Consider the following 288358-nt stretch of genomic DNA (forward strand, 5'->3'; position numbering starts at 1 on the left):
CTTGGGGCAGGCTCAGAGCGGGGGCGTGAGGAGGGCAGGGCCGGGCCTCTCATATTCTTTTCAGCCTCCAGTCTCAGGGCTTCCATTCTGCTTCCCTATGTCCCCTGGGAAGCGCAGTGCAGCCAGAGGCGGCTTACAGTTCTGTGGGGCCCTGGGCCAGAGCAAGTGGGGCCCCCACCCCATCCTCCTGCCGGGGAAATGGGGTTGGAGCAGAGAGCCGTGCCCTGCTCCGCCCACTGGGCGCTCCTGCTGGGTTAGGGTTAGGGTTAGGCCACTGGACACAGGCCCCGTTGGCCCAGTGGCTAATCCGCCCAGCCACATCCCAATCTGCCTCCCTACGTGGGAACAGGATGGGTGCAAGGCGCAGGAAGGGCGCCTTTTCCACCGCAGCTTTAGCTTAACTGAGGCCTGGCTGTCAAGGGTTTCACCTTCACTTCCTCTTTGCTGGGGACAGAGGAGCAGGACCCTGCCTCTGAAAGGGGTGGTAACGCCAGTACCCCAACCGTAGCAGCAGAAAACCTTTCATAGAGCTCAAGAGAGCAGATGCCGCCAGGGCAACACACGCCGCTCAACGGGGATTATTTTTCCCACGCCGCCTCTTACGTTGCGGTTGATGTGAAACCAAATGACCCAACGGAGGAGACTGCTGCACTTTCCATTGCAGGCCCCATGCCAGCACCCCTGCTATAGCACACGATGCCTTTTCGTATTCTTAGCCCTCCTTTGCACCGCGGTAGCGGCTCACACAGGCGCTGACTTTTGGTTTAGCCGGAGGGTGCTCCTCTCTGCCCCCTCCCACCCATGGGGAAGAGGCTGAGTGGGGGGTGGGGCCTTGGGGCAGAGCGGGGGCAGGGTCTGGGGGGGGAAGAGGCCAACTATGGGCAGGGCCTTGGGGCACAGCAGTGGGCGGAGCCTCAGCGGAAGAGATTCAGTGAGGGTGGGGCCTCGGGGCAGAGCACAGGTGGAACGGGGCCGCCGTCCGGGTGCCAGGACCCACAAAGGATTAATCTGGCCCTGCGGGTGCTGAACACCCCCTAATTTTTTTCAGTGGGTGTTTGAGCCCAGGAATATCCGGAATTTGAGCCCTGGTGCACACAAAGGACAGAGCCATGGCCTCCGTTTCCCCTCACCCTGTGTGATCACAATCACTCCCGGCCTCAGTTTCCCCACCTGCAAAATGGGGCTAACCGTCCATCCTCTGTGCGCCTTGTCTGTGGATGCGAAACGGCTCAGCGCAGCAGCGTGTGCCGGTGCAACGGGGCCCTGATCTCACTTGGTGCCACCTGCTGCTCCGGTCCGACACTTACGAAAAGATTCTGAGGCCGGGTCTACACTGCAAACGTAAACCGGTGTAACCGTGTCTCTCCGGGGTGTGAAAAATCCACACCCCCGAGCGGCGTAGTTACATTGATCTAACCCGCGGCGTACAGAGCGCTATGAAGCTCTCCCGTAAACGGAGCTGCCGCCTCTCGGGGAGGTGGATTAACTACGCCGACAGGAGCAGGTCTTCACTAAAGCGCTACAGTGGGCAGCTCTGCACATGAAGACAAGCCCTTGGGGGCGTTCGTGGCTGGGACTGGCTGGCGCTAAGGGCTATGCTAGAACCTTTCAGCTGTAGGCTGCCGGCGAAGGATCAAGCCATCCCTGACTGAACTCTGGGCAAGTCTTAGTCCGGACAACCCCTCGCACTGCAGGGTAATTTCTCCTAAAAACGTAACAAGGCCTCAGATTGAGGGCGTAAGCTGGATATCACAAGGGATCTGCCACCCACAGCATGGGAGAGTCCGTCCTCTTGCTAGTGTTAGTCCACATACAGTCGGTGAGTCTGCTCCAGCTCGGGGGGCACAGTGCTTCTGTTGACACATTAGCAGCTTATGGCTTCTAGCTCTGAAAGTCCTTGGCTCGAGGGCTGGAGGGCTCGAGGGCTGAATTGTGTCAGCCTGTGGCTAATACGCAGGGGAAAAAACCCACCCCAAAGGTGCTATTTTTCAGGTGGGTTTACCATCATTTTTATTAAATTTACATGGATAAACTCAATTAGTCAAACTCATTACTTTCCAGCCTGTCACATATTGGCACTGAACGGCTTCTTCACGGGGGGAGCCGGGCGGGTGTTGGGGTTAAAAAACAGACCTTCACGAGCACAGTGTAGTGAGCTGGCTGGGGGCTTGGGTGCACTGCTGCCCTCGGCGGGAATGGAATCAGAACGGCTCGGCTGTGCGTCATAGCCCCTATATTGCCGCTAATTAAGGAAATGCTCCTTTAGATCAAGTGGCAAGGGACCTGTGCTTTGCAGAGCAGAGGGAGCTGAGTTGTGGCCCTGCTATCACTGTGAATTTCCACAAGCACGAGTAAGCATACAGAGAGTCAGGAAGCTTTTCATCTCCAGAGGCACCCCATCCCCTGTTGGAAATAGATGAGTAATGGATACAAAATGCCATTTCGTCGTTAGCCTTAAACGAAACCAAAAAATCTACAGCTACTGGTTATTCCTCTGAGGGGTCCAGCGACCTCACGGGAGCAGGACACTGGATTCTTACTGAGTCCCATGGATTCTGTCTTCTCCTGACGACCCCCTGCTCCAGATGGCAGCTAGCAAACAGCAGGAATCCAAAACCAAGGAGAGCAAAAGCCCCGAGAAGTTCTGAGGTTGGGGGCTTTGGTGCTTCCATTCTCACTTGCTCTCTGTGTCGAAAGGGTAGAAGTCACCTCTGGGCAGAGGGTCTGAATCCAGCCTGTGCACCACGTAAGCCCTCAAATCAGTGCTTAAGTAGCACACAGGCCCTCGGCCCAGGGGTTGAATTTTGTGCCAGATTCACGGCTCCAGAGAACAGATTCCTCTGTTCACAGAACAGGGCAAGCAGCCTATTGGCCTCTCCCGGCCAGCGCTCCTGGAGGAGGCACCTCTGGACATGAGAGACAGGATTCTGGTCTCCATGGCCCATCCAGTCCTTGGTCTCTCTGCTAAGGCTGACGATGAACGGATGGGCCAAGCGAGTGTTGTGTGCTGCTGGAAACCGGCCTGAGACCCACTGGGAAAGAGAAACACGCCTGGGAGACGGATCTCATGACCCTTGACAGGGGCAGGGCGGCTGGAAACCAGCGAAGAGCAGAGCTGCCGTCCCCTACCCGGCGTCCCGTCATCACCCCGCGCCATCCCTATTTCACCGAGAAGCAGTAGGTCCCATACGTCCTCTGCTCCTTGTTGGGGAAGCCGAAGCTCCGGACGCCGGGGTCCGGAAGGCCCCCGCAGTGGGTGCGAGGGGTGGTGATGGGGTAGCGGACGCTGCCGTCCGCCAGCCAGCCCCCGTCGCAACGGTCCAGCTGGGAGAACTTCCAGGCGGAGTAGAGCTGCCCGACCTTGGCGATGGTGGCCCCTTGGTTGCGGCAAGCCTGCCTTGCCTCTTTGAAGCTCAGGCGGCCCTGGATGAAATAGACCTGGCCTGGGGAGAGAGAGAGAGAGAGGGGAGGGTGTCAAGGCGAAGGTCACATGGGACGCTGAGTGGTGTGGGGACTTGCCACGGAGATGCCAAGGGTCCCTCTAGCCTGGCTAGAAAACAGCAGGTCCTGCCTAGCTCCTGGGAAATGCCCACTTCAGGGAGGTGGCGTGGAGCCATTGCGTTGGGAGGAATGACCCAGACGGGGAGCAGGGGATACCACACCAGACGGAACTAGTGAGCTGACCCAGAACAGGAGGGGGTACCAGCCGAGCCGAGCCTCTGCTCTGATCTTGTCTCCCTACGCTCTGCGGTCGCATGGAGCTGCTGCATTCCCTCTGGACGTACCCCTCGCAGCAGAGGTGAAGCAGAACGCGTCGAACCGGTCCTTCTGCTTGTCCTTGGCCCCATAGGTCCGAATTCCCGGGAGGAGAAGCCGCCCCCCGCAGGGCTCTCGGGGGTTAATAATAGGATAGTGGACGGTCCCGTTGAGAATCCAGCCTGCGTTACACCAGTCCAGCCCTTCGGTCCATGCTGCGGGTTAGCGGGAGAAAAGGGGACGGGCAAGCGTCAGAACCAAGCTACTGGATACCTTAATAATGGCCCCAATTCTCCATTTTCCCGCATATCGTGCAGAGCAAAGGGGAGTCTATCCCCAGCTCTGGGAGAGAGAGTGGTCCAGTGCTTAGAGGAATGAGTTCTAATCCCAGCTCTGGGATCACAGAATCATAGAATATCAGGGTTAGAAGGGACCTCAGGAGGTATCTAGTCCAACCCCCTGCTCAAAGCAGGATCAACCCCAACTAAATCATCCCAGCCAGGGCTTTGCCAAGCCGGGCCTTAAAAACCTCTAAGGAAGGAGATTCCACCACCTCCCTAGGGAACCCATTCCACTGCTTCACCACCCTCCTAGTGAAAAAGTGTTTCCTGATATCCAACCTAAACCTCCCCCACTGCAACGCGAGACCATTGCTCCTTGTTCTGTCATCAGGTGCCACTGAGAACAGTCTAGATCCATCCTCTTCGGAACCCCTGTTCAGGTAGTTGAAAGCAGCGGGGGGTGGCATAGTAGTTCGAAGAGAGGGGGTTGGGGGTCAGGACTCCTGGGTCCTATTCCCAGATCTGATGATCCTGCTCTCTAATGCTTCTCTAAACAAAAGCTGGCTGGTGTAACGATTCTGTAACCTCCGATGCAGCGGGCTGTAGCTAACGAAAGCCTATGCCCAAATAAATGTGTTAGTCTCTAAGGTGCCACAAGGACTCGTTTTTGCTGATACAGACTAACAGGGCTACCACTCTGAAACCTGATTACCCTTCTGTCTCGGATATTTACATGGCAATGATCTGTAAACCCATTAAAACATCCTCAATAAATAAAGAGATTAATTTTTTTTTCTCAAGCATATCTAGAGCAAAGTCTGTGAATCAGCCGCTAGAGGAGGTGGGTGAAACAGACAGAGGTTGGTTACCTTTGTAGAGCTGCTGGTAAGTGGCCAGCCTAGAGTCCTGCTCCTCACAGGCCCGCTTAGCCTCAAAGTAGTTGAATCTGTAGCGCCCCTGGCTGGTCTGGTAGGGGAAGACGACACCTGGGTGATCGTAAAAGAAAAGGAGTGAGCTGGTATTCTAGGGTCAGAGAGTTGATCGGGAATCTCAGTGCAGGGTGCCGGCCTCTGCACCTGCTTAACAATTTTTTGACAGAACCCTTTTCTGTCGGAAAATGCAGTTTTGTCGAAATCAAAATGATTTGCGGGAATTCGTCGACTTTGACAACATTTTCTGTGGGAAATAGTTGACACGATTCGCTTCACCTACCTCGTTTCGACACAGCCGAAGCATTTGGCTTCATGGCCACTTTTCTTACATGATGTTATAATAATATAAAACCAGTCAATATTATTGCTACATACTAGTGGATATTTTGTATTCTGTTAGCATGTTTCAATGTTCCCAAAATGTTCTGAAGTTTCTGAATTGAAATCCTTCCGAATTTTTGTTCCCTGGTGAATTTCAAAATTTCGACTTCTCTTTCCGGATCCGGAAGGAAAACAAAGTTTGAAATGTCGTGATTTCCCATGGGACAGAAATTCCATTTCCCGACCAGATTTGCTGGCCCCCTGTGGAACCCCCATGGTAATAGTCTGTTACAGCAGCGCATCAAAGGCTCACATGAGATCAGAGAGACAGAGCAAGAGACAGTCCTTGCCCCGGAGAGCTCACAGTCTGAATAGACAGACAGAGGGTGGGAGGGGAAACTGAGGCACAGTGAGGGGCAGTGGCTTACTCAAGGTCACAGAGCAGGGATTTGGGGAGCAGCGGCTGCAGGGACCCCCTGGACTGAGCGTAGGGATGGCTGGAAGGACCCAAGTCACCCCTACGCTCAGAAAGAGCTGGGGGTAGAGGGTAAGTGAGCTAAGACTTTTAAAAGCACTTCCCTCATGGGCTCCCACCAGGGGATGCAGGTTCGCCCATCTCCCCCTGGGGACCCACTTCCAGGGGATGCGGCTTCCCCCGACCCCTTTCGGGGAACCCTGCCAAAGGACATGGCTCCCACCGCTTCCCCCCTGCCAGGGGACACGGCTCCTGCTGCTTCTCCCTGGGGGCCCCCTGCCAGGGGACACGGCTCCCCCTGCTTTTCCTCTGCCCCCTGCCAGGGGCCATGGCTGCCCCCAACGCCCGGGGCTCCCATCAGCAGGTCTCTCCCCTGAAGAGGACGGGGCCATTGCTGGCCGGAGGGGGACCGTTCCCAGGCCACCACGGGAGCCGGGACTTACCGTCCAGCGTCAGCGTCAGCGACAGGCTCTCGTCCTCCAGCCCGTTGACCAGCTGGCAGCGGTAGCGCCCCTCGTCCTCCAGCGCTACCCCGGCGATGGTGAGGGAGGCGTCGTTGCGGTGGCCGCGCCTCAGCCGGACCCGCCCGCCCAGCTGCCCGTAGGTCTTGTGCTGGGCCCCGTTGGTGACCAGGATGATGTTCTCCAGCAGCTCGGCCGGCTCCACCTTGCTCCATTTCACCTTGTAGTGGGGGGGCCGTGCCCGCAGGACGCAGGGCAGGGTGACCGTGGCACCGCGCTGGGCGTGCACCACCTCATGGGGGGGCTCCAGCAGGTACTGCAGGCGCGGGGTGGGGGCTGTGAGGAGATACCCGCAGGCGGAGGCGCGTCAAACCCCCGGCCTTGCTCGGCCTGCGGCCTCCCGAGACGCTCGAGGATTGCGGCTCCGCGGCTCTCCTCCGAGTCCTGCTCGGTTTGCCTGCTGATGCCCTTCAATCCCAAACAGGAACCTCCACCCTGCTATTCCAGCCCTGAGATCCCCCCCCCAGCGCCCCTGATGCCCCTCAGTCTTGACCCACAATCCCACCCTGCTATTCCAGCCGAGCTCCCCCCAGCACCCCCTATGCCTCTCAGTCCCGACCCACAATCCCACCCTGCTATTCCAGCTGAGCTCCCCCCAGCACCCCCTATGCCCCTCAGTCCCGACCCACAGCCCCATCCTGCTATTCCAGCCCTGAGCTCCCCCCAGCACCTCCGATGCCCCTCAGTCCCGACCCGCAGTCTCCCAGTCCAGGGTTTCTCTTCCACATGCACTGCTGCTGCACTGGAGTCCTGATTTGCCTCTTACAGTCCCGGTTCTCTTCCCCTGCACCTCTGCTGAGCCTGTCGCCTCCCTTACTGGTCCAGCCCCGGGCGGGCGCCCAACACCCAGCTGTGCTGGTGCACCTCAAACCAGCCTCCTGCCCTTCCCGTCCTCCCCCCGTCTGCGACTACGCACCTCAGCTTTAAACTGCGGCAGGCTGGGGCTCTGAGGTGATGCAGATGGGTTGGGACTATGGTAAGAGCCAAACTGCCCCATACTGGACAGGGGAAGGGGGGATTCGCTGGGGGGAAGAGAACATGGTTACCCACCTGGACCCCCAGCTGCCTTCTGGTAAATAGTTAAAGCAGCTGGCAGAGAAGAGAGGCAGAGTGAAGCCAGCAGCAGCAGCTGGTGCATACTTAGATGTGGGGCCAGGAACGTGCCTGAAAAAGGAACGATGTTTTGTTCTAGCGAGGCTCACCAGGTGGTGCTGTTCCACACAGGCTCACAAGTTATTCTGCTCCCCTTGAGGTTTTGAAGAAATTCCGCATAGTTAGAGTTTTGCGATGAAAGTTTCGTTTCAGGGGAGCTGTTGCAAGCAGCAGGAGAGTTTGCTCACAGGGAGTGCGTGGCAGAGCAGGGAACTGTATCCAGATCTCTGGCTAGCACCCTAACCACTGGACAATCCGGCTTCTCTCCCCTCGTCATATAATCACAGCAACGTAGGGCTGGAAGGGAACTCGAAAGGGCATCAAATCCAGCCCCCTGCGCTGAGACAGGACCAAGTAAACCTAGACCGTCCCTGACAAGAGTTTGTCCAACCTGTTCTGAAAAACCTCCAGTGATGGGGATTTCACAGCCTCCCTTGGAAGCCTGTTCCAGAGCTTAACGCCCCTGAGAAAGTTTTTCCTAATATCCCACCTAAATCTCCCTTGCTGCAGATTAAGCTCCTTACCTCCTGTCCTATCTTTAGTGGACAAGGAGAACAACTGATCACCGTCCTCTTTATAACAGCCCTTAACATATTTGAAGACTGTCAGGGCCCCGCTCAGTCGTCTTTTCTCAAGACTAAACATGCCCCGATTTTTTAACCTTTCCTCACAGGTCGGGTTTTCTAAACCTTTTGTCATTTTTGTTGCTCTCTTCTGGACTTTCTCCAACTTATCTCCATCTTTCTTAGAGCATGAGGCCGAGAATTGGACACAGGTCTCCAACTGAGGCCTCACCAGTCGGACAATTATCTTCTGTGTCTGACATACGACGCTCCTGTTAATACACCCCAGAAGGATGTTAGCAGAAGGTGCAAGGCAATGGAGGATAAAAACACGGCCTCTATAGAGCGTCCCCCTACCCTGCCGCACCTCCAGCTCTACACTAACTCTTCAAGGTCTGGCTCCCTACAACCCATTGTCCTCTACAAGATGCACTCGATCTGTTTGTTTAGGTCGGTACTAGACACAAATTGCATCGTCCTGTGGCTTTCAAATGGGTTGTTTCTCTAGGGGGTTAACGTTCCTGGAATCTAAGGGGCTGGCAGTTGGAGGCTCTGTCTTTTTTGGTTCTCTGTTTGTACAGCACCTAGCACCGCAGGTTTTTGGTCTGTAGCTAGGGTTCCTAGGCGCCCAGACCTCCCAATGCACTAACACATAGAGACAGGCCCTGTCCTGAAGAGTTTACAATCTACGTAGACAAGAGGTGGGATGGAGGGAAGCAGCGAAGGGAAGTGACTGGCCCAAGGATCACCCAGCAGGCCAGTGTCCTACCCACTAGACAATACTGCCCTGCCTACTGAATCTTCTGAACCTCCTCTCACTTCGCTCGGGACCCACCCCCACCTTTGGGGATCATGGGTAAGAGACGATGAAGGGAGGCAAAGGAGTATTACGGGAAGAACAGGCAGCGTGTGGCTGGGAGGGTGAAGCGAATTCAGCTCGACTCCTGCCCTCTACAGCAAACCAGGCGGGGGACTGGCCGACTCCCCGCTAGCCCACAATAACCAGCATTGTCAGGCTGAAGAGCGGGGTCTGGATGTTTTGGCTCAGCTGCCTCTGACTAGCTCCAGCAATGACTAGAGGCTCCAAGTGAGACTGGGGTCTTGTTGCGCTAGAGGCTGTACGGACACGGAAACTGGGGAAACTGAGGCACCCAGCTTTGCCCTAGGTCACACAGCAGGTTAGCTTCAGAGATGAGACTACTCACATCTCCTCACTCCCATGTCAGTGCCAGATCCACTAGACCAGGGGTGGCCAAACTTACTGACCCTCCGAGCCAGATATGAGACTCTTTAGACGTTTGAGAGCCAGAGAGCACCTGCTGGGGTTCAGGGTTTCAGCCCCACTCCTGCTGAAGCCCCAGCAGATGCATCCCGCTGGGCAGAAGCCCTGAGACCCTCCTCCCCACTGGGCAGAATCCTCTACCCCACCATGCTGCTGCAAGGCAGAGGTCCTGAGCTTCCCACCCACCAAGTCTGGGAGGTGGAGAATTGGGGGAGACTCCACCAGCCGCACTCTAATGGTACAAGAATTCCTACCAGCAGAGCCCTGCGTGGACACACAAAATTTGGCTCTGCAGCCGATCCCCAAAGGTGGTGAACAATGCACCCACGTCGGGGATGCAGGCATCCGTGGATATAAAGCAGATAGCCGCGGATTTGCAGGGCTCTACGTACCAGCTCCGGGTCCGGTCCTGTACCTTCTACGTTCACCGGGAAATCCTCCGCCAACCCACCGCACCCCTCCAAACCAGGCCGGGAAACAACAAAGCGATCCTTTGAGAGCTCTCCTCCACCACCTGCTGCTGCATGCCCGCCTGGGCCAGACTGCGGGCACGGGGCTGACTCAGCACCCCGTTATGCATCTGGCATGACGCACGCTTGCAAAAACCCGGGCCCAGCTCCGTCACAAACGTCCCATTGTTGGACAGGAGAGGAACGGAAAGACCAAACTTGCTGCTCCAGTGCCATTGGGTTCATTGGCTCCTGGCTCTTTCCATGGCTAGCGGACACGTCCGCTGGCATCGGGGACTGCGAGAGGCCTGCCTGCTCTGGGAGAGGAAATCCAAGAACCAGAGAATGAGTTTTGCTTGGGGAGATCTAGCCTTTGTGCTCTTTGGACAGCATCAGAATTGTCTGGGTGGTGGCTGTATCTCCTTTTCCTCTCTCTCAATCCCTCCCTCCGGCCCAGGACCAGTAAACAGTTGGTGTGTCTGTCTTTCCCCCTTCCATGAGCAAGGAAGATGCACAATTTCCCATTGTGAGCATCTTTCCCTGCATTGTTCTGCTCAGCAGAACAGAGCGGCCCCAGCGAACAAGCCCATCTTTATATGCAGCCGCAGAGCTGGGGGAATTCAGAGCGGATGTCAACACCATTCAGACCCACATCTCCTCCAAACCAGATTCAAAGCCGGTGGAAAGACTCCCATTCACTCCCAGGGGCTTGGGGTCAGGTCCTTCGAATATGCTCTCAACTCACTTTACTCCAGGGAAAGTAGATTTTCCCACAATGCATCAGGCCACATTCCCTTCCAGCAGCCAAAAGCTGATGGCTCCAATTAAAGGAGGAACCTTCCCTATTGCACCAGGTTGACAGTGCGGTGTTGTCGCATTGGTTGTTGGAATCCCCTTCCTGATCTCTGTACTGATCAGCTGATCCCCTGAAGCATGAGAGCTGATCATCCCCAAAAGGTCTGCAAATTAACCGGTCTTCTCCCCGCAGCTCCCCCACCCTGCCAAACACGGACTGGCAGTGTTTGCTTGAAACTTCCCCCACAAACTGTTAGCAAGAGTTGCTCCATATGGGAGAAGGTTAATGGATGCCAATGATTCTCTGGTGTAGGGGGGTGGTTAACCCGATTGGGTATAAAACAAATGGGAGTGGGTCTCGGTGATAAGAGGATCTAGGGTGTGGGCTGAGCACAAAACCAGTCCTCCATAACCACGAAACACTTGTGTAATTTACATGACTAAAGCTCTGGTCAGTGGTACAGGCCTTTCCTCATTCCACCTACTCCAGGATTTTCAAAGGTGACGAGTGATTTGGGTGGCTCCCCTTTTGGGAATGATCCAAATAAGTCGCCGTGAGAGGGGCCTGATTTTCGGAGAGCGCTCAAGGACCCGTACTCTGAAAACCAGGCCTCTTTCGTGTGTCTCAGCTGGGCACTGGAAATCACTAGTGACTTTGGAAGAACAGGCCAGGGTGTTCTGAAGGCCGAAATCCCTCACGAGCCCAAAAGAGAGACGCTCGGGAATAGGCTGGGCGAGGGGAATCCGGGGTCCTAGGTCCCCACCACGGCACAGCCCCAAGCAGTGCTGCCGCCTGGTCAGGGTTCCCCAGGATCGCCTGGTTTTCAAGGCAAATGTGTCAAGGGGGCTCAGTACACGCTGCCACTGCCAGATGTCCGGTTTTACGGGCTCAGGAGCGTCCCGGCTGTCCTGGGTTATTGTACTTTGGAGATGCCAATGTTAGACTCTGTAATCTGGCTCTGGCCCGTTACAGCAGCAGCGGCACGCAGCTCCCTGTTCCCCTCCGAAACGGAAGCAGTGGTCCCCCCCTCCTCTCTGGAGAGATGGGGGGGTAGCTGGGGATCCCCCCCGGCTGCGTTCACACCCCTCCACACACTTCGGTAACGTACCTGCCTCATTTTGGCCGGGGCCTGATCCTGAGGCCGCTGAAGTCGATGGAAAGGCTCCCCATTCATTTCCTCAGGCTTTGGATCGGGGCCTTGGTCACGACACCGACCCCCCCTGCTCTCCCTCCGGCTAAGGCTGGGGATGATCGTCTGTCTCTGAAAGGAGATGCGGGAAAAAAACAACAGGGACACAATGAGACTGTGTTCTGGGGAAGCAGCATGGAACTGGGCCTTTTCATTCAGCACCTCCCTCTGCCCCCCCGCCCCGGTACCCCTGCCCTGAAGATCCATCTCCAGGGGAGAAGGAAATGTACATCTCGGATGAAACACAAGACAAGCGGCAGTTTGTCTCTGGCAGCAAGGGACAAAGCGATCCCGGCCTCTCCGTGACACGCACTCCACCGAAAACAAGCTTCGCCTGCAGCCCGGATGACAACAAGTCTCCGAGCCTCACTCTCGCTGCCTCGAATACCTCCTTTACACTGACCAGCCATTGCAATTCACAGTCACACTCACCTTAAGGCCCCTTCGCGCTGCCAGGCCGTACAAAGGAACTGGATGCCGAAAACTAGGGGGAGAAAAATCATTTTTCGGGGTCTTTTTTTGAAAAACGTCGGTGAAAATGGAGGCTTCCCTCAGAAATTTCAGTTTCAACAAAGCAGCCGTTTTCCTCCAGAAAAATCTAGCTGCTTATCCAGCCCCATGCCACATAGCCCCCTGCAACGTCACTGAATGTATCTGCTTGGCGCTTCTTTGACTCGCTGCTAGCCCCATGTTAGGAGTGGGGTACTGAGGCACGGGGAGAGGAAATGACTTGCGCAACTGAAGTCTGTGGCAGATCGAACCCAGATCTCCTGGCTCCCCTCCTCTTCCGCACGAATTCACTGCTTTGCACGCCGGGGCGGTCAGAGCTGGCAATCTGCAGCTAAGCAATGACCCTGAGCTTCAGCTGGGATGAACTGGTACGAAGCGAAGGGATCTGTGCTGATTTACACCAGCTGAGGATCTGGCCCCTTGAAACCAAGGCCAGAGTTAGTGGGGGAGGGGTGGAGTCAGAGTCTGGCCATGCGCTGTCCTAAAAGGGATGTTGGGGGGGGGGCAGGTAAATGAGTCCCCTGGATCTGTTTGACCCACACCTGAAGAATGTGACAGCACCATTAATGGCACTGGGGACAGGACAAACATGCTTTTTAGCCGGGGAGGGGAGGGCAAGTCTTGCTGTAACCAGACCGGGCTGAACGGAGCGGCCTCAGACGGTCGTGGCTTTGCACCAGAGTGACCTGACTCTGCCGGTTGACCGGAGAGAGGCCTTATTGATGGGCTGATGTATTGATTATAGATTGAGCTCTTACACTGCAGAAGGTCAGCAAAGGTTCGGTCAGCTGAGGGCTACAGCATCGGGACTATTATGATCAGTATCATTACAATGAGAGGCCCTCAGAGCGCGCAAGAAACAGCTGCAATTTATCACAAGTCCCTTGAGCAACAAATCCACAAACCAGGCCCCTGGACACTGAGAATGGACATAAATCAGACGTCGAGAATTATAACATTCAAAAACCAGGTGGAGAATGTTTCAACCTCCCTGGTCACAATATTACAGACCTAAAAGTCGCAATTATTCAACAAAAAACTTCAAAAACAGACTCCAACGAGAAACTGCAGAACTGGAATTAATTTGCAAACTGGACACCATTAAATTAGGCTTGAATAAAGACTGGGAGTGGATGGGTCATTACACAAACGAAACTATTTCCCCATGCTAATTTCCCCCCTACTGTTACTCACACCTTCTTGTCAACTGTTGGAAATGGGCCATTTTGATTATCACTACAAAAGTCTTTTGTCTCCTGCTAATAGCTCACCTTATTCGATTAGTCTCTTTAGAGTTGGCATGGCAACACCCATCTTTTCATGTTCTCTGTATCTATCTAGCTATCTTCCTACTGTATTTTCCACTCCATGCATCTGATGAAGTGGGCTTTAGCCCACAAAAGCTTATGCTGAAATAAATGTGTTAGTCTCTAAGGTGCCACAAGTACTCCTTGTTCTTTTTGCTGAAATCCAACAGCAGACATGGAGAGATTGCATGGTGTTTAGCCCTGTGACTAGCATCATTCACATCTCCTGCTGGGGCAACCTGGAGCATCAGTCACTCTTTTCTTCATCATCATCTTCATCATAATGCTAGTGCTTCCCGACGTGTTTTCCACAGGCCGGCCAACATCTTTATCCTGAGTTCCGCTTTCACCTGCTAACGCTCAGACCTACCCATAAGTATTCCAACCCTTTTCCCCTTGTCCGGACTTCCTCCCCCCACTAAATTAGGGGTGCCCCCTTTTTCATATGCTCCCTGGTTAGTTCCCTTTTCACTCGTTAACACGGGCGTCACACAGTTGCCATAGCGACGCGTGGCCGAGCTAAAATTCCCCAAGACGTTCCTACCAGTCATCTTGCCATATTAATAGATACATTGCGACAGCTTTTCTTAAACATCAGCAATTAGCACGGCTTGTCCTCTAATCTTGGCAATTTACAGGGTGCACTAGTGATCTTGGTGAACTTGGTGAACCAGTCATGTCAACCTCGTTCGGGCCTCAGGCCTTGTGTGGCTAAGCCGAGTATCTTACAGGCCTGAGACTCTGCGTTATGACATTAATTTATACGTATGTTATATTTCACCTCTATATCCCAAATAGACTTGATATCCTTTATTCTTGGCTACGAGAGAACCTCAGATGAGGCCCACGGAGAGCTTGATGGTTGAAATGAGCTCCTTGCCGCAGAGGGCCTGATTCTAAGCCATTATGGACAAGCTCCCCGAGAGGAATTCAGGCTCCTAACTTGCGTTGAGTTCAGCGGAAGTCAGGAACCTGAATACCTTTGAAGCCCCAGCCTCTGTTTCTACACTTGGGGCAAGAAGAGCCGCCTTAAGCCCCCTGTGTGTTCCCCATATTCTGAGGCTATGCAGAGCCCCACCTGGTGTAACTTAGAGCAGCGCTGGGGCTGCCCAAACTTACACTCTGCTCCTCATGGGCCTCTCTGTCTCCTGAAAAGCACAGCTGTAGTGGAGTGTGATCCACCCCCTACGCCAGCATCTGGGAGCAGGGCCCTCTCACTGCCGCCACACCAGCTGGGGAGGCCCCCAGTGCACGGGGGAGTCCTTAAAAAGGCCCCTTTGTGCCCATATTAAGGCTGCTTTGTGCTGCCGGAGTGGCCTTAGCTTTGCTGAGAACTGGGCGCAACTCATCTGCCCAGTGGTTGGGCTCCATGGTGATTTGGGTCCATATATAGGGTCAGATCCTCAGCTGGTGTAAACCAAAATTCAGTGTGGTGCAAATCGGTCAGTGGAGGGACACTGATTTACAGCAGGATCTACCCTCCCCCCTTATTTTTTAAGGGGACAAGAGAAATGGGCGAAGGGTCTATCCTCCGACGAGTTTCTCTGAATTCTTTGCATTGAATTGAGCTCTGGTGAATGGTGCAGCCCAGAAACTGGAGCCTTCTCTTTCCCCAAGAGCGGATAAAGCAGCAGTTCTCAAACTTTTGTACCGGTGACGCCTTTCACACAGCAAGCCTCTGAGTGCGACCCCCCCCCCAAATATATTTAAAAGTGTTTTTCATTTATAACACCACTATAAATGCTGGAGGCAAAGTGGGGTTTTTGGTGGAGGATGACAGCTCGTGACCCCCCCATGTAATAACCTTGTGACCCCCTGAGGGGTCCCGATCCCCAGTTTGAGAACCCCTGAGGTAAAGCACGTTGCAAGTTCTCCACACCTGCTCCTCCCTACACTCCTCATCTTCCCCCGGCAGGACGTGCCTCGGACGCACGGTGCACTCTTCACGACCCATTCAACCCTTGGTCTCTCCAGGAGCCTGCCAGCCAGGCGGTTACTTCTGCAATGCAGACACCTCTCCGCTGGGAGCTGGGCTGAGACCCACCTCCTCATTTCCTATGGTCCCACCAGCTCAGGGTGACTTTTACCAGCAGGAAATGAACCAAAACCAGCGACCTAGAACTGAAGGGCTCCTGGGCCCATCACAAGCCTGTTCAAGCTCTCCAGCCCTGTCCAGTTTCTTTAAGTTCTAGCCGAACACGGGCATGAGAACCGGACAAAACTCGGCTGCTTTCTCCCTGTTCAGACTAAAATAAGCAACCACTTTCGCTCCACGGGCCAGATCCTCAGCTGGGGTAAATCAGCGCAGCTCCCTCAGCTTCAGCACGACACTGATTTACCCAAGGTGAGGATCTGGCCCGATACGTGAGAAGGCAAACGAAGGAGAGAATTTACAGTGGGACCCCTTTACACCACTCTGGCGGCCCGAAAACAGCCTTCGAGGAGTGTAAATGTAATTTATAACCCCTTTACGCCACTAAGGGACCTCCACATAAATGTGAACCAGGGCCAATGTTTGCATTAGATAAGGGCGAGATCTCACTAAAGAACCCCCTTTGTTGATTGCATAATGTTTTGATTGGCTTAAAGAAAACAGATGAAGCATGAAGATAAATGGATTGAAATCTTAGGGTTTAATGATTAATTGGGTAATTGCTTTGTTTGAGGTCACTTGAGTTTTATCTGTGTCAACCAGCAAGGGTAAGAAGCCAGATTCTCATTTACGCTCGGGCCCCCTTTACGCCTCTCTGGCGGTGTAAAAGGGCCTCCCGCGTTTGAGAGTATCTGGAGCACTGTGAATAAATCTGGGAACACAGATTTCCTCAGCTGGCCAGGTCAAAATGAAATTCTGCCCCGAGCAGCATGTGGGGTGAACTCAGCTTTAGTTTAACAGCTGCCAGGTAGTTTGTGGAAAAGAGTCTTTAACTCAGGGGTGGGCAAACTACGGCCCAGGGGCCACTTCTGGCCCCTACAGATGTTTTAATCTGGCCCTTGAGCTCCAGCCGGGGAGCAGGGGCAGGGTCTTGCTCCACTCTGCATGGCCCCTCTCCGGCTCCTACGCATAGGGGCAGCCAGGGGGCTCCGCATGCTGCCCCCACAGCTCCCATTGGCTGGGAACTGCAGCCAATGGGAGCTGTGGGGGCGGCGCCTACGGACAGGGCAGTGCGCAGACCCGCCTGGCTGCACTTCCATGTAGGAGCTAGAGAGGGAACATGCTGCTGTTTCTGGGAGCTGCTTGAGGAAAGCACCGCCTGGAGCCTGCCACCCTGACTCCCTCCCATGCCCCAAACCACTGCCCCAGCCTTGACCTCCCCCCTGCCCTCCTAACCCCTCAGTCCCAGCTCGGAGCACCCTCCTGCACCCCCAACCCCTCATCCCTAGCCCTACCCTAGAGCCCACACCTCGAGCTGGAGCCCTCCCGCACCCCAAGCCCCAATTTGGTGAGCATTCATGGCCCACCATACAATTTCCATACCCAGATGTAGCCCTCAGGCCAAAAAGTTTGCCCACCCCTACTTTAACGGGTTCCCCCTTTTTTTGGCACCCCTGGGTATGTCTACACTGCAAAAGAAGATCTGCGGTAGCGAGTTTCAGACCCTGGGTCAGTGTAGATGTTCCCACTCAGGCTGGTGGCTGGTTTTAAAACCCAGCAAGGAAGGATGGGTCTGAGAGCCCAGGCTTTAGCCGGAGCAGGAATATCGACACTGTTCTTGTGAGCCCTGTCGTGTGAGCCCGAGTCAGCTGACCTAGGCTCCAAGACTCGGTGCTGTAGGAGTGGGGGGTCGCCGTGCACACATACCCAATTTAATTTGTTTTTTTTTTTGGGGGGGGGTGCAGGAAATAATACTGGGCCAGACCCTGAGCTGGTACAAACTGATGTCGCGTCAGTCAAGCCACGCTGATTTACAGCAGCTAGGGAGTTGGCCTAGAATTTAGAGCCAACTATGGTCTTGATTCTCCTTTTGCTTGCTCTGGGTTAACGCAAGGCTGACATCACGGCTGGTAAAGTCATCTCAGTGACAGAATTATCACCGTGTCCAATCCTACGTTTCTATGGTTATTAAGATAGCACCTAAGGGCCAATCAAGAGCAGGGCCCCAATGTGCTAGGTGCAGTACAAACAGAGTAGACAGTCCCTGCCCCCAGGAGCTAACAATACCGAGCTCCTCTCTGGGGCTTTTGTAAGCAGCACATCTCAAAGCACTTCACGGTATTTATCCTTACAGCACACTTGTAAAGCAGAGCAATTAGCCCCATTGTACAGGTGGTGAAACTAAGGCACAGAAAAGCTAAGTGACTTGCCCAGGATCACCCAAAGAGTCTGTAGCAAAGCAGGGAACTGAACCCAGCTCCACCAAGGTCAAGGCGATTGCCCCAAACCATCGGGCCGTTCTAAGACATACACAGGCTAAGGAAAAGTATACAACATACAAGCAGAGTGACTAATGGGCAGGCAGCAGACGTGTTCATTCCACTTCCTTTTGAGAGACAGATTTTGATCTCTGACACCACAGAAATCTGGAGTAACTCCCGTTAACTTCAGTGCAATGACACTGGTGTAACGGAGAACAGAATCTGACACAGTGCCTTTAAAATTAACAAAATGTACCCACGTCACTTTCCAAAAGGCTGTTTTAGTTTATTCAGCGTCAGTTCATTTCTCCTCCTCTGCTTTCTCGAGTCTTGGATTTCGCACTGCCTCTGTATGTTACAAACACCTCTCAGCGAATGCAGATGCAGAGAAAAAAAATGAAATCACACTCTCTGTTCCCCACACCCACTGCCTGCCCATAGAGATGTGTGAAAGAATTTATAAAAAACAGTACAGGCTTTATTAGGAGCATAGAATTTATAAACAGTACACGCTGACGCAGCTTCTCTGCCCCCAGCTGGGAGATGAAACTTTCTCTCCTTTTCAGCTACCGGCCACCCTGGAACTGGGCAAAAATTTTCGGTTCAAACTTTTTTTTGGTGAAAATTGCCGATTCTATGACACCGAAATGTTTTGTGAATTCACACCGAATTCACCAAATCATTTGTTTTGAATAAAAAACAAACAAAATTCAGAAAAGATCAAAACATTTTGTTTTGATGACATTTTTGAGATTTTTTTGGTTTGAGATCACTTTCTGTTGAGAAATTTCGTTCAAATTCGCTACTCAAAAGCAAAACTTTTTAAAATCTTTAAAAAAACAAACACTTTTCAATGCTCTGAAAATTTCAAAAATTTTGTTTTCAGTTTAATCCAAAACATTTTTGGGAGGGATTTTTCAGAATTGCCAGCAAATCAAAACATTCATTTTTCACCTAGCACTGTTCTACAGTCCAATCCATCTAATCTCATATCTACCCAAATCCGTTGAATCTAGAGAAAAAAGGACTTTACAATTGAGTTAAGGTTGAGAGTATGTGTCAGTAATTAAAAGCTAAAAGGCATTTCAGATATGTTATAAGTATCCCAAAACCACACACTGTAAATCCAGGAAATTCAGAGTTAAAGATACATTTAAAAGAAATGTACAATAAAGTTACCCAAACAACCTTAACTCTGCCCTGCCGTGACATCATGCAATAAACATATGTTTACAATTAAGACTTTTAAATTACTTTTGGTCCTAAATTAGATACAACTGATTTTTAAAAACACATTTACTTTTTCCTATATTTTGTTCCCTTGCAACATCATTATGGAACGATGTTAAGACTGAGTGCCCTAAGTGTGCGTGTCAAGCAACCTACCAATGAGAACTCGACACAACTGACCAGTCCCATACTGGTGGGTCATTACAACCAATAGAGCTGTTGCATGCAAATTAGCTTTTGAGGCAGTGTGGTGATTGGTTGAACTACCTTATCTGACAATGGAACCTCCTTAAGAGTTACCAGACCTGAGCCTGCCTGTAGTCTGTCTAGTCATAAAAATGAGATACAACAATTCAGATAAATTGCAAACTAATTTATCCAATTCACCCAGTTAATATACTTGAGTGCTTGTGTTATTCTGTTGTTAACAACATTCGGGCCAAAAAAAGGGACTAACAGATACTAAATTTCTTCCAGGATCTAGATTTGGGTCAATTTACACTAATAAATAAACGAATGTATTTATCTGTAAATTCTCAGAAAATTAATTCTGTGCTCAAAGAGTAAGCAGTGAAAATTTGGGGACGGGATGGTTTATTTTTCATACAAAATAAAAAGGTTGAAACTCCCCTTTAAGAGCAATAAACAATTCAGCTTTGATTGTGGAGTCATGATCGACACCTCCATAATAATAGAAACCAAATTTATCACCTGTGTCTAACCTAATCCATCTAATCTATAATCTAATCCAACTGGTCCATAAATGTATGCATTGAATCTCTTCAATCTTGAATCTCTAGAAATTAGCTCACTGTGGACACCAACACAAATACGTCCAATACCAAATTTAATCAATCTAATCCATAATCTAAAATAATCCATTTAATATATAACCAAATACAATCTAATCTCTCTCTTTTCTAATCTAATTCAAGTAATCTACTCTCTAAATCAACAGACAGCACAAAGAAGCCCAATTTGGAAAACTGGAGTCTAGTCTTGGGTCTGCCATTGGCCTGCTGAGTGATTTGCCCAAGGTTACCTCACCTTTCTGAGCCTCAGTTTCCCTGTCTATAAAATGATGATAATGCTACAGACCTCCTTTGTAAAGTGCTTTGAGATCTACTGATGAAAAGCACAAGATAACAATACAACCACCCCTTTCTTGTATAATGCTTTTCACTAGTAGGTCTTAAATTGCTTCACAATCGCTAATGGATTTATCTTCACAACACTCCTGTGAGGTAGGTACTGTATTATTAATCTAATCCAGTCTATCCATTCTATAACCTAATCTATCCAGTCTAATCTATTGAAGCTACAGTCTAACGGAATCCATTTCTCCCTAGCCCTATTCCAGGGCTAGGACTTGCATTTAAATGGTCACCCGCATGCAATAGCTGTGCTGAACTCATTTAATTTGTCTCTGAATCATAACAGGCTGACTCAGCTGCTGTCATGATGATGTGACGCAATGGGCCAGATCCTCAGCTGGTGTAAAGGGTTTAGCTCCATTGACCGCCATGGAGTTACAACTGATTTACCTCAACCAGGGATGTGGCCCGAGGAATCCATACCTGGTGCCTCAGTCACTGAGCCATTGGCAAAGCTGGCTCTCCACATTCCTCTGTTCCTGCCTAAACAGACAGTTGCTTGCAAGCATACAGCAATAGGAGCAAATATTTTCTCACCCTCTGGAGCTGCGCTGTGTTTCAGTGGGAGGGTCACAGCTGGCAACTCATTGACTGGAGGGCTGGGCTTTCTACAAGTAATTAACAAAAGTCTTGGCGGAAGGGCCCCAGCTTGTTAACTTCCATCTGCGGCTGGTTGGAAGATCAGTTTCATTTTCATCTCGCTCCTTTCTCCTCCACCTCAGCAGCATGTCTGGCCACGCAACCAACCTCCGGTTCAAGCTCCCGGCAATATGCTTCCTCCTCCAGCTCTTCACCATCATCCTCTTCGCTGTTTTCGTCCGCTACGATCAAGAGACCAGCGCCAGGCTCTGGCACGAGGAGCTGAGCCACCACAACAAAAGCAACCGGGACAACGATTTTTACTTTCGCTACCCGAGTGAGTACAGCCTGTCCATGCACCCAGCTACTGCTTCACCAGCCTAGGTCCCACCTACGCCACCCGTCACCACGGTCAGACGCCATCCGTAGGAGGGGAACCCAAGCGCTTACGTGCCCCAAATGTTCCATGGCCCTTCTCTGTGACAGAGGAAGCGCAACCCAAGTGCGCGATACCCATGGTCTCAAACCCCAGATGAGCCCCCATTTATATGACAGTTCTTGGCTGACCTCTGGGATTGAATCAGAGACCGCCAGTCCTAAAACATGAACCTCTATGGCTGGGTGGGGTATCAGACTCACAGCCTATCTATCTATCTTAGGGGTATAGATCTTCAGCCCATCCTCGTAGTATTGGAGCACTTTCCACGTAAAATCAACAGCAACAGCAGCATCCTTGGTGGCTCAGGCACCGCGGGAAATGTGTACATTACAGGCCCAGAGGATCTGGGCTACGCTGACTTTCAGGGAGGATTTAAGAACTTAGACATGCCCCAAGCTGGTGCCCGCTCTTGGCACCATCTTGGTTGTTCTTCTTGGTGCAGAAAGATTGCGCAGAGCGTGGGAGACGCTGGCGCGGCCGGTGCCGGGCGCGTGGGTTGAAAAGCACTCAGTGTATTATCCTCGCGAGCGGGACGCTCACGGGAGATGGTGGGCAGCGCAGCTGCAAGGCAAACGCTGATCCCTTCCCGGGGTCTTGCAATTCAGAGCTGGCCTCCGGGAAGGGCGGGTCTGTGTGCCAGGGCATCCCTTGCCGAGCAGAGGAGTTTGGAGGCTCATGTGGAACCTAAAACCTGAAAGAGGCGATTGACTTCTGGGGGAGCAGAGGGTGCCCAGCCCCTGGCACCAGGCCGTGCAGTGACATTGCTAAGCAGCTGCTCCGTGAGGGCCTGCACTTCAGCTGCAAATGGTAGTCAGGGCTGGTGGATGAAGAGTCAAAGGGCTGGAAGGGAGGTGTCAGGCTGCTTCGGGATTCATTCATTCCTCGGGTCAGATCTGTTCTTATTGTGGCAATCAGAGCCAGCTTAAATGCCGGGGGTTGCGGGGAACCACACACAGGCAATTTGCAGCACCACAGGGGAAGTTCGCTCCACCTGGCCTCATCAAAGAATAAATTGTGGTTCAGGCAGTGGCCTGGCTTGCTAGAGAACAGAGTTCAAACCCTGCTCTGCCACAGGATCCCGTGGGCAAATCCCTTCGAGTGTGCCTATGCTGCAGTCGCGGGGTGACTGCAGAGCGTAAGCAGGTTCCGACCTCAGCCAGCTTGGGTACCAACAGCAGCGAAGCCGTGGTGGCCTGAGTTAGCTTCTGGGGGATTGCACTGCTATCGGTACCCATGCTAGGTACCACCTGCAGTGTAGACATAGCCTCAGTCCCTCTGTGCCTTGGGGCATGTCCACATTGTGATAAAAGACCCGAGGCACGGCTGGCCTGGATCAGCTGACGTGCGCTGGCGCGGCTATATAATATTGCCGTTTGGGCTGAGGCCGGATCCCGGACTCTGAGACCCTGCCTGGGGTGGGTCTCAGAACCAGAGCTCCAGCCCAAGCCCAAACATCTACCCTGCAATGGTTAGCCCCCCAGCCCATGCCAGCTGACCCGGACTCTGAGGCTGGATGCTGTGGGTGTTTTACTGCAGTGACATACGCTTGGTTTCCCTTCTTAAAATGGAGATAATCTCCCTGTGTCTTGTTAGAGAGGAGCGGGCTTTGCTTGGCCAAAAGCTTGACAAGCAACGGTTCAAAGCACTGATGGGTGACTGGCCCATTCCCACGGACCATGCTGTAGAAATACTGGCTCGCCACTGTTGAAACGTTAGACAGGAACCCTCAGAAATACCAGGTCACTACTACAAATAGCAAGGCCCCTGCTGAACTTTGGGAAGACTCAAAGTGACTGCACAAATCCTGGGCCGTTGGTTTAGAAGCCTTCCAGAGAGGTGTTAATATCCGGGAGAACACTTGCCGCTTGGCCGTGCGTCTCTTGCTTCTTATAATAACCTCACACTGCACGCTGCTCCTTTATCAACATAACGAACGCCTAAGCTAATAAAGGAGATCTTTGTACTCAGCTATGTACGCATTGGATTGATACATGCTGCTAGGCAGACGGTATGCTTTTCTAGCCCGGGATCTCAGCTATAGGGGAGCCTGTAGTTTAGTCAGCCAGCAAACTTGTGTCAAAACTACAGTCGCCTTGCCTTTGCTAGTTTCCATTGTTGTTTGCAGTATTGTTGTTGCCATATCGGTCCCAGGATATCAGAGAGAAGAGGCCGGAAGAAGAGCTCTGGGTAGCTCGAAAGCTTGTCTCTATCACCAATGGAAGCTGGCCCAATAAAAGATACTCCCTCGCCCGCCTTGTCTGCGCTAGGATTTTAACGCTTGTTAAGAACACACCTTTTTCCCCCTGCAGCAAAGACATGCTCATAAGGAAATATCTCCTGCTATTTGCACACACAGTCTCTAGTACAATTGGCTTCTGGTCTTGGTTGAGGGCTCTAGCTGGTAGTAATCACTGCTGGTCAGAGTTATTCACACCATGTTGTCACTCATAAATCAATTTTTCCAGTCCCCTAACCATTTTCATCGCTCTCTGCAGAACTTTGTTCAATGTTCCCACACGCTGGCTTTCACCATGGACCACTGTGGGATCTACATAGTGGGGGAAAGTAGTTCTATTTCATGGGGGATTTGGATATTTCAAAATCAGGTTTCACTCCTCTTTGGAATGAAAACAAAAAACTTTTCAAGTTGTCCATGAAAAGGAGAGGAGGCAGATGCCCAGGGCCGGACGCCTGGCCCGCTGCCCCCGTGAGCCCATTGGAACATCGGTGAAACCAAACTGTGTCCCCGGAACCTTTCGACTTCACCGAATTGGCGATTCTGATGAAACATTGTTTGGTTGGAATTTTTCCGACCAGCTCTAATTTATACCCCTTGTGGATCGGTCATAAACTTAACCATAGACACAACCACTTTACGGCTTAGGACCTGGCTTGTGAAAGTCACAGAGAGACTTTCTGCTGACTTCAACAGCTTTGGATCAGGTTCTGGCTGAGTAAGGCACATGTTTTTCAATCTCCATTGTGATCTGTTAATTATAATTACAATTTAGTGCTATCCTACTACTATTACTATTTCTTATCTGTATTACCATGGAACCCAGGAGCCTGTCATGGTCCGGGACCCCACAGTGCAAGGTGCTGTGTCAATCCAGAACACAGAGCTTGCAATCAAAGTACCATCCAATGCGTCCATTTTTCACTGCCGATGCTTCCCTGCTCCAGTACTGAGAGCTCTGCACAAGGTTAGAGGTTGCTGCTCTGCTGAGGAGCGCTCTTTGGAATCAGCTCGATTGCAAAACGCAGGCTCGGACCACTCATGGGCATGGAAAGTCCCGTGACTGTTGTCATGAACCAGGGTCATTAATCCTGATGTCCTGGTCAAATTGCTAAGGGCAGTCAGCGAAACCGCCAGGCCTGAAACAGATACAGATCAGACACTTACAGGAATAATGAAAACACCACCCCGCTTTGCCTTAGCTAGGAGAGCAGCATGAAATAGACTGAAACTAACGCTGCAAAGCAAGTGGCAGAGAAATTAGGTTTGCAGTGTTATAGCTGTGTTGGTCCCAGGATATTAGTGAGACAAGGTGGGTGAGATCATATCTTTTACTGGACCAGCGCCTACTGGGGAGAGAGACAAGCATTCGGGCTACACGGAGCTCTTCTGCAGGGCTGGGAAAGGGCTCAGAGATCATCTACCCTTGAAAGGCTACAGCAGCATGGCTGTAAACACTATCTTCAGTATAGACCCTACCTATGCCAAAGGGAGGGGTTCTCCCCTTGGCGTAGGTAATCCACCTCCCTGAGAAGCGGCAGCTAGGTCGACAGAAGAATTTCTTCTAGCTCTGTATATGTGGGGACTTAAGTCAGCTTACTTACGTCCGGTGGGGTGTGGATTTATGAACACATAATTTTCTAGTGTAGACCAGGCCATTGTCTTTATTAAGGTCTGGTCTGCACTAGAAAATTAGCTCAGTGTAACGACGTTGCTCAGAGTGTGGAAAAAAAAAATCTACACCGCTGAGTGGTGTAGTTAAGCTGACCTAACACCCAGTGTAAACAGTGCTACGGAAATGGGAGAATTCTGCCATCAATCTAGGTATCGCCTCTTGGGGAGGTGGATTATCTGCAGTGGTTCGCTGCTGCTGTAGCATGTTCAGTGCAGACAAGTACCTGAGTTTTAGAGAAATTTGGGCAATTTGGACCAGATCCCTAGCTGGTGTAAATCAACATAGCGCCAGTGACTTCAACAGAGACTTGAGACTCAGCGGTTACTTCTGAAACCGTTGGCCTAATGGTCCTGCAATATTGCATAGGGAGGCAGCGTTGCCTAGTGTACAGATCACTGGCCTGGGACTCAGGATACATGGGTTTAGCTCCTAGCTCTGCCAACTGACAGACGTGAACTGCTCACCCTGAGCCACGCCTGTCTTTCCTCCCAGTCTGACACGCCTCTGCCTGTTCAGTTGGATCAAGACTCCTGCAGCCAGACGGGTCATTTTTATTTTGTCTCTCGCCAGGGGAAAGGGAGTTGTGACTGACAGTGCCCCAGGCACAAAACCAAAAGCTCACCGCGAACCCTGCCTCTTAGCAATCTTGGGAACTTCCTGGCTTTCCAGGACTCCCCTTACCATGCGGCTCGGCAAGTTACAGCCCACCATCCACGCCGCCTCCTGCGTTCATGGAACCCCCGCACAAGAGGAGGGGTAGGTGGGTACAGGGCAGAGAACGGCCCTGCTCGGTGCTGGTGAAGGCAGGGCAACTGCACAGCTGGAGCAAGTCAGGCTAGCAGGGGCGGACGTCCGACAGGTTCTCCTAGTTCATCTGCCAACTCTTAACTCCACCCAGAGCTGAAAGAGAATTACACATCCCCACCCTCTCCTCCCCCCCCCACATTCAACACAGAGAGACATGTACTTCCTATCAGGAAAGAATGCAGCCTAGGGTATGTCTACGCTACCGCAGAACTGAAGCTGTGCCACTGTCGTGCGGCTGCTTCCTGTGTCCAGGGGAGGGGTTTAGATAATCCATCTCTCCGAGAGGCCGTGGCTAGATCGGTGGAAAAATGCTTCCGCCAACTTAGTTGCCTCTACAGCCGGGGTTAAGGAGACCTGCGAGGCACAGAATCTTTCACAGCCCTGAGCCACGGCGCTAGGTCGACCTACGTCTTGGGTGTAGACCAGGCCTTAGATAGCCGGAGGTAGACAACTTGTTTTTTTTAATTGGGCGGTGGCAGAGTTGTTGCATATTGCTTCCAGGAGTAGCTTGGTACCAGGGCTGAATTTGTCCACTTTTAAAAAAAGGGAGATAGACGAGCTTCTGGCCCAAGCTCGAGGTTTCTTTATTAATGCAAACCCCCATGTTTTTTGGAGGAGGGTAAAGTCCTTCCCACCCACAGCTGTCTACACCCACATCTGGGCCTTGTTACTATAGTATCTGAGCTCATAATCATTAGTGTATCTGTCCTCACACCAGCCCTGGGAGGAACTGAGGCAGGGAGAGACTTGCCCCAGGAAGCCTCTGACAGAGCAGGGGATTGAAATCAGTCTCCCAACTCTCAGCCTAGCTCTGTGATCACTCAGCCTCTCTCATAGGTTCTTCTGTGCCATCCGAGGTTGGATTCGAACCCATGACCATTTACACACACAGGAGGACACGTTCCACCATGCTGCTGAGCTGTGAGACCTGGAGTCTCCGGTCATGTCCACACTACAAGCAAGACCACCCCCCAAAACCAACCCGCACTCCAAACCCCTACAGCAGCGAGGTTCAAAGCCCAGATCAACTGACCCAGGCTCGCGAGGCTCACGTGACGGGGTGAAAATAGCCATGTAGATGTTCGAGCTCAGACTGGAGCCTGGGCTCTGAGACCCTCCCCGCTCACTGGCTTTCAGAGCCTCAAGGCCAAATATCCTGCAATTCTTGGCCCCGGAGTGTGACTCCGAGTCAGCTGACCCAGGCTCCAGGACTTGCTGCGTGGGTCTTTCTTTGCAGGGTAGCTGCTCCCTCATTCTCCACTGACCTGGACCTTCGCCCGCGGGTGTCGTATTTACCCGAATGCCTCTTTATCCTACTCAGGCAGCGCAAAGGGGGGGGCGAGTATCTGTGAGCACGCTGCCAGCGTGGGGTGAAGGGGCCCTGGTATGAATCGGCATCGGGCCCCCAGGGTTCTTATTGGCACAAGAACGAAATAAGTGCAAAACGCTACAAGATCATAACTGATCATGCCAGGCTCGTAGACAGCGTTTGTCATTGGTAGATTCCCCCAAACGTTTCGTTATCTTTAATGTATTTATCCTCACAGTGGTAGATGCAGAGTGTCCTTCATACCATGGGCCTCTGACGCCGCTCTGGCAAGGGAAGCAGGATCTTAATGGGAGTGTAATGAATCTATTTCCTCTTTAAGTCCTGCCAGAGCAGCGTAAAGGGTCTTGGCGTAAATAAGAATCAGGCAGGTGCCGTTTCACACCAGAGTAAAGGACTCCCCCAGGGTGCAGGGCAATGCAGGACCAGGCCCTTGCATTGTTCCTGCATCACGAGCCTAATGCTTGTGCATCTGCAGAGTCTATATTTATTTAGTTGCTTTCAGCGCAGAGCACACGGTGGCGCGAAATCCTGTACCTGTGACTGTCGCAAATGTCGAGTGTGAGCTCCGGGCGCTGGCTGGCAGCGGCGAGGTGACGAGACGGAGGGGCAGGCGCTGCCCTGGCGTTAAGCGGCAGAGTCCCATTGACTGCAGTGGAGCGACGCCGGTTTACACCCGCTGAGGATCTTGGTGCTCAGCTGGCTGTTTTAACTCCTGTGGAAGGAGGGGGCGGTGAAGCACCTGGCAGATCTCTGTGCCTGCGGGTGGCAAAGGGGGAGAACGCAGCGGACCCTGTACTCGCATAGCTCTCCGCTTCGCAGCTATTCCTGCGATAGACCCCCCCCATTTCTGCTGCCCCCCACCCCCGACCCCAGGGGGGCATGTAAGTTACAATCATTTCTATACCCTCCCAGTGCCGATGGCTTGATTCTCATTTACACAAAGGCCCCTTTATGCCGCTCTAGGCTAGTAAAAGAGGCTTTCACGCTGCCAGATCAGTGCAACGGGACCTTCCGAGTGGAAGTGAGAATCAGGCCCGTAGTGCGTTGCACATGCCTCGTATCGGTGCGAATGAAAACAGGAGGTGCTGGACAAGGGAGAATAAGACCTTTTCACTCCCAGCTACGTTTGGCTCGCTGGTTTCAGAGCAATTCCACGAGTGGCTTGGCAGGCCCCATTTCTGCGATCATTTGCACTGATCTAAACTCCACTGGAGTCAGGGGAGTCGCTCCGGATTTACAGCTGGTTTAATTGGACAAACAGCCCACTTGCTCTAATGGTTACAGTAAGGGACTAGGAGTACTGAGAACTTGGTTCCCTTCGCAGCCCTGCCACTAACTTGCTGTGTGACCTTTGGCAAACCTCTTCCCCCCGCCTCAGTTTCCCCATATGTTAAATGAAGATAATAGCCACAGTGTTGCGAACCCCACGTGGGTTAAAAAAAAAAATCATGGCTCAGGCACCCAAAGAAATCATGAAATTGGCTTAAAATCATAAGATTAAAAAACAAAACAAAACTTTGGCTTCTTTCTATCTTCTGTCTGGTTTCTGAGCCTTCAAGGTGCCCTTGATTCACTTGCTTTTCTCTGCAGACACGAGGGCTAGAAGCAGATTTGAATTCTCCTCCCCCCACACACTTGACTCCCAGAGCCGGGGCTTTACCAAGAACAGCGAAGATCACGAGACTTGTGATAAAATTGTGAGAACGAGCAATGGTCTGTAACCACTCCCCACTTTTGTAAAGGGAGATCTAGGCAGGAGAGGTGCTATCCAATGGCTAAGAATTATTGTCCATGTTCCCGCAGTAACACAGCGTAAGGTTTTGGGTGGAAATGTCGCTCTTACAAGTGCAATGCTATTCATTCTGCGTCTAACCAGGACATAGGTTTTTGTAGCACGGGTCAGCCCAAGGAATTCCAAAGCATTTTCCAGAACAGGGATCACCTGTCCCCCACTGAAATACAGCCACCTCTCAGACCTGAAAGTGAGGAGGGGGGGGTGCGGGGCAGTGGCTCCAGTTGGAATTTGTCCAGGAGACGCCCCAGAGCTCTTGTGAAAGGTGTCATGGGCTCTCTAAGGGTCAGGACCTCGCTTTTTACATCCCGCCCGAACGGCGGCAGAACAAAGCGGTGAGATACGCTGCCCCAGTGTTTGCGCAGCAGCCACTCAGCGAGGTCGTTGTTCCATGGGCCAGCCCCAGAGAGAGGGGCCACGGGGCCTGTCCGTGCTCGGGGAATCCTCAAGGTCGCTTGGCTGCTCTCATGCCCTGGGTGATGGCTTCCTAGAGACCACTGGGGGCTGCTCTCTGTTCTGATGAAAGCAGAGGGGAAAGAAACGATCCTGGGAAACGCTCAGTGCGTTTGTGCAGAGAGGAGGATCTTAGCACTGCAGTCTACCTACATCCTCTGGGGCGGATTCTCCGGCCCTGACAGGAAATTCAAAAATGTTTTGAAGCTCAAAGGCAGTTTCAAATTCAGACTGAAAAAAAAAAAAAAAGAAACTAATAAAACTCAGCATTTTTGTGGATTTCTCCCATCCTGGGTTATTTTGCACCAATCCTGGAGCATGTCAAAAATCTGTCGACCCTTGAGGTTTTGTGTGTGTGTGTGTGTGTGTGTGTGTGTGTGTGTGTGTGTGTGTGTGTGTGTGTGTGTGTGTGTGTGTGTGTGTGTGTAATAAATATTTCAGAAAATGTGTTGACAAGTTCCCCCTCCCCCGTGATCAAATCCACTTGTGATGTTCTCCCCAGGTTTCCAAGATGTCCACACCATGATCTTCATCGGCTTTGGCTTCTTGATGACCTTCCTGAAACGTTACGGGTTTGGCAGCGTAGCCTTCAACTTCCTGATCGCGGCGTTCGCTATCCAGTGGTCTACGCTGATCCAAGGCTTTTTCCACTCTTTTCACGATGGCAAGATTCACATCGGAATAGAGAGGTGAGCAGCCAGAAGCCAGGGGTCAGAGAGGAAGGATGTCAGGTGGCTTATTCCCAGACTCTTTGCATGACGGTGGGTAAGTCTCTGTGCTTCAGCTCCCCGTTGGTAAAACTGGAGGACTAGCCCTGCTCCAGCTCCCAGGGGTTGCAAGGAATAAAGGTTCAGAGGTGCTCGGATAGATGGTAACAGGGCGTGAAGTCACACATACAGCTTTTCTTTCGGGGCCAGGGAGCCGCCCAGACGTTCACGTCAGACACACTTGTGATCAGAACACCGCTGTGTTGCCTCAGCCTGATTTGCTCGTTTATCCAGCAGTCAAAAGCGGATTTGGCAGTTGGCATGGGAGAGCCGAGGCTGAAATCCCGGTTCTGCTGCAGACTCCCCATGTGACCCTGTCTCCTTGGGCCTCGGCTCCCTATCTGTACCGTAGGGATAACAAGAGCGCATTTCTCTCGCCTTCAGGGCAGAGCGCGTCTCTCCCTGTGTGTATGGACAGTACCTAGCACAATGCACTCTGATCTCAGCTGTGGCTACTGTAATACATGGAATAATAGAAGGCCTTTTTTCACTCGTTAGATTGAGACTAGATAGGACCAATAGATCATCTGGCCTCCTGCAGACCACAACGCTGGCCAGATAATTTCACAGACGCAAAACCCTCCAGCCAAGTTCTTAGCCCTTCCGCCCGCTCGTTAGGCGAGCCGAGCGTTTCTGTTCCAAAGTCTCCAATCACACCCGCTAACTGATTCTGCCGTTCCTTCTCTGGATGGCTTTTAGGGTGACCAGATGTCCCGATTTTATAGGGACAGTCCCGATTTTTGGGTCTCTCTCTTATATAGGCTCCTATTACCCCCTACCCCCAGTCCCGATTTTTCACACTTGCTGTCTGGTCACTCTAATGGCTTTTCTCTTGGGGACCCTTGTGAATTTCCCAGACTGTCAAGTGCACAATCTTCTCCATTACCCATTAAACTAGCTGGAGGCTGAAATTCACCCCAGTGCAAGGGTCCCTGCGCCATTTAAATCTAGAGGAAATTGGTCTTGTGTTTGGCACTCTGCCCAGGGTAACAGTCGCCTGTAACCTGTTCTACTTTCTTCACTATTCCTGCTAGCATGATCAACGCCGATTTCTGCTCCGGAGCCGTCCTGATCTCCTTCGGAGCAGTTCTGGGCAAGACAAGCCCCATCCAGCTATTGCTGATGGCCTTGTTTGAAGTCACACTCTTTGGTATTAATGAATACGTCCTGCTCAGCGTCGTCGGGGTAAGTCACACTTCTCATGGTGCTTCCGTTCCCCATGGGAAGGACTGTTCTTAGCTGGGTGACAACGGGGTCTTCGAGCCGAGCAAATGCCCGACTTGTCGGTTCAGTGGCTAAATAAAATTTAAAAAATTGTTTTGGGTCAAACTAAACATTTAATTTGATCCAAAATGTAATTATTTTCATTTAATTTTTTGGGTGTTTTTTATCCCGCACCTTTTGAAAACAAACAAACAAACAAAACTGTTTTCTTTCAAGCATTTTAAAAAGTTTTTAATTAAAAAAAAATTCCAGGAAGCTTCCAAATGAAAAATAGTTTAAGTCAAATGTTTAGATTTCTAACTATTTTTTAGGGCTCCCTCCCTTCCCCCGCTCAGCAAAGCATTCGGCAAAACCGACATGAATTCGCGAAACATTTTAATGTGGTCGAATCCGCATGTCTTTGCTGAGCGTGTCTGGGCTGAAAACAAGCTGCCCAGCGGTGGTACAGACTGGATTATCTCCCGCCACCTTTTCAGCACCGTCCTTTGCTTCCTGTACCGTCCAGGCAAAGGATGCTGGGGGCTCCATGACCATCCACACCTTCGGGGCTTATTTCGGATTGATGGTTTCGCGGGTCTTGTATCGGCCCCAGCTGGACAAGAGCAGGCAGAGGGAAGGCTCCGTGTACCATTCAGATCTCTTTGCTATGATCGGTAAGGACTCGGAACACACACTGCTTCTCTGGAGCCCCGGATGGGGTCAAAGTAACAGCTGACAGATCAGAAAACTATGTCTGTGGTATTTTTAGGGGGCTTTATCTTGAGACACCCTTGCTCAGATGACCCAAAATTTGGACCCGTAACCCTGTCCCAGTGTGACATTACCCAGCTGGACCATTGAACAGCCGCAGGGACCAATCCCCTCTTAGTTCAGTTCTTTGAGAGTTGATGTCATGAGCAGTGGAGGCCTCTGTCTCTCTCTGATACCAACCTCCCCTCTCTGAGGATTACCCACGACTGGGGTGCAGGTGACAAGTAGCCTCTTGGGGGTGAGGGTTGGACCATCTCTCTGATGACATGTAAATTTCTTGTTTACACCTTCATGTTGCTGAAGAATGGCTGCTCAAGCCAGCGACGGCTCTTTAACACCTGGCTGGGGGCGCTAATGCGTCTTTGAAGAATTGGTTTGGATCTGCCTTTCGAGCTCTGGAACATGTTACAGCAATGTTATACAGTAGAAACTTATAACTTTCCATACAATGTTGATACACATATTTTACCAGGACAATAATGTTCAGCAGGATATGGGTTTTCAAATGATCTCTCACAAGGCATGCTTTGTACAAAATATATCAGAGTCTTGTAAAAGTGGTGACCATAACACTATAGACCATCACTCCCAGACAACGCAGATCAAGTTTCAAAACAATCCAAGCAAGCTTGTGTATTTTAGGGAACTTAGAAAAGTCCTTTGTTAAACAGTAAACAACTCTCTCAATAAACAGCTGATTTGTCTGCTTAGCAGCAGTTCCGGGGAGGGGAGTTTGCATCAAACCAAACCTGAAAATCCAATCAGCAATGTCAAATTTTGAGTCGATTCAAGAGTGAGGATTAGAACCCAACATTTTCCCCTACGAATTTTCCTTTAACTTTTTTTTTGGAAGGTGAGGGGTGGGGGCTTTTTGTTGAAAAATTTTTGGTAAAAGTGTTTTGGGTTTTGATTTAACCGAAATCCAACACTTAGTCTTTCATTTTCTGTTTTTTCAATGGAAAAAACAGGAAAATTTCAATCCAGAAGAAAAACGTGAATGATCATTTTCATTATGGTCAAAGACCCGTTTTCCATCGAAAAAAGCGTTCACAGAACATTCTTCATCAGCTCTGTGGGAGATTCCCTACCTTCCAAATTTGCTTTCAACTCCTGATTCCTTCCCCTGCAGGAACAATCTATCTATGGCTCTTCTGGCCAAGCTTCAACTCTGCCATTACAGCTCACGGCGACGACCAGCAACGGACAGTCATGAACACCTACTTCTCCCTGGCCGCTAGCACACTGGCCACCTTTGCCACGTCTGCCCTCGTCAATGGGGAAGGCAAACTGGACATGGTGAGTCAACTCAATGGCCCCTCTGACTTTTTGCTGATGACCCCAAAGCATGGGCAGTGGGTGAACCCCCACTTCAGGGAGGCTGGCCCCCAGCCCCACCCCTTCCTCCCAAGGGCACATCTGACCCCCAAGTCCACCACCCCCATGGCTGGCCTGATCCCCAGGCCACTGGCCCGAGCTACCACTGGCCGTCGGCTGGACCTGAGTCCCTGCCGGCTTCGGAGGAAGGAGAAGCCTCAGGGTGGAGCCTGGGTGAGGCCATGGCTGGGGTTAGGGGAGGTTTAGCCTCCCTTGGCCTTCGACACCCGCCACCCATGCCCCCAAGTCTCCTGCCGGCCACATTTCACCCTTCCAACGAGAACCTCAGTCTTTTGGCCGTATGGACTCTGCTACGCACCCCCGAGACTCTGCAGGAGAGGAGCCCTGAGCCTGGCGACCTGCAGAGATGCACAAGAGTGGGGCTCCCTTTGTGCAGACCTGCCTCACCAGGATTGTCCTTCCCAAGATGGTGGACGGGAACGGTGGTGAGCAGGTGGGATTATGGGTGTCACAGTTCAGGACGCCTGTATTTCCCCCGTCATGGTCCACCAGGGGCTCCCAGTCTAGACTGCTGGCTCCCCAGCCCTCACATTGCTTGGGGAGAGACCCCTGCCTGAGAGTTTTCCAGGCTGCACTGTGGTATTCCCAGCAAGCCAGTCAGGCTGCTCAAGCAGCCTCTGGAGAGAAAGCAATGAGCAGCGTGATTGCTCGCAGTTCTGTTACCACCCAGCAAGCGTATTTATTCTTACGGTAGCAGCATTCCAGGGAAAATGTATTTAAAACAATACAAGAACTTACCTGCATGCTTCAAGGCTCACTAGAGGCCACCTGAACTCCAGCCTTGGCTCTGGGTGGTGCCAGGCCTTCAAAACCCCCCAATCAGGTTTTCCCCACTGTTACAAGTTCACACCTGTCTAGGTTCACAGGCACCATGAACAGTTCAGCCTCTCCTTTACACAGCTTGGGCCTTTCAGCTTGGCCTCATGTACCAGGCGGCTAGCAGGCAGCGACGCGATCTTCGGGGCATGGCTTCATAAGGCTGGGTTTGGGCGTAACCGGCGGTGGGGAATTTGCATTCATTTCCCCCTAGCTATTCCCCAGGAAAACCACTTAGCGCTTTCTGTTCTAAGAGTCCGTTCTTGTCTGGCACGTTGGTCATTATAGCCATTTCAAGTCCCATTAAAATGTCACATCTCCCCCTACTGAGAGGTTACATATAATCTCAGCCCACAATAACACATAAGCCATTCGTTTAATACAAGGGAGCCCAAAGAGACTCAAACTTAATTCAATAAGGTCTCCCAAGGATATTGCCAGAGGCAGCAAGGAAGGATGGTCCAGTGTTCAGGACATTAGCCCTAGGGCTTGGGAGACCTGGGGGTCTATCCCCTCCTCTGCTACAGACTCACTCTGTGACCTCTGGCAAGTCACTCAGTCTCTGTGCCTCGGTTTCCCTATCTGTACAATGGGGTAATAGCACTGCCCTACCTCACAGGGAGATTGTGAAGATAAATACACTAAAGACTGAGAGGTGCTCTGGTACTGTAGTGATGGACCCACATAAATACCATTGGTAGATAACATGGTGACAGTCCCTCACCCTCTGGGCCTTCTAAGAGCTGTGTGAACAGGCTTCCCCTTCCGAGGGGCTGCCGTTTTGAACCGCGCCATCCAGACACAACTTTGAAATTCTTCCCAACTTTCTCCCCACCTCTCCTTCCAGCCTTCACTGCACCTGACCAGCAGCGGGTGCGGGCGTCTGCGCTGAGCTCCTCCCCCCGTGCTCTCTCTCTCTCTCCAGGTCCATATTCAGAACGCAGCCTTAGCCGGCGGGGTCGTGGTCGGGACATCAGGCGAGATGATGCTGACTCCGTTCGGTGCCATGATCGCCGGGTTTCTCGCTGGGCTCGTTTCTACCCTGGGCTTCAAATTCCTCACGGTAAGTCCCGTCGGTGACGTCGACGCAGCACGGGAGGGTCCGTGGAGCTACCCGCCGCAGTGAAAAGCAGGCTGTGTTCACACGGTGGTGCGTAGCTTCGCCTGCCAGGGAACGGCTCTGGCAGGAGGAAGTGCCGGGCTGTGTAGACCGGGAAAGCCCAGCTTGGGCGCGTAGAAAGGTGTTCAGGGTCCATACCCCCAGAGGCCAGGTGTGGCTTTACTTGCCTGAAAGGGGCCTCGCAGCCTACGCTGCTAGTTATACCCGTGCTGGGGGCATGTGCACGTACTCGGCCCACGACGGACTGGAGCGTGCCGTGTAGACGGATCTTTAACGTGGCTCCGGATCCTCATTGGCATTGAGGCCCCTTTTCTCCAGAACGCCAGCCAGGGCCCTCAAAGGGGCTGGAGCACCATAACCAGGCCCTAAAACCCCAGCTGGGGCCAGGGGAGGTTTCCTCCAGCGCAGGGACGGTGGAAGACAGACACTCTGCTGCCTCCGCCTCGCTACCCCCAGCCTAGGGTGTGCCGTGGGGGCCAGGCCTCAGTAACCGCACTGGAGCTGCAGGTGGGGGGACCTGGCCTGCTGGAGCTTAAAACCATGTCTGTACGACACACCATTGGTGGCGGTGGCACGTAGGGTACGTGTGGCTACGTGCCGCAGCGAAAAGCAAGCTCCATCCACACTGCAACGTGCAGGGGGCAGCGAACACCTCTGGCTGGGGGGTGGGGTGGGGGGAAGACGATGGGGACAGGCTCCTCCGGCAGCGGGGATGTGACACTGCACCTTGTGCGTGCAGAGAACCGTGTAGGGTTTGTCCTGGAAACATACCCACAGGGTTCACTTCAGGCGCGTCTTTCCTCTGCCTGCCTAAGCCCTGCCTTACCGTCTACACTGCTCTTTGTCCCCGTGCAAGGGGGAGGGAGGAAGCCATCTCTGGACTCTGCTGTAAGAAGCCTCCTGCATAGACAGGCCCCCAGGGATGTCCAAGTTACACCGAGGGGCTTTCCAGCCCCCGGGGGCGGGGCAGGCAGTCCAGGAAGGTGGCTTGAAGCCCTCCCACCCCCTTCACCGCGCCTCTTAGACGCACACCGCAGAACCCGGGCCCTGAACACACCTCTAGCCCTTCACGTCCTCACAGACCCCTCTGTGCTCTCCGCAGCCCAGCCTGGACTCCAGACTAAAAATACAGGACACATGCGGGGTCCACAACCTCCACGGGATGCCGGGCGTCCTGGGTGCTCTCCTGGGAGCTCTGGTGGCAGCTCTGGCAACGCAAGATGTCTACGGGGACGGGTGAGCACTGCTCATGTGTGTGTGTGTGTGTGTGGGGTGGGGGGGAGACGATCCTTCATTCCAACCCTCCCCTCCAATGGATTCCTTGATTTCGATCGTAAATTGCACCGCACCCAGTGCCGGGGATGGAGTGGGTGGGAGGTGACATCTAGGCGGCTCTATGCAAGCCAGGCATTGATCACGCACGGTTCATTGACACACCAGCCTGTCCTCTGCTCACTAACTCGATACTGCCACCGAGAGGCCACGAATCACTGCTCGGCTATTCCCTGGGAGACGGTATTTCTATAGCAGCCGTTCTCCATCTTTTCAGTACCAAGAACCCCTTCCTGTGTACCAGCACCAGAAAGTCAGTGTGCGTTATGGAAAGGACAGGGCACTTGCTATCCTCTCCCCCCAACACTGGTTCACAGCCCTGCTCGGGGGGCGGGGAGGGGAATAACCCACACATCTAAGACTCGGTCTTTACAGCGAGACTTAGCAACAGGCGACTATTTTTGAATATTGTCGATGGATAACACAGAGGTTTATTTTAAAGCATTTTTTCCCCAGTTATCTATTTACATGTTCAAACTTGTGGGGAAGTTAGGAGGGGTGGGCAGACCACAGAGGCCGTCAGACGGTCATTAGGTAACGAGAGTAGACGCTGAGATGCAGGAAGTTAAAGCTTTATAACTCGAAGGCACGAAGAGTCAGCATCACATGGCAAAATATGCAAGTCAATATCCTGAAATCAAGTTCTTAAGCTGCGTTTTTCTTCCTTTGCCTAGCTGTAAATTTCAATCATCATAGATGGAAATACACTTTGGGGCTGTGTGCGGACGGTGAAATCAACGTTCACCAATATTGACAGATAAAAATCGCATCCTTTCAAGCCTATCAATAGCACCTTCCAACCCCTGGCACTTTACTAACACTCGTTCTGCCTTGTAACGCAACCCAACCCCTGGGAGAAGGACATTATTGCATTCATAATGAGGGGAAAACCAGAGCATGGAGAGGTGAAGGGAATTGCTGCTCAGTGACGGGACCAGGAATAAAACCAATTTCACAAGCTCCTGTCACTCACTCTCTAGGGATGAGTGAACTGTTTTGGGCTTGAACCTCTGTTAGGGTGACCAGATGGCCTGATTTTATAGGGACAGTCCCGATTTTTGGGTCTTTTTCCTCACATAGACACCTATTCCCCCCCTCCCCGCCCCTGTCCCGATTTTTGAGACTTGCTATCGGGTCAGCCAAACCTCTGTGCTTACACTTGGCGCCTGATAACACAAATCTGCTGGGAGGTTCGTTTGAGAAAATGTCTGGCCTCGCACCTCCAGCGTTTTCCATCTACCAGCTCCTCTGTCATCTACTGGGACTAACAAGTGCAAGATGACGTGATTGGAGCCTCTGCACTTTTTGATCTGTGAATATTTAAGGGCCTTCGGGGCTAATGCCTGTGGTACCCAAACGCTTTCCCTGCACCAGGCTGGAGCTGTGGAGTTGCTTCTGAAAGGCCTGCTTCTTCTCTGGCACCCCACTGCTGCGGACAGTAAGCTCCCCCTCCAGCAATAGATGTGTCTGATCCACCCCCAAAAAGCCCCTGTCAGGGGACAAGCAGTGAGTCCCAGCAGAGGTGGAGGACTGTCCACAGCTCCCCAAATCCTCCATGCCCCTAGCACTGCACCCTTTCCACTGCCTCTGAATCCTTCTGTATCTACAAAAAAAAACAGGAGTACTTGTGGCACCTTAAAGACTAACAAATTTATTTAAGCATGAGCTTTCGTGAGCTACAGCTCACTTCTTCCTGCACGGTTACATCTTTATGGCTTCATTAGTTCCACAGCAGCAAAACATCAGTCCTTGGAGCCTAACTGAGTCCCCACAATTTGGCTTTGATGCTGGCCCATCGGCAGGGTTTGAACAGGTGACCTTCAGCTCTAGGAGTAGACGGGCTATAGCTCAAGCTAATGGAGTAGCTCCATTGACTTCCAGCAGTAGTAGATTCTTATCCTCTTAAATGACTCTGGCACGCGTTAGGAACAAGGCCCCACCTAGGTCAGCATGAGTTACAGGAGCTCCCAACACATACCTGGCTCTTGCAGGATGGCCGACGTGTTCCCTTTAATCGCTGACGGAAGCCGGACGGCAACGTACCAGGGAATCTGCCAGCTCTTCGCATTACTCATCACGCTGGGGTTCGCTGTTGTCGGAGGAAGCCTTGTGGGTGAGCTTTGTGTCTGTTGATGGGGCATGATTTCACTGTGGCCACAGTACCACAGGCAGAGGTATTTTTCCCTGGCAATGCTCCACCCCTGCTCCGCAGACATACAGAGAACATGAAAAGGTGAGAGTTGCCCTACTCACTCTAAGAGGCTAATTAATTAAGGTGAGCTGTTATCAGCAGGAGAAAAAAAACTTTTGTAGTGATAATCAAGATGGCCCGTTTCAGACAATTGACAAGAAGGTGTGAGGATACTTAACATGGGGACCTACGAAATTAGGTCTCTATAAGTCTGTTAAATACTATAACCACTGGGTGCCAAACCTCTGTCCAGCCACTAGAGGTCAGCGTAAACCAAGGCGTCAGGAAATCATCATCTGTTCCAGCTCTTTCAAAGTTGGGTAGTTGAAGTTAGACATCCAAAATACAAGCAACAAAATAAGTGGGCCTGATTTTCAGGGGTGCTGGGCCCTGGCTGCTCCTCCTGAATACAAGAGGAGCTGCAGGTGATCAGCACCTCTGAAAAGAGAATGCAGAATGGGACAAACTTTCCCCCTCACCCTTCCTTTTATGTTCCCAGGAGCTGCCTTGAAAATCAGGTCGTTGGGGTCCCCTCCGGACACACAGTGCTTCGAAGATCAGATCTACTGGGAGGTAAAGCCTTGGTTTTGTTTTCTTTCGGCCAGGTGCCCCAAGCAACAGACGCCGTTCCCTGGGGTTAGTTTGAAGAGCTGTAGCAGACGGGGCACCACATATGGTTTATTTCACCGTAGCACTTAGCAGTTACTACCAGGATCGGGGGCCCGCGACCCTAGGGGCTGCACGTACACATGGCGAGACCCAGGCCCTGCCCGGATGAGCTTTACCCCCTAACTAGGCAAAAAATGATCTGCTCCATTTTACAGATGTGGACTGAGACGCCGAGGGGAAAAGGCCTGGTTTTTCCAAAGCGCTCCACGGCTGCCTTTGCTTTGTAAAATCGTCAATGGGAGCGCTTGAAAATGTAGCCCCGAGTGGTTTTCCCAGAGTCACGGGGGAAATCTGGAGCAGAACTGGGAACTGAGTCCCAGGCCAGAGACTGAAACAAAAAATCAGCCGCGACAGAGATGGTGGCTGGGAGCCAGAAACCTTTAAGTGGGTCCCCTCCTGGGACCATAGGGGGCCAGGGATAGGTGCGTTTGCCCTGAAACTGTCACCAACAGCCTAACACTCAGCTTCTCCATAATAGGAAAAGAGTTTCCCCAATCCCTGTGTCTAATGCTAACACACGCTCTCAGCTGGTGACCACAATACAGCAAGTGGCACCATCAATGCCTGGGCTCATGGCTCACAGTCAGCATCTCTTCCGCGCAAGGTTTCTGATTATCCCCAATTGGTCTGAGCAGGGAAATACCCTGTGTCACCCTGTGTCTCTGGTTTCCTCCAGGTCCCTGAGGATCATCAGGGCGGATACATGACGGCTGTGAACTCCGAGGACCCCGAAAGGAGTGCAAGCGTCTAATGGGATTTCCCTCTGCGTCGGCACACCTCAGCCTGCTGGCCCACCTGATTCAAACCATCCAGTACAGGGGGAGATTTCCCGAGCATCTGCCGACTGCAAGGGGTCTTAGTCTGCAAGAGCCTCGTTTAGCCTGAGCTGTGGACAGAGCCGTAGCGGCTTGTGATGGGAAGCCAGGCCATGGTCTCCACCCCATCCCACCTCCTCTTGCAAGGATCCTCTTGGTGCATTGCAGCTACATTCCCACGTGTGTTCTCCCCGTGACAGGACTGGCCCTGCCCATCTGTCCCATGCCTGGAATATGAAGCAAATGGAAGCCAGGATCAGCGTTCCCATGGAGCTAACACTCTCTTCACCCCATTCAGTTTCACTCACTGTCCAGGCTCCTTTCGAGAGAAAATGACGCGTGGCAGTTTAGAGGCTAGACAGAGATCTAGGTTCAGTTCCCAGCTCGGTCAGACACCCGGTGTGAGATCAGGCCAGTCCTTTAGGCCTGGTGTACACACCGGCTTCACTCAACTCATGCAAACTGGGTGGATTCTCTTATTTCAGTTTAACGGGCTGATCAGTGGCTGATCTTAAACCTGTTCCTCGTTGACTTCAGTTAAACCAAAATAAAGCGCTCCGAGTGAAATGATCACCTCCATCCAGCCTTGGGCACTGGTATAAACCCCCCCCCCCCAGACCTTTGGTTTAACCAGTGCAGCTCTGCATGCAGGCAAGCCCTTAATCCGTCTGGGCCTCAGTTTCCCCTCTCTGTATTAAAAACTAAACCTTTCTGAGATGTTTAGATCTTCAGGCAGGGACTGTCTCTCACTAGGTGTCTGTGTAGTACTCAGTCCTGATCTCCGGTAGCACCTGGAGATGCTACCATGAAAGTAACTAATCATTCAAGAAGTCTTGAAAGACAGGTCAAAAGCCTTCTCAGCTGGTCCATCAACCCATGACTGAGGTGCCTAGAAGTGTCCATTTGAAGCACCATGGATGCAACAGGATTCTGTTTTGACCGCAGCCTTTTTACACACCGTTGTCCCATTTTCTTGCTTTGACAACGGGATTTAGGCCAGCTCGACGTACAGATTTCTCTACCAGCTCTGCAGAAACCGTCGGCGAGGGGTGGGGTTTGCTTTAACCAAACAGAGCTATCCCGGAGCCCAGGGGCAGTGGAACGGGGGCAGCAACACGTGCTGGCTTGAAGTAAAAATAGCAACTGAAGCCCGGTTTCCATCCTAGGCAGGGTTTACAGTTTGGTTCAGTGGCTCTCAGCATCCCCCCCACTACAAATTGTTCCAGTGCCCCTGCCGGTACAAGCCCTGCAATGGATACAGGATACCCCTATAATGGGTACCTCGTACCAGTACAGTTTATATTCCCCTTCCCATACAGGAATAACTAGTCCAGTGGTTCTCAACCGAGGGTCTGGGGCCCCCTGGGGGCCACGAGCAGGTTTCGGGGGGCCACCAAGCAGGGCCGGCGTTAGACTGGGGTCCAGGGCAGAACGCCAAAGCCCCACCACATGGGGCGGAAGCCCAGGGTCCCAAGCCCCACCACCTGGGGGCTGAAACTGAAGCCTGAGCAACTCAGCATCATGGCCCCTCTTGTGGCGTGAGGGTACCAGGCCATTGCCCTGCTTGCTACCCCCCAGCGCCAGCCCTGGCTTTTATATGCAAAAAAACAGTTGTTGGGGCACAAGTGGGCAGGGGAGTTTTTATAGCATTGGGGGGGGGCGGGCTCAGAAAGAAAGAAAGGTGGAGAACCCCTGCCATGCAGAGCACCTTCATACCGGTGTAACTGCGTCCACACGAGGCCGTACTGGTGTAACGAGACCAGTTTAGTCAGTGGTGTGTCCGGCAGGCCTTCGACTGCACCCCTCAGGGCTCATGGAATGTACTGGCACCCTGTTACGCACCATGTCTGAGGAGGTTATTATTAAATCATTTTGTTTTTAAAACAATGGAGAGGACTGAGATATGCCAAACCACGGGGAAAGATTCCGTTCTTTGTTCAGGGGGAAATGGGGCCCAATGGACAGGCCATGGGAGTCACTGTCACAAGACCCAGGTTCTATTCTTTGCTCTGCTACTGGGTGACTTTGGTCAAGTCACGGCCCTGCCCTGTGCCTCAGTTTCCCCATAGGTACTGTGGGGATTGTGATCCCATGCCACCCTTACAAAGTGCTCAGAGATTGATGGATGAAAAGAGTTAAGTGTTATTATACAGTGTACTGGGGCACACGGCTTGGCCACAGATGGTAAATATTATCTGTACAAAAGTTTTTGAACAAAATCCCCCCCCTTAGAATTTTTCAAGGAAACAAATCCAAATCCAAACTCATGCGTTTTCTGACTCCCCCCCTTTCAGCCTTTTCCAGTGGGGCAGCAAAAAGGGGGAAGAAAATCCACACACCCCAGAAAAATGTAGCCACACCTCACACACCAGATTTCAATGAAATGAAACTACATTCCGTTTTCAACTTTGCTCCCTTTTGTCAAAGAATTCAGCTGAGAAGGGAAGGTTCCTTGGGGCAGGGGGGATTTTCCACGGCTTCTGGGGGCAGCTCTGCCCTCTTACACCGTGGGTACATCTACACTGCGAAGGAAAACCCGTGGCAGCGAGCCTTGGAGCCCCAAACAATCGCAGGGCTAAAAATAATGGTGAGGACATAGCCGCCGGGGCTGGTTCCTGAGCTCTGGAACTCGGCCCTACACCTTTTCCTGTACCATGTAGACCTGCCCTTTGACACCACTTTGGCTCCTCCTGCTCACTCAGCTGGAATCATAGAATATCAGGGTTGGAAGGGCCCTCAGGAGGTATCTAGTCCAACCCCCTGCTCAAAGCAGGACCAGTCCCCAACTAAATCATCCCAGCCAGGGCTTTGTCAAGCTCTAAGGGTACGTCTACACTACCCGCCCGGGTCGGCGGGTAGCGTTCGACTTCTCGGAGTTCGACATATCGTGTCTCATCTAGACGCGATATGTCGAACTCCGAACGTGCTCCCGTCGACTCCGGAACTCCACCACCGCGAACAGCGGTGGCGGAGTCGATGGGGGAGCCGCGGACTTCGATCCCGTGGCATCTGGACGGGTGAGTAGTTCGAGCGTACCTTAGTTCGACCCCCCCACCCCCAAGTGTAGACCAGGCCTTAGGAAGGAGATTCCACCACCTCCTTGGGTAACCCATTCCACTGCTTCACCACCCTCCTAGTGAAATAGTGTTTCCTAATATCCAACCTAGACCTCCCCCACTGCAACTTGAGCCCATTGCTCCTTGTTCTGTCATCTGCCACCACTGAGATCAGCCGAGCTCCATCCCCTTTGGAGCCCCGCTTCAGGTAGTTGAAGGCTGCTATCAAATCCCCCTCCACTCTTTTCTTCTGCAGACTAAATAACCCCAGTTCCCTCAGCCTCTCCTCATAAGTCGCGTGCCCCGTAATCATTTTTCTTGCCCTTCACTGAACTCTCTCCAATTTGTCCACATCCCTTCTGTACTGGGGGGCCCAAAACTGGATGCAATACTCCAGGTGTGGCCTCACCAGTGCCAGATAGAGGGGAATAATCACTTCCCTCAGTCTGCTGGCAATGCTCCTACTAATGCAGCCCAATATGCCGTTAGCCTTCTTGGCAATGAGGGCCCACTGCTGACTCATATCCAGCTTCTCATCCACTGTAATCCCCAGGTCCTTTTCTGCAGACTCCAGAGTCTTCTTCCAGCAGAGGGTGCTCCTTGCCCATCAAGGCTGCAGGGAATGGGTGCTGTGGATGGAGCATGGCTATACTGCATTCCCCTCTCTCATCAATGGGGACTTTGTTTCTTAGCAGCCTCATCTCCTCCCTCCAGTATGCAGAACTGATGTCTGGCTAGGGACATCCCTGCTCTAAATCGCTGGCTGTTCACCCCGCCGGAGGCAGCTGTTATCTCCAGCTACAGCGGTGTCAAGCTTCCGTCTAGGTTCTTCCTCCATCTCCACCCCTGCCACCCAGACCCCTGTCTGTGCCATAACTGTCCATCTGGCCTCCCTGCAACCTACCTCACACGTACTCCAGCCTGGCCAAAGGCATTCTCCCCACCGACCTCTCCCGGCCACATCCCTTTAGGAGCCCTGCTCCGGCTCCACATTGCTGTCGAACCTGACACCCTGGTGGCCACGGCCCCTGTCCGAGTCTCGTCTCTGACGCCCAGTCAGGTCTGCCTCCCACGGTCACCAGCTGGCCCCCTTCTCTTGTTAAGTGTCTCCGTTCCTTGTCGCTGCTGGCCACCATGCCAGAGAGTTCCTCTGACCCTGCTGACCATGCATCCTCCGGCTTGACCTCGCCTCTCATCCTCTACCAGCCTCCTCAAAATGTGCATCAAATCCAAACACCGGCTCCAGTGATGCCGCCAGGCAAGAATCCAGCAGACTAGGAATACAAACAACATAGGAAACTGGTGCAGATTAGCCCAGGAACCTGTCTCCAACACTGGCCAGCCCCAGCTGCTTCGGAGGAAGGTGCAAGAACCCCTGCAGCGATGGCATAACCTGCCTCCGGGGATGCTTCCTCCTGACCTCCATCCATTAGAGCTTGATTCAGACCCTGAAGCATGAGGTTTTGAGCCCTTCCTCCAGTGATTTGTATTTGATTGTTCGTTCTTTGCTAAGATAAGTCCAGATGTTCTCATTAGCTGTATACATGAGGCAAGTCCATTTTGCGAAGCCCACTAAGCTTAATGATTTCTTGTGGCAATGAGTTCCACAGGCGAATGTGTGTGTCAAATGAAAAAGGAGCTAGGAAATAATAGCCAGCACAGCTTTTCCTTGCATTTCAAGGGTATCTCCACTTCAGAACCAGAATATCTTTCATCTCTTTAAGGCCCCAAATACTGTCAACGGATCTGTACACAACCTACTGGAGAGGCAGCCTGGTTGGGGTTGCGGAGGCAGAGACCCAAAGAGCTCAGCCTGCCTGGTGGGGTGTGTGGGGGGGTGAAATTGATGGGGATTTTTTTTGTTTTTTGTTTTTTTTTTTTGGCAAAAATGGAAATTTTTCTTGGGGGAAATTCTGATTTTGCAAAGCCAGGATCTTTTCAGACACAATCATTCTACCGGAAGATTCCCAACCGGCTGTAATACGCTGTAAAAAGGCAGAGAGAGCAATCCCATATCCTGGCTGTGACAGAGTTGTGGGCAGGCACTAATTACAACACCTCCAACTGGTCTCATTTACTGCCAATTAAACACCAAGAGGTAGAAGGGGCAGAAAGGGGAAAGATCAATGTATTGATGACAGCCGGGGCAGACCTTTTTTCACTCCCCTTCCTGCTCCGGAAGGCCCGCTCTGCTTCTCTCTTGCCAGCAACAACGCGAGTGGTAATTAAACCAGTGGGTTAATGAGGATGGGCTAGAGATGGAGCCCAGAGAGCTGGCTGGGATTGGAAAACCAGCGGACAGGGGTTTGGGGGGGGGGATGCTTGGCACCCACACACCTCAGACCTTGCGGGAGCCTAGATGACAAACAATAGCAGAGCGGGGAAGGTAGAGGGGCGGGGAGGGGGTAGTTCCCTGCTTTTGTCATGCTGCATATCTGAGCCCTTCTCTGAACTGATGTAAATCTTTGCTCTAGGGCTGGTGGAAGAGAAGTGGAACCAACGGAAGAGGGCCAGGTTTCAGGAGGGCCCTTACTGGGCGCAACAGGCCTCTCAGGACGTAGTACCACTGGCCTCTATGTATGCAGGCTGCCAATGAAGCAGTCAGGGCCTTGTTGCGCTTGGAGCTGTACATACACATAGTAGGAGATAGCCCCTGTCCTGCACAGCTGACAACCAAAATAGACAAGACAGGCAAAGAAAACATCACGAGCCCCATATTACAGATGGGGAACTGAGGCCAGAAAAACTTGGGCCCAGATCCTCAAAGGTATTTAGGCACCTAACTCTGATGGGTTTCAATGTGAGTTGAGCATCTAAATACACCCCAAAGGCCCCTCCTGTAATCTGGACCTACGCGACTTGCCCCGTTTTCGAAAGGAATATTCCCACAGGTCAGATTGGCAGAGACCTTGGGGGGAGGGGTTTTTTGCTTTCCTCTGCAGTGTGGGGCACGGGTCACTTACAGGTTTGACTAAATGGTAGATTCTCTGTCACTTGAAGTCTTTAAATCAAGATCTGAGGACGTCAGTAACTCAGCCAGAGGTTACGGGCCTGGGACGGGAGCGGGCAGATGGGGGTCTGTGGCCTGCCACATGCAGGAGGTCAGACTGGATGAACATGATGGTCCCTTCTTGGCCTTAAAGTCTCAGAGTCTGCGAGATTGTCAATTCCGTACCGCACCCAGTCCCGGGGGGCCCTGCTCTCCATGGAGGGCTCTAGGACCGGAACGGCTTTGTCCTTTCTCCAGTGCTGCCGCTGATGCTTGGGAGGAGCACCCCATAACCATCCACAAAGCTATTTCCTTCACACCCCTGCTTCAAACTCGCCTCGGCTCGGACACCTTCAAAAACCACAACACCTGCCAGGCAGCTGAGACCACTGCTGCTTCCTTGTACCCACCTGCTGTGTCTTCGCTTGTCCCTAGCTTGGAAACTCCTTGGGGGCGGGGAATGTCTTTTTGTTCAGTCTGCGCAGTGCTTAGCACCGTGGGTCCTGGCCCTGCAATTAGGCCTTTGCGGGCTGTGGCGACCGACATAATTTAATGGTAATGGATACAAATGCTGGAGGTGCCAGTTATGGCCCCAGAGTTAAGGCGGAGTTGAATTTTGCAGCTTAATTACAAGGGTTTAGGAAGTGAGAGGAATAAGGAGGAGAAAAGAAATCACCGGAGTTTCGAGAGAGGCTCAAATCCCACCCACCTGCCCCATCCAAGCATTCCCCCAGCGCTAGTCAGGTTTGTCTTTGGAGCTGCACTCCTGTGGGCCCGGTTCTCCCATGGCTCACAAACCGGGCCGGACTCTCCGTTCCCTTATGCCAGTCTTCACTCAGTGCGCAAACCATCCGCTCCCTTGGCTTGCGCAGCCTCGCTCCCGACTCACCGAAGCACAAGGGAGAAAAGAGTCGGGCCCGCAGACTTTACACGGAGCCTGGGGTCCTGATTTGCAAGGCTGCTGCTAGGAACCGGCCTGGGAGGAAGCAAAGCACCTGCCTCTGCTGTTAGTCGCTTGCGTCCGTGAGCTTTCAATTCACTTGCACATGAAGGCAGAAACCCTTGACTATAACCGAGGACTAATTGCTAATTAGCGCAGGATCGGCTCCCCCAGCTAAGGGGCCAGGGCTGTGAATTCCTCAGCTGCTGCTTGTAAATTACAGGAGGATCTCGCTAACCAGCCCTGGCTAACACCTGCAGCCGGAGGCTCATCAACAACTGCTTGATTAAATGGGGCCTCACAGCACAGGCTCTTCCACACGGCTTGGCATATTGCACCTCATGCGGGGGGAAGGCAGGCCAGCTGGGCTCCCCACTCACCCCACGCTCCTGCCCCAAGGGATTAGCCGGGATACCTTAGCTCAGTACCAATATACTGCCCCGGCCCCCAGTAGATGGAACCCAAACGCACTCTGGTCCAGGGATTGGCAACCTTTGGCACCCCCATTGGCCTGGAGCGGCGAACCGAGGCCAGCAGTGGGAGCCGCGATCGGCCGAACCTGCGGACGCGGCAGGTAAACAAACCGGCCCGGCCCACGGCGAGCCGCGTGCCGAAGGTTGCCAATCCCTGCTCTGGTCCAATGGCTTTAGGGCATACCAAGCACAGGTATAAAGTAAGCAGGTGGCCTCCCACCTTTAGGGCTGATCTCCTGATTTCAGAGACGACAAGCAAAGATACAGCCTCTCCCGGGCCCAGCGTCTGAACATGTGCGTTCCTAGAGATTAAAGCCAGAAGGGATCACAAGATCTGACCTCCTGCGTATCACAGGCCATAGAGTTTTATCCAGTGGCTCCTGGAAAGGGCACACGGATATAAAAATCTTCTCTCGGGCCAAAAGAGGTGGCCAGTGAGCACCTGCAAACCCCAGTTGAACCAAAACGGAGGGTGCTCAGTGCTGCTCAGGATCAGGCCAATGCTTCTGTCAAGGGTTGCGGGGCGGGGCGGGGAGTACAGTTTTAAATGGGTAATTATAATTAGTCAGAGATGGGCCACAGCAGCTGGGATCTGGCTTGGTCAGAGTCCTGCAAAGGGAAAATGGCCGCCTGCGACAGGCAGGTCTGGGTCAGAGTTAGCCACAAGGCCCAAACTCCCATTGATTTCCTCTGGAGTTCGGCGCCTAAATACCTTTGAGGAGCCGGCCCCAAGTTACTATGACAGTAGTATCCAGAGGCCTGGCTAAGCTCAGGGCTCCATTGCGCTAGGCGCTGCGCGTGCAAGAGTCAATCTCTGCCTCCAGTGTAAAGACAAAGGAAGGAAGGTCACCAAATGGTAGATGGGGAAACTGAGACATACAGTGAGGAAACAATGTACTTAAGGTTACCCAGCCTAGGAGTCTGTGCACCAGAGCCATGAATTCAGCCCAGACTCCGCCCCCTGCCAAGTATTAGGCTTGCCTACAAGCCCAGCCTTCTGCACTCGATGGGCTCTGAAGATCAGGTATAGGTGTTTGCCGCTTGGATTTCATTCTAGGCTCCTCCCTCACACTCTGCCTCAAAAGGCGAACAGGGAAGGCTCAGGGTCATTGGCTTCTCCGGATCTATTGCTGGCCTCACAGAGTTCAATCTGGCGCATGCAAGACGCCAAACAGAGACATCCAGGCCTGGATCGCGCCGGGCCGCTGGCAGAAGAAGCGGTGCCAGCTCACCTCCCGGGAGCGTGCGAACCCAGGGAGATGGGCCCAGATGCTTCACGCCTCTAGTGCCAGACTCTCGCACTGGGTGTGCGTGTCTCCTGCTGGCACAGGTGCCGCCCAGCTGATTGGCTCAGTCCGGCTGGAGCTGGAGAGAGGAGGTGCGTGCGAGTTTGCATGCACGAGGCTTTTCAAATGGGCCATTAAGGAACAGCTAGGAGAAAGGATGCTAGCGATGAGTCGAGTCAGTCGGGATGATAACAGAGAGGAGTAAAGAAGCAATGCGATCTGGTGCTTAGGGCGTTGGGAATCTTTAGATCTTGGCCTGTTGTTTGCCCTTAACCTTCATTTCCCCTTTTGCTGCTCGTCTCTTTAGTGGTTTCCATACACAGCAGCCTCACTGAAGGCAACAAATCTTGGTTTTAGTCTCCTAAATAAGCAGCCTGGTTGCCAGAGGAGCCGAGTGTTTCTACCGGGCCTGGCCTTTCCAGACACCACACTGGAGATCTAGTTTTGCTCAAAGGCAGCGGCCGTGTTGCCAACACTCACAATTTTCTCCAGAATTGGATGTTTTACTTAAAGCGCCAGCTTCTGGAGTCATGTGATGGCATGAGAGTCTCAGCTTGCGTTTAAAAAAAAAAAAAAAGGAGTTTGTAGATCTCGGGGCCATGAAGAAAAACTCAACAAGCCCGAAGGCTGGCAAATAAAGAGAACCCGAGTGGAATTATTGAAGAAAATGGCATGATTTTTAAGTCAATCTCATGATTTGTTTTGAAGCCCGACTCATGATGTTGGACGGTTCAGGTTTGACAGCGTTGCAATGGATCTGAGTGACCCCAGAGGAGATGGAATAAAGCATAGGGGGTAAGAACGGAGCGGGGACAGGTCTAGAGATGCTTTTTACAGCATCTACAAAAATGGGGATGGCCATCACCCTTTCCAGAAAGGGATAAGGAGACTTCGGATCCAGATGCTTTGCTCTAAGGACCTAAGGGAGTTAGGTGCAGTGCCCAAATCCCATGGCATTTCATGGATTTAGTGCTAGTGAAAGCTTCCAGAATGAGTGGCCTTCGATTTCCCCGCTCCACAAAGCAGATTTCCCTTAGCCAGCACCCTGCCAATGTGCCTCACCCCAGAGATGTGAGAACAATGTTACCGAGCTCTTACCCAGTGCTTTTCATCCATACAGCACCAAGCGCTTTGCCAAAGAAGCCAGGATCATTATCCTCATTTTACAGGTGGGGAAACCAAGGCATGGAGTTAATGTGACTTGCCTAAGGTCACTCAGCAGGCCAGTGGCAGAGCTGCGAACAGAACCCGGGTCTCCCAGGTCCCAGAATCAGCCTAAAACAACCCAATATCACCACCCTTTCCACCCCCTTTGCTTTCCCATGCAATCCACCCTCTCCCCCACCCCCTTTTCTCTGTTTGATCTCTGCTCGGCAGGTTTCAAAAGCAACCTACTAGGACTGAAAGAAAGGCCCTTCCCGCGGGATCATTACTAAGCCCCAGACGTCCAGGGCCGGTGTGAAACTGACCTCCCTTCCCCCATCTCCATAGAAGCTGTTATGTTTTGTAATCGGATTAAGAGAACTCTCCCCGTCCTGCTTCCCCCCGGCCCTGGCCCTTTTTCTAACCCTACCAGTTTGAGCCCGGCTACTCTGTAGATAGATTGTTTAAGTGAGTCAGTCGCTCGGCGAGTCCTCGCCTTCCCCCAATGGTGGTGGTGGATTTGGACAGCCAGAGCCTGAAAGGTTTAGTCAGTGAACAAATTGCTTCTCTGTAGGGGCCGTTTTTCTTCCCAGGTTGAACATAATGATGGCAGTTTGGTGAACAGATGGTGCAGCTAAGCAGTTAATCCGGGCAGCCCACTTTGGTTGCTACCCACAGGCCTGTCCTGGGGCTGAGGGGTCACCCAGACATTATGGGCATCAGGATTATGATGATTAGAGACAGGCCCAAGCTGAAGAATTCACATCAGATCTCAAACGGCCCCATCTTCGGGAGGTTCTACTTCAGCCAAGCAGGGAGGCAAAGTTCGCCTCTGGATCTGGGTCTGGTTTCCAGACAGGTCTGTGTTTGTGGAGTGTCAGGAGCCAGGATTCTAAGGCAGCCCTATCTCATTGGGTTCGAGGGGGGCAGGTTGTGTTGCTGCTCTGTGCCTCAGTTTCCCCACATGGAGGGAATGTCACCGGATACGCCTCACAGGCTTCATTAATTTCTGTGCAGTCCTTTGCAAGCCTCCATTCACGGATAAAGCGTAACCTCAGATAACGCAGATGGTTAGGCGGCTTAGGACGAGAGCGCTCAGAAGGCTAGGAAGATCGGTCTGAACCTGCATTAGAACGTCCATGGAAATTAGCCTAAAACGGGCACAGACACTTTCACAGCCAATTGGTTTATAAATTCTCCCATGCAGATGTCTTTTTATTTTTTTAAATCCACCTACAATTATGACCGTGGCACGAGTTAGGGCTGGAGATCATATGGCCGACAGAGGGACTTTCGCCAGTTTTCCCATTCCAGGACAATCTGAGTGATGGGAAGATTTTCTCATCCCAAATCGGAACAAAAAGTTGAAGCCTGAAAATTTTCACAAACCAGAAAAAAAAAATCTGTTCAGGTCAAACAAAGTGTTGCATTTTGATTGTTTTAAAATGCGTTTAGATTTTCACCCTGTCAACTCCCCCTCTCTTTAGTTTAAATTTACTCAAATTTCAAAACCATAAAGTTCACCTTCATCATCCCCCCACCCCTCTACATTTTCTGGTTTTAAAAAAAACAACGCAAGGCAAAATGTGGTGTTCTGATGAGTTGGAAACTTTTCCCCAAGAATTGGAATTGGGAGGTTCAGGTTGGGGAGGTTTGGGAACTGTTCCATTTTCGGGCAAAAAATGGTTAACTGCAAAATTCCCAACCAGATCTGATGGCCTGTTTGTATAGCCCTACCCCATCCGGGGGGCTGTTTGTATAGCCTTACCCCATCCGGGGGGCTGTTTGTATAGCCTTACCCCATCTGGGGGGGCTGTTTGTCCTCTCAGAAAGGGCTTCGCAGGAGCAGCAGTCTACTTCTCCTCCCAACCCTACTGCTGAAGGGACGGAGCAGAGACGAGAAACAAAACTCCCCTGGTGGTCAACTGAGATCAAGGCCGCATTGTGCTAGGTGCTGTACAGACACACTGAGTTTTTCCCCGTTAAATAGACAAGAGGCAGAGGAAGGATTTGAATCTCCATTTTACAGAGAGCAGAGCCATTAAGGGCCAGATTTATAAAGGTTTCTAAGCCCCCTTCCCCCTGGATTTTTTCAAAAGCACCTAGGTGCCCAAAGCCCATAGACACGGGGATTTTCAAAAGGCTGAAGTACTCAATGCTTTTTTTTGCCTCGTCTTCAACAGACAAGGTCAGCTCCCAAACTGCTGCACTGGGCAGCACAGTATGGGGAGGAGTGAGCAGCCCTCAGTGGTGGAAGACCAGGTTAAGAACAAGTCCATGGGGCCGGATCTAATGCAACCGAGGGTGCTGGGGGATTTGGCTGATGTGATTGCAGAGCCATTGGCCATTAGCTTTGAAAACTCACGGCGATCGGGGGAGGTCCCGGATGACTGAAAAAAGGCAAATATAGTGCCCAGCCTTAAAACAGGGAAGAAGGAGGATCCGGGGAACTACAGACCGGTCAGCCTCACCTCAGTCCCTGGAAAAATCATGCAGCAGGTTTTCAAGGAATCCATTTTGAAGCACTTGGAGGAGAGGAAGGTGATCAGGAACAGTCAGCATGGATTCACCAAGGTCAAGTCATGCCTGACCAACTTGATTGTCTTCTATGATGAGATAACTGGCTCTGTGGATATGGGGAAAATGGTGGGCGTGATATACTTTGACTTTAGCAAAGCTTTTGGTATGGTCTCCCACAGTATTCTTGCCAGCAAGTTAAAGAAGTCTGGGCTGGATGAATAGACTATAAGGTGGATAGAAAGCTGGCTAGATAATCGGGCTCTACGGGTAGTGATCAATGGCTCCATGTCTAGTTGGCAGCCGGCATCAAGCAGAGTGCCCCAAGGATCGTTGCTGGGGCCAGTTTTGATCAACATCTTCATTAATGATCTGGATGATGAGATGGGTTGCACCCTCAGCAAATTTGTGGATGACGCTAAGCTGGGGGGAGAAGTAGATAAATTGGAGGGTAGGAATAGGGTCCAGAGTGACCTAGACAAATTGGAGTATTGGGCTAAAAGAAATCTGATGAGGTTCAACAAGGACAAGTGCAGAGTCCTGCATTTAGGACAGAAGAATCCCATGCACTGCTACAGGCTGGGGACCAACTGGCTAAGCAGCAGTTCTGCAGCAAAGGACCTGGGGATTACAGTGGACGAGAAGCTGGATATGAGTCAGCAGTGGGCCCTTGTTGCCAAGAAGGCCAATGGCATATTGGGCTGCATTAGTAGGAGCATTGCCAGCAGATTGAGGGAAGTGATTATTCTCCTCTATTCAGCACTGGTGAGGCCACATCTGGAGTACTGAGTCCAGTTTTGGGCCCCCCAGTACAGAAGGGATGTGGACAAATTGGAGAGAGTCCAGCGGAGGGCAACGAAAATGATTAGGGGGCTGGGGCACATGACTTACAAGGAGAGGCTCAGGGAACTGGGGTTATTTAGTCTGCAGAGGAGAAGAGTGAGGGGGGATTTGATAGCAGCCTTCAACTACCTGAAGGGGGGCTCCAAAGAGGATGGAGCTCGGCTGTTCTCAGTGGTGGCAGATGACAGAAGGAGCAATGGTCTCAAGTTGCAGTGGGGGAGGTTTAGGTTGGATATTAGGAAACACTATGTCACTAGGAGGGTGGTGAAGCACTGGAATGGGTTCCCTAGGGACGTGGTGGAATCTCCTTCCTTAGAGGTTTTTACGGCCTGTCTTGAGGAAGCCCTGGCTGGGATGATTTAGTTGGGGTTGGTCCTGCTTTGAGCAGGGGATTGGACTAGATACCTCCTGAGGTCCCTTCCAACCCTGAGATTCAATGATTCTATGAGCGTTTAGGGGCACAGAGGAGCTGTGCTGATGATCCGGCCTGTCTGTTCTTAAGGTGTATTTATATTTCAAAAGGCGACTCGCTGTGACTGACGACCTCTTGCCCAAGCAAACTGGTTCAGAAGATGAGACCCTAGAAGCTTCAGCCTTAGGGGATTTGAATAGGGGAGGAGATTTGCTCTTGGGGAGCTGAACAGTTATTCCATCATGCTGGCCCCTGTAGGTTACGGAACAGAAGCTATGCACCCCCTCCCTTTGGTAGCACAGCTGATGTCATGGGCTTTCGTTGATGGAAATCCAGCTAATCTTCTTTCCCACCTTCATTAGAGTGTGACTCGTTATTCTAATGACACCTGTAATGCTTCTCGTTAGCCGAGGTTTGTGCGATATTATAATAAATGGGAACCATATGGGAAAGCAGAGACAGATAATCAACAACAGGGAGCAGAGAGAGTCCCCTACCCCCCACCCCACCCCGGTTTGAACAAAGGGGAGTGGGGCTAATCATTCACCAACAAGAAAAATGTGTCATGAGCTAACAAAGTCCCTTACAACTCAACCCAGGGCCTGTGGCCATTTTAAATACCAACGCCACTGCACCATACCAGATCAATACAGCCGGAAGGGCAGGATATACTGAATATTGCATTACATATTTGGATCCTGATTCTCACTTACTCTAAGGCCTGCTTGATGCACAGATTTCAGATACAGCTGCGTTAGATTTGATATAGCTATGTTGGTTAGGCTACAGCGGCTGTCAACCTTTCCAGACGACTGTCCCCCTTTCAGGAATCTGATCAGTCTTGCGTACCCCCACGTTTCATCTCACTTAAAAGCGGCTTGCTTACAAAATCAGCCATAAAGACACAACAGCATCACAGCACATTGATACTGACAAGTTGCCGACTTTCTCCTTTTTACCATATAATTATCAGATAAATCAATTGGAATATAAATATTATACTTACGTTTCAGTATATACAGCAGTATAAACAAGTCATTGTCTGCATGAAATTTTAATTTGTACTGACTTCTCTAGTGCTTTTTATGTCACTTGTTGTAAAACTAGGCAAGTAGCTAGATGCATTGATGTACCCCCTGGAAGAACTCTGCATACCCCCAGGGATAAGCGTATCTCTGGTTGAGAGCCACTGGGTTAGAGGTATAATTTTTTACCGATATACTAGTACAACTGTATAGTCATAAAAGATGCCTTTTACCAATATAGCTTATACCCTTTCCCACACAGGAATAGCTACTTTCTCTGGTGTGGAGGAAGTAAATCAGGAAGTGTTGTTTACTCCTTCTCACAACACAAGAACTCGGGGCCACCCAATGAAATGAACAGGCTGCAGGTTTGAAAACAAACAAAAGGAAGCATTTTTTCACCCAACGCACAGTCAACCTGTGGAACTCCTTGCCAGGGGATGTTGTGGAGGCCAAGACCATAACAAGGTTAAAAAAAGAGCTAGATAAGTTCACGGAGGATACATCCATCCATGGCTATTAGCCGGGATGGGCAGGGATTATGTCCTACCTCTGTTTGCCAGAAGCTGGAAATGGGCGACAGAGGATGAATTACTTGATGATCACCTGTTCTGTTCATTCCCTCTGGGGCACCTGGCACTGGCCGCTGTCAGTAGACAGGATACTGGGCTAGATGGACCCTTGGTCTGACCAAGTAGGGCCATTCTTATGTTCTCAACACTTTTATATTGGTATAATTGCATCCACCCTGAGGAGGCGGGTTTGGAGCACTTTAAACTAGGTTGCTATACATTGCTCTGGCAGTGTAAAAGGAGCCCCAAGTGAGTGTAAATGTAGCTTAGTGAATCCACTGGGCAGAGACCAATGACTCGGACGCACCAGGTCCTGACCCTAACAATGCATTTCCAATTATAAATAACGAGCTGAGCCAAAAATCAGAAAGTTTGGCTGAGGATTTGGAACATACCAGAGCTCAAGCGCATTTGGAAACTGCATTGGAGTTCAGGCCCAGCTTTAACAGACAGCAGGGAGAAACTGAGGCCTCACAACCAAGTGAGAAGTATACAAGTTTTCATCAGAGATCTGAGGCCATGTGGCACAGGTAAGTCGGGACAGGAAAACTCCCTTTAGGGGCACATCCTATGTCCACAAGTCAATCCAGGACTATTGTGACCTTTCTACTAGGGGACATGAGCAGAAGTAAAGACCATGTGCAACGGCTGTCTACAGCTTCTGCTTAAAATAAATAAAACCGAGTGGGTCAAGCTCCCATCGAGAGCCTTTCTCCCATGTCCGGCTCTTGGAAACACTCTGCATTGCAGCAGCAGCACCTCCAAACTCCATCATCAACCAGGACCCCATAGAAACCCAGAACAAAAAGACAGCCCCTGCCCCCAAAGAGCTCACCATCTAAGTAAGCACCTTCCCACCACACCCACTTTCCGTGGTATTTAGCCTGCCTGTTCACAGATACCTAGAGTTTGGATTACGTGGGAAGATGACCACGGTTTCCTTTATAATATACAAACCCCTCAACGAAGTATAAACTAATTGGTAGAGGCTAATCCCTCCTCCCTCTTAACTTCTAGCTCCCTGCTGAAACCACAGCAAGGCTCAGTAGATTTGGGGAGGGGGTTGGGGGGAGATAGAGAATCATTTTTTTGTTCTGTGTTTGTATAACCTCTAGCACAAGGCGACTCTGGTTCAAAAAGAGAGATACTACCACAGTACTAAGAAAAACAGATCCCCACGTCCTGCCAAGCTCTTGTTTCAGCTAGAGAGTCGCAGAAACCATAAATCTCTAAATACCTGCTACAGTCTGCTGTTATTGTGAATCAGTTCAGTCCTCACCCACTCTCATCAGTAGTCAACACCCAGTCTAATTCCATTTTGAGTAGAGCAGACACACATCTCAAGTAGAATTTTAAAGGGCCTTGCTCCTCTGGGGCTGGGCTACCCAGTCTGAGCCCAGTACTTTCCAGATTAGGGTGGGCAATTCCCCCCCTTGTCAGCCCCCATATGTTGTCACAATACCCTCCCTCCCCCCATTGATGTAAGTGCAATTACACAGAATATTTATCAGTTTGTAAGTGTGGCACATGGGGAAATTCCAGATTGAACAGCTTTAGGTGATGTCTGGAACTGCTGGTGTATATGCAAATTAATACCTACCAGCAGGTAAGGAGCCTTGCATTTTGCCATATGCAAATTAGCCAGGCAGCAGGTAGGAATGCACCCTCAGTGCTCTCACTTCACCTTCCCAGGGAGCCAAGGGGCTTCTTTTTTTCACCCCTGCTGGGACTATAGCTTATGACATTACTGTTATGTGTATCATAGTTGGACCAGCTGAAATCAGGGCCCTGGTGCACTCGCTGCTGCATGCACACACAGAGTGAGGGACCACTCCCGCCCTTCACTTTTCTCCTACACCTGGGGCTAAATCTGCAAAGGGACGTTGACATTGCAACTCTCAGCATTGCATCACTGCACTTTTCAATGTCTCGCCGCCCAGTGGAATCCACAGCCCTGAGCTGGGCACCTTATATAATGCCTGGGCCACAAAAACCCAGCTGGCTAGATGTGATCTGCCTCAACTAGCTAGAAGCTGAGGCTGCACGAAAGGGTTCCCTTATGACCTTTAGCCTAGTAGTTAGGGAAGCCCCCTGAGCAGGGAGAAACTCAAGTTGAAGTCCAGTCTCTGCACCAGACCAGAATCTGGATCTTCCACATGCTAGACGAGCACATCAATCACTAGCCTAAAGGGAGGCTTCCCCCACCTTTGTTTTGTGTGGAGTTGGGCATGGCCTGGGACTAGGGCGACCAGATGTCCTGATTTTATAGGGACAGTCCCGATTTTGGGGTCTTTTTCTTATATAGGCGCCTATTACCTCCCACTCTCATCCCAATTTTTCACATTTGCTGTCTGGTCACCCTATCTGAGACCAGCGACTGGATGAGAGAGGCAGGAAACACCTTTGTTTGAGAAGCCCACTGGATTTAGGTGGAGATAAGTGCTGGTTATCAGGCTGCAGCAGTATGGTGCATGCCCTGTGGCAGAAATTTAGGGGCTTTGGAAACGTTGCAGGCAGAAATCAAGGTGCTTCCAGAACCTGGGGGGCAGCTGACCAAGGGTTTGGAGACACTCGGTGGTGCCTTAATGTTGGACTTAGGCTTCTAAGACCCTATGAGGATCTGGGCCTTGCCGACCAGTCTATGCCTTCATCTCCTTCCACCAAATAATTCAGTGTAAAAATTAGACCTGCTTTGTCCTTAGCTCTGCCCTTTGGGAAATTATTTCTCACCTTCTCCCAGCCCACCCCCGGCCTCCGAGAACAAGCCTTTTTCACAAACTAACGACACACCCTCCGCCCATCCCTGTTCCCCGTAGGCAAGACAAGCCCCTCTCAGATACAGTGCAATGGATTGCCCCAGGATTTACCAGGCTGTGGGCGCTGCATTGATAACAGGCATGTGCTGCCTGAAACCAAGCTTTCTGGTGCATTTCGGAGATTTGAGGGCAGTGCCTCGGCTGATATTATTTAATAATTAAAAGACGCCTGCTATCCCAGGCTCAAGTAATCACGTGACTGCAGGTAAAGAAACCCCCCAAATCTCACCAGGCGTGCCAATCCTAGAATCATGATACAGCCCAGGAGTCCCCTGCCTGAACCAACCGGGTGTCCTGACGTCCTAGCCATTGGCCCGTTTGCCACACTACATCAATGCTTCGTCAGCTGCTCCGTGCAAAACCAACCCTCATCCCAGCTCCAGGCACCTGTGAAAGAGGTTTGACTTTGGTCCACTGCAATTACTGTACCACATTCTATTTTCAGCTCCCTATTGACCTTCCGCAGCATAATTAAATATTTGGCTTTGTGGCCGCGCGGGAGGTTTTGTGGTTTGTTGTTAATGCCTGTTTGGGGAGAAGAGGCACCTCAAGGCCAGGGCTCTCCAAGGAAAGCGTCTCCCTTTGACACGAACAATCGGTTCGTTCTTTGCTGGGTTAGGAAAGAAAAGGCCCCAATGCTGCTGGGAGTCAAGTTTATTTACAAACTGAATGTGAAGCGAAGGACTCCAAACAAAGGGAGTTATGTACGGGAACAGCCAACGATGGCCTCTGTGCTAACACTACACGGATGCCGTTTATCTCGGGGCTGGAATGGCCTCGAGGCTGGAGCACTATTTGTTTGCAGAGCTACCCTGGCTCAGTTAGCCTCCCATACATATATATGTATTCCCCCTACCTATGTGCTGAGAAATAAATCAACTGGCTTCTCTTGTTTCTTCCTGAGAAGAGGCGTTGGCTTGCAAAGCTAACGGCTGGGTGCGTGTCGGGGGCAGAACACTTAACACATTGTGCTTGTCCATCCGTAGATCTTCAGGCGCTTCCTGAAGGTATCATGCTCGCACTTTTGCGCAGGGAAACTGAGGCACCAACTGGATTGGGGGAAACCTATGGCCAAGATCGGAGAGTGGCAGGCTACGCACTTACGGTAGGCGTCTTTGCTCCCATTCATCTGTTCTACCCAACAGATGGATTTCTGCCAGCTGACGCTTTGGCTTTGTCTCCCTCTACTGGTTGGATGACATGAGGGTTCATAAGCTGAAAGCGTGAGCCTCTGCTGTGAGGGATCAGGTCAGCTGGCCCTGTGGCTGGAGCAGACTCAGAAACCTCTCACTAGCTCCGCCACACTAAATCAATGTTTCTTCAGCTGCTCTGTGCAAAACCAGCCCTCCTCCGAGCCCTAGGAAAGAAACTCACACAGCGCCTGGGCTCTGACCTCGGCCCGCTGCAATTACCGCATTCTATTTTCAACTCCTTATAGCCCTTCTGCACCGTAACGAGCGCTCGGGAGTTGGAGCGATGTAATTAAATATTTGGCATTGTGGCCGCGCGGGAGGTTTTGTGGTTTGTTGTTAGTGCCTGTTTGGGGAGAAGAGGCACCTCAAGGCCAGGGCTCTCCAAGGAAAGCGTCTCCCTTTGACACGAACAATCGGTTCGTTCTTTGCTGGGTTAGGAAAGAAAAGGCCCCCATGCAGCAGGGAGTCAAGTTTATTTACAAACCGAATATGAAGTGAAGGACTCCGAACAAAGGGGGCTATGTAAGGGGACAGCCAACAATGGCCTCTGTGCTAACACTAATTGCTCCTAGCTACACGGATGCCGTTTATCTCGTGGTTGGAATGGCCTCTTCGGCTTTGACGCTGGAGCGTTATTTGTTTGCAGAGCTGCCCTGGCATAATTAACCTACTACATATTATATATATATATATATATTCCCCCTACGTACTTGCTGACAAATAAATCAACTGGTTACTCTTTTTTCTTCCTGAGAACATAAGAACATAAGAATGGCCGTGCCGGGTCAGACCAAAGGTCCATACAGCCCAGTATCTGTCTACCGACAGTGGCCAATGCCAGGTGCCCCAGAGGGAGTGAACCTAACTGGCAATGATCAAGTGATCTCTCTCCTGCCATCCATCTCCATCCTCTGCCGATCAGAGGCTAGGGACACCATTCCTTACCCCATCCTGGCTAATAGCCATTTATGGACTTAGCCACCATGAATTTATCCAGTCCCCTTTTAAACATTGTTATAGTCCTAGCCTTCACAACCTCCTCAGGTAAGGAGTTCCACAAGTTGACTGTGCGCTGCGTGAAGAAGAACTTCTTTTTATTTGTTTTAAACCTGCTGCCTATTAATTTCATTTGGTGACCCCTAGTTCTTGTATTATGGGAATAAGTAAATAACTTTTCCCTATCCACTTTCTCAACATCACTCATGATTTTATATACCTCTATCATATCCCCCTTTAGTCTTCTCTTTTCCAAGCTGAAGAGTCCTAGCCTCTTTAATCTTTCCTCGTATAGGACCCTCTCCAAACCCCTAATCATTTTAGTTGCCCTTTTCTGAACTTTTTCTAGTGCTAGAATATCTTTTTTGAGGTGCGGAGACCACATCTGTACACAGTATTCGAGGTGTGGGCGTACCATGGATTTATATAAGGGCAATAATATATTCTCAGTCTTATTCTCTATCCCCTTTTTAATGATTCCTAACATCCTGTTTGCTTTTTTGACCGCCTCTGCACACTGCGTGGACATCTTCAGAGGACTATCCACGATGACTCCAAGATCTTTTTCCTGACTTGTTGTAGCTAAATTAGCCCCCATCAGATTGTATGTATAGTTGGGGTTCGCTTGCAAAGCCGACGGCTGGGTATGCATCAGGGGAAGAATGTTTAGCACATTGTGCTTGTCCAGCCGTAGATCTTCAGGAGCTCCCTGAAGGTGAGTACCATACTTGCTCTTTTGCAGAGGGAAACTGAGGCACCAATGGCATTGGGAGGAAACTATGGCCAGGGTCCAAGAGTGGTAGGCTACCCACTTCCTGTGGGCATCTTCCAGTCTCCTGCTCTAGTTAACAGATGGATTTCTGCCAGCTAACGCTTTAGCTTAAGCCTCCAGTTCCCACGAGGCAAATTCTTCCTGTAATTATCTCAATGTCTCTTTGTCTCCCTCTACTGGTTGGATCACGTGAGGGGTTCATAAGCTGAAAGCATGAGCCTCTGCTGTGAAGGATCAGCTCAGCTGGCCCTGTGGCAGGTGCAGACTCAAACTTCTCACTAGTTCAGCCACTAGAAAGGTGGAGAGACACCTCCCCTGGCCAGGGCAGCTCAGCCTGGGTGATGGGGTCCGTGAACCACCACTTGGAATAGCACCTGACCTTCTGCAGGGACTGAACACAGGACATCTAGATCAACAAACACGAGCAGCGACTGTCTGAGCTAAAAATGAGAGACAGCAACTACCCCTCTCCTGCCCCTGTACGTGGGTCACATTCCCTTCCAGGCGGGTGGCTGTCAGAGATGGTGCCATGGTACAATGTTCTGATACAGGCTCAACGCCTCCAGTGTCTGGGGCTGTTTAGATCTGGGGTCTGGGTTTGGGCCATTTGATAAGGGATGTTTCTTACATCAGATCTGGACATCTCACAAACTCTGCGGTGGTTGGATTTTGGCTAGGAGTCCATCTCCAGAGCCTTTTAGAGCCCAGCGCCGTAATCCTGGCGCACACCCACTCAAAGGGCAAGACACTTGGAAACTGGGCTCAATGCAGGAATCACCGGAGGGGAGGGGGAGATTCTTTGGGGCTGCATTAGAGATTCCTAGATGTTAAGGTCAAAGTATCAGAGGGGCATCCGTGTTAGTCTGTATCCACAAAAACAATGAGGAGTCCAGTGGCACCTTAAAAACTAACAGATTTATTGGGGCATAAGCTTTCGTGGGGGATGGCTCCGGTGGTTAATTGCTCTCACTGTTCGAAGTTTATACTTTATTTCTAATTTGAATCAGTCTGGCTTTAAATTGTAGCTGCTATTTCTTCTTATGCCTTTGTCCAGTAGGTTAAAGAACCCCTTGGTACCGAGCATCTTCTTACGGCGAGCTTTCCCTTCCTTTCCTTGAACACAGCTCCTTCAGCGTCGCAAGAAATAGCTCAGCCCTTCAAACTACCACGCTAGCTGTGCTAAATGTATTTATAAAGAAGGTCAGATTAAATGAGCATGAAAGTCCCCTTCAGCCTCGACACGTCTCAGGATCAGGCTCTAGGACCAGGCTGTGTATCCAAACAAAACAGCTGGTGTTCAGGACCCAGAGATCACTTCTGGAGGGAACATGCCTCTGACTCACTGGATAACTCCTATTTGGGTGACTTTAATTAGCGACTGGCAAACACGCTGTTTATTTGACTTGCGCTGAGAAAATGACAGATAAGGGTTGTGAAATGAGAACAATATTTGGATAACGTTTAACGAGTTCAGTGCTTCTGATAATGTTCTTAAGTTCTTGGGATATAAACGCCAGACCAAAATAAATGGCAAGAACAACGTAACCCCATCGCGATGCTCTGCGCTGCATTTCCACAGCCGAGGTTTTCCGTTGTCAGGTCAAATCCCGCAAAGAAATTCTAAGTGAACGGTGAGCCCTCTTGTGCCCATCACAAGCTATTTGGCTCAATGGTGGGCCTTACACAGACAGGGAAAAGAACTCCCTCCAATGCAGTAAGCACAGGGTGCGATTCTTTGACCTAGGATATCAAGCTAAATGACTATAGAGGTCCCTGTTTGCTTTAAAATCTATGGTCCTGGGTCAACTATTATTGACACTGATGTAAATACAGCATAGATGGCTTGGCTGAATTTGTTCTGGCTGGAGTTCGATTTCTGGCTCTGCCACAGATTTTCTGTCCAACCTTGGCAGCGTCAATTAATTCCTTACCCCCCCTTCCATCCCCAGGGACTGTCTCTGACTGTGTTCAGTGCCCCTGCACCACACAGCCCCAGTCTCAGCAGGGACGTTGCGGCGTTACTATGGTATTAATAAAACCCTCCAGCTCAGCAGCTCTGAGCTGAGACCACGGTTTCCCATGCCGCCCAGAACTGCCTGTTTTTCCTTGTGCTCCCGTGTGTTGGTTTGGATCCATGTCTTGTGGCTCATCTTAGATTGTAAACTCCTTGGCGCAGGGGCTGTCCTTTTTGCTCCAGGTCTGTACAGCACCGAGCACAAAGGGACCCATGACCGAGGTTTCTACTGCAATCCAATGATGGAGTGAGTGAGGTTCCAGATGTTTGGAGACTCGAGGCAACTGACTCCCAAATCTCTTGCTATTCTCCCCTCTCTCCCAGGCATCCTTCTTCAGTGGAAATATCCACTCCCCCACCCCATCGGCCTGTTTCCCCCCCTTTCCTCTTCTCCCTAGCTGCTCCCACTTGCTTTCATCAGGATGCTCCTCCCCCCAGGCACCCGAACCCCTTGACTCCTAACAACCTTGTGGGAATTGTTCTGTTCCCGTCTGCCTGAACGAGGGGGAGGGGAATGGCCCTTAGGATCCCAGAGGTCAGTTTTATTGACAAACTGCCTCTTGAATGGAGCGCTCTAGGGGACAGGACAATAGGGCAGGGAGGGGCCTGGTTTAATGGCTTGAGTGAAACCCTTCAGGCTAGTGGACTTTGTCATGGTGTGTATCTAACCCTGACCTCTCCCATTGTGGCTTAATTGAAGTCCTAGTTTGGTGACAAATTGACATGATCCGGGGGGGCCAAGGGTGAATGGGAGAGCCCCCCTTCGGCATGAAGTCCACTCAATGCTCCGGCCAGAGACCTTGTCAATTCCACACCAGGCTACGCAGCAGCTGATGCTTTGTCCGGGAGGATTACGGCTGAAGGACAAAAGAGCGGGCTAAAAACCCATGTCGGTGGAGGCTCTGAAAACAGCATTAGGGTGAAATGAGCCCAGCCCAGGGATGTTGCCAGATGTGGGGATTAGCGGGGAAAAGCGTATTCGGGTCACTTTCCCAGCCTGTGTGGGAGAGGAGCTAGGCACGGGCCCAAACTGCGAAATTGAGATCGGGATTTCTAATGCCTCCCAGCAGGGCTCAGACCCCGGGTTTTTATTTCGGCCCATTTCCAATAGGAGTGTGCCTTAGCCGCATGTGAAGAAGCAGCCAAGTCTTTGGAGCACAAGCCCTGTCATTGGAGGTTTTTAAGACCAGGACAGACAAACATCTGTCAGGGCTAGCCTAGCTGTACTTAATCCTGTCTCGGCTTGGGGGTGTGTGGACTAGATGACTTCTCGAGGTCCCTTCCAGTCCGAAGTTTCTATGATTCCTTTGGGAGATTGGAGCATGCGAGCAGCCCAACTCTGAGCCTTCCCTTTATCACAGTAAAAGGTGGACCCCCTCGCTGAGATCAGGGCCCCATTGTATCAGGGGCTGTACATGTGGTAAGAAACAGCTCTTGACCGTAAACAGACAAGGGGCTTATTCCTAGCCCCATTTTATAGCTGGGGAAAATGAAGCACAGAAAGATTAAGTGATTTATCCAACGTCACAGAGGACGCCAGCAGCACACCTCTCTCTTCTGAGGCTACGTCTACACGCAGCTTTTAGCAACACGGCTATGTCACCACAGCCCTGCCGATAAAAGTCGCGCAGTGTAGCCGCTGTTTGTCATCAGGAGAGAGCTCTCCCGCTGACAAAAAACTTCTACCCCCTGCGACAACACGCTGTTCCCACTGGCACCTGCTGTGGCAAAACATTTGTCTTTCGGGGTGGGGGCGTTTAACACGTCTGAAAGACAAAAGTTTTGTCATTCAATTGCCAGCATAGACATAGCTTGAGTTTAGTTCCTTAATGATAAAACCACCCTTTGTCTCCTCCCAGATTATCCGCAGGAGGTCACAAGGGAATCCTGGAAAGGTAAGTTCCCCTAGCTTTACGATAAACTCTCAATTTTGACCTTCACTCATGATGTCTGAATGATTATCAGCACATACAACCAATGGGTGGATCACTGCTTAAGAGCATGGCTAGAAAGCTGTTAATGGAGGAGTATAAATTTCACTCAGTGGAATTTGTTTATTTCTAAAAAAAAAAAAAGTTTACTATTCACTTTTTCTACTCATGCCTAAGGATACTCAGAAAATGTTTTGCTTTAATAAAAAGTTAGCATTTTCCTGAAAACACTGAAACCCAAGGATTTTGGGTCAAAAACTGCCAAAATTAAACAAAAAGTGTCCATAATATATATACCCTGTATATATATTTGAAAATCATACATTTGCAAGGCAAAATGGTGCTCTCTATGAATATAGCTTTTCAACGAAACGACAAATTTTCTGTCCAAATAAAAAAAAAAAAAAAAGACAGCAGCCCAAGTCACTATGGCTGTTCTTTGAACAGGCAGAATGTGTGAAAATGAGAAGAAAACTTAGGTTGAGACTCAGAAATTTTCCTGGCAGTATGATCTCGTAGATTATGGTGGGAAACTTAACCCCTGAGTTATTAAAAACCGCATTAAACAAAAAAGAAAAGAATAAAACTGACGGATATTTTCTGCAGGAAAAATTTGTCATCCAAAAATCCCATTTGTTCAAAATTTTAAAAATGTCACTATTTTAAGGTTATGATCTCTTGAAATTGTTCTTTCTTTTGATAATTTTCCAATGGAATAGGAAGAGAGAAAAAATTAGCACATGTATCGATTTTCAGATGGGGGGTTCAAATTTTCAAGGTTTTGAATTTTCATTAGTTCCCATTTTCCTTTCCTTTATTCTAGGTTGGTTTGTTTGTTTTTTTCCTTTCCCCCAATTCTTCTCCTGCTGAGTCAAAATGAAATTTTGATTTTTTGACATTGAAAATTTTCACTTCTGGAAAAATGACCGATTTTCAGAAATGAACCCTAGTCAGTTTAAAAATAACGTCAAAAGACGGTCAACAATTTGAAAAAAATCAGAACATTTAAAAAACAAATTAAGTGAAGGTGAATTCAAAAATTTTGGTTTTATTTTGTCAGCCAGCTGTTGGCCCTGATTTGGGAAGGTGTTTAAGGTGCCCCACTATACACCAAGCATAGGCCCATTGAATGTATGCCAAATTTGAAGCATGGGAATAGTTTCAAGAACCTCTTGGGCCTGGTTCTGTGGTCACACATGCCAGTGTAAATCTAAACCTTGTACATGAACCAACCACAGCGGAAGACAAAATCCAGCCTTCCCTGGTGTGGCTTACACGAGGCAGGATAGAGTCAGGGATAAACCTGCATAAAACCAGGGTAACTGAGATCAGAATCAGGACCACTGGAGGGAACAATCTTGGATTTGATTGGGTAACGGTCAGGGTGATTCAATGGGTCTCTTCCATATTTGACAAACCCTGTACATTTCTACAAAACCTATGACACCTCCAGCAGTGGGTTTCCTTCCATAACGGATGATTCAGCATGTTTTTCTCATGCCCAGACCATGCTGAAGTGCTTCTATAACAAACCCTACCGTAAGGCTTGAACCATGGACCTCTTGGTCGCCAAAGCAGAGACTGCTGTCATTTGAACTAAAGGCACAACTCCAGCAGTAGTAGTCTGTTATCTTCCAGCCATTAGAATGGAGGGGTATGACACACCCTTTACATGCATCTTACATTGAGGTGATAGTTGCTTTAAAACTGAGCAGCATACTAGTCCCTCCATTAATCTGATGGTAGAAAGGAGCTTTAAAAAATACACACCAACATTCCCTAGCATTTTTACAGTGCACGTCACAGCCACGCCAACTGTTACGTAAGGGATACAGCTTGTAGTAAACTAAGGTACCAATGTACCTTCAAATGGGAATCAAGGTCGGCATTACTGACGATGGTTGAAGTGACTCCGTAGAGCGACCGACTAACCCCCAAATGAGTAATATCGTGCCGTAGTCTCGCCTCGTATCGCAGAATAACGGACTCATCAGCTGTCGGGTTCAAAGACAGGTGTGTTTCCCATGCCCACATGCTTTTATTTTAAATAGATTGTCTTTCAAATAAATTCCGGCTGCCACTTCGTTTAAAGTCAACGCCTCACCCTGGCTACACCCTGCAGGGAGTCAGGTGGTTTGCTGTTTTCCTCAGCACAGTGGGTTTTCCCTGCAGTTGCCCATGACGTCTTCCAGCCTGGTAACCTGGTCTCGCATCATTAACACAAGGGCTGGGGCTCTGAGCATGAGATGGATTGTCTGGATTTCAGGAGCGTGGCTCTTTTTACCATTTCTTGGCTCTCCGGCTGCCTGACATTCAAACCAAGAGGGCCCCAGCTGCACAGAATTTGACGCTGGCCCAAAGGGTGGGGCACTGGAGTGGGAGTCAGGAGATGGTGGTTCAATTCCTGATCTGACCAGTGTTTCCCTTTGCGACCTTGGGTGAGTCACTTACCCTGTCAGGATTTTACCAATTTCAGTTAAACCAGTGCAACCTGGGCCCAAGCCAATGCACCTGCTCCTTTAGTGAAAGGAGTGGAAGTTCATACTTATAGATCCATAAGTCCCAGGCAGCTTCATCTCCTGCAGACCACCCATCTGAGAGCGGCACTATTTCGATAGGAACCCTAAATTCAGACCCTTTGGAGACTCATTAGACTGCAAAGGATCTCCTGGGTCATTGAGTCCATCCCCAGCTATCACTAGCAACCCCATCATGCCGTCCTGTTCATAAATGTATCAGCCTTCACGGTTAAACGAGTGAGGTTTTTTTCAGTTCCCACTCCTCCTATTGGGCAGCTATTCCAGAACCTCACTCCTCTGATGCTTAGAAAAAACTTTCTCTAAGTTCCTGCCTCAATTTATCCGCCCCCTGCCCCCACTCTTTGGTGAAGCTACCTTGGGAGCCACATCTCAAAAGCAACATACAGGAGTGATTTAACCCTTTCCATGAGAAACACGTCACACCGCCGCTGATGAACATACATCCCCGGCCTTGATTTGCGCTAAATTACCTTAGAGCTGGAGCAGCCCTGATTTATCACCGATGGCAACCACTCTGCGTTCCAGACATCATTTCCCACGCTGGCTGCATACTTTTAAATGGCAGGCTCCATCTTAGTCATCTGTCGCTGATTAATACATTTTGGTTCTATTATTATGATGGTAAAAGACACACTTGTCCGATTCACAAACCAGATAAATCACTAGCTAGATTGGATCCAGTAGAAATCAGAGTTAATTTTCAGGAGGTCGGGTCATAATCACAGAAATGTAGGTCTGGAAGAGACCTCAGTCCACCCTCCTGTGCTGAGGCAGGATCATGTATATCTAGATCACCACTGCCAGGTGTTTGTCTAATCTGTTCTTAGAAACCTCCGACCACAGGGAATTCCAAACTGCGCTAGGGAACTGTTCCAGGCTCCAACTACCTTTAGAGTTAGAAAGTTTTTCCTCATATCCAACCTAAATCTGCCGCGTTGCAAACTAAGAGATTGCTTCGGACTGTGCTTCATTATAATAAGAAATAAAGTTAAATTATAGAAACACAAGCCAGCCATTCCGGTCAACAGGGATGGTGGAGGCTTGTTGGCTCTGATGCAGGAAGGCTCAAGATTCAGTGCCTTGCGGCCTCAGCCAAGACTGGAAACCCATCGCGCCAGGTGCTGTACATACATGCAGTACAAGACTCTCCCATGACAATTTGGATTAGACGTGTGGCCCACCAAGCCTTAGTATCTTGCCTCTGGCAGTGGCCAGCGCCCGATGCTACAGCGGAAGGTGCAGAAAACCTCACAAGAGCAGATGTGGGATAACTGGCCTTTATCCCAATCCCTGTTAGAGATTGAGTTAAACCTTGAAGCACAAGATTTTGTCTCCCTTCCAATGGCCTGGTCTACACACAAGTTTTGTCCTGGTTTAACTATGTCGTATATAACATCTACCAGTATAATTATACCAGTGCAACCCCTAGGATGGGCACAGCTATGCCGGTATAAAGGTGCTTATCCCCCTTCCCAGGCAGGAATAGCTACACCTCTATAAGCACGGATCGAAGTAGCGATGTGACGGCATTCACACTAGAAAGCTTGTACTGGTTCAGCAATACCAGACCCGACGCCCCCTTACTCTGCTCTGGCAGCCCCTAGAACTGCAATTTCTACCCATTTGAAGTCCATTTTAGTACCAGAGCCAGATTTTGAGCAGAGGCGGAGCCAGGGCGGGTGATGGACCACTGCTGTTGCCACCTCCAGTTTTAGTTATTGGCTTGAAATGGTGCCACACAGACTCCTAAAGGCGGCTGGAAGCCGGGGAGGGGAAGTCACCCCCCCACCCCCTATTAGCTCCTTCACTGATTTGCCAATGTCAGAGCAATATAAAGCGACCTCGGTGTATAAGGGAATCAGGTCCTCATTGTTTGTTAGCTGCTCTATAAAGAGATCTCCCTCTCACCTCCCCATCATGGCTCATTCGTTTTCTTATCAGCATCCTGAGGGCAAATTGACCCGGCTCCATTGGCTATTGGCCCAGGCTCTCGGAGATGGGCGTGCGGCTAAAATCGTTCCCTACGTTCCGTGGGCGCATTGAAACAAATTCTGCCTCCTCGGGGAGGCATTACTGCTCTTTTGAAAAACGCTTCCCCCTCTCGGCCTTATTCTGAGCTCCCTTTACACCACTCAAGCAGCGCAAAGGGGCTTTAAAGCAGGCGCGAAGGGGCGTTCATGGCTGCTGCGAATCAGGCCCGGTTTCTTTCCCCATTCTCCAGTCTAATCTCTAGTCACTTTCGGTCGCCCCTTGTTTTCGCTGTACCTCCTTCTTTTCCTGGTGATGCCCCTCCTTCCCCCAGCTCTCTCTTGTTCCCTATGGTGATCTGTCCTCAACCTTCCCTCTTTTCTCGCTGCTTCGCTATAAACAAAGCACCTCTGTGTCTGCAGGAAGAAAAGTTGCATTATGCAAATGGGAAAAACAGCATGAGAGATTTCTCACTCCGGCTTCTGAGAACCCCCCATTCCCAGCCCACACCTCGGTTTCCATGGCATGCCCAAGGCTGCCGGCGTCTGTTTTGCATACGGATGAGCGCGAGGAGATGCAATCAACAAGAAAGCCATCTCTGACACAGAGCGCCATTGTTTAGCCTGTCTGATTTGTAAGCTAATGAAACACCATCCAGAAATGCTCTCATCTCCTCCTCGCTCAGGGCTGCAGGTTGTTGTTGTTTTTTAAATATGACGACGCGGGATATCGGCTGCGTGACTGGGCTTCAGGACACGGTATCCTGGCGCCGTGAAAAGGAGTGCCTGCAAGTCCCAAGATGCACCGCCCTCGCGCACAAGACAAATTCAGACAGGAGATGGTGCTGTGGGCAGGGGCTAGGCCGAGACAGAGCCTGTGAAATCAGCAAAGATCCTCCTGGAAAGCCGCCATGGCATTTAGCATAAAAATACACGAACCCACTGATGTCAACAAAAACATACTGTTCTCCAAGGGGCAGAGGAAAAAAATAAGTCTGATCAAAAGCACAGGGCAGGTAGAATGTGGAAAGGAATTGTAACAGACCGTGGAGGCCAAGATTCAGCGGTCTTGGTTAGTGGCTTGCCAGCCAGGGGTCTGTTGGGGTGAAATTGAGAACTGGGATGGCTCTGAACTGAAGACAATAAAAAAAAAACAAAAAAACCCACCCAAACCCCAACCCTGTACGAACACATAGTAAGAGGCAGTGCCTGAAGACAGGGGCAAGGGCTGTGTCCCATTATTTGTCTGCTACTGGATATTATTTGTCTTTCGCTAGCATCTAGGGACCGCAGCTGAGATTGAGGTTCCAGTGCACTGAGGGCTGCGCAGACACATAGTAGGAGAGAGTTTCCTGCTCCCCAAATAAGACAAACAAAGGGTGAGTGAGAGGATGTGGAACTTAATCTGTTTAGATAGAATAGAGAGAGATGATGATGGGGTATATAGGGATAGACAGATAGATAGAGGGGGATGTATGGGTACAGAGGGGGGATGTATGGAGATAGATGGATAGGGGGATGCATATGAGGATAGATGGATAGATAGGCAGGCAGGCAGGAAGGCACTGTCTCTTACTATGTGTTTGTACAAGGGCTAGCAGAATAGGACGCTGGTCTCAGGTGTGGTCTCTAGGCATTATCCAGAGCTCACAATCTAAACAGAGAAGACAAATGGTGGGAGGAGAAACAGCAGCTTGGTGGCACAGCAGGAGAGTGGCAGAACTAGAATTCAGGCCTCCCACTCCTGTGCCCTTTGCACTGTTCACAGATGCATACACAGGGCTAAGCATTGGGAGGTCCTTAGCAGATTTGCTGAGCGCGCTAGTCCAAAACCTCCTATGGGAGTTAGGCACCTAAATCCCCTTTGTGGCTCTGGGCTGCTGTGTCTGTCAGAAGAAACCTCCACCCCACAATGCCTTGGTTCTCCTGACACCTGTCGCTCCTTTCTTATTACTCCTTCAGCCGCTCAGCATCCTGGCCCCCGTCCTGCTCCACTGACTCCCACAAGAAAGACTCGTGCTGAGATTTTGCTATCAATGGCATTTTGTTGCCATTGCAGTGGGTGGTAGAGGGGTTCTCAGGGAACCCCAAAATGTTGGCCTCTTTTCTGTGACACCTCTATTCTCCTTCGATCCCCCCAATGGACTAAACAGAACACAAAAACAGAGTTTGCTTTTCTTTCTTTCCAGGGGAAAACCCTGCATCTTAGTCCTAATTAATTGAACTAATTAACCTCATCCACACGGGGCCTGATTCTCACTGGTGCGACGGCCCCTGCCCTGGCAACGTAAAGGAACCTTAAAACGAGACTCAAGTATTTGAAGGCCCCTTTACACTGCCAGAGGGGTGTAAAAACACGATGAGTAGAAATGAGAATGAGTCCCAGTCGGTTTATTTAACCCAACAATACAGCAGATTTATGGGGAGAATCGCCTCCGGTTTGCTCTTCTCTTGCTGATCCGGGTTTTGAACTTTTGCAGCATGAGATCGCTCTGCCTAAATCTATATGGGCCTGATTCTGATTGGCAGCCTCCTCTCTTCCGCGGTTCTGTTAGTGCACTGGGGCTTTAAAGTGGGTGCGATTAGAGACACACTCATAGCAAAGCCCTTTTGTTCTGCCCGAGTGGTGTTTAAGGGGCCGGAGCATCCCTGATTCCAGCTGATGCGATAGCTGGATATCATTTACCTATCGGTATTGGGCCAAACCCTCAGCGTTAGGCTAACGGAGAATTCAGGCCATTATATCCATACAGCTCTGTGAAAGCTGCATCGCTTCACACCAGCTGAGAATCTTGCCCGTTGCTTTTGCCGTGACTGCGCTGGGGATGTGTGTGGTCCGGGTCTTGGCTACCGCTTCCCTGGCATCCGTCCTTCCACATGGCACCCACTTCGCCGGAGCTGCATGAATGACCGGCCTGTCGCTGTTCCCCCTCCGAGCAAACACAGCTCCGTTATTTTGTGCTTTTCCCTGCCAGTCGCCAGCTCCATTCACCCGCTTCTTCTCCACTCCTGGCTCAGGATGGCAAGCACCGAAAGGAAAGGCATGTTTCCCCCATCCACTGCACTTTCCTCTTTCACTTCAGGCCAGGCGGCTAGTTGAGCTCCTTCCAGCAGGGTACGAGCAGCTGCCAGATTTGCCTTTTTCCCTTCTTTTTCCCTTTACTCTGAAGAAGAAGAATCTAAGGGCTTGGCTACACTTACAAATTTGCAGCGCTGCAGCAGGGTGTGAAAACACACCCTCTGCAGCGCTGCAAATTGCGGCGCTACAAAGTGCCAGTGTAGTCAAAGCCCCAGCGCTGGGAGCGCGGCTCCCAGCGCTGTCCGTTATTCCCCACACGGAGGTGGAGTACGGACAGCGCTGGGAGAGTTTTCTCCCAGCGCTGGCGCTTTGACTACACTTAGCGCTTCCACGGCAGCGCTTTGAAATGCAAGTGTAGCCAAAGCCTTAAGGCCTTGCATTCTCCTTCCCCCCACCAAAATCTCCCACCGTGACACTATTACCTTTGTAAGCTCTAGAGTACGTGAGTCTCACCAAAAGCTTTACATAAGGACCTGGGATTTGTTCACACCCCCCGTCCCCAAACCACTATTGTCTCCGAACAAAAACCACATGCAGCTAAAGCACAAGCCACGCCAGAGCTGAATTCGCCTCTCCATTAGGTGTGGGAGCCCCTGCTGACTTCCAGGGACCCCGACTGACCCTGTGGAACACCACCAACTCCCCAAGACCCTCTGTCACAAGGTGACTGGCCCCTTCAAGGGAAAATGGGACCTGCCCCACCTACGCCTCCTAGCCTGAGGGGGCAGGACTAACGGGGTTGGGTTCGTGCGGGATGCAGGGAGGTCGCTGGGAGAAACCGCCAGAGTCCCCTGGGTGGGAAGGCAGTGGCAACGCGCTAATAGAAAAAGGGGGTGACAGGGAGCCCCAGAGGGCAGAAGAATCTTGTGTCTGTTTGGGTTTTTGATCCCCCAGATGGGGACTGAATGCGAAAGGTGACCTGGCTGGAAAGCCGGGCGTGGCAGAACCGGAATGGCAGACAATAGGGGGTGCTAGAGCAGGACACCCCTTGCAATGCTGTGTCCTCCTACACACCCTCCTACACACATGCGCTTAGCTCAGCGACTCAGGCAGAACTGCCCCCCAGAGTCAGCCGCTGACCCTCCTTTCACATGAGGGAAGGGGCCTCAGAGGGCAGCTAATTACGGGGCATAACCAAAGAAGGCCACGGATGGAGGTGGGGGGTGAAGGCGAAGGGGACATGGTTGTAGGGTGACCAGATGTCCCGATTTTATAGGGACTGTCCCAATTTTTGGGTCTTTTTCTTATATAGGCTCCTATTACCCCCCACCCCAATTTTTCACACTTGCCGTCTGGTCACCCTACATGGTTGGCACTGAGCAGAGAACCCTGGACAGCGCACCCTGCTCCAGAAAGATGCTAAGTTCAGTGGAGGCCGCCCCAGGCACTCTCCCGGATGCATGTGCCAATGGGTACAAGGAACACAACCATGCAGATCGATGCGCTTCGTGGACTCAGAGAATCCGTGAATCAGCTGACATGGGCCAGCCATGGGTGTCTTGTTGCAGCGTAGATACACCCTACCTGGCCTTGAATTTTGCTGTGCAAGTCCGAATTTTGTTGCATCAGAGTCTTTCACCATTTGCTGTTTCTCATGTTATGGATTCAGTCCCACTTCGTAGTCTAGGGATATAGAATAAAAGTCGTATCTCATCTGAGTTATTGCAACCTTTTTTTAAAAAAAAAAAAAAAGCCAAAAGCACAACCCCGACCTTCATAACCATTAGCTGAGCCAGCTGGCTGTTATCCATGCCCATAAGCTTTCCTTACCTAAGTAAAGTTTCCTGCACCAAGTTTATTTTCATTTCAAACTACCAGCTCCCCACTGCAGCTCAGAAGCGCCACATTTTCAGCGGCCATCAATTTATGGCGACACTGAATTTTATGGCACTATACGTATACCTCACGGCAGCAGTGGAAAGCTGAGTGCCGGAGAAGGAACGTCAAGGAATCACCAAAACGTCACCTTGTGCTTCGCGATGAATGAGGAGGAGGTGTCCTTTAAATATCCCCACCATTCCCCTCCCCCTTTCTTTTATTCCGGGAAAGTGTGATTTGATCTCTCATCATGCAAGATCTCGGAACCGCTTGTGTAGTGCAATGCGATGGACGGACCTCCATCAGCCTGCCTCAAATCTCGAGCCTCTAGATCTTCAACCTGGAGCTGCTATTGCCTGCGTGGAAGGACCCTGCTTCATTAGCTCAACGGCGGTAGCTGACTCATCAATCACCGTGCGCTCTGGCCATGAGGGGGAGACAGAGAGCCGCACGCTTTACCTGTGGGTTACAAGCAGAGCTGGCTGGAAAACAGGTTTTCCTGTGGAAAAGCATGTGTGTTAGGCACACTGCGGCACCTCATGGGAGCTGTAGTTTGGACACCTCATGCTCCCATTCTCCTCTATCAGCTAGGCTTGCTGGTGGGACTACAACTCCCATGATGCACCACAGTCTCCCCTCTCAGTCTACTTTTACCATTGGGTGGAGCCATGATTCAAACCCCCACCTCAGGCCTTGACGTCTCCATGGACCCGCTACAGAGGGATATGCTGGGATGGAGCGTAGGGGTTAAGAAGTTGGCCTGCATATTTATCAGTGGCAGCGGCTTCTATGGATGGGCTCCCATCCCTGTATCGAACAGTTTCATTCTCCCTGGAGGAGCCATGTATGGGTGTCCAGCCAGCTCCTGCAATAGAGGCGCACATGCCTGCTGCTTGTGCAGCGTCTGGTATGTGCGTGCCCATGTGGGGACCAGAATCTGGCCCTGGAGAAAGGAGACTGAGACAGATTCAGTGTTATGCACTGATTTTGGATAAACAGAGCTGCGTATTCTTGCAACGAATTAATGGCTATGTTAAGGCTTAACAGTCACGAAGCATTAAGTATAGCCTAGACCTTCCCAGAGACAACGGGGCTAAAACCCACACCAGTCAGATCTCAAAGCACAGGCCTCCCATCGCGGCTGACAGCAGCAGTAGAGTGCCTATGACACTCCACTGAGCAGTTCTAATTCAAGCCAGCAGAGGGCAATGGTGCACATGCAGATGATAGCAGCCCTGGGATAGTCTCTATAGCTGAGTCTCTATAGCCTGAGCTAACGAATGGGGGGGGCGCTAGGCCCACAAACTGTAAAAGGCTCACCTTCTCGGCAGGAAGATGATTTGCCCTGTCCTGCCATAGCTGCCCCTACTCTTTCCTTAATTCCCGATGACCTGATTTCTCATTTGTTGTTGTTTCCAGTTTGTCATTAATCAACATAGACCCAGATTGCCAGGAGGAAAAAACAAAAAAAACAACCAACAACAAAATATAAACCTCTGCAAAAGCTCGAGTCACGTCACCTCCCTAAAATGAGTTTTAATTGTAATCCTTTAATCCCTCTCAGATGGCCCTCTGAACACTGATGCTTTTCATAATTACTCCTTGCCATTTTCCCATCGGCCTAAGGAGCATCTTCAAGAGGGTGGGGGCGGGAAGAGGCCCTTTATCAAACAATCATAATGGGCCAAATTAAGACAATTGGGAGAGGAATGATGAGGGGGCAAAGGCTGTGAAAACAGAATGGGGATTATTACCCCCCCCCCAGCCCCAGAAATTTCAGAGATGAGTCCTTCATTCAGCCGAGAATTGAGGATTGTTTGCTTTAGCCCTGGTACAATGGTCACATTTAGCCAAGTGGGTGCAGTCACAAAGGAGTACCAGGTGCTTATGATTGTAAGTGACTGGGGGCGGGAGGGTGGGGGAGAGTGCTTAGCACTGGCCGATGACAAATATTAGTCAGCCAGCAACAGCCGGTAGAGGCGCTGTTGAATATTTTTATCTTCCTCCCAAAATTCCACTTTCCTGGTTTGAAGCAAAGCAGCCCATTTGGGGTAATTTTTATTAACGACTGGCATGACAGCTAAGGGGGTTTGTTTATTGCTGGGAGGACTCGTGGGCAGAACTTGTGGATTTGTGGAATCTTCCTTGTGCTGGTGATTCTGAAAAAAAAAATCAGTGGGAAAAAATTCCTTTGGGGTCAAACCAGAAATGAATTTTTTAAAATTTTCATCAAATTGGAAAGTTAAAAAAAAATGGTTGTGGGTGGAACTCAAGGGTTTGTTTCTATTTTGAGCCCTTAAAATTTTTGTTTTTAAATTGTTTAGGAACAGACCAGAAGGAAATTTCTGAATTAAAAGCTGTTTGGAACGAAAAATCAAAATGTTTCATTTCAACAAGGCCAGCGTCAAATTGTTTTGATTTTTCATTAAGGATTTTTGAGCTGAAACAACTACAAGAATTTGCAGACCATTTCAGTGTCAGAGAACCTGCATTTTGCACAGGAAAAAAAAGCTTTGCCTGAAAAATTTCACCCAGCTCTGCTCAAGGTAGAAAAGTTAAACCCGTGCGTAGGCGTTTGCAGGACGGGAGCTTTAGACTGAAGGCCCATGAGAAATTACCCAGGATGTCAGGCCGGCTTGTACAGTTCACTCGGAAGCTCTTGCTGGTCTGCCACCTGAGCTAGCTAGATTAAAGCTGTGTGCATATACAGCACCTCGCTGATTTTGGTGGAGTCCTCAGGCTGCTACAGCAAATAATAAATCCTGTTTTGTATAATTGTACTGATACGTAACTCCGAATGACATACCCCATGCTCATTACATGGCTACGTACCATACCTATTAGATTACACACAAAAAGCCTACATTAAAAGAACACTGTTAAGGTTGCAAAATCAAGCAGGCAAAGCTAAGCCTCTGCAACCTTAATTCAGACCGCTGGCGCGCACGATGCAGCCTTTGCTGACATGATCACATACTGTAATGTTGGGCAATCTTAAAAAAGGGGAGAGACCTCAGCTCCACCTATTATGCTATCGATCTAACCAGTGATTTCTCGGGCCTGAGCTGTAATTCAGGAGCTCAGACTGCGTGATCTCAAATGTATTTATCCTCACATCCCCCCCAGTCAAGTAGAGTTGCTGGTTTGCAGCTGGAGAATTGAGGCACAGAGTGGCTAAATGACTTACCCCAGGTCACGGAGGGAGACTGTGGCAGAGAAGGGAATTATACCCAGCTCTCCCAAGGTTTGCGCCCTAGCCACTGGACCTTGGTCAGAGCTGTAGCGATCAGATCAAGGTGGGGAGCAGAAGCCTCTTGGAAAATAAGTTTCCACTGCCCTGTCTCCAAATGAACACAAAGGACACCCCCCACTACCACACACACACACACACCCAGCCCCAGACTTCCAGCCATTCCTCCTATCTCATTGTCTTAGGAGGACTGAGCATCTCTACACACCCGTCTGCCAGCAAGGGCCATAATTAGATCACTGCCAGCATCAGCTTCCCACTTGCTGCTGGTTACCAGCTACTTCGCCCCTAAAATGAGTTTTAATTGTAATCTCTTCATCTCGCTCAGACGGGGCTCTGAAGCTGCTAAAAAGGACCGGGGCTTCCCGTCTAATCATAATTCACAAAGGCCGGTTATACAGTCTGCAGCCCATGGGAAACCGGGGGCAGACGGGAACCAGGGAGGGGAGAGTGGGTCCGTCTGGATGCGGAAGCAGCTCAGGAACCGCGGCTCTGTGATTTAGCACAGAACCAGGAGCTGAGTCCCAGCCTGCCCCAGCACCAATACCAGCCCAATGCCTAGTCCCAGCCAGCTGATGATTAGGTTTATTCCAGTAGCACCTAGAGGCTGCAATCGAGATCAGCTCCATTGCACTGGGCTGCACATTTAGGTGCCTAACTCCCATTGGGCCTAAATTCCTCTGAGGATCAGGGCTCAGGTGCCCCACATGGTCCTCTGAGAATCCGGCTCCTAAACGCAGGCTGAAATTAACACTGGAGTTCCCTTAGCCGAGTATCCCCAGCGAAATGCGCGGCTCTCCAGACTAGTGAACTATGACTTAATCCAGCGAACGTCTTGTATGGTTCTGACTGGGGTTAACCCACCCCCAACGTCTCTTTCACTCCCTAGCCCGCCCTGCCTGCCCCCTCTCCCGGAGCTGCTAATTGTTGTATTACTCCAGTGATTCTGACCCCAAAGACTCTAATGACTCCTCCCCACAAAAGGCTTTCTCTCCATGACAACTGGCACCGTCCCATCCTCCGCCATGGTGCCCAAATGAAATCGACATGCACGTAGGAGGCATGACCCTCTAGGGGCAGGGAATCGGAGCCCGGGTGACCCCGGCGGTCAAGTGATTCTTTGGCAAACAAAGGGCCCTGTGTGCGGAGGGGCAGAAACACGGGCAATTAACTCTGGTCAAACCAAACAGACCGGGTTCATGAGCTCTGGGCTGAAGAGCTCTTGTCTGAGTTTATCAACTCCCTCACCCAGAGCTCTGCTAGGAACTAGCCCAGCCACAGAAGTGGAAAATCCAACGGGGGGACTCGGCCTGAAATCCAAAGACCGACGCAAGGTGCAACAGGGTCGGCTGGATGGAAGGAGGACAGAGGCGTGGACAGGAATGCTCAGGGAGAGGCGCCGCAAAGGCAGGGTCGTATTAATTACAAATGGCTGAAGGAAGCATGGTCTAGTGGTTAGAGCACACTATTGGCTGCCAGGACACATGGGCTGTATCCCCAGCTTTGGGCGGCCATGGCCTAATGGAGAGAGTGGGAGTGGGGAGGGTCAGGATGCCTGGGTTCTGTTACTAATTGAGTGATGCCTAATTAATGGTTAGAGCTGGGAATAGGGGATTGGATTCGGGGGGACCGCGGAGGCTGGCATTCCATCCCTAGCTCTCACAGTGAGCGCAGCCTAGTGGTTAGAGCTTGGCGGCAAGGGGTCAGGATGCCTAACTCCGGAAAGGAGTGTGCACACAGGTAGGCGGTCTGGGCCTTACCCCAGTTCTGTGTGGGAATGCAGTCTACGAATCGTCTCAGTACAGCACGTGCTGGGAGACCTGGGGGTCTATGGCAAGCTGTGACAGCAAACCAGGCTTTACGCATCCCAGAATCCAGTGGGACTTTTGCCATGGACTACAGTGGGGTCAGGATTGTCTCACGCACTGTGCCTTAGTTTCCCCATTTGTAAACTCAGAGCGGGGGGCGGGGCGGGAAATCTGGATACTGCCCTACCATATAGGTCTGGTGTTGGGGGCCGGCTTTATGCAGGGGGTCAGACTAGATGGTCATAATTGTCCCTTCTGGCCCTAAAAAGCGGTGAGTAAAATCGTGGCCCCATTGAACTCAATGGGGAAATTCCCAGGATCGTCACTGGGGCAGGAACATCAGCTGTATGCATCCATGAGTGCTGTGAGCTTTAATATTTGTAAAAACACATGGAGCCAGGAAGCGCTAGAGAAGGCCAAAATGTCACTGCAGCGGTGCAGTTTAGATGGGCGGTTGATGATTGGAACTGGTTCTGAGCATGGATTTCACTGTATTAATAACTTCATGACCTAGGAACTTTGCAGTTGTCATGATGCTGTACACCGGGGGCCACACAGAACATCACAATGATAGCAGAGGTCGGACTCAAAACTTCCTGCTCGAAAAGTACTTGCGCTCAGGGAGTCTCCATGTGATACAGTATAGGGCTTATGACACATAGCTCAGCAGTTCTGGTTCCATCCACCAGGGGGAAGCAGTACAACACTAGGGAGACCAGGATGATACTAATCAGGGTATCATGAGGCATAATTCATTACCATTTGGAGAGTATTTTAAACACGCAGAAGAAAGATGCTATGGAAGAGCAAAGTATTAACATTACTGGCATTAAATTTTATCTAATAGCTACCACCAAGCTGGGACCTAATGGTAAATGATTTCCCTGAATGCCTCCCTTGTCAAATGCAAACATCCCTTACAGGAATAATGTATTAACCGTAACAATTTACATCCCTTCATTCTGGAAGGATGATCTTATGAACAAGGCTCTGGGCTGTGACTCAGGAGATCTAGCTCAGTTCTCCCAGACACCCGGTGCGCTCTTGGGTGAGTCACTTAATCAGCCCGTGCCTCGGTTTCCCCAGTTGTAAAATGGGGGTGATGCTAATAATTCTTTTATTTTGCCTATTTAGGTTGCCAGCTCTTTGGGGCAAAACCAGTCTCATTATATGAGTACGTACAGCACCCTAGCACAACTGGGCCCTCTTCTGGCTTGGGGGATCCGGGTGCTACCGTAATAGATCATAATCATGTTTAAAATTGAGGCCAGCCTTAGCATAGAACCTCTTGGTGGCAGGGACAGTCTTCTGTGTTTGTACAGCCTCTAGCACTATGGGGCCCATCCGTGACTGGGGGTCCTAGGCACTACCATAATTTATATAACAGCAATAAAAAGTACAGCTCCTAACACAATGGGGCCCTGGGCGCTACCGTAATATACCTAATAGCTATAAAAATGATTGTGGATGCGAGAGAGAGAAGAGCTTTAAGCACCCACCTCGGCCTGCACTGCCCTTCAGGGTACATCTCCCCAGGCAGCAGCAGCCCGCGGCCCCGAGTCTCAGAGCTCGCGTCGCCAGCCAAGGCCAAAACTAGCAGCACAGACATTGCAGCTTGGGCGTTGTCGCTTTGGGTGGCCAGTGGCAGGGGCTAGCCAGCTGAGCTCTGACCGGTGGCTGGGCAGGCGTGGGCTCGGGTGGCTTGGTGTCCAAACGGCTAGCGTTAGCGTCCTAGCTTCACTCAAGCCAGCCCCAGTGTAGACGTGCCCCAGCTGCCTGGAACCCAGTTAGCACAGCAAAGAAACCCCAATATTAGAAAATAGCTGGTCATTTTTCAGCCACTCTCATGATTGTGTTGCGGGGGAGTGGGGGACCAGACTCGTGATTTGTGAATGTTGAGGCCTGGCAATACAGCGTAGCCAGAGCACAAAGCAATCGACTCCCGCAGCGAGCCCAGGCCCAGCGCCTGACCAGGAGCATATAGTCCGAATAGGTAACGCCGCCTGGCTCCCCCACCCCTCATTTAACTCCCCCACTCAGCCTCATTTATTTTCTCCACACACACAAGCTGGCATGGAGTCGTGGGAAGCAAACAAGCAGCTGTGGGTCCTAATGCTATCAGTCTGTTACCTCTGCCAGCCCCCCCCCCCCAGTCCCCTATGCCACCCCCACCCCAGATACACAGGCAGCTGGAAAAGCTTAGAATAAAAAAAGAAAGAAAGAAAACAGCCCCCTTTAAAATAAAGAGGAGGAGAGAGAAAGGGGGGGGCGGCGGTAAAAATCGTTAGCACTAATTATCAGGCGCAGGGACAAACGATTAATTTGCAAGTCAATTAGGCTCAGATAGGTTCACGCTTCCTGTTCTCAGCCACTGAGGGGGAAAGAAAATGAGAGACACACAGAGGCCTTAATCCTTCTCAGAGGAGCCGCCATGGTGGGGCCGGTTTTCTGTGCCAACGTTCGGAGGGCCGGGGGGACGAGGTTACAGCTGGCACGGCGGAGGCTGGGCGGAGAGAGGGGGGCGGGGGGCACCCTCCTTGCCAGTCATTGTGCCCGGCGGAACAGCAGTGGCTTGTCTGGTCTTCCCGCCCCCCCCCCCCAAACCCACTGCGTTTCTCTTTCCCTGTTTGGCACAACGCCCACCCCCCTTCTCCATCCACCTCCAGTCGGCGGCCCCACGGCCGGCTGCTGGGGCCAGCCGCCACTTCGCAGGTGAATCCCAAAGGCCACGCTATGGCCCCACGAGGCAGAACCCGCTTTACGCCTTTGGCAGAGCCGGAGCTGGGTAAAGGGGTCGCAGCATCAGTGAGGGGCCCATGCTTGGCACCCCCCCGCACTGCATTATGAACCTGGGTCTGTGGGCCCAGACTCCATGTTCCCAAGCCCGAGCATGAGCGCCCACCCTGCCTGGCAAACCTGGGCTTGCAATTGAGGGGGGCTCGCAGCCGTGCTGCCGCAGCCATACTGTACCACGCCGACCTCCTGACTTAAGCCTGTGGGTCGGGCTGCATCTACACTGCAAAATGACTGGGCTCGGCCTCGAGTCACAGCAGGAGTCGGGCTCTGCCCCACCTGCCCCGAGCAGAGTCCTCGGACCTGGGTCCTGAGTGCTTGCTGAAAGGGTCTGAAGTCCCCGCATTGTCATGCTCTTGCATTGAATTTCACATTCCCACGCCCCCAAGGAGAAGTGGGCATGGGATGGCAAAGAAAGTTAGGGCAGAGGTTGCTAGGCCATATCTCTTTGGACCTTCACTGTCCCAGCAGGAGAAGACTCAGGGGAGAAGGCTCCAAGCTCCCCAAAGGACCTGATCCTGGATACTACCTAAGATCCCGCATACCACCTGAGCACCCTCAGTTCCCAGCAAAGCCAAGCCAATTCGAGGGTGATCAACACAAACCAGGCGGGGACCAGTTTTCCCATCCCAGGAGCCTTTTCAAAACACAAAACAAAACAGAACAAAGGTTTCCCATCCCCAAACAGGATGAAAAGTCAGAATCTTGACCTCTTCCCTGTACTGAAAATCTGAAACCACCTCAGATCGGCTCAGTCGAAACGTTTCGTTTCCGTTTTGACATTTACGGAAAGATCATTTACAGGACGAGATAAGCGGCGCCTCCACTGGGAGGAGCCTTCTGACCACCCAGGGGCTTTATTTCATTTTGAAAACATCAGCAAGGGAAGGTTCCAATTTTTTTTTTCTTTTAAGAATTTTTTTCCAAGAAGAAATTTGCCCAACACGCCCCTTTCCCACACCCAGTTTTGAGGAATTGGCGCTTTTTGACAGTTTGTCAAATTCCTGCCCCGGCTTACTCAGCGCCCCAGGCTTAGTGCAAGGTGGGATGGAGGAGGACAAGCAGCGAAACTCAGGTGAGGAACAAGCATAATATGGTTGCCCAGTTTATCTGAGTGATTTCTGCAGCCAGGAGGTTTGGAGGCACATCCCCTCTTTCCTTTCACTAAGGCCAGGATGCTGTTGGCTCGATTCAAGCATAGACGGTTGTTTGCAATTCCCAGACATTTGTGAAACTTAAACTCTCCACAGGGTAAAATCTAATGGAGTCCCAGGTCGTCATGGATTTAGCCCATTTCAGACCCACAGCAAGTAGAGTGGCCTCACAGAAATCATGAGCCAGGCAGTTCCACAGGCTGGGTTTCTGGAATTCCCCAGCCTGATTAAAAGGGAACCACACTGTGTGTAACTGAGGTCAGACTCAGACCCTGGTATTATATTATCAGAAGAGATTAGGATTTCATAACTCAGTAATTGAATATGTAGAACTATTGTAATAAAATATTTAAATACTATAATTACAAAATTCATCATGGCTAACATAGCCCCCTGAACCGGGAAGTTTAAACTTTGCTTTTATGCAGAAGCGGGGTTTAATGGTTAAAACAGATGACTGGGATGGAGGCAGGACTCCTGGGTTCTTTTCCCAGTCCTGGGAGGAAGTATTGTCTCACGGTTACATCACAGAATTGCTAGTCAGGACTCCTGGGTTCCATTTCCTGTGTGGTCAAGTGGCCACAACATGGGATTGGGAGTCAGGGCTCCGAGCCCCTATTCCAGACTCTGCCACTGACCTTGGGTCAGTCACATCCCCTTTCCATGGTCCAGTTCCCCATCTATAAAATGAGGATAATGAAACTCACTCTCTTGGTAAAGCACTTTGAGATCTATGGATGAAAAATGCTGTTGAAGTGCTTGCTATAAACTGGAAGTGGCGTGAGATTTTTAACAGCCACAATCATTTAGGGGCCTGCCTGCTGCATCTCCTCAGCATCAAAATGGCTGTAAAAGGGTTGAGGAGAGAAAGAACATTTCATATAAAATGTAACATTCATTCTCAAAGGGCCCAATCCAGAGTCCACTGAAGACAAGGGTGTCTTTTCACTGGGGTTTAAACAGGAGTTAGAGCAGGACCCAAATGGTCACAAGTTCTTTCCAAAATGCACCTATTTTAAAATGTGGCGAGCCCAATCCTGCCGGGGCTTGAGTGAGAGCTGAGGGCTCTCTGGACTTTTCAGAACCAGGCTCTAAGACCCAGTCTGCACACAAATTTGCACTGGTCTAAATCAGTGCAAAGTCCTGTATGGATCCTCTTATCAATTTAAAAAGTGGTTTATTGTGGATTAGCTTAAATCTGTTTCTAGTAGAACTGGGCAGGAACATTTTCCCGTCCTGTGAAAATATTGGAGATATCAGAATTTTGTCCCCATCCTGAACCAGCACCACCCCCCATCCCAAAAGAGAGTCAAAAATCTCAAATTTTGATGAACTGAAAATAATACATAAATTTGGATCTGTTCAAATGTTTTGTTTTGATTCTGACCATTAAAAAAAAAAGCTTACTTTTAAATTAAATTTAAAATTATTTAAATTAAACAATTAGCTTACTTTTAAAAACAAAAAGCAGTTCAAACCAGAAAAACTGGATTTGTTTTGATAATTCTGAAACATTTTCCCCCCCTCAAAAATCTTCCAAGTAGTAAAATTCATCAAAGCCGACCCTGTGCTGTCCAAAGTTTTAATTCTGAAGAAGCGGCATTTTCCACTGCAAAAATGTTTATCAAAAATTCCAACCAGCTTTGTTCCTCATCAACTTAGGATAAAATAGCGCTATTTTGGCTAAAATAGGAGCATTCACACAGCCTTTTGCGCTACTTTAACTAAACTGAAATCACGCCTTATGTTACATTGGTGAGTCTCTCCCAATGGACATCCCCAGTTTAACATTGATTTTTTTTAAGCCAATTTAGTAAAACCAGTGCAACGTTACAGATTTGCTTAACTCTATTTAAACCTGATAAGTGCATTCACAAAGAGGCTCGCACTAATTTAATTTAAACCAGTTTAGGTTTACCTTGGAATCGTTTTTAATGAAATTTATTTATTTCAACCTGTGCAAAGTCCTGTGTGGATGCATTGCTGCTATATGCCTCAGTTTCCCGAGCTGTTAAATAGGGAGAAGGTACTGACCTCCTGTGTAAGGTGTTTTGAGATCTAAAGATGAGAGGTGCTCTCTATGAGCAAGGAAGGTATTTATTATTAATTATTACTATTAAACCTGCTCCTAATTAAGCTAAACTGAAATAAGACTGGTTTAAACATAAGTCAGAGCATCCACGTAGCATCTAAGTAAATCAGTTTAAAAACCACTCCTCTGCTTCTAACACTGTGTATAGACAAGCCCTGCACCCAAATGACTGCCAAAGAGAAATGGAGGGCTTAAAAGCTACTTTAACCAGCACTCCATTGAAACTAGGAAGTGTTAGGAAAACGCTGCATCCGTTCCTGATGTGATCCACTTGAAAGAAATTACCAGACACCTGTTTCCTTTTCAATACCCTTGCAGTTGACAATTACAGTCCTCACACAACAACAATGGACAGAGAGTACCTTTGCGAAAGGCGTGTCATAATAACACTTTGTCCCACTACAGCACCTTTCATCTGAGAAGCTTCAAGTGCTTAATGTATGTGAATTAATTAAGCTGTCCCAAGAGTTAAATGAGCATTACCAGTCCCATTTTACAGCTGGGGAAACTGAGGCACAGAGATGGGGAGTGACTTGCCCAAGCTCACACAGCGAGTCAGCAGCAACATTAGGGATTCTAATTCCCACTTCTGTATTTTAACTAGTAGGCCACACTTCCTCCCACATTTGGGAAGCGTGCTCAGAAATCCTGGCTCCTAGCCTACGGCTCTAACCACTAGACAAGACTTCTCCAAGACCTGGGAGCAAAACTGACTCTTGGCACTCTGCTTTAGCCACTAGACCACACTGCAGTGGTAAGTATCAGAGGGGCAGCTGTGTCAGTCGGTATCCACAAAAACAACGAGGAGTCCGGTGGCACCTTAAAGACTAACAGATTTATTTGCCCAAATAAATCTGTTAGCCTTTAAGGTGCCACCGGCCTCCTTGTTGTTACTGCAGTGTTAAGAATTGCTCCTCCTCCTACACACACACACACACCCCACTCCTATACACTTTGATCATGGCTTTCACTGTATGTCAATATTCAGCGTGCATGTAGAGTGTAGGAGTTCTTTTGCTGTGCATGATCTGAATTTATGGCATTTGCCCACACGTACGTACACACACACACACACACACACACACACACACACCCTGTGTTTGAAATCTGACAAAAGCGAGCTAATTGGCAGTGCAAAAGAAGCTGAAAAGGGGCCGAAAGGAGGGGAGGGGGGCTGAAGAGTGCTGCACAATGCCATGCTGTTTGCCTGCCTCAGATGAAATGAGGGCTATGTGACAACGGTTTTCTTTTTTAAGAGCACGTCTCCCTTCCAAAGAAACATACAACTGATTCTTTGATGCATCATTTTGTGTAAGTCAAACGCCGTCGCATCTATCCAGGGAGAATTTCAAAAGCACATCATCATCATCAGGAGTAAGCGTACAGTTAATGCCTAGAGACTCCAACAGAGATCAGAGACCCATCAGGGTGAGGGTTGTACCCGACGCATAACAACAGACAGTCCCTTGCCCAAAGTTCTTACCATCCTGGAGGGCATGATCATAAAACAGGGCCCTTTTCAAACGAGTGGAGACGGTGGCCTGTTATCAGGTTAAAATATTCCCTGTGACCCACATGAGTGCTGAACTCTACCCCAGAGATGGCTGCTTCTCAGCTGCTGCTGCTCAGCAATGGCCCAATTCTAATTTATGCTAATTAATTTATGATGTACATCACTTTTGCAGTATAAAGAAGCCGGCAGGTGGGCCAAAAAAGAATCTGACCCATAATATTTGATCTCTCTCTCAAAATACTGAAACTCTACCTTGCAGCTTCATTGAAGACATCCCCTGACACTGTACTGATAAATCTCACCCCAAGTGATGCTAAGGTTTTTCTAAGGGGCTTGGTCATAACCCTGAATTTCTCTCCCCAGGCCTTTTCTAGTTATGACTTGAAATTCAAGCATTCGCTCTTATTCAGTCGTTCTGAAGGAGCACTCACCTAATCCGGTAAACTGGATTGTTTTGAATGCTGCCATCTACATCACGGGAGAAAGGCTGGTAAAAAAAATAATAAAAAAAAAATCAGATGAAAGTAGTAATTGAAAATGTTGGGGCTGTCTTTCATTGAAAAAATAATCAAAGTTTGTATTAATTTAGGGGATGGTTCAAACATTAGACATTTGGAAATTTTCCAACAGCTGTATAACCTGGCAGTGGAAATGTTAGGGGTTATTTTTCTCCAAAACACGCATTTTTTAAAATGAATTTTCAACCATTTTCTAAGGTTTAAAAACATTGGCCAATTCTCCAGGTGGGATTTGTAAAAGGGTGGACTCTTCTGGTCATATATTCATTAAAAAAAACAAACCCCACAACTGTAACACCAAAAACAAACAAACAGAAAACAGTGAATGCTAAGCAAAGTTTTAAATGCCTATGTTTAAAAACCATCAACCCAAGATTTTAAAAACCATGGGCCAGATCTTCCACTGGTGTGAGGCTAGGATCTGTCTCGGTCTTGCTAAAATGCCTATATTCTAAAACAATTTTAATTCAGCAATGTTATAGAAACAGATTTCTAAAAATACATTTATTGGAATTGTTTAGGGCCTGGTATTTCAGTAAATAATTGTTTTAAACAGTCCAAATCCTTATTGTTTTTACTCTACTTAAAACCTCATCAGCATGCTTCAAGCAGAAACATGTCTTTTTGTTAAAGTGAGAGACAAGGTGGTAGAATTACATTTATGACGTGGTTGAAACGGAATCCCTGATTGACGTAACAAAATAACAAACAAGAGTTTATAACTCCTTAAACAGGAGTCTGTTATAAAAAAAAAACAAAGGGAATCTGAAATATTAACCCAAACTTTCCCTCTTGGTTTCATGGAGCTACATTGTATTGCAACGATCTTCCGGAAAGAGCAAACACTGCAGATTAAAAACACACACAGATTTGCAGAGTTATTTTGAGAGACTAAATTATCCTGGGAACGTTTGAAAATGAAACCAACTAGCTTGCGCGCACACACGAAGAAAGAAGTCTGTTTTAAAAACAAAAAAGGAGCTAAACTTAAAAATTTGCCACACCTTCAAGTTCCACCCAGATTGTTAGATATTTTCTTTTCGCTGTTTTGAACGTGGAACGCGGAAGGAAACATAGATCAGAGGATAGAGAAGCGTGCAAGAGAGAGTGAGAGTGTCTTAATTCACCAAGCGATTTCAAAGACCCAGCAAAAAATATCCAGTCACATTTTTATTTGTAGCTGCAGAGACTGAAATGCAACAGCATGTAAATTGCATTTCTGATCGGATCCAAATATTTTCGTTAGAATCATGCCAAGAAGGGGAGGAGGGGGGACTTTGGGGCAGTTTTTGATAAACATTTTTAAAAAACGTTCTGCCTTTGAAATTCTTTCCCGCTTGAACTGTTGATCAGAATGACTAGCACCGCTTCGTGTTTCTTCGTCACTGGTTGCTTGTTTTAAAGCAAGAGGGAAGAGGGATGGTAGAATTTAAAGCAACTCAGCGTCTGAAACGTTTAATAAAGACGATTTTCTCTTGTAACACGGAATGATGTTGGTAAACGAATATTTGCAGCAGTGGTGCCTGTTGCGAAATTACTTTCCATTTTACCTTTAGATCGGGATTGTATTTGTAAAATTATCCTGCAATATTCACCCTCTCCTCCACTTTTCCTAGTTTGCTAAAATCTAAATTCCAAATTTACCATAAAAAATTCCAAAGTTACCATAAAAAAGAGAGAGGGAGGGAGGGAGAGAGATGCCCGTTTTTTCCTCCTTTACACATTTCATTTTTGCGTGTTTGTTTTGGCTTGCTTTGTTGTAATCGGAGGTTAGTTTGATTCAACTGTGCATCAGTTGATTTAATTAAAAAAAGAGCTTGTTTTATAATCTGATTTGGGAAGGGAAAATCGTTGATGATTTTTTTCCCTGCTTGCTGTATGCGGTCATTATTCTTGCATTTCCTAATGAAACATAAGATTACAAATTAATTGAATTGTTTCCCCCCCCCCCATCTGGCATCTCTTCTAAAATTTTGGTAACCGGTAATAAATCGCGGTAGGACAAATATCCAGAACGTTTTCTCTTTTGCGCATCACATTCTGCAGACAGGGAAGAAATTCCCGCGAGTCAATTTCCCCACCGGAGCCGCTTCTCTCAAATTCGAGCTAGTCAATTTCCCTTTTCAAAATTCGAGCTAGTCAATTTCGCAACGGCATTTACCTTCCCAAACTATTCTACTTATAAATAAATGGAACAAAGCAACCAAACAGCAAAGCCCTTCCACAAGAGAGATCTGGCTGGGTAGATGACTTCGAATGATTCTTTTCTCACTTGAAAACATTTCTATTCTAGTTGATTAACTGGCTTCACCGAAGCGACTGCAAAAGGAAAAGATGGTTTCTACCAGCCGCCAGAAGTTTGGAAAGATGCGGACAGAAGAAATGTGAAATAGGATAGATGGATTTTTTTTAACCTGTAAAGAAATATTGCCATGTACTCAAAACTAATGAACACAGCTCTTTGCATGAAAAAGAAACGTGTCCTGGACAGATCTATGAAACACATGATCTTTCAGCTTTTATTCTAGGGAGGAGTTCTTTTTATGCAGTCTTCTCAATCAGTCCATCCATTGATTTTGTAGCCTCAAGGTATTATGACACATGTACATTTCAGACAATCTGGAGCTTTCTCCAAAATGGATACATTTTTAATACACAAATAGGACCTCCATTTGGTAAACTACAGGAGTACAGAAGGGCTGCAAATCCTGAAAAATAGTTAGCTGAATATAGCTGAATTATAGGGGATAAGGCAGCTTTCCATTTGATCCCCTGGTATTAATTTTACCATGAAATATTGTTTCTTTGTTTTCCTATTAAGCAAACTTCATACATTTGTAGCCACAGATGTTAAATATGCCATGTGCTTCTTTAAAGCATTTAATTTTAAAGAAAGTTCTGGTAGAAAGTACTATAACTGGATATTTAAAAATAGAACAGAGAATTTTTCATTTTCCTTTTGGCACATTCAATTGTCATTTGATCATTTTTTAGTATTATCAAGAAGGCTTAAGCTGACAAATGAAGCATTTTGTTTTAAGATATATGATTTAAATAATCATTTATATTATATATATATATATATTATATTTTAATATAAATGGCTACTTAAATCATATATATGATAAGGAGCTAATACTGGAGTTAATATGATTGTCTGTTTCACACACACACACACACACACACTATATATATATATATATATCCCTCTAACTTTCATACATATGCCAGATCCTTAGCTGGTGTAAATTGGTATAGTTCAAATTGAGAATCAGCCCTATAGTATTTTGTTCCAGAAAGACTTGCTGTCAAGCACAAGCCTCAATCCTTCAAACAGTCAAGCACCTGCACACTTCACTCACTTGAACAGTCTCACTGAAGTGGCTGGGACTACCCACAGGAGTCCAGTGCCACATGCGTTTGGAGGATCGGCGTGGCCTAATAAACAGAGCACTGGATGGAGACTCAGGAGGCCTGGCTTCTGTTTGCACTGCCACTGGCCTGCTCGGTGACCTTGGGCACCCGCTCTGTGCCTCGGTTTCCCCATCTGTAAAATGTGACCAATGATATTGACCTCCAATGTGAAGTGCTTTGAGATTTACTGGTAAGAACTAGGGATGAATAAAAGGATTACCTTTGTCCATACCAGTGAAGGAACTAGCTCATGTATATCTAAACAGGCAACTAGATTAACAACATACAAGGCCTGGGGGTTCAGAGGGAGATGATGGTGGTCCCAGAGCCTCTCAATTAGTGTAAAACTGGTGTAAATTACACCACGAGTCCCCTTTACAATGCCAGAGTGAGGTAAAGGGGCCTTGGTGTCAATGAGAATGAGGCATTATATTTCTTTCAATTATTTACAATATTAGGTGCCTATGAATAGGACCCCTCAATATACACTGCCATTCACAACATCAAGAACAATCAGCAGATATATTCACAACGACCAGGCCTGAATTGGAATTGGTTTGCTTGTAAAATGCCGAAGATGCTTGGATAAAGATATATAAAATTCAATGTATTGCTGTTAAGTGTGAATGTGTAGATCTTGTATTAATATTTAACAATACAGTTGTGCTTATATATTAACGGTAATAAGACATTAACACTTAACTCCAGCAATAAAAATCCAAATTTGTATCTAATTATTATCATCATTATCCCCTAGATTCAGCAACATTTAGATCAGAATCCAGATTCTGATCCCAAATACACAGGTTTTTCAGAGCTGGGGGGTTTTATTGGCCCACCCAGGAGAAGCCGGCTGTCAAATCTGGGTCCTGATCCAGGTTCAGAGTCTGGACCCCGGGAATCCAAAGGTGAGTGAGTTTTGATTGAGACTCATCTCTTGTATCAAACCTACATTGTAAACACTTCGTAGCTGGTGACATTACAGGGCCCTTTGCACGGAAAACCCCTCACTCAGGAATTTGGGTAACTGAAGAAAGAAAAGAGAAGAGGCCCTCCCAGCTCCTCATCACCCCAGCTCTTCCCCCAGTCTAACTAACCGGACATTAAGCCCCCTTTGCACCAGGCTGACTGGGAACGTATCCACTGACCTCTCTGGCAGCACATCGCGGCCTCGGTGCAAATGAGACTCGAGCGCTTACACTGTTTGTACTGTCGCGGGTGCAGTTTTAAACCAGCCGGCCTTAAAGTGGAGCTAAATTACAATTAAGACCCGTTTACACTGACAGGACAGTCTAAAGGGGCCTTAGTCTAAATCAAGGCAGATCCAGACTGAGGGAGAGATTTATACAGGGATGAGTTTGGGCCTTAGGATTTGCTGAGGTTTGCAGGCCTGATTATCATTTACACTCAGGCCTGGTCTACAGATACACATTTTGCTGGCATAACTATATTGGTAAGGGTTGTGATTTCCCCTCCCCCTCCTCCCCACATCCCAAGTGAGATAGCTGTGCTGGCAAAAACCCTAGTGTAGACACGGTTACACCACCACCACCACCGTTACTTGTGCCAGTATAGCTGACTCCATTTGGGGAACTGGATTAAGCTAAATGACCCTTTGGCCAGTATAAACTGTATCTCCACTGGTGGGGTGGTGGTGGTTGGGTGGGGGGTTTGCTGGTATAGTTCTCCTGGAGCGTCTACACTGGCAAACCCTTTCAAGTGTAGAAACGACCTTAGATGCCTTTCTCTGGCATGGGTCCTTAGTATCAACGAGAACTGGGCCCTTGGGGTGAAAATCTGGCCCTGGTGACGTCAATGGGAGTTTTGCCATTGACATCAATGAAACCAGCGTTTTGGCCTTTGCATCTTAGAATCATTGGGTGAGAAGGGACCGCAAGGATCATCTAGTCCAACCCCTGGCCAAGATACAGGGTTCGTTGCATCTTAAGAGATGGTCATTTATTATTCTTCATAGTAGTAACCCAGGGCCCCATTGTGCCAGGGGCTGTACAAAGAGAACAAAAAGATCCCTGCTCCACAGAGCAGAATCAATGACGATTCAAGACAACGTCCGTCGTTACCTCTGGGACTCAAACGAAACAACCCACCAACGTATCATCGTTCTCTTAAAAAGCTTGGTGGCTAGCCCTCTTTGTGTGTGTGCCAGGCATCGGTTCTTCCTGCTCCTCCATTAGAATGGAAGAAAAAACCAAGATCTTTCCAAAGAGGATAAAGTCCGACATACGTATCCTTTAATTATATAGAAGCAACTGACGATAACATTGTCTGGGCTTTTCGTTTCTTCCCTTCCTTCCTAAGCCGGATAAAGGTTGAATAAAAGTTCTCTGAAGGGACTGCGCTTCAGCCTCACTACAGGCGGGCCTGATTCTTACGGCTTTGCAGAGGCAACGAGTGGCAGGAGAAGAATCAAGATGGGGCCCCCAATCTGGGTTGTTGTGTTCAGCAAACAAACAAAACAGGGCCCAGTTCCTGTGGACACCCCGCTCAGGCAGCAGGGCCGGCCTTAACGAAATGGCCCCCTGGGCGAGCTTGTATTTTAGGGGCCTTTCTTTGAGCTTGAGAACAGCGGCACAGGGCGCGAGGACCAGCCCCTGCACAGAGAGGAGTTTCTGAGCTTCCCCCCACCATACGCCCCCTGACCACTTAGCCGGAGGAGAACGGGTTGGTGGGGGGATGACTCAAGGACCGGCCTGCTTGCTCTGCAGGGGCGAGCCTTCCCGCCTGTGCCTCCCCACCAGGCTGGCAGCTCCGGCATCATCACCTACCCCATCCCCGCCCTCTCCAGCAGCCCAGACCCACCAGCTTGCGGCACTCAGATGGGGCCCACCTGATCAGGGGCCCACTTTAAGGCCAGCCCTGTCTAGCAGCACAAAGAGATCTGAAAGTAGGTGTAATTGTAATTTATACCTAAATCAACCCACAAGAGACACACCGGCTGCTGGTGTAAATCACTGGCTTCACTGGGCCTGATCCTCACCGGTTGAAAGTTGTCCTAGCTCCACTGAAGTTAACGGAGGTTGGACAAAATAGACCAGCTGAGGATCTGCCCAGGGTGTCACTGAGCCTCCAATTTCACTGCGATCTGGATCACGTCATTCCTCTCTACTCCTGCACTACACGTGCTCTTAACAACAAAAAACAACCCTCGGATTCCGGCAGTGGTTATGGGATTTAACACACAAGGGTTTCTAAGACCACTAATCCTATTATAGTTCTACAGGCATACAGGGTAATAGCCACTGGACTTCCAGCACGAGGGGTGCGGCTTGGGGGGCAGGGGAGAGTCCTCATAAGAGCAATGATCCCAAATGCCTGGAAAAATGATGTATGAATGTGTATTGAGCTCACTGGAGCTACTCCTGTTTACATCAGCTGAAGAACGGGCGCATGGACCAGATTCTCACGGACACTGCTCTGGTGGGGCAGAGGGGACTACGTGTGGGTGGAAATTGCCATTACACAGAAACAAGGTGCAACTGTTGCAGGGGGTGGGGGAGGGCACAATTTAAAGGTTCTGGTGGTATGCACCAGCCACCAGGGTTCAGGGCAGGGTATATCCAAACCCTGGAAGAAACTGGGGAGGGCACATCCCCCCGCCCCATGTACCACCTCTGCAATTGCATCATTAGATACTCAGCTACAACAGTCATGAGAGTGATATAAAAACTTACATAGCATAGAACAGACTCCCAGCACAGCATAAAGCTCCCTAGCACTCCTGGTTCCAGCACCTATGTCTGTTTGAGGAAATGCACTACAAATAGCAGTCTGGCCCAAGCAGAATCCCACCCGACCCCCTGGGTACGGACCGGAGTGGCTGGCCCGAGCTGCCACCCCTGCCATGCGACAGGTTTTGGGGTGCTCTCTCGAGAAGAGCCAGCACGGGTCTAGCTGCACTGGGACGCATCCTCCCAGCTGCTGCGGAGACCCTACGAGTGCACCTCACACCCGTGGCAGCCAGTCTCTGGGTGCGCTCACCCAGAGTCACACAGGTAGGCTGTAGCAGAGCAGGGAACTGAGCCAAATCTCCCCAAATCCCTGGCTGACAACTTAACCGTGGGAACCGTCCTCCCAATGAAAGCACAAGGTCTCTAGATTCCAGTAATGCTCCTTCTTGGGCTTGATTCTCTTTTACACTGCAGGCCCCTTTATGCTGCCCAAGTGGTATATACAAGGGCTTATCGCCAATGGAGAATCAGGCCTCTTGTTTCTAGTCAGTTTCAATATTTCCCCTGCCTGGAGTCAGTTTCCCCGGTGTGTGTGGATCTTCCATAGCACAACCAGGGAGACAAATTGAAATACAAAAATGCAATTGCAAAAAGACAACAAAAATTGGCCAGGAGGCTCAGACATAGGTGAAAGACCCCAAATTACTTTTAAACTCCTTTTCTTTTCTAAAAATCGACTAGATTTCAAGTTGGCAGCATCCCTTAAAGCATGCGGCATAAAGAGGAACGGTCAGTGGGTATCAACATTTTTATTTGTTTATTGATTTATTTTTGGGCTGGCTGCTGTATTTTAATTAATCTGTGTTTAAGTAAGATTGGTGTGATTAACAAGGAACAAAGAACACACACACACACACACACACACACACACAAGCTTTCAGTGAGAGAAAGATCAGGGCAGGGACGGGTGGGGAAGAGATATGTCTGCAGAAATTAACTAAAAAGCAACAAAAATCTGTTTATAACAGATATATCACCCACGCCAATCTCTGCAGTAACAGAAAAGATGGCAGACTCCTCAGGCTGAAATGGATAAAACCCGAGTTGTCATTTGAGATTCTATATAGGGGTTTATTTGATTCTATTTGAATAGGAGCCAGATTTCCCCCCCCCATACACACACACCACCCCACATTTCCCTTTGAAAAAAAAGATTAGTTTGTGTGTTCCCTTCTCTCCTTTTACTGCTGTTTACATGCCGGCAATTAAAGACCAAGGACCAGGTTCCACCCAGCAACTTGTGCAATCATTTACACCAGTGCAATATGAAGGTAAAATAATCCCAAATCTGTATAGTTGCACCCAAGTTGCATTTACATTAAGACCCCTTCAAAGTGCTCTGCCAGTGTAAAGGGGCCTTAAAGTGGATGTGAATTACAGTAACACTCACTATGGTACCTCTTCACACTGCCAGAGTGGTGTAGAGGCTTCTGGGTGACCTTGGGCATGTCACTTCCCCTCCCCATGCCTCAGTTTTCCCCATCTGTAAAATGGGAATGGTGCTACTCACCTTCTTTCTAAAGCACTTTGAGATCTACTGCTGAACAGTGCTATAAGAGCTAGATATATTATTAATTATTATTATTATTAAGCATCTTCATTGTAAATGAGAACCAAGTCTATTGACCTCAACAGCAGAACTCCCACTAAGCTCAGAGCATGACTGGTCTAAAGGGGTTTTCACCTTTAATTTATAAGGTGATGCTTAAGGCAACGAAGGGAGAGGTATCTGTGTGTCTGTTGTGCATGGATTTTATATTTAAGCTTCCTGTACTTGAGGATACACAATGGCCTTTTCAGCTCTAGTTGGGTGGAGGCCCTAATCTTTATGCCCTAACCTTTATGGTCATTGATAGCCAATACAGTAAATCAGAAATGGATACAGTATATTCACAGCTGGATTTTGACATGTTTTTGATTAATCAAAAGTTGTGCTGGTCTGATACAGAATATATATGTGTGTTTCTTAAAAAAAAGAAACCATGCGTTGTTGAAGAGGGTTTGTTCTCAGTTGGTTACAATATTTCCCTCACTTTGGGGCATGCTTTAGATTCAGGATACATTTATAAACAGTATATACAGAGTTAGTAAAGGACAGATGACTGTCATAGGCATACTACAGACATGAGCAGTATGTGCTATTGACAGTTCTAAGCAAATCAGCAGAAGGCATCACAGATCATTATGAGCCATGATTACAAGCAGAGGTGATTTGATGAACACTGTGCCAGTTGATTTAGCCACTATTGAAAGCTTTGCTCATCCTTTATGAGCCTACCTATTTTGTAAATTCTCTTTAATATAAAGTACAATTTTAAAAAAAAAAGTTTGCCTCACCAATGAAATGGAAAAATGGTTTGCTGAGCTTTACTTTGGGGTGCACAGGAAAAAAGCAGACTACTTTCTGATTAGGTACTGGATAAACAGCTAGATAGAACTGATCAAACACGTGCATCAAAACTTTTTCTCCCTACACCAAATGGCTTTGACGAAATGGAAATTCTCATGGAAAAAACAAAAACATGGTATTTGCTGGAAAAGTGAAAAATGTCAGTGTTAAAGGGAAAACAATTTTAAAAAAACCTGTCAACTGAAAATCGTGTGTTTTTTGGAAGGAAACCCCCAAAAATTTTACAAAAATTATTTTGATGGAAATATTTTTTGACAAAATTCCCCCAGGAAAACGAAAGGCATTTTCCAACTAGCTCAGACAGACAGATATTCTAAGAACAGAACAAAACAAAACAGAATATGTTTTCCCATAGCTGTCATCACAAAATGCTACTTCTGTTAGATGCAATTCATCCACCATAATACATCAGCCCAGAACAGGTCTGCTTTGCTTACACTGATCAGTTCATAATAGAACAAAATAAAATATTAGACAGACAAATGTTTAAAACGTTCTGATCCTCATCTGGTGCAAATCCACCTAACCACCAGAATCAGTGAAGCTACCATCCCAGTTCACACCAGTTGAGGATCTCTCTCCAAGGGACGAAACTTGGTTTTAAATAGAATTCAGTAATAAATATAGATTCTGCTTCCTTTGCAACTCACGGCTCTTCTGTGATAGATGGATGTGGTCCATCAGCTCGGAGGATGAAATACACGAGATAAGGATCTGGCCCTTAACGGATTTGTACCTATAAATCCGCCACATTGCTCCAGACAGGTCAGGACAACAGACAATATTAAGGGCCCCAGTCTCAGTAGAGCACACAGCCAGAGCAGCATACAGAGACCCTAGGTCGAGATTCTCATTTGTAGCACAGCTCCTTTACACCATTCTGGCAGTGAAATGCACAGTGAACTGCAATATACGCCTGTTACAAAGCCCCTTTGCACTGCCAGAGCCTGTGTGAAGGACCCTGAATGTAAATGAAAATCCAACCCTAATATGTCGGTCTGATTCTCATCTCACCCTGGTGTAAATCAGGAATAATTCCCGTTCAAATCAATGGAATTAGTCAGGCCAAAGCAAGAAGAGGATCAGACCTATTTGTCCTGATTCTTATTCACACTAGGACTCCTTTCCAGTTCTTTAACAGTGCAACGGGCTCTTAAAGTGCGTGTAAACGTAATTTCAGTCAACTTCATGGCCCCGCTGGAGCAGTGTAAAGGGGCCTTGGCGGAAAAGAGAATCTGGCCCATTGCCATTTTGAGTCACATGGTGCGGGCATCCATTTTTCTAGCATTTTCCACAATCTGTCTCTCTCTCTCTCTTTCTTTCTCTCTCTCCTTTCTGTCGGTTCAGCCCCAGGGAAGCCAGGCTGCGAGTGCAGTTCTAAGGCTTCTGCCAGCAGAGGCTCTCACCGCCACTTTTTCTGCCAACTGCGCTGGCCTAAGACTCCTGTTTTTCCATGTTCCCAGCGTCTGAAATGCTGCTGGCCACCCTTGGCAAGGCTCCCCTGGGCAAGGGCCTGTTACACCACTTGGGACAGGGTGATATATGCTGCAGATAAAAAAAAAAATCAACACCCTGCGCCGCCACGTGTGCCGGGGAAGGAATCAAACATTCAGCGGCGACACTTCATGGAACAACGGACTTTTCCTTGCAGATCAATCGTCGTCTTTTGTAAGATTACTGACCTGGCTTGTGTACCCTGTTCACACGTCCTGGAGGACACGGCTCTGTTCTTTGCTTTCTTGCTAGAACAGAGAGTCTCTGCGTATGTCCACGCGGCACTGAAAAAAAAAAACGGAGCACCCAGGCTCAGGGCCCCGGGAGGCTGACTCAGGCTGGGGCTGTGGGGCTAAAAATATCTTAGACAATTCAGGTAGGAGCTGGAAAAGGGACATGCCACTGCTTCCGCGTCAGAGCCTCTCCCCACGCGCCAACCCCCTGCCCCAGCCCTGATCCCCCTCCCGCTCTCCAAACCCCTTGATCCCAGCCTGGAGCATCCTCCTGCACCCCAAACCTCTCATCCCCAGCCCCACCCCAGAGCCCACACCCCCAACTGGAGCCTTCACCCCCGCCCGCACCCCAACCCCAATTTTGTGAGCATTCATGGCCCACCATACAATTTCTATTCCCCGATGTGGCCCTCAGGCCAAAAAGTTTGCCCACCCCTGGTGTAGATGCAGCCTACGGTGACAGAAGGAGTTTTTCCCATTGCTGTAGGAACTCCAGCTCCCTGAGCAATGGTAGTTAGGTAGATGGAAGATTCTTCCATCAACCTAGCTGCGTTTACACTGCAGGCAGCACAGCCGCAAAGCCCAGGGCTGTGGATTTCTTCACGTTCCTGCTCGCCATGGCGATGTCAACCCCAAAATTGGGGTGTAAACCAGGCCTGAGTTTCCTTCACAGCCCCAGTTATGCTGTGCTGGCAAAGTAAAGGGGTCTTTAAGCAGGTGAAACTTATTTACAGCCACTTTATGCTGCCAGAACGGTGTAATGATTCTCCATCGCCGTGCACCTTGCATGGTCATTTACACCGTGACAACCGTACCACGTGAGTTTGACGCGCTACCAGTCCGATCCAGTGCAAATGACTGCACAAAAAACTCAGAATAAATGGAGATGATCACTTCATCTAATTAATTAAGGGCCAGATCCGCAGCAGGGTTATGTCTGGCTAAAACAACATGGAAATTTTCGTGCCATGTTAATGCATTTGTTTCAGAGGGTGGAGGGTCATTTAAAAAAGTTACACCACTGAGGATCTGAACCCATGAAACGCCCTTGATTTGCACTAGCAGAGAATTTGGCCCTCAGCCTTTTCGTTTATCCATCTACCAAAAATACTCAGTATCACAAAACAAAAAAACCCAAAAAACAAACAAAAAAAACCCCCACAGCCCACTAAAAACCAAACTGTTCTAACAAATGGCGTGAAGACCAGCAATCAGCGAGGAAGCAGAGACTTGGGGGAGGGAATTTTAAAGGCGGCCAAGAAAACCTCTGGGCTTACAGAAGGTGTAACCAGTGGTGAGCTGGAGCCGGTTCCCACCGGTTCGCGGAAACCGATTGATAATTTAGAAGCCCTTTTAGAACCGGTTGTCTTGCGATGGACGACCGGTTCGAAAAGGGCTTTTAAATTTAACAAAGCCCCAGCAGCTCTCTGCCCTTCCCCTGGTCCCAGCTCACCTCACTCCATCTCTGCCTCCTCCCCTGAACGCTCCCAAAGCTTCTCCTCCCCGTCCCTGGCTTCCCGCAAATCAGGTGTTTGCGCGGGAAGCCTGGGAGAGACGAGAAGGAAACAGCGGCTTCCCGCAGGTTTGCTAGGGAAGGAGGGCGGGGGTGAGAGGAGGGCTCCTGGCGCTGCACGGTTCCCGCCTGGCCCCCGACCCCATCCCCGGGCGGCGCAGCTCCGGCCCGGGCCCATCCAGCTGGGCGCCCCGACTCCGGCCCTGGCCGAGCGCGTATGGTCACAACCCCGGCTGAGCGGCCCACCCTGGCCCACATCTCCAGGCACAACGGAAAGGGACAGGGAACATGGAGGGGGTGTTGGATAGAGGGCAGAAAAGATAGGGGTGTGGATTAGTCTCAGAGTGGTCAGAGGGCAAGGAACAGGGGGATTGAATAGGGGCAAGGGTCCCGGGGGGCAGTCAGGAATGAGCAGGGGTTGGATGGGGCAGCAGGGAGGGAACAGGAAAGGGGGGGTGGATAGCGAAAGGGTCCGGGGGGGCTGTCAAGGAACGTGGGGCATTGGATGGGGCAGGAGTCCGGAGGGGGGGGCATGACCACCTCATGGGGTGATGTGAAGGGAACCGGTTGTTAATATTTTGGCAGCTCATGACTGCCCATAGGAACCCTAACCGGAGCTCCAAGTGCCCAACCAACAGGAATCCTAACCCTGGATCCAAGTGCCCAACCCATAGGAACCCAAACCCTGGCTCCAGGTGTGCAACCCATAGGAACCCGAACCATAGCTCCACATGGCCTACCCATAGGAACCCTAACCCTAGCTCCACGTGGCCTACCCACAGGAAGCCTAACCCTAGCTCCAGGTGGCCTACCCACAGGAACGCTAACCCTAGCTCCAAGTGGCCTACCCACAGGAACGCTAACCCTAGCTCCAAGTGGCCTACCCACAGGAACGCTAACCCTAGCTCCAGGTGGCCTACCCATAGAAACCCTAACCCTAGCTCCAGGTGGCCTACCCATAGGAACCCTAACCCTAGCTCCAGGTGGCCTACCCATAGGAACCCTAACCCTAGCTCCAAGTGCCCAACCCATAGGAACCCTAACCCTAGCTCCAAGTACCCTACCCATAGGAACCCTAACCCTAGCTCCAGGTGCGCAACCCATAGGAACCCTAACCCTAGCTCCAGGTGCCCAACCCATAGGAACCCTAACCCTAGCTCCAAGTGCCCAACCCATAGGAACCCTAACCCTAGCTCCACGTTCCCTACCCATAGGAACCCTAACCCTAGCTCCACGTTCCCTACCCATAGGAACCCTAACCCTAGCTCCAGGCGGGCAACCCATAGGAACCCTAACCCTAAGGTCCAGGTGGCCTACCCATAGAAACCCTAACCCTAGCTCCAGGTAGCCTACCCATACGAACCCTAACCCTAGCTCCAGGTGCGCAACCCATAGGAACCCTAACCCTAGCTCCAGGTGCCCAACCCATAGGAACCCTAACCCTAGCTCCAGGTGCCCAACCCATAGGAACCCTAACCCTAGCTCCAAGTACCCTACCCATAGGAACCCTAACCCTAGCTCCACGTTCCCTACCCATAGGAACCCTAACCCTAGCTCCAGGGGGCCTACCCATAGAAACCATAACCCTAGCTCCAAGTGCCCAACCCATAGGAACCCTAACCCTAGCTCCAAGTACCCTACCCATAGGAACCCCAGCCCTAGCTCCAAGTACACTACCCATAGGAACCCTAACCCTAGCTCCACGTTCCCTACCCATAGGAACCCTAACCCTAGTTCCAGGTGGCCTACCCATTGGAACCCTAACCCTAGCTCCAAGAACCCTACCCATAGGAACCCTAACCCTAGCTCCAGGTGCCCAACCCATAGGAACCCTAACCCTAGCTCCAAGTACCCTAACCATAGGAACCCTAACCCTAGCTCCAGGGGGCCTACCCATAGGAACCCTAACCCTAGCTCCAAGTGCCCAACCCATAGAAACCCTAACCCTAGCTCCAAGTACCCTACCCATAGGAACCCTAACCCTAGCTCCAAGTACCCTACCCATAGGAACCCTAACCGTAGCTCCACGTTCAGTACCCATAGGAACCCTAACCCTAGCTCCAGATAAACTACCCATAGGAACCCTAACCCTAGCTCCAGGTGCCCAACCCATAGGAACCCTAACCCTAGCTCCAAGTACCCTACCCATAGGAACCCTAACCCTAGCTCCAAGTACCCTACCCATAGGAACCCTAACCCTAGCTCCAGGTGGCCTACCCATAGGAACCCTAACCCTAGCTCCAGGTGGCCTACACATAGGAACCCTAACCCTAGCTCCAGCTGCGCAACCCATAGGAACCCTAACCCTAGCTCCAGGTGCGCAACCCATAGGAACCCTAACCCTAGATCCAGGTGCCCAACCCATAGGAACCCTAACCCTAGCTCCAAGTGCCCAACCCATAGGAACCCTAAACCTAGCTCCAAGGGGCCTGCCCATAGGAACCCTAACCCTAGCTCCAAGGGGCCTACCCATAGGAACCCTAACCCTAGCTCCAAGTGCCCAATCCATAGGAACCCTAACCCTAGCTCCAAGGACCCTACCCATAGGAACCCTAACCCTAGCTCTAAGTACCCTACCCATAGGAATCCTAACCCTAGCTCCACGTTCCCTACCCATAGGAACCCTAACCCTAGTTCCAGGTGGCCTACCCATTGGAACCCTAACCCTAGCTCCAGGTGGCCTACCCATAGGAACCCTAACTCTAGCTCCAGGTGCCCAACCCATAGGAACCCTAACCCTAGCTCCAGGTGCCCAACCCATAGGAACCCTAACCCTAGCTCCAGGGGGCCTACCCATAGGAACGCTAACCCTAGCTCCACGTTCCCTACCCATAGGAACCCTAACCCTAGCTCCAGGTGGCCTACACATAGGAACCATAACCCTAGCTCCAAGTACCCTAACCATAGGAACCCTAACCCTAGCTCCAGGGGGCCTACCCATAGGAACCCTAACCCTAGCTCCAGGTGCCCAGCCCATAGGAACCCAAACCCTAGCTCCATGTGCCCATACCATAGGAACCCTAACCCTAGCTCCATGGGGCCTTCCCATAGGAACCCTAACCCTAGCTCCATGTGGCCTACCCATAGGAACCCTAACCCTAGCTCCAAGTGCCCAACCCATAGGAACCCTAACCCTAGCTCCAGGTGCCCAACCCATAGGAACCCTAACCCTAGCTCCACGTTCCCTACCCATAGGAACCCTAACCCTAGTTCCAGGTGGCCTACCCATTGGAACCCTAACCCTAGCTCCAGGTGGCCTACCCATAGGAACCCTAACCCTAGCTCCAGGTGGCCTACCCATAGGAACCCTAACCCTAAGGTCCAGGTGGCCTACCCATAGAAACCCTAACCCTAGCTCCAGGTAGCCTACCCATAGGAACCCTAACCCTAGCTCCAGGTGGCCTACCCATAGGAACCCTAACCCTAGCTCCAGGTGGCCTACCCATAGGATCCCTAACCCTAGCTCCAAGTGGCCTACACATAGGAACCCTAACCCTAGCTCCAGGTGCGCAACCCATAGGAACCCTAACCCTAGCTCCAGGTGAGCAACACATAAGAACCCTAACCCTAGCTACAGGTGCCCAACCCATAGGAACCCTAACCCTAGCTCCAAGTACCCTACCCATAGGAACCCTAACCATAGCTCCACGTTCCCTACCCATAGGAACCCTAACCCTAGCTCCAGGGGGCCTACCCATAGGAACCCTAACCCTAGATCCAAGTGCCCAACCCATAGAAACCCTAACCCTAGCTCCAAGTACCCTACCCATAGGAACCCTAACCCTAGCTCCAAGTACCCTGCCCATAGGAACCCTAACCGTAGGGCCACATTCAGTACCCATAGGAACCCTAACCCTAGCTCCAGGTGGCCTACCCATAGGAACCCTAACCCTAGCTCCAAGTACCCTACCCATAGGAAACCTAACCCTAGCTCCAAGTACCCTACCCATAGGAACCCTAACCCTAGCTCCAAGTACCCTACCCATAGGAACCCTAACCCTAGCTCCAGGTGGCCTACCCATAGGAACCCTAACCCTAGCTCCAGGTGGCCTAACCATAGGATCGCTAACCCTAGCTCCAAGTGGCCTACACATAGGAACCATAACCCTAGCTCCAGGTACGCAACCCATAGGAACCCTAACCCTAGCTCCAGGTGCGCAACCCATAGGAACCCTAACCCTAGCTCCAGGTGCCCAACCCATAGGAACCCTAACCCTAGCTCCAAGTGCCCAACCCATAGGAACCCTAACCCTAGCTCCAAGGGGCCTAACCATAGGAACCCTAACCCTAGCTCCAAGGGGCCTACCCATAGGAACCCTAACCCTAGCTCCAAGTGCCCAATCCATAGGAACCCTAACCCTAGCTCCAAGGACCCTACCCATAGGAACCCTAACCCTAGCTCCAAGTACCCTACCCATAGGAACCCTAACCCTAGTTCCAGGTGGCCTACCCATTGGAACCCTAACCCTTGCTCCAGGTGGCCTACCCATAGGAACCCTAACCCTAGCTCCAGGTGCCCAACCCATAGGAACCCTAACCCTAGCTCCAGGTGCCCAACCCATAGGAACCCTAACCCTAGCTCCAAGTACCCTAACCATAGGAACCCTAACCCTAGCTCCAGGGGGCCTACCCATAGGAACCCTAACCCTAGCTCCACGTTCCCTACCCATGGGAACCCTAACCCTAGTTCCAGGTGGCCTACCCATTGGAACCCTAACCCTAGCTCCAGGTGGCCTACCCATAGGAACCCTAACCCTAGCTCCAGGTGCCCAACCCATAGGAACCCTAAGCCAAGCTCCAAGTACCCTAACCATAGGAACCCTAACCCTAGCTCCAGGGGGCCTACCCATAGGAACCCCAACCCTAGCTCCACGTTCCCTACCCATAGGAACCCTAACCCTAGTTCCAGGTGTCCTACCCATTGGAACCCTAACCCTAGCTCCAGGTGGCCTACCCATAGGAACCCTAACCCTAGCTCCAGGTGCCCAACACATAGGAACCCTAACCCTAGCTCCAGGTGCCCAACCCATAGGAACCCTAACCCTAGCTCCACGTTCCCTACCCATAGGAACCCTAACCCTAGCTCCAGGGGGCCTACCCATAGGAACCCTAACCCTAGCTCCAAGTGCCCAACCCATAGGAACCCTAACCCTAGCTCCAAGTACCCTACCCATAGGAACCCTAACCCTAGCTCCAAGTACACTACCCATAGGAACGCTAACCCTAGCTCCAAGTTCCCTACCCATAGGAACCCTAACCCTAGTTCCAGGTGGCCTACCCATTGGAACCCTAACCCTGGATCCAAGAACACTACCCATAGGAACCCTAACCCTAGCTCCAGGTTCCCAACCCATAGGAACTCTAACCCTAGCTCCAGGTGCCCAACCCTTAGGAACCCTAACCCTAGCTCCAAGTACCCTAACCATAGGAACCCTAACCCTAGCTCCAGGTGGCCTACACATAGGAACCCTAACCCTAGCTCCAGGTGCCCAACCCATAGGAACCCTAACCCTAGCTCCAGGTGCCCAACCCATAGAAACCCTAACCCTAGCTCCAAGTACCCTACCCATAGGAACCCTAACCCTAGCTCCAAGTACCCTACCCATAGGAACCCTAACCGTAGCTCCACGTTCAGTACCCATAGGAACCCTAACCCTAGCTCCAGATAGTCTACCCATAGGAACCCTAACCCTAGCTCCAGGTGCCCAACCCATAGGAACCCTAACCCTAGCTCCAAGTACCCTACCCATAGGAACCCTAACCCTAGCTCCAAGTACCCTACCCAAAGGAACCCTAACCCTAGCTCCAGGTGGCCTACCCATAGGAACCCTAACCCTAGCTCCAGGTGGCCTACACATAGGAACCCTAACCCTAGCTCCAGGTGCGCAACCCATAGGAACCCTAACCCTAGCTCCAGGTGCGCAACCCATAGGAACCCTAACCCTAGCTCCAGGTGCCCAACCCATAGGAACCCTAACCCTAGCTCCAAGTGCCCAACCCATAGGAACCCTAACCCTAGCTCCAAGGGGCCTGCCCATAGGAACCCTAACCCTAGCTCCAAGGGGCCTACCCATAGGAACCCTAACCCTAGCTCCAAGTGCCCAATCCATAGGAACCCTAACCCTAGCTCCAAGGACCCTACCCATAGGAACCCTAACCCTAGCTCTAAGTACCCTACCCATAGGAATCCTAACCCTAGCTCCACGTTCCCTACCCATAGGAACCCTAACCCTAGTTCCAGGTGGCCTACCCATTGGAACCCTAACCCTAGCTCCAGGTGCCCAACCCATAGGAACCCTAACCCTAGCTCCAGGTGCCCAACCCATAGGAACCCTAACCCTAGCTCCAGAGGGCCTACCCATAGGAACCCTAACCCTAGCTCCACGTTCCCTACCCATCGGAACCCTAACCCTAGCTCTAGGTGGCCTACACATAGGAACCCTAACCCTAGCTCCAGGTGCGCAACCCATAGGAACCCTAACCCTAGCTCCAGGTGCGCAACCCATAGGAACCCTAACCCTAGCTCCAAGTGCCCAGCCCATAGGAACCCGAACCCTAGCTCCAAGTGCCCAGCCCATAGGAACCCTAACCCTAGCTCCAAGGGGCCTGCCCATAGGAACCCTAACCCTAGCTCCAAGGGGCCTACCCATAGGAACCCTAACCCTAGCTCCAAGTGCCCAATCCATAGGAACCCTAACCCTAGCTCCAAGGACCCTACCCATAGGAACCCTAACCCTAGCTCTAAGTACCCTACCCATAGGAACCCTAACCCTAGCTCCACGGTCCCTACCGATAGGAACCCTAACCCTAGTTCCAGGTGGCCTACCCATTGGAACCTAACCTAGCTCCAGGTGGCCTACCCATAGGAACCTAACCCTAGCTCCAGGTTCCCAACCCATAGGAACCTAACCCTAGCTCCAGGTGCCCAACCCATAGGAACCTAACCCTAGCTCCAAGTACCTAACCATAGGAACCTAACCCTAGCTCCAGGGGGCCTACCCATAGGAACCCTAACCCTAGCTCCACGTTCCCTACCCATAGGAACCCTAACCCTAGTTCCAGGTGGCCTACCCATTGGAACCCTAACCCTAGCTCCAGGTGGCCTACCCATAGGAACCCTAACCCTAGCTCCAGGTGGCCTACCCATAGGAACCCTAACCCTAAGGTCCAGGTGGCCTACCCATAGAAACCCTAACCCTAGCTCCAGCTAGCCTACCCATAGGAACCCTAACCCTAGCTCCAGGTGGCCTACCCATAGGAACCCTAACCCTAGCTCCAGGTGGCCTACCCATAGGAACCCTAACCCTAGCTCCAAGTGCCCAACCCATAGGAACCCTAACCCTAGCTCCAGGTACGCAACCCATAGGAACCCTAAACCTAGCTCCAGGTGCGCAACCCATAGGAACCCTAACCCTAGCTCCAGGTGCCCAACCCATAGGAACCCTAACCCTAGCTCCAAGTGCCCAACCCATAGGAACCTAACCCTAGCTCCAAGGGCCTAACCATAGGAACCCTAACCCTAGCTCCATGGGGCCTACCCATAGGAACCCTAACCCTAGCTCCAAGTGCCCAATCCATAGGAACCTAACCCTAGCTCCAGGACCCTACCCATAGGAACCCTAACCCTAGCTCCAAGTACCCTACCCATAGGAACCTAACCCTAGTTCCAGGTGGCCTACCCATTGGAACCTAACCCTAGCTCCAGGTGGCCTACCCATAGGAACCTAACCCTAGCTCCAGGTGCCCAACCCATAGGAACCCTAACCCTAGCTCCAGGTGCCCAACCCAGGAACCTAACCCTAGCTCCAAGTACCTAACCATAGGAACCTAACCCTAGCTCCAAGGACCCTACCCATAGGAACCCTAACCCTAGCTCCACGTTCCCTACCCATGGGAACCCTAACCCTAGTTCCAGGTGGCCTACCCATTGGAACCCTAACCCTAGCTCCAGGTGCCCAACCCATAGGAACCCTAAGCCAAGCTCCAAGTACCCTAACCATAGGAACCCTAACCCTAGCTCCAGGGGGCCTACCCATAGGAACCCCAACCCTAGCTCCACGTTCCCTACCCATAGGAACCCTAACCCTAGTTCCAGGTGGCCTACCCATTGGAACCCTAACCCTAGCTCCAGGTGGCCTACCCATAGGAACCCTAACCCTAGCTCCAGGTGCCCAACCCATAGGAACCCTAACCCTAGCTCCAGGTGCCCAACCCATAGGAACCCTAACCCTAGCTCCACGTTCCCTACCCATAGGAACCCTAACCCTAGCTCCAGGGGGCCTACCCATAGGAACCCTAACCCTAGCTCCAAGTGCCCAACCCATAGGAACCCTAACCCTAGCTCCAAGTACCCTACCCATAGGAACCCTAACCCTAGCTCCAAGTACACTACCCATAGGAACGCTAACCCTAGCTCCAAGTTCCCTACCCATAGGAACCCTAACCCTAGTTCCAGGTGGCCTACCCATTGGAACCCTAACCCTAGCTCCAAGAACCCTACCCATAGGAACCCTAACCCTAGCTCCAGGTTCCCAACCCATAGGAACCCTAACCCTAGCTCCAGGTGCCCAACCCATAGGAACCCTAACCCTAGCTCCAAGTACCCTAACCATAGGAACCCTAACCCTAGCTCCAGGGGGCCTACCCATAGGAACCCTAACCCTAGCTCCAAGTGCCCAACCCATAGAAACCCTAACCCTAGCTCCAAGTACCCTACCCATAGGAACCCTAACCCTAGCTCCAAGTACCCTACCCATAGGAAGCCTAACCGTAGCTCCACTTTCAGTACCCATAGGAACCCTAACCCTAGCTCCAGGTGGCCTACCCATAGGAACCCTAACCCTAGCTCCAGGTGCCTAAACCATAGGAACCCTAACCCTAGCTCCAAGTACCCTATCCATAGGAACCCTAACCCTAGCTCCAAGTACCCTACCCATAGGAACCCTAACCCTAGCTCCAAGTACCCTACCCATAGGAACCGTAACCATAGCTCCACGTTCAGTACCCATAGGAACCCTAACCCTAGCTCCAGGTGGCCTACCCATAGGAACCCTAACCCTAGCTCCAGGTGCCCAACCCATAGGAACCCTAACCCTAGCTCCAAGTACCCTACCCATAGGAACCCTAACCCTAGCTCCAAGTACCCTACCCATAGGAAGCCTAACCCTAGCTCCAGGTGGCCTACCCATAGGAACCCTAACCATAGCTCGAGGTGGCCTACCCATAGGATCGCTAACCCTAGCTCCAGGTGCGCAACCCATAGGAACCCTAACCCTAGCTCCAGGTGCGCAACCCATAGGAACCCTAACCCTAGCTCCAGGTGCGCAACCCATAGGAACCCTAACCCTAGCTCCAGGTGCCCAACCCATAGGAACCCTAACCCTAGCTCAAAGGGGCCTACCAATAGGAACCCTAACCCTAGCTCCAGGTGCCAAACCCATAGGAACCCTAACCCTAGCTCCAAGTGCCCAATCCATAGGAAACCTAACACTAGCTCCAAGGACCCTACCCATAGGAACCCTAACCCTAGCTCCAAGGACCCTACCCATAGGAACCCTAACCCTAGCTCCACGTTCCCTACCCATAGGAACCTAACCTAGTTCCAGGTGGCCTACCCATTGGAACCCTAACCTAGCTCCAGGTGGCCTACACATAGGAAGCCTAACCCTAGCTCCAGGTGCCCAACCCATAGGAACCCTAACCCTAGCTCCAGGTGCCCAACCCATAGGAACCCTAACCCTAGCTCCAAGTACCCTAACCATAGGAACCCTAACCCTAGCTCCAGGGGGCCTACCCATAGGAACCCTAACCCTAGCTCCACGTTCCCTACCCATAGGAACCCTAACCCTAGTTCCAGGTGGCCTACCCATTGGAACCCTAACCCTAGCTCCAGGTGGCCTACCCATAGGAACCCTAACCCTAGCTCCAGGTGCCCAACCCATAGGAACCCTAACCCTAGCTCCAGGTGCCCAACCCATAGGAACCCTAACCCTAGCTCCACGTTCCCTACCCATGGGAACCCTAACCCTAGCTCCAGGCGGGCAACCCATAGGAACCCTAACCCTAAGGTCCAGGTGGCCTACCCATAGAAACCCTAACCCTAGCTCCACGTTCCCTACCCATAGGAACCCTAACCCTAGTTCCAGGTGGCCTACCCATAGGTACCCTAACCCTAGCTCCAGGTACCCAACCCATAGGAACCCTAACCCTAGCTCCAGGTGCCCAACCCATAGGAACCCTAACCCTAGCTCCACGTTCCCTACCGATAGGAACCCTAACCCTAGCTCCAGGGGGCCTACCCATAGAAACCCTAACCCTAGCTCCAAGTACCCTACCCATAGGAACCCTAATCCTAGCTCCAAGTACACTACCCATAGGAACGCTAACCCTAGCTCCACGTTCCCTACCCATAGGAACCCTAACCCTAGTTCCGGGTGGCCTACCCATTGGAACCCTAACCCTAGCTCCAAGAACCCTACCCATAGGAACCCTAACCCTAGCTCCAGGTGGCCTACCCATAGGATCCCTAACCCTAGCTCCAAGTGGCCTACACATAGGAAACCTAACCCTAGCTCCAGGTGCGCAACCCGTAGGAACCCTCACCCTAGCTCCAGGTGAGCAACACATAAGAACCATGACCCTAGCTCCAGGTGCCCAACCCATAGGAACCCTAACCCTAGCTCCAAGTACCCTACCCATAGGAACCCTAACCCTAGCTCCACGTTCCCTACCCATAGAAACCCTAACCCTATTTCCAAGTGCCCAACCCATAGGAACCCTAACCCTAGCTCCAAGTACCCTACCCATAGGAACCCTAACCCTAGCTCCAAGTACACTACCCATAGGAACCTAACCCTAGCTCCACGTTCCCTACCCATAGGAACCTAACCCTAGTTCCAGGTGGCCTACCCATTGGAACCCTAACCTAGCTCCAGAACCCTACCCATAGGAACCCTAACCCTAGCTCCAGGGCCCAACCCATAGGAACCTAACCCTAGCTCCAGGTGCCCAACCCATAGGAACCTAACCCTAGCTCCAAGTACCTAACCATAGGAACCTAACCCTAGCTCCAGGGGCCTACCCATAGGAACCCTAACCCTAGCTCCCAGTACCCTACCCATAGACACCATAACCGTAGCTCCATGTTCAGTACCCATAGGAACCCTAACCCTAGCTCCAGGTGGCCTACCCATAGGAATCCTAACCCTAGCTCCAGGTGCCCAACCCATAGGAACCCTAACCCTAGCTCCAAATACACTACCCAGAGGAACGCCAACCCTAGCTCCAGGTGGCCTACCCATAGGAACCCTAACCCTAGCTCCAAGTGGCCTACAAATAGGAACCATAACCCTAGCTCCAGGTGCGCAACCCATAGGAACCCTAACCCTAGCTCCAGGTGCTCAACCCATAGGAACCCTAACCCTAGCTCCAGGTGCCCAACCCATAGGAACCCTAACCCTAGCTCCAAGTGCCCAACCCATAGGAACCCTAACCCTAGCTCCAAGGGGCCTACCCATAGGAACCCTAACCCTAGCTCCAAGGGGCCTACCCATAGGAACCCTAACCCTAGCTCCAAGGGGCCTACCCATAGGAACCCTAACCCTAGCTCCAAGTACCCTACCCATAGGAACCCTAACCCTAGCTCCACGTTCCCTACCCATAGGAACCCTAACCCTAGTTCCAGGTGGCCTACCCATTGGAACCCTAACCCTAGCTCCAGGTGGCCTACCCATAGGAACCCTAACCCTAGCTCCAGGTGCCCAACCCATAGGAACCCTAACCCTAGCTCCAAGTACCCTAACCATAGGAACCCTAACCCTAGCTCCAGGGGGCCTACCCATAGGAACCCTCACCCTAGCTCCACGTTCAGTACCCATAGGAACCCTAACCCTAGCTCCAGGTGGCCTACCCATAGGAATCCTAACCCTAGCTCCAGGTGCCCAACCCATAGGAACCCTAACCCTAGCTCCAAATACCCTACCCATAGGAACCCCAACCCTAGCTCCAGGTGGCCTACCCATAGGAACCCTAACCCTAGTTCCAAGTGGCCTACAAATAGGAACCATAACCCTAGCTCCAGGTGCGCAACCCAAAGAAACCCTAACCCTAGCTCCAGGTGCTCAACCCATAGGAACCCTAACCCTAGCTCCAGGTGCCCAACCCATAGGAACCATAACCCTAGCTCCAAGTGCCCAACCCATAGGAACCCTAACCCTAGCTCCAAGGGGCCTACCCATAGGAACCCTAACCCTAGCTCCAAGGACCCTACCCATAGGAACCCTAACCCTAGCTCCAAGGACCCTACCCATAGGAACCCTAACCCTAGCTCCAAGGACCCTACCCATAGGAACCCTAACCCTAGCTCCACGTTCCCTACCCATAGGAACTCTAACCCTAGTTCCAGGTGGCCTACCCATTGGAACCCTAACCCTAGCTCCAGGTGCCCAACCCTTAGGAACCCTAACCCTAGCTCCAAGTACCCTAACCATAGGAACCCTAACCCTAGCTCCAGGGGGCCTACCCATAGGAACCCTCACCCTAGCTCCAAGGGGCCTACCCATAGGAACCCTAACCCTAGCTCCAAGTACCCTACCCATAGGAACCCTAACCCTAGCTCCACGTTCCCTACCCATAGGAACCCTAACCCTAGTTCCAGGTGGCCTACCCATAGGAACCTAACCTAGCTCAGGTGGCCTACCCATAGGAACCCTAACCCTAGCTCCAGGTGCCCAACCCATAGGAACCTAACCCTAGCTCCAAGTACCTAACCATAGGAACCTAACCCTAGCTCCAGGGGCCTACCCATAGGAACCCTGACCCTAGCTCCACGTTCAGTACCCATAGGAACCCTAACCCTAGCTCCAGGTGGCCTACCCATAGGAATCCTAACCCTAGCTCCAGGTGCCCAACCCATAGGAACCATAACCCTAGCTCCAAGTACCCTAACCATAGGAACCCTAACCCTAGCTCCAGGGGGCCTACCCATAGAAACCCTAACCGTAGCTCCAAGTGGCCTACAAACAGGAACCATAACCCTAGCTCCAGGTGCGCAACCCATAGGAACCCTAACCCTAGCTCCAGGTGCTCAACCCATAGGAACCCTAACCCTAGATCCATGTGCCCAACCAATAGGAACCCTAACCCTAGCTCCAAGTGGCCAACCCATAGGAACCTAACCCTAGCTCCAGGGGCCTACCCATAGGAACCTAACCTAGCTCCAGGACCCTACCCATAGGAACCCTAACCCTAGCTCCAAGTACACTACCCATAGGAACCCTAACCCTAGCTCCACGTTCCCTACCCATAGGAACCCTAACCCTAGTTCCAGGTGGCCTACCCATTGGAACCCTAACCCTAGCTCCAGGTGGCCTACCCATAGGAACCCTAACCCTAGCTCCAGGTGCCCAACCCATAGGAACCCTAACCCTAGCTCCAAGTACCCTAACCATAGGAACCCAAACCCTAGCTCCAGGGGCCTACCCATAGAAACCTCACCCTAGCTCCACGTTCCCTACCCATAGGAACCTAAGCCTAGTTCCAGGTGGCCTACCCATTGGAACCCTAACCTAGCTCAGGTGGCCTACCCATAGGAACCCTAACCCTAGCTCCAGGTGCCCAACCCATAGGAACCCTAACCCTAGCTCCAGGTGCCCAACCCATAGGAACCCTAACCCTAGCTCCAAGTACCCTAACCATAGGAACCCTAACCCTAGCTCCATGGGGCCTACCCATAGGAACCGTAACCCTAGCTCCACGTACCCTTCCCATAGGAACCCTAACCCTAGCTCCAGGTGCGCAACCCATAGGAACCCTAACCCTAACTCCAGGTGCCCAACGCATAGGAACCCTAACCCCATCTCCACGTTCCCTACCCATAGGAAACCAAACCCTAAAGTCCAGGTGGCCTACGCATAGAAACCCTAACCCTAGCTCCAGGTAGCCTACCCATAGGAACCCTAACCCTAGCTCCAGGTGGCCTACTCATAGGAACCCTAACCCTAGCTCCAGGTGGCCTACCCATAGGATCCCTAACCCTAGCTCCAAGTGGCCTACACATAGGAACCCTAACCCTAGCTCCAGGTGCGCAACCCATAGGAACCCTAACCCTAGCTCCAGGTGAGCAACACATAAGAACCTTAACCCTAGCTCCAGGTGCCCAACCCATAGGAACCCTAACCCTAGCTCCAAGTACCCTACGCATAGGAACCGTAATGCTAGCTCCACGTTCCCTACCCATCGGAACCCTAACCCTAGCTCCAGGGGTCCTACCCATAGAAACCCTAACCCTAGCTCCAAGTGCCCAACCCATAGGAACCCTAACCCTAGCTCCAAGTACCCTACCCATAGGAACCCTAACCCTAGCTCCAAGTACACTACCCATAGGAACCCTAACCCTAGCTCCACGTTCCCTACCCATAGGAACCCTAACCCTAGTTCCAGGTGGCCTACCCATTGGAACCCTAACCCTAGCTCCAAGAACCCTACCCATAGGAACCCTAACCCTAGCTCCAGGTTCCCAACCCATAGGAACCCTAACCCTAGCTCCAAGTACACTACCCATAGGAACCCTAACCCTAGCTCCACGTTCCCTACCCATAGGAACCCTAACCCTAGTTCCAGGTGGCCTACCCATTGGAACCTAACCCTAGCTCCAGAACCCTACCCATAGGAACCTAACCCTAGCTCCAGGTGCCCAACCCATAGGAACCTAACCCTAGCTCCAAGTACCTAACCATAGGAACCCTAACCCTAGCTCCAAGTACCTAACCATAGGAACCTAACCCTAGCTCCAGGGGCCTACCCATAGGAACCTAACCCTAGTTCCAGGTGGCCTACCCATTGGAACCTAACCCTAGCTCCAGGTGGCCTACCCATAGGAACCTAACCTAGCTCCAGGTGCCCAACCCATAGAAACCTAACCCTAGCTCCAAGTACCTAACCATAGGAACCCTAACCCTAGCTCCAGGGGCCTACCCATAGGAACCCTAACCCTAGCTCCACGTTCCCTACCCATAGGAACCCTAACCCTAGTTCCAGGTGGCCTACCCATTGGAACCCTAACCCTAGCTCCAGGTGGCCTACCCATAGGAACCCTAACCCTAGCTCCAGGTGCCCAACCCATAGGAACCCTAACCCTAGCTCCACGTTCCCTACCCATGGGAACCCTAACCCTAGCTCCAGGCGGGCAACCCATAGGAACCCTAACCCTAAGGTCCAGGTGGCCTACCCATAGAAACCCTAACCCTAGCTCCAGGTAGCCTACCCATAGGAACCCTAACCCTAGCTCCAGGTGGCCTACCCATAGGAACCCTAACCCTAGCTCCAGGTGGCCTACCCATAGGATCCCTAACCCTAGCTCCAAGTGGCCTACACATAGGAACCCTAACCCTAGCTCCAGGTGCGCAACCCATTGGAACCCTAACCCTAGCTCCAGGTGAGCAACACATAAGAACCCTAACCCTAGCTCCAGGTGCCCAACCCATAGGAACCCTAACCCTAGCTCCACGTTCCCTACCCATAGGAACCCTAACCCTAGCTCCACGTTCCCTACCCATAGAAACCCTAACCCTAGCTCCAAGTGCCCAACCCATAGGAACCCTAACCCTAGCTCCAAGTACCCTACCCATAGGAACCCTAACCCTAGCTCCACATTCCCTACCCATAGGAACCCTAACCCTAGCTCCACGTTCCCTACCCATAGGAACCCTAACCCTAGCTCCACGTTCCCTACCCATAGTAACCCTAACCCTAGCTCCAAGTGCCCAACCCATAGGAACCCTAACCCTAGCTCCAAGTACCCTACCCATAGGAACCCTAACCCTAGCTCCAAGTACACTACCCATAGGAACCCTAACCCTAGCTCCACGTTCCCTATCCATAGGAACCCTAACCCTAGCTCCAAGAACCCTACCCATAGGAACCCTAACCCTAGCTCCAGGTTCCCAACCCATAGGAACCCTAACCCTAGCTCCAAGTACCCTACCCATAGGAACCCTAACTGTAGCTCCACGTTCAGTACCCATAGGAACCCTAACTGTAGCTCCACGTTCAGTACCCATAGGAACCCTAACCCTAGCTCCAGGTGGACTACCCATAGGAACCCTAACCCTAGCTCCAAGTACCCTACCCATAGGAACCCTAACCCTAGCTCCAAGTACCCTACCCATAGGAACCCTAACCCTAGCTCCAGGTGGCCTACCCATAGGAACCCTAACCCTAGCTCCAGGTGGCCTACCCATAGGATCGCTAACCCTAGCTCCAAGTGGACTACACATAGGAACCATAACCCTAGCTCCAGGTGCGCAACCCATAGGAACCCTAACCCTAGCTCCAGGTGGCCTACCCATAGGAACCCTAACCCTAGCTCCACGTTCCCTACCCATGGGAACCCTAACCCTAGCTCCAGGTGGCCTACCCATAGGAACCCTAACCCTAAGGTCCAGGTGGCCTACCCATAGAAACCCTAACCCTAGCTCCAGGTAGCCTACCCATAGGAACCCTAACCCTAGCTCCAGGTGGCCTACCCATAGGAACCCTAACCCTAGCTCCAGGTGGCCTACCCATAGGAACCCTAACCCTAGCTCCAGGTGGCCTACCCATAGGATCCCTAACCCTAGCTCCAAGTACCCTACCCATAGGAACTCTAACCCTTGCTCCAAGTACACTACCCATACGAACCCTAACCCTAGCTCCACGTTCCCTACCCATAGGAACCCTAACCCTAGTTCCAGGTGGCCTACCCATTGGAACCCTAACCTAGCTCCAGAACCCAACCCATAGGAACCTAACCCTAGCTCCAGGTTCCCAACCCATAGGAACCCTTACCCTAGCTCCAGGTGCCCAACCCATAGGAACCCTAACCCTAGCTCCAGGGGGCCTACCCATAGGAATTCTAACCCTAGCTCCAAGTACCCTACCCATAGAAACCCTAACCGTAGTTCCACGTTCAGTACCCATAGGAACCCTAACCCTAGCTCCAGGTGGCCTACCCATAGGAACCCTAACCCTAGCTCCAAGTGCCCAACCCATAGGAACCCTAACCCTAGCTCCAAGTACCCTACCCATAGGAACCCTAACCCTAGCTCCACGTGCCCTGCACATAGGAACGCTAACCCTAGGTCCACGTGGCCTACCCATAGGAACCCTAACCCTAGCTCCAGGTGGCCTACCCATAGGATCGCTAACCCTAGCTCCAAGTGGCCTACACATAGGAACCATAGCCCTAGCTCCAGGTGCGCAACCCATAGGAACCCTAACCCTAGCTCCAGGTGCGCAACCCATAGGAACCCTAACCCAAGCTCCAGGTGCGCAACCCATAGGAACCCTAACCCTAGCTCCAAGTGCCCAACCCATAGGAACCCTAACCCTAGCTCCAAGGGGCCTACCCATAGGAACCCTAACCCTAGCTCCACGTTCCCTACCCATAGGAACCCTAACCCTAGTTCCAGGTGGCCTACCCATAGGAACCCTAACCCTAGCTCCAGGTGCCCAACCCATAGGAACCCTAACCCTAGCTCCAAGTACCCTAACCATAGGAACCCTAACCCTAGCTCCAGGGGGCCTACCCATAGGAACCCTAACCCTAGCTCCACGTTCCCTACCCATAGGAACCCTAAACCTAGTTCCAGGTGGCCTACCCATTGGAACCCTAACCCTAGCTCCAGGTGGCCTACCCATAGGAACCCTAACCCTAGCTCCAGGTGCCCAACCCATAGGAACCCTAACCCTAGCTCCACGTTCCCTACCCATAGGAACCCTAACCCTAGCTCCAGGCGGGCAACCCATAGGAACCCTAACCCTAAGGTCCAGGTGGCCTACCCATAGAAACCCTAACCCTAGCTCCAGGTAGCCTACCCATAGGAACCCTAACCCTAGCTCCAGGTGGCCTACTCATAGGAACCCTAACCCTAGCTCCAGGTGGCCTACCCATAGGATCCCTAACCCTAGCTCCAAGTGCCCTACACATAGGTATCCTAACACTAGCTCCAGGTGCGCATCCCATAGGAACCCTAACCCTAGCTCCAGGTGAGCAACACATAAGATCCCTAACCCTAGCTCCAGGTGCCCAAGCCATAGGAACCCTAACCCTAGCTCCAAGTCCCCTACCCATAGGAACCCTAACGCTAGCTCCACGTTCCCTACCCATAGGAACCGTAACCCTAGCTCCAGGGGGCCTACCCATAGGAACCCTAACCCTAGCTCCAGGGGGCCTACCCATAGAAACCCTAACCCTAGCTCCAAGTGCCCAACCCATAGGAACCCTAACCCTAGCTCCAAGTACACTACCCATAGGAACCCTAACCCTAGCTCCACGTTCTCTACCCATAGGAACCCTAACCCTAGTTCCAGGTGGCCTACCCATTGGAACCCTAACCCTAGCTCCAAGAACCCTACCCATAGGAACCCTAACCCTAGCTCCAGGTGCCCAACCCATAGGAACCCTAACCCTAGCTCCAAGTACCCTAACCATAGGAACCCTAACCCTAGCTCCAGGGGGCCTACCCATAGGAACCCTAACCCTAGCTCCAAGTGCCCAACCCATAGAAACCCTAACCCTAGCTCCAAGTACCCTACCCATAGTAACCCTAACCCTAGCTCCAAGTACCCTACCCATAGGAACCCTAACCGTAGCTCCACGTTCAGTACCCATAGGAACCCTAACCCTAGCTCCAGGTGCCCAACCCATAGGAACCCTAACCCTAGCTCCAAGTATCCTACCCATAGGAACCCTAACCCTAGGTCCAAGTACCCTACCCATAAGAATCCTAACCCTAGCTCCAGGTGGCCTACCCATAGGAACCCTAACCCTAGCTCCAGGTGCGGAACCCATAGGAACTCTTACCCTAGCTCCAGGTGCCCAACCCATAGGAACCCTAACCCTAGCTCCAGGTGCCCAACCCATAGGAACCCTAACCCTAGCTACAAGGGGCCTACCCATAGGAACCCTAACCCTAGCTCCAAGTGCCCAATCCATAGGAACCCTAACCCTAGCTCCAAGGACCCTACCCATAGGAACCTAACCTAGCTCCAAGTACCCTACCCATAGGAACCTAACCCTAGCTCCACGTTCCCTACCCATAGGAACCCTAACCCTAGTTCCAGGTGGCCTACCCATTGGAACCCTAACCTAGCTCCAGGTGGCCTACCCATAGGAACCTAACCTAGCTCCAGGTGCCCAACCCATAGGAACCCTAACCCTAGCTCCAGGTGCCCAACCCATAGGAACCCTGACCCTAGCTCCAAGTACCTAACCATAGGAACCTAACCCTAGCTCCAGGGGCCTACCCATAGGAACCTAACCCTAGCTCCACGTTCCTACCCATAGGAACCTAACCCTAGTTCCAGGTGGCCTACCCATTGGAACCCTAACCTAGCTCCAGGTGGCCTACCCATTGGAACCTAACCCTAGCTCCAGGTGGCCTACCCATAGGAATCCTAACCCTAGCCCCAGGTGCCCAACCCATAGGAACCCTAACCCTAGCTCCAGGTGCGCAACCCATAGGAATCCTAACCCTAGCTCCTCGTTCCCTACCCATGGGAACCCTAACCCTAGCTCCAGGCGGGCAACCCTTAGGAACCCTAACCCTAAGGTCCAGGTGGCCTACCCATAGAAACCCTAACCCTAGCTCCAGGTAGCCTACCCATAGGAACCCTAACCCTAGCTCCAGGTGGCCTACCCATAGGAACCCTAACCCTAGCTCCAGGTGGCCTACCCATAGGAACCCTAACCCTAGCTCCAGGTGGCCTACCCATAGGATCCCTAACCCTAGCTCCAAGTGGCCTACACATAGGAACCCTAACCCTAGCTCCAGGTGCGCAACCCATAGGAACCCTAACCCTAGCTCCAGGTGAGCAACACATAAGAACCCTAACCCTAGCAGCAGGTGCCCAACCCATAGGAACCCTAACCCTAGCTCCAAGGACCTTACCCATAGGAACCCTAACCCTAGCTCCAAGTACCCTACCCATAGGAACCCTAACCCTAGCTCCACGTTCCCTACCCATAGGAACCCTAACCCTAGGTCCAGGTGGCCTACCCATTGGAACCCTAACCCTAGCTCCAGGTGGCCTACCCATAGGAACCCTAACCCTAGCTCCAGGTGCCCAACCCATAGGAACCCTAACCCTAGCTCCAGGTGCCCAACCCATAGGAACCCTAACCCTAGCTCCAAGTACCTAACCATAGGAACCTAACCCTAGCTCCAGGGGCCTACCCATAGGAACCTAACCCTAGCTCCACGTTGGTACCCATAGGAACCTAACCCTAGTTCCAGGTGGCCTACCCATTGGAACCTAACCCTAGCTCCAGGTGGCCTACCCATTCGAACCTAACCCTAGCTCCAGGTGGCCTACCCATAGGAATCCTAACCCTAGCCCCAGGTGCCCAACCCATAGGAACCCTAACCCTAGCTCCAGGTGCCCAACCCATAGGAACCCTAACCCTAGCTCCTCGTTCCCTACCCATGGGAACCCTAACCCTAGCTCCAGGCGGGCAACCCATAGGAACCCTAACCCTAAGGTCCAGGTGGCCTACCCATAGAAACCCTAACCCTAGCTCCAGGTAGCCTACCCATAGGAACCCTAACCCTAGCTCCAGGTGGCCTACCCATAGGAACCCTAACCCTAGCTCCAGGTGGCCTACCCATAGGAACCCTAACCCTAGCTCCAGGTGGCCTACCCATAGGATCCCTAACCCTAGCTCCAAGTGGCCTACACATAGGAACCCTAACCCTAGCTCCAGGTGCGCAACCCATAGGAACCCTAACCCTAGCTCCAGGTGAGCAACACATAAGAACCCTAACCCTAGCAGCAGGTGCCCAACCCATAGGAACCCTAACCCTAGCTCCAAGTACCCTACCCATAGGAACCCTAACCCTAGCTCCACGTTCCCTACCCATAGGAACCCTAACCCTAGCTCCACGTTCCCTACCCATAGGAACCCTAACCCTAGCTCCAAGTGCCCAACCCATAGGAACCCTAACCCTAGCTCCAATTACCCTACCCATAGGAACCCTAACCCTAGCTCCAAGTACACTACCTATAGGAACCCTAACCCTAGTTCCAGGTGGCCTACCCATTGGAACCCTAACCCTAGCTCCAAGAACCCTACCCATAGGAACCCTAACCCTAGCTCCAAGTACCCTACCCATAGGAACCCTAACCGTAGCTCCACGTTCAGTACCCATAGGAACCCTAACCCTAGCTCCAGGTGCGCAACCCATAGGAACCCTAACCCTAGCTCCAGGTGAGCAACACATAAGAACCCTAACCCTAGCTCCAGGTGCCCAAGCCATAGGAACCCTAACCCTAGCTCCAAGTACCCTACCCATAGGAACCCTAAACCTAGTTCCAGGTGGCCTACCCATTGGAACCCTAACCCTAGCTCCAGGTGGCCTACCCATAGGAACCCTAAACCTAGCTCCAGGTGCCCAACCCATAGGAACCCTAACCCTAGTACCACGTTCCCTACCCATAGAAACCCTAACCCTAGCTCCAGGCGGGCAACCCATAGGAACCCTAACCCTAAGGTCCAGGTGGCCTACCCATAGAAACCCTAACCCTAGCTCCAGTTAGCCTACCCATAGGAACCCTAACCCTAGCTCCAGGTGGCCTACTCATAGGAACCCTAACCCTAGCTCCAGGTGGCCTACCCATAGGATCCCTAACCCTAGCTCCAAGTGCCCTACACATAGGAACCCTAACCCTAGCTCCAGGTGCGCAACCCATAGGAAACCTAACCCTAGCTCCAGGTGCGCAACACATAAGAACCCTAACCCTAGCTCCAGGTGCCCAAGCCATAGGAACCCTAACCCTAGCTCCAAGTACCCTATCCATAGGAACCCTAACGCTAGCTCCACGTTCCCTACCCATAGGAACCGTAACCCTAGCTCCAGGGGGCCTACCCATAGGAACCCTAACCCTAGTTCCAGGTGGCCTACCCATTGGAACCCTAACCCTAGCTCCAAGAACCCTACCCATAGGAACCGTAACCCTAGCTCCAGGTGCCCAACCCAAAGGAACCCTAACCCTAGCTCCAAGTACCCTAACCATAGGAACCCTAACCCTAGCTCCAGGGGGCCTACCCATAGGAACCCTAACCCTAGCTCCAAGTGCCCAACCCATAGAAACCCTAACCCTAGCTCCAAGTACCCTACCCATAGTAACCCTAACCCTAGCTCCAAGTACCCTACCCATAGGAACCCTAACCGTAGCTCCACGTTCAGTACCCATAGGAACCCTAACCCTAGCTCCAGGTGCCCAACCCATAGGAACCCTAACCCTTGCTCCAAGTACCCTACCCATAGGAACCCTAACCCTAGGTCCAAGTACCCTACCCATAAGAACCCTAAACCTAGCTCCAGGTGGCCTACCCATAGGATCGCTAACCCTAGCTCCAAGTGGCCTACACATAGGAACCATAACCCTAGCTCCAGGTTCGCAACCCATAGGAACCCTAACCCTAGCTCCAGGTGCGCACCCATAGGAACCTAACCCTAGCTCCAGGTGCCCAACCCATAGGAACCTAACCCTAGCTCCAGGTGCCCAACCATAGGAACCTAACCCTAGCTACAAGGGGCCTACCCATAGGAACCCTAACCCTAGCTCCAAGTGCCCAATCCATAGGAACCCTAACCCTAGCTCCAAGGACCCTACCCATAGGAACCCTAACCCTAGCTCCAAGTACCCTACCCATAGGAACCCTAACCCTAGCTCCACGTTCCCTACCCATAGGAACCCTAACCCTAGTTCCAGGTGGCCTACCCATTGGAACCCGAACCCTAGCTCCAAGAACCCTACCCATAGGAACCCTAACCCTAGCTCCAGGTACCCAACGCATAGGAACCCTAACCCTAGCTCCAGGTGGCCAACCCATAGGAACCCTAACCCTAGCTCCAAGTACACTACCCATAGGAACCCTAACCCTAGCTCCACGTTCCCTACCCATAGGAACCCTAACCCTAGTTCCAGGTGGCCTACCCATTGGAACCCTAACCCTAGCTGAAAGAACCCTACCCATAGGAACCCTAACCCTAGCTCCAGGTTCCCAACCCATAGGAACCCAAACCCTAGCTCCAGGTGCCCAACCCATAGGAACCCTAACCCTAGCTCCAAGTACCCTAACCATAGGAACCCTAACCCTAGCTCCAGGGGGCCTACCCATATGAACCCTAACCCAAGCTCCAAGTGCCCAACCCATAGAAACCCTAACCCTAGCTCCAAGTACCCTACCCATAGGAACCCTAACCCTAGCTCCAAGTACCCTACCCATAGGAACCCTAACCCTAGCTCCAAGTACCCTACCCGTAGGAACCCTAACCGTAGCTCCACGTTCAGTACCCATAGGAACCCTAAACCTAGCTCCAGGTGGCCTACCCATAGGAACCCTAACCCTAGCTCCAGGTGCCCAACCCATAGGAACCCTAACCCTAGCTCCAAGTACCCTACCCATAGGAACCCTAACCCTAACTCCAAGTACCCTACCCATAGGAACCCTAACCCTAGCTCCAGGTGGCCTACCCATAGGAACCCTAACCATAGCTCCAGGTGGCCTACCCATAGGATCGCTAACCCTAGCTCCAAGTGCGCAACCCATAGGAACCCTAACCCTAGCTCCAGGTGGCCTACCCATAGGAACCCTAACCCTAGCTCCACGTTCCCTACCCATGGGAACCCTAACCCTAGCTCCAGGCGGGCAACCCATAGGAACCCTAACCCTAAGGTCCAGGTGGCCTACCCATAGAAACCCTAACCCTAGCTCCAGGTAGCCTACCCATAGGAACCCTAACCCTAGCTCCAGGTGGCCTACCCATAGGAACCCTAACCCTAGCTCCAGGTGGCCTACCCATAGGATCCCTAACCCTAGCTCCAAGTGGCCTACACTTAGGAACCCTAACCCTAGCTCCAGGTGCGCAACCCATAGGAACCCTAACCCTAGCTCCAGGTGAGCAACACATAAGAACCCTAACCCTAGCTCCAGGTGCCCAACCCATAGGAACCCTAACCCTAGCTCCAAGTACCCTACCCATAGGAACCCTAACCCTAGCTCCACGTTCCCTACCCATAGGAACCCTAACCCTAGCTCCAAGTACCCTACCCATAGGAACCCTAACCCTAGCTCCAAGTTCCCTACCCATAGGAACCCTAACCCTAGTTTCAGGTGGCCTACCCATTGGAACCTAACCTAGCTCCAAGAACCCCACCCATAGGAACACTAACCCTAGCTCCACGTTCCCTACCGATAGGAACCCTAACCCTAGCTCCAGGTGCCCAACCCATAGGAACCCTAACCCTAGCTCCAAGTACCCTAACCATAGGAACCCTAACCCTAGCTCCAGGGGGCCTACCCATATGAACCCTAACCCAAGCTCCAAGTGCCCAACCCATAGAAACCCTAACCCTAGCTCCAAGTACCCTACCCATAGGAACCCTAACCGTAGCTCCACGTTCAGTACCCATAGGAACCCTAAACCTAGCTCCAGGTGGCCTACCCATAGGAACCCTAACCCTAGCTCCAGGTGCCCAACCCATAGGAACCCTAACCCTAGCTCCAAGTACCCTACCCATAGGAACCCTAACCCTAGCTCCAAGTACCCTACCCATAGGAACCCTAACCCTAGCTCCAGGTGGCCTACCCATAGGAACCCTAACCATAGCTCCAGGTGGCCTACCCATAGGATCGCTAACCCTAGCTCCAAGTGGACTACACATAGTAACCCTAACCCTAGCTCCAAGTACCCTACCCATAGGAACCCTAACCGTAGCTCCACGTTCAGTACCCATAGGAACCCTAACCCTAGCTCCAGGTGCCCAACCCATAGGAACCCTAACCCTAGCTCCAAGTACCCTACCCATAGGAACCCTAACCCTAGGTCCAAGTACCCTACCCATAAGAACCCTAAACCTAGCTCCAGGTGGCCTACCCATAGGATCGCTAACCCTAGCTCCAAGTGGCCTACACATAGGAACCATAACCCTAGCTCCAGGTTCGCAACCCATAGGAACCCTAACCCTAGCTCCAGGTGCGCAACCCATAGGAACCCTAACCCTAGCTCCAGGTGCCCAACCCATAGGAACCCTAACCCTAGCTCCAGGTGCCCAACCCATAGGAACCCTAACCCTAGATAAAAGCGGCCTACCCATAGGAACCTAACCCTAGCTCCAAGTGCCCAATCCAGGAACCCTAACCCTAGCTCCAGGACCCTACCCATAGGAACCTAACCCTAGCTCCAAGTACCCTACCCATAGGAACCTAACCCTAGCTCCACGTTCCCTACCCATAGGAACCCTAACCCTAGTTCCAGGTGGCCTACCCATTGGAACCCTAACCCTAGCTCCAAGAACCCTACCCATAGGAACCCTAACCCTAGCTCCAGGTTCCCAACCCATAGGAACCCTAACCCTAGCTCCAGGTGGACAACCCATAGGAACCCTAACCCTAGCTCCAAGTACACTACCCATAGGAACCCTAACCCTAGCTCCACGTTCCCTACCCATAGGAACCCTAACCCTAGTTCCAGGTGGCCTACCCATTGGAACCCTAACCCTAGCTCCAAGAACCCTACCCATAGTAACCCTAACCCTAGCTCCAGGTTCCCAACCCATAGGAACCCTAACCCTAGCTCCAGGTGCCCAACCCATAGGAACCCTAACCCTAGCTCCAAGTACCCTAACCATAGGAACCCTAACCCTAGCTCCAGGTGGCCTACCCATAGGAACCCTAACCCTAGCTCCAAGTGCCCAACCCATAGAAACCCTAACCCTAGCTCCAAGTACCCTACCCATAGGAACCCTAACCCTAGCTCCAAGTACCCTACCCATAGGAACCCTAACCCTAGCTCCAAGTACCCTACCCGTAGGAACCCTAACCGTAGCTCCACGTTCAGTACCCATAGGAACCCTAACCCTAGCTCCAGGTGGCCTACCCATAGGAACCCTAACCCTAGCTCCAGGTGCCCAACCCATAGGAACCCTAACCCTAGCTCCAGGTGCCCTACCCATAGGAACCCTAACCCTAGCTCCAAGTAACCTAACCATAGGAACCTAACCCTAGCTCCAGGTGGCCTCCTACCCATAGGATCCTAACCCTAGCTCCAAGTGGCCAACCCATAGGAACCTAACCCTAGCTCCATGTGGCCTACCCATAGTAACCCTAACCCTAGCTCCACGTTCCCTACCCATGGGAACCCTAACCCTAGCTCCAGGCGGGCAACCCATAGGAACCCTAACCCTAAGGTCCAGGTGGCCTACCCATAGAAACCCTAACCCTAGCTCCAGGTAGCCTACCCATAGGAACCCTAACCCTAGCTCCAGGTGGCCTACCCATAGGAACCCTAACCCTAGCTCCAGGTGGCCTACCCATAGGATCCCTAACCCTAGCTCCAAGTGGCCTACACTTAGGAACCCTAACCCTAGCTCCAGGTGCGCAACCCATAGGAACCCTAACCCTAGCTCCAAGTACCCTACCCATAGGAACCCTAACCCTAGCTCCACGTTCCCTACCCATAGGAACCCTAACCCTAGCTCCAAGTACACTACCCATAGGAACCCTAACCCTAGCTCCACGTTCCCTACCCATAGGAACCCTAACCCTAGTTCCAGGTGGCCTACCCATTGGAACCCTAACCCTAGCTCCAAGAACCCTACCCATAGGAACCCTAACCCTAGCTCCAGGTTCCCAACCCATAGGAACCCTAACCCTAGCTCCAGGTGCCCAACCCATAGGAACCCTAACCCTAGCTCCAAGTACCCTAACCATAGGAACCCTAACCCTAGCTCCAGGGGGCCTACCCATATGAACCCTAACCCAAGCTCCAAGTGCCCAACCCATAGAAACCCTAACCCTAGCTCCAAGTACCCTACCCATAGGAACCCTAACCCTAGCTCCAAGTACCCTACCCATAGGAACCCTAACCGTAGCTCCACGTTCAGTACCCATAGGAACCCTAAACCTAGCTCCAGGTGGCCTACCCATAGGAACCCTAACCCTAGCTCCAGGTGCCCAACCCATAGGAACCCTAACCCTAGCTCCAAGTACCCTACCCATAGGAACCCTAACCCTAGCTCCAAGTACCCTACCCATAGGAACCCTAACCCTAGCTCCAGGTGGCCTACCCATAGGAACCCTAACCATAGCTCCAGGTGGCCTACCCATAGGATCGCTAACCCTAGCTCCAAGTGGACTACACATAGTAACCCTAACCCTAGCTCCAAGTACCCTACCCATAGGAACCCTAACCGTAGCTCCACGTTCAGTACCCATAGGAACCCTAACCCTAGCTCCAGGTGCCCAACCCATAGGAACCCTAACCCTAGCTCCAAGTACCCTACCCATAGGAACCCTAACCCTAGCTCCAAGTACCCTACCCATAGGAACCCTAACCCTAGCTCCAGGTGGCCTACCCATAGGATCGCTAACCCTAGCTCCAAGTGGCCTACACATAGGAACCATAACCCTAGCTCCAGGTTCGCAACCCATAGGAACCCTAACCCTAGCTCCAGGTGCGCAACCCATAGGAACCCTAACCCTAGCTCCAGGTGCCCAACCCATAGGAACCCTAACCCTAGCTCCAGGTGCCCAACCCATAGGAACCCTAACCCTAGCTACAAGGGGCCTACCCATAGGAACCCTAACCCTAGCTCCAAGTGCCCAATCCATAGGAACCCTAACCCTAGCTCTAAGGACCCTACCCATAGGAACCCTAACCCTAGCTCCAAGTACCCTACCCATAGGAACCCTAACCCTAGCTCCACGTTCCCTACCCATAGGAACCCTAACCCTAGTTCCAGGTGGCCTACCCATTGGAACCCTAACCCTAGCTCCAAGAACCCTACCCATAGGAACCCTAACCCTAGCTCCAGGTACCCAACGCATAGGAACCTAACCCTAGCTCCAGGTGGACAACCCATAGGAACCTAACCCTAGCTCCAAGTACACTACCCATAGGAACCTAACCCTAGCTCCACGTTCCCTACCCATAGGAACCTAACCCTAGTTCCAGGTGGCCCACCCATTGGAATCCTAACCCTAGCTCCAAGAACCCTACCCATAGGAACCCTAACCCTAGCTCCAGGTTCCCAACCCATAGGAACCCTAACCCTAGCTCCAGGTGCCCAACCCATAGGAACCCTAACCCTAGCTCCAAGTACCCTAACCATAGGAACCCTAACCCTAGCTCCAGGGGGCCTACCCATATGAACCCTAACCCAAGCTCCAAGTGCCCAACCCATAGAAACCCTAACCCTAGCTCCAAGTACCCTACCCATAGGAACCCTAACCCTAGCTCCAAGTACCCTACCCATAGGAACCCTAACCCTAGCTCCAAGTACCCTACCCATAGGAACCCTAACCGTAGCTCCACGTTCAGTACCCATAGGAACCCTAAACCTAGCTCCAGGTGGCCTACCCATAGGAACCCTAACCCTAGCTCCAGGTGCCCAACCCATAGGAACCCTAACCCTAGCTCCAAGTACCCTACCCATAGGAACCCTAACCCTAACTCCAAGTACCCTACCCATAGGAACCCTAACCCTAGCTCCAGGTGGCCTACCCATAGGAACCCTAACCATAGCTCCAGGTGGCCTACCCATAGGATCGCTAACCCTAGCTCCAAGTGGACTACACATAGGAACCATAACCCTAGCTCCAGGTGCGCAACCCATAGGAACCCTAACCCTAGCTCCAGGTGGCCTACCCATAGGAACCCTAACCCTAGCTCCACGTTCCCTACCCATGGGAACCCTAACCCTAGCTCCAGGCGGGCAACCCATAGGAACCCTAACCCTAAGGTTCAGGTGGCCTACCCATAGAAACCCTAACCCTAGCTCCAGGTGCGCAACCCATAGGAACCCTAACCCTAGCTCCAGGTGCCCAACCCATAGGAACCCTAACCCTAGCTCCAAGTACCCTACCCATAGGAACCCTAACCCTAGCTCCACGTTCCCTACCCATAGGAACCCTAACCCTAGCTCCAAGTACACTACCCATAGGAACCCTAACCCTAGCTCCACGTTCCCTACCCATAGGAACCCTAACCCTAGTTCCAGGTGGCCTACCCATTGGAACCCTAACCCTAGCTCCAAGAACCCTACCCATAGGAACCCTAACCCTAGCTCCAGGTTCCCAACCCATAGGAACCTAACCTAGCTCCAGGTTCCCAACCCATAGGAACCCTAACCCTAGCTCCAAGTACCCTAACCATAGGAACCCTAACCCTAGCTCCAGGGGGCCTACCCATATGAACCCTAACCCAAGCTCCAAGTGCCCAACCCATAGAAACCCTAACCCTAGCTCCAAGTACCCTACCCATAGGAACCCTAACCCTAGCTCCACGTACCCTACCCATAGGAACCCTAACCCTAGCTCCAAGTACCCTACCCATAGGAACCCTAAACCTAGCTCCAGGTGGCCTACCCATAGGAACCCTAACCATAGCTCCAGGTGGCCTACCCATAGGATCGCTAACCCTAGCTCCAAGTGGACTACACATAGGAACCATAACCCTAGCTCCAGGTGCGCAACCCATAGGAACCCTAACCCTAGCTCCACGTGCCCTACCCATAGGAACCTAACCTAACTCCACGTTCCTTCCCATGGGAACCTAACCTAGCTCCAGGCTGTCAACCCATAGGAAACCTTACCCGTAGGTCCAGGTGGCCTACCCATAGAAACCCTAACCCTAGCTCCATGTAGCCTACCCATAGAAACCCTAACCCTAGCTCCAGGTGGCCTACCCATAGGAACCCTAACCCTAGCTCCAGGTGGCCTACCCATAGGATCCCTAACCCTAGCTCCAAGTGGCCTACACTTAGGAACCCTAACCCTAGCTCCAGGTGCGCAACCCATAGGAACCCTAACCCTAGCTCCAGGTGAGCAACACATAAGAACCCTAACCCTAGCTCCAGGTGCCCAACCCATAGGAACCCTAACCCTAGCTCCAAGTACCCTACCCATAGGAACCCTAACCCTAGCTCCACGTTCCCTACCCATAGGAACCCTAACCCTAGCTCCACGTTCCCTACCCATAGGAACCCTAACCCTAGCTCCAAGTACACTACCCATAGGAACCCTAACCCTAGCTCCACGTTCCCTACCCATAGGAACCCTAACCCTAGTTCCAGGTGGCCTACCCATTGGAACCCTAACCCTAGCTCCAAGAACCCAACCCATAGGAACCCTAACCCTAGCTCCAGGGGCCCAACCCATAGGAACCCTAACCCTAGCTCCAGGTGCCCAACCCATAGGAACCCTAACCCTAGCTCCAAGTACCCTAACCATAGGAACCCTAACCCTAGCTCCAGGGGACCTACCCATAGGAATCCTAACCCTAGCTCCAAGTACCCTACCCATAGAAACCCTAACCGTAGCTCCACGTTCAGTACCCATAGGAACCCTAACCCTAGCTCCAGGTGGCCTACCCATAGGAACCCTAACCCTAGCTCCAGGTGCCCAACCCATAGGAACCCTAACCATAGCTCCAAGTACCCTTCCCATAGGAACCCTAACCCTAGCTCCAAGTACCCTACCCATAGGAACCCTAACCCTAGCTCCAGGTGGCCTACCCATAGGAACCCTAACCCTAGCTCCAGGTGGCCTACCCATAGGATCGCTAACCCTAGCTCCAAGTGGCCTACACATAGGAACCCTAGCCCTAGCTCCAGGTGCGCAACCCATAGGAACCCTAACCCTAGCTCCAGGTGCGCAACCCATAGGAACCCTAACCCTAGCTCCAGGTGCGCAACCCATAGGAACCCTAACCCTAGCTCCAAGTGCCCAACCCATAGGAACCCTAACCCTAGCTCCAAGGGGCCTACCCATAGGAACCCTAACCCTAGCTCCAAGGGGCCTACCCATAGGAACCCTAACCCTAGTTCCAGGTGGCCTACCCATAGGAACCCTAACCCTAGCTCCAGGTGGCCTACCCATAGGAACCCTAACCCTAGCTCCAGGTGCCCAACCCATAGGAACCCTAACCCTAGCTCCAAGGGGCCTACCCATAGGAACCCTAACCCTAGCTCCAAGGGGCCTACCCATAGGAACCCTAACCCTAGCTCCATGTTCCCTACCCATAGGAACCCTAAACCTAGTTCCAGGTGGCCTACCCATTGGAACCCTAACCCTAGCTCCAGGTGGCCTACCCATAGGAACCCTAACCCTAGCTCCAGGTGCCCAACCCATAGGAACCCTAACCCTAGTACCACGTTCCCTAGCATAGGAACCCTAACCCTAGCTCCAGGCGGGCAACCCATAGGAACCCTAACCCTAAGGTCCAGGTGGCCTACCCATAGAAACCCTAACCCTAGCTCCAGGTAGCCTACCCATAGGAACCCTAACCCTAGCTCCAGGTGGCCTACTCATAGGAACCCTAACCCTAGCTCCAGGTGGCCTACCCATAGGATCCCTAACCCTAGCTCCAAGTGCCCTACACATAGGAACCCTAACCCTAGCTCCAGGTGCGCAACCCATAGGAACCCTAACCCTAGCTCCAGGTGAGCAACACATAAGAACCCTAACCCTAGCTCCAGGTGCCCAAGCCATAGGAACCTAACCCTCGCTCCACGTCCCCTACCCATAGGAACCCTAACGCTAGCTCCACGTTCCCTACCCATAGGAACCGTAACCCTAGCTCCAGGGGGCCTACCCATAGGAACCCTTACCCTAGCTCCACGTTCCCTACCCATAGGAACCCTAACCCTAGCTCCAAGTACACTACCCATAGGAACCCTAACCCTAGCTCCACGTTCTCTACCCATAGGAACCCTAACCCTAGCTCCAGGTGGCCTACGCATTGGAACCCTAACCCTAGCTCCAGTGTGCCTACCCATAGCAACCCTAACCCTAGCTCCAGGTGCCCAACCCATAGGAACCCTAACCCTAGCTCCAAGTACCCTAACCATAGGAACCCTAACCCTAGCTCCAGGGGGCCTACCCATAGGAACCCTAACCCTAGCTCCAAGTGCCCAACCCATAGAAACCCTAACCCTAGCTCCAAGTACCTACCCATAGTAACCCTAACCTAGCTCCAAGTACCCTACCCATAGGAACCTAACCGTAGCTCCACGTTCCGTACCCATAGGAACCCTAACCCTAGCTCCAGGTGCCCTACCCATAGGAAACCTAACCCTAGCTCCAAGTACCTAACCATAGGAACCTAACCCTAGCTCCAGGGTCCTACCCATAGGAACCCTAACCCTAGCTCCAGGTGCCCAACCCATAGGAACCCTAACCCTAGCTCCAGGTGCCCAACCCATAGGAACCCTAACCCTAGCTCCAAGTGCCCAACCCATAGGAACCTTAACCCTAGCTCCAAGTGCCCAACCCATAGGAATCCTAACCCTAGCTCCAAGTACCCTACCCATAGGAACCCTAACCCTAGCTCCAAGTGCCCAACCCATAGGAACCTTAACCCTAGCTCCAAGTGCCCAACCCATAGGAATCCTAACCCTAGCTCCAAGTACCCTACCCATAGGAACCCTAACCCTAGCTCCACGTTCCCTACCCATAGGAACCCTAACCCTAGTTCCAGGTGGCCTACCCATAGGAACCCTAACCCTAGCTCCAGGTGCCCAACCCATAGGAACCCTAACCCTAGCTCCAGGTGCCCAACCCATAGGAACCCTAACCCTAGCTCCAAGTACCCTAACCATAGGAACCCTAACCCTAGCTCCAGGGGGCCTACCCATAGGAACCCTAACCCTAGCTCCACGTTCCCTACCCATAGGAACCCTAACCCTAGTTCCAGGTGGCCTACCCATTGGAACCCTAACCCTAGCTCCAGGTGGCCTACCCATTGGAACCCTAACCCTAGCTCCAGGTGGCCTACCCATAGGAATCCTAAACCTAGCCCCAGGTGCCCAACCCATAGGAACCCTAACCCTAGCTCCAGGTGCCCAACCCATAGGAACCCCAACCCTAGCTCCACATTCCCTACCCATGGGAACCCTAACCCTAGCTCCAGGCGGGCAACCCATAGGAACCCTAACCCTAGCTCCAGGTGGCCTACCCATAGAAACCCTAACCCTAGCTCCAGGTAGCCTACCCATAGGAACCCTAACCCTAGCTCCAGGTGGACTACCCATAGGAACCCTAACCCTAGCTCCAGGTGGCCTACCCATAGGATCCCTAACCCTAGCTCCAGGTGGCCTACCCATAGGAACCCTAACCCTAGCTCCAGGTGCGCAACCCATAGGAACCCTAACCCTAGCTCCAGGTGAGCAACACATAAGAACCCTAACCCTAGCTCCAGGTGCCCAACCCATAGGAACCCTAACCCTAGCTCCAAGTACCCTACCCATAGGAACCCTAACCCTAGCTCCACGTTCCCTACCCATAGGAACCCTAACCCTAGCTCCACGTTCCCTACCCATAGAAACCCTAACCCTCGCTCCAAGTGCCCAACCCATAGGAACCCTAACCCTAGCTCCAATTACCCTACCCATAGGAACCCTAACCCTAGCTCCAAGTACACTACCCATAGGAACCCTAACCCTAGCTCCAGGTGGCCTACGCATTGGAACCCTAACCCTAGCTCCAAGTACCTACCCATAGGAACCCAAACCGTAGCTCCATGTTCAGTACCCATAGGAACCCTAACCCTAGCTCCAGGTGCCCAACCCATAGGAACCCTAACCCTAGCTCCAAGTACCCTACCCATAGGATCCCTAACCCTAGCTCCAAGTACCCTACCCATAAGAACCCTAACCCTAGCTCCAGGTGGCCTACCCATAGGAACCCTAACCCTAGCTCCAAGTGCCCAACCCATAGGAACCTTAACCCTAGCTCCAATTACCCTACCCATAGGAACCCTAACCCTAGCTCCAAGTACACTACCCATAGGAACCCAAACCGTAGCTCTAGGTGCGCAACCCATAGGAACCCTAACCCTAGCTCCAGGTGCCCAACCCATAGGAACCCTAACCCTAGCTCCAGGTGCCCAACCCATAGGAACCCTAACCCTAGCTCCAAGGGGCCTACCCATAGGAACCCTAACCCTAGCTCCAAGTGCCCAATCCATAGGAACCCTAACCCTAGCTCCAAGGACCCTACCCATAGGAACCCTAACCCTAGCTCCAAGTACCCTACCCATAGGAACCCTAACCCTAGCTCCACGTTCCCTACCCATAGGAACCCTAACCCTAGTTCCAGGTGGCCTACCCATTGGAACCCTAACCCTAGCTCCAGGTGGCCTACCCATAGGAACCCTAACCCTAGCTCCAGGTGCCCAACCCATAGGAACCCTAACCCTAGCTCCAGGTGCCCAACCCATAGGAACCCTAACCCTAGCTCCAAGTACCCTAACCATAGGAACCCTAACCCTAGCTCCAGGGGGCCTACCCATAGGAACCCTAACCCTAGCTCCACGTTCCCTACCCATAGGAACCCTAACCCTAGTTCCAGGTGGCCCTCCCATAGGAACCCTAAACCTAGTTCCAGGTGGCCTACCCATTGGAACCCTAACCCTAGCTCCAGGTGGCCTACCCATAGGAACCCTAACCCTAGCTCCAGGTGCCCAACCCATAGGAACCCTAACCCTAGTACCACGTTCCCTACCCATAGGAACCCTAACCCTAGCTCCAGGCGGGCAACCCATAGGAACCCTAACCCTAAGGTCCAGGTGGCCTACCCATAGAAACCCTAACCCTAGCTCCAGGTAGCCTACCCATAGGAACCCTAACCCTAGCTCCAGGTGGCCTACTCATAGGAACCCTAACCCTAGCTCCAGGTGGCCTACCCATAGGATCCCTAACCCTAGCTCCAAGTGCCCTACACATAGGTACCCTAACCCTAGCTCCAGGTGCGCAACCCATAGGAACCCTAACCCTAGCTCCAGGTGAGCAACACATAAGAACCCTAACCCTAGCTCCAGGTGCCCAAGCCATAGGAACCCTAACCCTAGCTCCAAGTACCCTACCCATAGGAACCCTAACGCTAGCTCCACGTTCCCTACCCATAGGAACCGTAACCCTAGCTCCAGGGGGCCTACCCATAGGAACCCTAACCCTAGCTCCAAGTGCCCAACCCATAGGAACCCTAACCCTAGCTCCAAGTACACTACCCATAGGAACCCTAACCCTAGCTCCACGTTCTCTACCCATAGGAACCCTAACCCTAGTTCCAGGTGGCCTACCCATTGGAACCCTAACCCTAGCTCCAAGAACCCTACCCATAGGAACCCTAACCCTAGCTCCAGGTGCCCAACCCATAGGAACCCTAACCCTAGCTCCAAGTACCCTAACCATAGGAACCCTAACCCTAGCTCCAGGGGGCCTACCCATAGGAACCCTAACCCTAGCTCCAAGTGCCCAACCCATAGAAACCCTAACCCTAGCTCCAAGTACCCTACCCATAGTAACCCTAACCCTAGATCCAAGTACCCTACCCATAGGAAGCCTAACCGTAGCTCCACGTTCAGTACCCATAGGAACCCTAACCCTAGCTCCAGGTGCCCAACCCATAGGAACCCTAACCCTAGCTCCAAGTACCCTAACCATAGGAACCCTAACCCTAGCTCCAGGGGTCCTACCCATAGGAACCCTAACCCTAGCTCCAGGTGTGCAACCCATAGGAACCCTAACCCTAGCTCCAGGTGCGCAACCCATAGGAACCCTAACCCTAGCTCCAGGTGCCCAACCCATAGGAACCCTAACCCTAGCTCCAGGTGCCCAACCCATAGGAACCCTAACCCTAGCTACAAGGGGCCTACCCATAGGAACCCTAACCCTAGCTACAAGGGGCCTACCCATAGGAACCCTAACCCTAGCTCCAAGTGCCCAATCCATAGGAACCCTAACCCTAGCTCCAAGTACCCTACCCATAGGAACCCTAACCCTAGCTCCACGTTCCCTACCCATAGGAACCCTAACCCTAGTTCCAGGTGGCCTACCCATTGGAAACCTAACCCTAGCTCCAGGTGGCCTACCATAGGAACCCTAACCCTAGCTCCAGGTGCCCAACCCATAGGAACCTAACCCCAGCTCCACGTGCCCAACCCATAGGAACCCTAACCCTAGCTCCAAGTACCCTAACCATAGGAACCCTAACCCTAGCTCCAGGGGGCCTACCCATAGGAACCCTAACCCTAGCTCCACGTTCCCTACCCATAGGAACCCTAACCCTAGCTCCAGGTGGCCTACCCATTGGAACCTAACCTAGCTCCAGGTGGCCTACCCATTGGAACCCTAACCCTAGCTCCAGGTGGCCTACCCATAGGAATCCTAAACCCTAGCCCCAGGTGCCCAACCCATAGGAACCTAACCCTAGCTCCAGGTGCCCAACCCATAGGAACCCAACCCTAGCTCCTCGTTCCCTACGCATGGGAACCCTAACCCTAGCTCCAGGCGGGCAACCCATAGGAACCCTAGCCCTAAGGTCCAGGTGGCCTACCCATAGAAACCCTAACCCTAGCTCCAGGTAGCCTACCCATAGGAACCCTAACCCTAGCTCCAGGTGGACTACCCATAGGAACCCTAACCCTAGCTCCAGGTGGCCTACCCATAGGATCCCTAACCCTAGCTCCAAGTCGCCTACACATAGGAACCCTAACCCTAGCTCCAGGTGCGCAACCCATAGGAACCCTAACCCTAGCTCCAGGTGAGCAACACATAAGAACCCTAACCCTAGCTGCAGGTGCCCAACCCATAGGAACCCTAACCCTAGCTCCAAGTACCCTACCCATAGGAACCCTAACCCTAGCTCCACGTTCCCTACCCATAGGAACCCTAACCCTAGCTCCACGTTCCCTACCCATAGAAACCCTAACCCTAGCTCCAAGTGCCCAACCCATAGGAACCCTAACCCTAGCTCCAAGTACCCTACCCATAGGAACCCTAACCCTAGCTCCAAGTACACTACCCATAGGAACCCTAACCCTAGCTCCAGGTGGCCTACCCATTGGAACCCTAACCCTAGCTCCAAGTACCCTACCCATAGGAACCCTAACCGTAGCTCCACGTTCAGTACCCATAGGAACCCTAACCCTAGCTCCAGGTGCCCAACCCATAGGAACCCTAACCCTAGCTCCAAGTACCCTACCCATAGGATCCCTAACCCTAGCTCCAAGTACCCTACCCATAAGAACCCTAACCCTAGCTCCAGGTGGCCTACCCATAGGAACCCTAACCCTAGCTCCAGGTGGCCTACCCATAGGATCGCTAACCCTAGCTCCAAGTGGCCTACACATAGGAACCATAACCCTAGCTCCAGGTGCGCAACCCATAGGAACCCTAACCCTAGCTCCAGGTGCGCAACCCATAGGAACCCTAACCCTAGCTCCAGGTGCCCAACCCATAGGAACCCTAACCCTAGCTCCAGGTGCCCAACCCATAGGAACCCTAACCCTAGCTACAAGGGGCCTACCCATAGGAACCCTAACCCTAACTCCAAGTGCCCAATCCATAGGAACCCTAACTCTAGCTCCAAGGACCCTACCCATAGGAACCCTAACCCTAGATCCAAGTACCCTACCCATAGGAACCCTAACCCTAGTTCCAGGTGGCCTACCCATTGGAACCCTAACCCTAGCTCCAGGTGGCCTACCCATAGGAACCCTAACCCTAGCTCCAGGTGCCCAACCCATAGGAACCCTAACCCTAGCTCCAGGTGCCCAACCCATAGGAACCCTAACCCTAGCTCCAAGTACCCTAACCATAGGAACCCTAACCCTAGCTCCAGGGGGCCTCCCCATAGGAACCCTAACCCTAGCTCCACGTTCCCTACCCATAGGAACCCTAACCCTAGTTCCAGGTGGCCCTCCCATTGGAACCCTAACCCTAGCTCCAGGTGGCAATACCCATTGGAACCCTAACCCTAGCTCCAGGTTGCCTACCCATAGGAATCCTAACCCTAGCCCCAGTTGCCCAACCCATAGGAACCCTAACCCTAGCTCCAGGTGCCCAACCCATAGGAACCCTAACCCTAGCTCCTCGTTCCCTACCCATGGGAACCCTAACCCTAGCTCCAGGTGCGCAACCCATAGGAACCCTAACCCTAGATCCAGGTGCCCAACCCATAGGAACCCTAACCCTAGCTCCAAGTGCCCAACCCATAGGAACCCTAACCCTAGCTCCACGTTCCCTACCCATAGGAACCCTAACCCTAGCTCCACGTTCCCTACCCATAGGAACCCTAACCCTAGCTCCAGGCGGGCAACCCATAGGAACCCTAACCCTAAGGTCCAGGTGGCCTACCCATAGAAACCCTAACCCTAGCTCCAGGTAGCCTACCCATAGGAACCCTAACCCTAGCTCCAGGTGGCCTACCCATAGGAACCCTAACCCTAGCTCCAGGTGGCCTACCCATAGGATCCCTAACCCTAGCTCCAAGTGGCCTACACATAGGAACCCTAACCCTAGCTCCAGGTGCGCAACCCATAGGAACCCTAACCCTAGCTCCAGGTGAGCAACACATAAGAACCCTAACCCTAGCTACAGGTGCCCAACCCATAGGAACCCTAACCCTAGCTCCAAGTACCCTAACCATAGGAACCCTAACCCTAGCTCCAGGGGGCCTACCCATAGGAATCCTAACAATAGCTCCAAGTACCCTACCCATAGAAACCCTAACCGTAGCTCCAATTACCCTACCCATAGGAACCCTAACCCTAGCTCCAGGTACACTACCATAGGAACCCTAACCCTAGCTCCAGGTGGCCTACCCATTGGAACCCTAACCCTAGCTCCAAGTACCCTACCCATAGGAACCCTAACCCTAGCTCCAGGTACACTACCCATAGGAACCCTAACCCTAGCTCCAGGTGGCCTACCCATTGGAACCCTAACCCTAGCTCCAAGAACCCTACCCATAGGAACCCTAACCCTAGCTCCAGGGGCCCAACCCATAGGAACCCTAACCCTAGCTCCAGGTGCCCAACCCATAGGAACCCTAACCCTAGCTCCAAGTACCCTAACCATAGGAACCCTAACCCTAGCTCCAGGGGGCCTACCCATAGGAATCCTAACCCTAGCTCCAAGTACCCTACCCATAGAAACCCTAACCGTAGCTCCACGTTCAGTACCCATAGGAACCCTAACCCTAGCTCCAGGTGGCCTACCCATAGGAACCCTAACCCTAGCTCCAGGTGCCCAACCCATAGGAACCCTAACCCTAGCTCCAAGTACCCTACCCATAGGAACCCTAACCCTAGCTCCAAGTACCCTACCCATAGGAACCCTAACCCTAGCTCCAGGTGGCCTACCCATAGGAACCCTAACCCTAGCTCCAGGTGGCCTACCCATAGGATCGCTAACCCTAGCTCCAAGTGGCCTACACATAGGAACCATAACCCTAGCTCCAGGTGCGCAACCCATAGGAACCCTAACCCTAGCTCCAGGTGCGCAACCCATAGGAACCCTAACCCTAGCTCCAGGAGCCCAACCCATATGAACCCTAACTCTAGCTCCAAGTGCCCAACCCATAGGAACCCTAACCCTAGCTCCACGGGGCCTACCCATAGGAACCCTAACCCTAGCTCCAGGTGTGCAACCCATAGGAACCTAACCCTAGCTCCAAGTACCCTAACCATAGGAACCCTAACCCTAGCTCCAGGGGGCCTACCCATAGGAACCCTAACCCTAGCTCCAGGGGGCCTACCCATAGGAACCCTAACCCTAGCTCCACGTTCCCTACCCATAGGAACCCTAACCCTAGCTCCAAGTACCCTACCCATAGTAACCCTAACCCTAGCTCCACGTTCAGTACCCATAGGAACACTAACCCTAGCTCCAGGTGCCCAACCCATAGGAACCCTAACCCTAGCTCCAAGTACCCTAACCATAGGAACCCTAACCCTAGCTCCAGGGGTCCTACCCATAGGAACCCTAACCCTAGCTCCAGGTGTGCAACCCATAGGAACCCTAACCCTAGCTCCAGGTGCGCAACCCATAGGAACCCTAACCCTAGCTCCAGGTGCCCAACCCATAGGAACCCTAACCCTAGCTCCAGGTGCCCAACCCATAGGAACCCTAACCCTAGCTACAAGGGGCCTACCCATAGGAACCCTAACCCTAGCTACAAGGGGCCTACCCATAGGAACCCTAACCCTAGCTCCAAGTGCCCAATCCATAGGAACCCTAACCCTAGCTCCAAGTACCCTACCCATAGGAACCCTAACCCTAGCTCCACGTTCCCTACCCATAGGAACCCTAACCCTAGTTCCAGGTGGCCTACCCATTGGAACCCTAACCCTAGCTCCAGGTGGCCTACCCATAGGAACCCTAACCCTAGCTCCAGGTGCCCAACCCATAGGAACCCTAACCCTAGCTCCAGGTGCCCAACCCATAGGAACCCTAACCCTAGCTCCAAGTACCCTAACCATAGGAACCCTAACCCTAGCTCCAGGGGGCCTACCCATAGGAACCCTAACCCTAGCTCCACGTTCCCTACCCATAGGAACCCTAACCCTAGTTCCAGGTGGCCTACCCATTGGAACCCTAACCCTAGCTCCAGGTGGCCTACCCATTGGAACCCTAACCCTAGCTCCAGGTGGCCTACCCATAGGAATCCTAACCCTAGCCCCAGGTGCCCAACCCATAGGAACCCTAACCCTAGCTCCAGGTGCCCAACCCATAGGAACCCCAACCCTAGCTCCTCATTCCCTACGCATGGGAACCCTAACCCTAGCTCCAGGCGGGCAACCCATAGGAACCCTAACCCTAAGGTCCAGGTGGCCTACCCATAGAAACCCTAACCCTAGCTCCAGGTAGCCTACCCATAGGAACCCTAACCCTAGCTCCAGGTGGCCTACCCATAGGAACCCTAACCCTAGCTCCAGGTGGCCTACCCATAGGATCCCTAACCCTAGCTCCAAGTCGCCTACACATAGGAACCCTAACCCTAGCTCCAGGTGCGCAACCCATAGGAACCCTAACCCTAGCTCCAGGTGAGCAACACATAAGAACCCTAACCCTAGCTGCAGGTGCCCAACCCATAGGAACCCTAACCCTAGCTCCAAGTACCCTACCCATAGGAACCCTAACCCTAGCTCCACGTTCCCTACCCATAGGAACCCTAACCCTAGCTCCACGTTCCCTACCCATAGAAACCCTAACCCTAGCTCCAAGTGCCCAACCCATAGGAACCCTAACCCTAGCTCCAATTACCCTACCCATAGGAACCCTAACCCTAGCTCCAAGTACACTACCCATAGGAACCCAAACCGTAGCTCCACGTTCAGTACCCATAGGAACCCTAACCCTAGCTCCAGGTGCCCAACCCATAGGAAACCTAACCCTAGCTCCAAGTACCCTACCCATAGGAACCCTAACCCTAGGTCCAAGTACACTACCCGTAAGAACCCTAACCCTAGCTCCAGGAGGCCTACCCATAGGAACCCTAACCCTAGCTCCAGGTGGCCTACCCATAGGATCGCTAAACCTAGCTCCAAGTGGCCTACACATAGGAACCATAACCCTAGCTCCAGGTGCGCAACCCATAGGAACCCTAACCCTAGCTCCAGGTGCGCAACCCATAGGAACCCTAACCCTAGCTCCAGGTGCCCAACCCATAGGAACCCTAACCCTAGCTCCAGGTGCCCAACCCATAGGAACCCTAACCCTAGCTACAAGGGGCCTACCCATAGGAACCCTAACCCTAACTCCAAGTGCCCAATCCATAGGAACCCTAACTCTAGCTCCAAGGATCCTACCCATAGGAACCCTAACCCTAGATCCAAGTACCCTACCCATAGGAACCCTAACCCTAGCTCCACGTTCCCTACCCATAGGAACCCTAACCCTAGCTCCAGGTGCCCAACCCATAGGAACCCTAACCCTAGCTCCAGGTGGCCTACCCATAGGAACCCTAACCCTAGCTCCAGGTGCCCAACCCATAGGAACCCTAACCCTAGCTCCAGGTGCCCAACCCATAGGAACCCTAACCCTAGCTCCAAGTACCCTAACCATAGGAACCCTAACCCTAGCTCCAGGGGGCCTCCCCATAGGAACCCTAACCCTAGCTCCACGTTCCCTACCCATAGGAACCCTAACCCTAGTTCCAGGTGGCCCTCCCATTGGAACCCTAACCCTAGCTCCAGGTGGCAATACCCATTGGAACCCTAACCCTAGCTCCAGGTGGCCTACCCATAGGAATCCTAACCCTAGCCCCAGGTGCCCAACCCATAGGAACCCTAACCCTAGCTCCAGGTGCCCAACCCATAGGAACCCTAACCCTAGCTCCTCGTTCCCTACCCATGGGAACCCTAACCCTAGCTCCAGGTGCGCAACCCATAGGAACCCTAACCCTAGATCCAGGTGCCCAACCCATAGGAACCCTAACCCTAGCTCCAAGTGCCCAACCCATAGGAACCCTAACCCTAGCTCCACGTTCCCTACCCATAGGAACCCTAACCCTAGCTCCACGTTCCCTACCCATAGGAACCCTAACCCTAGCTCCAGGCGGGCAACCCATAGGAACCCTAAGCCTAAGGTCCAGGTGGCCTACCAATAGAAACCCTCACCCTAGCTCCAGGTAGCCTACCCATAGGAACCCTAACCCTAGCTCCAGGTGGCCTACCCATAGGAACCCTAACCCTAGCTCCAGGTGGCCTACCCATAGGATCCCTAACCCTAGCTCCAAGTGGCCTACACATAGGAACCCTAACCCTAGCTCCAGGTGCGCAACCCATAGGAATCCTAACCCTAGCTCCAGGTGAGCAACACATAAGAACCCTAACCCTAGCTACAGGTGCCCAACCCATAGGAACCCTAACCCTAGCTCCAAGTACCTAACCATAGGAACCTAACCCTAGCTCCAGGGGCCTACCCATAGGAACCTAACCCTAGCTCCAAGTACCCTACCCATAGAAACCCTAACCGTAGCTCCAATTACCCTACCCATAGGAACCCTAACCCTAGCTCCAGGTACACTACCCATAGGAACCCTAACCCTAGCTCCAGGTGGCCTACCCATTGGAACCCTAACCCTAGCTCCAAGAACCCTACCCATAGGAACCCTAACCCTAGCTCCAATTGCCCTACCCATAGGAACCCTAACCCTAGCTCCAGGTACACTACCCATAGGAACCCTAACCCTAGCTCCAGGTGGCCTACCCATTGGAACCCTAACCCTAGCTCCAAGTACCCTACCCATAGGAACCCTAACCTAGCTCCAGGGCCCAACCCATAGGAACCCTAACCCTAGCTCCAGGTGCCCAACCCATAGGTACCCTAACCCTAGCTCCAAGTACCCTAACCATAGGAACCCTAACCCTAGCTCCAGGGGGCCTACCCATAGGAATCCTCACCCTAGCTCCAAGTACCCTACCCATAGAAACCCTAACCGTAGCTCCACGTTCAGTACCCATAGGAACCCTAACCCTAGCTCCAGGTGGCCTACCCATAGGAACCCTAACCCTAGCTCCAGGTGCCCAACCCATAGGAACCCTAACCCTAGCTCCAAGTACCCTACCCATAGGAACCCTAACCCTAGCTCCAAGTACCCTACCCATAGGAACCCTAACCCTAGCTCCAGGTGGCCTACCCATAGGAACCCTAACCCTAGCTCCAGGTGGCCTACCCATAGGATCGCTAACCCTAGCTCCAAGTGGCCTACACATAGGAACCATAGCCCTAGCTCCAGGTGCGCAACCCATAGGAACCCTAACCCTAGCTCCAGGTGCGCAACCCATAGGAACCCTAACCCAAGCTCCAGGTGCGCAACCCATAGGAACCCTAACCCTAGCTCCAAGTGCCCAACCCATAGGAACCCTAACCCTAGCTCCAGGAGCCCAACCCATATGAACCCTAACTCTAGCTCCAAGTGCCCAACCCATAGGAACCCTAACCCTAGCTCCAAGGGGCCTACCCATAGGAACCCTAACCCTAGCTCCAAGTGCCCAATCCATAGGAACCCTAACCCTAGCTCCAAGGACCCTACCCATAGGAACCCTAACCCTAGCTCCACGTTCCCTACCCATAGGAACCCTAACCCTAGTTCCAGGTGGCCTACCCATTGGAACCCTAACCCTAGCTCCAGGTGGCCTACCCATAGGAACCCTAACCCTAGCTCCAGGTGGCCTACCCATAGGAACCCTAACCCTAGCTCCAGGTGCCCAACCCATAGGAACCCTAACCCTAGCTCCAAGTACCCTACCCATAGGAACCCTAACCCTAGCTCCAGGTGGCCTACCCGTAGGATCGCTAACCCTAGCTCCAGGTTCGCAACCCATAGGAACCATAACCCTAGCTCCAGGTGCGCAACCCATAGGAACCCTAACCCTAGCTCCAGGTGCGCAAGCCATAGGAACCCTAACCCTAGCTCCAGGTGCGCAACCCATAGGAACCCTAACCCTAGCTCCAGGTGCCCAACCCATAGGAACCCTAACCCTAGCTCCAAGTACCCTAACCATAGGAACCCTAACCCTAGCTCCAAGTGCCCAACCCATAGGAACCCTAACCCTAGCTCCAAGGGGCCTACCCATAGGAACCCTAACCCTAGCTCCAAGTGCCCAATCCATAGGAACCCTAACCCTAGCTCCAAGGACCCTACCCATAGGAACCCTAACCCTAGTTCCAGGTGGCCTACCCATTGGAACCCTAACCCTAGTTCCAGGTGGCCTACCCATTGGAACCCTAACCCTAGCTCCAGGTGGCCTACCCATAGGAACCCTAACCCTAGCTCCAGGTGCCCAACCCATAGGAACCCTAACCCTAGATCAACGTACCCTAACCATAGGAACCATAACACTAGCTCCAGGTGGCCTACCCATAGGAACCCTTACCCTAGCTCCACGTTCCCTACCCATAGGAACCCTAACCCTAGTTCCAGGTGGCCTACCAATAGGAACCCTAACCCTAGCTCCAGGTGCCCAACCCATAGGAACCCTAACCCTAGCTCCAAGTACCCTAACCATAGGAACCCTAACACTAGCTCCAGGGGGCCTACCCATAGGAACCCTTACCTAGCTCCACGTTCCCTACCCATAGGAACCCTGACCCTAGTTCCAGGTGGCCTACCCATTGGAACCCTAACCCTAGCTCCAGGTGCCCAACCCATAGGAACCCTAACCCTAGCTCCAAGTACCCTAACCATAGGAACCCTAACAATAGCTCCAGGGGGCCTACCCATAGGAACCCTAACCCTAGCTCCAAGTGCCCAATCCATAGGAACCCTAACCCTAGCTCCAAGGACCCTACCCATAGGAACCTAACCCTAGCTCCAAGTACCCTACCCATAGGAACCCTAACCCTAGCTCCACGTTCCCTACCCATAGGAACCCTAACCATAGTTCCAGGTGGCCTACCCATTGGAACCCTAACCCTAGCTCCAGGTGGCCTACCCATAGGAACCCTAACCCTAGCTCCAGGTGCCCAACCCATAGGAACCCTAAACCTAGCTCCAAGTACCCTACCCAGGGGATCTCTAACCCTAGCTCCAAGTACCCTACCCATAGGAACCCTAACCCTAGCTCCAGGTTGCCAACCCGTAGGATCGCTAACCCTAGCTCCTGGTTCGCAACCCATAGGAACCATAACCCTAGCTCCAGGTGAGCAACCCATAGGAACCTAACCTAGCTCCAGGTGCGCAACCCATAGGAACCCTAACCCTAGCTCCAGGTGCGCAACCCATAGGAACCCTAACCCTAGCTCCAGGTACCCAACCCATAGGAACCCTAACCCTAGCTCCAGGTGCCCAACCCATAGGAACCCTAACCCTAGCTCCAGGGGGCCTACCCATAGGAACCCTAACCCTAGCTCCAGGTGGCTTACCCATAGGATCCCTAACCCTAGCTCCAAGTGGCCTACAGATAGGAACCCTAACCCTAGCTCCAGGTGCGCAACCCATAGGATTCCTAACCCTAGCTCCAGGTGAGCAACACATAAGAACCCTAACCCTAGCTACAGGTGCCCAACCCATAGGAACCCTAACCCTAGCTCCAAGTACCCTAACCATAGGAACCCTAACCCTAGCTCCAGGGGGCCTACCCATAGGAATCCTAACCCTAGCTCCAAGTACCCTACCCATAGAAACCCTAACCGTAGCTCCAATTACCCTACCCATAGGAACCCTAACCCTAGCTCCAGGTACACTACCCATAGGAACCCTATCCCTAGCTCCAGGTGGCCTACCCATTGGAACCCTAACCCTAGCTCCAAGAACCCTACCCATAGGAACCCTAACCCTAGCTCCAATTACCCTACCCATAGGAACCCTAACCCTAGCTCCAGGTACACTACCCATAGGAACCCTAACCCTAGCTCCAGGTGGCCTACCCATTGGAACCCTAACCCTAGCTCCAAGAACCCTACCCATAGGAACCCTAACCCTAGCTCTAGGGGCCCAACCCATAGGAACCCTAACCCTAGCTCCAGGTGCCCAACCCATAGGAACCCTAACCCTAGCTCCAAGGGGCCTACCCATAGGAACCCTAACCCTAGCTCCAAGTGCCCAATCCATATGAACCCTAACCCTAGCTCCAAGGACCCTACCCATAGGAACCCTAACCCTAGCTCCAAGTACCCTACCCATAGGAACCCTAACCCTAGCTCCATGTTCCCTACCCATAGGAACCCTAACTCTAGTTCCAGGTGGCCTACCCATTGGAACCCTAACCCTAGCTCCAGGTGGCCTACCCATAGGAACCCTAACCCTAGCTCCAGGTGGCCTACCCATAGGAACCCTAACCCTAGCTCCACGTTCCCTACCCATAGGAACCCTAACCCTAGTTCCATGTGGCCTACCCATTGGAACCCTAACCCTAGCTCCAGGTGGCCTACCCATAGGAACCCTAACCCTAGCTCCAAGTGCCCAACCCATAGGAACCCTAACCCTAGCTCCAAGTACCCTAACCATAGGAACCCTAACCCTAGCTCCAGGGGGCCTACCCATAGGAACCCTAACCCTAGCTCCAGGTGGCCTACCCATAGGAACCCTAAGCCTAGCTCCAGGTGGCCTACCCATAGGATCGCTAACCCTAGCTCCAGGTGCGCAACCCATAGGAACCCTAACCCTAGCTCCAGGTGCGCAACCCATAGGAACCCTAACCCTAGCTCCAGGTGCGCAACCCATAGGAACCCTAACCCTAGCTCCAGGTGCGCAACCCATAGGAACCCTCACCCTAGCTCCAGGTGCCCAACCCATAGGAACCCTAACCCTAGCTCCAAGTGCCCAACCCATAGGAACCCTAACCCTAGCTCGAAGGGGCCTACCCATAGGAACCCTAACCCTAGCTCCAGGTGCCCAACCCATAGGAACCCTAACCCTAGCTCCAAGTACCCTAACCATAGGAACCCTAACCCTAGCTCCAGGGGACCTACCCATAGGATCCCTAACCCTAGCTCCACGTTCCCTACCCACAGGAACCCTAACCCTAGTTGCAGGTGGCCTACCCATTGAAACCCTAACCCTAGCTCCAGGTGGCCTACCCATAGGAACCCTAACCCTAGCTCCAGGTGCCAAACCCATAGGAAGCCTAACCCTAGCTCCAGGTGCCCAACCCATAGGAACCCTAACCCTAGCTCCAAGGGGCCTACCCATAGGAACCCTAACCCTAGCTCCAAGTGCCCAAGCCATATGAACCCTAACCCTAGCTCCAAGGACCCTACCCATAGGAACCCTAACCCTAGCTCCAGGTGCCCAACCCATAGGAACCCTAACCCTAGCTCAAAGTACCCTAACCATAGGAACCCTAACACTAGCTCCAGGGGGCCTACCCATAGGAACCCTTACCCTAGCTCCACGTTCCCTACCCATAGGAACCCTAACCCTAGTTCCAGGTGGCCTACCAATAGGAACCCTAACCCTAGCTCCAGGTGCCCAACCCATAGGAACCCTAACCCTAGCTCCAAGGACCCTACCCATAGGAACCCTAACCCTAGCTCCAAGTACCCTACCCATAGGAACCCTAACCCTAGCTCCACGTTCCCTACCCATAGGAACCCTAACCATAGTTCCAGGTGGCCTACCCATTGGAACCCTAACCCTAGCTCCAGGTGGCCTACCCATAGGAACCCTAACCCTAGCTCCAGGTGCCCAACCCATAGGAACCCTAAACCTAGCTCCAAGTACCCTACCCAGGGGATCTCTAACCCTAGCTCCAAGTACCCTACCCATAGGAACCCTAACCCTAGCTCCAGGTGGCCTACCCGTAGGATCGCTAACCCTAGCTCCAGGTTCGCAACCCATAGGAACCATAACCCTAGCTCCAGGTGAGCAACCCATAGGAACCCTAACCCTAGCTCCAGGTGCGCAACCCATAGGAACCCTAACCCTAGCTCCAGGTGCGCAACCCATAGGAACCCTAACCCTAGCTCCAGGTACCCAACCCATAGGAACCCTAACCCTAGCTCCATGTGCCCAACCCATAGGAACCCTAACCCTAGCTCCAGGTGGCCTACCCATAGGAACCCTAACCCTAGCTCCAGGTGGCTTACCCATAGGATCCCTAACCCTAGCTCCAAGTGGCCTACAGATAGGAACCCTAACCCTAGCTCCAGGTGCGCAACCCATAGGATTCCTAACCCTAGCTCCAGGTGAGCAACACATAAGAACCCTAACCCTAGCTACAGGTGCCCAACCCATAGGAACCCTAACCCTAGCTCCAAGTACCCTAACCATAGGAACCCTAACCCTAGCTCCAGGGGGCCTACCCATAGGAATCCTAACCCTAGCTCCAAGTACCCTACCCATAGAAACCCTAACCGTAGCTCCAATTACCCTACCCATAGGAACCCTAACCCTAGCTCCAGGTACACTACCCATAGGAACCCTAACCCTAGCTCCAGGTGGCCTACCCATTGGAACCCTAACCCTAGCTCCAAGAACCCTACCCATAGGAACCTAACCTAGCTCCAATTACCCTACCCATAGGAACCCTAACCCTAGCTCCAGGTACACTACCCATAGGAACCCTAACCCTAGCTCCAGGTGGCCTACCCATTGGAACCCTAACCCTAGCTCCAAGAACCCTACCCATAGGAACCCTAACCCTAGCTCTAGGGGCCCAACCCATAGGAACCCTAACCCTAGCTCCAGGTGCCCAACCCATAGGAACCCTAACCCTAGCTCCAAGGGGCCTACCCATAGGAACCCTAACCCTAGCTCCAAGTGCCCAATCCATATGAACCCTAACCCTAGCTCCAAGGACCCTACCCATAGGAACCCTAACCCTAGCTCCAAGTACCCTACCCATAGGAACCCTAACCCTAGCTCCAGGTTCCCTACCCATAGGAACCCTAACCCTAGTTCCAGGTGGCCTACCCATTGGAACCCTAACCCTAGCTCCAGGTGGCCTACCCATAGGAACCCTAACCCTAGCTCCAGGTGGCCTACCCATAGGAACCCTAACCCTAGCTCCACGTTCCCTACCCATAGGAACCCTAACCCTAGTTCCATGTGGCCTACCCATTGGAACCCTAACCCTAGCTCCAGGTGGCCTACCCATAGGAACCCTAACCCTAGCTCCAGGTGCCCAACCCATAGGAACCCTAACCCTAGCTCCAAGTACCCTAACCATAGGAACCCTAACCCTAGCTCCAGGGGGCCTACCCATAGGAACCCTAACCCTAGCTCCAGGTGGCCTACCCATAGGAACCCTAAGCCTAGCTCCAGGTGGCCTACCCATAGGATCGCTAACCCTAGCTCCAGGTGCGCAACCCATAGGAACCCTAACCCTAGCTCCAGGTGCGCAACCCATAGGAACCCTAACCCTAGCTCCAGGTGCGCAACCCATAGGAACCCTAACCCTAGCTCCAGGTGCGCAACCCATAGGAACCCTCACCCTAGCTCCAGGTGCCCAACCCATAGGAACCCTAACCCTAGCTCCAAGTGCCCAACCCATAGGAACCCTAACCCTAGCTCGAAGGGGCCTACCCATAGGAACCCTAACCCTAGCTCCAGGTGCCCAACCCATAGGAACCCTAACCCTAGCTCCAAGTACCCTAACCATAGGAACCCTAACCCTAGCTCCACGTAACCTAACCATAGGATCCCTAACCCTAGCTCCACGTGCCCTACCCACAGGAACCCTAACCCTAGTTGCAGGTGGCCTACCCATTGTAACCCTAACCCTAGCTCCAGGTGGCCTACCCATAGGAACCCTAACCCTAGCTCCAGGTGCCAAACCCATAGGAAGCCTAACCCTAGCTCCAGGTGCCCAACCCATAGGAACCTAACCCTAGCTCCAAGGGGCCTACCCATAGGAACCCTAACCCTAGCTCCAAGTGCCCAAGCCATATGAACCCTAACCCTAGCTCCAAGGACCCTACCCATAGGAACCCTAACCCTAGCTCCAGGTGCCCAACCCATAGGAACCCTAACCCTAGCTCAAAGTACCCTAACCATAGGAACCCTAACACTAGCTCCAGGGGGCCTACCCATAGGAACCCTTACCCTAGCTCCACGTTCCCTACCCATAGGAACCCTAACCCTAGTTCCAGGTGGCCTACCAATAGGAACCCTAACCCTAGCTCCAGGTGCCCAACCCATAGGAACCCTAACCCTAGCTCCAAGTACCCTAACCATAGGAACCCTAACACTAGCTCCAGGGGGCCTACCCATAGGAACCCTTACCTAGCTCCACGTTCCCTACCCATAGGAACCCTGACCCTAGTTCCAGGTGGCCTACCCATTGGAACCCTAACCCTAGCTCCAGGTGCCCAACCCATAGGAACCCTAACCCTAGCTCCAAGTACCTAACCATAGGAACCTAACAATAGCTCCAGGGGCCTACCCATAGGAACCTAACCTAGCTCCAAGTGCCCAATCCATAGGAACCCTAACCCTAGCTCCAAGGACCCTACCCATAGGAACCTAACCCTAGCTCCAAGTACCCTACCCATATGAACCCTAACCCTAGCTCCACGTTCCCTACCCATAGGAACCCTAACCATAGTTCCAGGTGGCCTACCCATTGGAACCCTAACCCTAGCTCCAGGTGGCCTACCCATAGGAACCTAACCCTAGCTCCAGGTGCCCAACCCATAGGAACCCTAAACCTAGCTCCAAGTACCCTACCCAGGGATCTCTAACCCTTTCTCCAAGTTCCCTTACCATCGGAACCCTTACCCTAGCTCCATGTGGCCTACCCTTAGGATCGCTAACCCTAGCTCCAGGTTCGCAACCCATAGGAACCATAACCCTAGCTCCAGGTGAGCAACCCATAGGAACCTAACCCTAGCTCCAGGTGCGCAACCCATAGGAACCCTAACCCTAGCTCCAGGTGCGCAACCCATAGGAACCCTAACCCTAGCTCCAGGTACCCAACCCATAGGAACCCTAACCCTAGCTCCAGGTGCCCAACCCATAGGAACCCTAACCCTAGCTCCAGGGGGCCTACCCATAGGAACCCTAACCTAGCTCCAGGTGGCTTACCCATAGGATCCTAACCCTAGCTACAATTGGCCTACAGATAGGAACCCTAACCCTAGCTCCAGGTGCGCAACCAATAGGATTCCTAACCCTAGATCCAGGTGAGCAACACATAACAACCCTAACCCTAGCTCCAGGTGCCCAACCCATAGGAACCCTAACCCTAGCTCCAAGTACCCTAACCATAGGAACCCTAACCCTAGCTCCAGGGGGCCTACCCATAGGAACCCTAACCCTAGCTCCAAGTACCCTACCCATAGTAACCCTAACCGTAGCTCCAATTACCCTACCCATAGGAACCCTAACCCTAGCTCCAGGTACACTACCCATAGGAACCCTATCCCTAGCTCCAGGTGGCCTACCCATTGGAACCCTAACCCAAGCTCCAAGAACCCTACACATATGAAACCTAACCCTAGCGCCAATTACACTACCCATAGGAACCTAACCTAGCTCCAGGTACACTACCCATAGGAACCCTAACCCTAGCTCCAGGTGGCCTACCCATTGGAACCCTAACCTAGCTCCAAGAACCCTACCCATAGGAACCCTAACCCTAGCTCTGGGGCCCAACCCATAGGAACCTAACCCTAGCTCCAGGTGCCCAACCCATAGGAACCCTAACCCTAGCTCCAGGGGCCTACCCATAGGAACCCTAACCCTAGCTCCAAGTGCCCAATCCATATGAACCTAACCCTAGCTCCAAGGACCCTACCCATAGGAACCCTAACCCTAGCTCCAAGTACCCTACCCATAGGAACCTAACCCTAGCTCCAGGTTCCCTACCCATAGGAACCCTAACCTAGTTCCAGGTGGCCTACCCATTGGAACCCTAACCCTAGCTCCAGGTGGCCTACCCATAGGAACCTAACCCTAGCTCCAGGTGGCCTACCCATAGGAACCCTAACCCTAGCTCCACGTTCCCAACCCATAGGAACCTAACCTAGTTCCATGTGGCCTACCCATTGGAACCCTAACCCTAGCTCCAGGTGGCCTACCCATAGGAACCCTAACCTAGCTCCAGGTGCCCAACCCATAGGAACCCTAACCCTAGCTCCAAGTACCTAACCATAGGAACCTAACCTAGCTCCAGGGGGCCTACCCATAGGAACCCTAAGCCTAGCTCCAGGTGGCCTACCCATAGGATCGCTAACCCTAGCTCCAGGTGGCCTACCCATAGGATCGCTAACCCTAGCTCCAGGTGCGCAACCCATAGGAACCCTAACCCTAGCTCCAGGTGCGCAACCCATAGGAACCCTAACCCTAGCTCCAGGTGCGCAACCCATAGGAACCCTAACCCTAGCTCCAGGTGCGCAACCCATAGGAACCCTCACCCTAGCTCCAGGTGCCCAACCCATAGGAACCCTAACCCTAGCTCCAAGTGCCCAACCCATAGGAACCCTAACCCTAGCTCGAAGGGGCCTACCCATAGGAACCCTAACCCTAGCTCCAGGTGCCCAACCCATAGGAACCCTAACCCTAGCTCCAAGTACCCTAACCATAGGAACCCTAACCCTAGCTCCAGGGGACCTACCCATAGGATCCCTAACCCTAGCTCCACGTTCCCTACCCACAGGAACCCTAACCCTAGTTGCAGGTGGCCTACCCATTGAAACCCTTACCCTAGCTCCAGGTGGCCTACCCATAGGAACCCTAACCCTAGCTCCAGGTGCCAAACCCATAGGAACCCTAACCCTAGCTCCAAGTGCCCAATCCATAGGAAACCTAACAATAGCTCCAGGGGGCCTACCCATAGGAACCCTAACCCTAGCTCCAAGTGCCCAATCCATAGGAACCCTAACCCTAGCTCCAAGGACCCTACCCATAGGAACCCTAACCCTAGCTCCAAGGACCCTACCCATAGGAACCCTAACCCTAGCTCCACGTTCCCTACCCATAGGAACCCTAACCCTAGTTCCAGGTGGCCTACCCATTGGAACCCTAACCCTAGCTCCAGGTGGCCTACCCATAGGAACCCTAACCCTAGCTCCAGGTGCCCAACCCATAGGAACCCTAAACCTAGCTCCAAGTTCCCTACCCAGGGGATCTCTAACCCTAGCTCCAAGTACCCTACCCATAGGAACCCTAACCCTAGCTCCAGGTGGCCTACCCGTAGGATCGCTAACCCTAGCTCCAGGTTCGCAACCCATAGGAACCATAACCCTAGCTCCAGGTGAGCAACCCATAGGAACCCTAACCCTAGCTCCAGGTGCGCAACCCATAGGAACCCTAACCCTAGCTCCAGGTGCGCAACCCATAGGAACCCTAACCCTAGCTCCAGGTACCCAACCCATAGGAACCCTAACCCTAGCTCCAGGTGCCCAACCCATAGGAACCCTAACCCTAGCTCCAGGGGGCCTACCCATAGGAACCCTAACCCTAGCTCCAGGTGGCTTACCCATAGGATCCCTAACCCTAGCTACAAGTGGCCTACAGATAGGAACCCTAACCCTAGCTCCAGGTGCGCAACCCATAGGATTCCTAACCCTAGCTCCAGGTGAGCAACACATAAGAACCCTAACCCTAGCTACAGGTGCCCAACCCATAGGAACCCTAACCCTAGCTCCAAGTACCCTAACCATAGGAACCCTAACCCTAGCTCCAGGTGGCCTACCCATCGGAATCCTAACCCTATCTACATGTACACTACCCCTAGAAACCCTCACCGTAGCTTCAGGTACCCTACCCATAGGAACCCTAACCCTAGCTCCAGGTACACTACCCATAGGACCCCTATCCCTAGCTCCAGGTGGCCTACCCATTGGAACCTAACCTAGCTCCAAGAACCCTACCCATAGGAACCCTAACCCTAGCTCCAATTACCCTACCCATAGGAACCCTAACCCTAGCTCCAGGTACACTACCCATAGGAACCCTAACCCTAGCACCAGGTGGCCTACCCATTGGAACCCTAACCCTAGCTCCAAGAACCCTACCCATAGGAACCCTAACCCTAGCTCTAGGGGCCCAACCCATAGGAACCCTAACCCTAGCTCCAGGTGCCCAACCCATAGGAACCCTAACCCTAGCTCCAAGGGGCCTACCCATAGGAACCTAACCCTAGCTCCAAGTGCCCAATCCATATGAACCCTAACCCTAGCTCCAGGTAGCCTACCCATAGGAACCCTAACCCTAGCTCCAAGAACCCTACCCATAGGAACCCTAACACTAGCTCCAGGTTCACTACCCATAGGAAACCTAACCCTAGTTCCAGGTTGCCTACCCATTGGAACCCTAACCCTAGCTCCATGTTGCCTACCCATAGGAACCCTAACCCTAGCTCAGGTGGCCTACCCATAGGAACCTAACCCTAGCTCCACGTTCCCTACCCATAGGAACCTAACCCTAGTTCCATGTGGCCTACCCATTGGAACCTAACCTAGCTCCAGGTGGCCTACCCATAGGAACCTAACCTAGCTCCAGGTGGCCTACCCATAGGAACCCTAAGCCTAGCTCCAGGTGGCCTACCCATGGGATCGCTAACCCTAGCTCCAGGTGCGCAACCCATAGGAACCCTAACCTAGCTCCAGGTGCGCAACCCATAGGAACCCTAACCTAGCTCCAGGTGCGCAACCCAGGAACCTAACCCTAGCTCCAGGTGCGCAACCCATAGGAACCCTCAGCCTAGCTCCAGGTGCCCAACCCATAGGAACCCTAACCCTAGCTCCAAGTGCCCAACCCATAGGAACCCTAACCCTAGCTCGAAGGGCCTACCCATAGGAACCCTAACCCTAGCTCCAGGTGCCCAACCCATAGGAACCTAACCCTAGCTCCAAGTACCTAACCATAGGAACCCTAACCCTAGCTCCAGGGGACCTACCCATAGGATCCCTAACCCTAGCTCCACGTTCCCTACCCACAGGAACCCTAACCCTAGTTGCAGGTGGCCTACCCATTGAAACCCTAACCCTAGCTCCAGGTGGCCTACCCATAGGAACCCTAACCCTAGCTCCAGGTGCCAAACCCATAGGAAGCCTAACCCTAGCTCCAGGTGCCCAACCCATAGGAACCCTAACCCTAGCTCCAAGTGGCCTACCCATAGGAACCTAACCTAGCTCCAAGTGCCCAAGCCATATGAACCTAACCCTAGCTCCAAGGACCCTACCCATAGGAACCTAACCCTAGCTCCAAGTACCCTACCCATAGGAACCTAACCCTAGCTCCAGGTTCCCTACCCATAGGAACCCTAACCCTAGTTCCAGGTGGCCTACCCATTGGAACCTAACCCTAGCTCCAGGTGGCCTACCCATAGGAACCTAACCCTAGCTCAGGTGCGCAACCCATAGGAACCTAACCCTAGCTCCAGGTGCCCAACCCATAGGAACCCTAACCCGAGCTCCAAGTACCTAACCATAGGAACCCTAACCCTAGCTCCAGGGCCTACCCATGGGAACCTAACCTAGCTCCACGCTCCCTACCCATAGGAACCTAACCCTAGCTCCAGGTGGCCTACCCATTGGAACCCTAACCCTAGCTCCAGGTGGCCTACCCATAGGAACCCTAACCCTAGCTCCAGGTGCCCAACCCATAGGAACCCTAACCCTAGCTCCAGGTGCCCAACCCATAGGAACCTAACCTAACTCCAGGTGCCCAACCCATAGGAACCCTAACCCTAGCTCCAAGTACCCTAACCATAGGAACCCTAACTCTAGCTCCAGGGGGACTACCCATAGGAAACCTAACCCTAGCTCCAAGTGCCGAACCCATAGAAACCCTAACCCGAGCTCCAAGGACCCTAACCATAGGAACCCTAACCCTAGCTCCAGGGGGCCTACCGATGGGAACCCTAACCCTAGCTCCACGTTCTGTACCCATAGGAACCCTAACCCTAGTTCCAGGTGGCCTACCCATTGGAACCCTAACCCTAGCTCCAGGTGGCCTACCCATAGGAACCCTAACCCTAGCTCCAGGTGCCCAACCCATAGGAACCCTAACCCTAGCTCCAGGTGCCCAACCCATAGGAACCCTAACCCTAGCTCCAAGTACCCTAACCATAGGAACCCTAACCCTAGCTCCAGGTGGCCTACCCATAGGAACCCTAACCCTAGCTCCAGGTGGCTTACCCATAGGAACCCTAACCCTAGCTCCAGGTGGCTTACCCATAGGAACCCTAACCCTAGCTCCAAGGACCCTACCCATAGGAAACCTAACCCTAGCTCCAAGTACCCTACCCATAGGAATCCTAACCCTAGTTCCACGTTCTCTACCCATAAGAACCATAACCCTAGCTCCAGGTGGCCTACCAAAAGGAACCCTAACCCTAGCTCCCGGTGGCCTACCCAAAGGAACCCTAAACCTAGCTCCAGGTGGCCTACCCATAGGATCCCTAACCCTAGCTCCATGTGCGCAACCCATAGGAACCCTAACCCTAGCTCCAGGTGCGCAACCCATAGGAACCCTAACCCTAGCTCCAGGTGCGCAACACATAGGAACCCTGACCCTAGCTCCAAGTACCCTACCATAGGAACCCTATCCCTAGCTCCAAGGGGTCTACCCATAGGAACCCTAACCCTAGCTCCAAGTGCCCAATCCATAGGAACCCTAACCCTAGCTCCAAGTACCCTACCCATAGGAACCCTAACCCTAGCTCCAAGTACCCTACCCGTAGGAACCCTAACCCTAGCTCCACGTTCAGTACCCACAGGAACCCTAACCCTAGCTCCAAGTGGCCTACCCATAGGAACCCTAACCCTTGCTCCAGGTGCCCAACCCATAGGAACCCTAACCCTAGCTCCAAGTACCCTACCCATAGGAACCCTAACCCTAGCTCCAAGTACCCTACCCATACAAACCCTAACCCTAGTTCCACGTTCCCTACCCATAGGAACCCTAACCCTAGATCCCGGTGGCCTACCCAAAGGAACCCTAACCCTAGCTCCAGGTGCGCAACCCATAGGAACCCTAAACCTAGCTCCAGGTGCGCAACCCATAGGATCCCTAACCCTAGCTCCAGGTGCGCAACCCATAGGAACCCTAACCCTAGCTCCAGGTGCGCAACACATAGGAACCCTGACCCTAGCTCCAAGTGCCCTACCATAGGAACCCTAACCCTAGCTCCAAGGGGTCTACCCATAGGAACCCTAACCCTAGCTCCAAGTGCCCAATCCATAGGAACCATAACCCTAGCTCCAAGGACCCTACCAATAGGAACCCTAACCCTAGCTCCAAGTGCGCAACCCATAGGAACCCTAACCCAAGCTCCAAATGCGCAACCCATAGGAACCCTAACCCTAGCTCCAAGTGCCAAACCCATAGCAACCCTAACCCTAGCTCCAAGTACCCTACCCATAGGAACCCTAACCCTAGCTCCAGGGGGCCTACCCATAGGAACCCTAACCCTAGCTCCAAGTGCCGAACCCATAGAAACCCTAACCCTAGCTCCAAGTACCCTACCCATAGGAACCCTAACCCTAGCTCCACGTTCAGTACCCACAGGAACCCTAACCCTAGCTCCAAGTGGCCTACCCATAGGAACCCTAACCCTAGCTCCAGGTGCCCAACCCATAGGAACCCTAACCCTAGCTCCAAGTACCCTACCCATAGGAACCCTAACCCTAGCTCCAAGTACCCTACCCATAGGAACCCTAACCCTAGTTCCACGTTCCCTACCCATAAGAACCCTAACCCTAGCTCCAGGTGGCCTACCAATAGGAACCCTAACCCTAGCTCCCGGTGGCCTACCCAAAGGAACCCTAACCCTAGCTCCAGGTGCCCAACCCATAGGAACCCGAACCCTAGCTCCAAGTGCCCAACCCATAGGAACCCTAACCCTAGCTCCAAGTACCCTACCCATAGGAACCCTAACCCTAGCTCCACGGGGTCTACCCATAGGAACCCTAACCCTAGCTCCAAGTGCCCAATCCATAGGAACCCTAACCCTAGCTCCAAGGACCCTACCAATAGGAACCCTAACCCTAGCTCCGAGTGTGCAACCCATAGGAACCCTAACCCTAGCTCCAAGTACCCTACCCATACGAACCCTAACCCTAGCTCCAAGTACCCTACCCATAGGAACCCTAACCCTAGTTCCACGTTCCCTACCCATAAGAACCCTAACCCTAGCTCCAGGTGGCCTACCAATAGGAACCCTAACCCTAGATCCCGGTGGCCTACCCAAAGGAACCCTAACCCTAGCTCCAGGTGCGCAACCCATAGGAACCCTAAACCTAGCTCCAGGTGCGCAACCCATAGGATCCCTAACCCTAGCTCCAGGTGCGCAACACATAGGAACCCTGACCCTAGCTCCAAGTGCCCTACCATAGGAACCCTAACCTTAGCTCCAAGGGGTCTACCCATAGGAACCCTAACCCTAGCTCCAAGTGCCCAATCCATAGGAACCATAACCCTAGCTCCAAGGACCCTACCAATAGGAACCTAACCCTAGCTCCAAGTGCGCAACCATAGGAACCCTAACCCAAGCTCCAAATGCACCCATAGGAACCCTAACCCTAGCTCCAAGGGGTCTACCCATAGGAACCCTAACCCTAGCTCCAAGTACCCTAACCATAGGAACCCTAACCCTAGCTCCAGGGGGCCTACCCATAGGAATCCTAACCCTAGCTCAAAGTGCCGAACCCATAGAAACCCTAACCCTAGCTCCAAGTACCCTACCCATAGGAACCCTAACCCTAGCTCCAAGTACCCTACCCATAGGAACCCTAACCCTAGCTCCAAGTGGCCTACCCATAGGAACCCTAACCCTAGCTCCAGGTGGCCTACCCATAGGAACCCTAACCCTAGCTCCAAGTACCCTACCCATAGGAACCCTAACCCTAGCTCCAAGTACCCTACCCATAGGAACCCTAACCCTAGTTCCACGTTCCCTACCCATAAGAACCCTAACCCTAGCTCCAGGTGGCCTACCAATAGGAACCCTAACCCTAGCTCCCGGTGGCCTACCCAAAGGAACCCTAACCCTAGCTCCAGGTGCCCAACCCATAGGAACCCGAACCCTAGCTCCAAGTGCCCAACCCATAGGAACCCTAACCCTAGCTCCAAGTACCCTACCCATAGGAACCCTAACCCTAGCTCCACGGGGTCTACCCATAGGAACCCTAACCCTAGCTCCAAGTGCCCAATCCATAGGAACCTTAACCCTAGCTCCAAGGACCCTACCAATAGGAACCCTAACCCTAGCTCCGAGTGTGCAACCCATAGGAACCCTAACCCTAGCTCCAAGTGCGCAACCCATAGGAACCCTAACCCTAGCTCGAAGTGCGCAACCCATAGGAACCCTAACCCTAGCTCCAAGTGCGCAACCCATAGGAACCCTAACCCTAGCTCCAAGTGCCCAACCCATAGGAACCCTAACCCTAGCTCCAAGTACCCTACCCATAGGATCCCTAACCCTAGCTCCACGTTCCGTACCCATAGGAACCCTAACCCTAGCTCCAAGTGGCCTACCCATAAGAAGCCTAACCCTAGCTCCAAGTGCGCAACCCATAGGAACCCTGACCCTAGCTCCAAGTGCGCAACCCATAGGAACCCTAACCCTAGCTCCAAGTGCGCAACCCATAGGAACCCTAACCCTAGCTCCAGGTGGCCTACCCATAGGAACCCTAACCCTAGCTCCAGGTGCCCAACCCATAGGAACCCTAACCCTAGCTCCAGGTGCCCAACCCATAGGAACCCTAACCCTAGCTCCAAGTACACTACCCATAGGAACGCTAACCCTAGCTCCACGTTCCCTACCCACAGGAACCCTAACCCTAGCTCCAAGGACCCTACCCATAGGAACCCTAACCCTAGCTCCAAGTACCCTACCCATAGGAACCCTAACCGTAGCTCCACGTTCAGTACCCATAGGAACCGTAACCCTAGCTCCAGGTGGCCTACCCATAGGAACCCTAACCCTAGCTCCAAGTGCCCAACCCATAGAAACCCTAACCCTAGCTCCAAGTACCCTACCCATAGGAACCCTAACCCTAGCTTCAAGTACCCTACCCATAGGAACCCTAACCGTAGCTCCACGTTCAGTACCCATTGGAACCCTAACCCTAGCTCCAGGTGGCCTACCCATAGGAACCCTAACCCTAGCTCCAGTTGGCCTACACATAGCATCGCTAACCCTAGCTCCAAGTTGCCTACACATAGGAACCATAACCCTAGCTCCAGGTGCGCAACCCATAGGAACCCTAACCCTAGCTCCAGGTGCGCAACCCATAAGAACCCTAACCCTAGCTCCAGGTGCCCAACCCATAGGAACCCTAACCCTAGGTCCAAGGGGCCTACCCATAGGAACCCTAACCCTAGCTCCAAAGGGCCTACCCATAGGAACCCTAACCCTAGCTCCAAGGACCCTACACATAGGAACCCTAACCCTAGCTCCAAGTACCCTACCCATAGGAACCCTAACCCTAGCTCCACGTTCCCTACCCATAGGAACCTAACCTAGCTCCAGGTGCCCAACCCATAGGAACCCTAACCCTAGCTCCAAGTACCTAACCATAGGAACCTAACCTAGCTCCGGGGGCCTACCCATAGGAATCCTAACCCTAGCTCCACGTTCCCTACCCATAGGAACCCTAACCCTAGTTCCAGGTGGCCTACCCATTGGAACCCTAACCCTAGCTCCAGGTGCCCAACCCATAGGAACCCTAACCCTAGCTCCAGGTGCCCAACCCATAGGAACCCTAACCCTAGCTCCACGTTCCCTACCCATAGGAACCCTAACCCTAGCTCCAAGTGCCCAACCCATAGGAACCCTAACCCTAGCTCCAAGTCCCCTACCCATAGGAACCCTAACCCTAGCTCCACGTTCCCTACCCATAGGAACCTAACCGTAGCTCCACGTTCCCTACCCATAGGAACCTAACCCTAGCTCCAAGTACCCTACCCATAGGAACCCTAACCCTAGCTCCACGTTCCCTACCCATAGAAACCCTAACACTAGCTCCAAGTGCCCAACCCATAGGAACCCTAACCCTAGTTCCAGGTGGCCTACCCATTGGAACCCTAACCCTAGCTCCAAGAACCCTACCCATAGGAACCCTAACCCTAGCTCCAGGGGCCCAACCCATAGGAAATCTAACCCTAGCTCCAGGGGCCCAACCCATAGGAACCCTAACCCTAGCTCCAAGTACCCTAACCATAGGAACCCTAACCCTAGCTCCAAGTACCCTACCCATAGGAACCCTAACCCTAGCCCCAAGTGCCCAACCCATAGAAACCCTAACCGTAGCTCCACGTTCAGTACCCATAGGAACCCTAACCCTAGCTCCACGTGGCCTACCCATAGGAACCCTAACCGTATCTAGGTGCCCAACCCATAGGAACCCTAACCCTAGCTCCAAGTACCCTACCCATAGGAACCCTAACCCTAGCTCCAGGTGGCCTACCCATAGGAACCCTAACCCTAGCTCCAGGTGGCCTACACATAGGATCGCTAACCCTAGCTCCAAGTGGCCTACACATAGGAACCATAACCCTAGCTCCAGGTGCGCAACCCATAGGAACCCTAACCCTAGCTCCAGGTGCGCAACCCATAGGAACCCTAACCCTAGCTCCAGGTGCCCAACCCATAGGAACCCTAACCCTAGCTCCAAGGGGTCTACCCATAGGAACTCTAACCCTAGCTCCAAAGGGCCTACCCATAGGAACCCTAACCCTAGCTCCTAGGACCCTACCATTAGGAACCCTAACCCTAGCTCCAAGTACCCTACCCATAGGAACCCTAACCCTAGCTCCACGTTCCCTACCCATAGGAACCCTAACCCTAGTTCCAAGTGGCCTACCCATTGGAACCCTAACCCTAGCTCCAGGTGGCCTACCCATAGGAACCCTAACCCTAGCTCCAGGTGCGCAACCCATAGGATCCCTAACCCTAGCTCCAGGTGCGCAACCCATAGGAACCCTAACCCTAGCTCCAGGTGCGCAACACATAGGAACCCTAACCCTAGCTCCAAGTACCCTACCATAGGAACCCTAACCCTAGCTCCAAGGGGTCTACCCATAGGAATCCTAACCCTAGCTCCAAGTGCCCAATCCATAGGAACCATAACCCTAGCTCCAAGGACCCTACCAATAGGAACCCTAACCCTAGCTCCAAGTGCGCAACCCATAGGAACCCTAACCCTAGCTTCAAGTGCGTAACCCATAGGAACCCTAACCCTAGCTCCAAGTGCCGAACCCATAGGAACCCTAACCCTAGCTCCAAGTACCCTACCTATAGGAACCCTAACCCTAGTTCCAGGGGGCCTACCCATAGGAACCCTAACCCTAGCTCCAGGGGGCCTACCCATAGGAACCCTAACCCTAGCTCCAAGTACCCTACCCATAGGAACCCTAACCCTAGCCCCAAGTGCCCAACCCATAGAAACCCTAACCGTATCTCCACGTTCAGTACCCATAGGAACCCTAACCCTAGCTCCACGTGGCCTACCCATAGGAACCCTAACCGTATCTAGGTGCCCAACCCATAGGAACCCTAACCCTAGCTCCAAGTACCCTACCCATAGGAACCCTAACCCTAGCTCCAGGTGGCCTACACATAGGATTGCTAACCCTAGCTCCAGGTGCGCAACCCATAGGAACCCTAACCCTAGCTCCAGGTGCGCAACCCATAGGAACCCTAACCCTAGCTCCAGGTGCCCAACCCATAGGAACCCTAACCCTAGCTCCAGGTGCCCAACCCGTAGGAACCGTAACCCTAGCTCCAAGGGCCTACCCATAGGAACCTAACCCTAGCTCCAAGGGCCTACCCATAGGAACCTAACCTAGCTCCAAGGACCCTACCATTAGGAACCTAACCCTAGCTCCAAGTACCCTACCCATAGGAACCTAACCCTAGCTCCACGTTCCCTACCCAGGAACCCTAACCCTAGTTCCAGGTGGCCTACCCATTGGAACCTAACCTAGCTCCAGGTGGCCTACCCATAGGAACCCTAACCTTAGCTCCAGGTGCGCAACCCATAGGATCCCTAACCCTAGCTCCAGGTGCGCAACCCATAGGAACCCTAACCCTAGCTCCAAGTGCCGAACCCATAGGAACCCTAACCCTAGCTCCAAGTACCCTACCTATAGGAACCCTAACCCTAGCTCCAGGGGGCCTACCCATAGGAACCCTAACCCTAGCTCCAGGGGGCCTACCCATAGGAACCCTAACCCTAGCTCCAAGTACCCTACCCATAGGAACCCTAACCCTAGCCCCAAGTGCCCAACCCATAGAAACCCTAACCGTAGCTCCAGGTTCTGTACCCATAGTAACCCTAACCCTAGCTCCACGTGGCCTACCCATAGGAACCCTAACAGGATCTAGGTGCCCAACCCATAGGAACCCTAACCCTAGCTCCAAGTACCCTACCCATAGGAACCCTAACCCTAGCTCCACGTTCCCTACCCATAGGAACCTAACCCTAGCTCCAGGTGGCCTACCCATAGGAACCCTAACCCTAGCTCCAGGTGGCCTACACATATGATCGCTAACCCTAGCTCCAAGTGGCCTACACATAGGAACCATAACCCTAGCTCCAGGTGCAACCCATAGGAACCCTAACCCTAGCTCCAGGTGCAACCCATAGGAACCTAACCCTAGCTCCAGGTGCCCAACCCATAGGAACCCTAACCCTAGCTCGAAGGCCTACCCATAGGAACCCTAACCCTAGCTCCAGGGCCTACCCATAGGAACCTAACCCTAGCTCAAAGGACCCTACCATTAGGAACCCTAACCCTAGCTCCAAGTACCCTACCCATAGGAACCCTAACCCTAGCTCCACGTTCCCTACCCATAGGAACCTAACCCTAGTTCCAGGTGGCCTACCCATTGGAACCCTAACCTAGCTCCAGGTGGCCTACCCATAGGAACCCTAACCCTAGCTCCAGGTGCAACCCATAGGATCCCTAACCCTAGCTCCAGGTGCGCAACCCATAGGAACCCTAACCCTAGCTCCAGGTGCGCAACACATAGGATCCCTAACCCTAGCTCCAAGTACCCTACCATAGGAACCTAACCCTAGCTCCAGGTGGCCTACCCATAGGAACCTAACCCTAGCTCCAGGTGCCCAACCCATAGGAATCCTAACCTAGCTTCAAGGACCCTACCAATAGGAACCTAACCCTAGCTCCAAGTGCGCAACCCATAGGAACCTAACCCTAGCTCCAAGTGCGCAACCCATAGGAACCCTAACCTAGCTCCAAGTGCCGAACCCATAGGAACCCTAACCCTAGCTCCAAGTACCCTACCTATAGGAACCCTAACCCTAGCTCCAGGGGGCCTACCCATAGGAACCCTAACCCTAGCTCCAGTGGGCCTACCCATAGGAACCCTAACCCTAGCTCCAAGTGCCGAACCCATAGAAACCCTAACCCTAGCTCCAAGTACCCTACCCATAGGAACCCTAACCCTAGCTCCACGTTCAGTACCCACAGGAACCCTAACCCTAGCTCCAAGTGGCCTACCCATAGGAACCCTAACCCTAGCTCCAGGTGCCCAACCCATAGGAACCCTAACCCTAGCTCCAAGTACCCTACCCATAGGAACCATAACCCTAGTTCCACGTTCCCTACCCATAAGAACCCTAACCCTAGCTCCAGGTGGCCTACCAATAGGAACCCTAACCCTAGCTCCCGGTGCCCAACCCATAGGAACCCGAACCCTAGCTCCACGGGGTCTCCCCATAGGAACCCTAACCCTAGCTCCAAGTGCCCAATCCATAGGAACCCTAACCCTAGCTCCAAGGACCCTACCAATAGGAACCCTAACCCTAGCTCCAAGTGCGCAACCCATAGGAACCCTAACCCTAGCTCCAAGTGCGCAACCCATAGGAACCCTAACCCTAGCTCCAAGTACCCTACCCATAGGATCCCTAAACCTAGCTCCACGTTCCGTACCCATAGGAACCCTAACCCTAGCTCCAAGTGGCCTACCCATAAGAAGCCTAACCCTAGCTCCAAGTGCGCAACCCATAGGAACCCTAACCCTAGCTCCAAGTGCGCAACCCATAGGAACCCTAACCCTAGCTCCAAGTGCGCAACCCATAGGAACGCTAACCCTAGCTCCACGATCCCTACCCACAGGAACCCTAACCCTAGCTCCAGGTGGCCTACCCATAGGATCGCTAACCCTAGCTCCAAGTGGCCTACACATACGAACCATAACCCTAGCTCCAGGTACGCAACCCATAGGAACCCTAACCCTAGTTCCAGGTGGCCTACCCATTGGAACCCTAACCATAACTCCAGGTGCCCAACCCATAGGAACCCTAACCCTAGTTCCAGGTGCCCAACCCATAGGAACCCTAACCCTAGCTCCACGTTCCCTACCCATAGGAACCCTAACCCTAGCTCCAGGCGGGCAACCCATAGGAACCCTAACCCTAAGGTCCAGGTGGCCTACCCATAGAAACCCTAACCCTAGCTCCAAGTACCCTAACCATAGGAACCCTAACCCTAGCTCCAAGTACCCTACCCATAGGAACCCTAACCCTAGCTCCAAGTGCCCAACCCATAGAAACCCTAACTGTAGCTCCACGTTCAGTACCCATAGGAACCCTAACCCTAGCTCCACGTGGCCTACCCATAGGAACCCTAACCGTATCTAGGTGCCCAACCCATAGGAACCCTAACCCTAGCTCCAAGTACCCTACCCATAGGAACCCTAACCCTAGCTCCAAGTACCCTACCCATAGGAACCCTAACCCTAGCTCCAGGTGGCCTACCCATAGGAACCCTAACCCTAGCTCCAGGTGGCCTACACATAGGATCGCTAACCCTAGCTCCAAGTGGCCTACACATAGGAACCATAACCCTAGCTCCAGGTGCGCGACCCATAGGAACCCTAACCCTAGCTCCAGGTGCGCAACCCATAGGAACCCTAACCCTAGCTCCAGGTGCCCAACCCATAGGAACCCTAACCCTAGCTCCAAGGGGCCTACCCATAGGAACCCTAACCCTAGCTCCAAGGACCCTACCATTGGGAACCCTAACCCTAGCTCCAAGGACCCTACCATTGGGAATCCTAACCCTAGCTCCAAGTACCCTACCCATAGGAACCCTAACCCTAGCTCCACGTTCCCTACCCATAGGAACCCTAACCCTCGTTCCAGGTGGCCTACCCATTGGAACCCTAACCCTAGCTCCAGGTGGCCTACCCATAGGAACCCTAACCCTAGCTCCAGGTGCGCAACCCATAGGATCCCTAACCCTAGCTCCAGGTGCGCAACCCATAGGAACCCTAACCCTAGCTCCAGGTGCGCAACACATAGGAACCCTAACCCTAGCTCTAAGTACCCTACCATAGGAACCCTAACCCTAGCTCCAAGGGGTCTACCCATAGGAATCCTAACCCTAGCTCCAAGTGCCCAATCCATAGGAACCATAACCCTAGCTCCAAGGACCCTACCAATAGGAACCCTAACCCTAGCTCCAAGTGCGCAACCCATAGGAACCCTAACCCTAGCTCCAAGTGCGCAACCCATAGGAACCCTAACCCTAGCTCCAAGTGCCGAACCCATAGGAACCCTAACCCTAGCTCCAAGTACCCTACCTATAGGAACCTAACCCCTAGCTCCAGGGGGCCTACCCATAGGAACCCTAACCCTAGCTCCAGGGGGCCTACCCATAGGAACCCTAACCCTAGCTCCAAGTGCCGAACCCATAGAAACCCTAACCCTAGCTCGAAGTACCCTACCCATAGGAACCCTAACCCTAGCTCCACGTGGCCTACCCATAGGAACCCTAACCGTATCTAGGTGCCCAACCCATAGGAACCCTAACCCTAGCTCCAAGTACCCTACCCATAGGAACCCTAACCCTAGCTCCACGTACCCTACCCATAGGAACCCTAACCCTAGCTCCAGGTGGCCTACCCATAGGAACCCTAACCCTAGCTCCAGGTGGCCTACACATAGGATCGCTAACCCTAGCTCCAAGTGGCCTACACATAGGAACCATAACCCTAGCTCCAGGTGCGCAACCCATAGGAACCCTAACCCTAGCTCCAGGTGCGCAACCCATAGGAACCCTAACCCTAGCTCCAGGTGCCCAACCCATAGGAACCCTAACCCTAGCTCCAAGGGGCCTACCCATAGGAACCCTAACCCTAGCTCCAAAGGGCCTACCCATAGGAACCCTAACCCTAGCTCAAAGGACCCTACCATTAGGAACCCTAACCCTAGCTCCAAGTACCCAACCCATAGGAAACCTAACCCTAGCTCCACGTTCCCTACCCATAGGAACCCTAACCCTAGATCCAGGTGGCCAACCCATTGGAACCCTAACCCTAGCTCCAGGTGGCCTACCCATAGGAACCCTAACCCTAGCTCCAGGTGCGCAACCCATAGGATCCCTAACCCTAGCTCCAGGTGCGCAACCCATAGGAACCCTAACCCTAGCTCCAGGTGCGCAACACATAGGAACCCTAACCCTAGCTCCAAGTACCCTACCATAGGAACCCTAACCCTAGCTCCAGGTGGCCTACCCATAGGAACCCTAACCCTAGCTCCAGGTGCCCAACCCATAGGAATCCTAACCCTAGCTTCAAGGACCCTACCAATAGGAACCCTAACCCTAGCTCCAAGTGCGCAACCCATAGGAACCCTAACCCTAGCTCCAAGTGCGCAACCCATAGGAACCCTAACCCTAGCTCCAAGTGCCGAACCCATAGGAACCCTAACCCTAGCTCCAAGTACCCTACCTATAGGAACCCTAACCCTAGCTCCAGGGGGCCTACCCATAGGAACCCTAACCCTAGCTCCAGTGGGCCTACCCATAGGAACCCTAACCCTAGCTCCAAGTGCCGAACCCATAGAAACCTAACCGTAGCTCCATGTGGCCTACCCATAGGAACCCTAACCCTAGCTCCACGTTCAGTACCCACAGGAACCCTAACCCTAGCTCCAAGTGGCCTACCCATAGGAACCCTAACCCTAGCTCCAGGTGCCCAACCCATAGGAACCCTAACCCTAGCTCCAAGTACCCTACCCATAGGAACCATAACCCTAGTTCCACGTTCCCTACCCATAAGAACCCTAACCCTAGCTCCAGGTGGCCTACCAATAGGAACCCTAACCCTAGCTCCCGGTGCCCAACCCATAGGAACCCGAACCCTAGCTCCACGGGGTCTCCCCATAGGAACCCTAACCCTAGCTCCAAGTGCCCAATCCATAGGAACCCTAACCCTAGCTCCAAGGACCCTACCAATAGGAACCCTAACCCTAGCTCCAAGTGCGCAACCCATAGGAACCCTAACCCTAGCTCCAAGTGCAACCCATAGGAACCTAACCCTAGCTCCAAGTACCCTACCCATAGGATCCCTAAACCTAGCTCCACGTTCCGTACCCATAGGAACCCTAACCCTAGCTCCAAGTGGCCTACCCATAAGAAGCCTAACCCTAGCTCCAAGTGCGCAACCCATAGGAACCCTAACCCTAGCTCCAAGTGCGCAACCCATAGGAACCCTAACCCTAGCTCCAAGTGCGCAACCCATAGGAACGCTAACCCTAGCTCCACGATCCCTACCCACAGGAACCCTAACCCTAGCTCCAGGTGGCCTACCCATAGGATCGCTAACCCTAGCTCCAAGTGGCCTACACATACGAACCATAACCCTAGCTCCAGGTACGCAACCCATAGGAACCCTAACCCTAGTTCCAGGTGGCCTACCCATTGGAACCCTAACCATAACTCCAGGTGCCCAACCCATAGGAACCCTAACCCTAGTTCCAGGTGCCCAACCCATAGGAACCCTAACCCTAGCTCCACGTTCCCTACCCATAGGAACCCTAACCCTAGCTCCAGGCGGGCAACCCATAGGAACCCTAACCCTAAGGTCCAGGTGGCCTACCCATAGAAACCCTAACCCTAGCTCCAAGTACCCTACCATAGGAACCCTAACCCTAGCTCCAGGTGGCCTACCCATAGGAACCCTAACCCTAGCTCCAGGTGCCCAACCCATAGGAATCCTAACCCTAGCTTCAAGGACCCTACCAATAGGAACCCTAACCCTAGCTCCAAGTGCAACCCATAGGAACCCTAACCTAGCTCCAAGTGCGCACCCATAGGAACCCTAACCCTAGCTCCAAGTGCCGAACCCATAGGAACCCTAACGCTAGCTGCAAGGACCCGACCTATAGGAACCCTAAGCCTTTCTCCAGGGGGCCTACCCATAGGAACCCTAACCCTAGCTCCAGTGGGCCTACCCATAGGAACCTAACCCTAGCTCCAAGTGCCGAACCCATAGAAACCTAACCCTAGCTCCAAGTACCCTACCCATAGGAACCCTAACCTAGCTCCACGTTCAGTACCCACAGGAACCCTAACCCTAGCTCCAAGTGGCCTACCCAGGAACCTAACCCTAGCTCCAGGTGCCCAACCCATAGGAACCACAACCCTAGTTCCACGTGCCCTACCCATATGAACCCTACCCCTAGCTCCAGGTGGCCTACCAATAGGAACCCTAACCCTAGCTCCCGGTGCCCAACCCAAAGGAACCCTAACCCTAGCTCCACGGGGTCTCCCCATAGGAACCCTAACCCTAGCTCCAAGTGGCCAAAACATACGAACCATAACCCTAGCTCCAGGACCCTACCAATAGGAACCTAACCCTAGCTCCAAGTGCAACCCATAGGAACCCTAACCCTAGCTCCAAGTGCAACCCAGGAACCTAACCTAGCTCCAAGTACCCTACCCATAGGATCCCTAAACCTAGCTCCACGTTCCGTACCCATAGGAACCCTAACCCTAGCTCCAAGTGGCCTACCCATAAGAAGCCTAACCCTAGCTCCAAGTGCGCAACCCATAGGAACCCTAACCCTAGCTCCAAGTGCGCAACCCATAGGAACCCTAACCCTAGCTCCAAGTGCGCAACCCATAGGAACGCTAACCCTAGCTCCACGATCCCTACCCACAGGAACCCTAACCCTAGCTCCAGGTGGCCTACCCATAGGATCGCTAACCCTAGCTCCAAGTGGCCTACACATACGAACCATAACCCTAGCTCCAGGTACGCAACCCATAGGAACCCTAACCCTAGTTCCAGGTGGCCTACCCATTGGAACCCTAACCATAACTCCAGGTGCCCAACCCATAGGAACCCTAACCCTAGTTCCAGGTGCCCAACCCATAGGAACCCTAACCCTAGCTCCACGTTCCCTACCCATAGGAACCCTAACCCTAGCTCCAGGCGGGCAACCCATAGGAACCCTAACCCTAAGGTCCAGGTGGCCTACCCATAGAAACCCTAACCCTAGCTCCAAGTACCCTAACCATAGGAACCCTAACCCTAGCTCCAAGTACCCTACCCATAGGAACCCTAACCCTAGCTCCAAGTGCCCAACCCATAGAAACCCTAACTGTAGCTCCACGTTCAGTACCCATAGGAACCCTAACCCTAGCTCCACGTGGCCTACCCATAGGAACCCTAACCGTATCTAGGTGCCCAACCCATAGGAACCCTAACCCTAGCTCCAAGTACCCTACCCATAGGAACCTAACCCTAGCTCCAAGTACCCTACCCATATGAACCCTAACCTAGCTCCAGGTGGCCTACCCATAGGAACCCTAACCCTAGCTCCAGGTGGCCTACACATGGGATCGCTAACCCTAGCTCCAAGTGGCCTACACATAGGAACCATAACCCTAGCTCCAGGTGCGACCCATAGGAACCTAACCCTAGCTCCAGGTGCACCCATAGGAACCCTAACCCTAGCTCCAGGTGCCCAACCCATAGGAACCCTAACCCTAGCTCCAAGGGGCCTACCCATAGGAACCCTAACCCTAGCTCCAAGGACCCTACCATTGGGAACCCTAACCCTAGCTCCAAGGACCCTACCATTGGGAATCCTAACCCTAGCTCCAAGTACCCTACCCATAGGAACCCTAACCCTAGCTCCACGTTCCCTACCCATAGGAACCCTAACCCTCGTTCCAGGTGGCCTACCCATTGGAACCCTAACCCTAGCTCCAGGTGGCCTACCCATAGGAACCCTAACCCTAGCTCCTGGTGCGCAACCCATAGGATCCCTAACCCTAGCTCCAGGTGCGCAACCCATAGGAACCCTAACCCTAGCTCCAGGTGCGCAACCCATAGGAACCCTAACCCTAGCTCTAAGTACCCTACCATAGGAACCCTAACCCTAGCTCCAAGGGGTCTACCCATAGGAATCCTAACCCTAGCTCCAAGTGCCCAATCCATAGGAACCATAACCCTAGCTCCAAGGACCCTACCAATAGGAACCCTAACCCTAGCTCCAAGTGCGCAACCCATAGGAACCCTAACCCTAGCTCCAAGTGCGCAACCCATAGGAACCCTAACCCTAGCTCCAAGTGCCGAACCCATAGGAACCCTAACCCTAGCTCCAAGTACCCTACCTATAGGAACCCTAACCCTAGCTCCAGGGGGCCTACCCATAGGAACCCTAACCCTAGCTCCAGGGGGCCTACCCATAGGAACCCTAACCCTAGCTCCAAGTGCCGAACCCATAGAAACCCTAACCCTAGCTCGAAGGACCCTACCCATCGGAACCATACCCTAGCTCCACGTGGCCGACCCATAGGAACCCTAACCGTATCTAGGTGCCCAACCCATAGGAACCCTAACCCTAGCTCCAAGTACCCTACCCATAGGAACCTAACCCTAGCTCCAAGTACCCTACCCATAGAACCCTAACCCTAGCTCCAGGTGGCCTACCCATAGGAACCTAACCCTAGCTCCAGGTGGCCTACACATAGGATCGCTAACCCTAGCTCCAAGTGGCCTACACATAGGAACCATAATCCTAGCTCCAGGTGCAACCCATAGGAACCTAACCTAGCTCCAGGTGCGCAACCCATAGGAACCTAACCTAGCTCCAGGTGCCCAACCCATAGGAACCCTAACCCTAGCTCCAAGGGGCCTACCCATAGGAACCCTAACCTAGCTCCAAAGGGCCTACCCATAGGAACCCTAACCCTAGCTCAAAGGACCCTACCATTAGGAACCCTAACCCTAGCTCCAAGTACCCTACCCATAGGAACCTAACCCTAGCTCCACGTTCCCTACCCATAGGAACCTAACCCTAGTTCCAAGTGGCCTACCCATTGGAACCCTAACCCTAGCTCCAGGTGGCCTACCCATTGGAACCCTAACCCTAGCTCCAGGTGCGCAACCCATAGGATCCCTAACCTAGCTCCAGGTGCGCAACCCATAGGAACCCTAACCCTAGCTCCAGGTGCGCAACACATAGGAACCCTAACCCTAGCTCCAAGTACCCTACCAAAGGAACCCAAAACCTAGCTCCAGGTTGCCTAACCAAAGGAACCCCAACCCTAGCACCAGGTGCCCAACCCAAAGGAATCCTAACCTAGCTTCAAGGACCCTACCAATAGGAACCTAACCCTATCTCCATGTGCGCAAACCATAGGAACCCTAACCCTAGCTCCAAGTGCGCAACCCATAGGAACCCTAACCCTAGCTCCAAGTGCCGAACCCATAGGAACCCTAACCCTAGCTCCAAGTACCCTACCTATAGGAACCCAAACCCTAGCTCCAGGGGCCTACCCATAGGAACCTAACCCTAGCTCCAGGGGGCCTACCCATAGGAACCCTAACCCTAGCTCCAAGTGCCGAACCCATAGAAACCCTAACCCTAGCTCCAAGTACCCTACCCATAGGAACCCTAACCCTAGCTCCACGTTCAGTACCCACAGGAACCCTAACCCTAGCTCCAAGTGGCCTACCCATAGGAACCCTAACCATAGCTCCAGGTGCCCAACCCATAGGAACCCTAACCCTAGCTCCAAGTACCCTACCCATAGGAACCCTAACCCTAGCTCCACGTTCCCTACCCATAGGAACCCTAACCCTAGCTCCAAGTGCCCAACCCATAGGAACCCTAACCCTAGCTCCAAGTCCCCTACCCATAGGAACCCTAACCCTAGCTCCACGTTCCCTACCCATAGAAACCCTAACACTAGCTCCAAGTGCCCAACCCATAGGAACCCTAACCCTAGTTCCAGGTGGCCTACCCATTGGAACCCTAACCCTAGCTCCAAGAACCCTACCCATAGGAACCCTAACCCTAGCTCCAGGGGCCCAACCCATAGGAAATCTAACCCTAGCTCCAGGGGCCCAACCCATAGGAACCCTAACCCTAGCTCCAAGTACCCTAACCATAGGAACCCTAACCCTAGCTCCAAGTACCCTACCCATAGGAACCCTAACCCTAGCCCCAAGTGCCCAACCCATAGAAACCCTAACCGTAGCTCCACGTTCAGTACCCATAGGAACCCTAACCCTAGCTCCACGTGGCCTACCCATAGGAACCCTAACCGTATCTAGGTGCCCAACCCATAGGAACCCTAACCCTAGCTCCAATTACCCTACCCATAGGAACCCTAACCCTAGCTCCACGTGGCCTACCCATACGAACCCAAACACTAGCTCCAGGTGGCCTAAACATAGGATAGCTAACCCTAGCTCCAAGTGGCCTACACATAGGAACCATAACCCTAGCTCCAGGTGCGCAACCCATAGGAACCCTAACCCTAGCTCCAGGTGCGCAACCCATAGGAACCCTAACCCTAGCTACTGGGGCCCAACCCATAGGTACCCTAACCCTTTATCCATGGGGTCTACCCATAGGAACTCTAACCCTAGCTCCAAAGGGCCTACCCATAGGAACCCTAACCCTAGCTCCAAGGACCCTACCAATAGGAACCCTAACCCTAGCTCCAAGTACCTACCCATAGGAACCTAACCCTAGCTCCACGTTCCCTACCCATAGGAACCCTAACCCTAGTTCCAAGTGGCCTACCCATTGGAACCCTAACCTAGCTCCAGGTGGCCTACCCATAGGAACCTAACCCTAGCTCCAGGTGCGCAACCCATAGGATCCCTAACCTAGCTCCAGGTGCGCAACCCATAGGAACCTAACCCTAGCTCCAGGTGCGCAACACATAGGAACCTAACCTAGCTCCAAGTACCCTACCATAGGAACCTAACCCTAGCTCCAGGGTCTACCCATAGGAATCCTAACCCTAGCTCCAAGTGCCCAATCCATAGGAACCATAACCCTAGCTCCAAGGACCCTACCAATAGGAACCCTAACCCTAGCTCCAAGTGCGCAACCCATAGGAACCCTAACCCTAGCTCCAAGTGCGCAACCCATAGGAACCCTAACCCTAGCTCCAAGTGCCGAACCCATAGTAACCCGAACCCTAGCTCCAAGTACCCTACCAATAGGAACCCTAACCCTAGTTCCAGGGGGCCTACCCATAGGATCCCTAACCCTAGCTCCAGGGGGCCTACCCATAGGAACCCTAACCCTAGCTCCAAGTACCCTACCCATAGGAACCCTAACCCTAGCCCCAAGTGCCCAACCCATAGAAACCCTAACCGTATCTCCACGTTCAGTACCCATAGGAACCCTAACCCTAGCTCCACGTGGCCTACCCATAGGAACCCTAACCGTATCTAGGTGCCCAACCCATAGGAACCCTAACCCTAGCTCCAAGTACCCTACCCATAGGAACCCTAACCCTAGCTCCAAGTCCCCTACCCATAGGAACCCTAACCCTAGCTCCAGGTGGCCTACCCATAGGAACCCTAACCCTAGCTCCAGGTGGCCTACACATAGGATTGCTAACCCTAGCTCCAGGTGCGCAACCCATAGGAACCCTAACCCTAGCTCCAGGTGCGCAACCCATAGGAACCCTAACCCTAGCTCCAGGTGCCCAACCCATAGGAACCCTAACCCTAGCTCCAGGTGCCCAACCCGTAGGAACCGTAACCCTAGCTCCAAGGGGCCTACCCATAGGAACCCTAACCCTAGCTCCAAGGGCCTACCCATAGGAACCCTAACCCTAGCTCCAAGGACCCTACCATTAGGAACCCTAACCCTAGCTCCAAGTACCCTACCCATAGGAACCCTAACCCTAGTTCCAGGTTGCCTACCCATTGGAACCTAACCCCAGCTCCAGGTGGCCACCCATAGGAACCCTAACCTTAGCTCCAGGTGCGCAACCCATAGGATCCCTAACCCTAGCTCCAGGTGCGCAACCCATAGGAACCCTAACCCTAGCTCCAAGTGCCGAACCCATAGGAACCCTAACCCTAGCTCCAAGTACCCTACCTATAGGAACCCTAACCCTAGCTCCAGGGGGCCTACCCATAGGAAGCCTAACCCTAGCTCCAGGGGGCCTACCCATAGGAACCCTAACCCTAGCTCCAAGTACCCTACCCATAGGAACCCTAACCCTAGCCCCAAGTGCCCAACCCATAGAAACCCTAACCGTAGCTCCACGTTCAGTACCCATAGGAACCCTAACCCTAGCTCCACGTGGCCTACCCATAGGAACCCTAACCGTATCTAGGTGCCCAACCCATAGGAACCCTAACCCTAGCTCCAAGTACCCTACCCATAGGAACCCTAACCCTAGCTCCAAGTACCCTACCCATAGGAACCCTAACCCTAGCTCCAGGTGGCCTACCCATAGGAACCCTAACCCTAGCTCCAGGTGGCCTACACATATGATCGCTAACCCTAGCTCCAAGTGGCCTACACATAGGAACCATAACCCTAGCTCCAGGTGCGCAACCCATAGGAACCCTAACCCTAGCTCCAGGTGCGCAACCCATAGGAACCCTAACCCTAGCTCCAGGTGCCCAACCCATAGGAACCCTAACCCTAGCTCGAAGGGGCCTACCCATAGGAACCCTAACCCTAGCTCCAAAGGGCCTACCCATAGGAACCCTAACCCTAGCTCAAAGGACCCTACCATTAGGAACCCTAACCCTAGCTCCAAGTACCCTACCCATAGGAACCCTAACCCTAGCTCCACGTTCCCTACCCATAGGAACCCTAACCCTAGTTCCAGGTGGCCTACCCATTGGAACCCTAACCCTAGCTCCAGGTGGCCTACCCATAGGAACCCTAACCCTAGCTCCAGGTGCGCAACCCATAGGATCCCTAACCCTAGCTCCAGGTGCGCAACCCATAGGAACCCTAACCCTAGCTCCAGGTGCGCAACACATAGGAACCCTAACCCTAGCTCCAAGTACCCTACCATAGGAACCCTAACCCTAGCTCCAGGTGGCCTACCCATAGGAACCCTAACCCTAGCTCCAGGTGCCCAACCCATAGGAATCCTAACCCTAGCTTCAAGGACCCTACCAATAGGAACCCTAACCCTAGCTCCAAGTGCGCAACCCATAGGAACCCTAACCCTAGCTCCAAGTGCGCAACCCATAGGAACCCTAACCCTAGCTCCAAGTGCCGAACCCATAGGAACCCTAACCCTAGCTCCAAGTACCCTACCTATAGGAACCCTAACCCTAGCTCCAGGGGGCCTACCCATAGGAACCCTAACCCTAGCTCCAGGGGGCCTACCCATAGGAACCCTAACCCTAGCTCCAAGTGCCGAACCCATAGAAACCCTAACCCTAGCTCCAAGTACCCTACCCATAGGAACCCTAACCCTAGCTCCACGTTCAGTACCCACAGGAACCCTAACCCTAGCTCCAAGTGGCCTACCCATAGGAACCCTAACCCTAGCTCCAGGTGCCCAACCCATAGGAACCCTAACCCTAGCTCCAAGTACCCTACCCATAGGAACCATAACCCTAGTTCCACGTTCCCTACCCATAAGAACCCTAACCCTAGCTCCAGGTGGCCTACCCATAGGAACCCTAACCCTAGCTCCAGGTGCCCAACCCATAGGAACCCTAACCCTAGCTCCACGGGTCTCCCCATAGGAACCTAACCCTAGCTCCAAGTGCCCAATCCATAGGAACCCTAACCCTAGCTCCAAGGACCCTACCCATAGGAACCCTAACCCTAGCTCCAAGTACCCTACCCATAGGAACCCTAACCCTAGCTCCAGGTGCCCAACCCATAGGAACCCTAACCCTAGCTCCAAGTACCCTACCCATAGGATCCCTAACCCTAGCTCCACGTTCCGTACCCATAGGAACCCTAACCCTAGCTCCAAGTGGCCTACCCATAAGAAGCCTAACCCTAGCTCCAAGTGCGCAACCCATAGGAACCCTAACCCTAGCTCCAAGTGCAACCCATAGGAACCCTAACCCTAGCTCCAAGTGCGCAACCCATAGGAACGCTAACCCTAGCTCCACGATCCCTACCCACAGGAACTCTAACCCTAGCTCCAGGTGGCCTACCCATAGGATCGCTAACCCTAGCTCCAAGTGGCCTACACATAGAACCATAACCCTAGCTCCAGGCGCAACCCATAGGAACCCTAACCCTAGTTCCAGGTGGCCTACCCATTGGAACCCTCACCCTAGCTCCAGGTGCCCAACCCATAGGAACCCTAACCCTAGCTCCAAGTGCCCAACCCATAGGAACCCTAACCCTAGCTCCACGTTCCCTACCCATAGGAACCCTAACCCTAGCTCCAGGTGGCCTACCCATAGGAACCCTAACCCTAGCTCCAGGTAGCCTACCCATAGAACCCTAACCCTAGCTCCAAGTACCTACCCATAGGAACCCTAACCCTAGCTCCAGTACCCTACCCATAGGAACCCTAACCCTAGCTCCACGTGCCCTACCCATAGGAACCTAACCCTAGCTCCAGGTGGCCTACCCATAGGAAACCTAACCCTAGCTCCAAGTGGCCTACCCATAGGAACCCTAAGCCTAGCTCCAGGTGCAACCCATAGGAACCCTAACCCTAGCTCCAGGTGCCCTACCCATAGGAACCCTAACCCTAGCTCAAGGTGCCCTACCCATAGGAACCTAACCCTAGCTCCAGGTGGCCTACCCATAGGAACCCTAACCTAGCTCCAGGTGGCCTACCCATAGGAACCCTAACCCTAGCTCCAAGTGGCCTCCCCATAGGAACCCTAACCCTAGCTCCAAGTTCCCTACCCATAGGAACCTAACCCTAGCTCCAGGTGCCTACCCATAGGAACCCTAACCCTAGCTCCAGGTGGCCTACCCATAGGAACCCTAACCTTGCTCCAGGTGGCCTACCCATAGGAACCCTAACCCTAGCTCCAGGTGGCCTACCCATAGGAACCCTAACCCTAGCTCCAGGTGCCCAACCCATAGGAACCCTAACCCTAGCTCCAGGTGAGCAACACATAAGAACCCTAACCCTAGCTCCAGGTGGCCTACCCATAGGAACCCTAACCCTAGCTCCACGTTCCCTACCCATAGGAACCCTAACCCTAGCTCCAGGTGCGCTACCCATAGGAACCCTAACCCTAGCTCCAAGGACCCTACCCATAGGAACCCTAACCCTAGCTCCAAGTACCCTAACCATAGGAACCCTAACCCTAGCTCCAGGTGGCCTACCCATAGGAACCCTAACCCTAGCTCCAGGTGCCCAACCCATAGGAACCCTAACCCTAGCTCCAAGTACCCTACCCATAGGAACCCTAACCCTAGCTCCAGGTTACCTACCCATTGGAACCCTAACCCTAGCTCCAGGTGTGCTACCCATAGGAACCCTAACCCTAGCTCCAGGTGGCCTACCCATAGGAACCCTAACCCTAGCTCCAGGTGCCCAACCCATAGGAACCCTAACCCTAGCTCCAGGTGCCCTACCCATAGGAACCCTAACCCTAGCTCCAGGTGCCCTACCCATAGGAACCCTAACCCTAGCTCCAGGTGCCCAACCCATAGGAACCCTAACCCTAGCTCCAAGTACCCTACCCATAGGAACCCTAACCCTAGCTCCAGGTTGCCTACCCATAGGAACCCTAACCCTAGCTCCAGGTGCCCAACCCATAGGAACCCTAACCCTAGCTCCAAGTACCCTACCCATAGGAACCCTAACCCTAGCTCCAAGTACCCTACCCATAGGAACCCTAACCCTAGCTCCAGGTGCCCAACCCATAGGAACCCTAACCCTAGCTCCAGGTGGCCTACCCATAGGAACCCTAACCCTAGCTCCACGTGGCCTACCCATAGGAACCCTAACCCTAGCTCCAGGGGGCCTACCCATAGAAACCCTAACCCTAGCTCCAAGTGCCCAACCCATAGGAACCCTAACCCTAGCTCCAAGTACCCTAACCATAGGAACCCTAACCCTAGCTCCAGGGGGCCTACCCATAGGAACCCTAACCCTAGCTCCAAGTGGCCTACAAATAGGAACCATAACCCTAGCTCCAAGTACCCTACCCATAGGAACCCTAACCCTAGCTCCAGGTGGCCTACCCATAGGAACCCTAACCCTAGCTCCAAGTACCCTACCCATAGGAACCCTAACCCTAGCTCCAAGTACCCTACCCATAGGAACCCTAACCCTAGCTCCAGGTGGCCTACCCATAGGAACCCTAACCCTAGCTCCAGGTGGCCTACCCATAGGATCGCTAACCCTAGCTCCAAGTGGCCTACACATAGGAACCATAACCCTAGCTCCAGGTGCGCAACCCATAGGAACCCTAACCCTAGCTCCAGGTGCGCAACCCATAGGAACCCTAACCCTAGCTCCAGGTGCCCAACCCATAGGAACCCTAACCCTAGCTCCAAGGGGCCTACCCATAGGAACCCTAACCCTAGCTCCAACGGGCCTACCCATAGGAACCCTAACCCTAGCTCAAAGGACCCTACCATTAGGAACCCTAACCCTAGCTCCAAGTGCCTAAACCCATAGGAACCCTAACCCTAGCTCCACGTTCCCTACCCATAGGAACCCTAACCCTAGCTCCAGGTGGCCTACCCATAGGAACCCTAACCCTAGCTCCAGGTGGCCTACCCATAGGAACCCTAACCCTAGCTCCAGGTGCCCAACCCATAGGAACCCTAACCCTAGCTCCAGGTGCCCTACCCATAGGATCGCTGACCCTAGCTCCAGGAGCCTACCCATAGGAACCCTAACCTAGCTCCACCTTCACTACCCATAGGAACCCTAACCCTAGCTCCAGGTGGCCTACCCATAGGAACCCTAACCCTAGCTCCAGGTGCCCAACCCATAGGAACCTAACCCTAGCTCAAGGCCTACCCATAGGAACCCTAACCCTAGCTCCAGGTGCCCAACCCATAGGAACCCTAACGCTAGCTCCAAGTACCTACCCATAGGAACCCTAACCCTAGCTCCAAGGGGTCTACCCATAGGAACCCTAACCCTAGCTCCAAGTACCCTAACCATAGGAACCCTAACCCTAGCTCCAGGGGGCCTACCCATAGGAACCCTAACCCTAGCTCCAGGTGGCCTACCCATAGGAACCCTAACCCTAGCTCCAAGGGGCCTACCCATAGGAACCCTAACCCTAGCTCCAAGTACCCTACCCATAGGAACCCTAACCCTAGCTCCACGTTCCCTACCCATAGGAACCCTAACCCTAGCTCCAGGTGGCCTACCCATAGGAACCCTAACCCTAGCTCCAGGTGGCCTACCCATAGGAACCCTAACCCTAGCTCCAGGTGCCCTACCCATAGGAACCCTAACCCTAGCTCCAGGTGGCCTACCCATAGGAACCCTAACCCTAGCTCCAGGTGGCCTACCCATAGGAACCCTAACCCTAGCTCCAAGTGCGCCACCCATAGGAACCCTAACCCTAGCTCCAGGTGCCCAACCCATAGGAACCCTAATCCTAGCTCCAGGTGCCCAACCCATAGGAACCCTAACCCTAGCTCCACGTTCCCTAACCATAGGAACCCTAACCCTAGCTCCAGGTGGCCTACCCATAGGAACCCTAACCCTAGCTCCAGGTGCCCAACCCATAGGAACCCTAACCCTAGCTCCAGGTGCCCTACCCATAGGAACCCTAACCCTAGCTCCACGTGCCCACCCATAGGAACCCTACCCCTCGCTCCAGGTGGCCTACCCATAGGAACCCTAACCCTAGCTCCAGGTGGCCTACCCATAGGAACCCTAACCCTAGCTCCAGGTGCCCAACCCATAGGAACCCTAACCCTAGCTCCAAGTACCCTACCCATAGGAACCCTAACCCTAGCTCCAGGTGGCCTACCCATAGGAACCCTAACCCTAGCTCCAGGTGGCCTACCCATAGGAACCCTAACCCTAGCTCCAAGTGCCCTACCCATAGGAACCCTAACCCTAGCTCCAGGTGCCCTACCCATAGGAACCCTAACCCTAGCTCCAGGTGGCCTACCCATAGGAACCCTAACCCTAGCTCCAGGTGGCCTACCCATAGGAACCCTAACCCTAGCTCCAGGTGGCCTACCCATAGGAACCCTAACCCTAGCTCCAAGTGGCCTACACATAGGAACCCTAACCCTAGCTCAAGATGCCCAACCCAGAGGAACCCTAACCCTAGCTCCAGGTGGCCTACCCATAGGAACCCTAACCCTAGCTCCAGGTGCCCAACCCATAGGAACCCTAACCCTAGCTCCAGGTGCCCAACCCATAGGAACCCTAACCCTAGCTCCAGGTGCCCTACCCATAGGAACCCTAACCCTAGCTCCAGGTGCCCAACCCATAGGAACCCTAACCCTAGCTCCAAGTACCCTACCCATAGGAACCCTAACCCTAGCTCCAAGTGGCCTACCCATAGGAACCCTAACCCTAGCTCCAGGTGGCCTACCCATAGGAACCCTAACCCTAGCTCCAAGTACCCTACCCATAGGAACCCTAACCCTAGCTCCAGGGGACCTACCCATAGGAACCCTAACCCTAGCTCCAAGTGCCGAACCCATAGGAACCCTAACCCTAGCTCCAAGTACCCTACCCATAGGAACCCTAACCCTAGCTCCAAGTACCCTACCCATAGGAACCCTAACCCTAGCTCCAGGTGGCCTACCCATAGGAACCCTAACCCTAGCTCCAGGTGGCCTACCCATAGGAACCCTAACCCTAGCTCCAGGTGCCTACCCATCGGATCCCTAACCCTAGCTCCACCTGGCCTACACATACGAACCCGCACCCGAGCTCCAGGTGCGCCACCCATAGGACCCCTAACCCGAGCTCCAAGGACCCGACCCGTAGAAACCCTAACCCTAGCTGCAGGTGCCCAACCCGTAGGAACCCTAACCCTAGCTCCGGGTGCCCTACCCATAGGACCCCTAACCCTAGCTCCAGGTGGCCTACCAATAGGAACCCTAACCCTAGCTCCACGTCCCCTACCCATAGGAACCCTAACCCTAGCTCCACGTGCCCAACCCATAGGAACCCTAACCCTAGCTCCACGTGGCCTACCCATAGGAACCCTAACCCTAGCTCCAAGTACCCTACCCATAGGAACCCAAACCCTCGCTCCGAGTGACCTACCCATAGGAACCCTAACCCTAGCTCCAGGTGCCCTACCCAGAAGAACCCTAACCCTACCTCCAGGTGCCCTACCCATAGGAACCCTAACACTAGCTCCAAGTGCCCTACCCATAGAAACCCTTACCCTAGCTCCAGGGGCCCTACCCATAGGAACCCTAACCCTAGCTCCAGGTTCCCTACCCATAGGAACCCTAACCCTAGCTCCAGGTGCCCTACCCATAGGAACCCTAACCCTAGCTCCAGGTGGCCTACCCATAGGAACCCTAACCCTAGCTCCAGGTGCCCAGCCCATAGGAACCCTAACCCTAGCTCCAAGTACCCTACCCATAGGAACCCTAACCCTAGCTCCAGGTGGCCTACCCATAGGAACCCTAACCCTAGCTCCAGGTGGCCTACCCATAGGAACCCTAACCCTAGCTCCAGGTGCCCAACCCATAGGAACCCTAACCCTAGCTCCAGGTGCCCAACCCATAGGAACCCTAACCCTAGCTCCAGGTGCCCAACCCATAGGAACCCTAACCCTAGCTCCAAGTACCCTACCCATAGGAACCCTAACCCTAGCTCCAGGGGGCCTACCCATAGGAACCCTAACCCTAGCTCCACGTTCCCTACCCATAGGAACCCTAACCCTAGTTCCAGGTGGCCTACCCATTGGAACCCTAACCCTAGCTCCAGGTGGCCTACCCATAGGAACCCTAACCCTAGCTCCAGGTGGCCTACACATAGGAACCCTAACCCTAGCTCCAGGTGGCCTACCCATAGGAACCCTAACCCTAGCTCCAAGGTGCCTACCCATAGGAACCCTAACCCTAGCTCCAAGTTCCCTACCCATAGGAACCCTAACCCTAGCTCCAGGTGGCCTACCCATAGGAACCCTAACCCTAGCTCCAGGTGGCCTACCCATAGGAACCCTAACCCTAGCTCCACGTTCCCTACCCATAGGAACCCTAACCCTAGCTCCAGGTGCCCAACCCATAGGAACCCTAACCCTAGCTCCAGGTGCCCAACCCATAGGAACCCTAACCCTAGCTCCAAGTGCCCTACCCATAGGAACCCTAACCCTAGCTCCAAGTTGCCTACCCATAGGAACCCTAACCCTAGCTCCACGTGCCCTACCCATAGGAACCCTAACCCTAGCTCCAGGGGGCCTACCCATAGGAACCCTAACCCTAGCTCCAAGTGCCGAACCCATAGGAACCCTAACCCTAGCTCCAAGTACCCTACCCATAGGAACCCTAACCCTAGCTCCAGGTGGCCTACCCATAGGAACCCTAACCCTAGCTCCAGGTTGCCTACCCATAGGAACCCTAACCCTAGCTCCAGGTGGCCTACCCATAGGAACCCTAACCCTAGCTCCAAGTACCCTACCCATAGGAACCCTAACCCTAGCTCCAGGTGGCCTACCCATAGGAACCCTAACCCTAGCTCCAGGTGGCCTACCCATAGGAACCCTAACCCTAGCTCCAGGTAGCCTACCCATAGGAACCCTAACCCTAGCTCCACGTTCCCTACCCATAGGAACCCTAACCCTAGCTCCAGGGGGCCTACCCATAGGAACCCTAACCCTAGCTCCAAGTGCCCAACCCATAGGAACCCTAACCCTAGCTCCAGGTGCCCAACCCATAGGAACCCTAACCCTACCTCCTGGTTGCCTAACCATAGGAACCCTAACCCTAGCTCCAGGTTCCCAACCCATAGGAACCCTAACCCTAGCTCCAGGTTGCCTACCCATAGGAACCCTAACCCTAGCTCCAGGAGGCCTACCCATAGGAACCCTAACCCTAGCTCCAGGTGCCCAACCCATAGGAACCCCAACCCTAGCTCTAAGTGCTCAACCCATAGGAACCCTAACCCTAGCTGCAGGGGGCCTACACATAGGAACCCTAACCCTAGCTCCAAGTTCCGTACCCATAGGAACCCTAACCCTCGCTCCAGGTGGCCTACCCATAGGAACCCTAACCCTAGCTCCAGGTGGCCTACCCATAGGAACCCTAACCCTAGCTCCAGGTGGCCTACCCATAGGAACCCTAACCCTAGCTCCAGGTGGCCTACCCATAGGAACCCTAACCCTAGCTCCAGGTGCCCTAACCATAGGAACCCTAACCCTAGCTCCAAGTGCCTACCCATAGGAACGCTAACCCTAGCTCCACCAGCCCTACCCATAGGAACACTAACCCTAGCTCCAGGTGGCCTACCCATAGGAACCCTAACCCTAGCTCCATGTGCCCAACCCATAGGAACCCTAACCCTAGCTCCAGGTGCCCAACCCATAGGAACCCTAACCCTAGCTCCAGGGGCCCAACCCATAGGAACCCTAACCCTAGCTCCAAGTACCCTAACCATAGGAACCCTAACCCTAGCTCCAGGGGGCCTACCCATAGGAACCCTAACCCTAGCTCCAGGTGCCCAGCCCATAGGAACCCTAACCCTAGATCCAGGTGGCCTACCCATTGGAACCCTAACACTAGCTCCAGGAGGCCTACCCATAGGAACCTAACCCTAGCTCCAGGTGCCCACCCATAGGAACCCTAACCCTAGCTCCAGGTACCCTACCCATAGGAACCCTAACCCTAGCTCCAGGGGCCTACCCATAGGAACTCTAACCCTAGCTCCAACTGCCCTACCCATAGGAACCCTAACCCTAGCTCCAGGTGCCTAACCCATAGGAACCCTAACCCTAGCTCCAGTGGCCTACCCATAGGAACCTAACCCTAGCTCCAGGTCCCTACCCATAGGAACCTAACCCTAGCTCCAGGTGGCCTACCCATAGGAACCCTAACCCTAGCTCCAGGTGCCCAACCCATAGAAACCCTAACCCTAGCTCCACGTTACCTACCCATAGGAACCCTAACCCTAGCTCCAAGTGACCTACCAAAAGGAACCCTAACCCTAGCTCCAGGTGCCCTACACCTAGGAACCCTAACCCTAGCTCCAGGTGGCCTACCCATAGGAACCCTAACCCTAGCTCCAGGTGCCCAACCCATAGGAACCCTAAACCTAGCTCCAGGTACCGTACCCATAGGAACACTTACCCTAGCTCCAGGTGGCCTACCCATAGGAACCCTAACCCTAGCTCCAGGTGGCCTACCCATAGGAACCCGAGCACTAGCTCCAGGTGCCCTACCCCTAGGAACGATAACCCTAGCTCCATGTGCACAACACATAGGAACCCTTCCCCTAGCTCCAGGTGGCCTACCCATAGGAACCCTAAACCTAGCTCCAGGTAACCTACCCATAGGAACCCTAACCCTAGCTCCCGGGGGTCCGACCCATAGCAACCCTAACCCTAGCTCCGGGTGCCCTACCCATTGGAACCCTAACCCTAGCTCCGGGTGCCCTACCCATTGGAACCCTAACCCTAGGTCGGGGTGCCCACCCATAGGAATCCTAACCCTAGCTTCAAGTACCCTACCCAAAGGAACCGTAACACTAGCTCCAAGTACCCAACCCATAGGAACCCTAACCCTAGCTCCACGTTCCCTACCCATAGGAACCCTAGCCCTAGCTCCAGGTGGCCTACCCATAGGAACCCTAACCCTAGCTCCAGGTGGCCTACCCATAGGAACCCTAACCCTAGCTCCAGGTGCCCAACCCATAGGAACCCTAACCCTAGCTCCAAGTACCCTAACCATAGGAACCCTAACCCTAGCTCCAGGGGGCCTACCCATAGGAACCCTAACCCTAGCTCCATGTGCACTACCCATAGGAACCCTAACCCTAGCTCCAAGTACCCTACTGATAGGAACCCTAACCCTAGCTCCAGTTGGCCTACCCATAGGAACCCTAACCCTAGCTCCATGTGCCCTACCCATAGGAACCCTAACCCTAGCTCCAGGTGGCCTACCCATAGGAACCCTAACCCTAGCTCCAGGTGGCCTACCCATAGGAACCCTAACCCTAGCTCCAAGTACCCTACCCATAGGAACCCTAACCCTAGCTCCAGGTGCCCAACCCATAGGAACCCTAACCCTAGCTCCAAGGGGCCTAACCATCGGAACCCTAACCCTAGCTCCAGGTGGCTCACCCATAGGAACCTAACCTAGCTCCAGGTGGCCTACCCATAGGAACCCTAACCCTAGCTCCAAGTGGCCTACACATAGGAACCCTTAGCCTAGCTCCAGGTGCCCAACCCATAGGAACCCTAACCATAGCTCCAGGGGCCCAACCCATAGGAACCTAACCCTAGCTCCAGCTGCCCTACCCATAGGAACCCTAACCCTAGCTCCAGGTGCCCAACCCATAGGAACCCTAACCCTAGCTCCAAGTACCCTACCCATAGGAACCCTAACCCTAGCTCCAGGTGCCCAACCCATAGGAACCCTAACCCTAGCTCCAAGTACCCTACCCATAGGAACCCTAACCCTAGCTCCAGGTGGCCTACCCATAGGAACCCTAACCCTAGCTCCAAGTGGCCTACCCATAGGAACCCTAACCCTAGCTCCAGGTGCCCTACCCATAGGAACCCTAACCCTAGCTCCAAGTGCCCAACCCATAGGAACCCTAACCCTAGCTCCAAGTGCCCAACCCATAGGAACCCTAACCCTAGCTCCAAGTACCCTACCCATAGGAACCCTAACCCTAGCTCCAAGTTCCCTACCCATAGGAACCCTAACCCTAGCTCCAGGTGGCCTACCCATAGGAACCCTAACCCTAGCTCCAGGTGGCCTACCCATAGGAACCCTAACCCTAGCTCCAGGTGCCCTACCCATAGGAACCCTAACCCTAGCTCCAGGTGCCCAACCCATAGGAACCCTAACCCTAGCTCCAAGTACCCTAACCATAGGAACCCTAACCCTAGCTCCAGGGGGCCTACCCATAGGAACCCTAACCCTAGCTCCACGTTCCCTACCCATAGGAACCCTAACCCTAGCTCCAGGTGCCCAACCCATAGGAACCCTAACCCTAGCTCCAGGTGCCCAACCCATAGGAACCCTAACCCTAGCTCCAGGTGCCCAACCCATAGGAACCCTAACCCTAGCTCCAGGTGCCCTACCCATAGGAACCCTAACCCTAGCTCCAAGTTCCCAACCCATAGGAACCCTAACCCTAGCTCCAGGTGCCCAACCCATAGGAACCCTAACCCTAGCTCCACGTTCCCTACCCATAGGAACCCTAACCCTAGTTCCAGGTGGCCTACCCATAGGAACCCTAACCCTAGCTCCAGGTGGCCTACCCATAGGAACCCTAACCCTAGCTCCAGGTGCCCTACCCATAGGAACCCTAACCCTAGCTCCAGGTGGCCTACCCATAGGAACCCTAACCCTAGCTCCAGGTGGCCTACCCATAGGAACCCTAACCCTAGCTCCACGTTCCCTACCCATAGGAACCCTAACCCTAGCTCCAGGTGGCCTACCCATAGGAACCCTAACCCTAGCTCCAGGTGGCCTACCCATAGGAACCCTAACCCTAGCTCCAGGTGCCCAACCCATAGGAACCCTAACCCTAGCTCCAGGTGCCCAACCCATAGGAACCCTAACCCTAGCTCCACGTTCCCTACCCATAGGAACCCTAACCCTAGCTCCAGGGGGCCTACCCATAGGAACCCTAACCCTAGCTCCAGGTGCCCAACCCATAGGAACCCTAACCCTAGCTCCACGGTCCCTACCAATAGGAACCCTAACCCTAGCTCCTGGTACCCTACCCATTGGAACCCTAACCCTAGCTCCAGGTGCCCTACCCATAGGAACCCTAACCCTAGCTCCACGTTCCCTACCCATAGGAACCCTAACCCTAGCTCCAGGTGGCCTACCCATTGGAACCCTAACCCTAGCTCCAGGTGGCCTACCCATAGGAACCCTAACCCTAGCTCCAGGTGCCCAACCCATAGGAACCCTAACCCTAGCTCCAAGTACCCTACCCATAGGAACCCTAACCCTAGCTCCAGGGGGCCTACCCATAGGAACCCTAACCCTAGCTCCACGTTCCCTACCCATAGGAACCCTAACCCTAGCTCCAGGTGGCCTACCCATAGGAACCCTAACCCTAGCTCCAGGTGCCCTACCCATAGGAACCCTAACCCTAGCTCCAGGTGCCCAACCCATAGGAACCCTAACCCTAGCTCCAGGTGCCCTACCCATAGGAACCCTAACCCTAGCTCCAAGTACCCTACCCATAGGAACCCTAACCCTAGCTCCAAGTACCCTACCCATAGGAACCCTAACCCTAGCTCCAGGTGGCCTACCCATAGGAACCCTAACCCTAGCTCCAGGTGGCCTACCCATAGGAACCCTAACCCTAGCTCCAGGTGCCCAACCCATAGGAACCCTAACCCTAGCTCCAGGTGCACCCATAGGAACCCTAACCCTAGCTCCAGGTGCCCTACCCATAGGAACCCTAACCCTAGCTCCAGGTGGCCTACCCATAGGAACCCTAACCCTAGCTCCAGGTGGCCTACCCATAGGAACCCTAACCCTAGCTCCAGGTGCCCTACCCATAGGAACCCTAACCCTAGCTCCAAGTACCCTACCCATAGGAACCCTAACCCTAGCTCCAGGTTCCCTACCCATAGGAACCCTAACCCTAGCTCCAGGTTCCCTACCCATAGGAACCCTAACCCTAGCTCCAGGTGGCCTACCCATAGGAACCCTAACCCTAGCTCCAGGTGGCCTACCCATAGGAACCCTAACCCTAGCTCCAGGTGCCCAACCCATAGGAACCCTAACCCTAGCTCCAAGTACCCTACCCATAGGAACCCTAACCCTAGCTCCAGGGGGCCTACCCATAGGAACCCTAACCCTAGCTCCACGTTCCCTACCCATAGGAACCCTAACCCTAGCTCCAGGTGGCCTACCCATTGGAACCCTAACCCTAGCTCCAGGTGGCCTACCCATAGGAACCCTAACCCTAGCTCCAGGTGCCCAACCCATAGGAACCCTAACCCTAGCTCCAAGTACCCTAACCATAGGAACCCTAACCCTAGCTCCAGGGGCCTACCCATAGGAACCCTAACCCTAGCTCCACGTTCCTACCCATAGGAACCCTAACCCTAGCTCCAGGTGGCCTACCCATAGGAACCCTAACCCTAGCTCCAAGTGGCCTACCCATAGGAACCCTAACCCTAGCTCCAGGTGCCCAACCCATAGGAACCCTAACCCTAGCTCCACGTACCCTACCCATAGGAACCCTAACCCTAGCTCCAGGTGCCCAACCCATAGGAACCCTAACCCTAGCTCCAAGTACCCTAACCATAGGAACCCTAACCCTAGCTCCAGGGGGCCTACCCATAGGAACCCTAACCCTAGCTCCAGGTGCCCAACCCATAGGAACCCTAACCCTAGCTCCAAGTACCCTAACCATAGGAACCCTAACCCTAGCTCCAGGGGGCCTACCCATAGGAACCCTAACCCTAGCTCCAGGTGCCCAACCCATAGGAACCCTAACCCTAGCTCCAGGTGCGCAACCCATAGGAACCCGAACGCTAGCTCCAAGTACCTACCCATAGGAACCCTAACCCTAGCTCCAGGTGGCCTACCCATAGGAACCCTAACCCTAGCTCCAGGTGCCCAACCCATAGGAACCCTAACCCTAGCTCCAAGTACCCTACCCATAGGAACCCTAACCCTAGCTCCAGGTGGCCTACCCATAGGAACCCTAACCCTAGCTCCAGGTGCCCAACCCATAGGAACCCTAACCCTAGCTCCACTGTCAGTACCCATAGGAACCCTAACCCTAGCTCCAGGTGGCCTACCCATAGGAACCCTAACCCTAGCTCCAGGTGCCCAACCCATAGGAACCCTAACCCTAGCTCCAAGTACCCTACCCATAGGAACCCTAACCCTAGCTCCAAGTACCCTACCCATAGGAACCCTAACCCTAGCTCCAGGTGGCCTACCCATAGGAACCCTAACCCTAGCTCCAGGTGGCCTACCCATAGGAACCCTAACCCTAGCTCCAAGTGGCCTACCCATAGGAACCCTAACCCTAGCTCCAGGTGGCCTACCCATAGGAACCCTAACCCTAGCTCCAGGTGCCCAACCCATAGGAACCCTAACCCTAGCTCCAGGTGCCCAACCCATAGGAACCCTAACCCTAGCTCCAAGTGCCCAACCCATAGGAACCCTAACCCTAGCTCCAAGGGGCCTAACCATAGGAACCCTAACCCTAGCTCCACGTTCCCTACCCATAGGAACCCTAACCCTAGCTCCAGGTGGCCTACCCATAGGAACCCTAACCCTAGCTCCAGGTGGCCTACCCATAGGAACCCTAACCCTAGCTCCAGGTGCCCAACCCATAGGAACCCTAACCCTAGCTCCAAGTACCCTAACCATAGGAACCCTAACCCTAGCTCCAGGGGGCCTACCCATAGGAACCCTAACCCTAGCTCCACGTTCCCTACCCATAGGAACCCTAACCCTAGTTCCAGGTGGCCTACCCATTGGAACCCTAACCCTAGCTCCAGGTGGCCTACCCATAGGAACCCTAACCCTAGCTCCAGGTGCCCAGCCCATAGGAACCCTAACCCTAGCTCCAAGTACCCTAACCATAGGAACCCTAACCCTAGCTCCAGGGGGCCTACCCATAGGAACCCTAACCCTAGCTCCAGGTTCCCTACCCATAGGAACCCTAACCCTAGTTCCAGGTGGCCTACCCATTGGAACCCTAACCCTAGCTCCAGGTGGCCTACCCATAGGAACCCTAACCCTAGCTCCAAGTACCCTAACCATAGGAACCCTAACCCTAGCTCCAGGGGGCCTACCCATAGGAACCCTAACCCTAGCTCCACGTTCCCTACCCATAGGAACCCTAACCCTAGTTCCAGGTGGCCTACCCATAGGAACCCTAACCCTAGCTCCAGGTGGCCTACCCATAGGAACCCTAACCCTAGCTCCAGGTGCCCAACCCATAGGAACCCTAACCCTAGCTCCAGGTGCCCAACCCATAGGAACCCTAACCCTAGCTCCAGGGGGCCTACCCATAGGAACCCTAACCCTAGCTCCACGTTCCCTACCCATAGGAACCCTAACCCTAGTTCCAGGTGGCCTACCCATTGGAACCCTAACCCTAGCTCCAGGTGCCTAAACCATAGGAACCCTAACCCTAGCTCCAAGTACCCTAACCATAGGAACCCTAACCCTAGCTCCAGGGGGCCTACCCATAGGAACCCTAACCCTAGCTCCAAGTGCCAAACCCATAGAAACCCTAACCCTAGCTCCAAGTACCCTACCCATAGGAACCCTAACCCTAGTTCCAGGTGGCCTACCCATAGGAACCCTAACCCTAGCTCCAGGTGGCCTACCCATAGGAACCCTAACCCTAGCTCCAGGTGCCCAACCCATAGGAACCCTAACCCTAGCTCCAAGTACCCTAACCATAGGAACCCTAACCCTAGCTCCAGGGGGCCTACCCATAGGAACCCTAACCCTAGCTCCACGTTCCCTACCCATAGGAACCCTAACCCTAGTTCCAGGTGGCCTACCCATTGGAACCCTAACCCTAGCTCCAGGTGGCCTACCCATAGGAACCCTAACCCTAGCTCCAGGTGGCCTACCCATAGGAACCCTAACCCTAGCTCCAGGTGCCCAGCCCATAGGAACCCTAACCCTAGCTCCAAGGACCCTACCCATAGGAACCCTAACCCTAGCTCCACGTTCCCTACCCATAGGAACCCTAACCCTAGTTCCAGGTGGCCTACCCATTGGAACCCTAACCCTAGCTCCAGGTGGCCTACCCATAGGAACCCTAACCCTAGCTCCAGGTGCCCAACCCATAGGAACCCTAACCCTAGCTCCAGGTGCCCAACCCATAGGAACCCTAACCGTAGCTCCACGTTCAGTACCCATAGGAACCCTAACCCTAGCTCCAGGTGGCCTACCCATAGGAACCCTAACCCTAGCTCCAGGGGGCCTACCCATAGGAACCCTAACCCTAGTTCCAGGTGGCCTACCCATTGGAACCCTAACCCTAGCTCCAGGTGGCCTACCCATAGGAACCCTAACCCTAGCTCCAGGTGCCCAACCCATAGGAACCCTAACCCTAGCTCCAAGTACCCTACCCATAGGAACCCTAACCCTAGCTCCAGGTGCCCTACCCATAGGAACCCTAACCCTAGCTCCAGGGCTAACCATAGGAACCCTAACCCTAGCTCCAGGTGGCCTACCCATAGGAACCCTAACCCTAGCTCCAGGTGGCCAACCCATAGGAACCCTAACCCTAGCTCCAAGTACCCTACCCATAGGAACCCTAACCCTAGCTCCAGGTGGCCTACCCATAGGAACCCTAACCCTAGCTCCAAGTGCCCAACCCATAGGAACCCTAACCCTAGTTCCAGGTGGCCTACCCATTGGAACCCTAACCCTAGCTCCAAGAACCCTACCCATAGGAACCCTAACCCTAGCTCCAGGGGCCCAACCCATAGGAAATCTAACCCTAGCTCCAGGGGCCCAACCCATAGGAACCCTAACCCTAGCTCCAAGTACCCTAACCATAGGAACCCTAACCCTAGCTCCAAGTACCCTACCCATAGGAACCCTAACCCTAGCTCCAAGTGCCCAACCCATAGAAACCCTAACCGTAGCTCCACGTTCAGTACCCATAGGAACCCTAACCCTAGCTCCACGTGGCCTACCCATAGGAACCCTAACCCTATCTAGGTGCCCAACCCATAGGAACCCTAACCCTAGCTCCAAGTACCCTACCCATAGGAACCCTAACCCTAGCTCCAAGTACCCTACCCATAGGAACCCTAACCCTAGCTCCAGGTGGCCTACCCATAGGAACCCTAACCCTAGCTCCAGGTGGCCTACCCATAGGATCGCTAACCCTAGCTCCAAGTGGCCTACACATAGGAACCATAACCCTAGCTCCAGGTGCGCAACCCATAGGAACCCTAACCCTAGCTCCAGGTGCGCAACCCATAGGAACCCTAACCCTAGCTCCAGGTGCCCAACCCATAGGAACCCTAACCCTAGCTCCAAGTGCCCAACCCATAGGAACCCTAACCCTAGCTCCAAGGGGCCTACCCATAGGAACCCTAACCCTAGCTCCAAGGGGCCTACCCATAGGAACCCTAACCCTAGCTCCAAGTGCCCAATCCATAGGAACCCTAACCCTAGCTCCAATGACCCTACCCATAGGAACCCTAACCCTAGCTCCAAGGGGCCTACCCATAGGAACCCTAACCCTAGCTCCAAGGGGCCTACCCATAGGAACCCTAACCCTAGCTCCAAGTGCCCAATCCATAGGAACCCTAACCCTAGCTCCAAGGACCCTACCCATAGGAACCCTAACCCTAGCTCCAAGTACCCTACCCATAGGAACCCTAACCCTAGCTCCACGTTCCCTACCCATAGGAACCCTAACCCTAGTTCCAGGTGGCCTACCCATTGGAACCCTAACCCTAGCTCCAGGTGGCCTACCCATAGGAACCCTAACCCTAGCTCCAGGTGCCCAACCCATAGGAACCCTAACCCTAGCTCCAGGGGGCCTACCCATAGGAACCCTAACCCTAGCTCCACGTTCCCTACCCATAGGAACCCTAACCCTAGTTCCAGGTGGCCTACCCATTGGAACCCTAACCCTAGCTCCAGGTGGCCTACCCATAGGAACCCTAACCCTAGCTCCAGGTGCCCAGCCCATAGGAACCCTAACCCTAGCTCCAAGTACCCTAACCATAGGAACCCTAACCCTAGCTCCAGGGGGCCTACCCATAGGAACCCTAACCCTAGCTCCACGTTCCCTACCCATAGGAACCCTAACCCTAGTTCCAGGTGGCCTACCCATTGGAACCCTAACCCTAGCTCCAAGAACCCTACCCATAGGAACCCTAACCCTAGCTCCAGGGGCCCAACCCATAGGAACCCTAACCCTAGCTCCAGGTGCCCAACCCATAGGAACCCTAACCCTAGCTCCACGTTCCCTACCCATAGGAACCCTAACCCTAGTTCCAGGTGGCCTACCCATAGGAACCCTAACCCTAGCTCCAAGTACCCTACCCATAGAAACCCTAACCGTAGTTCCAGGTTCAGTACCCATTGGAACCCTAACCCTAGCTCCAGGTGGCCTACCCATAGGAACCCTAAACCTAGCTCCAAGTACCCTACCCATAGGAACCCTAACCCTAGCTCCAAGTACCCTACCCATAGGAACCCTAACCCTAGCTCCAGGTGGCCTACCCATAGGAACCCTAACCCTAGCTCCAAGTGGCCTACACATAGGAACCATAACCCTAGCTCCAGGTCCGCAACCCATAGGAACCCTAACCCTAGCTCCAGGTGCGCAACCCATAGGAACCCTAACCCTAGCTCCAGGTGACCAACCCATAGGAACCCTAACCCTAGCTCCAAGGGGCCTACCCATAGGAACCCTAACCCTAGCTCCAAGTGCCCAATCCATAGGAACCCTAACCCTAGCTCCAAGTGCCCAATCCATAGGAACCCTAACCCTAGCTCCAAGGACCCTACCCATAGGAACCCTAACCCTAGCTCCACGTTCCCTACCCATAGGAACCCTAACCCTAGCTCCACGTTCCCTACCCATAGGAACCCTAACCCTAGTTCCAGGTGGCCTACCCATTGGAACCCTAACCCTAGCTCCAGGTGGCCTACCCATAGGAACCCTAAGCCTAGCTCCAGGTGCCCAACCCATAGGAACCCTAACCCTAGCTCCAAGTACCCTAACCATAGGAACCCTAACCCTAGCTCCAGGGGGCCTACCCATAGGAACCCTAACCCTAGCTCCACGTTCCCTACCCATAGGAACCCTAACCCTAGTTCCAGGTGGCCTACCCATTGGAACCCTAACCCTAGCTCCAGCTGGCCTACCCATAGGAACCCTAACCCTAGCTCCAGGTGCCCAGCCCATAGGAACCCTAACCCTAGCTCCAAGTACCCTAACCATAGGAACTCTAACCCTAGCTCCAGGGGGCCTACCCATAGGAACCCTAACCCTAGCACCACGTTCCCTACCCATAGGAACCCTAACCCTAGTTCCAGGTGGCCTACCCATTGGAACCCTAACCCTAGCTCCAGGTGGCCTACCCATAGGAACCCTAACCCTAGCTCTAGGTGCCCAACCCATAGGAATCCTAACCCTAGCTTCAAGTACCCTACCAATAGGAACTCTAACCCTAGCTCCAGGTGCCCAACCCATAGGAACCCTAACCCTAGCTCCAAGTACCCTAACCATAGGAACCCTAACCCTAGCTCCAGGGGGCCTACCCATAGGAACCCTAACCCTAGCTCCAGGTGCCCAGCCCATAGGAACCCTAACCCTAGCTCCAAGTACCCTAACCATAGGAACCCTAACCCTAGCTCCAGGGGGCCTACCCATAGGAACCCTAACCCTAGCTCCAAGTGCCCAACCCATAGAAACCCTAACCCTAGCTCCAAGTACCGTACCCATAGGAACCCTAACCGTAGCTCCACGTTCAGTACCCATAGGAACCCTAACCCTAGCTCCAAGTACCCTACCCATAGGAACCCTAACCCTAGCTCCAAGTACCCTACCCACAGGAACCCTAACCCTAGCTCCAAGTACCCTACCCATAGGAACCCTAACCCTAGCTCCAGGTGGCCTACCCATAGGATCGCTAACCCTAGCTCCAAGTGGCCTACACATAGGAACCATAACCCTAGCTCCAGGTCCGCAACCCATAGGAACCCTAACCCTAGCTCCAGGTGCCCAACCCATAGGAACCCTAACCCTCGCTCCAGGTGCCCAACCCATAGGAACCCTAACCCTAGCTCCAAGGGGCCTACCCATAGGAACCCTAACCCTAGCTCCAAGGGGCCTACCCATAGGAACCCCAACCCTAGCTCCAAGTTCCCAATCCATAGGAACCCTAACCCTAGCTCCAAGGACCCTACCCATAGGAACCCTAACCCTAGCTCCACGTTCCCTACCCATAGGAACCCTAACCCTAGTTCCAGGTGGCCTACCCATTGGAACCCTAACCCTAGCTCCAGGTGGCCTACCCATAGGAACCCTAACCTTAGCTCCAGGTGCCCAACCCATAGGAACCCTAACCCTAGCTCCAGGTGCCCAACCCATAGGAACCCTAACCCTAGCTCCAAGTACCTACCCATAGGAACCCTAACCCTAGCTCCAGGGGGCCTACCCATAGGAACCCTAACCCTAGCTCCACGTTCCCTACCCATAGGAACCCTAACCCTAGTTCCAGGTGGCCTACCCATTGGAACCCTAACCCTAGCTCCAGGTGGCCTACCCATAGGAACCCTAACCCTAGCTCCAGGTGGCCTACCCATAGGAACCCTAACCCTAGCTCCAGGTGCCCAGCCCATAGGAACCCTAACCCTAGCTCCAAGTACCCTAACCATAGGAACCCTAACCCTAGCTCCAGGGGGCCTACCCATAGGAACCCTAACCCTAGCTCCACGTTCCCTACCCATAGGAACCCTAACCCTAGTTCCAGGTGGCCTACCCATTGGAACCCTAACCCTAGCTCCAGGTGGCCTACCCATAGGAACCCTAACCCTAGCTCCAGGTGCCCAGCCCATAGGAACCCTAACCCTAGCTCCAAGTACCTAACCATAGGAACCCTAACCCTAGCTCCTGGTGGCCTACCCATAGGAACCCTAACCCTAGCTCCACGTTCCCTACCCATAGGAACCCTAACCCTAGTTCCAGGTGGCCTACCCATTGGAACCCTAACCCTAGCTCCAGGTGGCCTACCCATAGGAACCCTAACCCTAGCTCCAAGTGCGCAACCCATAGGAACCCTAACCCTAGCTCCAGGTGCCCAACCCATAGGAACCCTAACCCTAGCTCCAGGGGGCCTACCCATAGGAACCCTAACCCTAGCTCCACGTTCCCTAACCATAGGAACCCTAACCCTAGTTCCAGGTGGCCTACCCATTGGAACCCTAACCCTAGCTCCAGGTGGCCTAACCATAGGAACCCTAACCCTAGCTCCAAGTACCCTAACCATAGGAACCCTAACCTTAGCTCCAGGGGGCCTACCCATAGGAACCCTAACCCTAGCTCCAGGTGGCCTACCCATAGGAACCCTAACCCTAGCTCCAGGTGGCCTACCCATAGGAACCCTAACCCTAGCTCCAAGTACCCTAACCATAGGAACCCTAACCCTAGCTCCAGGGGGCCTACCCATAGGAACCCTAACCCTAGCTCCACGTTCCCTACCCATAGGAACCCTAACCCTAGCTCCAGGTGGCCTACCCATAGGAACCCTAACCCTAGCTCCAGGTGGCCTACCCATAGGAACCCTAACCCTAGCTCCAGGTGCCCAGCCCATAGGAACCCTAACCCTAGCTCCAAGGACCCTACCCATAGGAACCCTAACCCTAGCTCCACGTTCCCTACCCATAGGAACCCTAACCTTAGCTCCAGGTGCCCAACCCATAGGAACCCTAACCCTAGCTCCAGGTGGCCAACCCATAGGAACCCTAACCCTAGCTCCAGGTGCCCAACCCATAGGAACCCTAACCCTAGCTCCAAGTACCCTAACCATAGGAACCCTAACCCTAGCTCCAGGGGGCCTACCCATAGGAACCCTAACCCTAGCTCCACGTTCCCTACCCATAGGAACCCTAACCCTAGCTCCAGGTGCCCAACCCATAGGAACCCTAACCCTAGCTCCAGGTGCCCAACCCATAGGAACCCTAACCCTAGCTCCAGGTGCCCAACCCATAGGAATCCTAACCCTAGCTTCAAGTACCCTACCAATAGGAACTCTAACCCTAGCTCCAAGTGCCCAACCCATAGGAACCCTAACCCTAGCTCCAGGTGCCCAACCCATAGGAACCCTAACCCTAGCTCCAAGTGCCCAATCCATAGGAACCCTAACCCTAGCTCCAAGGACCCTACCCATAGGAACCCTAACCCTAGCTCCAAGTACCCTACCCATAGGAACCCTAACCCTAGCTCAACGTTCCCTACCAATAGGAACCCTAACCCTAGTTCCAGGTGGCCTACCCATTGGAACCCTAACCCTAGCTCCAGGTGGCCTACCCATAGGAACCCTAACCCTAGCTCCAGGTGCCCAACCCATAGGAACCCTAACCCTAGCTCCAGGGGGCCTACCCATAGGAACCCTAACCCTAGCTCCACGTTCCCTACCCATAGGAACCCTAACCCTAGTTCCAGGTGGCCTACCCATTGGAACCCTAACCCTAGCTCCAGGTGGCCTACCCATAGGAACCCTAACCCTAGCTCCAGGTGCCCAGCCCATAGGAACCCTAACCCTAGCTCCAGGTGGCCTACCCATAGGATCCCTAAACATAGCTCCAAGTGGCCTACACATAGGAACCCTAACCCTAGCTCCAGGTGCGCAACCCATAGGAACCCTAACCCTAGCTCCAAGTACCCTACCCATAGGAACCCTAACCCTAGCTCCACGTTCCCTACCCATAGAAACCCTAACACTAGCTCCAAGTGCCCAACCCATAGGAACCCTAACCCTAGTTCCAGGTGGCCTACCCATTGGAACCCTAACCCTAGCTCCAAGAACCCTACCCATAGGAAATCTAACCCTAGCTCCAGGGGCCCAACCCATAGGAACCCTAACCCTAGCTCCAAGTACCCTAACCATAGGAACCCTAACCCTAGCTCCAAGTACCCTACCCATAGGAACCCTAACCCTAGCTCCAAGTGCCCAACCCATAGAAACCCTAACCGTACCTCCACGTTCAGTACCCATAGGAACCCTAACCCTAGCTCCACGTGGCCTACCCATAGGAACCCTAACCCTATCTAGGTGCCCAACCCATAGGAACCCTAACCCTAGCTCCAAGTACCCTACCCATAGGAACCCTAACCCTAGCTCCAAGTACCCTACCCATAGGAACCCTAACCCTAGCTCCAGGTGGCCTACCCATAGGAACTCTAACCCTAGCTCCAGGTGGCCTACCCATAGGATCGCTAACCCTAGCTCCAAGTGGCCTACACATAGGAACCATAACCCTAGCTCCAGGTCCGCAACCCATAGGAACCCTAACCCTAGCTCCAGGTGCGCAACCCATAGGAACCCTAACCCTAGCTCCAGGTGCCCAACCCATAGGAACCCTAACCCTAGCTCCAAGTGCCAAACCCATAGGAACCCTAACCCTAGCTCCAAGGGGCCTACCCATAGGAACCCTAACCCTAGCTCCAAGGGGCCTACCCATAGGAACCCTAACCCTAGCTCCAAGTGCCCAATCCATAGGAACCCTAACCCTAGCTCCAAGGACCCTACCCATAGGAACCCTAACCCTAGCTCCAAGGGGCCTACCCATAGGAACCCTAACCCTAGCTCCAAGGGGCCTACCCATAGGAACCCTAACCCTAGCTCAAAGTGCCGAACCCCTAGGAACACTTACCATCTCTCCAAGGTCCCTACCCATAGGAACCCTAACCCTAGCTCCAAGTACCCTACCCATAGGAACCCTAACCCTAGCTCCACGTTCCCTACCAATAGGAACCCTAACCCTAGTTCCAGGTGGCCTACCCATTGGAACCCTAACCCTAGCTCCAGGTGGCCTACCCATAGGAACCCTAACCCTAGCTCCAGGTGCCCAACCCATAGGAACCCTAACCCTAGCTCCAGGGGGCCTACCCATAGGAACCCTAACCCTAGCTCCACGTTCCCTACCCATAGGAACCCTAACCCTAGTTCCAGGTGGCCTACCCATTGGAACCCTAACCCTAGCTTCAGGTGGCCTACCCATAGGAACCCTAACCCTAGCTCTAGGTGCCCAGCCCATAGGAACCCTAACCCTAGCTCCAAGTACCCTAACCATAGGAACCCTAACCCTAGCTCCAGGGGGCCTACCCATAGGAACCCTAACCCTAGCTCCACGTTCCCTACCCATAGGAACCCTAACCCTAGTTCCATGTGGCCTACCCATTGGAACCCTAACCCTAGCTCCAAGAACCCTACCCATAGGAATCCTAACCCTAGCTCCAGGGGCCCAACCCATAGGAACCCTAACCCTAGCTCCAGGTGCCCGACCCATAGGAACCCTAACCCTAGCTCCAAGTACCCTAACCATAGGAACCCTAACCCTAGCTCCAGGGGGCCTACCCATAGGAACCCTAACCCTAGCTCCAAGTACCCTACCCATAGAAACCCTAACCGTAGTTCCAGGTTCAGTACCCATTGGAACCCTAACCCTAGCTCCAGGTGGCCTACCCATAGGAACCCTAAACCTAGCTCCAAGTACCCTACCCATAGGAACCCTAACCCTAGCTCCAAGTACCCTACCCATAGGAACCCTAACCCTAGCTCCAGGTGGCCTACCCATAGGAACCCTAACCCTAGCTCCAAGTGGCCTACACATAGGAACCATAACCCTAGCTCCAGGTCCGCAACCCATAGGAACCCTAACCCTAGCTCCAAGTGCCCAATCCATAGGAACCCTAACCCTAGCTCCAAGGACCCTACCCATAGGAACCCTAACCCTAGCTCCACGTTCCCGACCCATAGGAACCCTAACCCTAGCTCCACGTTCCCTACCCATAGGAACCCTAACCCTAGTTCCAGGTGGCCTACCCATTGGAACCCTAACCCTAGCTCCAGGTGGCCTACCCATAGGAACCCTAAGCCTAGCTCCAGGTGCCCAACCCATAGGAACCCTAACCCTAGCTCCAAGTACCCTACCCATAGGAACCCTAACCCTAGCTCCAGGGGGCCTACCCATAGGAACCCTAACCCTAGCTCCACGTTCCCTACCCATAGGAACCCTAACCCTAGTTCCAGGTGGCCTACCCATTGGAACCCTAACCCTAGCTCCAGCTGGCCTACCCATAGGAACCCTAACCCTAGCTCCAGGTGCCCAGCCCATAGGAACCCTAACCCTAGCTCCAAGTACCCTAACCATAGGAACCCTAACCCTAGCTCCAGGGGGCCTACCCATAGGAACCCTAACCCTAGCACCACGTTCCCTACCCATAGGAACCCTAACCCTAGTTCCAGGTGGCCTACCCATTGGAACCCTAACCCTAGCTCCAGGTGGCCTACCCATAGGAACCCTAACCCTAGCTCCAGGTGCCCAACCCAAAGGAATCCTAACCCTAGCTTCAAGTACCCTACCAATAGGAACTCTAACCCTAGCTCCAGGTGCCCAACCCATAGGAACCCTAACCCTAGCTCCAAGTACGCTAACCATAGGAACCCTAACCCTAGCTCCAGGGGGCCTACCCATAGGAACCCTAACCCTAGCTCCAGGTGCCCAGCCCATAGGAACCCTAACCCTAGCTCCAAGTACCCTAACCATAGGAACCCTAACCCTAGCTCCAGGGGGCCTACCCATAGGAACCCTAACCCTAGCTCCAAGTGCCCAACCCATAGAAACCCTAACCCTAGCTCCAAGTACCGTACCCATAGGAACCCTAACCGTAGCTCCACGTTCAGTACCCATAGGAACCCTAACCCTAGCTCCAAGTACCCTACCCATAGGAACCCTAACCCAAGCTCCAAGTACCCTACCCACAGGAACCCTAACCCTAGCTCCAAGTACCCTACCCATAGGAACCCTAACCCTAGCTCCAGGTGGCCTACCCATAGGATCGCTAACCCTAGCTCCAAGTGGCCTACACATAGGAACCATAACCCTAGCTCCAGGTCCGCAACCCATAGGAACCCTAACCCTAGCTCCAGGTGCCCAACCCATAGGAACCCTAACCCTAGCTCCAGGTGCCCAACCCATAGGAACCCTAACCCTAGCTCCAAGGGGCCTACCCATAGGAACCCTAACCCTAGCTCCAAGGGGCCTACCCATAGGAACCCCAACCCTAGCTCCAAGTTCCCAATCCATAGGAACCCTAACCCTAGCTCCAAGGACCCTACCCATAGGAACCCTAACCCTAGCTCCACGTTCCCTACCCATAGGAACCCTAACCCTAGTTCCAGGTGGCCTACCCATTGGAACCCTAACCCTAGCTCCAGGTGGCCTACCCATAGGAACCCTAACCTTAGCTCCAGGTGCCCAACCCATAGGAACCCTAACCCTAGCTCCAGGTGCCCAACCCATAGGAACCCTAACCCTAGCTCCAAGTACCCTAACCATAGGAACCCTAACCCTAGCTCCAGGGGGCCTACCCATAGGAACCCTAACCCTAGCTCCACGTTCCCTACCCATAGGAACCCTAACCCTAGTTCCAGGTGGCCTACCCATTGGAACCCTAACCCTAGCTCCAGGTGGCCTACCCATAGGAACCCTAACCCTAGCTCCAGGTGGCCTACCCATAGGAACCCTAACCCTAGCTCCAGCTGCCCAGCCCATAGGAACCCTAACCCTAGCTCCAGCTGCCCAGCCCATAGGAACCCTAACCCTAGCTCCAAGTACCCTAAACATAGGAACCCTAACCCTAGCTCCAGGGGGCCTACCCATAGGAACCCTAACCCTAGCTCCACGTTCCCTACCCATAGGAACCCTAACCCTAGTTCCAGGTGGCCTACCCATTGGAACCCTAACCCTAGCTCCAGGTGGCCTACCCATAGGAACCCTAACCCTAGCTCCAGGTGCCCAGCCCATAGGAACCCTAACCCTAGCTCCAAGTACCCTAACCATAGGAACCTAACCCTAGCTCCAGGGGCCTACCCATAGGAACCCTAACCCTAGCTCCACGTTCCCTACCCATAGGAACCTAACCCTAGTTCCAGGTGGCCTTCCCATTGGAACCCTAACCCTAGCTCCAGGTGGCCTACCCATAGGAACCCTAACCCTAGCTCCAAGTGCGCAACCCATAGGAACCCTAACCCTAGCTCCAGGTGCCCAACCCATAGGAACCCTAACCCTAGCTCCAGGGGGCCTACCCATAGGAACCCTAACCCTAGCTCCACGTTCCCTAACCATAGGAACCCTAACCCTAGTTCCAGGTGGCCTACCCATTGGAACCCTAACCCTAGCTCCAGGTGGCCTAACCATAGGAACCCTAACCCTAGCTCCAAGTACCCTAACCATAGGAACCCTAACCTTAGCTCCAGGGGGCCTACCCATAGGAACCCTAACCCTAGCTCCAGGTGGCCTACCCATAGGAACCCTAACCCTAGCTCCAGCTGCCCAGCCCATAGGAACCCTAACCCTAGCTCCAAGTACCCTAACCATAGGAACCCTAACCCTAGCTCCAGGGGGCCTACCCATAGGAACCCTAACCCTAGCTCCACGTTCCCTACCCATAGGAACCCTAACCCTAGCTCCAGGTGGCCTACCCATAGGAACCCTAACCCTAGCTCCAGGTGGCCTACCCATAGGAACCCTAACCCTAACTCCAGGTGCCCAGCCCATAGGAACCCTAACCCTAGCTCCAAGGACCCTACCCATAGGAACCCTAACCCTAGCTCCACGTTCCCTACCCATAGGAACCCTAACCTTAGCTCCAGGTGCCCAACCCATAGGAACCCTAACCCTAGCTCCAGGTGGCCAACCCATAGGAAACCTAACCCTAGCTCCAGGTGCCCAACCCATAGGAACCCTAACCCTAGCTCCAAGTACCCTAACCATAGGAACCCTAACCCTAGCTCCAGGGTGCCTACCCATAGGAACCCTAACCCTAGCTCCACGTTCCCTACCCATAGGAACCCTAACCCTAGCTCCAGGTGCCCAACCCATAGGAACCCTAACCCTAGCTCCAGGTGCCCAACCCATAGGAATCCTAACCCTAGCTTCAAGTACCCTACCAATAGGAACTCTAACCCTAGCTCCAAGTGCCCAACCCATAGGAACCCTAATCCTAGCTCCAGGTGCCCAACGCATAGGAACCCTAATCCTAGCTCCAGGTGCACAACCCATAGGAACCCTAACCCTAGCTCCAAGTGGCCAACCCATAGGAACCCTAACCCTAGCTGCAGGTGCCCAACCCATAGGAACCCTAACCCTAGCTCCAAGTACCCTAACCATAGGAACCCTAACCCTAGCTCCAGGGTGCCTACCCATAGGAACCCTAACCCTAGCTCCACGTTCCCTACCCATAGGAACCCTAACCCTAGTTCCAGGTGGCCTACCCATTGGAACCCTAACCCTAGCTCCAGGTGGCCTACCCATAGGAACCCTAACCCTAGCTCCAGGTGCCCAGCCCATAGGAACCCTAACCCTAGCTCCAAGTACCCTAACCATAGGAACCCTAACCCTAGCTCCAGGTGGCCTACCCATAGGAACCCTAACCCTAGCTCCACGTTCCCTACCCATAGGAACCCTAACCCTAGCTCCAGGTGCCCAACCCATAGGAACCCTAACCCTAGCTCCAGGTGCCCAACCCATAGGAATCCTAACCCTAGCTTCAAGTACCCTACCAATAGGAACTCTAACCCTAGCTCCAAGTGCGCAACCCATAGGAACCCTAACCCTAGCTCCAGGTGCCCAACCCATAGGAACCCTAATCCTAGCTCCAGGTGCCCAACCCATAGGAACCCTAACCCTAGCTCCAGGGGGCCTACCCATAGGAACCCTAACCCTAGCTCCACGTTCCCTAACCATAGGAACCCTAACCCTAGTTCCAGGTGGCCTACCCATTGGAACCCTAACCCTAGCTCCAGGTGGCCTACCCATAGGAACCCTAACCCTAGCTCCAGGTGCCCAACCCATAGGAACCCTAACCCTAGCTCCAAGTACCCTAACCATAGGAACCCTAACCGTAGCTCCAGGGGGCCTACCCATAGGAACCCTAACCCTAGCTCCAAGTGCCGAACCCATAGAAACCCTAACCCTAGCTCCAAGTACCCTACCCATAGGAACCCTAACCCTAGCTCCAAGTACCCTACCCATAGGAACCCTAACCCTAGCTCCAGGTGGCCTACCCATAGGAACCCTAACCCTAGCTCCAGGTGGCCTACCCATAGGAACCCTAACCCTAGCTCCAGGTGGCCTACCCATAGGAACCCTAACCCTAGCTCCAAGTACCCTACCCATAGGAACCCTAACCCTAGTTCCACGTTCCCTACCCATAAGAACCCTAACCCTAGCTCCAGGTGGCCTACCAATAGGAACCCTAACCCTAGCTCCCGGTGGCCTACCCAAAGGAACCCTAAACCTAGCTCCAGGTGGCCTACCCATAGGATCCCTAACCCTAGCTCCAAGTGGCCTACACATAGGAACCATTATCCTAGCTCCAGGTGCGCAACCCATAGGAACCCTAACCATAGCTCCAGGTGCGCAACCCATAGGAACCCTAACCCTAGCTCCAGGTGCCCAACCCATAGGAACCCTAACCCTAGCTCCAGGTGCCCAACCCATAGGAACCCTAACCCTAGCTCCAAGTACCCTAACCATAGGAACCCAAACCCTAGCTCCAGGGGGCCTACCCATAGGAACCCTAACCCTAGCTCCACGTTCCCTAACCATAGGAACCCTAACCCTAGTTCCAGGTGGCCTACCCATTGGAACCCTAACCCTAGCTCCAGGTGGCCTACCCATAGGAACCCTAACCCTAGCTCCAGGTGCCCAACCCATAGGAACCCTAACCCTAGCTCCAAGTACCCTAACCATAGGAACCCTAACCCTAGCTCCAAGTGCCGAACCCATAGAAACCCTAACCCTAGCTCCAAGTACCCTACCCATAGGAACCCTAACCCTAGCTCCAAGTACCCTACCCATAGGAACACTAACCCTAGCTCCAGGTGGCCTATGCATAAGATCACTAACCCTAGCTCCAGGTGCCCAACCCATAGTAATCCTAACCCTAGCTCCAAGTGACCTACCCATAAGAAGCCTAACCCTAGCATCAAGTGCGCAACCCATAGGAACATTAACCCTAGCTCCACGTTCCCTACCCATAGGAACCCTAACCCTAGCGCCAGGGGGCCTACCCATAGGATCCCTAAGCCTAGCTCCAAGTGCCCAACCCATAGGAACCCTAACCCTAGCTCCAGGTGCGCAACCCATAGGAACTCTAACCCTAGGTCCACGTTCCCTACCCATAGGAACCCTCACCCTAGCTCCAGGGGGCCTACCCATAGGAACCCTAACCCTAGCTCCAAGTGCCCAACCCATAGGAACCCTAACCCTAGCTCCAAATACCCAACCCATAGGAACCCTAACCCTAGCTCCAAGTGCCCAACCCATAGGAACCCTAACCCTAGCTCCACGTTCCCTACCCATAGGAACCCTAACCCTAGCTCCACGTTCCCTACCCATAGGAACCCTAACCCTAGCTCCAAATACCCTACCCATAGGAACCCTAACCCTAGCTCCAAACACCCTACCCATAGGAACCCTAACCCTAGCTCCAAATACCCTACCCATAGGAACCCTAACCCTAGCTCCAAGTGGCCTACCCATAGGAACCCTAACCCTAGCTCCAAGTGGCCTACCCATAGGAACCCTAACCCTAGCTCCAAGTACCCTACCCATAGGAACCCTAACCCTAGCTCCAAGTACCCTACCCATAGGAACCCTAACCCTAGCTCCAAGTACCCTACCCATAAGAACACTAACCCTAGCTCCAGGTGACCAACCCATAGGAACCCTAACCCTAGCTCCAAGTGGCCTACCCATAAGAAGCCTAACCCTAGCTCTAAGCGCGCAACCCATAGGAACCCTAACCCCAGCTCCAGGTGGCCTACCCATAGGAACCCTAACCCTAGCTCCACGTTCCCTACCCATAGGAAGCCTAACCCTAACTCCAGGTGGCCTACCCATAGGAAGCTTAACCCTAGCTCCAGGTTTCCTACCCATAGGAACCCTAACTCTAGCTCCAAGTGGCCTACACATAGGAACCCTAACCCTAGCTCCAGGTGCGCAACCCATAGGAACCCTTACCCTAGCTCCACGTTCACTACCCATAGGAACCCTAACCCTAGCTGCAGGGGGCCTACACATAGGAACCCTAACCCTAGCTCCAAGTGCCTAAACCCATAGGAACCCTAACCCTAGCTCCAGGTGGCCTACCCATAGGAAACCTAACCCTGGCTCCAGGTGGCCTACCCATAAGAAGCCTAACCCTAGCTCCAAGTGCGCAACCCATAGGAACCCTAACCCTAGCTCCAAGTGCGCAACCCATAGGAACCCTAACCCTAGCTCCAAGTGCGCAACCCATAGGAACCCTAACCCTAGCTCCAAGTACGCAACCCATAGGAACCCTAACCCTAGCTTCACTTTCCCTACCCATAGGAAGCCTAACCCTAGCTCCAGGCGGCCTACCCATAGGAAGCTTTAACCCTAGCTCTAAGCGCGCAACCCATATGAACCCTAACCCTAGCTCCAGGTGACCTACCCATAGGAACCCTAACCCTAGCTCCAAGTACCCTACCCATAGGAACCCTAACCCTAGCTACAGGTGGCCTACCCATAGGAACCCTAACCCTAGCTACAGGTGGCCTACCCATAGGAACCCTAACCCTATCTCCAGGTGGCCTACCCATAGGAACCCTAACCCTATCTCCAGGTGGCCTACCCATAGGAACCCTAACCCTAGCTCCACGTTCACTACCCATAGGAACCCTAACCCTAGCTGCAGGGGGCCTACACATAGGAACCCTAACCCTAGCTCCAAGTGCCTAAACCCATAGGAACCCTAACCCTAGCTCTAAGTACCCTACCCATAGGAACCCTAACCCTCACTCCAGGTGGCCTACCCATAGGAACCCTAACCCTAGCTCCAGGTGGCCTACTCATAGGAAACCTAACCCTATCTCCAGGTGGCCTACCCATAGGAAACCTAACCCTAGCTCCAGGTGGCCTACCCATAGGAACCCTAACCCTAGCTCCAAGTGCGCAACCCATAGGAACCCTAACCCTAGCTCCAAGTACGCAACCCGTAGGAACCCTAACCCTAGCTCCAAGTTCCTTACCCATAGGAACCCTAACCCTAGCTCCAGGTGCCCTACCCTTGGGAACCCTAACCCTAGCTCCAACTGGCCTACGCGCAGGAACCCTAAGCCTAGTTCCATGTGGCCTACCCGTAGGAACCCTAACCCTAGCTCCAAGTGCCCAACCCGTCGGAACCCTAACCCTAGCTCCAAGTGCCCAACCCGTCGGAACCCTAACTCTAGCTGCAAGTGCCCTACGCATAGACAGTGGTGAGGTGGAGCCAGTTCCCACCAGTTCTTGGGAACCGGTTGTTAAATTTAGAAGCCCTTTTAGAACCAGTTGTCCCACGAGGGACTACTGTTTCCAAAAGGGCTTTTAATTTTAACTAATGCCCCAGCAGCTCCCTGCCCTTCCCCTGGCCCTGTCTCTCCTCATTCCGCCTCTGCCTCCTCTCCTGAATGCTGCTGAGGCTTCTCCTCCCCGTCCCCGGCTTCCCGCTCATCAGTTGTTAGTGTGGGAAACCTGTGATAGCTGAGAAGAAAGTAGCGGCTTCCCGCAGGTTTGCTGGGGAAGGTGAGCGGGCGTGCGAGGAGCGCTCCAGGGACCGAACGGCTCCGGCTTGGCCCCCGACCCCATCCCCGGACGGCATGGCTCTGGCCCAGCCCCTGGGCCTGGCCTCATGGCTCCGGGCAGCGCGGCTCCTGGGCCCAGGCCCGGCCCCGGCCCCGGCCCCGGCCCCGGCCGGGCAGCGCTGCTCCTGGGCCCAGGCCCGGGCCCGGCCCCGGCCGGGCAGCACGGCTCTTGGGCCCAGGCCTGGCCAGCTGGGCGCCCTGACTCCGGTCCCGGCCGAGCTTCTGTCCCAACCTCGTCCGAGTGGCTCAGCCCGGGCCTCATCTCCAGGCAGCGCAGTAAGGGGGCAGGAAGCATGGAGGGGGTGTTGGATAGATGGCAGGGGAGTTAGGGGGTGGATTAGTGTTGGGGCAATCAGGGGGAAGGGAACAGGGGGAGGCAAGGGTCCCAGGGGGGCAGTCAGGAATGAGCAGGGGTTGGATGGGGCGGCAGGGGGCAGTCAGGGGACAGGGTAGGAGTGTGGATGGGGCAGGGATCCTGAGCGGGGGCTGTCAAGGACCATGAGTGGTTGGATGGGGCAGGAGTCCCGGGGGGGGGCAAGACCCCCTCATGGGGTGAGGAGGAGGGAACTGGTTGTTAATATTTTGGCAGCTCATCACTGGGTGCAACCCCATTGAAATGAATGGTTCCATTGAAGTGAATGGGGTTAGACCCAATTTACATCGGCGTAATGGGGAGCAGGATTTGGGCCATGTAGGGCAATAGACCCTTGCAGGGAATAAGGAGAGAGAGTCTCACACAATTCAGAGCGACGCTGCAGAGCCCTCTTCCGCTGGCCCTGCTCTGGCTTCTGGATGAGCACAGCCCTCCCCATGGCTTTGTCGCCACTAGAAAGCTAGGGCCTCCCACCCCCTCCCTAGCACCACTCCCGTCTGCACAGGCCTCTGCCAAAGCTCGACAGAGTCCCCAACATGGGGGGAAGCCGGAAGTCTCCCTCCCCACCCCCCATGCTGCAGAACCAGGGCAGTCTAGCTGCTCTGGGAGCCTCGGCTACCGCTGGGTGAACCTGAGCCTCGGCCCCTTTCATTTCCTGGGCAAGGTTTTCCTTTGGCTAGCAGCCTCAACTCACTGTTTGCCTGGATCCGTCTGCCCAGTGGATCAAAGTTGCTTCTATCCACGCTGGAGCGAATTCTCTATGCCCAACTCCGCCATAGGAGACACACTGCTGGGGCTCACTTGGGTGAGGGGAGAGGTCTGTGTTGGCCCTTTGGCGGGGGCCGAGGGGTCACTTTGCAGGTAGAGAAGCGGTTCTGGAAGGGGGTGCACAGGGATCCTCTGGAGCCGGTGAGACTGGATGGTCTCTCAGGGCTCACGCGCAGTGGGATGCACCGAATGTGTCTGACTGGACGGGTGGTCTAGTGTTTCCCTTTGGCTCAGGCGACCGCGGTTCAATTCCTGCTCCACCACAGATTCTTTGGGTCTTTGTGCCTTGGCTTGCCATCTGTAAAATGGGGATAAACAGCCATTCTCCCGCCTCACAGGGGGGCTGACAGGATAAATTCATCTTTAAAATAAAATGGGTAAGATGCCGCAGAAGTCCCGTCCCCAGACAGATTTCAGCACTAGTATAGCTATGCCATGGCAAAGCCAGCACAGGACAGCTCCCTCGGCCTGGCTCCTTATTTACACTCAACCTTTATGCAGCTCTGAGGCCTCCTCCGTCTACAGTGCACTGCAAACCCCTGTCGGCGGGACCGGCGCTTGTGGACTCGGTGTTTCCAAGCCCGGGCCTGAGTGTCCACACTGCATGGTAAACCTGAGTTTACAATTGCGGGACCCAGGTCTTCCAACCATGCTAACGCATCTGCACTGCACTAAGCTGAGCTTCTGGCTCGGGTCTGCGTCTTGAGCTCCTTCCACACTGCAAAGTGATGGGGCTTGGCCCGGAGTCAGAGCAGGACTTGACCTCCCCAGCTGGGTCCATTAGCCTAAGTCCATAGGCTGAAGTCAGCCTGATTTGTGTGTGGATGGAAGAGGGGCTTGGGCTTAAGCCTGAGTCAGAGCCCGGACTTAGTGTGTAGTGCCAACACTCCCCAAAAGTGAGCATAAATTACACATGAGAATCAGACCCCAAGGATTTCAAAATGCTGTAAACTGCACCTAGGAGTCTGGTTCTCTGCTGGCCTGTCACTTGTGTAATCACTTACCCTAGTGCAGCATGGGCATGCAACCTCACTAGATCAGAGTGGCAACTCTTTCTTCTCATTTGCACCAAGCTAGGGTAAGGTAACAAACATTGTTAAGGGAGCTGCAATTTTCACCCACTTTGAGGCCCCTTGGAGCTGCCCAAGGCAGGGGAGGATCAGGCCTTGCCCTTCCCCTGCAATAGCATTTCACGCTCCCTTTCCACCCGTGTCAACAGCCAGACACGGTGCAGCACGCTGGGAAATCAGCTCCCCTTCCCGCAAATCTCACTCTCTCTTCCTCGGGAGAATTTTCGCAGGCCCCTCAGCACATGGGAAGGGGATCTGAGGGGAGAGACTGAGGGTGAGCTGGAAACAGAACCCAGGAGTCCTGAGAGCCCCTTGTTTGGGGGGGGGGGGGCTCAACAAGCCCCTCCCCTCGCTCCTTTGTGTGGCTACCTGGATGCGTCCACTCATGAAAGCTCTGCTTGCCCAGCGCATTTCACCGAGACATTGGCGTCCCAGGCACAGCTCCCTGTGCACGGACTAGGCCAATCTCGCGCTGGGGCTAACTCCACCCCCCACCTTTTGTTTTACAGCATTTAAAAAAAAAAGAAAAAGCCCGTTAACTTTGTATGGGTTTGGTTTTTTTGGTCCCATTCCTCTGCCCCCCTCCCCAGCTCCAGCCCCCTCCCTGGTCTCAAGTAGTGGGTCTGCACCATCCCCCGTCTGGCACTGATGCCCCTCGACACAAATGCCATGGCAAAGCTGTGCACAAAACGCATCGTGCAGGGCTCGCCTGGTTCCCCCGGCTGCCATAGAAACACTGTTTAGCTGAAAGTATATTAATGGCGTCGCCAGCCCTGGCGATGAATTCATCACATTGTATTCCCCCCGGGTGGAAAAACCCACCTCCCCTTTTGTCTCTCCCACTGGCTCTCTCTGGCTGAAAGAGAGTCGTTTTATGGATAATTTTGCCCTGGCAATTCCAATCCCTTCCCCCCCCCCACACACACACACCCCTCCACTCAGCATGCCCCATCCCCGGGAATGACTGGTCACGCATTTCCCCCACCCCCTCTCTCGCGTCGGTCTTCATATTTTCCAGCCACCACCCAGGAAGTACCAAAGCCTCCTATAGAGCAACCGGCAGAAGGAGGGAGCTGGGGCGGGTGCAAGGGGAGGAGAAAAGCGTCGGATAAAGCTGCTAGTCAGAGCCCCCCGCGCTCTGGCTTCGCAAGAATGATGAGAAAGTGTTCACCCCGCGTCTCCCCCACACCACCCTCTGTGTAGCCCCTCACCGCCCATATGCGAGCAGCAAAAGGACAGCACCGGTGCTCGCCTTTCTTTCCAGGCGCCAGCGGCCAAGATGGCTTGTGCCAAGCCGCCATTTTGAGCCGCCCGCCCTTGCTGAGCCAGATCCCCGACAAGCAGAGAGGGGTCACCCCCACTCTGATTTTGCAGGTGTCCTTTTCGTCAGACCAGGTTGGATTTTCAGCAGGTGTAAACACACACACAGCTCTGTTGGATTGCAGGGGGGCTAGGCAGATGAATAGCAATCGGGAATCTGGCCCAGTGGATGAGCAGATCTTCCAGGGATCCACATGAAAAAAACGACAACTGATTTTGGGCTGGGGGCAGAAATCAAGGCGGGCGTTTCCCCCTGGACTGCTGCATCTGTACAGAACCTACCGCCCACTCCAGAACCCAGTGAAATCAATGGAGTCTTTCCACTGGCGTGGTCCTTAACAAGCACAGACGCCATTAAGTCTGGTACCGGGCACCAAAGCCATGGGCGCAGGTTTGATTTAGACCGGAGAGCTAGAGGCAGAGTACAGCCGATTGTTCAGAGACACAGACGGGCTCCTGCATGTCCGTTCGTGGTGTCTATTTTAGGGTTTGCCTACATGGTGCCGCGCAGTGATCTAGTTTGTGCTTATGTCGGACTAACTTAACCCACAACAGAGCATGCCGGCAGCATCTACACAGGGCAGTCGGCGCGCAAACACATTAGAACGCTCTGGAGAGCAGCGCCATGTAGACAAGCCCTTAAACGGCCATGCAAGCAGCAAAAAAACCCCCACAAAACTCAGCTTCTTGACACAGATTTTTTTAAAAAAATGGATTTGGAACATTCTGCTCCGCTCATGAGGTCGCTAACAGTTTGACACTTGCCGAGAGATGCTCCACACTTAAATTGGGAGCAACGTGCTGTGGTGTTGCTTGAGACGTAGCTGACAATGGTCTCGAATTTTAAAGGCGGCACAAACACTAGAAGTTAGAGGGCACCGTTTGCGCAACGGTATCCAAAGCACTTTCCCAAAGCTGGGGGAGGCGCATTATTAACCCTAGTTTTGGAGATGGAGAAACTGAGGCAGAAGGAGGGTGATTGATACACACGGCCCACAGCTTGAGACAGTGTCAGTTTGGAGAACAACTCAAGTCCCACCTGCCAGCCCCCCCATTCTAACTACTAGACTCCTTGAGCTAGCAGCAGAATCCAGGAGTCCTGGCTCCCAGCCTCCTGCTCAATCCATTAGACTGCACTCCCTCCAACACTGGGAATAAACCCAAGAGTCCGACTCCCAGCCCCGCACCTCCAGTTTTAAACCACTAGACTCTCCTCCCCTTCCGGAGCTGGGAATCAGCAGGAGTCCTGGGTTCTATTCCCAATCTCCTTCTGACCACTATACCCTACTGCAACTGATGGCATCTTGGATTGCATACTGGTGGAGCAGAGCCCGTCTGATGAACCTAGTAAGACACGTGTGGTTCAGGGATGAATTCTTGCACTCACCTGCGTGAAGCCACAAAAATCAGTGTGCTTGGATGGTTCAAAATGAATGGAAGGCCTAAAACTAACCACAGGGCTGGACCGAACAAGAGGAAGGGGGGAAGAATTGCTAAAGACACCCCGCAGGGATCCAGCGAACAGTGGGATGACTCATGCTTCCCTTCGCTTGAGCTCACCTGCTCACACTTCATAGGACAGTAAAACTGCCACTACCCCTCAGAGTTCCAGCCAAGACACGACTGCCCCCCACAGTAGATCAGCTGCCACTCTGGTTTGAAATATCTGAACTCAGGGGGTTTCCATCGCTCCCCTTAGGGAGTTAGGACATTTTCTGTTGGTTTCTTTTCAGCCCATTACTCACTGGTACCCTCCACTTGCAGCACCATAACCTATTACTACTACTTGCATTAGAATAGCCCTAAAGGGAGGAAGTGCAGCCTAGTGGACAGAGCATTAGTCTAGAACTCAGGAGACCTAGGTTTTATTTCCCAGTTCTGCCATTGGCCTGCTGGATTACCTTGGGCAAGTGACCACCTCTCTCTGCCTCAGTTTCCCCATCTGTAAAATGGGGATCCTGGTACCAACCTCCTATATGAAGCATGGATGAAAAGCACTATAGGGTTATTATTGTTGTTAAAATCGGGGCCTCGTTGTGCTAGAGCAGGGGTCGGCAACCTTTCAGAAGTGGGGTGCCGAGTCTTCATTCATTCACTCGGATTTAAGGTTTCACGTGCCAGTCATACATTTTAATGTTCTTAGGTCTCTTTCTACAAGTCTATAATATATAACTAAACTATTGTTGTATGTAAAGTAAATAAGGGTTTCAAAATGTTTAAGAAGCTTCATTTAAAAATTAATTAAAATGCAGAGCCCCCTGGACCAGTGGCCAGGACCCAGGCACTGTGAGTGCCACTGAAAATCAGCTCCTGTGCCGCCTTCGGCACCCGTGCCATAGGTTGCCTACCCCTGTGCTAGAGGGACATGGAGCCCAATTCTCATCTACACCAACACATCTTCAACTGAGCAATGTTGCTGACTTAGGCACGTCGCACAGTACCTGCTGCTATTGAAGGCTCTAGCTCCTGGATTCACGGGATCCGGTGATTCTCTCAGTTTTCATTTAAAAAAATAAATAAGTAATTTTTTTGCCCTTGCGGAGAAAAGCTTGAAAATGGGACCTGAGTGTGACCCTAAAAGGCTCAAAAAACAAATGAAAAAAGGATCCAAATTGTAGTGTTTAGCTTAAAAATCATGAGGGTTTTTTGAAACAATCTCAGGATTTTGGAGCATGTCGGGTTGGCTGCTTTGTGACTAATTTATGCTCACTTTAAGACCCCTCTACACTGCCACAGTGGTGCAGAGGGACCCTAGTAAAAATGGGGATCTGGCTCAAAGAAACCCTTCCTTGTCAAACCTCACCTGTGTGTGACTTTGCCATCCACCCCATGTTAACAAAGGAGGAAATGCTGAGGAAGCAGGGAGGTAATTAAGTTATTTCCCAGACACAGAGGGCTGTTTCAGCTGGAAGACATCTAGTCAGTCGGATTTCACGCCCTGCCACTGGACATCTCTCTATCAGAATAGCCAGCAGAGGTCTTAATAGAGAAATGTATTCACTGCGTGGCTTGGAGGTTGAGCCACTCAGCACACAGCTCCTTGTTTTCCGGACACATTTCCGCAGACCAGCACTGGTGTTGATTTCCACACAGGAAAGGCCTTGCGGAAGGTGAGCATTTTTGGATTTTCAATGAAGACCCCAAACCTGAAGAATTTAGGCTGAAAACCAATTTTTAGATGATTTTTTTTCTTCTTTTGAGTGGTTTAAAAAAAAAACACTTCCATTTTTGTTTTTGTTGCCTTGCAAAAATGTTGGGGCTTTTATTTTATTTTTTCCCCCCTTCAGTGAAAAACCTGAAAAGTTTCCTTGAAAAACAAGACAAGATGGATGAGGAATATCTTTTACTGGGCCCACTTCTCTTGGTGAGTGAGCGAGACAAGCTTTCAAGCCAAGAAGAGCTCTGCGTGGCTTGAAATCTTGTCTCTCACCCCAACAGAAGTGGGTCCAATACAAGATATCACCTCACCCACCTTGTCTCTCTAATATTCTGGGACTAACATGGCTACAACTACACTGCATGCAGCATTGAAAACAGACGTTTCCCACAGAAGTTTCCATTTTGACCAAAAAACAACACCATTTTTTGTCTCAAAAGTTTCACAGGAAAATTCACAACGAACCCTAAGTAAAGCCCTCATACAAAATTATCAAAAATAATGGAGGTTTGTTCTTTATTATTCATGTCACAGTCTAATCTGCAGCTGACTGAAAAGTGCTTGATATGTTCAGTGAACATTTTTGAAGGAAACAAAATTTAAAAAAAACCCAACTATTTTGTTTGAAGATTTCCAAGAATTTGTGCGGGTTTTGACTAAGTGAAAACTGCAAGGGGGGATAGAAGGGGAGAATCCATTTTTGTTCTATTTATTTTTCCCCTTTATCTCACTTTTTATCCACTGAAAACAGAGGTGGAGTGGCATGAAAAACATTGTTCTTTCAGTGAAAAACTGAAATCAAACAGAACAGAACTGGTCGTTTTGGTTCAAAGGCCATTTTTCAATCAAGGAAATATTTTGGATGAAAATTCCCCCCAGGTCTAGTCTAATCTGTTGTTGAATCTTGCTAAACTGTGGGCCAACATTTTCCACAGTAACCAGTGATTCTCGATATCCAACTTGAGTCTCCTTAAAGGGGACTGATTTTCAGAAAGTGCTGAGGTCGGTGTTCTGTTCCCAGCTCTACCATCAACCTGTGGCACATCCTTAACAAATTGCTCCCCCGTTTGCTCCATTTCTCCACACTTGCAAAAAGGGGATAATGATATTTACCCTCCTGTGCAAGGTGCTTTTGAGATCTCTGGATAAAAATCAAGTATGTTTGCACCTCAAGGCTCCAATTGAGATCATGACCTCTTTTTGGTAGGCATACAGACACAATGAGAGACAGCCCCAGTCCCAAAGACCTTACAGTCTAAATAGGCAAGAGAAATGGTATCATCCCCATTTTGTGTATGGGGAAACTGAGGCCCAGAGAAATTAAGTGACTTGCCCAAGCCCATGTAGTATGATGGAACTGGAGAAAGAGGGCCAGGTTTCCAGAAGGGCTTTGATTAATGTGATACCAGGGGGCTCTGGTATGCAAGCAGAGGCCGAGCTGCTATTTCTAGAACCGCAGAATGTTAGCATGTAGCACATTTCAAGACCTCTTCTGGAGATGGTTGGGAATTTTTCAGTTAAGTGAGAAAAGTACCCATTTGTCAGAACTGAAACTTTGGGCGAGAAAGGATCAGTTATGCAGAGTTTCCCTGGTTAGAAAAAAAAATGGAAAAGGAGTTTCAATATTGTCAAAAGGAGCCTTTTGACATTTTCTAAACGAAAAAAGTTCCATTTTTTTGGTTCACAGCAATGTTTCACTTTGATATTTAAATTAAACCACAATAAAAAAAGTTTTTAAACAAAGAAGCTGAAAATCGAAGCAGAAATAGTTTGAAATTCTTGCAATGAAACCTTTCAATTCACCTGAATGGATTGCCATTCCCCCTTACGATTTCCATTTTGTGAACATTTTCAAGATTTCCACCTCAATTTGGGATGGGAAACAGTTAAAAAAAAAAAATCTCAAAAGTTTTCCCAGGACGGGAAAGCTACTTCCCACCCAGCTCTAATCTCTTCTCCACAACTAGACCTGCTGCCTTGTTGATGAAACGGCTCACCCCCCGCCTTTAGCGGAGGTAGGGAATTGAATCCAGAGCTCCTTGGTTCTAGTTCAGTGCAGGACAGACAAGCCTCTCTCTTTTTCTTGCTTCTGTCAGTGACGAATTTCAAACTTGGTCTCAACTGGATCCCTCCCCCCTCCCCGGAAGATCAAAACCCACCTTTCTAGCTGGAAGGAAAAACTATTTCTCAGGGGAAAGTCTATGAAAACGTTGGAATGTTTATTATTTCATTTCAATTAACGGGTGAAAGAAAAAAAATCCCTCTTAGCTAATACCACTCCAGACGGGGAGAAAAAAAAATCCTTCACTTATCTCTAGGCAGGGGGAGAAATATTGCTGGCCATTTCTTGATGGCTGGGAACTCCATCAACAAAGGCCAGTTTCTCAGCTCAAGTATGACCCCTTCATTCACCAGCCACCCTCTCCCCCCCTCATTCAGGAAAGTTTTAAGATCCTTCTTTGCCAGGATAATCTCCTGCTGCACAGAATCATGTGAGGTGAATGTGATTGTGGGAGCGAAGTCCTCCTTCGGCGATGAAGGAGGGAATGAAAAACGAAAGAGGGAGACTGAGCGGGAAGCTTTGTTGTTATTCCAGAGTCCCTTTTCTCCCTCCCCCAGCTCTCTACGTGATTTGATTTCAGCTGCTTCCCTGGAAGACAGGGTTGGAGAGGCTGAACTGGGGCCTCATTTCAATGCAGAAGACCAGGAGGCAGATTTATCGTTGCCCTAGGACCCTGGGAGCCAGACAGGCTTGTGCAAAGGGTTGGAGACCCAGGGATGGAAGGGAAGGCCCCTGCTTGGTTCTACTGCTGCTGCAGACAATCCTACAAGACTTGCAATGCTGGAGATGTGTCTAGGCAGTCCTCCACCCCAGCAGTTCCTCTGCAGGGTCACAAGCCATGGCAAAACCCTAGCTCTCTTGCTCTCAACTTCTTTCATATCTGGGTTCAGCTCCCATCCAGCCTGGCATCCCTCTTCCCCCCCTTGCATTTAGCCACCTGGGACGGGTAGGGTTAATAATAACCATCCCTATTGCAAGTAGCCCCTAGGAAGCTCAGTCCTGGCCCAGGACCCCGCAGTGCTAGGTGCTGTACAAGGACAGAACAAAGAGGTCATGACCTGCTGCAGAGGGCAGGAGCCGAGCGTGGGTGTGAGTGCACAATCTCAGGCACGTATCTGGGAGGGGCCGTGCACACTGGTTGGATGGATCAGAACACAGGCAAGTTCGGCCTAGCCCTGTCCGGTCCTAGGTGGCACGGGGAGACTCACCACCAGCACGCCCCGCTCTGGTCGGGATGCAGCATTGCAAGGTTTCTTCCCACTCAAGCAGCCCCTTTAGTTAGCGGATCTGGTTGGCAGTGGTTTTCTTTTGAGCGACTTCAAGTGCATCCCCTTCTGCAGCGAGAAGGATCCAGCTGTAACGGGTCAGGCTCTCGAGAGTCTCTTTGCCCAGCTCCCCCTGGGGCTGGCTGCAAAGTCCTTCCAAGTCCAACAGAGCTCGACAGCATCACACCCTTCGTTTGCAGAGTAGCAGGTCCCAAGGCTTCTCCCCAGGTGCCCAGTAACACAGCTCTCCCACCACAACACAACCCAGCCCAGCCCCTCTCCTCCACCGTCAGTCCCTGCCTGTGTTCTCTTCAGCCTTTTTATTAGGAGGCTCAGGTGGTGGCCACACTAACAGCACACCCCACTGGTCCCACCCACCCAGGCTGGGACACAGTTAATTACAGCACAGGCGGGGTTGACTAGCCCCAGGCCTCCTAGCTCTTACAGAGGTGCGCCAACATGTTACACTCCTGCACCGTATCTTCCACAACGGCCATCCATGGTACCCAACTATCCATTGATAATAGCCATCCACAGTATCCATTCATCCATGGTATCCCTCCATCCACAGCAGCCATCCAGCCGCGCCTTCATCTAGCCAGTGTCCACGCATCCCGTGTCATAGGGTGGGTGGCCCTTTAAAGGGAAGGGGGTCTCAGAATCACTTGTTAACTCGCCTCCTCAGTAGGGGGAAATGAAAGTTGGGTCACGTGGTTCGACCAGACCTCTGGGATAAATAAGGGGGAGGCAGAAGACAAGTTTCAAAGGCCTGGAGAAGATTGCAAATGAAGGCAAGGCTCCTCCAGGAGACCCTGAGATGTAAGAAGAGTAGGAGAGGGGACGATCTGCTGGCCTCTGAGCCAGAGAGTTTTGGATCCTCTTCCGGGGTGGGAAGGAAGGAAGGATGAACTCCAGGTAGGAAGCCCTGGGAGTAGCTGCTGGATGGAAATCCCCAAGAATGGCAGAAGACCTCAGAGCAGGGTATGACCGTTTGGGTTGTGGTGATGGACTTTAATTTTGGGACTTGAGTGTTTTCAACTGTCTGTTATTAAACCAGCCCCACAGCTAGGGTGTTATTAGCCACGAGAAAGTCTTTGTGGATTATTTACAGGAATCTGAGGGAAACTGAGTCAGGGCTGCTGCAGAACCACTCTTGGTCACAAGGGGACACTTTAGAAGCAGTAAACCTCTGACACAGTGTCCAGGGGGGGCTGGAACAATTTGTACAATGGGGGTGCTGAGAGCCATTGAACCAAACTTATCTCTGTATATAATGGAAAGCATTTCAAGCCAGGGGGTGTGGGTGCACCCCCAGTTCTAGCACCTATGACTGTGCTTATCTATTCATGGTATCCACCTATCGGTCTGTTCCTCCATCCACAGTATCCATGTATATCTTCAACCACATGCCTCATTAGCATATCCAAGCACATCACAACCACACCGTGTGTGTGTGTGTGCGCGCGCGCTCGTGTGAGTGTAAAAAACTAGTACTTTGCATTAATTTTACTTGCCGTACTAGTAATTTGGTTTGACGGAAGGGGAGTTTTCCTATTATTATTATTCAATCAATAATCAAAACCACTTGACAAAAACAAGATCACCAAGTCGGTTGATAACTTTCATAGCTTTTTGACAAACAGTTTGTGGCGTTGCTCTCGTTTCTCTCCCTCACCCCCCTTATTTCCCATGTTTCCAGTAGAAAGTGTTGAGAGCAAAGCGGGGTGGGGGAAGCAGGGTGACCAAAACCAAACTGATTTCTCTTACATTTTATTTCAGTTCATTGAGACACTGATCGGTTCTATGAAAAATCGCCACCATAGCACCTAGGAGCCTGAAGTACGGACCAGGGTCCCATGGTGCTAGATGCTGTATGGATACAACAAAATAATAACTTTAAAAAACCCAACTTTTCAAGTTTCACAGAAAACACTTGCCAGTTTCAACCAGCTACTTATTATTTATTATTATTAGGGGGTGGGGGATTGCGGACCCAGCCTCTACTGCTCAGTCTGGTCTCCACCAATTTCCATAACAAAGGCCTCAATTCTTGTGAACCTGGGTGACCTCCTGCCCTCCTCGGCTCCCGGAGTGAATGGCTTTGGTCTGTAACCCACCATCATGTCACTTTGATTAGTGCGTGAATAAACTCTCAATCCAGGGGGAGAGACTTGCCTGCCAGTCTCTGGCCCCTTCCCCAACCCACCCGCTCATCTAGGGGCTAAACTTATTTAAACGTCTGCGTCACTTTCACCTCCTCTTTCTCGGAGACAAAAAGCGTAAGGATCTCAAGATCGAGGAGAGGTGTTTGCTTCCCTTTCTCCCCCCCTGCTTCCCCCGTGATTTGGCCTAATCTGTTTAATCCACTTTTCTGCCTCTTGTAGGTGAATAACCCACAGCTCTGCCCCCTTGGCTTCGTTATTCACCCTCCGCTGTTTCATCCCCTGAGGTATCAGCCCTCGTTTGGGTGTCGATCTGCCCAAAGCGTCTGTCGGGTCCCGAGTGACGGCAGTGAGATCGCATGTGCCCCGACCCAATAGGCCCGATCTGCCTTAAGCAGAACAAAAAGGATGGTCCTGCAGTTCCAGGCTAGGGTGACCAGATGTCCGGATTTTATAGGGATAGTCCCGATTTTGGGGGCTTTTTCTTATATAGGCTCCTATTACCCCCCACCCCCTGTCCCGATTTTTTTTTACACTTGTTGTCCGGTCGCCCTACCGGTCGCCCTACCGGACTGTGGCTAGTTCCGGTTTCCAGGGCCTGTAGGGAGCGTAAGTGAGTGGCCCCGAGTCCGCTCTGGTTTCCTCTACAGGGCCCCAGAGCCCAAGGAAGGTGAAGGTGGCTTTGCACTACCCGAGGCTCCCTTCCTGGGAGGGAGAATGGAAGCCCTTCAATGCACATGTGCACCCCCATACCGGCAAAGCATTTCAGAAGTGGTCACTAATGTGGGGTGACTCCATTTCTGGGTTGCTCTGGTTCAGGCATCCACAATTCCCATTTTCAAATCAACCAGTAGCCGTGGGGTGCGTCGGGGCTCTAAAAGCCAGGCCTGAGGTATCAAGCTGAGAACCCAGGAGTCCTGGTTAGAGCTGGGCAAACAGTTGTGGGACAGGGGGGGTTGATTCATGGGCAAGTCTGATGGAATGAAAAAAATAATAATAATTTCAGGTCAAACTGAAATGTTTGGAATCCAAATTAAAAAAGCCCTCTACTGTAGGTCAAACGTTTGACCCCAAAATGAAAGGTTTCCTTTGGATTAATCAGCGGTTCTCAAATGGTGGGTCGGGACCCCCTCTGAATGGGGTGGCCAAGGGCTGGCTTAGACTTGTGGGGCCCTGGGCCGAAGCCTGAGCCCCACTGCCTGGGGCCGAAGCCAAAGTCCGAGGGAATGAACACAACAGGTGATCATCAAGTGATCCATTCCCTGTCACCCATTCCCAGCCTCGGGCAAACAGAGCCTAGGGACACCATCCCTGTCCATCCTGGCTAATAGCCATTGATGCACCTATCCTCCAGGAACTTATCTAGTTCTCTTTTGAACCCTGCTCTAGTCTTGGCCTTCACAACATCCTCTGGCAAGGAGTTCCACAGGTTGACTGTGTGTTGTGTGAAGAAATATTTCCTTTTATTTGTTTTAAACCTGCTGCCTATTTTCCCCTCTACCAAGGTCCAGGAGAATTATGATGTATGTGGCAGCAATCGGAGACCCCACTGGAGAGCAGGCTTTCATTAGATAAACACATACTAGCTCAGCGGAGGGTCTAGAGATATTTAATGGGATGGCCCGAGCATACTTACTCCTGCCTCAGCATGCAGTGGGTGGGACAGCACGGACCAGACCACCTTTCCAGCCCTAGGATACGACACACTTCCTGTCCCAAATGGCTCACTGTGGTATTGGGAACTGTACCTTTCCTGGGTTTGCTTCAGAGATAAGAAATCTGCAGAAGCTCCTGTTATGCAGAGGCAATCGGAACTGGTCCCTGAATCAAGAGGATCTGCCTCAAGCACCGATGTGATTATCCAGCACCAAACTTACAATCTAAATTGGGGCGGGGGGTGGAGAAGGAGAGAAAGATCCTAATTTATAAATAACTTGTCCAAGGTCTCATGGAGTCCACAACAGCCCTGGAAATTGAACCTAGCTGCTGCAGTGTGGGACTGGGAGGGGTCTGCTTTAAGCCCCCCGAATCAGCACCAGTTTAAAAACATTGCCACTGAGTTCACTCGCCCATCTCCTCAGCTCATGGGAAACCTCAGGCAAAAGCCTGCCAGTTAAACAGGCTAGTAGTTGGAGGCAGATTGACAAAGTCCAATCCAGAGCTGGCTCTCCTCCTTTATGCCATCAGAGGATCTGGTCCCTGTGCTTTAGCTTTCCTTCCCGAGCCAATCCGCCAGGAGCCAGGCTTCAGCCAACCTTAGCTTTGATGATTCAGGAAGGCTGCAATTTTAGCATCAGCCAGTGCACAGCTGACCCAGAGAGCCTATTTGCTGCATTTCCGTGCAAGGAGGAGACTTGCGGAGATTGGTGGCAGAGGGCATCTGATCACTTTCAAATTAAAAAAAAACAAAAAAAACACAGCAACGGCAGAATGCGCTTTCCGACCCTCCTTGCTTCGCTTTGTGTGTGTGCACACCATCTCCAGATACATTAACGGCCCACCCATGTGTTTCCATGACAACCGCAGCCAGTGCGGCTCGCATGCAGGATGGCATCAAAGCTGTATCCATGTGCCAGGTTGTACAGAGTGGGGGACCTAGGCACGCATTGGATTTTGTGAGATTGGAGGCATGAGGCCTCAGCAGACGTTGGCTCCCCACCCCCAGGCCCCAGGATGTGTTTGCGGCACTCAGGCAAGGCAGATTTTAAGGAGGGGTTGGCCCACAAAGGGCCAAAGATCCCATCCCCGAACCCACATCACCAGTAATAAAAAATACACACTAGCATTTTCCATCGGAAGGTCTCAAAACACTTCAAATGAAGTCACTGGCACCCCCCATTTGGCTAGAAAACAAGTTCTGTTTTATGAGGGGGGTGGGGGGAACACTGAGGTTTTGACTTTGGTTTTTGTGCCAGGGCAGAACGGAAATGCGATTCTGAATATTTTTGTGGGGGGGGGGGGGGGGGAGAGAGAGAGAGAGAAACACCCAGAACAGCCAAGAGCCGAGCAGCTCGGGTACTCCGCTAGGATCTGTGAGATGCCGAGCAAGACCCTGTTCCAAAAATCAGAGAGAGCCGTGACTTGAACCCAAGCGTCCCATGTCTCCAGTGAGTGCCCAAACCACCCCTCTGCTGGCAGGACACACATGCTGGCTGAACGGATCCATTTCCCGCAAACAGGTTTGGGTTTGACAAACTGGCATTTTCTGACCTAAACAAATTTTCTTGTCAAAAAATTCCTGACTGGCTCTACCCATCTTATAGATGGGGAAACAGAGGCACAGAGAGGGGAACTGACTTGCCCAAGGTCACCCGCAGAACTGCAAAGAAAATTCCAGTATCCTAGCCACGGACTATTCACTAGGCGACAGCAAGGAACTCATGAACAAGGACACACATACCCCTCCATAGGAGACATGCACACATACACACACCTCAAATACTCATAAGCTTTGAGGAAGTTATTCAAAATCTTCAATCCTGATCCTGACATGGGATTTGCAGAATCACCAACTCCAAGCCTTCAAAAAAAAAAAATCATGATTTTTTGGGACCCAACTCAGGATTGGCTTTTTACACAAAAATCATAAAAGTTGGGTTCTTTTCTTTTGCTTTCTGAAACTCTACAGATGCACTGGGCAAGGAGGGTGGGTTACATTTTCAAGCTTTTCTGTGCAGCCACTGGGACTAGAAACTTTCTTGTTTTAAAAAAGGAAAACCGAAATTGTTGTGTCAGCACCTGACTCCAGGAGCTGGGGCTTTAGACACAATTTTATGGATGTTGATAGAATCATGAGAGCTCACAACACTGATTTGGCAACTAGCCCAGAGCAAAATCCTGGCATTTAACCACTTGCTGCTTTTTGGGGGAAGCTCAGGTGCTTGATTTCACATATAGGGTCTGATTTACATTTACACTAAAGTCCTTTACATCAGTTTGGCAGACTAAAGGGGACTTAAAAGGTAAGTCTACTCTGCACAGTGAGCCCAGGCTCTGACTCAGGTTTAAGCCCATGCACAACCTCCGTCCACACACAAATCAGTTCGACTTGGACCCAAGCATTGTCATTTTGCAGTGTGGATGCAGGTTGAGCCACTGAACCAAGTCAGAAGGTCTGCGAGGTGCAATATAGACGCGTTAGCATGGCTGTGAAACCTGGGTACAGCAATGGTAAGCCCAGGTTTACAATGAAGTGTGGACACTCAAGCATGTGCTTGGAAACATCAAACCCACAGGCCCGGGTCCCGCAGACTCACGTTTACAATGTGGTGTAGACATACCCAAAGTGAGAGCAAAGAGCTGGTCTGTGATCTGTATTTTTTTTTAAATTAAATAGTTTAATAAAGATGAATTAAACGTTTGTTTCATTCATACCTATCGATCCCCATACATACCCATTGATCCCAATAAATGCCCTACTCTCTCTATCCATCGCTCTGTCTAGCTCACAGAAAACCTTAACTATCTGAGCACCTATCAAGGCTTCCGTGAGGTCTATTGATCTTAAACATAAAACTCAAAGGCTGGGGAGAGGGTTAGAATTATGGTACATTAGGAGCTGTGCTGGGGGCTCTACATGGGAAGTTAATGACCTTTTGTCTCTCCTGTCTACAGACAGGTCTCATTTGCATGTATGCAGTTGGAATAATCTAGCTCCTATTTAGAGGACATGGCCAGAGCCCTGCGTGTTCCTGCAGCTAGCTCAACTCCTGCTATGCATTCCATTTAGAGTGACCAGATGTCCCGATTTTATAGGGACAGTCCTGATTTTTGGGTCTCTCTTATATAGGCTCCTATTACCCCCTATCCCCTGTCCCACACTTACTGTCTGGTCACCCTAGAAAGGAGTCGCTACCGGAGCGAGCTCCCTGAGCTCTGGTGTGCTTTTAAAATCATCATCACGATGCTTGAGTGCAAAGCGTCGCGTGCCCAGCGGTTGTGCTCCTTGTGGTGGCTTCCCATGGAGGGCCCACTGCCCTGCACCCTGGGCTTGAATCTAATTTATAGTCAAGCCCCCTCACACCCCTTCAGCAGTGCGCAGGGTGGCTCAGATCCCCAGCTATTGTAAATTCACAATTCAGGGAAGCGTTCCCAGTACAAGTTTCCAGAGGACTTCACGCTGAGAAGTCGAGAGATTTGCCCAAGGTCCCACTGGAATCGCAGTGGCAGAGACAGGAGCGGGGCAACCTTGAGCACTGGTGCATCTTGGCCTCTCCTATTCTCTGCCTGTGGCACAGAATAGTCTAGTTTCCTGAGGGCTGTAGTAATGTGGTCTCCTTCAAGTTGCTGGGTTTGGTGTGCCGGTGCCGAGGGGGGTCAGTGGCCTGTGAGATACAGGAAGCCAGATCCGCTGGTTCCTTTTGGCCTTAAACTCTGACTCTAATCTCAAACTCTTCCGAAAGTATTGATGGAGTCTCATTTACACAACTGTAGCCACCTGGAGGGGCTTTAAAGTAGGCACATATTACAGCTGTATCGGGTCTGGACCACATGCGCAGCTCGGAGCAGGGCAACCCTTTCTGTTAGGGGGTGATTTTTAACAGATGCAGTTATGTTGGTACAACCTCTAGTGTGGATGCAGCGAGACTGATATTAAAGGTGCCTAATCATAGCATATCAGGGTTGGAAGAGACCTCAGGAGGTATCTAGTCCAACCCCCTGCTCAAAGCAGGACCAACACCAACTAAATCATCCCAGCCAGGGCTTTGTCAAGCCGGGCCTTAAAAACCTCTAAGAAAGGAGATTCCACCACCTCCCTAGGGAACCCATTCCAGTGCTTCACCCTTCTAGTGACATAGTGTTTCCTAATAGCCAACCTAAACCTCCCCCACGGCAACGCGAGACCGTTGCTCCTTGTTCGGTCACCTGCCACCACTGAGAACAGATGAGCTCCAGCCTCTTTGGAACCCCCCTTAAGGTAGCTGAAGGCTGCTATCAACCCACCCACCCCGCTCCCAGGTTAGCGAATTCTCCTTCCCATAGAGGAATAGCTACACTAGTATAAAACAGTACAGCTTAGTGTCGTTAGTTACACTTAGCTATGCTGCCAGAGTGGTGGCAGGCCCAGATCCTCCCCAGTAGGAGTTAGGCACATCAATATGTTTGAGGATCTGGGCCTTCGGGTCAATGAGAGTCAGCTCTAGACATCTCTACAGATCTGCTTGAGCACTGGCAACTCCCGCTCAAGTTTCCTCCGAGGGCAAGAAAAAGATCCAGCCCTGATTCTCCTTCACACCGAGGCTGCAGCAGGCTGGTGTCCCTTTCCACTGCTGGAGCTGGGCCCCGGGGGCCAGTGAGAATCCCGTCTTTACCACTGGGAGAGAAAACACTTAACAATAATGCCCCTTTTTACGATCCCTGTGTTAGGCTCTGGGAAGGTGGCTCTGCGGTGAATGCAAGGCCTCAGACAAGCAGAGCTGTCAGTCCAGCTGGGATCTCTCAAAAGATTGATTGTTTAAGGACAAAAAGGAGAAAAGGAACTTATGGACGTAGGCTAAGGGGCGGGGTAACGGGGGAGGGGGGCAGGGGGCAGACGAACCAAGTTAAAATTCCGACAGAATGTGCAGTTGAACTATAGAGTCTAGACAAGCATTCATAGACCAGGCCCCAATTGTTTCATAGCCTCTATTGTCTTAATTAACCATTTTAGCTGAAATGGGAGCAGACAAATCCTTTCTTCTCCAATTTACTCCTTCTTCTGCTGCACACTCATGCAGACAGGTCAAGTGCTTTGATTTCACACACACACACACACACACACACACACACACACACACACACCCCACACACACACCTCTCTCTCTTTCTCCTGGGCCATCTTTGCTAGGTTCCTTGAGGAAAATATGACTCTTGCAAGAGAAGCAGTGGAGAGCGGCTAGTTAGAGGTAGGGAAAGAAATTCAAATTTCCCTCACGATGTGAACAGGAACAAACACGTTGATTCTTTTAATCTCCTAATGGGCTTAATAAAGCATTATTGCAATGCAAATTTTATTTTAATGCTTATACAGATTTTATTTGATGTGCCTGTAATTTTAGTTGGCTGAACAATCGACAGCTTTGTTTTATTGGAGGGTTTTTTCTTGGTCCCGTGTTACTATTTGAAAACTCTGGGAATCTTTTGCAACCCATGGGGTTTTGTTTTGTTTTTGTCTAAATAATAATCTGAGGGCTAAATTCTACTCTGACACCAGAGTAAAGGCAAGGCCCTAGATTCTCCATTGTCCTGGTGCTTGGTCTGAATTCTCGTTTACACCATGGACGCTTGGCACCACTCCCTTAGAGAGGATGCAATTTACCCTTCTACTCCTTTTAAGGGCCCTTTACACTCATGAGACCTTAGTGTAAATGAGAATCAGACCCGTAGCATCATCGTTTACCCCAGTGCAAAGCGGGTGGGCTTGAGTCACACTTAAAAGGTGGGGGTGGAAGGGACCTTCACACGAAGGAGAACCCTGCCCTACAATTCAGATTTGCTTGGCTTTTACACTCCCTTTGCCCCTATGCAATCACTGCCCTGTCGCAGCCCCGGGCAGATGTTTACACCAGTGCAAAGCAGGAGCAGAACTAGATTCGAGTGACAACGATCTGCACGTGCTTTGCCACAGTGTCAATGCCTGCACGAGATGCAGAGGAACGGCGGACCGAGCCCCAGCTGTCCCTGCACAGAGCAGCAGTCGCTGTGTTCCCCAGTATCGGAGGTGCACTTGGAAGGACAATGTGAGAAAGTCGGACCACCCCGCGGGACTCCAGTCCTGTCACAGCCCTTGGCAAGCAGGATCCAAAGCGCAAAGAAGTCAGAGGAAGGGCTCCTCATCACACCCTTTATTTCTAACAATACCACGGACAGCGCCTCTTCCAGCATCTGTGAAAGCAGCACGAGAACTTGAGTGCACCTCAGGAGTCCCCTCAGTCTGTCCTGTAAATTACGCCAACTACATAGACTTCAAGGTTAGAAGGGACCATTATGATGATCTAGTCTGACCTCCTGCCCATCGCAGTCTACAGAATCTCGCCCACCCTCTCCTGTAATGATCCCTAACCTCTTCAAGGCCCCTTTGCACTGTCAGAGCAAATGTAAACAAAGGAATTCACAGAGAGGGTCAGACCCATGTCCATCTAGTCTAGCATCCTCTCTGGCAGTGGTCAGCAGCACATACTGCAGAGGAAGGTGTACGAACCCCCACAGTAACAGACATGGGATAATCTGTATCTCTAATAGAGAGTTTCTTTACCCATGAAGAAAGATTTTTGATTTTCCCTTCCAAAAATTCATTAGCATTAGTATTCTAGCTTTGAATTTTCAGGTTATCCATGTAGCTGTCCAATCCCTTTGGATCTTGCTACGTTCTTGGCCTCAGTGACTTCCAGTGGCGGTGAGTTCCAAAGTCCAACAAGGCCTAGTGTGGAAAAAGTCTTTCCTTTGATCGAGTTTCAGTGTGCCACCTTTTAATTTCAGGAAATGTCTCCTTGTTCCTATGTGAAGGGGCCTTGAGAAGGGCACGCTGCAATGGAACACAGTCAGCCACCCCTCCCCAAAATCTGAGCTTTGCCCCACCCTTCGCCCCACACCACCTCCCTCCAGAATCCGCTCAGGCCTAGCCAGTTCAGTGGCAGTAATTAGCCAAGTGTGTTGATAATGCAGCAGGCAGCCGCTGAGTGGCCCTAATGGATAAACACATCTCTTTGGGCTTCATGGAAGCCCACAACCCTCATTAACATACCAATGAGGAGCTATACAAGCGAAGGGCCTGAGATAAATGGGTGGGAGGAAGCGGAGATAAATTTTTGGTAGGGAGTAAGGGTAGCGGGGGTTGCATGAGCTCTCCCTGAGAGACTGAATAGCCTCCTGGAGGTTAAGACCCCCCTCCCCTCAGCCTCTGTGCTAACCTGGGAGAAGACCACCTCGTTGAAGAAGGGTCAGCGGCTCTTGAAATCTCAAATGCCCCTCACCTTGATCCTCCGGGAGCAGGTTTTTCCCAGCAGACAGGGCTGGATTTTCCAAAGAGACCTGCTGCCATTGGCTGGCTCTGTGACTTCAAGGGCACGATGCTGGTTTACGCCAGCCAGGGAAGCCAGCCCTCTGTGCTGGTAGAACACCTTCTACCTAGGGCTCTCGAAGCATTATAGGAATTCACTCAGCCTCGCAGGGCGGTACCGTGGGTAACACCAGCCACATTTTACAGATGGATAATTGAGGTGCAATCCTACCTCGTTCAAACTTGCATGAACCTCTCTGCTAGGATGCCTGCCTCCCCCCACTTTGCCCATGCTTCCCCCCCCCACCCCAAGGCACTCAGATCTTGGACTCAGATCTGAGCTGGCTCTGCCGCCAACTCCGTGTCACCTGGGGCACTTACGTTTACTTAAATCTCTCTGGACCTCAGCTTTTCCATCTGCCACTCAGAGATAGGAGTCCTCCTTTCATCTGTGTTCTCTATTGAGATTGCCAGCGCTCAAGAGCAGGCGGAATTATCTCTATGTGGATGTACAGTACCTAGCACAAGGAAGACCTAATCTCCCTTGAGGTCTCCAAATACTACTGCAATAGTAACGATAAATAATAACGTACAAGCCTTGACATCCCAGATCACGACCTCTGGGACCCGATTCAAATGCATTCGAGCACCCAGCAGGTCCCACTCGGGCTTGATTATGCCAATACCCAGATGCATGCACGAGGGATGTATTCCTCCCAGCTGAGGCATTTCCCTATCTCTGCAAACCTCCATCATTCATTCAATCCTCGGTCTTTCTTCTGAGGCTGGCACCGAGATGTTCAAGAGTGACTAGTTGCCAAACAGAAAATTTAAAGAAGAAATCATTTCAGACTGACCCCAAATTAACTTTTTCCATTTTTTTCAGCAAATTGAAGTAAAAAATAAATAAAATAAAATGCATGTCAGGTGGGACAAAATGTTTTGTTCGACTCAAAACAAAAAAAAACTTGTTTTGTTTGAGGGTTTTTTCTTTCAAACAATTGTTTAAAAAACACAAAATGAAAAGTCATTTTGAATGGTAAAGGGGAAACATTTTGTTTAAAAAATATTGGGGGGGGGAAATGGCACAAATTTTCTAGATATTTTGATCAAACAAAATCTGTATTTTTCCAGGGGGGGGGGAGAGAAAGAGTTTCATCACAAAGTGTCACTCAGGTCTTCCGGTGACCCAGGGGTAAAAGGCCCCATAACCCATTACTAATTCACTCCCTAACGCCTCAGTTGCCTTTATGAAACACGCTTTCGTCGCCAGCGGAGCTCAGAGTGGTCTCCGTCATTTTGTGCCAAGGTGCAAACCTGATTGCAGGAGAAAGAAATTAGCGACAATTATAATCACCGTGGCGGGCTGCGGTTCCCTAATAGGAAAATGTCACTTTGGCATGATAAATGCCGCGAGAAGAGCTCAACAAAATAAATAGAGCGAGTGCATGCTTCTGTGAGAGCAACTCCGTCGGTTCCCATTGGCAACTAGGTTTTGGAATGGAGCCAACAGTTCTGCTGGTTCCTGGGTCGCCTGAATCCCAGTAGAAACCAAAGGAGACCAGTTGGAAGAGTTGAAGGGGGTATATTAGAAATTCCACCAAGGTAAGCTAAGCTTGGCATTGCAGCTGTGGTTTAAAGTAATGGCCGTGTGGTCTAGTCCCGTGTTTCTCAACCTTTTTGCTACCAGGGCCTGGCTTGCTGCCTTCCTGACCAGTGTCAGGGAGATCTCAGGAACCGGCGCCGGCCCATGGAAACACTGGCTTGTAGATAGGAGTGCTGCATTCTCCTCCCCCCACCCCCCCAAATAGTGAGGTTCTGAAGGTGGAAAATGTCCAGGTAGCAGCGAGGGTGCGGAGCGGAGCAACGAGTTGACTGATGGAGAGATCCGGACCAGAGGCCAGCTGGAGGAATCTGCGGCAATGCCCACAGTTGCCAACAGCACAAATGGTTTGCAGAGGTCACCAGGGTGGGAGGGTGTGGAGGATGGCTGGGCCTTGTCCCTGCCCTCTGATTTCCCCCAGGGCATCTCTATCCCACACTGTGTTGTTGGAATGGCGGATGCCCACATCTGCCCCAGTTCCAGGCCCGCGCGCTGAGCCGGCAGATGGCGTGGCAGACAATCTGTCTCATCCCAAACAATCACCCCTTGCCCACCGCGGGAACCATTGACATGGAGAATTTAAAACACTGCCGTTCCGTGCATTGTATCCATTCACCGCTCTCTGAATCGCGAGAGAAAGAGCCCAGCGCCTCGCCGGCAGGTGCACCCAGCCAGGGGGAGAGAGGGCTCCGTAGCGTGGTTTCCCAGATGGGGTGGCAAAGCTCTTTGTCAGGATGGCATCTTCCACCCAACTCCACCTTTTATGCCAGCCCAGCAGACATGCCCCCCCGCGTCACTGAAATGGACAGATCTCAGACAAAAAGGGATTTCCCTTCCCCCCTTCCCCTTTGATTCTTCTTTGTCACTCTGATCATAAACTCTGAGCCAGATCCGCAACTGGGGTAAATCAGAGGAGCTCCATCACCGCCAAGAGAGCTACACCAATTTACACCAGCTAAGCATCTGGCCCAACACCACCAGCTGGGGGTCTGGCTTTCCGTTCTTACAGACCCTATCAAAGGAGCTCAACCCATTATATGACTTAATTTTGCTTCACAACATCCCTAGCAGAGCGGTACCAGGCATAGCATTAGCTACATTTTACAGATGGGTAACTGAGGTGCATGTTCAACCTTGATCAACTTGTATCCACCTATCCTAGGACTCCTGCTCCCGCTCCCCAGGCAGAGAGGAAGGGTAGCCTTGTAGTTAAGGAATCGGTGTTGGACTCAGGAGATCTACGCTCAGTTCCTGGCTCTGCTACTAATGCCCTGCATCACCTGGGGCAGTTCACTTAAATCTCTCTGGGCCTCAGTTTCCCAATCTGAAGTAGGATACCTTCTCTCCTCTGTGCTGTCCATTTAGATTGTAAACTCTAAACGGCAGGGATTGTCTTTTTCCATGAGGTTGTGCACTACCTGGCACAATGGGGACCTGATCTCACTTGAGGTCCCCGAATTCTACTGCAATATTAATGATTAATATTGCAACATTAAGTGATTAAATAATCACTTTCAAGCCTTGACATCCAGGATCACAACCTCCTGGACCTGATTCTCCAGCGCCCTGCACCACCTGCTGTCATTTCCATAGTGTGAAGCAGGTATAAAATGATACCAGGTCAGAATGTTAGCTTTTTGCACTTGTGAATGACTGGGCAAAGAGCGGGGTAAAGCAGAATCAGGTGCCTGGACTTCATCATTGATTTCCCTAAGGTAAAGTCATACTCTGAATGGGAAACCCCCACCCAAGATCAGAAATCAGCTCTCACAATGCAGAATCTGCGTTCACTTACACTGGTGGGAATCCACAGACTAACGCTAACACAGAACCAGAATGAGAGACAGATCCCAGCCCCTAACCCAGACAAACAGAAGAGACATTGGTTTTTCAGCATCCTTGCTTTGTTTTACAGTACAGTGATCTGTAATTTTAGAAATGAAGGTCTGAGAGGTGACTCAGTCATTGCGTAGAGGTACCTATACAGGGAATAGATTTCTGGTAGTGGAAAACTCTTTAATCTAGCAGACAAAGTCATCAAGAGATCCCAATAGCTGGAACCTGAAGCTAGATAAATGCAGGCTAGAAATAAGCTGCTACTTCTTAACAGTCATGCTAAGTAACCATTGGAAAACTTCCCAAAGCATGTGGTAGAGTCTCCATCATTTGAAGTGTTTAAATTCAAGATTAGACATATTTCTGTGGACATGTCTTCTAGCTCCACCACAAGATAGGGGCTTAATGCAGGGACTCTTGGATAAAGTTCTCTGGCCTGCGCTATTCAGACTGGGTGATCACAATGGTTCCTTCTGGCTTTAAAGATCTAGAAACTCACCAGTGGATCTGTATGCTAATTCTGCTGCTGAATTACAATTTGTTGTGCTTATTATTTAAACAGAGATAGGCCTGACCCACAACATGAAGTCTGGCTGGGACAGACTACAACAGCCAGGCCATCCACTAGAGTAGCAAGACACAATTTGGAGGGTTTAGAAAAATATCATAACAAGGCTGAGTTAAAAAACAAACACACCAACCAAGGAATGTCTTCCAACACAGAACTTCAACAGCTCCAGAGTCTCCTTCCTCCAGCAACTCTGACTGCCAGCCCTAAGCCAGGGCATTTTATAAAGGGATTCCCTACCCAGAACCCTTTGCTGGGAAGTCCCGCCTTTGTCTCTCTGTGTGACTGAGAGCTCATCAAGCCAATCAGCTGGCTTTTCCTCACTGTTTGTTCTACATAAGCATCACTCTGAGCCCCTCCAGGCAGCTGAGTTTTGGATCTAGAGCAAACTACTCTCTATTGCTGGCCACACCGGTACCCACAAACCAAAGCACACTCAGACTTTGATCCGAATCCCTCTCCCAATTCTGTGTCTCAGGACCCTTGTTTTAGAGCATGTGTTTATTTCCAGTCACTACAAGCCTGGGTGTTAAGGGAAGTACATTGCAATATTGAATATATCAGCAGGGCTCTGCCTATGAAGCTGGCTGAAACCCCTCAGCTTTTGTTCATATGGCAACTTCATGGGTGTTTTCGCACCCACTACCCTTTGAATTCTGCATGGTTCTTCACCATAGCCAGTGTTGTGTCTGTCTAGATAGCTGAAGCACTTATCCCCATCACACAAGCTTTAGTGTGTTTATCCTTGTGAGGGAAGGCAGCACCACAATCCCCATTGTCCAGATGGAAAATGGCGTTCAGTGACTTGGCCAAGCTCATACACTTGGTATCAGAGCCAGGAGTTGAACTTAGCTCTCCAAAGTCTGAGGCTAGTGCCCGACCCCCTGCACCAGCCTGCTGCTCTACATGTTACCAGCTGCTCCACAGGTAAACTATAAATCCCCCAGCCTCCCTCTCAACTTCCCCAAGGTTCATCTGGAACTTGGCCCAATCTTGCCCTGAAAGTTCACAATTCTTAGCCAACAGGTAGGAATGAGTCTAAGCCACAATCCTGAATCCAGACCCCAGATCTGGACCTGAACTCCAATCACTTAAATGTTCATTTACACTGAGGCCCCTTTATACCATTCAGGCAGCATAAAAGGGTCTTACGCCCCAGTCCTGTTCATCGTAAGACCCAAATCCACAAAGGCATTCAGGCTTGTAACTTCCATGGAAATCATTGTTGTTGGCAACCTAATTTTAGCCATGTCGCTCCCAGGATATTAGAAAGAGCAGGTGGGGGAAGGAATATATTTTATTGGACCAGCTTCTGTGGGGGAAAGAGACAAGCTTTCGAGCTACACAGATACATCCCTTCCTTATTTAAGCGGTTGTACATCACTGTAGGATGCTGTTATACCAGGCTGCCTGACAGGTTCCACCCCTGAGGTGGATGAGGCAATTTCAGCAGTGGGCAAAGTGATTCCTATATTCACTCTCTCTCTCTCTCACACACACACACACACACACACACACACACACACTTTGGGATCCTTGGGAATGACAGGTGTTTGTTGAGCACCATGGGATGATAGCAGGATAAAGCCCCCGTGTTCATTATTAATAAAATTCTCAAACCACCCTGGTTGTCAGGATTCAAGCCACCGTGAAGCATCATGCAACCAGAGCTACAGCTGGTACCATCTGACATAGGGGGAGCCAGGGGGTTCGGAACACTGGACCTCCATGTGACAGGGAGGCTTCCTCGTTACAAAGAAAACATGTCACACATACATCCAGTAACCCTGTTGCTAAGATGATTGTATGTTGTGGCAGCCTGGCATAGTGGCTAGACATGGGTGCTCTCCTGTGCTTGGCGACTGACCTCAGACGCAACCTTATGGGAGACACCGTGTGCCTCCGTTTTCCCCTTTGTCTGATACTCTGCTTTAGAATGAAGGTTCTCGGGGGCAGGGACAGAGAGGAAGAAAGGGTCAGCAGTTAAGGAATTAGCCTTGGACTTGCGAGGCCAGCGTTTGAGGCCCAGACTTGCTGCAGGCGTCTTGTGTGATTTTTGCCACGTCACCTAGGTTCAGCTCTTCAAAGGTATTTAGGTGCCTAACTCCCATTGATTGATTTAAATGGGACTCAGGCACCTAAATCTCTTTGACAATCTGGGCCTTAGCTTCTCTGTGTCTTTATTTTCCCCATCTGTACAATGGGGATGACAGCACTGCCCTACCTCCCAGGGGGTTGTAAGGCTAAATATGCTAAGGGGACCCAAGTAACTAAGACAGGTAGCCTGTCACTTGTTACGGGTAGGCCCGTCACTTAGCACAAGGAGGCCTGCATCTCAATGGAGGCCTCTAAGAACCGTCTTAAGGCAAAACTAATAATATTTCATCTGTCTGATCTGATCAGGTTAGTCTTGTTTGATCTTTGCAAAACTCCTCTAATCAGCTAGCAATTGCCACGTCGTTATAAATGAAGACGCCGCAAACATTTTCAGCAATCCACATTTTATTTTTGGCATTTTTTTTTAAAGTACAAGAAAGGCAGTCGTAAAAAAAACAAAACATTCTGAACAAGACAGAGGCTGAGAAAATATGAACAGGGTCCCCACGCTTTCCGCTGAAGTGCCTTCATTTCATTATCATTAAATTTGCCTAGTAATTAGATTTCCGTGCATGAATATTTAAAAAAAAACTGTAACAGACAGGCTGTCAGAAAAAGCACGACGGCATCAATTTGATAATTTTTCAGACAGACATTCAGAAGCAATTAGCGCAGATTTCCAGGTTTTTAGGAGTTTGCTGCTCTTTATTTCTTTGATGATCAAATTCTTTCTTTCCGGCTTGCATCCTTCACCTGCAAATCAGAAGGAGAGAAAACAAAAACACTATAAATATCAACACTTCAGTTTTTTTTTTAAAAAAAATGTTTTACCCATAGATTAAAGGGATCTCAAGATCATTTTTTCCCTATCCACCTATGCCGCGGGGCTTGCTTAGCATGCTAAAGCATTGCTGTCTTCCCCTGCCCCTCATCCTTGCTAAACCGAGGCAGGCATGAGGTTGGGTCATATATCAGACCTCCCCTCTCCTGCAGGACCAGATTAAATTAAGGTTGCATGAAGCTTCTGTCTTGATCTTCAGGCATTTCTGCTGAAAACAGTGATTTTGATCACTATTTGCATAATTGTACAGTTACATATCCACTGACTCCCTAATTATACAATCTGTGTTCGACACCGCTCCAGACAGGGAAGAGGCATGCCATGGGCATACTAAACTGGTACTCGATGTACCTACCTATGAACTCCAGCCTGGAGTCTAATATCTCCCAAGCCGGGATATTAGGATACACACCAGAGGGGTTGGTTTGCCCTATGCCCTTCCCACAGTGCTATTCCATGTGACTTGCTGAAATCATCCACTAAATCCCCATTGTGCTAGGGGCTGTACAGTCACATATTTTTGACAGTCCCTGCCCTGAAAAGCTAAATAGATAAGGGATGGGAAAATTATCATCTCCTTTTTACAGTTGGGAAACTGAGGCACAGAAAGATGAAGTGACTTGCCCAAGAGCATGCAGGGAGCCTGTGGCAGGGGGCAGGAATGCCACCCAGATTTCAAGAGTCCCAGCCCAGTGCTTTAACCATATGATCACCCGTCCTATAAGGGTCCAACGGCCACTGGAGTCCTATAAACATGGCTTCAGCTGGCCAAACCATATTGGCCTTCCACACCAGCCTATGCAGGGCTGGCTTGACGATCCTCTCCACAGTTCATAGGGACGGTGAAAGAACTGTTTAGCCAGTTGGTCCCTCACACAGCCACTGAAGTACCATGAATTTCACCTGGACCCACAGGACCACTGCAGCTACAATGACAGCACTACGGGAACAGAGACATAAAGCTTAACTCTGGTGACGTCACTGGGAGCTACTCCAATTGGCACCAGCTGAGGCATCCAATTGGCACCACCTACGGTCAGCATCCGGCCACAGAGACCTGGTGCTCTCTCGCTGATTGTTCCCACCAGAGCCAGGCTCAGGGTGAAGAATGTATTCCCTGCATTTTGCCCTTTTTCCCCCCCCATCTGCAATTTTCTCGGAAGGTTTCTCCCAAGAATTTCCCGCAAATAACTCATGCCCTGGAGCGGGTCATTGTAACAGCTCGATAGTCCAGCAGTTTTGATTGGATGCAGAGGTCACATGGGGTGGTTCCGGTCCAATTGGAAGCAGGTGTCTGCCGCCCCAAGAGAAAATTTGCTTTCTATGAATACAAATAATAAATAATGACTTTTGGGAATATTAAGAGTAAATAATGTACTGGCTCAAAATTCACTGTTTCCACTTACTATTGTTTTCTAATACAGTAGCAGGGGGGCACCGTGCAGATACATAGTGAGAGACAGCCCTGTCCCAAAAAGCTTACAATCCAAATAGAACCAAAAAGCCAGAGGGGAAACTGAGGCATAGAGCAGTGGAGTAACTTTCCTCAAGACCACACAGCAGGCAAGAGGCAGAAACAGAACCCAGGTCTCCTAGTCTGCCACCTTGTCCCGGCCCATGCTGCTTCACAAACACGCTTCCAAAGAAACTGACTCCACAGAAGGGTCCAAGGAGCTGCGAGTTCAGTTCCCAGCTTCATCTGAGTCGCTTTGTGACCTTGGGCAAGTTACTTAATGTCTCTGTGCCTCTGTAAAATGGGGGAATAATCCTTTGACTTGTTAGATTGGAAACACATTGAGCAGAGACTGTCTCCTCTGGACACGTACCACTCTCAGAAGAGTTGGGCAGAAAAACGTAAATGGACCTTGTTTTCCATTGGACAATGCAGTTCTGTCATAATCAGAATGCTTGGAAAAACGGCGGCAAATTCATTGAAATTTCATTGAGGTTGGGGGGAAAAAGAAGAGGGAAATAGTTCCGGCAACACTGAACCAGAAACATTTTGATTTTTCCCTTTCAAAATGACTTTTGGTTTAGCCTTTTTTTAAAAATAATGTTTGTATTATAGTCTATCATTAGATCCTAGGCAATTTGTACAAGTCAAAATAGAAATGAATCATTCTGACTGACTTGAAGTGAATTTTTTTTTTCGGAATTTCCATTTTGTGAAGAATTTTGAAATGTGCAGGTTTTGTTCCTAATCGGAATCTCAAAATCTTCCATGAAATGCAATTTCCATTCTCTGCACACTTCTAGCATCTAGCACAATGGGGACCTGATTTTTGGTTGCTTCTGTAGCACCAATGATAAATAACTGTTACCAGAACCTGCATTTAAAGCCTTATCTACTTGATGATTTCGTTGGGGATTGGTCCTGCTTTGAGCAGGGGATGGGACTAGATACCTCCTGAGGTCTCTTCCAACCCGGATATTCTATGATTCTATGACAAAAGCCCTGGAAACAAATTCTTCCCACATCAGTCATTTTGTTGTGTCTTATGGCTTACGCAATTGATTGCCGCATGTTTTACAGACAAGAGTTCAAATTCTGATCTCTGCTGCTCTGGGGTAGATATGGACTAAATTCACTGACATTAACAGGATTACACTAGATTTACACAGAGAACAACATTTTGTGTGTGGGACCCACGCTGACGTGTAGGACAGTGCAGAGCTGTGGACAGGTCATATAGCACATGAATCAGAAATGATCATACGGAGGGGGTACAGCTGGGGGAATGCAAGTGTGTTGATCTGGGCACATGCTGATTTTATTATTATTATAGGGACTTTTTTTAAAAGTTATACAAATCAAAAAAGAAAATCCTAGACTTCAGGCCAGGTCATGCCTCCCTGAAATCTCCTTTGCTAGGGCTTTATCGGAAGGAGCAGGGGGTGGAAGCAGCTGGTACGAGTGAGCTGAGCACCCAGATCAAAAGCATGTGAGCAGATTTAAAAAAAAAAAATCAATCCTCCATCTGATGCAGAGGAAATCCCACTAATTATAAAGAAGGGGCTTATTTCCTGGAGTCACTCTGTTTGAAGTCATCACAACTAGTAATTCTTAATGACTCTACTTTATGGAATATGGAACATCAACCCCCAAGCCTCTGCTGCGATGCCAGGGCTGAGCTTCCCAGGTGTGGCTGTGATTCATGGCATGTACCTGTTTGTTCAAATGAATGGCTTCCCTGCTCTCCCATGAACAGCAGGGAGGTATTCCAACCTGCTTTAAGAAGGGGATTGTAACACAAAAGAGTCCTTTGCCCAGGGAACCTCTCTGATGACTGCTTGGTTACATGTGTATTCTCTGGGAGTCCCTCTTTGATTTAGCCACTGTCAGGAATCGGTTTTTTGAACCAGGATGTTGAAGACACTAACCTCAAGCATAGAAAAGGGCCAGGCCCTTGCAAGGAAGGCTAGCCTTGTTGTTAAAGCGCTGGACTGGGCTTCGGGGCTCTGGGATCAATCTCTAGCCGGCCTACACATTTCCTGGGGAAGTCCCTAATGCCCAAACCCACAAAGGGACTCAGGTGTTGCCATGCTGAAAATCACAGCCTGTAACTTTTAGATGCCTTTTCCACCCAGTGGAATCCACAAGCCCTGAGCTCGGTGCCCAGGCTCCCTATTCAATGCATGGGGAGTGAGGGGGGCTTCAGAATGAGAACCCCAAAAGCCAGCATGCTACACCGGGCCCTGCCTAAGCTAGCCAAGGGGAGCAGCTGAAGAGAGGGATGTGGCCCAAGCCCTGCTCCTCTCAGGGTGTTTGGCATCGAGCTCTGCTATATAACTCCACGGTTCGTCCACATCTGGAATACTGCATGCAGATGTGGTCACCCCAGCTCAAAAAAGATACATTGGATTTGGAAAAGGTACAGAAAAGGGCAACAAATATGATGAGGGGTATGGAACGGCTTCCATCCGAGGAGAGACCACCACCACAGGGACTTTTCAGCTTGGAAAAGAGAGGGTCATGGGGAGATGATATAGAGGTCTATGAAATCGTGACTGGTGTGGAGAAAGTAAATCAGGAAGTGTTATTTACTCCTTCTCCTGACACATGAACGAAGGGTCACCCCATGAAATTAATAGGCAGCAGGTTTAAAACAAACAAAAGGAAGTACTTCTTCACCCAACACAGAGTCAACCTGTGGAACTCCTTGCCAGAGGATGTTGTGAAGGCCAAGACCATAACAGGGTTCAAAAAAGAACTAGATAAATTCATGGAGGACAGGTCCATCAATGGCTGTTAGCCAGGATGGGCAGGGATGGTGTCCCTAGCCTCTGTTTGCCAGAAGCTCAGAATGGATGATGGGATGGATCACTCGATGATTCCCTGTTCTGTTCATTCCCTCTGGGGTACCTGGAACTGGCCACTGTCGGAAGACAGGATACTGGGCTAGATGGACCTTTGGTCTGACCCAGTATGGCTGCCATTCTTATGTTTCTAACCCTTTCTTGAAGTCAGGTACCTAAGCCCTTTCGTGGATTTCAGCCGCAGGGCTAGATTTTCAAAGGCATTTAGGAGCTTAACCACACATTGATATCAATAGGAGTTAAGCACCGAACCTGCGTAAGAGCTTTCAAAATTGTATCTGCATGGTTAGGGGGTGAAATCCTTTAAAAATCTGGCCCTCGGTGTCTCTATGCTTCCCTCCGCAGTCAATAAAAAAAAGGGAGAAGAGTCCTTCTTTCCCATGCTACCAATTCAGGCCCCGATCCAGCAAAGACCTGCACCTGGTACTGCGCATTACCCATGTGATTTCAATGGGACTATTCACAATGCAGGAAGTTAACCACATGTGCAAGTCTCTCTAGGATCAGGGCCTGAGATTATAAGGATAACAGGCCACGGACACTCTGCATTTGTGTGTGTGTGTTTGTACAGAGACTAGCACAACGATTTGGGTTAGGGCCTCTGTTTGCCATATTAATAATAAAAGAGTCTTCCAGAGAAGAGTGGATGCTGAGTCTTCATTTTTGGATGCATAGCGCCAACTCCAAGCATTCAGCTATTATGAGCCAGCCCCCAAGAAATCCTGAGATGGGCTTTCAAATCATGAGATTTTTGAAAAATAAATAAATGTGAGGGTTCTTTTTACTTGCTCTCCAGTGCTGGATCCTTCAGGGGTTGCACCTTCTTTGCAACCACAAGGGCTAGAAACTTACTTTTAAAAAAAACAACAATCAGAAGCTGAGATTTTCACCTAATCACCTGACTCCAGGAGCTGGGCCTTTAAGAAAAGCATCAGGGATCATAAAAGTTGGAAACATTGCTACAAACTGTCTTGGCTCACGGAGAAATGGGTTGTACAGGGCACCAAACATCAGCATTTTATCTAGTTTGCTCCTCTGGGTTTTCTTTGCTCCCACTATGAGTTTCCCCCAGAGCAAATAACCAAATGCTACTTCAGAAATAAAGGGGAGATTTGAATCTACGTGCTGCTGCTTGAAATTCTGCACATGCCACTAAGCTTAAGGATTGTCCTAGGAATGTCTCTTTCAAGTCATGAGGCATTTCAGTCAGAAAACAAAACAAAAGGAAAAGAAAGTATCCTTCCTAAGAAACACATCGGGGAAATATTGATCATCCCTGAACCAAGGGCTGGATTCATTCAGAAAAAACAAATTAACTCTTCCCAACTGTGGAATTGTAGGGCTGGATTTTTTTAAGGCGTCCCAGGTTTTGCAAGAACAATGAATTGTTCAGGCCTCAATCAATGGCGGGCGCAGTTCTGCAGGCATCTAGCTACCTGAATGGTCAGTACAATCAGGTATTCGAGACATTAAAGAGCTGAGCTGGCATTTGGCAGCTCTGGGTTCAGATCCTGGCTCTGCCACAGGCTGCTTGTGACACCTTGGGCAAATCACAAGGATTTCCCCTGGTCTCACTTCTCCCTGTCTATAAAAACAAGGAGGATGATACTACTTCCTTTCCTTCTGTCTAGACTACTTCGATTACAAGCTCTGTAAGGCAGGAGCTATCTTTTAATATGTGTATGTACAGCGCCTAACACAATAGGCCCCAACCGGATTTGGACATCTAGGCACTGCCGTAATAATAATTTAGGGCTCTAAAAGCAGTCAGTTGCACCCACCACTGTGCTCACAAATTTGCACCCACAACTGATTATGGGCACAAAGTTGGAGGCCAGTTTAAAGAATCAGACTCTAATTTTGCTTAATTGGTATTTTAGTCTTTCATACAAGGTACAAAATCCAGTGCAGGTAATTGCATCGCATCTCCCTAAACTCCTCCAGCAGTTGCAACTGATCATACTTTTCTGCATCACTTCCTGTTACTATGCACTGTTAAGCACCTGCCAGGTTCCCCCCCCCAGAAACGAAAGCATTTCAGAGGCAGGTAAACTGTTCGCTCTGTAACTCTTACAAAGGGGCAGTCTGAGGCTTAATTAGTGATCCTGATTCTCTAGTTGCCCTGCTCTTTGAGCAATCATTTACCCCAGTACAAGAGAGGTGTACGCTCTGATCTGGTAGCATCTTACATTCAGTTTGCATGCCCTTTGCAATGGTGTAAAAGACTTTTTAAGGGGAAGAGGAACTGAATCAGGCTAAGTGTTTGTAAAGTTCATATAAGTTCTATTTTCAATAGAACTTGGGCCTAGCTTAGAATGCGATTTTTTTAAACCGATACACCAGTATTCCTCTTCCCATATAGGAATAGCTGTATTGGTTTAAGCATTTGTATACCTATATAGCCGCAGCCACGCTATGGGGGGGGTTGCATTGCTTTAACTGTCCTGGAATGGTTAAAGTGACACAGCTTGTGTGTATAAACAAAGTCAGTGTCATTTAACAATTAAGGCTAAAATTGGCAAAAGTATCATACAAGGGAAAAGAGAGGTTCCACAGAGAGGTACAGTGAGGCACGGAAAGGGAAAGTGACTTGCCTGAAGTCAAACAGCAGGTCAGTGGGGGAAAGATTTTAATAGCTCCTGAGTGAGACAGGGTGGGCGGAGGTCATATCTTCTATTCAACCAACCTCTCCTGGTGGAAGAGGCCAGCTTTCCAACGACTTCAGTTCCTGTAAGCCCTGAACACACTAGGGTGACCCGATGTCCCGATTTTATAGGGGCAGTCCTGATATTTGGGTTTTTTTTCTTATCTAGGCTCCTATTACCCTCCACCCTCTGTCCCGATTTTTCACCCTTGCTGTCTGGTCACCCTAGAACACACAGAACGCCCAGCGCTGTCCATGGGCACTCAGCCTGCAGAGGGTTTGAAGTATTGGGCCTCGGCACTCTTGTGATTGTACACCCCCACCCCCCGTCCATCCCCACTGGGGAGTCTGGCGGGGCTTAATTTGTAGTGAAAAAGGTGCTGGGGCCTCAAGTAATTTTTTACCTTCATAACAGATGCAGCAAGCCTACAAATTAAGCAGTGGCGTTTGGGCTGACTAAGCACATGCTAATGCTTCCCCGACATTCCTCCTCTCAAAGCAATTTGCCACAGTTTCAATGTGCGGCTGTGCCCATCATCCGCCCTAACTGACAGGTGACCTGATCAGAGCTGCTTAAAGAAGGACCAGCACAAAGGAACACGCTGCCCCTCGCACGGAAGCCGGGCTGCTGGCACCGATTTGCTCACAGCATGTGAAGTCACACTCAGCGGACATCAGCACAACCCAATGTGACACACAGGGCCACGAGACGGAATGCTAAGGGGCTGCAAGGGAAACGGGCTGGCTCTGAGCAGCGGAGCTCTAGAGAAAATCCCCTCTTCCAGAACGGCCTGAAAACGGTCAGCACGTTCTCAGACGCAAGCCGAAACGGGCTGATCACAAAAGTTACTATGGACCAGGTCGCTGGGTGGTGTAAACGGGTGTAACTATGATGGTATCAGCACCGCTCTGGGCTTTACAGCAGCTGCAGCTCTGGCCAGCTGTTTAGACAGGCAACATGGTCTAGCAGACAGACTTACAGGAGTGAAAGGCAGGTTTTAATCCCAGGATACGCCATGAGTCTTGAACAAGTGCGGTCCCCTCTCTGTGCCTCAGTTTCCCCATCTGTAAAATTAGAGTAATAATAGTGACGTACCTCAGAGAATGGTTGTACAGTTTTATTACTTTATAGGTATGAAACACTTCTCATTTGCATTAGATTTATACTGGCAGTTCCATTGACTTCAATGGAGTTAGTCCTAATTTACATTGGTGTGAATGAAATCAGAATCCAGCAGCATAAATATAAAAAAATACTAAGTAAGGAGACTGACTCCCATCTCACACCAGTGTAAATCCAGAGCGGCTCCATTTAAGTAAATGCCTTTACACTGATATGAAACCAGTTTAAGTGAGAGGAGACTCAAACCCTGGTATTTGGAAACCAGACTGAAAAAATCTCACCAGGAGAGGTTTCTCTCTAGATTTCAAGCACTTAAATTTCCAAAAGAACTGCAGTCACTCCACTTAGCAGGTCCAGGTAAAGACTATGGAGATGCAAAGGATTCATCTTGACTTGCTGACTCATGTAAAAACTACAAACTGCCTTATCTTCATTAGGTTTTTACCTCATGTTAGTTACCATGCGTCAGCCTATGGGCCTGATTCACTGTTGCCTTGTGCCTTGCACACTTCATTTGCACCAGTGCAAAGTGAGCACAATAAGCTATTGAATGAGAATGGGCAATGTTCCACTTGTGCTCTCATCTACCCCAAAGCAAAGGTGCAGGGCAACGTAACGAATCACGCTCGGCATTTAAAGCCAAAGGAACTTTTTCAAGCCAGGGTCATTAGGGCCACTCAAATTTTTCAGCTCTCTGCAAAAAATCAGTTTGCCCTTCCCTTGAGTGAGCACACTGCTCTGGTTCAAAGTCCCTTTACACCTTGCCCTGTGCTGTTTGCAGACAAGCTCCAGCTGAGCCCAGGGCCATGTTTGGCTCAGGGAGCTATCCCCAGTGGATTGGCGTCCAGAAAAAGAATTGAATCCACCCTCCATTAACTTATCTCTCAATGGCTATTTGCCAAAATGGTCAGGGATGCAACCCCATGCTCCAGGTTGCCCTAAACCTGGGCCTGCCAGAAGCATCTAGCACTGGCCACTGTCGGAGACAGGATACTGGGCTAGATGGACCATTGGGCTGACACAACATGGCTGATCTTATGTCCTTATGAAGGATGGACTTGTGGGTCAGGCACTCCTTTAGGACCTTGGAGAACTGGGTTCCAATTCCCAGAGCTAGCCCAAGATTCCCTTAATTGTCTTTGGCAAGTCACTTAGAGGGTCAGTACTCCAGGGCTTTGATGGGGTGGGAGCTGGAGAAGAAAAAATCCTCTGAGGCCTTTCGCTGAAGCTGATGAGCAGAATATGGACCATTCTCTTTCTAATGAGCCAGCAGCTTTTTTCTGTGTGGGGGGAACTTAGGGGGAGGAGGCTAACGGCTTGTGGATTATATAACAATCCAAGATCGACCCGAAACAAACCGCCACTGGAATCTAGAAGAGGTTCAAAACTGCACCCAAATCAAGACCACCTCTAATACCACTTTGCCTTTTCTCTAAACACCTGCAGAGCCAAGGATGGTTTCGTCCATGAATAAATTCATCCGCTGTGAGGTAAATCTCCCCATTTTGCAGGTGGGGAAAACTGAGCTAGAGAGAAAGAAAATTATTGATACACAAGAGGCTTTTTGTAACAGGGCACGTTTTGTAATGCAATCCACCTCAACTCACCTACAGCACAGCTGGGAGGAGAACAACCTCTCATGACTCCACGCTCACTAATTAGGTGGACAGATCTGGTTAGATCCCAGCTAAAAGCCAGAGGGGTGTGGGAACGTCTGAGAACCACTGCACTAGACTAGACCATCCTACTGCTCAAGATGGGTCGATTGATCTCACTATAAATTCACACAATTTTTTTTTTAAATATATTGAAAATTAACACTATTCCCAAATGTAACAGTGATCTGGAATGGGGATCGGTGACATTAGAGATTCATAGATCCAGATCTCCAAAGGTATTTAGGTGCTTGGACCCTGGGCACATGAGCAAGACATCAACCAAGCATCAAGAAAGAAGATGGACCCGTCAGCAAGAGAGCACTTAACAATGACAACGATATCCCAGCACAAGCAAACTATTCAGAGCTGTTTATTGTGCAGGTCATTCTAGGGTAACAAATGACAGACATTTTGCCGTGAGCCCCCATCAGCCAAAACGAATCCAGAGTCAGCACCAGACAGCAGGATTCTTCCCACAGTCCTTGACTGAGACAAGCCACCCTGAGTTGGGGGCAGCATTTCAGCACAGGCGTAAATCCCAGGGACGTCTATGAGACTTAAGCACCTGCGGAAAGTTAAGCAGGTGCTTAAGCGCTCTCCTGATTTGAGGCTGAAGCAAGGATGGAGACGGGATTTGGGGCAATTTAGTAGTGGCGGGGTGGAAGGAAATTGGTCAAGATCCCATCTCAGCCACTGCAGGGAGTGGAAGGCAGAAAGTTTACAAGAGTGCCCCCTCCTCCCCCTTTTTTTTTGGTCCAGATGAAGGGGTGAAAAAAGGGCAAAGAGAAGAGAAATGCAGAAGACCAGGGCCCTGCTGGCGACGTGATTGCTCTAAAACTAGGATCTCATTGAGACTCCCAGAACAAACAGCTCCTCGCAAACAGACCAGGGCCCGTTTGTCAGTTTCGCTTCATTATTTGCAGTTTGTACACAGCGGTCATTAGGGATTCATTCGGTTTCCCTAGCAGCAGGCATTAGTCTAGCTTTTCTCTCCTCTCCCTCGCTCTCTCGCTCGCTAGCTCCCTTTATTTTTAGTGTCTTATTTACAGTTTGACAGAGTAACAGTATCCCTTGCAAAGTACTCCGGCGGCTTTAATCGGGGGAATAATGGGGCCTGTCTGGAGATGAATAGAGTTTAGGGGACAGATTGTTCCACACTCACGCGGTGGGGGTAATTTATTTATGTGCGCACATGTCAGCGGGAGAAAGGGACGGAGGGATCAATATGCAGCGGGGACACTGACAGAGCTGAATGGCTGTAGAGAAGGGAGAATTGAGTCAAATGCCCAACTCCCCCCCCCCCGCCCCCTCCTCCCCTTGTCAACTGACCTCCCTTGGCCATGAACTTGAGGGGAGGCAAAGACCCATTCCCAGGCCCTCTGGGCGTCGCGGGGGCCAAGTTCGGGCTAGTCTGTTGGGAGGCAGGCCTCAGGATCCAGATGGGTCTAGCAGCAGCCGTCACCCCTCCCCAGCCGTTCCCCGCATAGCGACGGCACAGGGAGCGTGTCACATAGCAACCGTACAGTAGCAGGAGCGCAGCAGGGGTCTGGGAAGAGAGGCAGAGCCCTAAGAAAAATACAGGATGGGCCCAGACAATGGCGGCCTCTCATATCATAAATTACACGGCAGCTACAGCGCGGCACCCTGCCCCCACTCCCTGGATTCTGGCTGGCACCAAATGCAGGAGGGCCGGGCGCTCGGATGTTGGTGGCATGAATGTTTTCCAAAGAAAAATGCTTCTTTCTTTCCCCTACCCTCTTTTCCCACCAACCGGCCCCCACCTTCCTCGGCATGAGTGGGGGCAGCGGATCCTTTCCGCTCACACATTTTTTCCTCCTACCAGCTCGGTCGGCATTCACGTCTCTCTGTTGTTGCACCCTAATGAAAGAAGAGCCCCCCTCAAGTGCCCGGGATCTCTCCAGCCATCCAACGCAGGTATCATTTGGAAGGGTCATGGTGGACCCCAGAAGGTCCTAGGTCAGAATCAGGGAGCCCCATTGTGCTAGGTGCTGTACAAACATTAGGGAGAGTAGGCCAGTCCTGTAGCCCTCATAAGCCAATCATTTAAGACAAACAATGGGAGGGGCAAGATGGAGCAGGGGACCATAGTTACAGAGTCTTGCTATGTGCACCTCAAGCCATCCAGTAGTAGCTTCTGCTCTCTCACTCACCTTCCCCTCCCCCAGCAGATCCCCCCCAGCATCCTTCCATCCATAGCATCTACCGTTCCATCCCTCAGTCCACGACATGCATCCACAAGACTTAGCCAACTGCAGCGTCTCTCTTTCATACTTTTAAGGTTCCTGGCATTGGGACATCCCAACATTGAACAACTGAAGGTGGATAATCGTGTCCCAGGAAGGAGCTAAACTTTCTTGCATTTCCCACATTCCCAATGTATTTTTCCCCCCTTGTACTTCTCTCTTCTTTTATTCAGTTTGGGGAAATGCCTTGAACAAGAGAAAAGCCTTCTCAGAGAGGTGTTCTGGTGTAACCTGGGACCCACCCTCCAAGGGCCTTGTAGATTAGGACTTTGAATTCAAGATAGAAATGAATAAAGGACCTTGTGCCTCCTTTGTTGGCTTCCCAGCTGATATCCCATCAAATTTAATCTTTTCACCACTGTCAAAGCTCTGCCTTCCCAGTCAATCTCTGCGTCGCTGCCCCTCACCTTTGTCCCAGCAATGCTCCCAACCTCATCTGCCCATTAGTCAGATTTTCATACCATCACCTTCCTGCCTTGTTTCACACAACCCTGTAAGCATGGTACGACCCCCGCCCCCGAGCTCATCCACAAGGTCCCCTAGTAGGGAGAGGCAAAATTTTTCCATCAAAACGGTTTATGGAAGGAAAATTGGGTTCTGACAGACAGCATCTGCTTCCCATGGGAAGTCTTGTTTCTCGTCAAAATCTTTCCGCCGAACACCAGATTTGGGCTGAAGACCAAAACCTCTCTCTGTTATTGGCCGAAATCTTTCAGACTTTGAGTTCTTAGCTGAAATCTTGCTGGTTTTCAGCGGAAATCTTTCAGCTTTTGAATTTCTGGGATGGAAACTTTTGGGTTTCAAGTGTCTGGCTGAAAACTCAACAATTTCCATGGAACATTTCGGAGCATTTGTTGAAAATCTCCAGGGTGTGTGTGTGGCGGGGGGAGGGGGTTGTTAAAAAAAGGATTTTCAATCAGCTCTATCCCCTCCCCCATCCTCATTCAAGTGCCTCTTGAAGATCCACCTCTACTCCACCGCCCATGGTGAATCAAGTTGACTTGGATCTAAACTGCCCATCTTTCCCCTTCCCCCAAATTCCTGTCCCTCCCCCGCCTGTGAGCCCCTCGAGAGCTCCAAGCATGCACTGAGTGCTACGGTAAGTATCTAATATTTGCAGGCACAATACACACTGGTGCTCAATAAATAACACTAACACCAGTATAGAAATTCACGGCATGGTCAACATTCAGACTCAGCTAAACCCTGGATCCCCTGATGGCAAAAACACTCTAGTCAGTAACTAAACTGCTGCCCTTCTGTGATGCCCTGGGGGGGGGGGTTCCCAAAACCCACACTTAGGGAAATGCTGGCTAAGAAGAGGCATCTCACATCACGAACAAAGTGCAAGACAAGACTCTGGCCAACTATCAGCCCAAGTAAATTCCAGAGCCTAAGAGCTTTTTGTGAGAATACCTGGTCCTCCTAATTTCCTTCCCGAGGACCCCCTTACTCTCCCCCACCCACGCTTTTTGGACAACCTCGTTAGTACATCGAGAGCACCCCAGAAGACATGCAGGGATTCAGAGGGTTCATACGATGCACAGAGGTTTCTGCAGCGGTCCCCACTGCTCTCCCCTCCCTCTGCTTGGAGCTTTGGAATGAACGCCGAACCATTGAGCGATCTGAAAAAATGACAGCATCACCTTAATGCTGATCTCAAACCATTACAGCTCCACCGACTTTATTGGGGTAACGCCTGATGCAAACCGGCATAAGCTAGAGGAGAATCAGTCGACATAAGCGAAAAATGCCAAGGATATTTTTTTGCATGGAATTTTAAAAAAAGAAAAAAATTGTTTCATTTTTTGCCATTTCCAGTGTAAAACTTTCAGTTATTTGTCAACTAAAAACTGTAAAATTTCAACCAAAAAGTGAAACATTTTTCTCTATTGGTCAAAAGGCCTTCCCCCCCCCCTTTCCTTGAACATTTTTTGTTAAAAATATTTCCACCAGCTCTAAAAATCAAGCATTGACTTCAGTGGAATTACTTGGCTCTCACTGGTATCAGTCTGAGGAAAGGGTATATTGCTTTCATCGTTTAAAAGGCACCACTCAAATGCCCTTTCTTTTTATTTTAAATTCAGTGTTGTGCCTGAAGTCTGAGTTTCCTGGATTTGAACGGGCCCATTTTGGTAGTAAATCACTAGTGAGCATGAGTGAAAGATGGACTAGTGGTTAGAGCAGTCAAGCAAGACTTAAACAACCAGCCCTCCTCTGCACAGATTCCCCGGATGATCTTGAGCAAGTCACTTAGGGTTTGTCTACATGTAAGAGTGCCTTAATCCAAACTGGATTAAGTTTTTCTCTCAAACATTTATTCTGAATTGAGCGTGTCCACACACGGTGTTATTCTGGAAGAGCTAGTCTGCTTTTAAATTCACTCCCCATTCTGGAATAACGTGCATGTGTAGACAAGCCCCACCGGGGCTGACAGGTGTTGTGAGGTGCTCGGATATTACAGTAGTAAGTACCTAGGATGGATAGAGGAATAAGGAGGCTCTTAAGGACAAGCTGAGAGTACTACTCTCCGACACACCAAAGCCAGAGGGAAGCCATGGCCAGAATATTAACCAGTCCGGGGCACTGCTGAAGGGGGACAGCGGTCTTGGCAGGAAAACGATTACCAATAAGGATGTGTGGCACTTCTAGGGAACCTTTGAGCTGCAAGTCTGACAGTGCTTTACAAAGGCGGGCAAGTATCACTGTGCCCATTTTACAAACAGGGAAACTGAAGTAACTTCCCCAAGGTCCCATGGCCATTCGGGGTCAGTGCCAGGCCTAGACCACCACTCTCCAGTTGGCACAAATTGGGCTCTGGTTACACAGCCACACTGCAGCCACTCTGGAGAAGAATTTTTTGTTGGTTTTAACCCGCTTCCCCACCATATTTTGCCTCTAAAAAAAAAGGGGGAGGAATAACAGGCAAAACCAAACACTGAAAGTTTTTCATTTTTGAATTTTGTAAAAATATTGGGGGGGGGCATTTTTCAACCAAAAATTGGTTGCAAAATTTCCAAGAGCTAGTGCTAGTTTTTAACTAGTTTGGCATTATTTCCACCCAAAAAACTGCCTCAGCATTTCCCAAAAGTGCTCAGGGCCAGATTTCCAAATGTTCAGCACCCACCACTGGGACCCAATTTTTCAAAACAGCGCAGCACCCAGCATGCCGAGCTCTTCTGAAAACCTTGGCCAAACTCAGTGCAAACCAGCAACACAGCCGAGAATGTTACCCAGGTCTCCTGGGTCCTGCTCCTCTGCCATAAGAGCAAGAGATATCCCTGGAGCAATGCTCCTCCCCACCCCCACACACACACCTCGAGGGCAGCTAAGTCTTCTGTATCAAACATTGCCGAAATGTTGCCAATTAGTGAGCAGTTGTTATTGTACTGACAACAAGCCAAAAGGTAAGACATTTGGAAGAAGTGTTCCCTAGTGGTAAGAGCATAAAGACTAATGAGAAGCAGAAGAGCGAAGGCTCTATTCCACCTCTCTGACGCTGGCCTGCAGATTGTGCTACAAGTGGCACAGACTTATAGCTTCAGATCCTTTCACACCTCTCTGGAAGGTGATTTGCTCAGGAATAGAAGGGAGTGTTTTGGTCCCAATGCTGCACTCTCATGCAAATATGGAGCTATGGGATTTGATAGTTTGAGTCAAACCAGGACAGCTGATGACAAAACTGGAGAAAAAAAATCTCCCAGCATGTACGTGAGAGATTCTTCCTCTTATTCCCATATGCTGGACACTGCACCATTCAGTCCTCTGCTCAGTCCCAGATGGTACATGAGTGTGTGTATAAATGCGCACATTATAATAATAGGTGTATCTCCATTTATCTCATAGAACTGGAAGGGACCTTAAAGGGTCATTGAATCCAGCTTGCTGCCCTCACTAAGGGGACCAAGTACTCATTTTGCCCCAGATCCCTAAGTGGCCCCCTCAAGGATTGAACTCACAACCCTGGGTTTAGCAGGCTAATGCTCAAACCACTGAGCTATCCCTCCCCCCCTAGCAACTGCTTTTCCCAGATGCTGCTTTTGGCTCCCCAGGCCGAAGAGAAGCACTGATTTGCTAGCTGCTTGAGGAGAGGAGAGCTGAATAATGCCCTGTATGGTACTAGCCACAGAGTCCAGCATATTAAACCCAGCTCTCATCCAGAGCGCCACCTGGCACACAAAATGGCCGCCTCTGACTTCAGCTGGAACAAGGCTGTGAAAGGAGAGGGGAAGGAAGCACAGAGGGGGATAAATCAAGCTAACTGAGCCCTCCCCGCTGTGTTTACATGAAGCCACTTTGTGGAGAAGAAGAGTCTGTGTTGTTCTAGTCATCCTCGCTCACCCTGAAAACGCCGTGTGCCCTCGACTCTCAGACATCCACGGGAATTGAGGGTGCCAGACTGGATCGGGCCCATGGGTCCATCTCGCCCAGTACCCTGGCTCTGGTTGTAGCCCCTTCGGGCAGGGCCAGTCTTGCACAATGGGGCCATGATTGTACCTAAAGTCTCTTGGTGCTGATGTAATAGAAAAATGAAGCCGGCAGCTATGGAATAACCTCTCATTAGGAGGCAGGTTGTTTTACTCCCTGAAGAAGGACAATTTATAATCCCTTCCCAAATGCTGGGGGCTTTTTAAGTCATCCTGTTGTGACTCTATAGTCTGGTTACCCAAATAAACATCTAGTTTTTGATTGTTCGTTTAATCCTGCTATGCTCTTGGCCTCCGTTACATCATGTGGCAATGAGTTCTACAGGCTAATGGTGCACTGGGTGAAAAGTCAGCCTTCAGCAGGCATACCTGAGCCCAATTAAGATCCATCCTAGGCCTTTCCAATTGGGGTCAAACGGGTATTAGGATCCATGGGAAAAAATCTCAGCTTTCCTTTATAATAGACATTTGGTTTCTCCAAGTACCTACATAAGAAGATTTTTGATAGAAGAGGGCTCTTTAAATTTGGCAGGCAAAGGCATAAAAAAAGCCAATGGCTGGAAACAGAAGCTAAAGTAAATACCGGCTAGAAACAAGGGGCAGACTATTAACAGTGATGGTAATTAACCATTGGAACAGTTTCCCAGACGACATGGTAGATTCGCCGTCGTTTGAAATCTTTACATCTATCCAGCTTGGGCATCTTTTCCAAAGCACCATGCTCTGGCTAGTCTTGCTTGACTAACAATCCCTTACCCTTCTAGAACTAAAGCTCCCTGAGGTGTTACTATGATCACCTCACAGATGGGGAAACCAAGGCACAGATCAGCAAAGTGAAGTCACATCCAGGGCACAGAGAATGTCTGTGGCAAAGCCAGGAAAAGAACCTTTCCTTCCTTACACCAAGTCCTCTGCATTAAACACAAGGCCATGCTTTCTCTCCAGATAGTATGAAACCATCTGGGTCAGATGCTTGGTACTGGATAGAAGAAAAATCAACTTACTGCTCCGTTAGTAGAGAGAGCTGGACAGCTCCGCGGCTGATCTAAATTGGCATAGCTCCATTGAAGTCAATGGAGCTGTGTTGATTTGCAACATAAGAATGGCTAGACTGGGTCAAACCAAAGGTCCATCTAGCCCAGTATCCTGTCTTCTGACAGTGACCAATGCCATGTGCCCCAGAGGGAACGAACAGAACAGGGAATCAAGCTGCCCATTCCCAGGTTCTGGCAAACAGAGGCTAGGGACACCATCCCTGCCTATCCTCCATGAACTTATCTAGTTCTTTTTTGAACCCTGTTATAGTCTTGGCCTTCACAACATCCTCTGGCAAGGAGTTCCATAGGTTGACAGTGCGTTGTGTGAAGAAATACTTCATTTTGTTTGTTTTAAACCTGCTGCCTATTCATTTCGTTGGGTGACCCCTAGTTCTTGTGTTAGGAGAAGGAGTAAATAACACTTCCTTATTTACTGTCTCCACACCAGTTATGATTTTATAGACCTCTGTCATATCCCCCCTTGGTCATCTCTTTTCCAAGCCAAAAAGTCTCAATCTTATTACTTTCTCCTCATATGGAAGCTGTTCCATATCCCTAATAATTTTTGAAACAACTAAGGATGTGGCTCCATATCTATGTACAGCTCTTCTCTGACGTCTAAACCTATGCAATGGGAAACCCAGAACAAGATTGGGACGGTCTCTCATTATGTGTATGTGTGATGGGGTTTGAACTGGGGACCTCCAGAGCTAAAAACATGATCTACTTGAACTTGCGCTAAAGACCCAACTTTCTTTGGGTGGTGACTGAAATAGCTCATAACCTCTGTGGATTGGTACAAAGTGGGACCTAGAACACACAGTCACCAGCGGGTTACATGCCTCCAGCACCAAACATAAATACCCCAACTGAGATCAGGGCCCCATTAGATGCTACCAGAATTCTAATAAGATAATAAATAATTTTGAACTGACGCCAAGGCATCAGTGCCAAAGGTCTTTCACCTTCCCAGATGCTGTCACCCTAACATTGAGATATTGTCATCTGTTCACCCCAACCCTGCGCAATTCACCGGTGGAACTCATTGCCATGAGATATCATTGAGGCTAAGAGCTTGGCATCTGAAAGCAGGGTGGTTTGGGGCAGGGACTGTTCAGTGGCCAACAGGTCAGACTAAGCACAGTCATTCAGTCAACCCCAAAGCTGAGATACACAAGAATGTACGCAGACATTTTTTTTTTAAATTCCCCTTTTAACTGGTAGAATCTCCAGCTTCGCCCTTAATTCGTACACTTCCATTTCCTAGGCTGGGGTGCATTGGCAGAGCTCCAAAGATGAGGAGTTGGGCCCCGTGCATCTCTCCATCCCAATAAGATAGGAAAGAGATGACAATTGACAGAGAATTTGAGTGAGATAGACTTGGGGGTGGGGGTGGGGGGGAACCACACAGGCTCCTCAGGGTACAATGACAGTATTCTCCCCCTCGCAAGGGCTAATCCTCTTCAGTTTTAATTGGCATTTGGGCTAAGCTGATTTAAGCCTCTTCACCTTGGCTTGTTTCTTCTTTTTCTTTCCCTTTTTTTTTTTTTGGCCCAAATAACACTGCTGCCGCCAAGTCCCCAGCACACTGACATCTTTGTGTGAGGGAGAGAAAAGAGGAAAGAAGAAGGGAGGGGGGCTGGGGAGGGAAAAACCGAGCTGAACCAACTCTAAAACAATGAGGAGTTTGTGAATCAAGCGAGGCCGCTGGCACAGAACCTGCTTCAGCTGTGCTTCATTAATAAAAGCACTGTCTGTGGGTCAGATCCAGACTTCAGTCCATTCCCATCTCCCTTTTCCTTTCCACCCCAACCCCTCCCCCCCAACCTCTCTCAGAGGTCAAACTTTGAGGAGCCTGTCAGCTGAAGGACAATCCACTATTGTGGGAAGCCTCTCCACTGTCACCCGCAGATTTAATTTCTTTTGGGCTGGAAACACCTGCTCCAGTGTACTCTAGACACCCACTCCTGCCTTGAACCATCCTCCTGTCACTCTATTGCGCTCCTGGCTTGCATATCTATCTATCGCACCACCCAGCATATCACTCGATCACCACTTGTCCGTAGCGATCTATTGCTTTGCGTGCTTAACAATCTATAGCTCATTTTGCGGTCAGGTGCATGTCTCGAATATCTATTCTGTTCCACGGAAGTCATTTATATGGCACTCCATCCCTATCGAATGAGATACCTCTCGGTAGCTCCTCTTTTCCATGGAAACCTTTGGGCCTGATTCTCCTTTATTTACGAAGGCCACTCTGGCAATGCGAGTTACACGAGCTTTGTGGCCCCTTTATGCTGCCAGTGCTGTGGGGTAAAGGAGAATTAGGCCCCTTTATTTCTTCAGAAAGCAAAAGAGGGATTATTTCTGTACGCAGCCGTGGCTGTCAGACACACGGACAATAGACAGACAGGTAGATGCCAACCCTCCCCATTCGAGAGTCATTCTATTCCGAGGTTTTTCTTGAAGCTCCTGGAGTCATGTTATTTTGCGAGAAGCTCAGCTTTTCAAATTCCTCCACTTACCCGGGGATTCCAAGTGAACTTTCACAGAGCCTAAAGACCCACGATTCACCATCCAGAGAGAAGGTGGCACGCGCAGAACATCAAATATCACCCAGGCTAGGCCCTAAGAGAGAAAGAAAGGAAACCCTTTTTGTGTTAAACAGCAATAGACTCCATGGCTGGATAATCCACAAGCAACAGAGAGATTGTTGGGAAGGTCTCCTGGATTTTCTCCTCCTGCTTTTTCCATTAGGAACTGGGACAGGAAGATAGAGGTCGGTTTGTGAATGGACCTTTCCCCTGCATTACTTCCTTTCTGGCGGTTTCCAGAATTGAGCCCTGGTAGAAAATATCATACAGGTTTTCAGTGGAAAAGCTCACAAGCAGAGCTGGGTGAAGGAGAGAGAAACCCATTTCCCAGAATAGCCAATTCTGTCTGTCTATGCCAGAGGTTCTCAGACTTGTACTGGTGACCCCTTTCACACAGCAAGCTCTGAGTGCAACCCCCCCATATGCATTAAAAACACTTGTTTATATATTTAACACCATTATAAATGCTGGAGGCAAAGCGGGGTGTGGGGTGCAGGGTAACAGCTCGCGACTGCCCATGTAATAACCTCGCGACCCCCAGTTTGAGAACCCCTGGTCTATGCAATCATTTGGGATGTGAAAGACCACGGTTTAAAGCTCTGATTTGGACCAGGGATTTGATCCCAGGTCTGACTCCAATTTTGATCAGAAATTCCATCCTGGACCTGAGAGGCCTTGCCTGACAAAGGCTGTTGCCTGAAATAGGTACATTTCCAGGGAAAACTGGTCTCAGCAAGTTGACATTTTCCAGTGAAAAATGGTTTCACTGGCAAACTCACTAGCTTGTTTTGGCTTGAGCGGACACAGTCACTTGAATTTTCATTTATGTTAAGATCTACCTCCACTGTTTGGGCAGCATAAAAAAAGCCCTAAAATGGACGTCACTGACAGTCACACTCACTTTCAGGCCCCTTTGCACTGCCAACATGATGCCGAGACCTTAGTGTAAATGAGAAACAGACCCAAAATATTTCATTTAAGAACCTAACACGGACTTTGGCCCATGGGCCTGATTCTCCATTGTAGTTTGTGCAGCCATTTACAACATTGCAAAATGGGAATCAGACACTACACTACGCCATTTTACACCATCTTTGGTTTGGTGTCAAGCACTGCACACAGAGTTTAGCTGCCCGGCTAATGTTATGAGGCCTTGTAGCTCATCTGCAAACAGTTTGTGGCATTTCAGTATCAGCTGTTTTGCTTGGATGTGCAGGCCCAAGCATTTTGATGCTACACTGAAGGGCACTGCAGAAAAATGTTAAGCTTGATAGAAACGATGCCACATGACTGGTTTTCTGACTGCATAGTTGTAATGGTTAGAACAGACTTTCAGATGCAAATACTCACAATTACACTCTTGCCAACTCCAAAAAAAAATAATGAGTCGTGGCTTTTGTTTTTTTGAGGCTTGAAGATGGACTTAAAAATCATCAGATTTTAAAAATAATACATGTGGGGGTTCCTTATTTTCCTTCTGGTTTTTGTGCTTTTCTCTGTAACCAGAGGGACTAGAAATTCTTTTTTTTAAAAAACAAAAAGTTCAGATTCTTTCATGATCACATGACTCCAGGAGTAGGAGCTTAAGAAAGGAAAAAAACCCAGCAAATGTTGCAAGACTCGCAATAGAAGTCACCAGAGTTGGCAACAACTGGGATTATGCATTTGAAATTCATCATCCACAACTATTCGACAGATAAAACAGGCTGTCACTCTGGAACAGGGGTTCTCAAACTGGGGGTTCGGACCCCTCGGGGGTCACAAGGTGATTACATGGGGGGGGGGTCACGAGCTGTCAACCTCCACCCCAAACCCTGCTTTGCCTGCAGCATTTATAATGGTGTTAAATATAGAAAAAAAAAGTGTTTTTAGTTTATAAGGGGGGGGGGGTCGCACTCAGAGGCTTGCTATGTGAAAGGGGTCACCAGTAAAAAAGTTTGAGAGCCACTGCTCTGGAAGCATAGCAAGGCCTTAATGAGGCTTTCGCATGAACAGGAATCAAGCTGCCTGGCTGGAATTTTCAGACGGGATCTACAACCACAACCAGGGTCAAAGGGCTCGGTTCCCATGCAGCGAGTGAGTAGATTTTCAAAAGCACTCAGCGCACTGGGCCCCCTGTGGGTGCCAAGGGCTTGAAAATCTGGCCTCATTTATCTTTCCCTGTCCCTCCCCAATCACTGTCATGTGGGAGCAGCTGAGGATAATTTCACTAACACCCCACTGAGGAAGTGAATTTTACAGATGCGGATCACAAGGCACATGAGAGCTGGTGAGGACAAAGCAACCAGTTGCATGGATCCAGCTCTGGAATGAACTTCCAGGGAAGATTAGATGAATCTGGCTTCCTTTAGGAAACATGGCAAAAACCTCCCTGCTTGATCAACCTATTGTACTGGAACCAGAACGACATTCACAGCATCAGCTGCTTCCTTCTCTCCTTCCCCTCCAAGAACCAAAATGCTACTCCAAAGCAGATCTTTCTATCACCTGACGAGGGAAAAGAACCAGAGACTCCATCAAGCCCACTAAGCACGTAGTCACGACTGATCTGTTTTACAGGGACGTTGTCTGGCGATAGATGTAGTTCAAAACCCCAAAACCACCAGCTGATAGTGCCAATAATCCTCCTTCCACCAAAAAGTAAACGCAGCCTACCACCATTAGCAACACAGCCATTCTCCCATCATCTTCCCAGCTTTGAAGGGCCTCCTCTCTGTAATAGGAGGGGACCCAGGAATGGGGATCAGAATGGGTTTGTCCTGGCCGCTGGTTATGCCTAGTGCATTGTCCTTTATTTAACGCTGTTTCATCCCGGAAAGGGTCTGGTTTCCCTTACAGCAAATCACTGGCCACGTCGTAGTAAAATATTGGGCCAGAACCTTGACTGCTGTCAATGGGACGGCTACGGTGACTTCAGCAGAGTCACGCTCATTTACACCATCTGGGCCATAGCATTTGGGACCATTCTGGTGTCACTTTTATGAAGAGCTTAATTTGCTTATAGTGTGAGCAAACTCCAGGTACCTGTCCTGTCTTTCATCCACGGCTGTTCAAGTGCTTCGTGTTTAGTTTAGCTTCCCAGCACCTGAGGTTTTACTAGATCGGCTTTCCAGATGGGGAAATAGAAGACTTTGGGACCTGACTGTGATCCCTTTCTTCATGTTAAAGCCAGGGGTAATTCCTCCAAAATCAAAGGGGAAGTACGTGGCTCACACTTCATTCTGTCAGGATCAGATTATGGTCACACTGCTATGCTGGGAACAGAACCCAGGAGTCTAGATGGCTAGTCCTGCCACGCTCTAACCATTAGGAAACGCTACCAAAGAGCTTGCAGCGCTCTGCATACAAGCGGGAGGGAAATCTCCCTGCAGCGACTATGGTTATAAATAAAAGCGGGGGGGAAAGGGGTAACTGGATGCCGCTAAGCTCAAATAACTAAGAGCTTTACACATTTTTGCAAGCTTAAGGCAAATAATTTCCCCCTTCTTGGATAAGTTAGCCGTCAACAACAGACACAGCTGCTTGCCCTTTACAACTTGGGCTAAAGAGAGTTCCACGGGGAATCTGGACCCCAAATTATTATTGGCCTGAATTCTCTTTTACACGAAGGCCTCTTTATGCCACTGCTAGTGTAAAGGGGCCTTCAACTGTAATTTACGCCTACTTCAGAGCCCCTCCTCACGGCCACAGCAGTATAAAGAGGTGAAAAAAATCAGGCTCACTTGGATTATTTTTATTGCCGTAGCACTCAGAGGCCTCATTGTGGTAGGCATTGTCCATGCACATAACAAAATGGTGGCCACTTGCCCCAAAGAGCTTACAGTCGGTGATGAGGGATGCGAGGCACAAACAACAAAGGGAGGGGCTCAGCACAAGGGACCAGGGAGGCAACTGGGTTTTTATTTTAAAGCTCTTTCAGGGTAGGGACAGGCGCCATTTTCATTGTGTCTGTACAGAGCCCAGCGTAATGGAGTCCTCTAGTCCATGCCTGGGGCGTCTTGGCTCAACAGCAATACAAATAAATCAATAATAAAAGCTTTACCAAACCCCTAATGAGAATGTTTCCTTTCTTCACACAGGGTCCAAAGAGAGGGATTCACATCATCATGATGCCCATTTTGCCCAGCAGCATTAGGAACCCAAACCCAACTGCATTGTGCTATACCACAAGAACAACAGGGAACAAGACTAGAAATAGGGAATTAATCAGAACTGGGCCTGGATCGTGCAAAACACATGCTGAACTTTAAGCCCCAGCCTGTTTGCCAGAAGTAGGGTGACCAGACAGCAAATGTGAAAAGTCGGGACAGCGGGGGGGGGGGGGGGGTAATAGGAGCCTATATAAGAAAAAGGCCCAAAAATCGGGACTGTCCCTACAAAAATCGGGACATCTGGTCACCCTAGCCAGAAGCTGGGAATGAGCGACAGGGGATGGATCACATGATGATCACCTGTTCTGTTCATTCCCTCTGGGGCACCTGGCACTGGCCACTGTCAGAAGACAGGGTACTGGGCTAGATGGACATAAGAACATAAGAACGGCCAGACTGGGTCAGACCAAAGGTCCATCCAGCCCAGTATCCTGTCTTCTGACAGTGGCCAATGCCAGAGAGGGAGTGAACCTAACAGGCAATGATCAAGTGATCTCTCTCCTGCCATCCATCCCCATCCTCTGACAAACAGAGGCTAGGGACACCATTCTTACCCATCCTGGCTAATAGCCAGCTATGGACTTAACCACCATGAATTTATCCAGTTCTCTTTTAAACCCTGTTATAGTCCTGGCCTTCACAGCCTCCTCAGGCAAGGAGTTCCACAAGTTGACTGTGCGCTGCATGAAGAAGAACTTCCTTTTGTTTGTTTTAAAACCTGCTGCCTTTGCTTTGACCCAGTATGACCGTTCTTATGTTCTAAGTGGTCCCACTGAAGCCAATGGGGCTTCCTCACAAGCAAAGCACACGAATAGGTCTTTGCAAGATCAGAGTCTTCAGTTGGACTGGCTTCCTGATCAGTCAAGTGGGGAAAAGCGAACGAGACTTTCAAAAATGGTTTCAGTTGCAATAATCTCCAGGGTATTTGTGCACAATTGCACCAGGCACCCTCACATATAGGCGTATAGGAGAACACTTGTCTTACGTCACGTAGGTAACTTCCACTCTCAGACGTGACGGAGAACCATGCCTATGGCCTAATACAGTAAGATTTTAGATAAAATAAATAAAGTCTCTTTACATTGTCCTTTAAACCAGCAAAGTGGGCATAAAACGCCACCATTCTTATCGGGAAGTGTTTCACACTCATCTTGCACGCATGTAAGTGACAATCCAAGGTGAAGGAAATTAAGCCCATCGAGATTTTTACTCAGAAAACCAAAAAAATATATATAATATATTTTCCTTACTGTTGATTGCAGTCCACAAAAAAATAATAAAGATGAATAAACAATCTCACATAGAGAAAATTCTGCAGTCAAGTGTTAAAATGAGTGATATCAACTGTTCTGTACAGAGCAGTAATTTTTTTTTTTTTTGGTAATGTTAACATACACCTCATTGCAAATAGCGTGTCAGGTGACAGCCTGAATAACCCTCCCTTTGTCTTCACTACATTTTTGACACCGCCATAGTGATCGCAACATAAAACCCTAGTGCAGACAAGGCCTGGGTAGTTTTTACCTCGACTAGACTAGGTGAGGTCAATCTTATATCGGTCAAAACCACAATGCGTTGCCTCCACTAGCATTGTCCCTCAATGTCAACAACACCCCTCTTTCCTGCAGTGAAGACGTTGCCTCAGCCCAGCTGCTAGCAAACCAGCCGCCTTCCAGGGAGGAATTCTGCCACGGGTCCCCGTGCCACATCCCTCAGTGGGGTGAACAATACAGCCACTTTGACACGCAGTACACTACCGAGCACATCACTCATTACCTGTGAGGAGGATCGGCCATTTTAGAGATGCCGGCTGCCTAAGATGGTGGATTTCCTCCTTTTCCTTTCTGCAATCCTCTTTTTAACCCCCCTACCCCCACCCATATGCACATAAGCCATGAGTGCGGGGGGAGATCTCAGCATTCATGGGTGGGGAGGCGGGAAAAAAGGGATGGGAGGGGAACAGATCAGTGAAAAACAATTTTAAAAAGAACGTTGTTCGGTTCAGACAGGCCTATCTGCCTTTGGCTTGTGTGTGTCCTGCGGAAGGAAAAGGCAGTCAAGATGTCATGTTAAATTCTCCGTTTGGGGGAGGATTGGGGAGGAGGGGAGACGTGGAGGGGGAGAATCTTCCCTTTTTTCCTTTGCCGACCCCCCTTCACCCTCCCCGCAATCCCGCTTTGACTTTTCCCACAGAAGTAGCCAACCTCCAAGAATGCAAATGACATTCATTATGCAAATGCATGCAAATCAGGTTTAACTATCGGAAGAGGGGCTCGGAATTGCTAATGGGTTAACTCTTTCGCTGGCAGGCACCACGGTGATTCTGAAAGAGCCAGTGTCTTCCTTTGGCTTATTTTATTTAGTTTTCCTCCCCTATTCACTTTCACAAACACACCGTCGCCCCCCCAAAACGCTGATCCACCACTCTAAATCCAAAATGGTCTGGTAAATGGCAACAGAAACATGGCCCTTTTCTCCTGCTTGCTAAGCCCTGCTTTTCACACAAGCGTAAGGTTGAGGGAACATAACCGGGGCATCCGGTAAGACAAAGCAAAAAAAAAACTAAAAACATTGGCATGGAAGCAGCTACCCCTTCGTTCACTGTGTCTGCAGGAGAAGAGAAACAAAGCAGGCTTAAGCCCAGAATTTAAAAAAAACAACCATAGATAGAATGTAAAAAAAGCCCCTCCGTGATAAATCGGCAAAAACTATGGCAGCCGCCAGTGATTCGGTTGCTTTAATCCAACCAGCAGCCGGATGCCAGGATGGCCACACAAAAAATTCTCTCTTGCCTTCACACGCGAAAAAAAAAATAATCCCAACCCTGTGTTGGATGTTTAATTTTTGTTTTAAAATTGGAAAACAACATGTCCTTTCCCAGAATGGAGAGTGATCAAAAGAGAGAGAAAAAAAGGACAGATTAAGACTCGCAATAACTGCAGACAACCCCGCAAACCCCTCAATTCTCACTTGGACAAACGGCGTGGTCTGGTTAACGTTAACGGAACTACTCATGGGAGTAAAGGCTAGAGAGAGAAATGTTTACACAACAGGATTGTCCCTTGCTCCGTAGCTTCCACTTATTGTGCTATTAATTTCTGGCCTTACAGAATAGGCGACAATACAGGGACTCATTTTGCAGTGATGGAAACAGGGCGAGGATGGATGGATGGAGAGAGAAATTTTGGGCTACTCTATAATCTAAACTAGATATTTCACTTGCTAAGAGCAAAATAAATGTATGAATCACAAGAACAATGAATATTTAAGTGACCAGTAAAACACACATATTAAATATATATCTAATACTCAATATTGAATAGCTCTGTTATTAATCAGAAATATTTTATTATCATTGCTGCTGTTTGGCAAAGTAATTATGCACACAGCTAGCCTGGGCTAAAGCATCCTATAATTTTTGTCACCCAGTCTTTCCTCACCACGCCTACCTCTTTATTTCAACCACCTGTTATCGCTGGTCTTTTTTGACTGCAAGCTTTTTGGGACAGCAATGGTCATTTATGATGCGGCCAACATGCTCCCAAAGCATCTAGTGATTTTCAGTGCCTAACTAAAGGCATCTTAAAGGGGTTTCCTTTTAAGACAGTGCTGGTCACACTGAAAAATCGGTCCCCTCTAAGGTGTTTCAAGTTGGGCAAGACTAAAATTCAGGGGCCCAGACTCGTTAGTCATTTTTGAAAATTCTGCCCTAATTTAGTACAAGGTTTAGTGCAATAGGGCTCCAATCTGACCGAGACCTCAACTTGCTCATGTAATATAAAGCTTTGCATTTGTACGGCACCTTGGTGCAATGGAATCCTAAACCCTGTGGCTCCTGGGCACTACCATGATGCAACTAACAATAGCACTAGCAATACTATAGTAATCAGAACCTCAAGTGTTTTAAAATCATAAATCAGACCTGTCCCCTCCACAAAAACCCCATGGGATTTAAAAATAATAATAAAGTAGGGGTTCTTTTTATTAATCTTCTGGTCTCTGAACCTTTTGGGCATGCTCAGGTCATGTTTTCAAGCTTGCCTCCAAAACTATGAGAACTTACTCATTTTGTTATCATAGTTTAGCCTGCTGAGGGCTGGAAAACTTTGGTCTAATTTCAGTTGTTGGGTTTAGTGCGTAGGGGCCAGGTGGTGTTTAGTGGTCCCTGATATACAGGAGGTTAGACCAGATGATCTGATGGTCCCTTCTGGCCTTAGACTTTGTTATTACATGAAAGTGATTCTCACATGACTCCAAGAGCTGGAGTTTCAAGAAAAAAAAAATCAAGAGTTGGACACCTTGTTAATAAAAACAGCAAAACCACAGCGGCAGATCCAGGAATGGAAACGGTCTTTTTAAAAAAGGAGGGGTATTTTGCAGCGATACATTTAGATGGCTCATATTTACACATACTTTAATACATCTTTATATGGTCAGAGGGCTGGTAAACGGGCTGGAGGGAGGGTAAATGAGAATTCAGGCCGGTACGTCGATCCCACCTGAGTAATGGTGGGTTGGGAGATCTGACTCGCTACGGAGGGTGCCTGGCGGGACACTTTCCTGAATCAGGGCCCAGGTGTGTATTTCGCTTCAGAGAGACAGTGGGGTGGAAATTAAGGAGCAGAGACGGGGAGGAGGGGAGCAATAAAATCCAGTGAAAATACAGCATGGAAAATGGAGCAGGTGAAATGAAAAACAACTAAAGAGACAGCGTGAAGAATAGAGGAAAAGGGCGGGGGAGGAGGATCTTTTAGAATGAAAAAATGAACACAGTGAGCACGCGCTCACATCAGCGCCATGCTATTGGGCTGATTCTCAGGTGCGCCAGGGCCCTATTACATGCCTACGGCAAAGGAAAGAAACCTTAAAGCAAGAGCAGCTGTCACGTGCCTCCACATTAAGCCTACTTCATCCAGCCAGACTGCTGCCAAGAGGCCTCTGTGTGAATAAGCTTCTGGTCCTACTGACTTCAGCGAAGTTACTCCCGGTTTGTTCAGGTGCACATGAAAAAAAAGACTCAGACCTTATACACATAAGGGCATCATGTGCTGGCCTAGCTTTAATGGGAGTCTCACTACTGACTTCAGCTGCAGTTGGATTGGGCCCATAAATGACCGCCGCTGCAAGATGCGGATCCCGCTAAACTTCTGTTGGCTTCAGCGGAGCTAAGCATGGTCAGCCCGTTGCTAGACAGTCCCCTGGAGCACCACCTCCCCTCGAGTTATATGCAGTTTGTAATGGATTCTAAGGGACTTAGGTACCAAAAATAAATACGATTTAGGTGCTTAACTTTTTAACTGCTCCTTTGGCAAACCCCAGCCTTTGTATTTAAGTTGGAATAACTCCGACTTTAAAGCCAGAAGGGACCATCCGGTCTGACCTCTTGCATACCGCAGAATCTCGCCCGCCCGCTCCTGTAATTGGCCCATAACCTCTGGCTGAATTATTGACGTCCTCAGATCTTAATTTAAAGACTTCAGGTTACAGAGAACCCACCACTGACTAGTTCAAATAGCAAGTGACCCAGGCCCCACACTGCAGAGGAAAGCAAAACTATCCTGAGGGTCTCTGCCTGTCTGACCCAGGGGAAAATTCCTTCTCAAGCCCAGTAAGACCCTGAGCACATGGGCAAGATCCACCAGCCAGGAACCTGGAAAGAATTCTCTGTAGTAGTTCAGAGCCCTCCCTCTCTAGTGTTCCATCTCAGGCCATTGCAGATATTTGCTGCTAGCAGTCACGGATGGGCCCTATGCCATTGTAGGCAACCACATCATACCATAGCAACTGTTAGGGTTTTAAAAAAGGATTTAAAAACGTAAGGTGAAGAAGCTAACTCATCCCGCTTCAAAAAGGTTCAACCAGGCTTGGGTTGGGGTCTTTTTTTGCAAGCACAAGCTGTCCAGCTCACAGGGTCATCAAAAATGCCACTGCTCATTGGTGCACCTTGTCTGCGTTCTCCAGGCATAGCCCGAGAAACTGACACAGACAGCTACTTATCGCTAACGACTAATACGCAGCATCATTTTCATACCACAGTGCTGAGAAAGCAAACTTCACTAATGCTTTTTTACGAGCACACAAAATAGCATGTAACTTGTCATTTACCTAAGATGAAAGCTAGTTAGGATTCACTTAGCAAATACTCAGTGTCAAATTCATCCCAGGAGTCAGAATCGGATGAAGCTGAGTCACTGGAAAGTCAGATGGATTTATGATCAAGACACTGTGTTGGGACGCAGATGATGCGAGTTCAGTCCCTAGCACTGAAACTCACTGAGTAAGCAGCGTGGTCAGCTCTTGTGACATTCGGTGATTTTCTTGAAGCCCCATTTCCTGGAGTCATGTGATTCATTGATAATCTCTGTTTTCATTAAAATAAAAGAATAATAAATTCATAACGCTCGTGGTTGCAGAGAGGAGCTTGAAACTTAATTCTTTTAAAGGCCCCAAAAACCAAAAAGGTAGATAAAAAGAACCCAACATTAAAAAAAAACTCATGGTTTTAAGCCATTTTAAGCAATTTTTGAATGTTTGAGTTGGAGAAACTGAGCAAGTCATTTAAGGTCAGATTCATTTTCTTAAAACAAAACAAAGAAAAACACCACACACACCACCCAGGGCCCATTTTCCAAGTGCTCAGCATTCATTATTTGCAGATTTTCACCAGCTAGCCTTGTCAGAACTAGACGCCCTCCTGTATCTCAGTTCAGTGCTGTACCCACCGGCCCACGCATCTTAGAAGCACAAGAGGGGGAAATGAGGCACAGACCTCAGATCCCCATCTTCTGCTTTAAATTACATGGCCCGGTAGGTACAGCAGTGGTCTGAGATTGAGCAGACATGAGTTCTCTTCCTGGCTCTGCAGGCAGACTTTGGTTCTGTTTTCCTTCCCACACTTTATCTAGAATAAACTCTCCCTACTATGTGTTTGTAAGTGCCTTGTAAAATGGGTCCCCGAACTCAGCTGGGAACTTCTGATGCTACTGGAATACAAATAAATATCATATTTAAGGACTGTCATTTCCTTCAAGATCTCAGATTTCATCCAACTGGTCAAAAATATTATCCAATATATTAATACCAAAAAAGGAAGTTGTGATTTTTTTTTCCCAGATAGCATCTTTCATGTCCCCTTTTGCACTGCCTTTGTGCCAGGATTTACACCAGCCAGTTGTGCTGGGATAAACGTAATTGGAATTGCAGAAACAAGAGGCTGAAAAAGTGAGAGAGAAAACAACTGTGGGAAAAGTGGCCTTTTGAGGGGCATTTTTTAAAATCAGAATTTCAACTTTCAACCCAGCTCTGCTTTCAAAACCCGCCCAGGCGAGTTTGGTGTGCCGAGTTCGCTCAGCCAAACAGGGTGCAGAATCAAGGTCTTGTAGTGTTTCTGACCAATCACGGCTTGAAGAACTAGACTACTGGCTCTTTAGGTTCAAGAAAAAAGGAAAAACAAAACCAAACCCCTGGATTTGGGAGGCGGTGGAAAGAAAGAATTGAACATTTGTGACCCATCACTAAACCAAGGAAAATTGGCCATTTCCAACATTAAGTGGGGGTGCAGAGGGAAACGGATACACCTGAAAGTTAAAATAACGATCTGCTGGATCCATGCTTCTGGAAAGGTAGCACGATTCAACAGCTTGACTTTAGAATCCAGGAGTCCTGGGATCTATTCCCACCTCTGCCACTGATTTGCTTGGCTTTCCCCATCCGGAAAATGGGGAATCACAGAGCTGACTTGCATGGGACGGATCAGGCAATTGATTAGATTAGAGCTGATTGGGAAATGGGGTTATTTTTTCAATGGAAGTTTTCTTTGAAAAAACTGGAGAGAGAAAATTTTTCAATGAAAAGGAAAAAAGGAAAAGAAGCAGCGAGCAGGCATTTTTTCCAAACAAATTTCTTCCCCAAAACCCCAATTTTCCCACACCAAACCACTTTCAACCAGCCCTCCTGAGTATTAATAAATCTTGAGGATGACAGAAGTAGTCGAAAAGAAGAAAAGAGAAAGGAAAAGAAAAGAAAAAAAGAGAAAAACAAAACCTTTTATGTGTAGACCCAGGCCTAAAACTTAGCTACATTGCTCAGGGATGTGAAAAAACCTCGCGCCCTGTGTGATGTAGTTAGGTCAACTTAACTCCACTATAGATGCAGCTAGGTCAACAGAAGGATTTTACCAAACAAAAATTTAAAAAATGTACCATATTTTGTAACTGAAAAATTGATATCTTTCTAGTGAAAGGCAGCCTTTGCCCCCCTCCCATCTCCTCAGAAGCAAAATGTAGCTTGCAAGGGAAATATTCAGCATTTGAAGTTTCATACGTTGCCTATTTGAAAAAAAGGCCATTCAGTGGAATTTCAGGGGAAAGTTAAATTGGAAGAATGCAAAATAAATGAAATAAAATAAAATAATCAGAAATTGGTAAGTGTTTGCATAAGAAATTTCTCTCTCTCTCACACACACACACACACACGCTCCATTAGTTGTTCTTTGTTGCTCTAGTCTAGGCGCAATCTGGACTCCATTTCCAAAACTGACTGCGTCAACTGCATGTGCAAGATGAGAATTCATCATCTACGCATAACACAAACTAGAATCCGCAATAATCAACAGAAATGCGCAAAATGTGGCCCAAGACACAGGGATTCACATGTTACATCCCTAATACATGACGCAAGATTAGAACCTTTGAAATCACAGGAGTAAGAGTTGCAGGCCCAAACATTCAAATTTGGTGCCCAAGCAGAGATTTTAGACTTTTCTTCTTTAATTAGCATCTGTCCTGTACAGAAGTTTGGAAAGCAGCATAGTCTAGTGGACAAGGTGCTGATTTGGAAGTCAAAAGACCTGGAGTTTTTATTCCCAGGTCTGCCACTGACCTGCTATATGACTTTGGGCAAGTCACCTTGCCTCTCTCTGCCTCAGCTTCCTCTTCTATCATTTGTCTATTTAGAGTGCAAGCTCTCTTGGCAGGAATTGTTTCTGACTATCTGTATGTACAACACCAAGCAAGAGTCCCCAGTTTTGGTGACCACCTCAAGGTGCAACTGTATGCCAAATAATAATGAAAGCATATTCCAAAATAATGCCGACTTCTGAACATTCCTCCTGAACAACAGCACTGGAAGAGGAGAAAGACGGCGTTGCCAACTCTTGTGATTTTACCGAGTCTCGCAATACCAACATTTTTTCTTAAAGCCTCAGTTCCTGGACTTAATGGATTAGATGAGACTCTCTGGCCCTGTCTACACTTCAAACTTTGAAAATCCAAAACCAAGACACTCTCCCATCAACACAGCAATGCCGATAAAACCCCCATTGTAGACACAACTATGCCAAAAGAAAAAGGTTCCTAGCTCTCGTGGCTGCAGAGTAATGCCTGAAATGTGTAACCCTCAAGGTTCAGACACCAGAAGGAAAAAAAAAAAAAAGAAACCCAAAATTATATTATATTATTGTCAAAAAAAAAACCTCCTGAGTTTTAAGACAACCTCACGAATCTTTCCAGCGCCTCACTCATAATTTTTGAATGTTTGAGGCTGGTGATGCTTTCACAGATCAGCCCTTTCTCTAGATTCTCCACAGCGCCCAGAGGCACAAGTGTTCGAGAGTCAAATTTGCCCAGGACCCCCGTTCCTTAAAAAAGCAGGGCTCATTTGCCTTCTACAAACTCTGCAGCAGCAACAAAAGACCCTTTCAAACTCTTCCAGACGCAAGTCCTTCAGCTCAATTAGTCAGGCACACAGAGACACAAAAAAAGCCTTCCATTCAAGCTAGTGGCTAGCTGTGGAGGACAAGGGAAAAGAATGGATCTTTCTCCAGCGCTTTCACTGGGTGTCATAACAAGCAGAAAGACTTCTTATTGGGGGATTATTGGAGATAAGAGCCCCGCCGGAGGAGCTGGTGCAAAAGCTGGGATGGCAAAAGCAGAGGGGGGTGGGAGAAAAAAAAAACATTTGGAAGTTGAAATTCCCAAGCTTGGGAAGAAACAAGCTGATCATAATTCCCCCTCTCAGCAACTTTTATTCGGCATCTCATTGTATCACAATCATTCAAAATCAGGTAAAGAGGGAGGAAATATCCCCACCCATTCTCCACTGCCCTGCACCTTTGTGCAATGATTTACCTCAGTGCAAAGTGGATGTGAAATGCTACTATCTCACCATGGAAGCATTTCACAGCCACTTTGCACTGGTCCACACAGGATTCAAGCCAATGGAGAATCAGGTCCAATTAATATTCCACTCTCTAACTTGTCCCTGTCTGAAAGAGAAAATAACAGTCAGTTACCAGCTCTCATGATTGGATCATGAGTTTCACAATATTTGGTGGTTTTCCTCAAGCTCTAGCTCCTGGAGTCAAGTGAAATCAATGGGAGGTAAGTACCTAAATACCTTTGGGGATCTGAGCTTAAGTTTCTCGCCCTCGTCATCATGGAGAAAAGCTTGAAAATAGGGCCTGAGTGTAACCCTACAAGCTCAAAAACTAGAAGACAAATAAAAAGAGCGACTCAGTTTTGTTTAAAATCTCATTTTTTGAGGCTAGACTCAGGATTTCAGAATGTTTGCAAAGGTAATACTGGGACCAGGTCAAGAGGCACTAGTGATTTCAGGTGTCCAGTTTGAGCCCCATTAAAGGAGCCTGATTTTCTGAAAATCAGGCTCATCGGAGGTATCTGAAATTGGGCATCAAAATTACTAGTCACTTTTGAAAATCTTTGTCTATATTCTTTTTTTGTGGGGGGTAGTGGGAGGGAGGAGACAAGAAATCATCGTCCACTTATGTTTATACAGCCTGCGTGCATGGTCGCCACTCCAACCAATAACAGAGATTGGAATCAATGTGCAGAATTCGGAGCCATGTTTCAAACACCACTCCAAGGCTGATGGGCGGCAGGGAGGAAGGTCAAATCACGGCGCTTTTGGATGACTAAGTATCTGGGAGCCCAATTTGAAAGACTATTTTTAGAGGGCAGATGCTCTGCATAGTCCAGTCCCTTTAAGAGAGTCTTAATTTTGGATCCCCAAAATTGAGGTTAAAAAAAAAAAAAATCACAAATCACTTGGCCCCCCAACTTCCAGTCTTGGTCCTTAACCCCAGAGTGATCTCTTCTCCATGGCTACTCGTGCAAGTATCAGAGGCGGCATCCCAGCCATCCCCAGATCTCAGACCTCCATAAAGGTTCTTCAGACCATGCAATGGGTCTTCTAGATGAACAAAAGCAGGGGAGGGTTTGGCAACTCCTGGATGAAGATCACAACCAGACTTCGACATAAAGAGAAAAAATTCATATGGAAATGAACCATAAATCAAGCACTGCTAGTCACCTTGGGCCAGATTTACAAAGGTATTTAGGTGCCTACAGATGCAAATAGGTGCCTAGTGTGATTTACAAGAGCTCCTAGACAAATGGGCTCCTAACTCCCACTGAAAATCAATAGGAGTTCAGTGCCCCACTACCACACCACTGACTTCAATGGGTGGATCAAGCCCCACATGCATAATTCAATTCCAGCAGCAACAAAAATCTCCTGACACAGGGAAAAGCAAAATTCATCTAGGGTTTGTCTTCCTAGGGATAGCCAGGAAATTTAATCCAAATTAACTAAAGGTGTGAATTTGAAGTGGATTAATTAAACTGCATTAAATCCCTGGGTGGATGCCCTCATTCAGAATTAAAGTAGCCTTAATTTGGTTTAGCCCGATTCACTTCCAAAGTGAATCAAACTAACCTGAATTAAGGCCACTTTAATTCTGAATTAGGATGCTCACACAGGGGTTTAATGAGGTTTAACTAATCCCCTTCAAATTCACACCTTTAGTTAATCTGGATTAATTTTTCTGGGTGCCCCCATGTAGACAAACCCTATGTGATTGTAGAGGCACCTTCCCCAACTCCCCCCACTCCAGACTGTATCCAAAACAACAGGTGACCAGAAGAAGTGGGTGCCTTGAAGATTTGTTTTGGGGGGAGGAAAACCTGTCAGATTCCTTGAGAGGAATTGTGCTAATTCTGGATACATGGGGGCAGATCCTAGCTCCATGGCTCTATGTCAATTTAGGGGCTTTGCTGAAATCAATGGGGCTATGCTGACACACGCCAGCTTGGGATCTGCCCCATAAACTGAAGGCATCTGATCCTTAGCTAAAGCCCCGCAAGGCTGATTACTGCTAAATGCCTTGCAAGAAGAAAAATTCTCTCCCCTCAGCTATTTGACTGTTTGCTACGTCAATTGCCCCCTTTTTTCTGCTTTTTAAAATACTACTGACCAGATCTTCAGCTAACATCAATCCAAAGAGCTTCATTCACATCAATGGAGCTTGACAATTCGCACCAGTGGAGGATCCAGACATCCCTGTGTTATTTCAGGAAGGTCCTGCCTGGGTCTAGAACAAGCAACAGTACAAACTTCAACACGTCCTCACCACAGCCCTACAAAGCAGGTAGCGGCACATTGGCCCTATTATACAAATGGGGCATTGGCATCACAGGATAGATCCTCTGAGGATCTAAATCGACGTCAGTGGGGGCCATATCCATTTACACCCACTAAGGACGTGAGTTGGGACGTTCCTTACTGTAACTCCACTGGGACCCCAGTGGAATTATGATGCACATGACTCAGGCAGAACGAACTACTCAAGGGCAGAATAGAACCCAACCTCCCCAGCTCAGAGTCAGTCAACCACACAAAACAAAAGCACGTTCAGTATTTATTAAGTCTTTTTGCTAGGATTTTGCAGTTTCCCTGTGTCACAAAGCAACCTAAGCCCAATACCCTTAAAGGACCAGATCACTGTTTCAGTGACTGCCTGTAGCATTCTGCATACAACATCAGCGATTAAATATTGAATGCACCTTTCCTCCTGTAAAACAGAGGGACTTGGGATTATTTAAACTCTCTTTCAAGAACTGGCTTGCAGTACCATCAGTGTGAGCACAGCATCTCTCCCTGACCCCCTTAGATATTCCTAAATCTTAGAAACCTGTTACTGAGCCATAACCCACAGTACTGGTCTCCCACAGAATGTATGCTCCCATTTTCATATACCCAGCTACTCCTAGTCAGCATGTGCATTTATGGCCTGTTTGCCATTTATACTAATCCCCTTTATACAATGCAAAGGGGCCTGAAAGCGGGGAAAAAACTACACGCACACCCAGTTCACATCACTCTGGCAGCGCAAAGGGCCTTTATAACGGAGTTTTAGGCCCACTGGTATCACCATTCATTTAGGATTAAGCTGCGTACTCTGAGCATTACAGACACTAGGCCAGATTCTGATCAGTCACATGGCGGTAAATGGCAGGTAACTCCCCTGGAATCACTCAGGATATCCATCGCTAACAGATTCTAATCAGAAATGGACTTGAACCAAATCCATGGATCTGAACATCCCATAAACTTTGGACGAGTTTGGACCGCAAGCCCACGTACCGACCCCAAATTGGCAGCTGACCTGTTAGAATGGGCCACTCCACAATTTGCAGCTTACGCCTGCCACTCTTAATTTGTACAATCATGCATTTCATCTTCCAAAACTGCTTTGCAAACACTAACACCTGCAACCTTCCCAGCACAAGAGTTAGAGCGGTGATAATCCCATTTTCCAGGTTGCGGGGGCTGAGGAGGGGGGAGAAATGAAGCAGAGAGGTTAGAACTACTCCAGCCCATACATTCCATTCTTTAAGACCCTTTACACTTCAGAATTTTAGTGTAAATAAGAATCAGGACCTGCCTATTACTAGGGCCTTGCAGATGCACATTTCTGCCATACCGTGCTCTTCAAGGCAGCCAGCTAGATCTGATGCTGTCATATGAGCCTAGACCAGCAAAATCTTCCCTTGATTTGCTTGTGCACGTGGGGAGGATGGGGACATGTCCTCCAGCCTGCTGGCGGGTAACAAATATCCTGGAGCAAACTCCACGGCTCCCCCATCACATCCAATCACCTCCTGCTGCATCTGAGCGACCTGTCTGGCAGAGGGCCAGCTCTTCGGACTAACCGAAGAGCAGAGAGCTCATGGGTCCATCTCAGGCTGTGCTCGGCATGACTTCAATCAGGCTGCCCTCTCCGAGAGCTGAAAGTCCAGTCTGGTCCCAGTGCAAGCTGCCCAACGCCTCACTCAAACCCGGCAAATGGTCTGAAGCAGCCCCCACACCTCACCATTCCTCTCCTCAGAGACGTCAGTGTAAGGCGGCTTCATTCCACCGAACGTTGCTCAGACACTTCGGGTGGGTGTGATGGTAGCCTAGACCCCATGTCCCTGGAGACCCGGGACCAGGACCACATCAGGGCGAGGAGGTGCAGACCACCATTGCCTCAAGAGACCATGAGACCCAGGCCAGTCTAAATAACCCGCTGCTGCCACTAACCCCGAGCACTGGCATTCCTAGTCATGTGCCAGCAGCAAGTGGGATGGCGAGGCCTCCTTGAGCCAGTCATGTGATTTATTCAAAGGCCTTAGCGGCTCCGGGTCTTAGGCCCAGGAGCTCACATGGTTATTCATCACGTCGCACATGCTCCCGTTCTCACAAACTCTGCCACTTGCTGAAAATTAAAGCAGAGCCTGAGCTGATTCGTATGGCAGCTTAGCTCTCCCACTCCGCCGGTTTATCATAATCCCGACATAAAAATCACTCCCTTGAAAACGCTCAGTGATTCTGAAGCCCCGATTGTTTGAAGAGGGAAGATTGTGTTCTCTGCACAAAGGTCTTCCCCCCCCCTTTCCATTCATCATCCCCCCACCCCACCCTCCTGTTTCAACAGCTGGGGGTTTTAATAAGCAGTCTGTCCTCCAAAGGCACAAATTTCAGGAAACCTCTCTCTTTCTCATGGCTCAACGGGTCCCTCCAAACCCAGGAAGCTAGTGTGACAGAGAATAATCATTCCACAGCTCCACATTATATCTGACCTGCCACCTTTAAGCAACACACAGGAATTCCTTGGGCTCAGATTGAGAGCTGCCTTTCCCTCTACGGACTGAGGACAATCTTTTGGTTATGGCATGGAACTGAACCAGCAAGATCGGAGTTCAATTTCCAGCTCTGCTGCTGACTCCGTGTGACCCTGGTCAAGTCACCTAGCGAATGTAAATGAGAATCACTAATTTGCTCCCTACATCTACACTGCATGGAAACAACCCACAGCTGTGATTCACAGAGCTTGGGTCAGCTGACTGGCTCTCATACCACAGGGCTAAAAATAGCAGTGTGGACATTCCCCCTCAGGCTGGAGCTTGGAAACCCAACAAGGAGGGTGGGTCTCAGATCCCCAACGGCAATGCATATGCTGCTATTTTTAATCCCGCAACTGACCTGGGCTCTTGACTTGCTGCCACTAGGGGTTTGGGGTTTTTTTTTGGGGGGGGGGGGGGGGGTTGGTGTAGTGTAGACATTACGCTGCCAGAGTAGTGTGCAGAAGCATTAGTGTAAATGAAGCACACAACCTTATTCTCTCTCTGCCTCAGTTGCCATCTGTCAAACTGGGATAATAATCTTTTTCACCCACCCATTATCTGTCTCTACTTAAGCACGTCTCTGCAGGATCGGGGCCTAACTCCAGGCACTGTGGCTGCAGTTCAGCCGTCAGCTCCTTCCTAGCAGCGCATTAAGCACACATATAAATTTAGACACACGCTGATGTTCCATTGACTTCCATGGGACTTCAGCGCCTGCTTAAAGTCAAGTCCATCCAAGCTTACGTGCTTTGCTGAATTGGAGATTATGAGGCACCATCCTGCTCCACCGAAATCACGGAGGGACCGGGGCTTAGATTGTCAACAGCCTAACAGAATGCCATGTCCCGTTTCAGCTGGGGCCTTGAGGTGCTACCCGAATACAAATGATCACTGGTGTTTAGGAGACCAAATCTTTTCTGTGCAAACTACAAACACAGCTCTTACCATGAGGTTTCTGTTGATTGACCAGGTAATTAAAAAGCAAAAGGAGAGGTGTAAAATGTCTATGCTGTATTAAATAAAAATTGCTTAGCCATCTTTCTAACAGGACCTGTTAATACTGAAATGAAATGAACGCATTATTTAAAAAAAAATAATAAATCTAAATTTAAACTTTTTACCATCAGTGCACTGATTAAAAGTATTAAAAATCAATAATTATCCAAAAGCAAATTTGCACAAAAGCCCCTTTCCACCCTTGCATAGAGGAGCCTGAAAATAAATAATGAGTTTACACCCATTTAAAGGCCACTTTAAGCTGGCAGAGGAGCATAAAGGGACTTCAGTGTAAATGAGACGCAGGCCCTTTGTAGGCATGAAAGGCCAAGGTTTTTAAAAGATGATTGATGATACTGGGGTACCCAACTTGAGATACCTTAAAGGGGCCTGACTTTTTCTCCCATCCCACTCCTCAAATTTCAATCTTCCCTCTGAAAAGATGCCCTTTTTAAGGCATCTCAAGTTGGGCACCCCTCTTCCCGCCCCGCCCCCCAAATCACTATTCCCTTTTGCAAATCTTGATCACTGGCTCCAATGCTGCTCTGATTGTTCAACTCCATTGAAATCAGCAGTGTTGCACAGGGTGAAAATGTTCATTACAACAGCCCATGAGTTCCCCATGGAACAACCACAACGGAGGAGCTAGGCGTGGAATAACAGGACGCTGGACTGATAGCTTGGAAGAAATGTCACATGCAGGCCCTGACCTCATCACTTTTCACAAGAGTCAGGGTGTCAGACATGGGATCCTGGCCAATTTCAAATGTGGAATGTAATAAAGGCTGGCTTTTATAGGGCACCTTTCATCACAGAGTCATTTTACAACTATATATGTACAGCACATATATGAAATGCAACCAACTGGCCCACAGTACAATAGTGGAAGGAAGAGAATGTTTTCAGCCAAGGACCGAAATTTATTCTATTGTAGGGCCGGTCAAAATGTTTCCACTAAAGTATCTTTACTCTGGAAATTTGGGTTTGTGATGAAACAAACGTTTTGGCAGAAAGTGTCTACTTTCCTTAAAAAAATATATACGGTAAATATATCTGATTTTTTCTGTTTTCAGGTGAAAAATTGGTTATCCAGAAGTTTGGGGTCCAAAATGTTTCTGTGTTCAGTCACCAGAAACCAAAATACTCCTGCTTTTTCAATGAAAAGTTAAAAATTGCCACTAAAAATGTAGATGCAAGTGGAAATATTTTCATATTTGTCAAAGCTTCTCGGGGCAGGAGGACACATTTTTGACCAGCTCTGTTCTTATGGATCTTTAAAATTCATGCAGACCAGATAAGATTTTGGTTTTAAGGCCACAAAGTACGAGGTTCCTAACTCAGGAGTATGAAGGAGAAGCCAGCTTTATGAAGAATCGACACCACTCACATAGCTAGATAACCAAAGATAACCAACCCCTGAAGTCTACAGCATCAGCAGCAAAACAAAAAAAACTAAAACACCTTCTTTTTCTCCAGTGGGTTTCAGGGGCACATGTCTTTTTAGGAAGAAGGGGAAATAAATAAAAAGATGCAAATATTAACAATAGGAACCAAACCACGAGAACATAAATACATTGGGGGCAACATGAGGATCTGAATTTATGAACCCAAGAAATGTAGGAAGTTCACAGCTGATAGTTAAAGCACATCATTTTATTCAACAACTGCTTTTGCCTTACCTAATCCCATTCAAATCCAAACCCACAATTTCATTGCTAGTCTTTGCCTCCCACCTCAGTACTGTTGTGCAGTGTTCTTATTAATGCACCTGGCTACAGTAATTCCACCCTAGAAGTGGCTGCATTTCAGTGGCAGGGCCTGATTTTCATACAGTCTGGGCCCAATTTGCATATATTCTGAGGCCCCTTTACAATTACTTTAAGACCCCATTACATGGCCAAAGTGATGCTAAGGGGCCTTAATGTAAACGAGAAATTGGCCTTTAGCATTTTGCACCCACTTTGCACGAGCATAAACAGTGCAGGACAATAGTGAAATCAAGCCCGCAGTCTATAAACCTCTTTGGGAGCCTTCCAGATGAATGTCCCTCTATAAGCGTAAGAGATTATTATTTACTATTATGATATAGGACATCTCCTCCCACAGTGCTTCACTTAAAGACTGAAGAAGAAAAGAGGACTGCAGCTTCTTTTTAAATAAATAAATAAATATTGTGCCACTCTTAAGCACGTAACAGAACATAGGGCACTAATCTCTCTCTACAGGATATGCAAGCGTAACTCCTATGAATGTCAATGGGAGTTATGGACACCTAAGGAAGAACAGAACAGACACTGCTGAGTATTTACCACTCAAATCAAAATGTCCAGGCAAGCTTAAATGGCTGCATGTAAGCTGCAATTTGGATCAATGTCACGCCAATACGTTTGGAATTTCTGATTGCAACTGGCATGCGCTGAGGTACATTGGAGAGGGAGGTGGGTTTGCCGGATCTGTATTGAAATGGCCAAGCCTTTAGCTTGGTAGCTAATTCAGTGCTTAGTGGTGTCCAGACATTGCAGACAAGAATGGAAATAACCCACCCATCCATCCTTCTCCAACCATTTCCCCTTAGATATTCTACACTAGGCATCTAATCCGGCCCTGAACTACACGAGTCTCTAGGGAATATAGCTGAGTCCCTTGGGACAAATCGACCTGTCTAGATCAGGGAGACAAAAATCAACCAGCAGGAAGAAAATTCTGGCTCTGTCTCAATAGCAAAGGTTTGGAGGACAGGAACCAGCACCACCTAGAATTCACCACCTGAAATCCTACTTGGGAGGCGCCAGTAGGGCTGATTCTCATTGACACGAAGATCCCTTTGTACCACTCTGCAAGCGTAAAGGGACCTTTCCGGTGGGTGAATATTTACTGCTACTTTGAGGCACCTTTGTCTTACCAGAGTGATGTTCAGGGACGGAGCATCAATGAGAACCAGGCCCATTGTCTAAACAGGCTCCAATTCATCACTGCCCTGTACCCTGAGCCTGGCTCCCTGGTAGAAAGGGGATACAAGGCGGATGTACAGCTGTGACCACTTTAAGGCCCCTTTTACAGTGGCGTAAAGAGGAAACCAGGCCCAAAGATCTATTCATGTGAGTCAGACAGCAGCACTTCGGCTCCACAGCCGCTACACCTGATCGCTTCCTCCGAGCGATTAAAGTTGCAGCCTATTCCCCTGATGCAACCTGCACCTCACGGGTCAAATTCATCCTTGGTGTAACTCCACTGTCTTCCAGGGTGTAACAGCAAGGGAGGAATTTTATCCCAGAGGTCGGTAACATCTGCCTGAATTATTTGTTGTGAATTCAATCTTCCTCTCCACAAATCCCCATTTCTGATAACATCTTTTCTATTCCCAGGCAGTTTACATCAACAAATTACAGCCTATGGGGTCTCCCCTACACTACTGAGAGCATGTGATTGGTCACCTAAAAAAAAAAAAAAAAATCACATAGTATTGTTCCTAGTCCCTGATTGGACGACATTTTTTTTTTTAAATGGAGAATAACCAGTGGCAGCTCGCAAGTGGCCGACAGCCAATGCTTTTGTTCAGGCACAACAAGCACCCTCACTTCCATGTGACTATGGGCGTTCACCCGACCAGCAGCCGTGCCCCAAATGTTCGTGTGAACAAGTGCATTCACACAAGTGCTTGTGCATAAATGTGTGTATAAAATGAACACCCATGCTGAATTCCAACATAGGCCTTGCAAACACTCCCCACTCTGCCCCCCGCAGTATTCAGATATCGCTAATGTCAACCCATATCCTCAATGTTACCCATTTAATGAGTCTGCTTTTCGGGGAAGAAGGATGCTGCTATGATAAAGCACTGGACTGGGACGCAGGAGATTGTGGGCAAAATAACTGGCTGTATTGAAGTCAGTGATAAAACTCCCACCGACCTCAGTGTGGCCAGGATTTTCTTTCTGAGTTTCTGGCTTTGCCACAGACTGTCTGCATGACTTGCATAAATCACTTTTTGGGTCTGATCTGAAATGGATGGGAATATTTCCACTGATTTCAGTGGTCCCTTAACCTTACCCAACCTGATTCTCCATCACCCTGCACCTTGCATAGTCACTTATGCTAGTGCCCACTGGATGTGGAAAGGCTACCAGGCCAGAATATCAGCACTTTGCACTGGTGTAAGCAATGACGCAAGGAGATGTACAACAGAGAATCAGGCTACTGATAAATCGGAGCTTTAATAACTTCCCTGACTCACAGAAGCACTGGGAAAATAGATCCATAAATATATGGGAGGTACTCAGATACTAAAGTGACTGTGATGATATAAATAACTACATAGATGGATGACAAAATAGCTAAGGGAGATTCCTCTTAGATTTTCACTGAGTAGCTTGCAAATAGATAGGATGAATGTATTGAATTCTTTTGAATTACAGGGCCATGTCTGAAGGGGGAAAAAAATCTCATTTATTAATTTGGAATCATCATATAAAAATAGGACAAATCTTTCATATTGCACTAAGCACTACATCAACAGCCAGGATAAGGTATAATCAGTGTAGGTTTTTCCTGCTCTTTTTTTAAAAAAGTTTCTGATGAAATCAGTCAACACAGGATAGAAATAAGCAGGTTCAGCAAAGTTCAAGAGGGACATCTTATTATATACATCGCAGGAGAGGAATCACATGAAGTTGCAATGCTACAAAGCATTCTTTTCCAAAATTAGCTCAGATGGGGTCACTGAAATTTAATTTTTTTTTTATTCATTGATTATGAAATCTGTTTCTTGGAATATAGTCCTGAGTTGTTGTTTTTTTTAAATTCATTGCAGGACCTTTGTGTTCTGTGAATTGCAATCAAGATACCTTTCCAAACAGGTTAGTATATTTTGCAGGTGAAGTCTAAGTCAAACAGTCTGATCATTAACAGTCAGTAAGGCACAGTTAGTCCAAATCTTTGACTCAAAATTCCCTTTCAAAGTAAAATAGGTAAGTTTCTCAAATTCCATCTGGAACAAGCTGGCAGGAAATCCAATGAAGGGGGTAAAAACCAGAGTGAATTTGAAGTCAGAGAGGAAGAATTATACACAATTCAGTAAAATCCCATTATCCTCACGCAGATTCACACAACATAGATTTTTTTTGTAAATTTCCAATTTTGGAATATTGAATCCATTAACAGGAATGTGCAACAAAATATATCTATCTTTTTAATGTTCAGGCAGCGATATTGGGAGAAAAATTATATAGAAAATTTCAAGAAACCGTTTTCCAAATCATCATAGCACTTTTTTCTTTTCCCCCCTCCTCACCCTGATAAATGAGATCTGTTAGGGAACAAAATTTTTAAAATATACATATAGCAAATGGGGGGGGGAAGAGCGAGGGGGGGGAAGCAAGAACCCCTATTTTCAAAGCAACCATTGATAAATGCTATGCTATGGCCACTGTTTTATGTACAATGCAATACCCAGCCCCCTGGATAGGTAAGGTAAAATGTACATAAATAAGGGTATTTTTAAAAAGACAATCCAACATAGCAATCTATATTGATTTTTTGATTCCTTGGTGTGGTCTGATTGGTTATGCAACTACAGTGCATCCCTTCTCTTTAGTCAGTATCCTGCTATTTGACTAATTCATCATTTATTAGAAGTTTTACTTGTGCTATTCAATTATAGGAAGCTAGTTTCGCTTAAGATGGGTATTTTCTTGACATGCACTGAAAGGATAACCCCTTCTTTAAATTATACGATGCAAATAGGTTCTTAAAAAAAAAATCCTACCTCAGGTTTTAAATCCAGTTTCCAAAAGGTGCCTTTTCCCCCTTCTTTTTTCTCCTCTTTTCCTCTCTCTTCTTTCTTTTTCCCCCCCTCCTCTTCCTTTCAACGGCTTTCTTTCTTCTCCACATCCTCCTCAGGCGTGTAATGGGGTTATTTTTACTTTCGGTTATCTAGCTTTATGAAGAATTGACACCACTCATACAGCTAGATAACCAAAGATAACAACCAACCCCTGAAGTCTACAGCATCAGCAGAAAAAAACAAAACAAAACACCTTTTTCTCCAGTGGGTTTCAGGGGCACATGTCTTTTTGGGAAGATGGGGAAATAAATAAAAAGATGCAAATATTAACAATAGGAACCAAACCATGAGAACATAAATACATTGGGGACCCTGATCTTGTAACTCATTGAAGTCAATGGCAAAACTCCCACTGATTTCAATGGGACAGGATCAGGCCCTGCGAAATGCATTTTTAAGCCAAAGTACAGTACTTAGAATAGCCACCCAAAAGATTCAATTCTTAACTGGGGGGGGGGATTTTTTTTTGACTCATTTCCATTGATATCAACGAAGGTTTTTAAGCAGGAGAATTAAAATCTTTAATATCGATTATTTTTAACGTACAGCGCTTGAACACATTTGCAAAACTAAAAAAGACAAAAAAAATCATCAAGGGTCTGACACAGGTGAACATCATTTGTCCCTTAGATAAGCACGCAACTTTATAGATGCCTGTGCCACTAAATGACCACAAAGAACTAGTTCATTATTCCATTAGCATTTCAAGAAGAGGGGGGGGGGGCTGTAAATTGTAAAGCATCGGGAATATGTGTATTTTAAAACCAATGCCTTGTAGACTAGGAGGATTGAAAATATAGAAAGAACGGGAGGGGGGAAGGAGAAAGAGAAAAGGGCTCAGGCAAGCTCGGAAGGTCTATCAGACCACGGGTGACCCTGTGCACGCGAACACCCACCTCCACCCCGCTCCTAAAAACAGCTGCGCCCTTCGAGGCTAAAAGCACTTACATGCTCGGGGGTGGGAAATAGGCGATTTCCTTGAAAACACCGCGGGTCCTCCTCCTCCGTCCCCACCCCCAGGCTGGGTCTGCTGCTTTGCCTTCTCTGCAATGGGGGTGGGGGGGTCCTTGCAGCAGGCAGCCGAGCCTGGCTGCCCCAGAAAGTCCCCCCTCCAGCATGGACCAAATGCCAACGGAGAGCCAACCCCCCCAGCGGATCCTGGTGCGAGCAAGGGGAGCCCCGCACATGTTCTGAGCAACTCTGAGCTCAGCGCCGGGTTTTGCTCCTTTTCCATCCTCCCTCCTCCCACCGCCCCCGCTCGCTCGCCAGCCTCTGCGCGGGGAGGGGGAGGGGGAGAAGGGAGGCGAGCTGCACTTTTCATTCATTTTTTTCTCCGCTGCCCCTGATTGGCTCGGGCCGGCCTGACGTCACCCGCCCTGCCTCCAACCACTTTGCGGCGCCCATCAGTTCATCAATGAGCAGAGCCTAGCTGGCAAGTGGAAGCAGAAACCTTTCTAGACGGGCACACACTGGAGCAGGTCGCTTTCCCCTGAACAGTGGATTAGGATTTGCCAACCCCCTAGTGCCAGGTGCACATAACGTGCACCAGGAGTTAGACATTTGAACTCACTTTTAGAACAATAAACCCGACTGGCTTTTTTTTTTTGTACACCAAACCCTTTTAATTGACCGAATTATCATTTGTACTGATCACTAATTGTAGTCGATCAGGTTAGTATGGAAGGCATCAAACACTGATTGTGCCATTGCATATACAGCTAGATGAGTCATGACATAATGCCTGCATCTGTAACTTTCACTCCTTGCATCTGAAGAAGCGAGGTTTTTTACCCACCAAATCTTATGCCCAAATAAATCTGTTAGTCTTTAAGGTGCCACCAGACTCCTTGTTGTTTTTGTGAATACAGACTAACATGGCTACCCCCTGATACTTGATATCTAAATGAGTATGCACACACATATAGACCCATTTATCTATCTCTAGCTATGGATATGTTTGCATAACCATTCCTATCTATCTATGTTTGCAGACCCCTCCTTTCACAGCAAAAAATATTTTTGTAAATATGACATTTCTTCCCAATGAAAGTAGCTCCTTTCAGCCAAACCCACCTTTTGTTTTATTGTATGCATTTCCAGTGGTCTCTTGTGAATCGTTAATTACGTGATGGGGGTTGATGATTTTCCTCGGACTTTAGGTAAAATCAGAGTTGAATCGTTAGTTAGTTGTGGGCTGCTAACTAATTATCCTTTTATTTGCTATTTTGAAATACGTATGTATAACAACGGGGTTAATAAAGCGGTGTTTTCCTTTAGACTAAACTTGAAATAAAATAAAATTAAAATAAATCGATTTGCCCTAGAATTGCTTATGGGGAATTGAGTGGGAATTCATCTGGTTTAAAATCAGAATAGGATTTTTTTAAAATCAGTTTTTACCGTCTCCTGAGCATGACTTGATCAAACCAACTCTTTACAACATCCAAGGACAAACAGATTAGAACTGTAACTCACCAATGGAAGGCAAAGAAGTCTAGTATTTCTGCTTCCCAAGGTGCTTTTTCAAGGGTCTCTGATACCCATCTGACCCAGGGAACCAATGGCTAGTCGGATTATTTATCAGGTTGACTTTATTAATTTGATGCTCAGACCTGCAATTTCCCTTGACCCGCCTAGTGGAAATAATCTCCCCCAGATCCCTACGTTCTACTTCACTGTGGAGTGAATTCGATTTCATTCCTGGTGTATATTCAGATGCCTCTTTCCTGATTTGTTTATGTTTGCAACCTGCTTTAATTCTAAAGGCCTTATTCCGCATCTATGGGAATGACTCGAAACATACGCAGGTCAAAAGCCTGCTGAACAGCTGCCCGGTGAAGCTAGCGAGAGCCACCTAAGAAATGGATAGTGGCGATCATTTTAAAAAGCAGATCGGGTATCTTTATCCTGGCTCCGCAGTAACATTCCCCACCTCCTCCGCTTTACCCCTTTCTCGGAGATTCAGGCGCTCCGGAGTCAGACCGCGTGCGCTCCGGATTCAGCCCGCGTTCCCTCCGGTTTTGCCATAGGCTCAGAAAACTCTCATGACTCGAACATTCCCGGCTAATGGCCACTGCTGCGTAGTCTCGTGGCTTTGCAGACTAAGCTAAATTGCTCCATGCGACCTTTGGAGCGGGCACGGTAGGGGCTTACATGTCACTATACAATGAAATGGTGCCTACCGCAGAACTAACGGCAGCGGTCTTCAACCCTAAACAAAATCCCCCTTTTTGTACCACACTAGCTAAATCCGTCCTTCAAATTCTCTCTGGTTTTCTTTACAACCTACCTGCTTTGCTGAAGAGCGATAGCTCTGGCTCCACGCTTGCAATGCCAGTTAGAACAGAGAGGTGTTTCCTTCCTGCTACAGGCAGCCCAACTGCGTTCCTCTCTTTCCCTCCTTTTAAAAAAAAAACCACGGGGTTGTGTTTCCTGCTATAAAACATCTTTGACCAAATGTGAGCCCGTCTGCGCAATTCATATATTGCGCAATTCACTGATCTAGAAGGGCTTTCTGAGCCCTAGGACAGATGTAAAACAAAACCAAGCCATGTATTGGGATGTGGTGTGTTCACTCAGATTCTTATTTTGTCTTTGAAGGGGTAAAGGTGCCATTAATAACTCTTACCCAATGAGGAGAATTGCACACCACAGTGTGTGTGCGTGTGCGCGTGCAAATCCACTTAAAATTGCATAGAAATCTTCCTTCCTTCCTTCTTTCACCAAACTAAGCCTGCGGAATTTTTGTTTTCAAATGTGAGTTTTCTCCAGCTCAGAACCTACAAAAAGATTCCTGGAGAAATAACGGGATTATTTTGACATCAGATTCTTGCGTGGAAATGCCTTTGAACGAACTCTCAAGGAAGTGTATGAAAGAGGTTCACACTCTGTTCCATTTTTGTTGCTTCCTTAAATGTTCAAAATTCCTCAGGGGTTATTTTATACTCAACTCCTTTCTCAATGCCCCATTCCGCCCCCCCCCCCCCGCACACACACCCCCGCTCGGGCTTTTAAACTTAATGTCTTTTCCATCCTTCAAGCCATTTAAGCAGAGGTTGGGGGGGGGGGAATTGGGCCGAAATGAAACCTACAAACTTTTCTATACACAGCTTATGTTGAACTATTTCCAGTTATTCGAAAACAAAACCCTTTGACGTTACAAAACGCTTGCTCACAAACTTTCAGTCTTTCATTTTTCAATGTTGTTATTGTTTGTAAGGTGGCTAATGCCTTATTTATTATATAAAATATCACTGGTTTCCGATTTGCTTATACCGTATCCTCATGTGCCTACACCTCCCAGATTTTTCCTTTACCAAACTCTTTACAGTTAATTATCTCAAGAGCCTGAATAAAATTTGAGCGAGAGAAAGGTGGGTGGAGTAACACCGTTTGTTGGACCAGCTTCTGGTGGTGAAAGAGCACAGAGCTCCTCGGGTTCTTAGCCAAATCTGTCAGTGCAGCTTTTCAGAATCCAACCCCAAGCTGGCTGAATGTGCTCTTCACACCTCAGAGAAACTCGGGCATTTTCATAATTAAAAGAGTTTTGCTGATCTATCTAATCTATTTTAACGTGTCCCCCAATTCA

General features: G+C 51.1%; 2 protein-coding genes across 19 annotated transcripts; one reads left to right on the top strand and one right to left on the bottom strand.

Moving 5' to 3' along the window:
• Positions 1–2041: 2041 nt before the first annotated feature.
• On the bottom strand, positions 2042–235005 carry HAPLN2 (hyaluronan and proteoglycan link protein 2). 17 transcript variants are annotated; one of them, XM_039513215.1, is made up of 12 exons: positions 234950–235002; positions 210723–211094; positions 99427–99522; positions 88085–88140; positions 75341–75502; positions 74750–74848; positions 11637–11789; positions 7337–7450; positions 6209–6562; positions 4907–5023; positions 3786–3971; positions 2042–3443 (listed from the first exon to the last, which is right to left on the bottom strand). In XM_039513215.1, exons 8-12 carry the CDS (start codon positions 7422–7424, stop codon positions 3160–3162), a joined length of 1029 nt encoding a protein of 342 aa, XP_039369149.1. In that variant the 5' UTR covers positions 7425–7450; positions 11637–11789; positions 74750–74848; positions 75341–75502; positions 88085–88140; positions 99427–99522; positions 210723–211094; positions 234950–235002; the 3' UTR covers positions 2042–3159. The 17 variants fall into 17 exon arrangements, with proteins under 17 accessions (XP_039369149.1, XP_039369152.1, XP_039369148.1 ...); XM_039513218.1 differs by lacking the exon at positions 99427–99522; XM_039513214.1 differs by lacking the exon at positions 75341–75502.
• Positions 20921–41261, top strand: RHBG (Rh family B glycoprotein). 2 transcript variants are annotated; one of them, XM_039513210.1, is made up of 10 exons: positions 20921–21187; positions 30085–30271; positions 31384–31534; positions 32079–32226; positions 33453–33619; positions 35460–35597; positions 36757–36890; positions 38978–39099; positions 39677–39750; positions 40523–41261. In XM_039513210.1, exons 1-10 carry the CDS (start codon positions 20998–21000, stop codon positions 40595–40597), a joined length of 1386 nt encoding a protein of 461 aa, XP_039369144.1. In that variant the 5' UTR covers positions 20921–20997; the 3' UTR covers positions 40598–41261. The 2 variants fall into 2 exon arrangements, with proteins under 2 accessions (XP_039369144.1, XP_039369145.1); XM_039513211.1 differs by lacking the exons at positions 39677–39750; positions 40523–41261 and having other exon boundaries at positions 36762–36890; positions 38978–39065.
• Positions 235006–288358: the final 53353 nt, after the last annotated feature.

The sequence above is a fragment of the Mauremys reevesii genome, linkage group 24, assembly GCF_016161935.1.
Source record: "Mauremys reevesii isolate NIE-2019 linkage group 24, ASM1616193v1, whole genome shotgun sequence".
Taxonomy (NCBI): domain Eukaryota; kingdom Metazoa; phylum Chordata; order Testudines; family Geoemydidae; genus Mauremys; species Mauremys reevesii.

What these genes read in the sequence shown, in the direction of transcription:
- HAPLN2 (XM_039513212.1), bottom strand. Translation starts at nt 7,424, where the DNA reads ATGCACCAGCTGCTGCTGCTGGCTTCACTCTGCCTCTCTTCTCTGCCA. An exon ending in GAAGGCAGCTGGGGGTCCAG is followed by an intron (nt 6,563 to 7,336) that starts GTGGGTAACCAT and finishes ATCTCCTCACAG; the next exon opens with CCCCCACCCCGCGCCTGCAG. An exon ending in GCTGACGCTGACGCTGGACG is followed by an intron (nt 5,024 to 6,208) that starts GTAAGTCCCGGC and finishes ACGATCACCCAG; the next exon opens with GTGTCGTCTTCCCCTACCAG.
- RHBG (XM_039513210.1), top strand. Translation starts at nt 20,998, where the DNA reads ATGTCTGGCCACGCAACCAACCTCCGGTTCAAGCTCCCGGCAATATGC. An exon ending in CAAGATGTCTACGGGGACGG is followed by an intron (nt 36,891 to 38,977) that starts GTGAGCACTGCT and finishes TGGCTCTTGCAG; the next exon opens with GATGGCCGACGTGTTCCCTT. An exon ending in TGTCGGAGGAAGCCTTGTGG is followed by an intron (nt 39,100 to 39,676) that starts GTGAGCTTTGTG and finishes TTATGTTCCCAG; the next exon opens with GAGCTGCCTTGAAAATCAGG.